This window comes from Dufourea novaeangliae, unplaced genomic scaffold, assembly GCF_001272555.1.
Source record: "Dufourea novaeangliae isolate 0120121106 unplaced genomic scaffold, ASM127255v1 scaffold125, whole genome shotgun sequence".
Lineage (NCBI taxonomy): Eukaryota > Metazoa > Arthropoda > Insecta > Hymenoptera > Halictidae > Dufourea > Dufourea novaeangliae.
In genome coordinates, this window is record NW_015374020.1 from 3,558,112 (window position 1) to 3,843,572 (window position 285,461).

The window sequence follows — 285,461 nt, forward strand, 5'->3', positions numbered from 1 at the left end:
AACAATTATATTTCTGTTTCAACATGGACAGAGGTGTAGAACAACGAGACGATCGTTTCGAATAAATAATACTGTAAACGCGATACGTCGTGACTTTGTAACGATCGTGTCTGATCATCGGTGTATACGCGGCACGCAAGATTCGCGAGGTTTCCTGCGTAAGTTTCAGATGATTACTACAAATTTTCAATGGCAGAATAGAACGAAGAACGTTACATTACCAATAGGAAGTTCTATTGCAGAGGGCTACGGTACCCTTTCGTGCATTTGCGCGCATCGAAGAGCCACGTGTACGGTGGATGCGAGAGCAATCGTAACGTACGAGCTAGGTTCGTTACTCATTCGTTTAGTTCGTTGCATGCTTTCTCCGGCGTGCAGAACGAATACATATTACAATTCCAACTTACGATCGCTGATCGTCCCATTCCCATCTTTTCCTTCTTTTCCTCGTTTTTCCCCTTTCTTCTCTGTTTGGTAAACGATCATCACGTGCACGCAAACTCCCTCTGTCTTTCCCACTCATTCCATTTTTTTCGTCCATTTCTTCGGTCTCGCGACGAGACCATAATTCGAAAAGCCGACCTAGTTCCAATTTGGCACTCGGGAGTATTTAAATAACATGAATACGCGTTCAACCATTAGAGATCACAGTGTCCCAGCAACGGGTTTCCCATGACCACGATTCGTACGATCCTGGATTGACTTCCGTCGTTCGACTGGGACTGTAACGGGAAATTGTCAAACAAAGATTTCTCGGGTATCGGAATCAAAATCGGAGTTGGAGTCGAAGTCGGTGTTGGAATCGGAATTGGAATCGGAGTTGGAATCAGAATCGGAGTCGGAGTCCAAGTCCCAGAAGAAGGAAGAATAGAAAACGTTGTCGTGGTCGCCGATGGCTGCGAGGAGTCCGTGCGATAGGTCTGTAGGGCGTTATGGGTTGGCGCGGGCTGCTATGGAGCCTGTCGTCGGCAGTCACAGCTTCAGTTCGTTCGCTATCTTGCTGGCAATATTTTTAAAACCAATCGAGGTGCCTGAGATGCGTTTGAAACGTACGCCGTTCAGCGAAAGTCGTGGCAGTTTACAAACTTCGATTTCCCATTGTACTTGACTGTCTGTCGCCGCGTCGCCGTGCGCGCACAGCAGCAGGAAGCTTTTACGCATGGCGTCCAGTACCTAAAGCGATCGACAAACCGTTAGTAAACAATTTACTTGCTCTCCTTTCGCGTATCTTTCAGAGCGTAGACTTTGATCGGACAAGTTTCGTTACGATCAGTTCGCCGCGTATCGGTACTTGTCGAAAGAAAAAGGAACGCAAAGCTTTTACGATGGTTTTAGAGCAATACCTTTCGAATTTCGGACATGATTTCATTCGGATCTCGACTACTGGTGGTTTTCATACTCCAAGTGAATCGTAGACTGCGTGGTTTAACCTGCTCATCGTTAGTGGTTGCTCCGCTGTAACAAAAGAATGTTTTAAATCCGCACATTCGAGCAACACGCCGAACATGCGACAGACGTATTCACTAGCATCGTATTCGATTCTACCGTATCGGTGTCGGTATTGGTATTGGTATCGGTATCGGTATCGGTATCGGTCTGTGTGCCTTCGTAGTCGTGTACACTAGGTTTATTTAGCAAGCTGTTGATGATAATCGATGATTTGAAGGGTGCAATGTAAAACGTGAAATGTCACATACATGCATAGGTACGTGCAATTTGTGCCGCATACACACGGAGAAATTTGCAGGAAAGTCTTAATCCTGGGGACTGTTAGTTGTGGAAAAATGTTCGTAATATCGCGATAAATATATGTATGTATATAGATATACATATATATATACACACACACACACACACGATCCTACGCATCCGTAGAAATAATCTCACACTACCTCCTCGAAAACGTTTCATGGTTTATATCTCTGTCGCGATGTAATCCAAGTGGTTACGTACATCACCCGTTAGAAGAAAACGTTGGAAAAGCCGTAAAAAACGGGGGAAACACGAAGCATATGTAAAAGCGAGTGCGTCGCATTTATGCAGTCGTGGCAGAAACTTGTTACGATAATCCCGATGATCCATGAACGCGTGATCTTTTGCTTTCCGTTGTTTCTTCGATAAAACGAACAATTTCTTGATTATCGTCGTCGTCGTCGTCGTTGTCGTCGATATTGCATTGGTATACTATGTATCCGTATTGTATCGTTCTTCGCTCGTTGAACATTTTGCGAGTTTCGCTTTGCAGAAACAGACGTACATGGTCGTTACTTGGTACTGTCGTTTAGCGATCCGAAGCGTCCAAAAATACATGGTTAAAGGTTACAAGAATTCAAAGAGAACGTACGCAAAATTTAACGTGTAGGTACGCAAGAAAGTAATGAAAAAAAAAAAAAAAAAAAAAAAAAAAAAAAAAAAAAGAAAAAAAAAAAAAAAAAAAAAAAAAAAAAAAAAAAAGTATAACGAATGAGAAAAAGAAATGTAACGAAAGAACAGAACGGAGGAGCAGAATGAGAAATTAGAGCGCATGGATCGTGGTATTATGGTATGCAGCAACGTACCTCACTACTGGGTGCTTGGGGGGTACGGATGGGTCCGTGGGGCTGAAATAACAAAACAAAGGCAGTTGCTAACAAACACTAAACATGATAAATCATCGAATTAAATTGAATTTATACGTGTAACCACCACCATTCTATCACCATTGCACACCTATTGCGAAACCGTAAACAATTACGGTTACGATGGAACACGAGGTTGTACAGCGGCAGCGATTGCGATTACGATTACGATTACAATTACGAATACAAGGACAAGACGTGATAGTTTGTGAAAGTTTCATAAAACGATCGTTACACTCGATTCATCGATTCGATCCTAAACAAAAAGACGAAGGTTAGCGTTTACAGGGAGACATTTCGGGATAAGCGCTTTGGCAATCGCCCTACCTGACGCGCGAGTATTACGACCGAGAGAAATATTCGCGTGACATATCTATCGTACGAAAGAAACCAGTCCATGACACACATGTACGGAGAACGCATGCACGAATAAAGCGAACATTCCACAAAATACGTCGCCGCGTGACGGGTAGGTCGCAGCACAGAATTTAACTCGCATTATTTCTAATGCATTTCTTTCCACCAAATGCGTTACAGCATAACAAATGCGATGCGTTATTATGCTGAGCCAAACGCGGCAAAATAATTTCTTCGTATCTATTTTGAACTGTTCCTCCTTCTTCTTCTTAATTGTTTTCAACATTCACGTATGTGCAATACTGTGATCCCTCGATCCGTTGTGCGGTGACGCTTTTGGTGGGATCTCCGATTAACGCGTGAAACGGTTTACCTTCTCGCTCGAGAAAACCACTTCTTTTCGATAGAGGATTCAGAAATAAATTGATACCACATATACAAGACAGTTTCAACATGTTTATTAATACGAAATTATTACTATTATTGCTTCTTAAAATTACTTTAAATAATATTTCTATTCTGTTTTCTACGTGCTATTTACTGCCCTCCAGTTCGTAAGAATTCAAGGCAGACGCTGTCCAAGGTGATATTCCATCGATCGATTGTGACTCTCTCTCTCTCTCTCTCTCTCTCGCTGCGAAATGTTCACTGTCGCGAAACAAAAATCAAGAAAGTAGAAAAACGGTGTTGGAAACGCGTGGACGGGCGTAGCATTGGAGCGCAGCAAACGGCGTTAAACAATTTACAAATGCGCTATCGTCATATACGTAGTAGCGTATATCTTTTCCTTGTCCGTTTTCTGTGTTCTCTTTCTCCGGTTAGTTCGCTTGGACACGGTTTTATAGGGGATCGGACGAGCGGCATCGAAGTCGCTTGTCATTTCTACGCTTCTTTCTCGTTTGTTGGAGCGTGAGGTGCGCGTTAAAACGTTAGTTGTTTATTAGCTGCGCGCGGCATCCGTAATCTCACGCGCATTTTCTTCGGCATTTTTCACGTGCTTGTTCTCGTTCTTGTTCTTGTGTCTTAGACTAGTCTTGTACTCTACGCCGATCCGCCGCGTTCACGCATCCTTCCTATCTCGTCGCCGAGTAAAGGGAATTAGGGAGTGGGATAGGTGAGGTAATATGTCTTTTGGTAAGAAAACGACGCGTTTTAGAACGATATATGTACCTATATATGTATGTATGTATGTACGTATCTATGTATGAATGCTGCATGTATGTATGTATGTATGTATGTATGTATGTGTGTGTGTGTATGCTTCGCAACGTGTCGGAGAGAATCGATTACAAAGAAAATCCTACGATCGACGATCATCCTGATAAATTAGATCGTTATAAACGAACGCGGAAACCAGAGAGATCCGTATCACGGTGCAGTTGGAAATAAATCGTCGATATAAGGTGCGTGCGCTCGCGCTTATTCGTCTCTCCGCGTTACAAAATTTTTCCCGGGTTCCGCATCTCTTTCTTATAAATAATAATTAGATGGACAATTATTTTATTGATTCGGCGCATTGCATGCTCTCTACGCACCGACCGGATGGATCATCATCGTTCTACGCTACGTTTTCGCCGTTATTCTTCAGAAAACTATGATGATTCGGCGACGTCGTCTTTTCTCGTTCCATAGTTTAGGAAAATAGCATTTGCGCGTGAAATATATGTACAATATCAAAAAGAGGAAGGCACGTAGTTTCGATAACGGGTTCTCCGGTCTCGTGCAAGATTCGAGTCCGTTCGGACGAAAGATTGATCGTGAGCTACCAATGTACCAATACTCGCGCATCCTACTGGGTATTACGCATCAGCATCGCTACTAACGGTAAGAAGACAATGCTGTTTCCTTAACGTTTCCCGCAGGTCGTCGTTAATCTTTCCGTATTCCTCACGGAACAAACCGCTATCTACGAAGCAACCGATCGAGACGAAAATTATCGCGAGTTCGTCGAACGTGTCGACAAAATTACTTGCCTCCATTTTATCGCGCGGTTGTACGTTTCCCTCGCTTCAATTTCTCGAACGGAACGCGAAACCCCATGTAAAGTGCACGTCGCCTCGCGATTACCATCGAAACTCATACACGATTTCTCTGTTAGGCTGTATTCCTATCGTTCGATCGGTACAATACGAATCGAGATTCCATGCAATAGATACAGAGAGGAACACGTGTGACGGACATGAATCGTTCGCAGCCGTCGTCAGTCACTTGATTCACCGGTCGAGCTTAGCTTCGCGACAAACTGAACGGAAATCGACCGATACGCGTCGTAATACGCTAATCATTGCAATTAATTAGGACGCTGTTATGAAAACGTTGCTCGCGTTTTGGTTCAGTTTTCAAGCGATATCGATGACCAGGCAAATCGAGAAAAAAGAGAGAGAGTATCTCGGCAAACAAGATGCATAATACAAAAGAAACCGGGACAATACGTGTTTCCGTCGCGAGACAATTTGCTAATTCTTCTGGGTAACTTCCTGGTATGATACATACGCGTAACGTGACAAGCCCGACGAAAGATGAATCAGTTTGGACAGACGAACGACGCGAACGAGAGAACGAAGTGAAATACGTTGTACCACGTACAGTTAATTATTTCTCGTGGGGATTCAGCATCCGCGAACGAAAGTTTATATCGTTTTCATCGATTCGTCTTCACGACGAGCAACCAAACGACAGAAAAGTAGAATCGGATCACCTTGTTCGCCGACTCGTTAAATGCAAGAAAACCAAGGAACTTTGTATGGTATACAATGTTGAGAAACACGCGTTAAACGATAAATGACGTAGACCGCGTGTAGTCCGACAACGGTATCGATTCTCCGAAAGTTCGTTCGTCCACGCGGTTCATCGCACGTTCGACGAACGTTCAGCGTCTTTCGGCGTTTCGATTAGCGTCGAACGTGTTACACATGCGTCTGCGTCTGCGTTGCGGGACTGTACACAAAATGCTCGGCGATTCAAAATACTGCGGCCATATAGAGTAATGTATTTACATAAAGTACACTCATATGTATATCGCGATAAACATGCGTATTCGCGGAAATAAATGTATTCTCGAGCGAACGAGAGAATGATAATGATTGGATGATGGTCCGTCGTTACCGTGTAAAAGAACGAGTTCGCTATCGATGTGAAAATCGGCCGTAACACCAAACGCAAATTCTATATTTTTCCGGTACAAGGAATTTATGCTGGATATCAATAAAAAAAAAAACAAAAAAAAAAGGAAAGAAAAACAAACAAAACAAATGAAGAATGACGGAAAAAAGGTGAAACGAGTAGCCGGTGTTTGCTCGATGTTTCGACGTTGCGTATCGTAATGGCGCAAAACAAAAAAGTAAATTCAACGAAAAGTAGTTCGTATCCGTATGGACGTCGACGGATGGCGACAAACGGTACCGAACGAACATTGAACCGAGAACTTTTGCTCGATTCATGGGGAACTGAGGTTGACTTTGTTAAATGCAAGCAAGCATCATTGTTATCCAACATACTTTCCTGGGATCGTAAGAATATGGTATCACAAAGCGATAACGTTATGTTATATTTTCATCGTAATCCTACTTAATAGTGTTAACAAACAGAAAGTGAGGGAAAGTAGAGGCAGAAAAAATGGAGAGACAAGGAGGGAGGGGGGGGGCAGAGGGAGAATACGCTATGTAGGAAGTCACGGCTGGCCACTCAATCGGGCTTTAATTATGTTGTCAGTAAAGCGGTTGTATATTTTGCCGCTGCTCGATATTTGACGTGCGGCTCGCTCTCATTTCGGCTCGAGGGAAACAAGGCGAGTCTCGACTCTTCACTTAGAAAACCTGTTAATGTACGAATGAATAATGTATATGTGCTCCATTGTCTTTGAAAAATCGATGGTGTTACGTTCTGTTAGTACCATTTTACCACATTTCCTCTATCATACGGAATTCGCGTGCACGATCGCGTGCGTATTCACGACGATGGAAACCGGCGCGGCGTTCACGATGGACTTCTGACGTCGCGATCATTCGGACCGTGAACAATTGAAACGAGTGTGTTGCATTCGGGGCGACGCGGCGCGACATTAGTCGAAGGAGAGTCAAGCGAAAAGAAACGTAAGTCTGATCACGAGTTGCAGAAATCGAGGAAAATATCGTGAGGGAGACAGCTTTCGTTATATACGAGGAGATATTCGAACGAGGCGTAAGATGAACTGGATCCTAGATCGAAAGCGATCGACGACGCGCGCTCGTTCTTACTCCGAGGAAAGGACAAAACGAAGCCCGCGGATACCAACTGCGTACGAATACGTATACGTATAAAAATATAAAGAAGATTGGGTATCCTCTGTAGTATACATACATACGTGTATATTTAGACGAGTGGCTTATAAACGCGCGTTTCTCGTACGTACACGTAGTATAGAGTTGGCAGGTTGAGGCTGGGAAAGGCACGAATTCGAGTAGTATACTGCATACGCGTATCTAATCGCATAAGGCGTTATTTTGTATCTTGTCGCGCGTCAGGATGACACACATTCGTAAATTTGCACCGATGCGATTGCGATCGCAACTCGCGGCTATGAACGCGAGGAGACCGTATTTACCTATACATATGTATAGGTAATCCGAGTATCCGAGGTTGCCGCGAATATTCGGGGATACGGAAGGACCGACCGATTCGATCCGATTGAATTCGATTCGATTCGATTCTCGAGCTTCCACGTCGCCGGTACATGCCACAGAATAACGGAGGCAAATCTCGTTTCTTTTGGTTCTTTTGGTTCTTTCTCCGACGCATCTCGATATCCGTTGATCATCGGGGGCAGGTCCGACAACGCGCACACGATATTCGCCTTCCTTCGAGAGACGGATCGCAAGATTGCGTTAGATGCGCTCGTCGGAACTCGAACGAAGCCAAGCTTAATCGGTTCACGTCCTGTAGCATAGAATAACACACACACACACACCGGTATATAATTAGACCAAGTGTCAAGAATGAAACGATGCACCAATGGCTATGCTGTTGTCAGACCTGTATCAACGATGAGTCCAGTGACCATATCGTGAAAGTGCGCGCGTCGTTGACGCCGAAACGAATATAATACTCTCCCTCCCGTTATTCCGTGGCAGTTGCGTGATCGCGCGCGATCGGCGCGGCGGTTCCAATCGCTTCAAACTCTCGAAGAGTTTTCTTTGTTTTATAAATATATAAGTACGCGTTCGATGGAAATCACGCGTCGCGCGTCGTCGCTCTTTCAATCGTCGTTTTTTCCTCGGCAATATCGACAAGTTCGGCAAGTCCCATATGGATATATGTGTATATAGAATACAGAGTAGGTATACGTGTGTATATAGAGTAGGTAATATAATAGATCTCAAGGATATGCCTCGGCTACGTTCAAGTCAAGTCACAGGGATGCACAATGAGTATGCGAGGTGGCTCAAACTCGGCCAAGCCAGTATCGCTTTCGTCGACGAATTCGAACGGCTTGTTCCGCTGTTGTCTCTCCCCGTTTCTCGAGAACAGGACGAAACGTTCGCCGACAATGGATACGGAACGGGAGTGCGATGCGATGCGATGCGATGCGATGCAATACGATGCGTTGCGATGCGATGCGATGCGATGCGGTGCAGTTGTTTCTGCTCCTCGTTCGAAACGTTCCGGCTAAACGATAGGTTATATGGAAACCCGGTAGAGAGCGAACGATACATGGGACGAGAAACAAGAAAGAAAAATAACACGCGAATGAAACGAAAAAGACGATCGAACGAACGCGTTCCGCTCCAGAATCGAGGATGCGTAATTGTCGCGTAAAAAATATGCATTTGAAAGACCGCTTGAAAAATGTTCCCCGGACAAGCTACGTGTGTTTCGTGGCTTTCACAGATAATGGTCGCTGCTGGCTCATCGGACTGTCGGCCGATCGTGTCGCACAGATTTTAATTTTTCTTTTACAACGTAAGTGTTCACAAAAGTGTGTATAACACGACATATAGAAAACGTATGTCATATGATTATCCAATCTTTTAGAAGTACATAGTCATTGTGCATCCTTAAAACAATAGAATCGTCGTATCGCATGCAAACGACAGGTTCGACTGGTTTAAACGATCTCGGAACGCATATAAACGCAGTCCAAGAAGTCGTTCGTTTTGTCGGATCGATTGATACGCATGCATCGAGGGCCCACTGCAAAAGCTGTCGTGTCGCAAAAGGTCGACGATTCGAACGACCGGTTACGCGATAAAAACTAAACGATCGAATCGATTTTCGAAAAAGTTTTACCTCTCTATACTCGTGATCGTAAGGCGAAGCCGAAAAGGCGAATCGTTTGATTCGCGGAAAACATAGTTGGCTTATGTTTCGGTCGTAAGATGCTACACGAACGTATATTTGCGGACGAACAGTGGTACTTTACAGTGGTACGTGTACTAGCATGCTGTCGAATGTCGAAAAATGACTATTCGAAATACGTCGATTGAACTGAGAAAACTTACCGTTTGGAGAACCTCGAGGATAATTTGGAGAAAAAGGACGGTCTCGCTAGCGGGCTAATTGCATTGGTGTCCTGCGTGTGAGTGTGACCCTGGAAAGTCCATGAAAAGACACACGTATAATATACGATCCTGTATATCAACAACAATAACTAGTAATACTAGTAGTAATAATAATAATAATAATAATAATAACAACAACTAGTAAATAAGTATAATAATACTAATAATAATAGTAATAGTAATAGTAATAATAATAATAATTATAATATATGTATAGTTATTCGTATACAAGATAATCGTCGTAATCGTTGTATGGAATACGACGGATATCATTATACATCGATATTTTGGAGTACTAACCTGACTATAATTTCGCTGAGCTCTATTCTGGCCAGAGTGGAACGTACTACGACTTGGGACATTTCGAGGAAATGCTGGTGTTGTAGGTGTTGCCAGTCTGTTACTTGGAGACACACCCAGGCTAATTGGAAATAGTTTTTCATTCATTATATTAAATTTGTTCGTCGCTATCTTAAATATAGAAAAATAAAGAGAAAAGAAGAAGGAGGGAACAATAGTAACTACGCATGATAATTGCCTTTTCCGTGTAGATTCTCCGATAGAGCATTTGATAGTGCGTGAAATACGGAAGGCCGTTTGCCTTCGTTCCGTACGGAGTTTCGTTAAGGAACCAGCAAGTGTCAAGATGCAAAATAAAAAGAAACTAGGACAGGGAAGAATAAAAAGTGCTGACTGGCCACGCGCGGCAGCGCGTTTATTTTACGAGAGAACGTTTAGAAATGCACAAGCGATGGTAGGCACATATGTATATCTAATAATCTTCTGTACGTGTTACATAGCAAGCGTTCGATGGTTTCGGCTAGGAAAGCAGAATTTTAAATAAATTTCTCTTCGCCGACGAATGTATCGATCGACGGTTAAGTAAAATTCATGTACCGACACAATCCATTTGTTTGCACATGCTCCGCCGACTAAAATCGAGTCAGTCTGCTTTAGCGACGCAAGGTGAGAGACAATGCTGTATGTATCGCTGATCGACGCGATAAACTAGACGATTCACGGATAAGCCCGTACGACGATAAATCGGCAACCTTATCGTCGGGTGTCGTGCAAAAATGAAAAACATACATATGTTTCTACTTAGAACCCATTGATTAGCCTATTCGATACATGGTGTACTACCGTCGTTACCATACCAGTTAGTACAGAAATAGAAAAAAGAAACTAACAGAAGCGATTTGTTACACAGATTGCATTAAATTCTGAATATGTACAATCACTGAACAATGCGCTACGGTTTACATGCGATTACTAAACGATCGCAACTAAATTACGATTAAATTGCTTTGCGTCTAATGTTATGTATAATAGTAAGTTTTATGGTCGTTTTACAAACAAGTCCGATGAAGAATATGAAACTGCTTTCGCGCAGGAAACGCGATTCCAGTTCGAAACTGATGTACGAGAAACAATAGGTATATTTACGTGTTGTAGGAGAAAAAACGAAAGAAAAGAAATAGAACCAAAGCCGATGACGAGAACAAAAAAATTAACGATAGCAATCATGCGAGTTACATACGAAATCAAGAAAAGTTCAATGGAATTACGAATCAGTGACCAGAAACTGTCCTAGAGAACCTACGAGAGCAATTGTTCGCGAAGAAGCTGTCTCCTCGGAAAAGTCGATGTAGATAGATTTTGTCTAGGTATTGCAATCGGTTCGCCGTGACGAACTATTATTTGAAACGCACATGGACGGAATACTCTATTAGTTACCCTAAGAAAGTTTGTGGCCCAAGAGGAAAGTAAAGAAACGTATGAACGGACGAAGAAACAAACTAACGAACGAACGAACGAACGAACGAACGAACGAACGAACGAACGAACGTAAAGAAATATATTCCGTTATATTTCGTGGTGTGGGGTGCTCCAATAGTCTAACGTGGAATTCTAACGCGAACGTGTTTCGCGTTTTGGCGATCCGCGTACAGAAAGGACACGGCGTTATTGTTCTCTTTGCGACGAAGTTTACGGTGTCTCGATGATGGAAACGGGCCAGAAATGCGAAAAATGCGAGAAGGCCAAGGAGGAACGGCGAATCGGAGAAGATGGAAAGGGTGGCGGCGATTTGTTTGAACGTTCCCCGCGGATTACACGTTAGACCGTTGGTACATTTGTTCTAGTGGAGGAATGTACACAGGGTTGGCTGATAAGGCTTAGGGGACCTGTACCTCTGTCTAAGAGGGTCAGCAGTGGCGAGTAGGGAGTTGTGGGCGTTGCGTGGTTGAGGGTCCAGTAGTGAATGGTCGCTGGGGGGTACGCCACTCGAGGATCGGTGACCTGCGCTGATGCTCGCAGACTTGGTGTGACCCCGTGTCGGTCTAGTGCCCTCGCCCATGCTGCGCACAAAACTAGTCAACCTGATTGCCTGATCCGGCCCCGTCGTTTCTACCATTTACATAATACAGCTTCGATCGCTCCCGTCGAACGAAGCGCGATAGTTTCTGAGAGAAGAAACGAAACCACTCGTTCTCGCGACTCGCGATTTTCATCGACCCCGGTAAACCATTTCGTGGACCGACTATAGTCTCTATCTTATGTTACTGGTCATTTAGTTCTCCTTTAGTTTTCATTTAGTTCGCAAGCATCGTTCCACGCTGCTTTCGCGGGTGACCGAGTGCAATCCAACGTAAGAACAGTAGACGAATGGAAACGCGAGCGAAACAGAATTTTCCCCGAAAATCAATACCATAGGAACACGGGGGAGATGTATCGCGGGGAGCCAAGGAAGGTTCGATGTAAACGAAAATACTGTCCTGTACTGCGAACAACTTGAGCTCGCGGATACGCAACGAGTCGAGAGGAACAGAATACGACTAAATGCTAAAATATATGAATGATACATGTATGATGATGTCGATGGTTGTTTCGATACGCGTACGCTTGTAAATCTAGATTTACGTTTGTACAGACAGAGTAGTAAAGTAGTTATGTGAATGTAACTGTGACTCGGTACGAATTTTAGCAAGCAAACTGTATGTGTAAGTATACACGTTCAATTAGACTATCTGTTCGGTTAACATCTGTCAAGCCGTAAAAAAAGTGGTTTGAAACGAACGACTGGCAGGCAGCAGCCAACATGCTAGAGCAACAAAACAAACAAATCAATTCCCCGGGGCTTAACGACAGATTATTCTTCTTGTTATTGCTACGTATAGTCGGATCGTGGTGAAAACAACGTTCGTTTACACTGGTTTAGTATACTTAACGCGCGAACAATCGATCGCCTATGGTTAGTTGGTACAATTAAGATTGTTGTTTAGTCGACAAGAAACTGTAAAGTAACCAATTACGAATCGAACTTTTTTTACCGCGCGTATCGAGTGCAAGAGACGAGGAGCACGATTCGATAGCGTAGACACTGGATCTCGCACGCGTTTATACATTACGAGCAATTATGCCAGCTAGTATAAATCACTACACCACGCACACACGCGCGTATGCACGCACGACAGTTGTATGGCATCGTACTCGTTTCGATCTTGTGGAACCAGTGTCTACGCACGACACGCGACTTCTTCAATTTCTCGTCTCGATGGAATCGAAACGCTTTCTATCGGCATATGCGAAGCAGAGAAATAATTGGATATCACTATACCTGGGTGCATCGTTGGTTCGTTCTGTAGACGAGGAGGACGTTTTCGCTTGATCATAGGAGATGGTGCTACGTCGACCAACAGAACCAGGGGCAGGCGAGGTGAGAGGCCGACCACCACCTGCCCCTGTATTCATCGTGTTGCTTTTGCCTGCCCATCCCCTACCACCGGGACTTGTACCCACGCCTAGAATGAACATTGTCACTGCAAGCCTCATTAGATATAGTTCAACACAAAACAAAGCAGCGTACTTTAAATTATAACACAGGCGATGGCAACGAGACAGTGTCGGAATCGACAAAAAAAAACAAAAAAAAAAACAAAAAAAGGAAACATTTTCGAATCGAACAACGTCTGATCTGCTTCTACAGGACAGCTGGAAAACCACTGGCGGTTTACGTAGTAGTCTCGAATCTAGAGACAAACCATGGGCTCCTCGAAGACACAACGAGTAGTCGCGTGTCACGCGACGAAGGAACGCGAGAAGAAGCAGATACGACGCTGAACGTATACGCGTGTACGATACTAGATAACAAAGGACACTGTGGCTTCGGTTGAACGGGAGTGCGAACGGCGTCATCGCGAAGCTCCGCTCTGGATTCCGACATAACCGACAAACAACGATACACGTCTCGATCCAGGAACGGGCGTTAACGATGTGTGCATGGTACTGCACAGGGACTTCGGGGAGGATCAAGGAACGTACAACCGAATCAACGGCACATCGGAAAAGGAATGTTACACAGTACGGAGAGTCGGATAGATTCAGGGGAGTGGAACACGCAGCAACCTTCTTCAAAGCAGTTACGTATAAATTTGCTAAGCTTTAAAGTACAACGAACGACATTGCAAACGATCGGCTGAGAAAGATCGTGGTAATTGTAACGAAAACTATGGGACATCGAAGAGAACTCACTGGTGTCTAGTTGCCCTGGACTGTTTTTCGGAGCGGAAGGTCGGCTCGCGGAAACACGAGCACTGTTTTCCTTGATTGTAGCTGCGTCCACGGTGTTTTGCCGTTTAAAATTACTACCGCCGCTTCCTCCGGTCACCGTTCCTCCGGTTGTTGCAGTCGAGTGATTATAATTTAACGCGTTTCCTGGAGTCTGCGAACCACCTGTCGAGATAAAGGAACATATAAACACGGTTTCACACCGGACGAACGTACGTACTACTATACAGGGATCGTGTGCATCGCATGACTGCGAGTACGATTATTTTTGTATCGACAATCGTTGTCAGTAGGCAGGACGTTGGCGGCATGGTTCAATGTCGAATCGGCTGAACGGTCGACCGACGAGCACATTTTCGTCCCTTATATAAATATTAGGAACGTTCGGCTCGGATTCGTTGAATCCGTCGTTGTCGTCGTCGTCGTCGCCGCCGTTGTCGTTGTCGTATCGCGAACGGCAGTATCGTAATAGAGAAGACTTATTGGATTCACTTACGAAGCGTTTCAAGACCGGACGAAACCCGTCTACTGGGTTTTGGATTGCTAGCGGAACTACTTCTGTGAACACCCCTGTGCGATGGACTCTGCACGGCACCACCCGTGCCTCCTCCGGTTCCTCCTCCTCCACCACCGCCCGAGCCAGCTTGCGGCGGAATGTTGCGCAGCGACAATGAACTGCCTGACCGCGAACCGTCCGATTCCGGCTGCGAAGCGACACGATTCGATTAGTAATCGGTTCCAGGCCAGCTACACCATGCGTTCTTTTAACGGAACTCGATACAACCCATATCCCGCCCATTTCATTTCGTTTCGTTTTCCTTTTAGTTCGCTACTCACATCGGTGGTCTTCCTTCCCAAGAGTAAGTACGTGGCAAACACGTCATCGTACTTGGCCTGCTCCAACGAGTCTTCTATTTCACTTCTCGTGTATCCCATACTAGCCAGGGCCTCTAAAACAAACAGGCGTAGCGGCATAGTCACAACCACTAAGAGTGTCGGTACAACGAACATCAACGCGACAAATTGAAAGCAAACCGCTTCTCTGCTAGAGATAATTCCTTTTGCTCGCTACTAGTCGATTCGTGATCGAATCGATATACTGAACGGCGCACCGTATGCGTTTGGAAGGTAAACTAAGATTTTAAGAAAAAGCTTTAGTTTAATTCGCTGTGCAGAAAAGTATGTAATCGGAGACATCTTTTGCTAAACAGATTTACGATATACATAGTCTCGTCGAGAGGCTTTCCGTTCACGATTGTTCGTCGACTTTGAACGAAGAAGCAAGAGGTGTCTTCGAGAACTTAAGGGCTCGGAATTCGAGAAATATTCGATTACGACCACCGTAGAGCGAGCGCAGTAACTTTTATATTTATTATTTTCGTACCAAGGCACATTTTGCGTCGCGAAAGTAAGATAACCAAAAAGTCACTCGATTCGTCGGGTGGTCGTAAACGAAACGACTATGCATGATTACATAAAAACAATAAGTAGTAGTAGTAGTAGTAGTAGTAGTAGTAGTAGTAGTAGTAGTAGTAGTAGTAGTAGTAGTAGTAGTAGTAGTAGTAGTAATAGTAATAGTAATAATAGTAGTAGTAGTAAGTAAGTGTTATGTACATACTGGCAGACTCACCTATCCTCTTGTGGTCTTTATAATCGGGCTCGGGTTCTAAGTACGGTTTAAGTTCGTCGTCGTCGTATCCCATGTTCATCCATTTGTCTTTCATTATAGTCTAGAAAGGTACAGAGAGAAAGAGAGAGAGAGAGTAAAGAGGAATGTGAAACGGAGCGATTAAGAGCACGCTCGTGAATCATTTAGGTGGAACGCTTAACGAAACTCGTCGTTACGTACCTCTAAGGAGGCTCGTTTCGTCGGGTTCAGCACCAGAAACTTTTTCAGTAGATTCTCGCAATCGGTAGACATGTAAAACGGAATTCGATATTTTCCTCTCAATACCCTTTCCCTTAATTCTCTTAAAGTCGAGCCGTCGAAGGGTAACGAGCCGGACACCAGGGTATACAATATCACACCCAACGACCAGACATCCACTTCGGGACCGTCGTATTTTTTACCTGTCGACGATGACACAAGAGAAGAAAAAAAAAAGGCGGTTGTCAATGATGCACGATCCGAAACCGAGTAATCTAAAAGACGCGTGTTCACGTACCCTGAAAGAGTTCGGGTGCCGCGTAGGGAGGCGATCCGCAAAAGGTGTCCAACTTGTTGCCAGGTGTGAATTCGTTGCTGAAACCAAAATCGGCGATCTTGATGTTCATTTCGCTGTCGAGCAGCAGATTTTCAGCTTTCAAGTCCCTGTGGATAATCTTTTTTTGGTGGCAGTATTGCACAGCAGACACGATCTGCCTGAACTTTGCTCTGGCCTCTTTTTCCTTCATTCGACCGTGCAACACCAAGTAGTCGAACACCTCGCCACCGCTGGCGTATTCCATAACCAGGTACAGTGTCTTCTCAGTCTCGATCACTTGGAAAAGCTTGACTATGTTCGGATGGTCGAGCATCTTCATTATCCTAACCTCTCGGAATAACTGTAACGAAAATATGGTCGTTTAACGCGTGGCTGTCTAGCATCTTCTCGGGGACACACGATCGTATTCTTACATCATAGGAAACACGGTTCTTTCGGATCGGCTCACCTTTTGAAGGCTGTTGGGATTCAATTGAGTCTTGTCGATAATTTTGATAGCCACCTCTTTCCCGGTGGGCACGTGTTTGGCAAGTTTCACTTTGGCAAAGTTACCCTTGCCAATAGTTTTCAGTAATTTGTACTTGCCGATATGGGGCTCCTCCGATGTCCGACTCCTCGACGAGAGCCGACCGACGCTACTCGACACTCCCACGCCATCCCCTGTCTGCAACGAACAACATCAAAGAAAAGCTTTTAGTGACAGTCGAAGAGTGGACTGCACACAACGACGATACACGAGAAAAATACTTTACGCGGTCGTTGCCGCGTGAAAAACTGTCTGTTCGCGTGGTTAATAATTTACGTTTACGCCAACGTTTACGATCGCGCGATATCATAAATTAAAACCGATTGTTGTTTCTTCGTGATCTCTTTACTGATTGCTCGAAATTAGAAAACTTAAGAAGAACGCGCGACCATACACGACCTTTTCCAGGGACGAACGAACGATCGTCGATGGTATAATTTTATCTATCAGATACGGATCGTTTCGAAGGGATTGATATTACACAATAATCGTGGTGTAATGCGCGACATAAATTCACCGAGAACCCGAAATTTATGCTATTGCTTTCTACATTTTCTTCTTGATCTTGTTGCACCTTGCGAACTTCTCAAGGTCAGGCGATCTCAACGACGCGACCGGAAAGAAACGGAAACAGAAACGAAAGGAATCCTGAAGAACACGAGATTATAACGTTAGACAGACATAGTATTTCTGCGATTCTATTTTACCCGCGCGTGGCCACGAGTGACCATCTTGCAAGAGGTGGCAGCAGCAACTTTCGAGGCCGCCAGCTTGACTGATTCACCGATCGATCTCTTCGATGTCCCGAAAGATAGAGAAATCAGCGGGAAATCGGGAATATGTATCGGCAACGTCAAGGACGCGAGGAGGACGTGTCACTTCGTATGGTGGCGCATCTACACATCGGGAGATGCCGAAGATATACTTTCCGTGGAGACGGTTTGTCTACGCGATGCTAGCCTTAAATACGTAGGTATTTCGCGGCTACGAAGATAATGTTCGATCGCGTATGCTAACCAAATCGAGACGATTCCTTTCTTCGTCTATCGTCCGTTCTAGCCATGTCCGTTCTCGAACGGCATTGAAAATTCCACCGTGATTCGATAACATGTTTACATGAAGTTACGGTACAGATAATTACAGATATTTACAATCCTTTCGCGATAAGCGCGAGGGGCATTCAGGGGAAAAGAAAATCGATGGTTTGTCCTTTGCGGGAAACTCTCGTTTAAATTTCCACGCATTCATCGGATACACGAGTTCGTTGGGTCGACGATTACTATCTAGGGTTGCACGCGTCGAAAACTAGGCGTTGGTTTAGTACAGAACTTTTTTCCGAGACGGTACCGCGACACGTTCCTTTCGAACGGAAACGAAGAGGAGGAACGGCGAATCGAAAGAAAACTGCCTATCGAAAGAGAGACGACCGGACCGTCCCTTTACGCGATTCTTGACGAGTCTCTCCTCCTTTCGTTTGTACGCGTTCTTAGTGAGTTCGTGTGGTTGTCGAAACGAAAATAAAATATTGCATCGTTCACTATGCATCACTGGACACACGCACACACACACACACTGTACGTTGTGTTCGTCTCGACATCGACGGGTGTACGTTAAATTCGTACCCCCGAAACGTCAAGGAACGACACCGGGAAAGAGAGGGGGAGAGAGAGAGAGAGAGAGAGAGAGAGAGAGAGAGAGAGAGAGAGAGAGAGAGAAGCGGAACGATTCGTCGAAAGGGAGCAACCACGGAATCGATTCGCTTTTCGACGAGCGCGACACCCATTCCCCGCGTAGCACACTGGGATTGCGATTCGCGACGACGCGTCACCGTTACGTTTGCCGAACTGTTTAAACGGAACTATTTAAACGATAACTGAAAGACGGTTCGAGGAGCTCGAAGAAATCGATCGACAACTGAAACTGTCACTTCGGAGGCGTGCCGCAGGTGCATCCGACGTCGCTGATTCCGGCTGTTCTTGGTCTGTGGGTTAGGTCGACCGAGAGCCGAGCGAAGCGCATCCTCGTTGTTCGTGCAGGCCAACGAGTCGAGGAACCCGAATCGGAACCGGAATCCAAATGCGTATTCGAATTCGAAAGCGAACCGGAACGCGGTGTGAATCGCGTCGATACCGAACAAAGGAACACCGTAGAGGTTGGTCGTCGTCGCGGCCGTCCGACGACGACCGTGTCCCCGACGAGTCGAGCGAGCCGCCGCGCGAGTCACTCAGAAGAGTCCACACACAGCCGAGGGATGCGAAAGCGGAATCAATACGCGGTCCCACCACCCCCTGCCGCTGTCGCTGGAAACGTGGAAGCGGACCACCCTTGAAACCCTCGCTTCCCGAACCCTCCCTGTCTGCCTGCCTAGCCTGCCTAGTTGCCTGTCTGCTTGCTAGCTTGCTTCCCTGCCTGCTTGTTTGCTTGCATGTTAGCTTGCACGCCTGCTTACCACCTTCCCCGCGAATTACTCCGATGACGCGCCGAGCAACTTATACGCATGCGTTCAATATGTCGAGTAGGAACAGCCATCGTTACGTCGCCTGTATTCTCTCTTGCTCTCTCTACCTATCTTGGCATACCTGTCACCCCCGCAATTCCTCTACTCGTTCGGGGAGAGAATTGCTTACCCCCTTCTGTGCGCGATCGAAATCGAGTTTTCGCCCGGTCAGCTGATTGCATCGAATCACCGATATTCGCCGGCTAGGCGGCACGCGCGCTTCTCCTGCGAACTCGCTGTTATGCATAAAAAGCTGTTACGAGAGGAACCGGTACAAGTTTGACGTGAATTTTCGATAGTCGTGAAATCGATGCGTTTGTCGTTAGATTTCGAGACGATCTTGCATATCGCCTCGCTTTGAGAATTGTTCCATCAGACAGGTAATAAAAACGATTCGGTAGAGAACGACTTTTCCGTTCGTTCGAAACGAAAAACAGCCCGAGGTGGACGTATCGAAGGGTGAGGATTGAAGCGCGTAACGCGGAGGTGGTTAATCGACTTTGTCGCATCCGACATTCGTCGAGCGATATGTATTCGCACGGTGGTACGGGCGGGGAAGCCGTCCGTATTACTTTAGCTCAAACGGATGAGCCACAGACTGCGTATGGTGCGTAGCGTAGAGCGTGGTACGTCAACGGCAACACGAATGTGAACATGAACCGAGCTCGCGGATACGCGTTAACATCGCATTCGATTAGTCTACGAGGGAACAATGCGATCTCGATCAGTCGAACCTACTAAAACTCTTTTGCCAGACGATAAAAATCATGGCAGGTTGGTTATGACTACGATGTTTCGTTAAATTTTGAACCTGTTCTGTATCTGATTGCTTACGTTCCTCGAAGTCGTCCGAGGAACTCACCGCGCGAATTACAAGAGAGAATCGATCTTTTTCTCTTCTCGTTCACTCGTCACCGTCCGTCTTCCACGGAGAACAGTTTCTCGTTTGAAAAGGTTTACCTCGATTTAATCGTCATCCATTCTACGATATCTACCTCCTTTTCGTTTTGACCGGCCTTCCGCATGATGTCTGACAACGGCCTTACAGCACCACGGACCACATTGTTTTGCTGTTGTTGTTGTTGTTGCTGTTGCTGCTGCTGCTGATGGTGTCGTTGATCTTTCTTGGTGACGGTGGGGCGGGCTAATGCACGTGCTTGTTGTACCTTGGTGTGAGCTCGGAGAGGCATTTCCGTTTCCTGCCCTCGTCTAGTATCCGACGCTGTTCTCGATAATTTTGTCGCAGTCTTCTTCACCGTAATCCCAGCGTTTCCCGTTGAATTCCTCGTCGCATCTCCTCGATGCAACGCGGAGGCCCTTTTCGTTTTAATGTATCGTCATCACATTTGTTCTTTTTCCTTCCAACGAGTTTTACGAAATTTCGGTAGAGCGGAAGCGCGCGCGTCATCCTTTATCTTTTACCGTTTCGGAAAGAATGAAAAAAAGAAGAAGAAAAAACCAGACAAACGGAAGAAAACAAAAAGAAAGGAAATGAAAGTTCGAGACAATATTTCAACGCGATTAATTTCGAATTACCGAGTAATCGAAACGACTAAATGAAGTACTTAGAAAGAAGAAAAAAATAAATAAAAAACAGAAAGTAAAACAAGGAAATGAAAGTGAATGAACAGAAGTTTGTCATAGACGTAACAGCGTTTGCGATCGACCGTCGTTTTGTACGTTTGGAGGACTGAAAATTTACCCCTCGGCCTCGTCATCAGTCGTATTTCGAAGCAGATCCTCGTGTTCCCTGTATCGAAGCTGGATTTCCGGCTCGAAATCCGAGCTAGCTTCCAACAGACGCACTCTAGCTGCGAGGGTGTCCATTTCGATGGCCTTGACCTGCAGCTCCAATCTCTGGAGCATGTCCGTACTCTCTGCGGCGGGCGAATTACCTTTCCTTTGCTGCTGCTGCTGCTGCTGTTGCTCCAAGATGAAATCGAGGCTAATGGGAATTTTCGCGTCGTCCGAGGACATTGGAATCGGCTGCACGATCTTGGAATCCTTGAATGCCATCAATTTTTCCTGAAGACTGGTATCCAATGCGAAATTGACCGGAGGAACAATCTTTCCGGCGACGATCGGACCGATTCCAACGGTGACGCCGGGGCTTGTAGAACCGTCGACGTTCCTCGAACGAGGGCTCGGCGAATTCTTTTTTTCCACGACCCTCAGACCGCGATCTCCTTCTACCAATTCCCACTGTTTCAGATTGTCCTGCGCCGAATGAGGAGCAACGAACCTTCCGGACAATCTTGGACTGAACGATTCCTTGTTTTGTCGGGGCGTCGACGATTGCTGACGCTGACTGTTCGCCGCCGCCGTCGCCGTTGTCTTCGCCTCGGTCGTTCCGAGGCTCTTTCGAGCGACTTGCGTTCGAATCGAACTTCTGCTCGGTTGCGTCCGAGAGAACGGGCTCCCCCGATTGTCCATGACCGTGACGATGACACGCTGTTTCCTCGGCGAATGCGGACAGGCCCCGCTTCTACGAGAAGGAAAAACTGCTGCCGGCGACTCCTCCGAGATTTATCCAAGCTTCGCCGGAACGTCGTCAGGAAGCTCTGCGAAAACGTTTCGTTCGCGGTGGACAATTCCTCAACATGGATTCACCGGCCGAGCGGATCGACGACGTTGACGGTGGGCTGGTGGGGCACTACTGGCTCGATTCGCTCGATTTCTGTTAGAAAAACATGCGTGCCTCGTTAAGGATCCTCTCGCCGACTCGTTGAACGACGATCCTCGTCGACGAACGGACTATTATCACTCTCAGCACATTCACATTTACCCGTTGACCCCCGGAATGAGAACGGGACTGAATTGCGATTCAGGCGCGACCGAATCTTGGTCGACACGGTTTTCTCCCATTGGCCACAATGACACAGAAAGATCGATAAGCAAAGAAAGCAGCGACGCGTACACGTAGGCACAGTCGATGGTAGATGGAAAAAGTGAAGCTTCGCTTGGTCGGGACGGAACGACGTGTCGGAAGGAAAGCGTTCGCGACGATCAACGTTTAAATAAGTATGTATACCTATATATGTATGTACGTATGTACTCGAGAGGCTTGCAAACTCTGTTGCGGAACTCGAACCAGCTGGACCGCGACGACCAGATGGCGGTTAGGTATGTATTCGGTGTATCGTCGTACGGAAGGTTAAGTTCAAACGCGTCGTCGACGTGTCGAGGTCGGCGCGAAAGCGGATCGACTCGCGTGTCTAATGGTTTCGGTATCGGAGCTACTCGAAGAATGGTCAACGAGACCGAATGATTTTCTGAAATAGCGTGATCATCGTTCTCCTAGAATTCCCAGAGAATCGGGAAATCCGTGGAAAAACGTGCGACGATATCGCGATGCGAGCGCATACGTCGAGCCGAACGATAAAGACATCTGCGCGCACGCGCGTTTTCGAGGCGTTGGTTTCACGACCGCCACTCGACGATTAAATTTTACTCGGCCGATTGTCGCGACACGCGGCAGAAGCGATCGATTTCGTCCACGGATCCTGATGGCTCGAACCCTCCAACTCGCTCGATCCTGATCCCGGAAAGCAGAATGATCACCGATATAGCGTCGAGGACGAGAGCTCCTCTCGTGTAATTTGGACAGAGTAGTCGTTCTCGCGAAGAACCTGCACGAATTACGATTTGTACGCGGCCGACGAAAGAACGCTGACAGGTCTCTCATTCGATGGAGATGTCGCGCGACGTACGAAGGACAATGACAAAGAGACAAAGACACAGACGGAGACGGGGAGAACGAGTAGCGAATGGTCCCGCGCGAACGCTCGGCTACGAACAACTGGGTCCATTTCCCTCGCAGCGATAAGCTCGCGGCCGGCCAACTCGACTTCGTCGGTCCGTTATCAGCTGTAGATGTAGATAAGCGATAACGTTTACCTAACTCGGCCGAGTTCCGGCGATCGCGTGCCCGTATAGAAAAGTTTCTGTCCCCCGAACGAGAACGAGGTGAAAGTCACGAGGGTCAGAGATGGAAAAATAGGAGAAAGAACAGCAATTGTGATCACCATGGTATCACGGCAACCATTCCGTGAATCGTCGGGATCCAGGATCGACGGGAAATTTCGGAGTATCGCGCTGACTAATTGTATGCTATCGCGTTTCAAGGTCAAAGACGCTCTTATATCTTCTTTGAAAATTTCTTTCGTCGCTTACGAAAAACAATCTTGACGAGCGTGCTGTAATCGCCGATAGGATAAGATACGCGGCTATCAGGAGCGTGTACGCATATACGTACACGCGTGCGCGTTCTCGTTCTCGTCGCCTCGACTCGGCTCGCGTCGCGTTACGTCGAGAGATCGAAGAGAAAGGAGAGTGCTGCGACCGAGAAGACGCGGCAAGTGATCCGTAATTAATCGCCGAGCGTGTGCTCTAGATTTCTCGATGAACGGAAATGTAAGATTCGCGTATACACGTTCACGCGTCGCGCACAGTCTCTCGGGGCTTATCGGTGATCGCGTTTGCCTTCGATGGAAGCAGCGCGACGTCATGCCAGTAGATTCTGTTCATCGTGTCGCGTTTAAAAATCAAACAGGTGGTCTACAAGGACAAATACGGAAAGAATAAGTTACGTTCAATCGAACGGTCGCGCGAACCTATGTAATCTCTTGCCGTTCTTTCGTTGTTGTTGCTGCTGCTGTTGTTCGGCGTTTCAAAGCCATTACAAAGATTAAGAATTCAACGAACTCGATCGAGTTCTTTAAGGTGGTTCCTTCATTTTCGAGATATTGCGTCGCGTATCGATCGATCGATGTATAGTTTGTCCAGCAAGCAGAGAATAGATGAATGCCTTAGCCTTCCTGTCCGCGTATATCAAAATTTAGATCTCGTCGAAGGCTTGGTCGAGAGCCGCGGTTCGAGTGTTTGCGCCGCAATCGACAAGGTTAATCGTTGTAATTTCGCGTCGATTAAATACCCGCTTACCTAGTTTTCAATAGAGTTTTATTCGCATTCCGTAGGATGATTCTCGAAGTGTACGTGTATCTGACGGTGACGCGATATTTTCGTGTGCACTGGTGTTACTGTGTTTCGATTGGAATCGGTCGAAGACGTTCGATCGTGTCCCGCAGCAAAAACAAACAGTGGGGAATACTTTAAGGTTTACCGTGGTACCACGGCACGTTGACACGACCAACGAGCGTTATCGGTCCTCTTCTAAAGTTCGTTTCGAAACACGGGGTTATCGGAGATTCTCGTTGCAGCGCACTTTGCCTAGCAAACGAACAACGGTTCTATGGACTCGAGTCGACCTTTCACCTAACTGCCCAAAAATGGAGAAAAATGATTTGCACACGGTGAAACACGTGACAAGAAAACGAGCGAAAACTAGGACCGTTAATAGCGTACCAATGCGTATCCGTGCTTCCTTCTCGCTGCTACTTTCTATTTACTTTTGTTTACTTTGTCACCCGATTCGCCGTTTCCTTCATTTTCTCATTGCCTGGACCGACATTGTAAAAGGAGAGAAAAAGTCATGCGAGCGATATTTTTCCATTCACCGATCGTCAGTCAGCTTATTTTCTTTTTACCGGATAAGTCGCGCGTGGCAAATGTTTTCAAAATGTTCGAGGCAAGAGTACGTATTTTCGTTTTCGTACGGCTTCCACCATGTTTGAGTAGTCGTGTTTCTTTGCTCCACAATCGTCGCACTCTTGCAGCTGGTCGACGGAGACGCGAGACACGAGAGACACGAACAGCTCGATTCGAGACAAGCGAAACTCGTTTTCGAAGGAGGGAACGAGTTTTTTCGAATCGATGCGTGGACGAGGCCGTGGAGATAGGCTGCTACTGCAACGACTCGTGAGTCGAGCGGTATACACGGTCCGACCTTGCCGATCGCGAGGAGACCGCATCCGGTCGGCGGCACGGTGCGCCAGGGCCGTCACGAAGCCACCACCAGGCCGTACCGGTCGACGATCGCAATCGCTGCTGGACACGTCCTACAACGACAACGACGACGACGGGAAGCGCGCGTACACTACTCGCGGCCGCGTGTACCAACTGCGAGCAACTGTACGCGGCGACCGGCGAAAGCCACGTTCGTGACTCACCGACATCGAGTATCGAGCAACTGGAGTCGGCAAAGCCCTCTCTACTCTTGTCTCGTTTCGTCTCGCCACGTCCCCGCTCAACCTCACTCAACCGCGCTCAGCCTCGAAAGCCTACGTAACGCGAGCTCAAAGTGCAAGTGCCGATAGCAGGTCTGTGCTCGATCGTCTCGGAACCCGGGACACGATCTATCGAACCGTTTCCAATCGAAGAAAGGGGATCGAACAACCGCGAAATCGAGATGACTGGACGAGAGTTCGCGTAAAGAGACGACGAACGGGGCCCCTCGATGCGGATAGAAACCGCTGCCGCGCCGACATTTCTTCGACTCCGTTTCGGGAGTTCACTCGAATCTCAGAAACGATCAGCGATGTATCCCGTTTATTCCTACGTCACCCCGAAAAATATATTCTTCACCTTTCGACGAATCCCACGATCGTAACTCTCGCGTTCTACGAACTTTCTGCCCATTCTTGCGAAATACATGGCACAGCCTCGGTGGTGCGCTCCTCTCTCGAAACGCGTGCCACCATCGTCATCGGCAGGGGAACATCGCGAGATCGCGGTACCGCATTTTCTATGAGACACGGTAAAAGCAACTCTGAAAACGTCAGTTTTTCTGATTCGACGCGGCGGCGTTCCGTCGACCAGGTACGTCGGGAGTGTACTGCGTGCCACACGCTTAGAAAGTGTTTAACCTTCCGCGCGTAATGTATCTCCGCGCACGAGATACACGCTCCAGCGCCCACGTTTAACGCTGGATAAAAATGAAAGTCCACGAAGCGCGCCGATCGGAGGGCACGCTTTGAAACATTCGCGCCATCGAGCAACCTCGATCCCGCTCGGTCGAGCGATCACGATGCCAACGGAAAACCTTACAAAAGTTTCGACGCGCTTGCGCGAGTCGTACACCCAGATTTCGCGCGTTCCAACAAAGAAAAACACATGTGTGCTTCGATGTATGTTTCTTTACGAAAAATAAATGAAAAAAAAATTGTCGCGCCACATTTTTCTGAATTTTTCAATTACCGTGAATCGACCACAACCTTGAACTCGATCCGAGAAACTACGAATCACAGGAGGACATAAAGAACTCAGACCGACAGCCTTCGTTCCTCCCTTTACTCCTGAATTTTCCGTTTTCTTTTCCCGACCTCGAAACAAATGAAAGGTTCGTGCTAACCGTTTACACCGTTCTCGGTTCTTCGATGGATCGTGGTCAAACTGGATTATATTTTATCGAGACTTCGAGATCCGTTCGAGTGCGCACCATTCACAGACGTGAATTCTCGGCAGCTCTGCACCGACGAGTTCCTCGCTCCCGTTACGCTCAAATGAGTCCGAAGAAATAGTCGGAGAACTCCCGTGTTTGATGCTCTCGCCCCCTACTCGGAGAAACTGGTTAGCGTAACATAACAAATTCTTGACAAGAGCAATTCTTCGTGTTTCTGACCCGTTCGTTTCTACTGTATCGGCGTCGCAACAGTGAGTGATTTATCGGATTAGGCTGGAGGATATCTAGCCGCGGAGGAAAGTGACTTAACACCGAAGTAAGGCAGCTGCGTCAGGCTGTTCCGTTGCGGCGCGAAAATTTCGCGTTTGGAACAGGTGGGTGTTACGCGCGTACCCTCGTTTATGCTCGTCCCTTCCTTTCTCCTCACCTTGCGTTCTGTCGGACTGTTGCCGATTGCCGTGATTACCGAACGAAAAAAATTCGGTTTAGTTAAAGTTAAATCGGCACGTAGAAATGCGGAATAAAAGAAACGTATTCCGCGACGATGTTTTCGAAAGACAACGAAAAAACACTTCCTCGAAACGACGATGAAAACTACAGCTGTGCATCTGAACGTTTAACTTAGAATCACATGTCAAAATATTTGCATGTTCGCCGCGATGCACCTCCGTCATGGGTGCGTTCGAGCCGGCCACGAGTTACGCTCGTTTTGTTGTTTTTGCTTTCTCCCGTTCTCGATTCGTTCGCGAATCAGCACATTTTCCACGAAAAACCATTTCAACGCTTTCAGGGCAATTAGTCGGTGGTCGATTTTTCGTGCAATCGATCGGATCACTTTGACAATCCGTTTGAGAAATGATTTAAGAATTTTATACTGCGCGAAGATACAGGCCGCTGGTTTTTAATCTATTTCCGAGCCGGCTGATGGCTTAACCCTAGGACCCCGCTAAGTGGAGCGTACGGATTACCCGCGTTAAGAATAAATAAACCTTTAATCGCGAGACTTGTAATTCGATCGAGTAACGGTGTTTCTTATCGGGTGAAAATTCTCTTTTCTACCCGTCCGGACTCGCGAGTTCCTCGAACACTGCTCGACTCACCGGCTTATTTTGGGGGCCGCGTAACAATCACAAGTATCACTCGGTCTGTCGTGGTTTTTTCGTTTCGTAGGCGTTCGCCACGCGTATTCGTGTGTTCACAATTCTGGTTAAAGATCGACTTGTTCGAGTGTCCGAAAAAAGGGCTGTGGTTCGAGCTGATTTGTCCATAAATTCAAAGAAATCGGTTAGCGGCTGTTGCAGACCAAGGCGACACAGACGCCTTTCGGTGTAAATCATTGGCGCCTACGTGTTTGCCAAGCTCTTTACTCGCGTCGCGACGGTTGTCGCAAGACAGACTGCAAGATAGTAAACTGCACGGACTTCTTTTGGACACGGAGATCGAATAGTCGGTGATTTTTCGACACCGATGAAAAATGCTTCGGTGTTGGTGCAATTCAAAGACCTGTAACAACGAGCAAGCAACGAATCGGGGTAGCCGGCGTCGTTTGATGAAAACGGCCTTGACGAAACTCCTATCGAACGTTCGTACGAACGTTGCCTGCGAGTACGGGCGAACCCCTCCGATGCCTATCGCGGAAGTGAGTCGTTTAAACGTAGATTCGAGTGCCGCTGTCGACCAGTGTCGGCAAAGAATATTTCGCGTTATCGGAGCGACCAGTCGCGAAACAGACCGTTTTCGAAACACTGGACGCGTTCACGCGTCCAATGGTCGTGCGCATTGTCAGCGATCATTCGTAAAATTCGTATCGAATATTTGTTTTCGCTTCGGTCTCTCGATACGCGTACGTGGATTGTCTCTCGAATCTGTTGCCGCGCCGGCGCCGTGACAAACACTGTTTCATATTGCACGCATCAATATTTATAGACTCGCTCCGATTCGACGGTGATCGACTTTAAAACTGTACGCACTGCCTCTTGTTTTTCTCGCGTTTCGTCGACAAAAACACTTTGCCTCTACTCGGGGACAAAAAAAAAAAAAAACGAATGGGAGGAGGAGGTCCGTATTCAACGAATATCACGAAATATCGGACAGACAAAAACAACGTTTCGAAAGAAACGCATCGTTCTTTCGGTCTTTCTGCGGCGCGATAACGAGGACAGAAACGATCACGCAATCGAAACGCGTTTCAATAATTTTACGTCAGCCTGTTTACCGACGAAAGTCACGGTAAGGTCTGCCTATCTTCGATAAGTGTGGGCGTGGATTTCAGTAATCGTAGAAATAGTAATTATTGGTAGTCGTACAAAGATGTATCAAACGTTCTTTTCTCCGTTTGCTTTCGGTCGAAACAGTTCCCGGTAGAAATCATCACCTTGAGACAAATGTATCGCGTTGAATAGATTTTGCGTGGGTTGCCGGTTCGATCGGCTTGTTCGCGATCGTTGAGCAAGGTTGGATCGTAACGGATTGCATTGAGCGTCGAGAGGCGGACTTGCCAGTCCCGCCACCCGTCACCTGCTAACGCACAACGAGCGTGCCGCTGGTTGCGAAACGAACGAGTGCTCGTATTGGAGGGCAACGCTGATCATTGTAACTAACAAATAAATTTCTCTCGCTCCACTAAACCAATGACGCGATTAAATCGCGCTTCGAGTTCACGATCTATTAAGGTCGCGTGTTGTAACTTTTGCTATCTCGGTTTTAGCAATATCGTTTTTTACGGCTATCCCCGTGTCAGAGTTGAGTTTCTGTTCCAGACCAAACGGAACGAGAGAAAGAAGGCAGAGAAGAGCGGATCAAAAGGAAAATGTTTCGCGCGTACGATGCACCTGTTTGCACGAGGTTACATACCAATGAACTTTGACCGAGCCAGGCTTGTGAACGAATACGCTTGTCGCGCGATTGTCCGCGGTTCGAACAGTTCGAAGAACTCGCAATTCATCGGGAACGCGAAATACCGTAGCTCTGTGTAGGTGTAGAGAACCGGTGTGAACCGTGCCACGTCGCGTGCACGCGTTCCTGGACGGTGAAAGGAACTTTACGGCGTCGAGGAAAACTTTGATCGGCAATATGTACGATCGTATACGAGATAATCTTCCAACCATGCGCCGTACCTACTCTCGTTGGGTACAGCGACGGGATTCAATGCACCGTTAAACAGACGAATTGCCAGACGAAAAAAAACGCAACCGCCGACGATAGATTAGATAGCTGATCGTCTTTGTCGCCGTTACGGCGCGTGTATCTCCGTGAAATAATAAAAGAGCACGCGCAACAGCCGTGCGTCTATCTTGAAACGAATGAAATGGATTCCAGTCGTAAGGGCAGGTTCTCGACGGCGGTGGCGACGTCGGCTTTGCCAGAGAACAAATTGCCGCCTCGTCGAACAAAGGAACGTTTCGTCTCTAAACGGTCAGCGCGCGAGAAACCATTGTTTCGCCGCGAAACAAGCAATTATCGCGTTGAAGGCCGAAGTCGTACGACGGGGTACGATCCGCGCGAATAGAAAATTTTCAGATCTTATTGAGAATATCCGGTCGACCATCGTAATCGACACAAGACTCACCCACCTAGCCACCTACCCACCGCGAGTCAGGTACTCGTCGACGTTTCGCAACCGATGCGATCGAGCAACGTGCCTCGAATATTCGTGGAACGATCGAGGAGTTCGTGCGACAGGCGCATTTATGAGTTCAATTATATCATTAACTGGCGGCGATCGCTGGTCCCGCGGACCTCGAAACAGGATGGTTATCGCTGTCATACGTATGCGAGTCGAATCAAATCGAACTATGTACATACATACACACTTCACTCGCTCCCTTCCCAAAGCGACATCGGGCTCGCGAAGAGATCGGACCAACCGTTGCGTTTCCCCGCAAGATTGTTAATTCGTTGCGTAAACGTTCGCAGTGTTCTCGGAATTGTTCGAAAACATAGACAGTATATGTATAACTTATACCTACATATACCGTGCGGTTGTAGATTCTAGATTAGAGTTACGTAAACGCGAATCGACGAGCGCCTCGTACCCACGGGGGACTCGCGACGATGCAAATTTCAATATTGTTTCGATGCCGAGCGACGCGTATAGATATAGATACATAATAGATGCGTATGTGTATGTATGTATACCGAGGAAAGATACATTTGGCTTGGTGGCTCGAGCGACGTTGTTCTCTTACCTGCAGTCGAACTTGCGGCCTGGAGTGTCGTTTGGCGTAGCTGTTTCTGCTTGAATTCTGCGCGAAAGACGGCGGAAGGGGAGGTTGGGATCTTCTCGCGGTCGGTTCGTTCGCATTGTTCGGTGGCTTGTTCCTGAGCGTAGGGATCCTGTTCCCGTGATTTTGATTTCCATTCGGGATCTGCACGGGCACGGTGGCGGCGTTGTTCGACGAGGGCGCGTCCCGGTGGCTTTTGGTGCGACGAAGTAGACGCCGTACGGTGTTCTTGACGGTGGCGGCGAGATGCGTTCCACCGCCCCCACTGCCCACGCGTTCACCGCCGGTTTCGTTCATCGTTTTGTACTCGACCATCTTTGCTTTAACGACGGGCATAGGAGCCACTCTGTGGCCACCCGTCTCCATCACGTACATACCGGCTGCCACGTTGTCCCACGCGTGATGCGCCGCGACACCGAACCGTCCCGATCTTTACCTCGTCTCCTTTCACCTTTGCCTCGATCGGTTTCTCGTTTGCGCCGTGGACTAATTTTTCAGGCTGGAATAGACATCTCGCGGAATTTTTCCCTTCTCTATCCTTCTCCTGTCGTTTTTCGTTCTCCCTCGATGCCGTGTGTATCTCGAGCAAGCACCGACCACGGGGCTAGAATCCTTTCTGTCTTCGTGCACAGGCTTCGTAGAAACAGGCCCGATATTTGGTACGTGCGATCGAAAGCGTTGCTGCACAAGCAATCGCACAGTCTTACGCGACACTCACAGGTGCGCGTGCGTTAGAACGCGAACCGTAACGCGGTAGGTTGGTTTCTGTGAACGAAGGAAATATCGTAGTAGGTATCGACAACGGATCGGCGACGAATTCGGTAGTGGCAGCGCGACGACCGTTCGGAGATGATCGAAAATGAAACGCGATCTGTCGCTGCTCTCCCTTTTTATTTCAATTTTCTTTTGCGGTGCTTTTTGGTGCATCGATTGCCGAAACTTGCCGAACGGCTGTGCGCGTTTCAAGATTCGCTCGAGGAACCGGATAATACCGCCAGAGCGCAGGTGCTGCCGGATTGCCGTGGCAGGTGGAAGGCGAAGATTTTTTTTTTGTTCGTCGCGTGCGTTTCGAATTTCAGCGAACCGGTGTTAGCGATTCGCGGCAAAAAAGGAGCGTGTCGCACGTTAAATACATCGCTGTCGATTCTTTGTCAGAGGAAACTTCACTTTAGAACCGTACGATCGCTCCAGTTACGAACACGTTTGTATGCCGTTAGAACAACAGGTACGTATCCAGATCGAACCGGCCGTTCCGTCGACCGGCTAGAAACGATACCGACCGGTAATCCATGCAGATCGTCGACCCACACGTGTCACGGCGAACGCGTCACGCTCGAAGGAATACTGTTTTCGCTCGCGTTCGCCAGTCAGCCAGCGTGGTTACGTTGGCAAGGTAGCTGGGTGTTTCCTAAGAACGCGGTTAGCCGAAGGTTACGCGTTCGGCGTTATCGATCGTTAACGTCATCCAAACGAGCCGTCGAACGAATCGGCGAGCAAAATTATTAGTCGGCGACCGATCCTAACAAGACCCGCGAACACATGCGATGTACCGGCAATCGACCTTGTCGTTACCTTATTACTTAACCGTCATTCTATCAAAAGTTACGTAACTGATGCGATCGGAGTTAACCTACTCGGATAATAGGGGATTTAATATCGAGCAGGGAAGACGGATCGAATCCGTTTAAGCGAACCACCTGTCACCCACTGGAATCAAATGCAAACGGCGCTTGACGGTATTTTCGTTCGAACAATAATCTTATCTCGGCCTTAACGAGGACGAATGGAAGAAAGGACCGGATCGCGAATCATCGAACAAGGGACACCGTACAGCCGACCATCTATGCTACGCGTTTTCCCAAGCATCTCGATTGCGATGGCGAGACGAGTAAGGCTCTCGTATACTACTGAGAATGAGATGTCGGTGGGTCGCGTCGATGAGTGGAATCATTGATTGTTTCTCGACTCGTTTGCATCCGCGTAGGTATATCGTTTAATTTGAAAGTGAACAGGTATACCTTCCGGTAGTTCGTCAACAGACGTACAATTCCACCGAGTTTATCCTGTCGAAGCTCTATCGTAGAACGAGCATCGTTTCAACGATCACAGCGGGACATCGTCTCGCAACCATCGATTTGATTATTAATTTCTCTAGCATCTCACCCTTCGAATTCCCTAACCGCGTAGGTATCATCACCAGCCGAAAACTTCGAAACCATAGAGTTTTTTGGTACTCGAACGCGAACTCGATCAACTGCTCTCGCGAAATCCGTTCACTCGCATTCTCGACAAGGTCCGCGAACGCCACGAAAATATCGGATCGGGAGTACGGGTTCTCCAGGAGGGGTTTCTCGGTTCGTTACGAACGATGCCGCGCCTGGCGTGGCGCGCTCGACTGCCGCTGACGGAGCGGAGCGGGAATGAACGCGAGCGAGAGCGCGCGAACGACTTCCTAATGTCGTTAAGTTAAACGAATTAGGCCAGTTCTCCGATACGCGGACAAGCACGTAACCTTATACTGTATAGTCGAGTAAACGGGGATTGCGTTCCAACTATGACGCACGCTCGAGCCACGAGACCGACTATGCTCGGCAGTTTGCGGCGTACCGACTACATAGTTAACGACTTTCGTATCGTATCGTATCGTATCGTACGTGTAGCGTTGTCGTCCGTCCGATACTTTCCACGATGTCCCCCAGCACATTCCTACAATTACCACGTCACCGTTACCACGGTCTGTTATCGCAACACTGTCTCGACATAGTGGCCAAACGACGATTCACGAATCAGCCGTGTGTTCCTCGACTCTAGACTTTTCGATCGACCTTTGTCGCAACCTTCACGACGAGGCGAACTCGTCGAAATTAACGATTCCGAGGACCGGTTTCGCTAGATTCCATCTCGTAGGATTAAGTTAATCTTTCCGCCGACGCGGCCGTGAAAAAGCAAAACGAAAGCAAACAGGGCTCCGGCCGTTGTTTACCTTTCCCGAGGAATCGATAAAACGAAAAGGTGTGTACCTACACCATCGATACCACCGGTATGACCGTCGACGGACCTGTTGCGTCGATGGACAGCGAATTTGAAAGCGACCCCAGCATGCGTCTATACCGGCCGGCCATGCAATGTCACCTATCGTTACCCTTTTCGCGCGTCCTATCGTCGCTCGCGGTACTATGAGTTCAATTCATAAAGCTGCGCATGTGTCGGTATGTGTCAGCCGTAGACGGATGACGTGTGAATCGTAACTAATGTAAGCCCAAGTTCAAGAAATTGATCCGATCGATGCGCTATTACGTGATATCCGTGTATACACCCGGTTAGAGCGCGAAGAATTCGACTTGTTTTCAAAGACAGAACCGATGCGTGAGTCGATGCTTTTCATTCCAAGATCGTCCGTAGCGCGAGCGATACCTGAAGAGCTCGACGAAGGAAAAAATTCGGTGCTGGCAGAGTTTCACTGGCTGTTCGGTTCCGAGTCAGACGGTTCGTCGTATAATCTCTCAGGGTCTGTATCCAACGCGATCCAAATCGATATCTGCGAGATCGGTGCGTTCGCGGTATACCTTGAACGGATCCGTTCACCTTCTCCCGAAACACGCGACATCTCCGATGATATGCGACAACAGACAAAAATACTTTTCACGGATTGGATGCTTCCGACACACTATCGACACTCGCGACCACACGTTTCTAGCAAAGCACCGACAAATCGAATAAGCAATACACCGAACCTCGACAAATTTCTTCACTCTACCGAGTCGAGTCGACTCGATAGTAAATCGTCGCACTGCCACGTGCTTTTCCGTTTCGTTTACCGTATCGGCCGATCGAATTCGAGGGAAAGCGTAAACGGGGCGACTCGGAAGCACCGGACCGCGATCGATGCTGAGTCTCGCAGAGATTCGCGAACGGGTCGAACAGACGTGCTGTTCGATCGCGAGTCTCGTGTTAACTGAGCGCGAACGACGAGGACGCGCGAGCTCCGCTCGGCTCGGACTCTTTCATACTGGATCTCACCGCGACCGATACGCACGGCCCTCCTCCTCCTCTCTAGATCTCGCGCGCACTCCTTCTTTCGCTCGCGCTCGCCGTTCTCTCGCACTCTTTCTCCCGTTGCGCGCGTAGTCTCGCGTCTCTGAGGACGCGTGCACGCATACTTACTTCGCCGCCATCGGGAGGCACAGAAACGCATCGGAACGCGCACGTAAGTACTCGCTGTTGCTTCGATTTCCCAGAGTCGAATAGGGGGATGGTAGTAACGTGTGCATGTAAGTATGTAATATGTCTAGAAATTTGGCAATAGGCAAACAGAACGCATGCGATGTTTTATGAATTTCGATGTTCCAGCTGGTAAACGGAATACCACGGGATGGAATTGTCGCCACGTTTCGATCGTTTCAATGAACGTTGATCGTGATATCGCGCAAATGTTACCCGCGGTTTTCATCGAATAATCGACGAGGTCACTAGGCGCGTTTACCAGCACGAGTACGACTACGGACCTCCTTTGTCTGGGGACTACGCTCACTCTAGTCACGTACAACACCGTTGAACGTGCATGCATTTGTGCGTGCATCGGACGCCACCGCTCGAATAGAAATTAAACGTGACCGAACCGCGCCTAGATAAACTCGTTGTGTAACGAATACATTCGTAGCAAAACAGAGAATAGAGATCGAGAGAGAGAGAGAGAGAGAGAGAGAGAGAGAGAGAGAGAAACGGAGATCAGACGCGACGGGTAAGCTTTAAACGCGAAAGGCGGAGGGAAGGTAAACACTTGCCGTAGTGGCGAACGGATGGATTCATTAGATTAATGGACTTCGAGGCTCGATGCATTCTACGAGGTGCACGGAATAAACCTTTCGACATCGGTACTCCATTGAAACGTTTAACGTCGAGGTATATTCGTTCGGCTTTTAGTATATGTATATAGGTACCTACTTTCCTGGACTCGGTACCGTGGAAAGTTTGTTTTTCTCGTTGGTTTCTAATGCGATTTGGAACAACGAGGTAGAACAATTTCACGAGTGGAAGGGACGGCAAAACACGTATCTTATATCAAATACACCGATGCGAAATAGGTCCGTGTTTGGTCATCGGTCGTGAACGGTCGATTAACTTCGTTTATTCGAACCGTATAATAAAGAAAGTATCGCACGGAAGTGCAATTACCCGATCGCTGAAATCGAGCGTAACAGAGAATCGAATTATCGATCATCGTGTCAGCTTTGCGCATACACACATCCTTGACATATTCCGTTTGCGCGCAACAAGATCAACCCAGTTAATGCTCGGGTTACGGTATTCTCGTGGCGAGATGATCGGGCAGGTCAGCCCTTTCCTTTGGGCGAAGAATACACCTCGATCGATCGGAACAAGAAATTCTGTGTCACGGATATTTTTCTGCTCCAGTTCGAAGTTTCATCGTTTGAAAAATAGTTATCGATGCGTCGGGGAAACGAGGAACAGACTCGAGGAGGCCTACCGAACGGGAAACGTGACTCGTATCGATGACCTTACGCTAAACTTTTGTCCAGCGCGATCACTCCCGACCCGACTTACTTCGAACGTTACTTTTCCGCGAACTTCGTGAGCCGTAGTCATTCTAACAAGGGTGACGCGTTCACCGCGACTGGATCACGTCATCGCTACCTTTTCATGTCATTTCGATAAAAGGTAATGTTGTTCGTTCGAAGGAAATCCTCGCTAATGTTTTATCCCTGAATTCCTGCTCACCGATCGATGTCCATCGTAACAATCGTTGGAAAAATTTCCGTTCGGACGCTCGCTGGTTGTTAGATCGATCATCTCGATCGTTTGTAATCGTGGACGTGTTCGTGCGGACGGCGCTTCCGACGAGTGTTATTCAAGATAAAAGACGCGTTTAGTCGAACGAGATAGGTTCTAGCGTGACCGACTGGGAGATCCGATTGATAGATTAAATGGTAAATTGGTCTCTTCGGATTTCTTGACCTGCGATTCGATCGAGAACCGTACGAACGATTCGCAGCGAGCGTCTTTCCGTAACGACGGACGTCTCGAACGTTACGGAGCATGAAACGTCTTCGAAAAGATTTCCCTATCGTCCGATAACCCGAGGCGGAATGGTGGTTCCAGAGAAGTTTCATCACCGAACGAATGTCTACATTAGCGAACGCGTCTGTTTCCCGCTGACTTGTATATAGTAGAGACTATTATCTCACGGAGAACGGATTGCTTTCATTACTTTCGTTTTACAGGAGAAACGAGCGATGCCTGTTAATCGGAACAACGCAACGCGAGACGACGATAGGTACGGTATACAGATACATATGTATGTACCTACATAGTTCCTCGGAAGTGTACAGGAGAGCAAACGTTTCGTGAGGAAGACCCTCGCACTTTTGTCACGGATTAACAGTTTTTTGCGCGGTCCTCGTGCGACATGGATATTATTATTACTCCACACACGCGCCGTGTGTATTTAACCTTCGATTTATCGACCCCCCCACCCTCACCCCCCGAACCCGTGTAATCAATGCGAAGTGGGTGAACCGCGGCCTTGGCATTGTATTAAGAATAGAAGCAGTCTCGAAAAAAAATTCACCGCCCAACACGCTTCGGCGCGGTTTCGCCACGAATAAAATACACTCCGTCCGTCTTTCCCAAGACAAGGAAGCGGAACGACCATCGACGCGAGTTCTCCACGAAATCGATGTATCGTAGGCTGAAATTAATCGGCAACGTATCTCGAAGACTCAACGATTACAAAACACGTATCGTACTGTACAGATTTTCTAACTTTTCCACTTACGAAACAATAACGTTTGCAACGAGGAGATGCGATGGAAGCGCAACGAGCTGACACCGACGGGGAAAAAGAAGAGTTTCGCGTTAGCTCGCTCGAAAGAATATCTGTTACGATAAACTGCGACGACCGCTAGGGGATGCAACGTCGTCGATGAGTTACACTTTCAGTGTCCGAGCGAGCAGAGCAGGGACGCAAACAGGATTTCCGAGCATTTTCGAATCGATATCGTGACATCGCTTTTGCGGTGATCTCACCGCGACGAGGAACGATTCCGCGAGGAGGGGAACCAACCGGACGAAGTCGAGCTCCGTTACGTAATGGCGTTAAGAACGATACATCGCGAAAAATAAATTTTCCAAGGCGCGGTATCTTCACGCGACGACAACTTGCGCGTACAAGTTTATCTCGACGTTTTTGAGCGAACGTTTCTTCTCTGTAAACTTTCGTTTTACATACATTGTATAAGCGAAACGATACTTACTCGCGCCTTGCGAGTATTCGAATGGCGGGTATCAGAGGATCGTTGAAACTCGCCAGAAGTATATCCACGGACTGATGGGAAAGCGTGGTAGCTGGTATACGGGTAGCTTGATCTCTCGTTGATATTCGATTAATTCGCAAAAAAATGCGGACCTTCTTTATCGTGGATCGGCGTGAACGGGCGTGAAGGGGCGTTTAGAGTGACGCGAATGTATGCGCAAGAGACACTTCCGAGAGTATTGCTCACACTTTCTGACGGATCAGCATTAATGCCATAGCCGGAGAGGAAACGGAACGTCATTGATCTTAAAGAGGACATCGTTGTCAACGACGATGACAACGGAACGACGTTCTACGTGGTCAGGAAACCGCGTTCGTCGACAAAATTTTTGGGTCGATGGATACCAAGTGTATCGTTTCTTTCGAATCTCGTTCAGTATACTAAGTATGTATATTCTTGTTATGTACGGGTACCTACGTGAAGCTGTAAAAGCGAGGAATGAATTTTCAACAAGTTACGACATACCTACCAACGAAATTTCAGCGAAACGTAAACTCGAACAATAACTCGTACGCGTCTATTCAATATCCAGGAGCATCGACAATTGCGAGTCTACATACGTATGTACGTATCCACCTAGATGTGTGGTCGACGCGGGCAACAAATTTTGCGGCTGCCTTCTTAGCATAAAACGCTGTCGAACCGTGTCGGGTCGTGTCAGATCGAGTTCGGTACGCGTGCTTGATTGATTCACGAAATAACACGGGGACAATGGCGTGATTGTTCTACGAGGCCAATCACGCCGGTGTCCGGTAGGTGGAATTCGAAGAAGTTCAAGTAAAACTCGAGAACAATCGACAAAGATCGAGTCGCGGAGTTGAGCGTGAACAGGGACAATTGATTCTCGATGGCCGTCCGCGCTGCCATTTGTGGCAATCACCGCGCTCCTCCCTATCCTCCGGTAGCTCTCCGTGCAGTTTCGCGGATATATACGGAGATTCGACTTGGCTCAAACGGACCACTGTAACACTGTGTTACGAAGCAGCGAAGATTAATGTCGCTCGTAGATCGCGGGAAGCAAGATCGACGCGCGTTTAAATACAAAATACATACATACGCGTAAATCGGTATCATTTTTTTTAAAGTGGGATGAATATCAGGAACTTAGGATTCTCGGTTTCCATTTTCGTTTCGTTTCAGCGTTATACATTCTAATTTGTTTTCGAGACGTCTACGAAATCGGTAATTTGATTAATCGATCGAAAGTCGCGGAAGCGCAACAAAGTTTCTATACTGTTTTCGAGACGTTTGCTTTTATCTACCGTGCATATATCTACCGTCTACGAAATCGGTAATTTGATTAATCGATCGAAAGTCGCGGAAGCGCAACAAAGTTTCTATGAACGAAACGAATTTCAGAGAAAAATTACTTTCACTTTGGTCATTTTCGTCGAATAGAATCGTTCGCTTTTGCTTCCGACGTACTCACCGAAAATGCAATTTAGCCAGAATATTTTGTTCCACGTCACATCGATCTAAACGAAAGATCGATGCAATGACGGTACGGCTGATAAAATGCAACCTCGACGCCGATCGCTTTTGTCTTTCCTTTCGCGCTTCACGGTTCCCAGCGGGAAGACAGCGATCGCCATCTGACGGCACCTTCGCCAACGTCGCGAACGAACCGAAAACTCCATCGGTGTTCCACGCGATCAACACGATTCTCGCGAATGTGCGTTGAACGATCGCGGATAATGTCAACGAGCCACCGCAAACCGCACACGTCCTCTCGACCAACCACGTTTCGTGCTATACCCGTGCAAAACCGAGTTTCTGCTGATCGGATGCGCCTTTATTGAAGTTTTTTTTTTCTATTTCTCCCATACTCTCATACCATTTTTTAGAATATCATTATCGTTTATGTAGTTCCAGAAAAACCTAAAAATGTAAAATAGTTCACTCGGGATGAACGTAGTATCGTGTCGTACCGAAATGGTACCTACAACTTGGACGGACCACGTACCACGGGATTCGTAACAATTTGTTCGAAACGGCTGTGGCAAGCTGGGTAAATGGACGAGCGACGAACGACAAATGCGTCAGGGTCCGGCGAATTGGCGGAATGCCGTGGACTAAATTCACGCCCGACGAATAATTTTACGTACACACGACTCCGAAGAAAATGGCTAAACTTAGGTGTCAGCTAATACGGGTAAAGTTCGCGGTCAATCGGATATACATACGTGTGAAAACACATTGGACGGATAATCCGTTGGAGAATCAACAAGATATAATATTATTAAGTATGTAGTTGGTCGAACGATCCGATCAGCCCTGTATTCCGGGAAGAATCTTTTCTATTCCGTTTATCCGTGTCGCATAACATTAATCAATCGACATTTTGAGCTCCAAACGACAAAACTCGAACGATGGGTCGCGTCAATTATTTTTATCGATTCGTGTGCAACTGGATACAAACGATCGGTTCGCGCGGCTGAACAGTATAAAATGCGTGATCTTTTTTCCTCGCGTAAAATTGCACAGCACCCGTCGATCTTAATATGTATATATAAACCCAGGCGCGACACCGTGAACGAAAACGTCGGGGAACTTTTATTTCCTAAAATCGGATGTTGTCAACGTTGCCCCGAGTGTCGTACGACCGATTCTATACCGGCACACGAGGCATACGATGGGCGCAACAAATAGTTTGCCACGTAGTGGCCGGTTCGTTCTCGACTAAAATCGAGCTCAACCAACAGTTGCGAAACGTTGCGATTGAGCCGGTCGCGTCGCGTTTCGTCTCGGGATTCGTCAACGGAAGGAAAGAAACGAGAAGAAAAGCAGGGAAAACTCGATTCGACGTACGCGTACGCGTATACATATACTATGTTCGCTAACGACCCTGCGCAGCGCCTATACAGCGTATTGCAATGTTTAATTTGTCGCGATTAGGGAGTCACGGCTCGTCGCGAGGACGAAACGAGAATGCTTCTGCAACTTCGTCGAATAGTCGCGCCGGCAACAATCGTTTTCTAAACGAAGAGCAATTGTGGCAAACATTTCGTCCTCGGGCAACGTTACCGTCAAGGTCTGGGTCAACGTGTAACGTCCGTTCGGTTTTTATCCGAGCAACGGGTGAACGCAACACGACTTGGCAAATCGTGGTCGCCGATTGGACGCCATCGAGCCGAATCGTTGTTGTGCATCCTCGATATCGATTCGCTTCGAAAATATTACCTACGGTAAATTGTGTTGTCTATCTCGGATTTCTACGTGGCCCTACGTTCGAGTTACCCGTTAATTTTACCGCAGACAGGTATCGTTGTCGTCTATGCGTCGAAAAGTCAAAGAAGTTGCGCGAATTTTCCAGTCGGTGTAACGCACCGACGATAACAAAGAATCTTCAATATGAAAAAAATCGAACCGGAAGCAGATTCGACGTCATCGATCGTGTACTTCCGAAACTGTATTCATGCCGATGTCTCTTGTACACATTTTATAACGGACATACGATACGCGAACAATACGCAGAGAAACGATGACGCCGCGAACCAGCGTATCCGTCAACGCGGCGAACAATCACCGAGTTTATCCTGAAAGATCGTGTCAACGATTGCCTGGAAAATGTCGAACGGCGAGAGTACGTAAACGCGAAAGCTCGAGTTTGCGCGACAAGGTTCTCGAGGCCACTGTCGGGAGAAAATTCGAAAGCAACTAGTCGTGAAAACCTGTTGGACCGAGCCATCGGGTACGAGTCGTGTCCAATTCATGAAACAGAATTTACGTTGATGAAAAATTACCTACGACTCGCCACGTGCATGTCGATCCGATCGTTTTCTTCTCGAAAAGCATCGCGTTACTTAGTACAGTGCAATACCCTGATCCGTGAACCAAAGACGTCACGAAGCACCCGCGAAATATGTAACGCGGTCGTCACAACGGAGCAGCACGTTCAAATGTATGATATGTATGTACATATATGCGCGCGATTACACTCGGTCGTTCGACATTGCGGTAACCGCGTGAACGAAAACGCGACTTTTAGATGTTCCCTTTTCTTTCCATATTTCCAAGTTCTAAGTATCATACGCGGTTATCTCCGTTAGACTGTGTGTACAACGATGTCCGGTTACCGCAATCGTAAACCGTTCTCCAAGCGTAATCGTTCAACCGCGTACCCTTAAAACGTTTTGCGTGACGAGGCACATTATCGATCGACGAAACGGCGACGCGGTCCTGATAGAAACCGATTCCATTTTTAACAGCATCGTTGTTTTTGTTAAACACAATTCGATTTACAAAATAGTAAGTTATTCAGTCGTCGCGACACGTATCATATTATATTACACACCGGTCACGATCGATAACAGGAACGCAGAGAATTCTGTATTTATGCACTCGTGACATTTTCAACGTGTGTTCGTTCGGTGAAAGAATGTCCAAAGGTCGAGAAACATTCACATTATATATACATGTATTTATATGAACGCGCCGAAAAAACGATTGTAGTTTGAGGAAAATAGCGTTCAAATAGATTTTTCGTCGGCGGGAATGTCACGCGTCACCGTTTCGCCGTTGAGTACAAACAACGAGTAGACGAGCATTACTGTAAGCGGACTTTCGCCAAACGTTGAAACTTACTTTGGAGTTTGTGACGTGGTCGGCCGGCACTGATTCTGGAACGGTTTGCAGAGTGCTCCGCATACTAGCGGACATTGTAGGCCAGCCAGTTTTACTGCCTCAAACCCTCCGACGCTTTAACGGTGTACCCTCTTCCCCTACGCCTGTAACAGAATGGGACGTACACCATTAGCAGACGAAGCAACATACGAACCGAGAAATATACTTTCCGGCAAATTATTCGAATATTCCTAGAGTCAATGCTCCTTCTCCTTTCTCATTTGCCGAACTACCGTGAAATAAAAAACAGAACATGCGCCGCTTATCGAACGTGCTACGCGATAACGGTGCATCCGGTCCATCCGTGACCACCGGAGTACTCTTTATTAATTGGTATGCTCGGTGAACCGTACGTTCAATTAGAACAGTGCCATCCTCGCGTACGTTCGCGTACTCCTTGCCGCACGCTTCTCCGACTCCAAAACCATCAAGCGACACACGATGGACTGGCGTATGTATCTCGTATTTACGTCTCCCTCTACGCCCACAAACGCGCGGTTAGACTAGCCTTCTATCAAGTAATACTCCTTCGTTTGACCGCATGTCGACGCCGTTTAACAATCAAATTTCACGTTCGAGATTCCATTAACCCCGTGAAAGAATAATGTATTTTATGCTTGGTCGCCAAAGAGGACACGGACCCTGTTGCATTAGGTCAGACATCGAAATGGACCTACCAAACTTATACAGGTAGGCGGGAGTGAATCATACCCCGTGCGGCCAACCACACGTCGGAATGTATTGTAATATCGGGACAACGTTGACTCTCGCTTGTCTCGAGACGCGTTGAAAAGTCACGTACAATTACATTAACATTGTAATTTTACAATTATGTACATTGTAATTTGTATTGTAAATTTAATATAGTTAATTATACTGTAATTGTCATTTGGATTTTGTAATTAAATTACATTTTACAGTGCTCTCGGTTTTTATGCAAAAACAACAAACGTTCTTTTCCTTTTCATTTATTTTGCTTCCGACGTGATCAAGAAAATCGATGATTCGCCGGTACTTTCATTTCTGGCCTTCTCTATGTCGCTTCCTGCTCCGTTCTGGTAGAAATAGGAATCGTGGAGCGAATGGAACAACAGACACGGAAAACGAAAATACGCGACCAGCGTCGCCGAGTTACGTGTTGCTCGTTTCCACCTCGACCAGGCTAAATGAAACAAGGTTGGCGAAAGTCGTTGCTCGGCATTGAGAGATTATTAATCCCGTCGAACATTATCTTAGCTACGTCACGGAACGAAGCGGGAGCAAAGGGGACCGGAATCCAGTCTTCGATGTAGGAAAATCTTCGAGTATACACAAGATCTATGGTTCTGGACCTTGTACAGCAGTATTTGACAGTTTGACAAGTTGGTAGATATCGTTTTCTTGTCATTGGTCCTGAGCATCGTAATTGACCAGCACGCGATTATTAAACGAAAATCGATTCTAACGCGATACCTTTGTGAAAGACGATCAGAACTTACAATTAGAAACTTAACACTCATGGGCGCAGCATTAATTACAGATGTGTAACATTGATTGGTATAAAATGAATACGCGTCGTCTAACCGACGGTGATTTTCATTTCGTAGAATCGCAGAGATTTCGTCCTTCGTGAGAGGCATATGATGTTGCTCCTTCGGGACGTGTTCTGTTTGAATCGTGATAACGTCGTTCCGCGTAATTTTATTACCAGACTTATACTCCACAGCACACCCCGATGTCCAACGTGCGAGGCACAAAGTGAGAGGATCGACACACTTCCGCCTTGCAACACAAAAGCCACAGAGACAGGTCGGATGTATAAAGTATTAAAGACATATGTACATAACAAGGAGAAACTCGGTCGGCAGCGTCGTGAAACGGTTCCTCTGTCGAATTCACTTCGTGCGGACAAGAAGGAAGGGAATATCGACGGAGGTTTAAACTGTTACCAAACTTGGAATTGCCCGAAGTGGCACGACGAGGAAGCATACTCTTTACGGAGGTCCGAAACGAACGACGACTGGATGGATCCATAAAATCTATCTGTCGATTATTTCAGGGTGTCGTGACCGTGATTCGAATAATTGGTCGACGTTGCGTCGTTGTAGTTCTGTACGTCAGAGAAACAGGTGTTTCGAACACGCTTTTACCGAGTGGGCACCTGCGAGATATCGTCGACTAATTATAGCACCGAGCGCGAGCATAAGAATCGCTGGGGTCCGTTGGTCTACGAAACGAGGAAAAGTTTTCCCGCGAATTAATCGGGGGAGTAGGCGTGCCGCGTGTATGTGTCGCCTCGCCCCGCGTCGGTTTCCGTCGTTGTCTTTTAAAGTTCGAGCCACCTGTGGCTGGGGCTACGAGGATCGCGGACACAGACCGTGTTCGCGGAAGAATGCAGGTGCGGTAGGAACATACGATAAGGGCAAGTCGAAACTAGGCTACTCGAAGTCGCGCAAAATTAGATCCTAGACCATCATCCCTATGAACTGGGTCAGCGGTACACGCGCAACTGGGGGAGGTAGCCGCACCTCCTCGACCTCCAGAACTTCTCGATTCATCGTCGATCCAAGCTTGCGGTCTTTCTTCACTCCGAACGTAACAGACGACGGCGAGTCTTTGCTACTATATGTACAATCATTTCTCGTTGACCAACGCGAATGGGCGGATTCTTTCGAAAACGACCAGAGACAAGCGTTCGAAACGAGTGTGTGTTGTGTGACTCTGATTCGACGTTTCGACCAGTTACGTGAAAAACACTTGGTCCGCTTTTCTTCGCTTTGCACTGCTCTGTTCTGCTTTACTCTGTCTTGGTCCGGTTTGCCGTTGGTGGTTGCGCGCTAGCCGCACGAACGCTATTACATAAACTCGCGAACCGAGGTTCCATAATGTAATCCAAGAATAAATCGTTGGCTGACGGGTAACGATGAACTCTCGCTAAGAGAGATTATTTTGTCTGGTTGGCGTATCGAGCGTAACCGCTTTCGGTCGCGGGAGAAAAGGACAAGAGAATCGTCGTCTCGTGTCACGTTGCATCGATTCCGATGCCGGCGCACGGCAGTTACCGGAAAATCCGATAACCGTGATCGCGGAATGAAGCTATCCATCTTGGACACGACTATTTTGACTTTCGAGAAGCGGTACACCATCATGGAAATGATACCTCGTCGATTCACGGCAGTATCGAGTAACTCAGCATTGGAGAACGAGCCCGCAAACCTACAGAAATTAACTAGAAAGAAAATCTATCAAACATCGTCGCTGTAGTTCGTACCGTAATTATGTATTTCTACACTTTGAAGTAACAGTATACTAATAGTTGGAAAACGATGAGCCGTTCGCCTTCCTCTTCCTCATCTTCTTCTTCCCCCCACGAGTTCTTTTCACGTAGAATATGTAACTTCTATCCTTACGAGACGTAGGTTGACGCACACATATGCAAGAGGCTACATTTCGAGCGTATCGGATTGACAAAAGGTTCTAAGAGAGGGAGAATATATGGTAGCATCGCGTGGGTGGCTTGGAAGAAGGGCGAAAAAACTGTGGGCTAGTCGGATGACAAAAGACCGTTTCGGCCGGTAATAGGTTTCTTTGCAAGTTGCATTGCTCGGCAGACACGAGGAAGTGGCTGACCCGAAGGAGGTGTCAGTTGTCAAATAATGGAGTAACGAACGCACGCGTGGCTATTCTACACTATGTATGCACCGTACGTTGAAATACGTATCGTTTGATCCACTGTTCACATTTTTCGCAGCTATCAGGATCGAGTAACGTAATGGTCACTATCTTGTTGACTAGAGATTCGAAGATGCGAACTGAGCAATTCGATACGATTCGTCGAGTTATTCAACGACTTAGGATACACGGTGAAACAAATTATCAAATGATAATGGGTTTCAAGTAGGTGAAACGTATAGTGTCGGTGTGAAATACGCTTCGATGGGCGATTGTGACACACGAGAAACGAAAATCCTTTTCATTTTACTCGGCGACTATGAGAGCAAAAATACAAGGTGAAGCCAACAGAGAAGAAGGGTGGGGAAGCCTTTTAGGGGCCAAATCGAAAGAGAGAAAGAGAGAGAGAGAGAGAGGGTGGGGAGGGAGAGAAAAAAAAGAGACAGAGAACCGTGGATAGCAAAGCGACTTCTTGCGGGCAACTTTTTCTCACTGACACTCCCTCTCTCCTCGCGTAATGCCGATTTTTGTAATACTTACCACGCTTATACGATAATGCACATAAGCGAACAGTTATACATAGGCACCGATGCACGCGACGCAGGTACACGGGGTACGTACATGTGAGTACACGCGCACGCACACACGCCAGCCATACGAACGAGAAACCCACACCCACTTAGTACCAGTAGGTAGATAGGTAGAACGCGACGACGACGACGAGCTTGAGGATATATCACTCTGTTCGTTGGAATACGTATACGTCGTGATACATACACGCGTAGAGTGCAAGAGTAGCACGCGTTCGTTTATCTGTAAGGTAGAGTCTCGGCGTCCATGCCGACGTGTGCAACGAAGACAGTCGTGAAAGCGGTGATGACGGTGACGGTGATGATGACGGTAGCGGTACGATGACGATGACGATGACAGTGGCTGTGGCTGTGGCGGCGGCACCAGCCAGCGGCGGTAGCAGCACCAGCGATTTAAGCCTCGTCCGCCACATGCAGCGAATCCCCGATCTCAGATCGGCGACGAACGCGTGAAATACACCTGGGAGATGGTGATCGCGTACCTCGAGGGCCGCACATCGGTACTCGGTCGTGTATGGAGCTCACGGTTGCTCGCCCCTCATCTATCTTTCTCTTTTCCGCTCGCCCTGTCTCTCTCCGCCCCACGTACGGTCTCGATCGCTAGCTCTTTCTTTCTAACTGCACCACTCGTTTCTCTCCTCGCTCCCACTCTTTCTTTCTGATTTCAGACGTCTGCCCGCTCTATCCTTCTTACACGTTCTCTGTCGCTCTCTTTGGGTGTCCGTCAGTAACCTAGAAAGCGGTGGCGGCGGCCATTCAGGATTACGGGACTCCGTCCGCACGTCCGCCTTATTCGAGCGACCGAGAGAAAGAGATCCACCGATCGGATACGCTGCTTACGCTTCGATCCGACCACGATAACGCACAATTATTTTGACTCTTTTCTGATCGCTTTCTTCACAGGGCGAGGTATCCGTGAATTTTCATGCCGCGAGCGCGCACACGCACGCACGCACGCAAAGCAGCCAGGCAGGCACGCACGCACACACTTCGCTTTCGCGACGTTCGACGATGCAACGACGTCGTGTTACTCGCAGTCAAACGATTAAATAAAAATTCCGGCCACGACGATAACCATAAAAATCGTCCGAAACATCGGCAGGATCGACACTGTACTTTCGTTTGGACGCACGCACTGTTCACTAACCGCTCGAGAGAGCGCACCTTCACCGCGACAGATCGCCGAGAGCACCAGTACCTAGCTATGGGTGTGCTCTTTTACCAGCGTTTTCTCGTTCCGGCCAACGAGATAACCGCGAAACCGGCTGACTCTCAAAACGAGTGATTTCAGTGCAAAAGATATTTACCCATTTGTGACAGATTTTCCGTACGAGACGCACCACATTAACGACCGTCCCCCACCTATTACCACATACAGACATTACCACACTTCGATTTTTCAAGATGGCGACGCGCCGTCGTCGAGCCGAAACACGATGCGGACGAACCGTAAGATCGTGGCGCTGCCATCGCGGCAATCACTCACTCTCCGACCACGAACAACGCGTCTACCCGCGAAATTTTGAACAGTCGATACTAGTTATGTACATTCGAGCACGGTGTACGTATCCGCGATTTCCAACGATTCTCTCTACAATCTTTTGAGCGGGAATAACATCTGGGAAAGAATACTTCTTCTCTTATGTTTTTTAAGAATATTATTTCATGCACGCTCTTATACAGTTTTATGTTTGCTTTGTACTCCATTCATTGGATAATAATCAGTAAGGATCTAATCGATGGCAAAATACTTCTGTAATAACTCTTCGTATATGTCTTTGTCACTTTTTAAAAATAGACAAAATATGACTCTATCCACCTGCAAGTTTAAAACGTTTCTTTACATTCTGGCAAGCTTTTTCAGGGTTATGTAAATGTACAAGTAAAATTACCACCTCTTTGTTGTTGAGTAGGAACTTCTTTACCGTAGCCAAAGCTACTTTAGCGGCTGGTCTTTGAGGGTATCCGTATATTCCTGTTGATATGCAAGGAAAAGCTATGGTGCGCAGTCCATTTTCTTTGGCTACAGCAAGACTATTTTCATAACATTCTCTCAACTTCTCTGGTTTCTCTCCTTGGGGTCCAACGGTATGAATGACATCTAAAAGATGAATGTCTATCAAAGAGCTGCATCTTATACCTTGTTGTACGTACTAACATCTTGCAGGCAACATGTAACCCCCAGTTATTTTAGCCTCTCCAACTCGACATCCTCTCAAAGTAGCACACTCATTCTTTAAATTTGGTCCAGCGGCTCTGTGAATAGCTCCATCAACTGAAGAATATTTTATGTACCATTTATCGCGTATCTGCTTCTGCTAAGCCAACTTATAGCAAACCTATAGTTCAGCATACCTCCACCACCGCCAAGAAGGCTCGAATTTGCGGCATTTACGATCGCGTCTATCGTTAGGGAAGTAATGTCACCTTGCCACATAGAGACTTTCTTAGCTACTTCTTCGTCGATTTTTTCGACTTTCTCAAGCGTCATTATCCCGATATTCGTTTTGTTCTCATTCCAATAATTCACCCATGACGGTATTTGATCCAATGTGGTAATGCTTCCTTTATAGTATTTTCTTTTCTCTTCCAACGGCATGGTTAAGAATTTTTCTATTCAAAAGGGGACAATCATGATAAAGAACATCCCGTGTATATAACTGTTCTTTCCACGAGACTCGATGGATTATACGTATGATTAAATGTACAGTTTTTGCAGATATATACCTAACGTGGTCGAAAGTTAACATATCGAGCGACGGTACCGATTAATACCGCGGCACTACTGCTCGTGTTGTGCAATCTGTTGTAGGGTTTCGCGTAATAAAAGAATAACAATTTACGACTAATAGTATTTCACTTACAAGTAGAAAAAAAGCAAATATTAATTACTAATTAGAATATTTGGAACTTTAGTTTCAATATTGTACTGTATAATATACATATATCGAGGGCCATTCGCGTACAGTCCTGACTGAGGTTTCAGTTTCTTATATTCTCATACTTCGATCAATTCACATTGCCCGATAAGTACTCGAAACATATTTACAGTACTGCTTGAATAATTTTACGATCACGCTGTATCTTTGTGAGGACTATACGAGATGTATCGAGAAGGACAGACTGAATCTTGAAATTTGTATGTACATATATGTATGTAGAATGGGTTGACGCATCGTACGATTGGCATTTACGTAATTATCGAAGTATAAACAAAATAATCGTGTGCCTTACGCTTTTCAGCTTCAAACGACATCTTCGCTTCGGGATTAGCACTTGCGGCGAAATTTCTTCGAAATAAGGAATCCTGAACAACCGGTCGCAACACAGCGGTAGCTGGAAATCGATTAGTGAGCGTCGCCTAAAAATTAGAAACAATTCTCGTTTCACTACGCAGTTCACTCGGCTCTCGTTATCCTCTGTCTCTTACTCTGAGAACCAACATACTCCTCCAAGCAAAAAGAACCGTTACAAATATCTGTCAATCATCGATTCTGTTGTTTCATGAATAGAAAATTGAATCGATTCTCCAACTTTTATGTTCCTGTTGCGAACGCGACTTCGTTCATGAAAAACTCATAAGAAAATGCGTTTGTTTTGTTTTGCCTCTGGGTTATGATGGTTATGATCACAGCCGGCATACACGCGCAATCTATCGGTGGAGAAATAGAACGCGTATTCAGAGACATCTGGCCTAAAATATATAAGTTCGAACTCTTGTAGAATTAGTGATCAGTATGCGTCATCTACTCTGTTCGTGAGGATTGCGTTTTAAGTTTATACAATGTATGTGCATAATTCGCTTTATTAGAGCACCGACGAGGTACATATAATAAAACTAGATCTTTCATCCAATGTATTTCTTCGGCCCACTTTTCTGAGGTAGCGTTGCTCCATTTCCATTTTAGTGTCACTACCCACCGTAGATTCACCGGTCTCATAATGTAGAGATTACTAAAATCATAGGCTCATTAAGCTGTTGGTAATACAGTTTAGGTGGTTACCAACCCATATACCAATCATACATAAGATGAAAGGTTTATTCTTATACAACACACATTTGTATATACATACATACCTCAGAGGATCAAATTATAGACGAGGTGTAAGAATAGACCTAACATACATACATACAAGGCATTTACGTAGTTCGATTTTTCCGGGAATTCAGCACTTCATTATAATTCTGAAATTCACCATTCTTATCACATAGAGGGCGCTAAAATCGCAGACTTTTAAAGTATCGGTATTACAGATTCCTAGGGCCACGAAGTTCCGGAAAGTTGATGTCTATCCTTATGGCACCCCGTTTGTGATCAAATACACCGCGTTTTAGAAGATAACAAACATGATTAGCAGTCCGTGTAAAGATAAAACGTCGAATTTATTACGCATTTACTTAATATCTTTATTTTCTCCAATCTTTGGAGATGAGAAATTAATGAATAAATACAAAGCGTGACCAAAGTATGTAAAAATAAAACATTAAAAATTTTATCCACACAGATGAGAGATTTTTAAACAGGGTTTTGTTAGTTTATACTTGCTCAAGTGTAATTTCGAAGTAATATGATTTATATTTTCGGCGTTTCAAGCGATTGTATTTAGACGTAAAGTTTGCTGTTTATTTATGTCCTTTATGTTATCGCGATTTCTTCCCAGCGTTAATTTTCTTCAAGTTTGCCAGAACGTTCTACGTAAACGACGACTATTTGAACTTTACTCATCGTCTAACGAGTTGCCCACGCGATACTTCGATGCACCAAATCTGTCCTCGGATACAATTTCCTTTACCCTTTATTTCATTGCGGGGGTGATTTCGCGACGTACTGAATCTAATTTCGTAAAGTTTCGATAAAAACAAAGAACAAGAAGAAATTTTTGTTTTTAGAAAACTTAGAAAATCAATATCATTGGTTGATGTTACGGATGATAAGACTCCTGCGAGAATACTATCCACTCTATTTGCGACTACCTACATCCCGATTCAAAAAGGGTGATTACTGACCGGTCATAGTCTGAAGCACCTAGAGCGTAGCCACTAGCTAGAGCGAGTAAGATGAATGAAAAGCCATATCAATGCCAACACCAACGTCAACGCTAACGCCAACGCCCGACGTCACCGAGAACGCCACCCCGAAGGGTAGCATCGAACGAGCGAACGTACTTTGCTGTGCTTTTCTGTGTACATGTACACAGACACAGAAAGGCATCGCAGCGCATGCTGAAAGCTTCTACTATCGATCCATCTGCGCCTGAGCTTTCTCGCTCGCCTCACAAACTCACAAGTTCCACGAACGTCGTCTCGATATAACAGTGTTGCGTGCAACTAGCGCGACAAGACGTATTTGTTTAAATCTCGTTATTCTTTCGTGGTTCCTAGTTGCTACTTACTAATAGCGAAACGAGCGAGTAAGAAGAGGCAATGGCGCGTCGCATGGATTACAGCAAGGCCATATTTGTATTATGTGAGTTCCTCGTTCGATTTCGTACGTTTTTTGTATGATACGTTTCAGTAGCTTCTAATAGAATCGAGAATCTTGTGGCTTCATCGTGACACAACATCCGACGTACAATGCTCTCTACCTATCGTTGCACCGTGAACTGAAAATCAAAATCTTCATCATAAATCGTCACATATTATAGATGAGTAGTATAGACCTTGTTCATCTTTGTTTCGCTATCGACGAACATATTCGGCGAGTTACAGAAGTCGTCGATTTCGATTCCAAATTTCTAATTTTTATCCGTTCGTTGTACAACAACCGCGATTCTTATCGTCGCCAAGCAACCGCGTACTTTATTTTACGAATTTTACATTTGGATCACTTAGTTCATGGCGTGTATTCAAAGAAAATATTGTAGCGTGACCACCTGTACTCGCGTGACATATATTTGGCTTTTAAAAAAGATAAGGACATTCGTTGTTCTCGTGATATCTTTTGCAACGGACGTACAAGTTTTCTACGAGGTATTTTTCGAGAGAGTGAACCACCTTGCAAGTGCGTCCGGTTTTAAGAACGAGCAACGAGCTCGCGAAAATGTAATTGCTACACGTATCGTGACGGAAAAGTATTGCGTGCAATGAAGAAAGGGCTAATAAAGAATGGCCTCTCCGCAGGGTGTGTCTCGAGCACAGCGTTCAGCGTCCCGAGTCCCTCGTCGTTGCCACAAAAATTAGACGAGCAACTGTACACGACACGCAGGACACCGAGGGTGCTATTTGACCTGCCTGTTTCCAAATCAAGGCAACCGCTGGTAAGAGTGCTCTTCGAAAACTATAAACAGAAGAAATTTATAGCTGTGAGAACGTTTCGGGCGATTTAAAAGAAACAGCTTCGTAACAACGTTGTTGAATAATTAATCGTTGCGGAAGTCTGCGTCAATCTTGTTAGATAGTTTCTCGCGATCGATACACGCATCAGAAGTCTGGTAACAACGATGTATGTATCGTGCGTGTAAACAGTTGTGTAGATCGGACTAGCAAAACGGAAACCTATTGCCGGCTCTACGATTTGCAATCGAGATAATTGGTTTGTTCGTTAAATACAGATCGAGACGATAACTTTGTTTCGAGATCGCGAGCGATAGCTATTTTCATGTAAACCGATAACGATCGCCTGTTGCTTCGCGGTGCTTTCACGAACGATGGATTGGAACGATCTGTCACACCTCACACCTTCTACAATTTTTTCTCACAGTCGAACGTAACGCAATAGGGCTATAAAGTAAATGATAAAATCGTTTGTTAAGGGTCCTGCTTTTAATGACAACGATATATTGAACTTCGAGCTGAGGAGTACGTCGACGATGCCTTCGGAGTCAACGACGAAGCACAAATCATTCTCCACGGAACAACCTTTGTACCGTTTAGACGGAAGCAACGGACAAGCTTGCATTCTTTTGCAAGTGGATGCTCTGATCACGGTGAAATATCGTACAAAACTCGGAGAAGACCAGGTAAGATTCTAATTGATGCGAAAAACGATCAAGGTGGAAGTGGGGGATGTTAGTTCGTAAAAAACTTACAGTAACGATAAATTTTGCAGGAAGCGAGCATTTACGTTCCGAACGATGCCACGGTGACCGGTAATTGCAACAACGAAAACACGGTGACGATGTTCCTGAAGTGGGACGCGTTTTTACTCTCGTGGAGTTTTGCTAAGGTAACAATTTCGAGTAGTTGCATCGATTCGACACTCTTGACATCGTTTCTTCTCTCCGCGGACGTGTTTTATCAATCTGCGAACATTCAATGACACGAATTGTTTCGCGAACACGTCTCGAATAAAAACCGACGCCATACCCTTTTTTTTTTCCTGATACGTTTTCATTTCGATTCCAGTGTTTCGTTCCATTGCGACATTTTTATAATTCATCGATTGAAGGGAAAAAATAATGAATTTTTTAGACGCCGGGCGGAGAACGATGGTACGTCGAGAAAATCGAGTTGACCTATAATTCCAGCGATCGACACTTTGAACACATCGATCAGCCAGGTAAGTTGCGTCGAGTCGAATCGAGCTTAAGTAGTCGGACTTTGTGTGGCCGTAGGTTGTCTTGCTCGTGCGATAATATTGGACTTCAATCGATTTCTTTTCCGTTCAAGGCAAGACTAGACGATTGAGCAGCAGCCAGAAACACAGCTCCATGTTGTTTCCCACACCGGTCGGAAAGTCGTATTCCTGCAGCGACGAGACGAAGATTCCGCTGACCGATGGCACGAACTACGCCAACGTGTTTCTCAGGTACACAGACATACATGGAGGGTGATCGTAGTTGCTGGTCCCACGGATTCCTTTTCGTTTACTCTTTTCGTTCGAAGACGAATTGGGAGCGTTGCGTGGTAGTGTTCCGGCCCGTGGTCTATCAATGATCGATCGCAAGGCAAAAGTAGAAGTAAAAAACGCAACTACTTACAAACGGGTACGATTGAAATTTCAGAGACCTGAAGCTGCAACCGTTCAAATTCAAGAACAACGAGTTTGCCGCTGAATTCTCTTGTACGGCGTTGAGCGCCCGCGGTTTCCGGGACGAGACTGCACCAGTCGCTGTCGGCTCAACGTTGGCCGCCGCCGTTCTGCTCACCATTACCGGGTACGCGGCCTACCGCTACTTCAAAGTCGAGAAGGTCAAGTACGACACCATGGAGTAAGAAGAGTTGAGTTTCTAGATTTGCCAGGTGCACGAAACAACAACTGTGCGAAATCAAAACGAATTTCATCGACGACCGCGGAACCGTCTTCAAGAATAACGATAGCCATCGATCATGTTCCTCCTCGATCGGTAAAACGATCGGTACAGTAGTTTGCAACGTGCTCCGTGGATCGCCGATCTAGCGTCGAACAAACCATACGCTTTTCCAACTGATATTTTAACATTTCACCGAGTAGACGTTTCCTCAGGGATTCGTAAACGTTGCAAACTACAGTACCAATGCGAATTTATGCCCAATGCATATTGCGCTCTATCGAGGAAGAAGAAGAACCTGTTCGTTTTTCCGGTATAACGGTGTATCATCATTAACGATTGAATCCTTAAAATACAAAATTTCATCGATCGCATAGCCACGCAGAGATACGATCCGCGGAGCCGGACTCTGCGTATCAAAATCATGTCCGTGTATCCGACGAGAAAACAAAGCCCTGTCAGGCAGCTGAAGAGCATAATATAAAGTATAAAGGAACGAGTCTGCTCGAGCTGATCGATCTAGATCGCGACATCATAAGTTGCGTTTCCTCGTTGGTCGCGATTATAACAATTACATCGATTGTATATCGTATTTCGGCATGTACATACCTAAATAATATTGCACAATATGTCGGATTGTCCTCGGATTGTTCCGAGCTTAAGTTGCCGTGAAATAAGATTTCCTTTTCGAACGAAATCAATGAAGCACAAGAATTCTCGACGGCGAACAGCGTACGTTTTCTTTCTGTAAACGCAGTTCTGTTTCAAGGTATGTACATACATAGATACAGCGACACTGGAAACGAGCGTTTTGTCATTTTCATATCGCTCTTAGTGGTTCCCTATCTAATTTCTACGTCTATAACGATCGCTAGACTAGATCCTCCCGTTTTTATCTTCTGATCGTCGATGTAACATATCATGTAAATATGTTGGAGCGATCGGCGGAGCTCGCGTTAGTTGTACGATTCTCTACGATAAGGTTTCTATCGCGAAAGGAATTTTGACGCAGGTTCGTGGCCAGTTCGCAGTCATCAATATGATCAATTACCCTTTTTTCCAACAGCTCCCGGGAGTAGCGTCTGGAGGGACGCGATCGAGTCTTTGTGCAACGCGGGCTTCGGCGAGTGCGCGAAATTTTGAATAATCCTTTAACATATCACAAACGTGCATTCATTATTAGTCGATGAATAGTCCATTTCAACGATGTACTAGCGTTCTAAGCGCGTTCCTGGGACGATCGATCGAGTCGAATTAGAAACTGGCCGTCTTTCCAGACCACGAACGGCTCAGATAATCGTTCCAATCGCTCTTTAATTCTCCATACGTACAGAGATTTTGTATCTTGAAAAGAAGTAGCGGAAAGAAGGAAAAATATGAAATCGAATGGTTCTTGAATCGCGCTGAACGTATGTATAGCGAAGAAGTGATTAATTACGTACTTAAGAGTAACCTGCATGTGTTTGCGTGGACGCGTGTTTTCACACGCGCACCGACACGCATAAATTTATTACAATTATCGATATGCGCGTAACATATGAACCTCTGTCTTCCAAGTGCATATTAAAGTTGAAACTTCGTGTGTAAATATATAAATATACATATATACATACTTATATAAATACATAGAGACACATACATACGTACATACGTACATTAACGTATACATATATTGTGAGTATCGCGTGTCGTATTTCTGTGACGAAGTCGGCGTTAAGTATGAGGATTGGTCGTTTAGCGAGTCTGCGTCGGCAGAACGGAGGAATGTGTTTCCCTTTTCGCGCGATCCGAAGAATTCTAGAGGTGGAGACGCGCGTGACCCATCAATTGGGTCTTCGCGGCGCTGGCGAGATGTCTCGATGTTTAAACTTTTTACGGTACGAGCAAATTATTTGCGATACTCCGGTCTTACCACGGAGATGGTCTACATGTAATTACGAAGATGTATTTTTGTGCTAAAGCCAGTCTTCTTATAAATACCTATTATCAACGGTTAGAAGTTAGAATGGATTGGGGATTCGACAAGCGTGCATGCGTGTGGTGTTCCCCGTATCACGGTCGTTGCCCGTTAGGTATAGTCCAGCATCGGCGGACAGGATAACGAACGTATAGTTGGCGTTTTTGCTGGAAAAAGCTTAGGAACGAAACCGCCAAGTCGCGACAATTCCGATGAAACGTTGAGCCGTGTTATGAGAAGGCGTCGAATTATGAATTGTATCGCTTGACCTATTTCTGCAGTGTTAAGTCTCGTAATAATTATTGTAACGCGTCGCGTCGCGTCCGGCGAAAAAACAGTTGAGAAAGGAGAATTACGTATTTGCGGGATACGGCCACACGCGATGGTGCGCAACGCGTGTCTATTAAGATTGTAGCGTATCGATAAAATAAAGGCTGTTATACAAGTTTGTTCCTCACGGTAAATTGCTTATATCCCGTGTATGTAATTAGACAGGAATTCCCGAAACACCGACGCAAGTGGCAAGCGGTTATCGGAAATTGGCAGGAATATTTTCCGCTAATAATAGCAGATGTGTGTTTGCTACGCGGGAGAAGGGTCACGCGACATAATAATTTCACGGACGTCTGTGGAAAAGGGCGTGAAAAGTACAGTCAAGCAGGCTTATGCCCATCGAAGGGAACCTAACCCTCCGCCCTTTTACGCAACGCGACGCACAATTGTCAACAGTTCATTGTCGCGATGTCCATTGAAATGTCTCCGCGACAATGGTTCGAACAGACCGATCGCATTGTCGTCGGCGTGCACCTCGACCCTCTGACCATGGGTAGCACGAGTAGTCGTGGGGGAAAATCGCTTCTAACTGGGATTCGCGTCACTTAATCTCGGATCTTACACGGTCAGCTTCCGTGACATTGCGTCCAGTAGCTTTTTTTTTCCGGAAGAGCACCGTTCTTTCTTGTCCTCTACAGAGAACGAACGACTCGTGAAAAATGTGACGCGCTCGTTTGCGATCGGCGCGTGTCACCTTTTCTACGTTACCATACGTTGGAAACTACATAGATATAGACGATCAGGGCTACCGCAACATCGGCGGCGTCAACGATAGTCACGACGAGATCGCGATATGTATACATGGAGGTGATCGCGGCGGAAGGGGTGCGTTTGCAAGATAATTGAACGTAATTGGGTGCGTTTGATGACAGATGTAATCCTGATGGTGGTTGGTGGGAAGAGGTAGATGGCAGGGGCGGACAAGGGAAGGAAGAAGAACGGCTTACGGATGAGGATGGAGATGGGGTCGAAGCAGCGTAGGTGGGGATGAGGATGGGGATGAGGATGGGGATGGGGATGGGGATGGGGATGAGGATGGGGATGGTCTATAATTTATAAACTAGGGGCTGTTTTCGGGTAATTGCAGATAACGATGGGGCGGTCCGGATAACAAGCCGACATGGGAGTCACTGGACACCGTGCCACTCCACCATCCACCGGTAACACCATAACGTTCGTTATATACGACTATTCTCTGTATCGCTCGCATCGCTGTCCAACCATAAGTTATGTCGCGCGTGACATCGTTGCAGGGGTTTGCCTAATAAATTGCGGTTTCTAATGCCGCGCAATGTTCTCACCTCGGTTTTGAAAGGTGAAAACGAAACACTCCGATTCGCACAACAATTGCCACGGAATACGTTTAATCGATCGAAAGTAACGGTGAATGGACGACTGTACATTTCGCAGAGCGAAATGTGCCTTTAATGGTCGGATAGGCTTCGAGTTTCTTCTTTAAAGCGTGCTTCGCACCTTGTCGAGCGGGAAAAAGCATCGTTTGCCGGTCGCTCCCGGGGAATCCATTTAGTTCCGACAAAAGATACCTCGACTACCTGGATTCTGCACCTTCCCGGGGTCGTGGCCGATCGACTGCGGCTTTATTTTGACAAGCTCTTGATTTTCCAGCGTTCTGCGGTCGAGTGGATCGCACCTCGTGGTCCGCATGGATGTTTGCGTAAACGTAATAAAAATGAGAAGAGGAGGAGGAATTGAGAATATATGTATATACTATACATATACTGTATATTAAGATATTATAGTAGCACGGTAAGGTTACGCGTCGATTCGAGGTGTATGTACTTACATTTACGCGACGAATGAAAATAGTTCCTCGCAAACGCGACTCGACTGTATCGGGAAACGTAAGATAAAACTGGACCGTCGTGACGGAGAGTAGAGGATCGCGTTCGAACGTGGTCGAGCGCATCTCGAATCTTATAGTCGAGGCGGTGCACGTGGTTGCGTCGCGGCGTGTCGAAGAGACGCTTCCTGGAATCGTTATAAATACAATTCCAGGAGGTATGACGCGATAATTATTCGTATTCCCACAACGGAGCAAGTAGTCCGGCTACCGGTCGCCTCGGCTCGGCGGGGCGGTGATAAGCCGATAAATGTACGGCACGGCCTTGGACCGTCCGCGTGGTCAGCGAAAAGTATCCGTCGCATAACAGCGTTTCGTACGCGTCCCCGAATACGTCATGCTCTCCTACTCGTGGACTCTCGAATGTTGAACGTTGAATGTTGATACCGCATAGTCGGCCGAATGTCGCGTGGGTCTCTGTTGCGCCGCGAAACTCCTTTCCATCGATTCCGTGCAAAACAAGATCGAATATATATATATATGTACATATTCTTTGTGGTTTCTAATTACAAACACACTGGTAAAAGACGCTTCACCGATTCCGTGCAAAACAAGATCGAATATATATATATGTACATATTCTTTGTGGTTTCTAATTACAAACACACTGGTAAAAGACGCTTCGCAAACGCGTTACGTTCGCTTCCGGCGTTCCTTCGGGTTTCGCCGTTCGAAGCAGAAACTCGACGAAGAAACCTATAAACATTTTCATCGAATAGATCCAAGCGTATTCTCGCGTTTACGTTTACAACATGATCCGGGGCTTTATAGACAATAAGCCAGGCACGCGAGACAAGGGGTGCAACGTCTAATTAAATAAATCTCGATTGCGGTGTAGACAATTTCATTTCGTCCGAAAGCCGTCTCTCGATAGAAAAGGGGACACGACGATACTCGCAGAGGGAAAGCAAATTTTCGAGGGTCGACGATTTACGCTGGCCCGTCGTCGTGTCACGTTCACGTCGAGGCGAGTTGTGTCGCCTACGAGACCGCGTGTATACGGGCTGCTATTGGGGTGCTTCAGGCTGACGGACACAATGATGTAACGCGACACCTGCGTAACTTCCCCTCTTTTCGCATTTTTTATTTCGTCACCGCGGCAACTAGACCGCGTCACTAGATGAATTATCATCGAATGGCGAAAAATCTCGTTCTGTTGCTCCGCGAGATCCAACAAAATTCTCGATTTGTTCTTGTACTAACGCGGTAAAGATTACCGCCGATAATCGTATAAAATCACCCCCTTAACATTCACGCGTTACCACCTTGGTATACATATACCCAGGTCAATCGTAAATGTACACGGAGAAGTATACCTACCCATACACGCACCATGTGGTCGTGTTTCCGTGAGTAGTGAGACCGTGACGACCGTCGTCGTGACGTGACAGAGAAAAAAAAGCCGAGAGAAAGTCTACCGAATTCGAGAGAGCACGACAAACGACAACTACCAGGGAAAGGGCGACAAAGTGAGTGAAACAGAGAGAAACAGAGAGAGATAGAGAGGGAAAGAAAGACAGGAACGTGTCGTGAATGGGAGGGAGTTCATAATAACATCGAGGGGGCAACAGGGTGCTACTCTATGTTCAGATGCTCTTTTCAAGAGTGAGAACCCTCCTCGACGCGCATTCAAGTGTCCCCGCTTTGTAATACCTCTTAATACCGTTCGCTGTCGTCGTTATTAAGGATCCGGAACATATTGTCGGCATAACAGTGGCAACACCTCTATGGCGTCAAGCCTTTATTCTCTGCTCCCGTAGGCGCATCCGCGCTTTTCCGCGACAGGAAACGAAATGGGACTAGAATTTTAACGAAACCCAGGGATCCGTTCTTCTTCGCGATCGGGGGAATATTCGTGACGATTCTCGAATCGAGAGCCAATTACGAACGGTCTTCGAAATCGCGAAAACGAGTGTGAGAACGAGTTCGTAGGGCTTGGCGCATTTGTGCCACGATGCAACAGTTGAACTTTACCTGCAGATAAATGATGCGAGTCAGCGTAAGGCGATACCAGTCGGAGACCCGCGTCCACCTTTTTTCCCACAAAACTCACCTGACACAGAACCGCGCGCAGATAAGAGGACGTCGAATGTGCAAAGCAGCGTTACATTAAAAACGGTGCCTCTCGACGCGCGACACGCGTCCCGTGGAATCAATACTTTTACGGTATGAAATCTACGGATCCATAGATACGTACATATGTACGACATTACGCCTGAAAAATTTACGTCATCGAATGCACAGATTGCGAACGACCGAGCATACGTTTTTTCGTGAATGAATCCAAGGGGCGAGAGAGCGAACGACAGATCAATTTTAGAGATTACCTTCAATCTGATGGCTCGTTATTCTGATCCTATGAGTGATTTGGAAATTTGTACGTGTACGTATAACTGGTAGTCGACGGCTAACCACCGAAAATCGGCCAACGCCTGGAAGTTTGTCCGTAATCCCGTTGTCAGAGCTACTTCTTACCTTTCATCGTATCTTCTATTATTCCGATGTAATAAAGACGATCTTATTTTGATCCGCGTATGCGTACACGCAACGACGAAAAAGTTACTCGTTACTTCGAGAACACGTGTCCATAGGAAACGGAATTATGTACGATATGTGTACCGAAAAACTGTACCGATCACGAAAAAATCACGACCGTAATTGTAGCAGCCATCGCGCAGCCGGCGCAGCTCGGAGACTCTGCCAGAATCTCTACGGACCCCTTTCGATAATTTGGATGCTTACTAGGGAAGTTATCGTTATACGGGTCTCCCGGGTGCGGGACGCGCTTAGTCGATGCGCGTTGCGTCAGGGATGATGACAGTCCACCGTTTCAACTACCCTCAAATCACCGAGCGCGCCTAACTAACCGTGTAATCGACCATTCCAACCTATTACGACATCCTACGCGCTACACTTTCCCTCCCAAACTACAGGCAGCTTGGGTATTGCATCGGGTAACAATAATAATAATTAGCGAACCTTTTCGTTTCGCGTGCACAACCAGCCCCGTTCTTGCCCTACAATCACGATTTCTCTAAAACGAGCTGTCCATTGTACGACGCGACACAATTCGAAGAATCTCCGCGAGGATGATATCGCTGGCTCGCGTTAATCTATTAATACATAAGTAGGTACGTATTTAGTACGACGACGAAGGGATCGCGAAGCTGGTATGCTAGGAAAAGCATATCGTTCGGATCCTTCCATGCATACCTACACAGATCCACCAATCGTGGCATAAAGTGGTCAGTGACACATAAAGAGCATATTTTCAGGCATTAGGATGGTCCCTGCGTGAAAAGCCTGTACCACCTACCACCGGCTACCTGTGTTCACGCCTGTTCGCGCTTTCGACCGGCAGAATCTCTCTCACCGATCTTTCAAACGGACCCGTTAATGGGGAAATAACCGACGGATTACGTCGCCTAATCCTCCCCCGCCAACGCGATCTCATTGTCGCGAGGGGATCCAGCGAATCTTACGTCTCGTCCTCCGTTTTCCAGACCCGGTCCACTCTCGGGAACACGGGAACTAGCATGTTCCAACGGCCTATCGTGTCACCGTGGTCGGATTGTCGGATAACGATCGCGGAAGCGCGCACCGTGTTTCAAAGTTTTCGAAAACCAAAGCGAACCAAAGCGACAGTTCTTGCGTCGCGTCGTGTCCATTGGTTAATCGACTGTATACTTACAATCGGTATTGCTTATTACCGCGAACACCCGAAATTATAATCTACGTACACGTAACGAGGCAACGTCGATGAATTTTTAGACTCGGTAGAACGAAAGGTGCGAATCAACTTGTTCACCTGTGTGCACCAAGAATGTCAGCTTCTAAAAATAAACCGAACCGATTGTCAACGGACTCTAGTTGTCTCGCGTATGCGTTACCCGTGCACGAAGATAGTCGGTATCTCGACGAGACGGTGTCCGATGACGACCACCAACACGACCGACAATTCTTCCGACCCCCGCAGGAGACGAACTCGTCTCTTTTATTGTTCGTCGATACGAATTTTATAGATGCGCCGCGATGCTTGTACGCGTGTAGTGGCAAGCGTATCGACACCGTTTACACGGAAATACGAGATCCACCTGACCGAACGTTCGTTCGTGTCGCACGACGATTCGATCGGCCACGGTGGCAGCGGGGTATGTACCGGACACGTTCAGCCTCTGTGCGTTATAGGTGTGTACTTATTTTCGGGCATTCGACGATTACCCGTCTCTTCGATTCAACGTGTTCGTTTCGGACGCGAAGAAGAAAGGAATTTTTTATATGGCAACGCGACACCCATCGCTCTCGCCAGGATCTGTTTAGAGTGCATATTTAGTTAAACTCGTGCAGCGTTTATGGGGCCGTGTTTCCCTTTGCGATAAATTCAATGGACTCGCGAACGCGTGATTGCAGTCTGTGTGCCATCTATGCTCTTTGTCCCGTTAGACACTTGAAACGGTGGATGAGCCACGAAAGCGGGCGACAGGGAAACGTCGACGTCGACAGCACCGCGTTGAAATCTACTAGGGCCAGTCCGGTTTAATTTCTCTGGATTTACGCCGGTGAAGATGCCATACCGTTTGTCGGTGAACTTCAAGAGGCTGAACGAGGATGTACGGGAGGAGTGTCGTCGGGTCGATTTTGCACAGAGCCATTTTGGAATGCAATTAAACGCAGTACAGCGAAATACGATGCCAGTCGCTGGTGCCGGTGCCGGTGATCCGCTCCATTCTGTTCCGCTCTGTTCCGTTTTGCTTTGCTTCGCTCTCCCTCGGGTTCCCTCCTCTCGAGCCCCACCTCGGCTGTTTCGGTCCCTCCGCACTCACCGGTTAATACGCATCAAGATTGGGGAACACCTTTGCTCGTTCAGGTATAAGCAAACATTTCGGTTTCGACCGACGCGACGTAACGGCAAAGAGTTCTCGCCTCGTCCGTTTCGTTCGACCGCGTTTCAATCGAGTGACGAAACGATACGTATGTACATACACGTGTACCTACAATCTATAGTCTATACCCAAGACGGAGAACATTCCATATAAGTTTCGTTCGACCGCGTATGTACATACACGTGTACCTACAATCTATAGTCTATACCCAAGACGGAGAACATTCCATATTATAATCGCGTGTAAAGAAACAATTTTAACGAGCGCCGATTTCCTCGGGAGTTCCTCGAAATGCAAGACAGAGGAAGAGGACAAGGACGGGAGTTGCGTCAAAGAAGCAGAGGAAGCGAAAAAAGAATACCAAGAAGAAGAAGGAGAATGAGGAGGAAGGGAGAAAAGTCGTGGACTCGAGAATCGGAGGATCGTTTTGATAAGAGAACGCGTAGCTGTCTTACGGCGACAGAAGCGCGCAGGAGGGTGAAATCTGGCTACGGGGGTGTACATGGATAGAATAGGTGAGAGGAGGGTAGGTGTGGGAGTGAGAGTGCGAGTTCGAGTGAGAAAGACAGAGAGGAAACGAGGAAAATGGCGGCTCGGAGGAAATCCGACACCAAATCGAAGGAGACGCCATCGCAAAGCGCGGCGCCGCCCCTCTATCATCGGCTCTTGCCTCTGCCGACGGTGTCATCCTCCTGCTTCCGCCTAGAAGCGGTACGCGCCCCGAGCGATATTCTTCGTTTATCTCGAACCGTCCGATCGTGAATCTCGTACATACATACCTACATACGTACATAGCGCGATGCCTTTTAACGCGCCGAAGGATCAACTCGTTCGAATAGATACCTACCCAAATATGCTTGGATAAAAACTACCCCTTACACCGCGATGCCCGGTCGAATCGCTTTCAGATGAGAAATAGGAAGAGTTGTCGGTCCGTTTAAGAATTGGTCGATCACGAAATGTATCCAACTTGAGGTACGAACGGGTCAAGGCGTTGGTTCGAACACAGCCTATAAAATGATGTTTTAGACGGAAACGTGCGACCGATGCGATTCGTTATTCAACGTATTCGAAGACTCTTCAACGCTGAACATTAAATATCGCCATATGCGACTGAAACAAATACCATTGTGTTACAATCTTAGGTGGTTGAAATGGAAGATTCGACACGTAAATGTAATAATATGAATTAAGTAAACTATTAATATGTTAATGATGTACAATGGTTATCTATACGTTCTCTCTCAATTACCATTTATCGCCAACTGCCGAATCGTTTCCTTCCGCACATACCCTTTCCGCAAGTTCGGTTAGTGTTATAAAACTATTACAATTGGTTTCAGAGTTCCAAGTTCTATCACTGTGTTAAAACTCATTAAAAAGCCAGCGTTACACCTGGGGACCTCTCCTTGTGAGTACCGGAGATCTTTCGAACACCGATGATTTACCGTATCATCGAGGTTCTCGAAGAGATCTCGTTCGAACGAGTAGATACGTATGTCTGTAGGTATATGCATGGATGAAATTCGTGAACGTGCCGCCGCGGCTCGACACGAGACGTTCCGTCACGGTAGAAGAACAGCGTCGAACGACACACGGAAGGCAATTAGTCGGAAAAGGCGGAGCGGCAGCAAAGGATTGGCAAGGCGTGGTGAACATCAAGAATTTTCGTGGCAGTCGAAAGACGAGTTCGTTCGTCTGTCAGAACATCGGCTCCGATTGATCTACGTAACGCCGGTGGCCAGGCAGTCTCGACGCTATTTTCATCGGCGAGTAAGCAGCCTCGACTTCCTGCCGGCGAAGAAAAAAGTCCTGGCAGCATCTCACGTTTTGTCGTCCACGAATGCCATTCAAATTTCCACGTTTCTACAGCATCGCGCCCGATCGTTGGACGAACGATGTCGATCGATTTGCGCGTTATCTCGATCACTTTCGGCGACCCGTTCGAATTTCTTAGAACGCGCACGATACAAAGCACGCGGTGGCTGACGATTCGGAAAACTGTACGCGTTGTTGGCGATCAGAAGTGGAAGGGTCGCGGGTAAAACATCGAGATAAAGAACGGCGAGCAAAGCGAGGAATTGTTGCCGGTTGTTATGAAATTAGTCGAACGCGAGGCGCGATAGCACCGTTTAGAATCACAACACGGTGTACGGTAACGTTGACGTGTTCCGTTTCCGGTGTACGGCGCGTCGGTCACCTTCTATATTCCCGGACGTTGACGATCTCCGATCTTGAATTCGTGAGACCACGCGCACGTGGATATCGATACGACACGATTCGTCCGTTTCCCAGAAGACTAGCTACGACAGATTCTCGACGACCAGTACCGAACCTAGTATACAATACCAGGATTCGCGACATTGTGAACGTCGATTTTGAAGAAAAATTCGGTCCCTGATTTCTATTAAAAAAGATCCATTGTAATTTTGATCCGGGTGATCGAGAAACAAAGCAACGCGAGATACATATGTGTACGTAGGTACTACCTACCCGTGGATAATACGAATGAATTCAGGAAATTGTGTTCCATCTATCGAATTCCGTCGGGGACATGTCGCATCGACAGGTGAGGATCCACCGGCGAGTGGCAACGCGGACACCGAATGGGGTGGCTTTCGTCGGGGGTAGATGTTTGCGCCGCCCCCGGTCTCGTCCAATGGGACGTGCTCGCGCGCTACCCGTTGCCCAATCGGAGCGCCGGCCGACGTCCGACCGCGTCCTGCTCCACTCCTCTCCGTGGGAGCGTGTACGAAAAAAAGAGGGCAAACGAAGGGAAGAGCAAGAGAGAGCACCACCGTCGACGCCACCACCACCACCACCACCACCATCGTCGACCTCGTCGTCCGCTACCAACGAAACAGCAGCGGCAGCGGCTTTGACATCGGTTAAGGCTAAGGCTAAGGCTAACGCTAACGCTAACACTAAGGCTGTAACGAGTGTAACGCGTATCGACAGTGAGTGCGAAGCAATCGGGCACCGGTTCGGTCACGCAGTACCAGCATAACACGACTACGAGATATCGTCGCGATCGTTTTTATCGCGACGTTTCGACGAAACGGAGTGATCCCGCCGTTCACGCTTCGATAATCGTTCTCAAGTGGCGCGAAACCGTCGACGAGTGACCGATCGTGGTAAAATATCCCCCTCGGAACTTGAATTTCCGTGGCCCCGTAAAAGTGTTATATCTGCCCCCGGTGTGTCTTACTCGAGAAACAATACCAACGGATAAATGCCGACGGATTTCCGAAGAAGAGCGGCGCACAGAGGATTACCGAGAAAAGTTCGCGGGAATCTCTGGATATCAGTCCGTGGAGAGTAGTGACGCGTAACGCGAAAGCACCACCGCGATAAGGATTTATGAATGGAAACTCGTGCGAGGGGACATGAATGAAACACGGCCGATCAAACAACCGTCGGTTCGCGTCGATCGTTCGAGCAGCGGATGCTTACTTTGGTCGCGAGTTACTCATCCGGCCGATTCGTAGACACGTAGACGACACGCGTCGCTCGAACTCGATTCGCGTTTTTATTCTTCGATCGATAACGCGCGCGCGTTGTTGGAGTTCGAAGCGAATCGTTCGCCCGGCGTTGGTTGATTCGTTGGAAAGAAAGACTAGCTCGTCGCATGTTCGACGATCTCCGATTCTGGCCTTGTGTTCCACGGATCGTCGACGAAGAAATGCGTATCGATTGATCGATGAAAAGGGCCGAACGGATCGAGAATGTCCGACAGTTCGGATCAACTGTCATCGCCGAATAGCGACTGCAACAGCCAGATGGGTGCTGTGCACCGAAACGCGTCCGCCGGCCAGTACGATAACTCGTCGATGCCGGGGCTTTCTTTGACCCATCACGCTCACCCCCAAAATCTGACGTCCGCGTCGAACGGAAGTCCGCAGTATCATCAAGAGTTGACCGGCTGCAGTACCGGGTCCGGGAACGTCGGAAACATCGGGAACATCGGGAACATCGGAGGACTGTCTCTTGGAACCAGTATCGGTAACTACACGCCGGACCAAATATCCTGCATGTGCGAGACATTGTCGCAGAGTCAGGACATCGAGAAGCTCACTAGGTAAGTGATACAATTACGGTTAAATATTCATTATTTCATCGCGACTCGAGAAATCGAGGGAGCCGCGTTGTCGAATCGAAACTACAATCGCAATCGTAATCGTAATCCGCGTCTGTGGATTCTCAAAGTTCGATCGGTTACCATCCGGAGTTCGTTTCATTCGCACGAACGACTTTCAACGTAACGAAGTGCAAGGGCGGAAATTCGTGTAACGCGAATCTTACGAGCGCATTGGTAGATTACTCTAGACTATTAGAAAACTCAAGGTTCGTAACGTTTCGATCAGGCTTCTGTGGTCCCTGCCTCCGGGTGAACTGCTGCGTGGAGACGAGAGCGTCCTAATGGCGAGAGCGATGGTAGCTTTCCATCGAGGCGCTTATCACGAACTTTACTCGATTCTGGAAAGCCACCCGTTTTCGCCCCGTCGCCACGAGGATCTCCAACAGATGTGGTTCAAGTCGCACTACCGCGAGGCGGAAAAAATCCGCGGCCGTCCTCTTGGTGCCGTGGACAAGTACCGGCTACGGAAGAAGTACCCGTTGCCGAAAACGATCTGGGACGGTGAGGAGACCGTCTATTGCTTCAAGGAACGATCGAGAACCGCGCTGAAGGAGTGTTACATGAGAAACAGGTACCCGACGCCCGACGAGAAGAAGAATCTCGCGAAGAAGACCGGCCTCACTCTGACCCAGGTGTCGAATTGGTTCAAGAATCGACGTCAAAGGGATCGAACTCCTCAAACGAGAACGTGAGTCGATCGCGCATCCTTTTCTTTTTCGTTTAATCGCGAATAGAATCGTAAGTGTAATCGAATCGAATCGAAACGAATCGAGTCGAACAACCAACTTACGTACGACCGCCCGCCAATGGCGTAGTTCGACACGCGTGAAATTTTTGAGAGGTTAGGTCGACGATTCTCACCGCGGAGAATTCCCCGGGAGTGCCTCGACCGAGGGTACCGAGCGTCCCGCGGCGGAGTTGGTGCATGGAGGGCACGTGTGTCGACGGGGGGTCGTTGTCTCGACTTTTCCAACGAGCAACAAGTGTTTCGACATGTGTATCGGACCGTCAGGCACTGTCCTTTCTCGTCAGGCACAGCGGGTAGTTTCTGAGCGGTAAATCATTCTCGACGAGCCGTCTCCGGGAGAAGAAACGCGCCCGACGAAAATCCCCCGAATTTCGGGACTACGCACACATATTACACATGTACCTATGTACCTCGAACGAATCAAATTTCGCCGGACCGGCTCACGAGAATGTTTCATGCTCGAAGGCAGTTTGTCCGACGGCAGTCGTTTCATACGCGATCCTTGTGCAAGCGTATTAGTAATAGTTTGGTACACACACGGAACTCATTCGGCGAGAACGAACGCAGGAGAGAAGCAAAGGAACGCGCGGGAGTGTTGTTATGGCTACAAGTCTCGTGGTCACGGTCCACCGTCGTGGACCACGCATCGACGCGACGGATTCGCGACAGTTTTTCTTTCTCTGGCTCGGTATCGTCGATACGATTGTTCGTCGACGCATCTTCGATGAAACACCGTCAACCCTTGAAATCGCGTTTCTTTTCGAATGCGAACTGCATTGCATCCTAGGTTTCTCTCCCTGTTCCCGGCCTCCCCCAAAGGCAAAGGCTCTAGGAAAAGGAAACGCGACGCCCCATTACCGTTTTATGACGCAGCTTCGGTTACGTCTCTCGTTTCACCATTGAGCTGTTCGCACTATCAATAGTTTACTACATAAAGGCCACGACCGGCCCTCTGCCGCTCTCGCGATTTATCTCGAGGCGCGCGTTTCGAGCCGACGACGTTGTCGTCACGCATTGCATTCACTCTCTTTTTCTCCCTCTTCTTTCGTTGCTTTCTATCTCTATTTCATAGCAGTTCTATTTTTCTTTCGTACGTTTTTCCATGTACGAATACCGGATCCAGTATATTCGCGTACTCGAAGCTCCGTGTATCCGGTAAGTCATCGAGATATGTAGTACGGCACGCAATGAAATCGAAATCTAGAGGCGCGACCGTAAAAACGAACGACCCTTGGTTGCCAAAGAAGGTCGAAGAGGAGAGGTTCGAAAGAAATAGCGCGTACAAACCATGGTCAGGGGCGGAGCTGGCTGCACATGGACCACCGTGTATATGCACGTGCGTGTCACGAAGAGAATAAGAAAAGAGAGGAGACATAGAAAGAGAGAGAGAGAGAAAGGCGAACGCGCAAACGACCGAAACGTTTGTTTCCTTTGGGGACAGAACAATGCGTGAATAAGTTGGCCCCTTCTCGACGACCTTCTTCTTGGAAGGAGCGGAACCGTACGAGCTCGCGACCCCTTAATCGTTCCGGTCGTTCCTAGGCCATGGGTTCTAGGTTTTTTTTTTTTCGGATCCGACGTTAAGACAATGAGAACGCTCGCATATGTTTCTCGGTTAGGACCTTTCCTCTGACTTTTCCTTGGTCGGCTTCTTACGAGGGGAACGGACAGGGTCGAAGATTTACGACCGGCCTTGGACAATTTTTCCGAACGACACGATTTTCGGTTACACCCACGTCCGTTACGTACGCCATCGTCATCGAACGCGACACGGGTAACCGTCGCGTCTTTCATCACGAGTTCCCGCGTCGAACAAGAAGAAAGATCTTTCATTTTCCGTCGAACCGTCCGGCCGTAGAATCCGATCGATCTCGATTACCGTGGAGCAACGCGAAGAAAAACATACTTTTCGTCGTTACAGGGATATGTTGCCGTTGAATTGCCAAAGCAACGCGAACAACGCGATCGGCAACTCCGTGAGCAACGGAGAAAGCATACAGTCCTTGCAGAGCATCGATTCGGACGGTCCGAATCTTGCGATGTCACCGCTGTCCACGATGGGCATGTCGCCGGTCGGAATGAATCCGTGCAGCCCGATGGGCATGAGCCCGATGGGCCCGCATCATCACGGATACGCGGCACCCGTCACTCCGTCCTCGGTACACGGGACTCATCCTCACAACGGCGGTCTCAGCCCCATGAACGACGTCAAGGCTCTTTGCTATGGACGCGGAGTCTACGACACCGGTAAGTTTAAAAGAAAATTATTTTTATTTTTTTATTCCAGTCGTCGTAGCTAAAAGATTACCTAGACATATGTGTGAAACCGATTACGATTGTTGCAGGCAAAGACGTCGAGCAAAGTTCCGTGTATTACTCGAGTCACTCGAGCATGCATCATCAGTACTATCAGCAAACGCATCATCAGATGATGTCCTCCGCTCATCATCACCATCATCATCATCATCACCATCAGCAAAGCATGCCAGCCAGATACGAAATCATGCTGCCGCCCCCGCAACACTCGATGTGACCGTCGGACCACGAGGTCGACCGAATCGACGATGCGAATCGTCACGGGCAAGGCGATGACGTCTTCGCGCGCGTCCATGCGTACGCTTGACTCGACGTTTCCCGCTTCGAGGCAACGTCGTCGTCGTCGTCGTCGTCGTCGTCGTCGTCGTCGTCGTCGTCGTCGACAACCGGTCTATCTTTCACGGGGCTTGACAAGCGATAAGTGATTCAGGGAAATGAGAGCGCAAACGAGACACAAGTTTTTTTTTTATTCTCATACTCGAAGCAATTGCTATCGGTCCACGATAGAGTGAACGAAAACGAAAAAGACTTATTGTTAGCGTTCGCGAAACGCGGTGCCTGCGCGATTACGACGCTCGTGGTAGAACCATTGCTCTGCGTTAGACGCTCGGCGTCCAATAGAAAGCCGAACGTGTTCCGAAAACTTTTGGGAGGAGCCTCGAAAGGAGAACCGGTTTTAACTTTTAACCATATACACTGCGAAACTGTGCGCGATGGCGCGTTCCAGTTGAACCGTTTCTTTGTTCCGTGTTTTCCGCTCGATTCGAAGTTTCTCCGGGGATTGATTCGATCATCTCAAAACAGACACGGTCGATTCGTCGAACGGATTCCTCCGATCATAGGGTGCGAGAGAAGTTTGCGAATCGGGCTACGACTATTGACTGTCACGATTGCGAAAGCGTTTACTGCGCCGTTGTGCAAAATAATCCGTGGAAACTACATTTAGAGAAAAATTACGATGATATCCAGACAACATTTGTACGCGATCGAAACTAAGTTGCGCTCACTCAAGGTGTACATATTAGACGGAATACGACGTTCGAATCCTCCAACTGTAAAATATATTTTTGACGATAGAATCGCGCGCCATGGTTGGCGCGCGTTTCGGACGATCTGATCTCGCGTTACGTATCCTAAACAGGAAAGAAGGATCTTTCGCTCACGATACTGCTTTCACAGAAATTAATTGTAAAACTCTAATGACGCGCATTAGATGCATAGAAATAAAATATGAATGCGTGAAATACATCCCATGGTTTTTACAGCTACTTTCGGTACTCGTTTCAAAGATACTTCCACTCTATGACGATGCTTCAAATCGATCGATGTATCGGTAACGACAGAAAAGCGCGTCGTTGTCGCCAGTGGATTCTTTCGACATCGAGACCCTGTGCTGTACTCGTATGTATGTATTACGAATTTTATTATTCGATAAATTTCTGTTATATGTATTATCTATACTTATATCCTGGTGAAGAAGATCTCGATAAAAAGTACCAAATCTATACACTATTGGTTGTCTGTCGTGACGTTACGATAAATTTCTATTATATGTATATCCTGCCGGAGAAGATCTCGATAGAAAGTATCGAATCGTTAAACTACTGGCTGTCGAGTGTGACGTTACAAAAATTAATATTATTCATAGTCTTTCGGAACATAACGATCAGCGCGTGGTGCCATTTACGGCAAAACTTGTAAGCTATTAGTTCATCGATAGCTCTATCCTTACGCGAGATGGTGCCATTATTCTTAGGAACAATCCATCGTGGCCGAATGAAACTCCGTGTGGTGAGATCGTGGGGTCATAAAACCCTCGGTGGAGGCGCCAGAATCCCCGTGTGGTGCGAGCGTGGGGTCACAGAGCCCCCAGAGGTGGCGCCAGAGACCCCGTGTGGTGAGAGCGCGGGGTCACGGAGCCCCCACAGGTAGCGCCAGAGACCCCGTTGGTGAGAGCGTGGGGTCACGGAACCCCCGCGGGTGGCGCCACAGACCCCGTGTGGTGATGGCGTGGGGTCACGGAGCCCCCGCGGGTGGCGCCACAGACCCTGTGTGGTGAGAGCGCGGAGTCACGGAGCCCCCGCGGGTGGCGTCAGAGACCCTGTATGGTGAGAGCGTGGGGTCATAGAACCCCCGGTGGAGGCACCAGGGACCCCGTGTGTGTGAGATATACCCTCACGAGCAATGTCATTGAGATATCTGACTATTGATTATTATAAAACAGATCAGGAGCAATTTCTTGGTACCATAATGTTTGTGTAAAAAGGTCATTTACTACCTATTTTGTTAACAACAAATTGTTACTTTTTCTTTTGCGAATATCTCATTAACTATTAACGGTGCTGGGGGAGCAATTTCGGATTCGAAAGGTGCAAATTGGGAGCAATTGTTTGAGATATAAATCGTTAAGATACGTTAACATTCGATGCCAACTATTTTCGTGTATAAAAATGTACATAATTTAAGAGTTCTACAAAGAAAAAGCCTTATAGATCACGGATCTGTGGAGATCAAACGCGATTTTACGTACATTCTGGTATGCCTAACTTTCTCAGTATGAAAGCTTAGTAAACTATAATTTCTACAGGGCCCCTGTTCGGGTATCGTATTTCTAATACACGATTTCACGTATCAACAATTTTATTTAGTTTGATTTTATTTAACATACAAGAGCTATCTTTTAAACACGACGCACGATTTCAATATATGCATACGTATTCGCACATGTTAATTAAATAAGTCTAGGTTACACTGATATGATTTTGTTACGGTGAAACTGTACAAAGAACTCGCATGCACGAGACTATCCATCCGTTTCTCGGTGTGTTTGCGCGCCTACTAATCATCGCGCGCGTTTCAACCACAGTTCGTACATCGATTCGCGTTTCGCCACTCTTCCAGGACTCTTGGACAACGACGTACTGGATGGTACATACGTTAATTCAAAAACTTACACGCTCTTGTATCGCGGACCGAATCGCTTCGCCCTTTTTCAAAGAGAACGGAAGACGATAAAGTCACGTGTTTCGACCCTTTACTCTCCTCTTCGATGGTTTCTGTACCGCGGAAACTCTATCGGACGATATTTCATACTGTCGATTCGTACCCACTGCACACGATAACAAGATTCTAGAAACATCGTACGAGCCTGTCTCGTTGATACATATTGTCTCCAAGGTACGCGTACGCGTACACGTACGGAATACAGCCTACGATTTATCGAGGATAAATCTGTATAGGGTACACGCTCGTTCTGGATTGAGCGTAACTCTAGTATTACTAAACGATAGACGATAGACCATAGACAACAGACGACAGACGCGATAGGTAAATGTATATATGGTAAGACGAGAGTGTCACATTGAAAAAATATATGTATGCGTTAATTTAGGAGAGGAGGAACGATTAGACGACTCTGCTCTACATGGATATGTGTGGTCAACGTTCCCGACGAATCCATTATCAGCACCGTTAGGAAATAACGATACGAATCACCGAATGATAGCTGGAAGTGCAAACATTTCGCTTGTATTTCGATTCGTTTACGCTTACAACTTACAACGACGCGACGACAATTTTAAAATCACAATGCAATCAAGACCGTCGCTCCGCCAAGTGTTTTCTAAATCTACTGGCTTTTCGGTTCCTTTTTTCGATCCGTTCTTCTACACTGCACGAATAGTTTGTCTTACGCTTTAATTTCTCCTTTGCTCTCCCTCCACTTGCTTCTTCCTTTCCAGCACCCTTTCATTGTCAGAAACACACGTCGCACGCACGCACACTCTTCTTTACCCGTGTTCTCTTTTGCGTGGGTCAAGGAATCGGCTATACGTATGTATATTACAGTGTGGGTATTGGCGGCAAACGATATCGTGTATCGTGATACCGAGCCTAAAAAGTAGCGCTTGTGCAAACGAACGATACGATCGGTTAAAACACGCACGACGTTGCGATCGGGCGCAAAGTAGCGAGGCTGTACTTAGGTGTCGAGTAAAATCGCTGATATGTATGTACAAGCAGGCGCTGAAAGAAACTCAGAGGGATAGGGAACACGTAAGTACGGGCGATCGTGCGATTTTACAATTCGTTCGCGGGTCGGTGTGGACACGCGTTCCGATCTCGAAAGAGAAAAATAATTCAACGCTACAAATAAATTAAAATGTCGATCGAACCGTACGAAAATATACCATTTTTGCGTTGCTCGAAATCAGCACGGGTCGTTGAAAACGTCGTATAAAAATGTTCATACCGATACACCTCTGTTCGATATTCGTTTCTCGTTTCGTTTCCGTTCGAATACCTTCTTTCCGGAATAGCTCGAAATCAAACATACACGCAACACGACTCGTACCTATACGGACCAACAACGCCACGACACAGTGATTTCGCGTGTACGCGTAAATTGTTGCCTCTGCCACGTGCGTCTTGATCTTTGCTCCGATACGAAATCATAGCGAATAGTCCGCGAGGGTACAGTCGGCGGGCGTTCGTCGTGCGGGTATAAATGGTACGCGTGATACTCGACGACTAGGTACGAAGATACGTAGTTCGCGACAGGGAAAAGCGAAACGCAGCAACAGTCTAGCAGGATACTTATCGGTTGCTAATCTGGGATCGAATCTATCAGCGCTGTACTCTTCGCGCGTCGTTGGTCCTCGAGGACAAATTAAGAACCACGTACTGTGGTCACTATACTCTGTGTAACTAGCGTTCTTGCAAGCAACACCCCGTGGTCCACGGGCCTCTGTTCGCGGAGCGAACCGTTGTTTCGAACACGGGCGAATACACGTTTAATTATCGTCGATGAAATACTCATTCGCGAGGACACGAGCAGCCATTAAACTGTATTACACCCGCGGCGTTACGGAACCACGGCGGTGGTGTGCTCCGTCATCACGACGCGAAACAACATCGATGGTCCAGAGATCGAGGAAACTAACGTCTACAACAGGGAGACCTCTTTTCTTCCTAGAAAAGTCTACGGTTGTCGGTTAAATCGGGATTCAGCAACTTTATCGTCGGTACAGTGCATTTACGTCTAACCCGATCATGGTAGTTTTCACGCCTAGGTTTCGCGTTACAATGTATGTACATACAAGAGTTGGAGCAGGATATTGCGTCGAGTCGAAGGGGATTCGAGATAGTTTCGACAGTTGTGTCACGAGCTACGTCCGTTGCTCCTACATCTTTCTCCGTTTCGATCGCGGCAACACCGTCTGCTACTTCGAAATACATAATACTGAAGCTACGCACGATACGTTTGGCCGATGCAACGCGACGGAACGTTAGGCAAAGACTCGTCGAACCGAAACTTTTCTCTCGCGTTCGCGAGAAAGACGGATGATATCGGCGACGGCGGCGGCAGCGATAGCAGCAGCAGCAGCAGCAGCGCGATCGGTCCGTCCGTTTCTCGGTCCGTTGTTCGCCTATCGATCCGCTCGGCTTCGCTTCCGTGAACGAGGTACGCGGCTGGTAACCGCGAAACGATCACGATTCTTCGTATTCTCTCGGAATATTGATGCTTTTTCCGGTGTTTTACAAAGGTACGATTTTCTCGTTTAGATGCATCGGGGTGTCGTACGCCGGAACGTATTTGTAGTACTGCGGCGGATAAGACGACGAGCAAGACGTTGATTCGGAGGGTGACAGTCGGCCCCGGAATCGGCTGCGAACGATGTGAACGATCAGAAGCACACAGAGCAGTGTCAGTATGGCGATCAAGGTGATCGGCACCGTGCCCCAACCCTTCGTTCCCTGATGGATGCCCGTCTCGTTCTCTCTCGAAGGCTGTGAATCAAACCGAAACGTCGACACGGATTCGTATTTTTCCGGGTAAACCAAGCGCGCGGTGCGCGAGATCCGTATATCGGCGGGTACTTACCGTGATCGGACAGATCGGACAACAGGTTCCCGGCTTCGGAGGCGACGGATCGTTACAAGCGATCGAACAGACGGTTTCTCTGCAGCTGAGCCTGCCCCCGGGTTGGCAGGTGCACGCTGTGCACGAGTTCGGATGCCAAGTCGCTCCTTCCGGATGCGTCTCGTTTAGGTGATCGGTACAAGAAGCTCGACAGCGACATATCTGAGGAGGGGAGAGACCAAAGAGAAAGGGAAAGCATCGATGAGTTACTTTTCTCGTTTTCACGGCGAACAAATGATCTCGAATTCAGACTTAATTGTTACGATACTCACGGAACAACCGCGTCTGTTCGTCTTGTAGCCGTAGCTGCACCGTTTTCTGCATCCGACAAGAGGCGGACAGTCGGACTCCGGGGCCCTACATTTGCAGAACGTGCAATCGTTTTCGTCCATTACCAGTCCCCGCTCGCAGTGCAGATCGCAGTTCACTTCGGGGCAAACCTTCTTCCCGGCCTCGACGAACACGACCGTGCCGTTCGTGGGTTCGTCGAAAGTCTGTGGATTCTGGCAGTCGCATACCGAGCAACCAGCTTCGTCGTTCGTTACATCGCAATTCGGCCCGCAGTACGGTAACTCTGGACACGCGTTAAGATCGGTGCTCGATGGCGGTTCGGACGCGTCGATGGCGTTCTCCTTCTCCTGAAATCAGAACGATCGAGTAACGCGCGTGCAAGTGATTGCTCGTGTCGCGATCGAGAACGGAGCGCGTGTGTTCCTACGCGTACCGTTAGCGAGACGCAACTGCAAACAGGGCAATTGTTTTCGTCGTTTGCGTATCCGTGTTTGCAATCCAACGTGCAATATTCCATCGAGTACTGGCAAGGCGGTTCCGCCGGTTCCACCGGTTCCTCGAGAGTAGCGTTCGTCGGTCCTGGACAATGGGGACAACACTCGCCCGGATCCGGGGGAATAGCGTTCTCGCAGGATTTGCACATCCGTTGTTGACAGTCGGGTCCCTCTTCGTCGCAGACGCAGCTCAGACAGTCCGACGCCTGCCATCGTTCGCCCAGTTTCTTCGCCTTCCCCTCGTGAATGCAATAATTGGACGATTTTGCGTTTTCCGTTGCCACCTTCGCCCACGTCACGGATTCTGCAATGGAAACCGGGTCAAGAATATTTTTCCCTTTACGAGCGGTAAACGAAATGAACGATAAGGGAAGGGTGGAGAGGGCATTTACGTTCGCGTCTATTATCGGTCGGTCGATGATTCTCGACACGAGAAAATTGATGAGTCGCGCCGTGTGTTCGTTTACGGCCGAGGAAACTGATACACCTCTTGCGATCGATCGAGCGTTACACGATAATCGACGTCGAGGGATTCCCACGTCACACGGAGTAACGGGGTAATCTTCCCCTGCCTCTTCTCCCGCGTTTGCCACTCGTTTCGACCGTTGCTGTTCCGTAATTGTACCCTGGGTGGGCCGCGCGATCGTTATTAAATTTCAAAACTGACGACGCTATCGAGTTTCGAGCGGTGTCGCCACTCGCGAACGCGTCCGCGGGATAAGAATGGGCTTGTTAAAATTCAACAGGTAAATCGAAAGTTTGCGCTGCGCGGAACCACCGCTCGTCCCGTCTCGAAACTTGAAAGCTCTTTTTCCAGCTACCGTTGGGGATCAGCCAGGACCGGCTTTATCGCTCATTACGATCGAGACGACTCGAATTCGTAATGTCGACAAAAGTCGCCGACTCGCCGACCGAAAGAATTTTCAACGAAAGAGCCAGAAAGGTTCAATCGGTTGCGACCAGGTCGAAATTCTGTTTCCACGCATTATTACACACACGACCCGGGGTATAACTACGTCGGGACGCAGAAATATGTATGCTGTATGAACAGTAGCGTGATTTCGAAAAATCTTCAATGATAAGACAGAAATTATCTAGTGGTTTTGAGACGCGACGCGACGACGTCGGCGGCGACAGTCGGAATCGTTGCTTACCGGCCGCAGCGAACATCGATCGGCGGTTTCCGAGTCGTTCGATGCAACGGATTTGGTCCCAGGAATTTCGCAGCTGCTGGTGTATGTGCGTCTACAGTCGGGTATGTATGTATGCGTGTACAGTCGCGTGATGGTTTTCGGATGTCAGAAAGATACACCGTACCCGGAAGACTCGACGAAGATCGTGTTTCTTACCTGAGGGAACGCAGTCGTAACGGGCGCAACAGCTACCGGGGGTATCTGGATCCGCTGGCTTCACTTGGTTCGGACGTTGACCCGCTGGACATCCCGCCGGTGGACAGTCCGGCGCGCATTTGCAACCACCGTTTTCGCCTCTGACGCTGTCATCCGGACACTCGGCGCCCTGGACGTACTCTCCTTCGAACAGAACCGTTGGAAAAGCTTAGTAGCGCTACGTCTCGCATCCTCGCTGTGAATATTAAAGGTAAAAGTCGAAGGACCATTTTTCTTTTTCTCTTTTTTTTTAACGGAACTGGCGAATCTGAACTGGACGGTATTTTGGTCCGAAAGATGGACCGAGAAATGTCCTTATTCTATTCGATTTCAATTCGAACGAGTCTATTGGCATGTCCCGGCACGTCCTCCTTTGGAAAAAGTCGAGGGGCGTGCGTCAACGATGCGTTTCTTCGTACAAACGCATTGCTTTTCCCTCGCGATCGATTCGTTTAACGTGATCTCGCGCGTTCGCTAGAGAACCGTTGTTTCTCCTCGATGAAATATTATTCCCCGAGGTTACAGGCGCGTTGAAAAATTGCGCTCGCGAGTGACAGGGAATACGTGCGAGCCTGGTGCTCGCCGCATGAGAGGCAAAGTCTGCGAAGGATGGAATGAGGCGTAAAAATGAGAATCCAGTACCCGGATCGACGAGATCTCGATGCGTGTAAAAAGATTTTCGTTCGTACGCTCGCGAACGGTCGCGTCGCGTCGACTCGAGGAAGAATGTTTTCCAGTCGTTACTTCGAAAAGGGATTACGCGTTGCGATTGCGAAGGCATTGCGTCGTCGCGCCAGAACGTCTCGGAGTGTGGACGACTGCATCGACTGTCGAGCAATTTGTACGCGTGACACGCGATCTTCGTGGAAACGTTCGTTCCGTTCCAGGGACATAAAGCGCAAGTAAACCATCGTTCCCGTGGTACGAACGCTCGTCACCCACTTTTGCGGCCCGATTTCTCGACGGTGTGCTGCTGTCGTTCGATCTTTCCGATAAAACTTGGAAGGAAAAGATCGAAGAACCGATGATAGGCCGTTTCGGTTCAAGGTCTCGCGTTAAATCTTGGAGATGGTAAATGTTTCACTGTCCTAACTGTGAGAAGAGAATAGTATCGATGGGTAATGGACAGAGAACCGTTGGATTCGTTTCGAAAATAGGTACGATACGACCGCGTTTCGGGATGCATCTTGTTCGGAACGGTACGGAAACCGGCAACGATACGTTCATTCGGTATGCGAGGGTTACCACTGTCCAGGAGGAGGACTAATACGATTTCTCGCGAAACGCTCCAGTCGCACCGTCGATTCCCAGTGGTCGAGGCAGCTGCTGCTCTTGCTTGCCTCTCAAATTCTGTACCGACCGGTCCTTATCGTTATCATTCGACGTAAATTCCACTGTTCTAACGTGATTTCGTCTCACGGTTCGTGGGACGAAAGAAGCACTCTTCTCGTTTGTGGGAGGCGGAAATGGTCGACTGGCGATTCGAGCGAGAAAAGCGGTCGTCGCGCATGTTCGTCGGTTTCTGGCCGAAGCTCCGTTTGTCGCGGCTAGTTGATTCGACGCGCAACGGTAGACGTCTGGTTGCGACGTTAACGCGCTCGCTAACGTATGTACCTATACGCTCTCTTTGCGCGCGGTAACCTATAGTCGAGCTAGTCGTTTACCCAGGTCGACGATCGGGTTTGCTTCCACCGCCTCTGTCGCCACTAATCTTCGTGCTTCGGCATTCGCGTCAAAGCTAATGGGTGGTCCCGACCACTGGCCACCGGTCGTCTCCCATCCTCCGACCACCGACGGGCACGCTCGCGTTCCCACCAAATTCTCGATTCATCGAACCACCGCTTACCGGAAGCACGAGGCAAAACGCGTTGCTGCTTCGTGTCTCTGCATCGAAAACGGTAAACCATCCTGTGCGCGTATACTATCGCTGCGCCGGCATAAAGGTAAACATCTGCGGTTATCGCGGAACGGATAGTTTGATGTTCGATAAAGCAATTAAACCGAGACTTCCGACCCGAGGCGGCCGAACCTCTCTCTATTCGATGCGACGCGACGAGACTCGCCTCGAGTCGGGTCCGAGAATATCGCGATGTTCCGCGGTTACGGTCGGCTGTAAAACGCGCAGCAGCGATATTCGGCTGGAAACGATACGTTTTCGAATTTATCGTCCGATCGTGATTTACCTCGCATCCTGATTACGGTTTCTAAACATCCGTTCATGTATTTTCATTTTCCTAGTTTTAAATGGAACGAGCTGAAGCCCGAACCCGTTTAAACGGGTAATATCGCGTTTGATGCGAACGAGTCGTCGATCGAGTCGCGATACTAATTCGGGATTATTACCGTCTCCGGACGGAACGCGTCGTCGTCGACGAGCGCGGATTCTTCGCGAATCCGATGGCACGACGCACGACTCGACGCTCGCAATCGCGATAGAATTGCAAAGAGTTTTACTTGAACGGGAAACTAGTGAAATCGTCGAAGGAAACTTTCGATCCTCGGGGGTTCGTTGGTCCGTTGGCTGACGAACGTACCTATTTATCTTTAAACGATACCTGCTGTTTCTTGGTCACCGCATCGTCCGTGTCCTTCTTTCGGCTTCCATTACTCTCGAGTTCTTTCTTCCTTTGATTCCATTTCGATCAATTTACTCGGATTTGGCAGGTATCGAGGCGACATTTTCCTCTCGCAAACCAGCGCGACGCCGCGATCCGGATGCTCCTTTTAATAAATCAGTTTTATCTGGCCGCTTAAATCAGAGAGCGGAAAATTGCCAGCTGCCGGCTGTCGGAACGAAATTATTTCATTCCGCGCGTATCATCCTTTCTCGTTCTTCTTTTTGCAGTCGGGGTTGGACCGTGGGCGCGATCGAAAATTCAACCCCCGTTATCTGCCGAGGAATTAAGGGAATCGAGAGGTCCTCGATACTCTTTTCGCAATGAATCATCGACTAGGAAAAATACGTCGTTCCTCCTAACGCGATGGCACTTAATTTTACCGGCAACGAAGTTTCGCGACCCTCTTCCATTCGATTCTCTCGGCTGTCCGTCCCCCACCGCCTTTCCCCCTATCTACATTTTCTCTTTTCCTCTTTCTCTCATTTTCCCGTTTTCCTCGGGTGGTGAGGCTACCAGAGGTTGGTAACTCATTTACAGTAATACATTGGCGGGAAACGAAGAGAGAGAGAGAGAGAGAGAGAGAGAGAGAGAGAGAGAGAGAGAGAGAAAGCGAAGGCAGAAAGAGGCGAGCAAAGCAAAACACCGAGGGCTCTGGAATGGCGCGAAAGAGTCGACTCGCCGTTAATTCTTTCCGGGCTTTTGTCTATTCCGTTGGTAGCATCCGACCGGTGGATTGCGTCTCTCGGTAGGTACTCCTTCCCCGCATTGTCCGTGTCTGCCGTTGTCGGTGCCCCCGAAGTCGTCGTGTGTTCGAAAACGCGTTTTCGCACAAAACATCCAGCTCCCCTTCCCATCCTTCCTTCCACCGACACGAGCACGCTTTTTCGCTTTTTCGCTATCGCGTTCTTTCCTTCGTTCTCTATTCGATGCATTTCTTCGCGTTACAACTCGGCGCGTCTACATTATCAATAAAACGGATGACCCTCGAGAATGTCGACGACGATTTGCGTCGACGCGTGTCGTCGCTTCGTCGCCTGAAAAGGATTTCGAGCGATTTCTCCTGCGAATAAGCTGGCGACGCGTTTACGATCACGAATTATTGCGAATCCATGGGATACGTGCGTGCGTTCCTCCCTGTTCTCATTTCCCGTCGAATTCCCCGATCTTTCGTCTTCCGAATACACCGTACGGAACGTAGAGCGGACGATGAAATTTGGAGACGGGGAAACGGAGAAAGAAAATCTGCTTCTCCGGTAATACATCTCGAGTGAAATCATTAGCCCGATTGAAATCGGATACTAGGGCAAAAGCGAAACCAATACTGCCTGAGAGAGCCGTTTCGTTTTCGAAGGCGCGGAAACGCGCGTGTATTCAACCTGTTCGCCGAAACGAACAACCACGAAGAACAGTATTAACGGACGTCGCGATACCCATACAATTCGTTTCATAAATCTGGACGCGCCGTATTCGCGCGAGTAACTTTACCTCTGCGTTTGGAATTTTATCCTCCGGATTATCGACGTTGCGACTAATCGGCTTACGTCTTGCGAGATAAAGCAACGGTGGTGTGCCGCGGTCGTTTCGCGTCGTTTGAATCCCCCCTGTCGCGGTCGTATCGATACGAATTAAAAGAAATCGAAGAGGGGACGCGAGAAGTTGGAGTCGAAGGATCCGAGAGGAAAGCTTTCTCACCGTTTTGCCGTAGATACGGACGATTTCATTCCGATAAAAGACTTTGCGGCCGTCCTCTCCTCGACGAGGGCTACGTTTCCGCGGGCTTGTCCTCGGTTCGATTTTCATTCGTGTCGCTTATCTTCTTACTTCGAGTCGGATTACTCGCGGAGGGAACTTTTCAGCAACGGCGTGCCGTTGTTGGCTCGCCTCGAATCGCTCTCGCGAGAGTGGTTATTCGCCTCGCGTCGCATCGAGGCGAAAGGTGGGCGCGAAATTACGCGCTAGTTACGAGACCAAACGAAACGCCGGATAAACGCATTATCCACGAGCTGTTCACGATTTTGAATAATCAAGGAAGTTTTGCCGCGGCTCGAAGCGTAATTCGATGGACGGCCGGGGGGCACTACTTTCTAATCAGAACCTTTCGTGTACGTGTTCTCGTTGCCCGTTCTCGGTCTCGTTCTGTTCGCGCACGAATACGCGCATTTACGGACAAGCCTTTTTAATCAAAGCTTCGTTTCGTTTAACCCTTTTGATCTCGGCTGAAAGATCTCATCAAACGCGCGAAGTAAATCCACACGGATGCTGGAAAAATCGTGGAAAAAGAGCGGTGAAAAGTTGAAACGGGGTGATTCGACGAGTAGTCCTGTTTCGCGCCGGGCGCCGCAGACTTTCGTTCGGGTTCGACCGAATTTGCTTTTTCATCGGTACAGGCCTACGGATGCGAACGTACGCGAACGAATGCGACGCGAACGTCGGCCAAAAAGCACCAGGGGGTTCGACGGAATTTCCGTGGCGAGATACCATATTGTACGACCGTCGAATTGGCATCGGTTTGTAGCCCCGGAGAATCGTGATCGGCGTATCACGGTCATCTTCGACAGATACCTTATTTCGCGCATCTGTTCGCAAACTCAATTTACCTCGGCGACGAAAGAATCGCATCGCATGGATGGATGGGTTTGCTCGCGTATTCGCGCCACGCGTTGTCATACACCGGAAGCGCATCGTTCGTGGTAGTGAAGTTTAAACGTTCGCGACATGTTCGCGGAATCGCCACGGGGATGAATCTTGACGTTGACCGAACGGTGACACTCGAGCGGAAACTCGGTGAATATCCGAGGAAACGAACGGGAAAACAGAAAAGCAGGATATTTTTTTCGCGACGGTGCACCGCCTGTCCTCGAATTGGTCGACGCGACAGAGGTTAGTGGTGGAATGCAAATTCAGATCGCACCGAGACGTATGGAGTTTCGTATCGGATAACGGTAGGGGTTGTGTAGCTTCGTGGGGGTTGCGAGACTGCACGGCATGGCACGGCACGGCACAGCAGGGAGAATGGCGCGTATGTACTTAGATGGTGCAGCCGATATGTAGGTATAGCGGTACCGCGTTTCGGCAAAGGGCGTCAGGGGCGAAGGGAAGGCGAAGGGGAGGCGAACAGGAAGCGAAGAGGTAGTCGAGGCTGTGTTTGCATTGCCGCGTCAGCTGGTCCGTTACCGCTGATAGCTACGCCGTAGACATCGGTATAATGGAACGCGTCAGGTTGCCTTTATGTCTTTCGTGATACCGAACCGTCGCCTTCCGTCTCTTCTCGACCGTACGGCGTATAGCGTGTACGGCTTTCCCGGCGCACGGACCCGTCCACCCGTCTCTCCTTTTCGACGCTAGACTCCGATACTCCCTAAGAGACACCGGATTAAAGCAACGTCGCGTCGTCTTATCGCCTCAGCGAACTCGGAAGCGACTAAACCTTGCTGCCGTTGTTCGGTCGACGAGAGCGATGCGAACAACCGACTCTTGTGGTTCGTCGTACCTAAATATCTATGAAAGACGAAGAGAATCGATAAGTATATCTATTCGATTCTACGTTAAGGTTTTGATGAATCTGTGTCTCGAAGCAAATCATGAACGGTCTATTTTTCCAAGATCATCGTTTCGCCGGTTCGTAGTCGGTTTCTGGCAAGGATCGTTCGAAAATCTACGAAATCGTACCAGCGAACGCGAACCGTTCCCAGACCGAGAATCGGATCATTTCGTGTTCTCTTCTTTCCTTCTCCTTTATCGGCCGTACGTGCTTTCCGAGTAATTGCAACGAAACGTTTCGAGCGATCGAAGTCCATTGAATTTGAAGAACGAGAGATACGCGCAGCCGTCGCTGATCCCGACGGAGGAGAGTAACAGAAAATAAGATGGGTTTGGCTCGACATTCGCCAAACGAACTCGTTGCATTTGCGAGCAGAGACGCGAAACTCTGCAAAATGTCAAGGGTGACACCGTGTTGGGAAGGGTGAACGCGGGATGTGCGGTTATTTCGATTCCGTGCACTGGTTCGTGTCGGTACACGCTAGGATGCGATAACGTCTATGAATCGGCCGCACCGGGTCGCACCGTGTCCCAGTGCATTTCGTTGTTAAACGCGCAACGGTGCAGTTTCGAGGCGACAGATGTCCGGTAGTTGGTCGAGCCGAGCTCGGACGGTCGACTGGTAGGAGTCGTGCCGCGGACTTTCCAGAGTTTATCGAACACGCGTGCACCTGCCCGGAAGACGTGGCTAACCTCTGAAATAATCCACTCGCGATAAATCGTTGCTCGAAGATGTCGATCAAATTCGGAAACAGTATTCTTGTAAAATTCTTTCCGAAGGTTACTCTTTGCGTCGCGTCGTGCATTGCCCAGTACGATACATATACAGCGGATCGAAGGGAGAGAATCAGCCAGGAACTCGATGCAATTTCATGAACTCGACGTCCCATAGCTGAGGTTGCAATTTTTTCGGAGTGTAGTTCCTGCATATAGCTCGACGCCTAGCTATATACCACCGTCTTTGAGCCTAACAAGCGGAATCGTCCATTAGCGAAGATTACCTTTTTTATCGTTCTTTTTTTCACGTTTACGGGGCGCGGCTATACATATAATTTGGTTCGTTTCGCGAATGGATGGGATGGGATGGGATGGGATGGGATGGGATGGGATGGGATACGATACGATGCGAAGCACGGGAAATCGCGACTCGATACATACACATACATATGTATACGTGGAGGAGAGCCGTTCGTCTATTTCTCGGGAACTACTTCCTTTCGGTAAATTTAGATTTTCATCGTCTCTCGGCAAATAAAATCGAATAAATTTGATTTCGAATCCAATTTTCTTCGACCTCGGATCACCGAGGTACACCTAGGCGCGGCCATTATTGCCGCCATCGTGGCCACGGAAAGGGAGAACTCCATTATTAGGTTTTCCCTTCGTTTTCGATTCGCTCGTTGCTTTCAAGTCGTTCCTTCCTTTTCCTCTTCCTCTTGCTCTCGTTTTCCTGTCCTGGCCTTTTCTCCGCCTTCCTCTCCGCGCTATTCGATCGGCCATACTGGTACTCCGTGTTTGTACGCTGACCGACAACAGAGCGCATCCGTTCGTTTCCGTTTGTTTCTCGATCAACGTCCGTCGAAACGCGTTTTAAACAACAGCGTGGCCAACTGTGACGAACGTTTCTCTGTGTTAAGGTTTCGACGAAATTGCCGTCGAGAGTCGAACAAACGCGCGAAACATGGCTTTAACGTAAACGTTTGATAACGCCGAGTATCATTTCCGTAGGTTTTTGCGAACGGAAGGAAAACGAGCGAGGTAGAAAATCCTGGAAAGTTCGTAAATATATTTGATCGTTTCGCAATTCGATTGGCTTCTCGTGGATTAGATATTTGTTCGTTCGACGCGTTCGAAAGATTCGTTGGTACATCGCACGAATATCCGGAATCGGGGATGGATCTTTTTTACTGACCGCGTCGCGTGTAATGAGCGTTACCGAGAGCTACTCTGCGAAGGTAAAACGTTTTACGATCGTACGAATGAAGCTCGTCGGTGCCCGTCCCGATCGTTCTTCCTTTCCCCCTTCCATCGTAATTCTCTCGTCCGCCTTCCGAATAAAATAAAAATCCGGTATTTTATATCGTTTCGCTATCGAATCCCGATCATCGCGGGTATTCGGTGTAACCGAGGAGTATAATACGAGGAGTATAGTAACTCGGTAAATAACTAGTTTTACAACGAAGAGGTCGAGTTTCCCGCGAGAACATCCGTGAATTCGTGTGTTTCTTGTAAAATTCGCCTTTACCCATCTCCCCGAATTCCATCCAAAGATCGATTGCGACCAACGAGACCGATACGGTCGCGTCGAGAAAAATCTAGGGATTGTCCGACATTTCGGCTCGACTCGGCTCGTTGAATCTTCGAGGAGCCACGCGAACGACGCGTAATTAAGCTTTCCGGACGTGTCCGAGGAGCGAGAGTTCACAACACAGGGTCCGAAGGAGCAATAAAGACAAGGCAAGAAGAAAGCTACGTAGCTCGTGGTTGTGGGTGGAAACCGCCGCGACAAGGACGTAGACAGAAGTCGCGCGCAATTAGCCGGTTAACGGGCCGCGGGAAATGTTGCGAAATTAGCCGGCAGCCGTCACGGAGTTTCTCGGGACCGCGAACTGAGAATCGGAGAAAAGTTTCCACGGTCGTGAGAGAAGCACTCGGGCGAAGGTTGTTCTGAAAAAAATCGTCGAGGCCGTTTCTTCTCTTTTCTTCCGGCGAAAAAAGGGATTGTCCGCGCGTGGTGCCCGGATCAGAAGGAAGGAAACCGCAAAATATTTCCTCGGAGTACGTTGTCCGAGCATTTGACCTGCCGCGAACAAAAAGTTCCGCTCCGGGAATATGCTGCTCCGCGAACACGCGAAATTTCTGCCGGTACGAGAAACCCAGGGACTTTACCGCGCAATATTTTCACCGAAACAAGAAAAGAAGGCGGCGACGGAGGCGGCGGAAAGGGAGCAAGCACCACCTGTTATCGTAACGCCACGGAAAACGAGCAACGGCGTCAAAGAAGCCGCTCGCCTTTTATCTCTTGACCGTGTCGTTCGTTTTCTCCGAGTTTCCTGTAATCCTTCTTTAACGACTCCGATCCACGCTACCTATCGACTCGTTCCTCGCGCGTTAGCTGTAGATACTTTTCTTCGCACCGTTCCTATCGTGCTACGTCGGCGGAAACCCGATCGACCGGTAACTACCGATCGAGAAGGAGAGAAAATGCGAAGTCCAGCGATTTCGTGTTTTATTTCTCAGCGTTGATTCGAAATTGCTCGCTATTCTCGGTGTCCCGTGGCAAAGGGCAAATTTCTTCTCGAATCGCCCCCCGTCGCTTCTCTTTGTTCCATTACAATTTATGGATATGGCTCGTTACTTTATTAATTATCGATTGCGAGCGTTCGAATAATACCGTTGAATTTAACTCTTCGATATGCGTAATCAGGTACCTACTCGTAAAATACCAGCGGGATTCAACGTACGCCGTTGCATTCCTATAAATCCAGACCGTTATCGAGAAGAATAACGCGGGTGACGTTCATTGGCCCGGTCGAATCGTTGGTTTCGGTCTCGAATACATAAAACAACGAGTTCTCGATGCTCGGCAAACGTAGAGACCCGCACCACCAACTTGTTCTTTTAATAATCGTTTCGAAGCTCTTCTTTTTCCTCTCGGGGAAGGATCGAATCTTTCTCGCGGCTCGAGTTCCACTAGCAACGCGCGCACGCGACCTGTTAGCTAGTTTCTCGTCGATTCTCTCGGTAATTGCGGCAACGGGTTTGGGCATTAAATCGATTTCGTTAACGCGACCAGCCGGTTGGTACGGCGGTTTGCTGTTTCTCGAAACGTAGGTAAACGGTAATTAGAAATCGATGCGTTTTATTTCGAAGGCGAATCGATCGATATTTAAAAGGTCTCGTATCGTTGGACCGTGGTATCGTTAAAGGAAACGAGTTCGACGGAACGTTCGGTGCCGGTCATCGTGTCGGTGCGAGAGAAAGAGACGGGGACGGATACCCACGGTACGAGTAATTCGTTGTTCTCGAATTGGTTCGTGACAAGCGTACAATAACCGGGATCGACTGGCTCTCGTTAATGCCATTGTCCTGCGAAGCAAAAGCCTGCGTTAACCATCCCTTTCTGTCTCCTTTCAATCCTCCCTCCATTCCTCGTCGCTTCTCTTCGAATCAAACGGTTTTTCTTTTCGCGCTTTCTTTCGCGTCTCGTATCCTCTGTTGGCGGAACAACCGTGAGTCGGCCCACGATTCCACGATCCTCACTTTCTGTGGACGTAACAGACCGATCGGTACCCCCCAATTGGAACGTGTCACCGATCCAGAGGAAGGAAAGTATCGTGTCGTTAGTTGCAATCCTCCGTAAGGGTGCTCGCTCGAGAACGTACGAATCTACTTTTCGATGCAACTTTTCGTTGCTGCTTCTTACGCGCGATACTTGGGAAAATTGCACGTCGAGGGTAACTTTTCGCCTTTCGTATTTCGCGCGATAGTAATACGGGAACGGAGAAAAACGAGGTCGAGTCGGTTAATCCCGAAGAACGGGTTCATCTTCGTCGTCGCATCATTCGGCGCTCGTTTCGATGATAAAGATCGATTCTCGCCACGTTTCCGCCACGTTTCCGCCACGTCTTGCGCGCTAATGGACTTCCTGCGTCGGAAAGATATCATCGAGATCGCGATAACGTTCCGTAGCTCTACGCATGAGTCGCGAGCTAAGAAATTCTGCTTCGTCGCGACGATCAAAGATATCGTTCCGGGGCCGTTGGATTCGCCGCGAGATACACGGATGGACCCTGGAGAAGTGTCCAGGGACGAACAACCGAGTGCCGAGGATCGTTTTTAATCGGCAACTTTTCCATTTACCGGAGCCAGCCGCGCGGTAACAAAGTCTGGCTGTTGGTCTAGACGAGCAAAAGGTCACGATTCGCCCGACCGAATTACCGATAGCTCCGGTACGATCGTTAGCTTCGATGGGAGTCTCGATCGATTTGTCGGGAATGTTATCGCACCGGAGCTTCCGACGAATCGCGTACGTGTTAATTCTCGGTTGATCGGTTCATCGACGCCTTTGAATTTTCTTGAAAATCCGAACGGAGAAGGAAGAAGCTCCTGGTGTGGCCGTGCAACGAGAACAACGACTCGCCGGGTCGTTTGTCTCGACGAGGCTGTAGCAGCCCCCTCGCTCCTACCATCTTTACCGGTCGACGCGTCTCGAGAAAATTTTATTACAACAGCCGGCTGCAACGCCGAACTTGCTCTCCCTTTAATTCACTTTCGCGACACGCTCCTCCACCGCTTCGGACGCGTATAAATTTCCGCGCGTGGCTGCAATTATGTAAAACTCCACCGGTCGCGCGGGTAGCTACCCTACGTGAAATTATTTTCCGTCGCGTGCACAGTTCAAGCCCGAGGACTCGACTCGACTGGTCTCTTCTGGATGGATCACGGGACGAGAATTGCGACGCGAACTTTCGTGAAATCGGAGGACCGAAGGAAGATTTACGAGCGCGCGTACCATTACCATCGACGGAAAGGGACGGTTAAAACAGAAGAGTGAAATAGTTCGACGGGCGAATTTGCCGGATTCGAGAACGGAAGAGAAAAGACCGATGGCACCGTCGAGAAAAGACGCGGGCCAACGCGAACGACGGGAAATGTCCTGGATTCGAGGCAGTCGTTACGGTTTACAGGCAACCATTTCGGACAGGTGGTTCGTAACGTGGTGCACGGCTCGTGGAAAATTAGGCAAGGAAGGCGGGCGAGCCATTAAACGGAGAATTATGCGCGTAACACGCGTGCTCGTTAAGCGGTTAAGCGGCGTGTTTTCAGAGACCGGTAAGGTACTTCTCCACCGTCCTCCACGTCCGGGCGGCGATCATCCAGAATTTCCTTTCACGAGCAGCCAGCGGAAGACTCGCGCGAGCAATGGAAACGGCTTTCCTATTCCCAGGTGGGAAAGTTTCGAGACGAGGAGCTGCTTCCGTGTGTCCGATCGAGACGAACGACTCGCGGCGAATCGATTGATAACGGGAACAACGTCTAATAAAGTTCTCTCCATTAGCGCGATGGGATCGCGGTGTGCAAGGCGCGATTCCGCTCTCGCCATTAACGTTCCGAAGCCTCGATTACCGTGGCCCGCATCTCGGTCATAAATCACGCGTCTAGCTGGCACGTGTGCCACGCTAATCGAGTAATTAACATTCCGAGGCTCGTTTAATTTGTACAGCGCGGCGTAACCCAAGGTGGCGTGTGCATATATCCCCTCCCCCGTCCGGGCAAACTTCTCCAGCTAGGAGTAACTTTTTCATCGATTAAATCGTCCCGTCTCCGTCGACGAGCCACAGAACGACATTTATTCGTTCCTTAATGGCATCGGTTCCTTCGGTTGGATCGCCATCGTGGGAATCGCCATCGACAAGAGAGTACGGGGTATCTGAGACCGTAACGAGAAAGGGATTGCGGTCCCGGTGTCACGGCGGTAACACGGGAAGTAGTCGAGCTTGCACGCGTTAACCGTTTCTCAATTTAGACCCAGAAGGAGTTCCCAAAATGTTTGATCGCAACCCGACCGGGAGCGGTTTCGTTGGTAAACTAACCCAGAAGCAATTTATCGCGATACTAAGCCTCGAGCTTAGTGCCTCGCGGAGATGCCAATGAAGTTCGATTAAGTGGGATATTACGCGCGACATAGTTACGGTCGGAGGGGCGAGTCGCGCGCCGATGTCCTCCCAGCTTACCAAATTAGAACCGACTTGGCCAAGCTCCTCCGGCGGAATTTAACGAAATTAATTCGTACCGCGGGGCGCGCGTGTCGGAATTATCCGATAAACAACGCGAATTCGCAAATATACTTGTTACGGCAGAACGTTACGTTCGATGCCGCGGCGCGACGCGGATCAGTGTCTTCCGCGCCGCTCCGACGACTTTTGGGTACCGAAACTCTGGACTCTAATATATTCCTCGCACGAGCAAACTCGGCTTCCGCTAGAAGAAAAGTCTCCTACCACTTAGTAAATTTATTTCAAGTACCGAAAGGAATGTTAAACCGAATGTTAATTTAGTATAAATTTCAGTAATTCTCAAAACTAAATGGTAGGTGGCCCTTCGCCTACCGCACTTTTTCCCATAGTGGAAGCCGAGTTTGCTCGACGGTGTACATACGTACTCTGTTTTCCGTATTAACTCAAGATCGTGGAATTGGATACAATCGATAAAGACACGCGTGTGCTCCAATCTTAACGGTGAAGTGTCATCTTATCCAAGAAAAAGAGAGAGCAAGAGAGAGAGAGAACCCAGGCACAGCGAAACTACGCGAGACATCGATAAATGGTTACGAAACGCGAGCGACTATGAAATCTTCCGGCTTGTCCCGATGTCACGATCCATCGTAGCAAGATATTCGCGCGAGATACATGTGCCGTGGAAATCGAGAGGGCTGAGACGGCGACCGGTGATATTAAATCGAATAAATCGCGGCGGACCATTGCCAGAAAGTATCTATAAAATTTATAATGCTCGTCGCCGATAGCTTTCGTTGGGGATTTATGCGAGTTTTTAGAACGTCAATTATCGTTCGCACGTTCGAGTACAATACCGTCGCGTGCACTCCCTCGCATCGTGGTCGTGAAAATTGTCTTCCGGAGCGTCTCTCGGCTTCGGGGCGAAAATTGAAAAAGAACGAAACGCGTCTGGCATATGTACTTATACTTATCCGATAATCCGTTCGCTAATGGAACGACTACGTTCACGCGGTTTCTGTTATTGCGCCCGAACCACGAAACCCAACGAAAACACGTTTCGTTCGTCGATTACCCGGCAAATCGTATTACAGGAAAGGTGGTGAAAAAGCAACAATTGCGCGTACATCTCCCACGGACGCGATTTTCATTCTACACAATTCTTTTTCCTTTCCCTTTGTTCCGCGTCTACGAAAGAAGTCGGTCGCTCGGAAATATCTACTCGCGTGCATAATGCACGGGAATGGTGCCGCCCCATCTCCATACCGCTAGCTGCTGCACCACGCGTTCCCTTATCTTTCCTCGTGTCCTAGAAATCCTTTCTCTAATGCACCTTCCGCGTACGGGACGGGACAGGCTGGGACGCTACAGTGCACCTCCTGCCATTACAAACGTTTCTGGCACGGAGAGATTTCGTCGAGCGAGCAGTCCCTCGTGGTAGGGAAAATTCACGCGAGAAAATTCGCTTCGAAGTCGACTCGCGACTGGCAGCCGTCGAGAAAACTCGAAATTAATGAACGTCGTTCGAATTAGCGACGACAACGACCAAAGCATCTGCGCCGAAAATTTCGTTGCGAACCAAAGTTCGTCGGCATCCGTTGCCGAGTTGACGAACGTGAACCGATTAAAATCACCCGCGGCGACAACCCGATTATCGTTAAACCCGCTTCCTCGAGGATCGCGATTCGTCGTTTAATCTCGTCCCTCTTCGCGACAGTCGGTGCGCGCTCTATCAGGCCGAGTTCTAGAAAGCGGTTAACCTTTGAAACGATAACCGTTTAAACGAGACCGTTGCCCGGTGTCGATGTATTTAAATGTATTTAAGCGGTTTTCCTCGGAGACGAACCAGGTCTCCGAGGAACAACGTTCAGTAGCAGCCGCCGGAACGGACGTTCCGAATAGGACGCCCGAGAGCGGAATTTATTGCATCTTCTATTTACAGGATCGTCGACTATGGCCGTGAGAAATCGAAGGTTCGTTTGCGCGTGTTCACGAGTCGCCGTTCATTGAACGACCCAAGATTGATATTTCCATTGCATGCTCTTCTTTGCTGGACGAGTTGTCTCACTCGTCCAAGTTTCAAGGAACCAAGACAAACTCAACGAACACATCGTTGATATAATTTCTTGACTTTAATTAGTCGTTTAGTAGCCTCGGAGAATTCATTTTGTATTTCAACGGTTATCGGATTACTTGACATTTTCCATTACCGGATCGGCCGACTAGGAACGTCTGAAGCTTATCGTCTCGATAAGATCGATATCGATTTTCCCTGTCTCCCGTGGATTTAATCTCGTTTATTTACGAAGAGATGTCCAACGCATCACCTTTTTCGTTATTCACACGGAAACGGAGATCGTGGATAAAGCACGAGATGAAAAGAACGAACGTTCAACGCGTATACAACGAGATTCATTAACGCTTCGAATCGGGCTGGTTCGCGTAACACGAAACGCAAAGGAAATTTCATCGAAGCGACGACTCCGACGAGATACACCATTTCGCAAAAATCCATTAACGATTCAAACGTCCTCGCATCTTCGAACTGATCCACGATTAACGAATCGTCGGTTACAAGACGATTAAGAATCTTTACATCTTCTTAGTATGGTAAAGACGAGTATACTCGGCTCCAATCGCTCGTGTTACTTAGGTATGTATCCAGTGGACCGTTCTCGGGAGCATCGACAACAGACGCTCCTCTCCTCGATCGTCCGACGAACGCAACGCGTTAAACTGTGTAAACTCGAACGAAGTTGAAGGCAGTCGACGCTTACGGTTTTACGGTTTTACGGTCCGCTGAGACGTATTCTTTGTCGCGAACACTCGACACGTCGATTCGAAATCAGCCTCGGAAACGAGTACTCGTCGATTCTTCACGGTTTTCTCGATCGACGATCGACGGTTAAGAGCTCGACGATTTCTCGAATCATTGAAAAACGAGCAACAACCAACGAATCGGTTCTCCGCGTCGACATTTGAAAACGTCGAGTCGAATGCGCAGCCACAAGAGCGACTACAAAAGACGTAAGTACCTTTCGAAGAGCGCGACGTCCTTCTCGCGTTATTTGTTCATCTCGTGCGAAGGTACACGCTCGATCTCTCGTTTCTCACGGACGGAAGTATTGACGCGTGTTTAGTTTGCACTTTCCGCAATGTTCGAACAGTTGCTGAAAATTTGTCTTCTCGTACGTCGTATCGCGACGCTTCAGTGGGGAAGCCCGACACGAAAAATCATACTGTTGTTGAGGAAAACGTGATCGGAACCAACAAATGGAATGCGAGGATACGAAATACTACCCCGGCTGCAACGCGCGTTTCCTAACGCAGCAAACTTTTGATCGGTAGTCAGAGAACCACGTGAAAATTCGGCTTTCGTCAAACGACGAGCGATCCATCGTCTGCGGCGTCACCGTCCATCGATATGTGAGATTGAAACTGCGATCGTCGACAGTTGCTCGATATCTCTGCAACCAGTCCGATATTGTTTGTATATGCCTACGGTATGTCACCGGGCATGGTTGTCTCGAAGGGTTCACGAATAAGTCGGGAACAAAAATTGAACAGAAAAATTGAAAACGAACGGATGCCGCGGGAGAACAAAACGAAATGCGTCCCCGGAGATAGCAAGAGACGCGGCGCGGCGGGCAGCTGTTCCGATCGATACAAATATTCCTGCTTAATTTAGTAGATGGAAAAAGCAGTGGGAACGTCTCGTTTATTATTATTATTTTTTCCCCCGTTGGTCGTTCTTTCGCGGTGGGTACAAGACGTCAGGATCCGTCGCGTAACGATCGATAGATGAATTCCTCGCGAGAGAATACGTTGTCGACAAGGGAAAGTACATAGTTTCGAACAAGCGAATTCATCCCGCGGTTGTTTCGGATTCACGAATAGCAGCGGTGTTCACCGTAGTCTTGTTCTAGGCGAAATTAAAGAGCGATTGGACATCCGTCTCGTTTCGTCTCGATCGGCACCCCACGACAACCGAATGGAAAAATTCCACCGAAGCGACGACGATGATACGTTCCTTTTTCGGGACGATGAACCGTGGAGTGGCGATTTTCCAAGCTGTTAGCGTAGGTATATATGTACGTTCCTCCGTGGACCGTAAGGAGAAGAAGAGAAACGATGCAATCGAGTCTCGGCGAATCGTCGAGCCGATTAACCGAAGCGACCGGGGTGTCTGAGGAAGAAGCGTATGCCACCGGGGAAATCATGTTGCGTCGTATGCCGGCGAAGCCCATGTAACTTATTCCGACTATTCTCGAGATTCCATCCCGGCGAGAAGCAGGCCCTCGGTGACTGGCAGTTAACGTTTCTCCGGGATTTTCGACGCGAGATGAGTCCTGTATATTTCCTCCGGGCACGACATACCCCTAACGAAACAGCCGGAAATCTTCGCGCCTGTTCGCGAGACTATCGCGAGGCTGTGTCACGATTAGACGTTAATTCGAAAGCTTCGGATTCGATCGCAAGTGGAGATCGCTTCCAGGGATAAAACTGAACGGGCAAACTATCGGCTGAACGCACGGAATTTCGCGGGCCAGTAGGTACATAATATACGAACCTAATATCGAAATATCGAAATATCGAAACTGCCGGGGATTCGTATAGGTTGCGCGCTGGTTTCCGAACGCGTAGCATGAGAGACGAGAAGCGGAGTGGCAAGAGAAAGGATCGTCGGCTATCATGGAAAGGGGCTCGGTCCGATGAAGTCGACGACAGACCGCACGTACCGCTTATATTGGACGTTTCGTCGTGCTGCCACGCCGGTCGTTGCCCGCCGATAGTTTCGATGCATCTCGGGCAGAATGCAAAGTTTCTCGCGACGAGCGTTTGCATTTTACCATCGACGACCGTACGTATGCGTTTCGTGGAAAGAATTTACGGTGAACCTATCCGTCCGTTCGTTTTTCCGAGTGCATCCCCTCTCCCTGCATCCAACCCGAGCTACCCTCGACGATGATAGGTACCTCGCGGGTTTACCAACATTCGGGAAGTTCGCGAAATGTCGCGTGCTCGACATCTTTTCGAAATCGATACGGTGTGTTCCATCGATGAGTTCTCGATGCGGTTTCAATCGTGCCACGCGTAAGCATACAATAATCACGCGCTGTAAACAGGAAATTAACGTCGGTCGTTCTGCCGTGACAGTTACGCAACGATAATAAACAGTGTGCCGTTGCTTGAGAGCAAAGCGCGTACGAGCGATGCCTCGGGCGACCCTAATTACCATAAATTACAATAATTCGTTAGAGCGAAAAGCCGCGTCATTATAATACCAAACGCGCCGGCGTATCAAGTGACGCCCACGCGTTCGTTTCTACGAACGAGCCGCGTCTGTCCGAAGAGCGAACGAACCGGGAAATTGGAGAAATAAAATGTCGGAATCGAGGCAGCGGCAGAGTGAGAGAACGAGAGAGAGAGAGAGAGAGAGAGAAAGAGAGGGAGAAGCGAATGGCAAAGGGTTACAGAGGATGACGGGGATAAATCTTCGCATCCGCGATTCGGAGCCCCAAATTGCCAGGGTTCGCGCGTATAATAGAATTGTCGATCTACCCATACCGTACGCCATGGGGCTCGATCAATTAAAATAACAATATGCTCAATGAACCAGTTTGCATATAAATTAAAGGGGCCGTTGTCCGATTGTATCGGCAGTTTTCGCGGTTACGATGTCTGTCCCGCGTTCCCCTCCACAGTCAGCGTCCCCGGCAACCAAACCGAACGCTGAACGTAACTCTGAAACGCCGCGCCGTGACACCAGGCGTTCCGACGTCGCTGGGAACGAGGAGAAACGCAGAGATGGAAAAAAAAAAGGGGAAAAATTAATCCAAGTTTAGCGAAAAAAAACAACCGTATTTTCACGACTCAATGGGAAATTTTTTGTCCTCGAATTCAGACCTTTTCCCATTGTTCCTCTTTGGACTTAATTTTCGTTAAATTTCGCATGGACTACGTGCCCGTATGTATTTTACGCGTACAGTTAGACGGAGTTACTGGGCATCGGTTTTCCATCGAACGTAACGAGTTTCATCGTACCCGTGAATCGCTTTTCCGAAATCGATATATCAGCGACAGGATCGCTAAACGGAGATGCGTGTATGTATTTCTCAATTGGCGTTGAAGTTGAGAACGCTTTCGTGTACGATCCGTGTGTCTTCGCTCGGAAAACGAGAGGACAGGTGAATGGGGGAATGAGTATTGTACCGACAGACAAGACGCGCGCGCCTTTAGTCAAAATAAAAATACTTCCGCGGTTTCGAACTCGGTCGCGACACGCGCCGTTAGTATTCAACGTGGCAAACCAACCGTCGCTCGGGATCCGGTGGAGACAATTATCGTCGGAAGATCGATCGACGTTGCTCCTTTCTAATTTTCGAACGAAATCCTATCAGAGTTCCAATGTTTTCCTTCTGAACGTGCTCGTGCGCGAACGATTCGACGGTGATCGATCGAGAGAAAAGCGCGGACAATCGAGTAGGTACCGTACCTACCTACGTTCTACATGTATGCACGAAACGTAGATAAATATAATGAAAGCTATTTTACCGTGTTACGGATAAATTTAACGAGATATCCGACTGCCGCTTTCTCTCGGTTACTCGCATCGATACGTGTGCTGCCAGTGAAGAAGAAGTTGCAAGAAATCGTGCGATCTATTGAACCGTCCCGTTGATCGCGAACGATCGAAGAAAGCACGGAAACTAGACGGTGGGATAGAGGTGACCGTGACCAGGGTCAGTGTGTCGCGTTCGTCGCATTCGTCGCATTCGTCGCCCGATTCGAGCACCCGAAGATCAGACCGAGTCTGTATTGGCGGAACGCCAACCACCTTTCCGGAAATCTCTTTAACGGAGAAACCGTACGTTGAAACTTGACGACTATACAACAGAGTCTGTTGGCTGGTTCATTGGTTTGCTGGACACCCTTCGACTCTACATAGTCGAATACGGATTTCATCGGAACGACGCGACACGACACGCTGTTCCAATCGGTTTCGTCGAGTATCGCAATCGAATGGAAAAACCGAACGGGTGAGTAACGTTTGCAATCTACACAGGTGCACCATCGATTCGACCCGGTCCGGTAATCCAACTGATCGATGTTGTCGCTTAACGATTCGCGAGATCGTAACCGCATAATATGTAGGTACCGCCAGTTGCTAGAATCATTCGACAGCGCACAGCGGCTCGTCTGAAATAGTCGAATCGAGAATTCTCAGATCCGCGAATCGTAGCTCGTGGATGGTGGAATCCTAACCGCGGAAACAGGCATCGAAACTTCGACTCCGAGGACGATTAAAAATGAAATTACCTCCAAAGTCTTGCCGTTTCCCGACCGTCTGTCGTTCCTGCAATTACGGGAGAATGGAGCGATTCCGCTCGTAACTTTCCTCCGAAAGAGGTACTATTTCGATGATGTCTTTCGTGGAAACTTGTTACGCAAACGGTAGCTCGACGCGAATTTTGCGGCGACGGAGATCGGGGCTGGTTGACCGGTGTTCATCGAGATTCTTTCGTACCGTCGCGTCGAGCTAACATCGAGCCAATGGCTAATAACCTATCGCGGATAGCCGCCGATAATTTACGCGACGTTTACGAGTCGTCAACGGACGAGTCACGGACGACGACCGTTCGAAGCATGCAGCGACGATTACCGCGAGGACGACCGGTTGCGTATACACAGGTATCTACAATATATGATCTGCAGCCTATGTAGGAGGTAATGAAAACCACGGTTGGATGAGAGATTATACTCTTCTGATACGAAAAACTCGGTGGACCGATCGGGTGTTGGATTGGATCGAGGTGGGTTAAATTCGGTCCCGTCGAACTCTGGTGACAAACGAGCTGTGAAAAGAAGCAAAAAACGGGAGATGAATCAGCCCCTTAATCGAGGGACCGACGTACTAATTACAGCGCGAAAGGTGACACGGAATGGAAATTCACGAAATAAAAGACCGATGGCGACGTCGTATAGACGATCTCGTCGAATAGGGGAGAATGAAACGAGGTGGAGAACGGTGGGACCCGAGAAACGTGGTAAAAATCCACGTAACGAAGCGAACTAGTTTCAGAGAAGAATGAGTTCCCAAGAATTTCGTGAAGGTATATATATGTATATTCTACCCGATCGGTCGATCCGGGGCACTGGAGAAGTAGACAACGTTAGTAGGTACGTAGTACGTAGGTAAATGGTTTTACCGAGTGCCGGAGGTGTCGTATCGGGAATTCGGTTAAACGGCTCGTACCCGGGACGTATTAAACCGATATCTATCAAGACGCGTCCTTACGCCCTCTCACGAGCTGCGAGACCCACGAGGCAGGATCGACCGAACGAATACCGCCGTCAGCGATTTCAGAAATGTCGTTAAGAGTCTACCGAGGCGTGGCCAATATCCGACGATTGACGTCGCGCTACTACGCGCCCTCCCACACCTTTTCCCCTTTTCGTTTCCACTCTTCATCGGCGTTCGTAAATGCCGCGGGTAAGCCGGCCAACCGACGAATCGACAAAGATCCCGGGAAACTATAAAGCGCGAGCCGTGTAATTCATGGAAATACAGACAGAAGCTGCACCGTGATTTCATGCGGGCTCACCGATATTTACCATCGTACACCGCTGTCCAATGCCTCTTTACGATACGTCGGAATACGTCGACGTTGTCGAATTTCCGTAGAAACTTAAAAAAAAAAAAGATTTCCCTATTGAACCGTGGATAGTGGAACACGAGAGCTTGCAAGGTTCACGGGAACGGAAAGACAGCAGAGCAGTTCGGTGAACCGGCGAACGATAAGAGAAGAAGCAGAGTGCGCGGAACTCCAAGTCACGGTGGCTGCGATCGCGACGATCAAGGTCGACCGGTTTTCCTTGTACGGTCAGTTTTTTCCTCGACGTGGCTTTTCCCGATACGCAAAAGACAGCCTTCGTCGCGATAAAAGCACGAAGAATATATATCGTGGCACGGTAAATACGTATCTACCGCGTTGCTTTACAAGCTAAAAGCAGCGCGGTGTAAGCGATAATGGCTCCGCTTCAGGTCGTAGTATCCCTCTTATTCGAGAGCCGGGGAACGTGGCAGCTTTCGCGTCGTTATTTACCTCGCTGGTATTCCCATTCTCATCGTAAAAATTCAGAGAGCCTGGCGCAGTAGAGCAGGCGATGGGCACGCTGTCGGGAACAGCAACTCATGGACGCGACTTTGTCGCGAATCGACGGTTCGATTAGCTCCAGATTGTGCGCGGCAAGTCGCAAAAGCAAGATAGCTTTTATTCCCCGGTCAGTGCGGATCTGCGGGGATTCGTACGTACTGTCCGAACTCCACGGATCGACGAGACGTCTCGTCGACTATCCGGTCGGTAGTTACGCGGTGAATAAAGCGATGGACGATGGTGTACGAGCGCGTTGGCACCGCGCCAACACTCGACGGACCTTCCGACCTCCCGTGAAGCCTTCCGCCTCCATGCATAGGGAAATGCAGTTGTCGTCGGTGCTGCAACGTCGAGTTTCTTTATCGGGAACGAACGCGCGAAACAAGTTGGACAGTAAAATTGTTTCGGTGCGATCGCGACACTTCGAACGACGCGAAGAGTTTCATATTTTTCGGTAGCGTAATTTTCGACCGGTAGTTACGGTTTATTTCGGGACGGGGGAAACCGATTGAATCGAGCGTACGGCTGAACGATGACGCGATAAAATTTCGCGCGAGAAACAGACCGACGAAATCGTAACTCGGACATTCGTGGACAGCAAAGGCCGGTTCAAAGGAGCCGTCGATCCTTTCATAAAATCGAGCCGTGAAACGCGAATTTTTCGCGAACATCGTTCTTTGGTAATTGTACATTCTCGAGTCTGATTCAATTTTCCGAGATAAACGCGGAAAAATATCCAGGGGGTTTTCTCAAGGGCCTGAATCACGGGGGATTTTCACGAACGCTTTCGATTCAAGCGGAGATTATTTTGCGGAAGATGGAGAGCGAGTTTTGGATTAATTAATCGACGGTATCCGAGCCTGGTCGGGAAGAAGGTGCGGCTTCCGCGCACTTACGCGAACTAATTACTCGATACTCCGTGATGGGCAGGCCGGTTTAAGTTTTCCCGTCGCGAGGCTCGAGTTTCGCCGGGGCTGTGAGAACTTTGATAAATTGCGGCCCGTTCGTTTCGTCCCCGTTGCGAGACAGCTCTCGGAAGCGAGCCGGTCGATCTCTCCGTTTCGTGTTCCGGCTCCGAATCCGAGAACTTTTTACGTTTCGTCTAGGATCAAGTGTGTCTGCCTGCTCTGTCCCTGGTAAATTATAAAATCGTCTTTGGGAACCGTTCTTAACTTTGTCCGCGCCATTAGGACGGCTGCCAGTTGCTCGCTCCCTCTTTGTACAGTGTTCCCCCCGCGTTTACCTTTACGACAACTACGGTAGCCAGCTAAATAATTCCGCAGAAACAACGCCGTCTCGCTACCTAGTGGCTTTGCGAGTGCCGACTCTGTGCTTTCCGTTTAACTCGACGACCTCCGGCACCTTGTAAAATCCACGAGCTTACACCCTGCTTTACAATCTGTGGTCTTGGATGGCTTCGTTTTGCCCGCCAATCGACCGGCTACGAATGCTTCGCTTCCTCGAGCAATGGGGTAGAGTGAAAGAGAAATAGAGACAGAGCGGGGAGGATAAAATCTGTCGACGGGCCAATTACGGCGACTATTTAGCCGATAGGAAAATGTAAATACCATTTGTTCGTTGGAATTTTCCTCGGGAAAGGCACGAAATCGATCGCTCGTTATTGTTGTTTCACGCGGGATACCGCGGTACACGCTGAAACGGAATTTCGCAACGTTGTCTAGCGGCAAATGCATATCGAATTAACGTTCTCGCGTCGGGAATTGCACGCTTTCGAGGTACGACACGACGTCTCTCAGGACGTCGGTGCACCGTAAGGAACGAGACAAATTCATTTTCCGGTCCCGACGGTTTCGCGAAGCACGAGAAGCGTGAATTCGTAGCGGGCAAAGAGGGAAATTCCGACGTGACGCGACGCGACGGTTGGAACGGGTCGTTCTTCGACCCAGCCAGAGAACACGAGCGCTCTGTACTTTTAATTAAGCGAAAATATCTCGACTAGCAAGCCGTTTAAAAAATTCGCATACTTTCGCGAGCAGTCGCGACCAGGGGAGGGGGAAGAAAATTCCGAGAACAATGCGCGCTCGTATCAGCAGCGGAATATAATTAAAATACTCGCGGCGGTTCTCGTTACGAAATGACTAACTCGTTTCGGCAACTTCTCGACAACTGCTTCGATACCGATAAAAATTCGGCAAGCTCCCCGACCTCGCCTCCTCGGCTGTCGTTAATTTCCCGGAATTCCTGAAATTGAATATCCACGCGAACCGGACGACCATCGGTTGGTCGATCGTGAGGATCGTGCGTCGATAGGGGCATCGTAACGTTCCAAGTTTGTCGCGCGGAAGGAACCAACTGCTCGACAATTTCTATGAATACGAATGCAAGGGGACGAGATTGTACATAGTTTGCGGTTCGATCGAGCGCGTGAACGCGAAACGAGTAATATCACGGACCATGTGCTCCAGTTCCGAAACGGGAATCGTGTGTGATGTAAATAGCATGCGAATCGAAGATAAAAACAAAGAAATTTAAATATATAAATAACGCGAGTCACGAACGCGCGATCGAAGAAGTAATTGAATCGCCGAAGGAGGCGAGTGTTTAGCAACCGCGGTAAATGTTGTCGTGCGCGATCATACGAACACGGTTTACCTTGGCGAGGCGAATTACCAACGACGATATTCGTGATTAATGGCGAACACCTAGTAACCATCGTAATTCACCGGTACATCGTGCTTCGTAGTTGGCCGCGATACGAGCGAGTCGTTTTCTCGTCCACCGGCTCCCTAACGATAACAAGCTGCCATGAAACAAACCACCGGTATTTTTGCGTAATCAAGAAGAATCGAGTCCGTTGCTGGAGCTCGCCCGTTCCACCGATCGTTACCGGCTATCTCCCTCCATCGTCGGGAACGGACGCTGAGTTGAAAAATCTTGGAGTTTCCCGGTCGACGACGATTGCGATTAGAGCGACGCCATCGCGATCGTTCTTCGAGAATTCCGTAGACTGTCGCTGAGCAGAAATGTCGAAAAAGAAGCGTCCGCGCGCGTTCGATTCCTTTCCCCGAATGGAATCTGCGGAGAAGCTGGGATTTCTCGTCGATGTCAGCTTGGACAGGGCGTCGAGCGTGTTTCAGCGAGAGGAATCCTCGAACGATATGGGCCAAGGTGGGGTGAAAAGAGACGGGATAGGTAGGAGACGAGAGGAGACGGGAGAAGGCGAGAGGGCACGGACGAGCCCTCGTAATAAGCGGGCCACGATGTTATAGGTATACTCTTGGTCCTTTCAGACACAGCGAACCGTGCGCCACTGCCTTGCTTTTCGAACGAGGACCGTGTAAATGCGATGTTCAGGGCGACGCGAATAATAACGTCTGGACGAGCAGAATCTCGTTTCGACGGGAATCACGAAAGCGGATGGTCGCCGTCGAGCCACCGACGCCGAATAAAACCGGCCGCATTCACGCGACGTATTAAGGTCGGTTTCGTTCCGCGAACGGATAAGATGAAACCCCACCGACGACACAACAGTCGCGGGTTTAATCGCGACTACGCGCCGTTGCTTGGTATCATTCGAACCGAACCACCCGCGAGACCGAGAACTTCGATACCACCGTCGTTCGATCGAACGAATAAATCGTGGCAAGGCGAGGTGAGACGTAAGGCAGGCACCGCCACGGGCTATCGCGATTCCATTGTCGTTCTACGGGTGCAACGAAAAAACGCGGTCGATCGATTACCGCGGAGCGAATTTGATTCGTGTTCGGTTATTTTCTTCCATCTATAGAACCATCGGAAAGTGTTGATCATCGAAATTTTTCTAGTCTATCGGCAGAGACGGTCCCGAAGTTCGACGTCTCGATTTTGCGCACACATTCTTATCAAACGCTTCGATTCATCGCCTAAAACACGATGCTCCTGGAGTAGAAAATGGATCTGACGTTCCCCGTTCCCCGGTTGGAAGAGCACGCCGCCGGGGGAAGAGTAATCGCGGCTCTCTGCCGGAACTCCAATCCTTTTTTTCCCCCAGCCTGGTGCTTCTTCGCTGGTTCGGAGTCGTGTTCGCAGGACCGTGAAACAGACGTAATTAAAACGGATGTAATTACCGACGCAGGTGGATAGACGGATAGAAAGGCGAGAGGGTTCGAGTCTCGGAGTTCCGCTTGCTGCTCGTGGCCACGACCGCGGCCGCCCCGCTGCGTAGCTCGCTCGCGGTCTTTCAACCCCTTAAGCGAGGCTAAATTTTCCGCGAGCTTTGCAGCGTTGAAATTATCCTTTCCCTCCGTGTACTCGTGGAACCGGTACTGTCGCGTCGCTTTGTCTCGCTTCGTTTCGTAGGCCGAGTCATGTGTTTCGGATCGCAAAGCTCGTCCGGTCGGTTCCCTCGGTTCTCCTTTTCGTTTCCCTCCCTGGAGTTTTCACCAAAAACGAACCGAGAAAGAAACCGCCGTTTCCCTGTCTCTCGAACTTTCTTCTTTCCGCTTTCATTCCGTTCTGCGCTCCTTCTTTCCATCTGTAGTCGTGACTTTCGCGATAGAAACCGTGCCTCGTTTCCTGGTTAACTTTGGTCGCGCGAGCTTTCAATGAAAACGTTATCGTTCGAAAAATCAATATTTTCCCGCGAAAACAAAGAATCGGAAAAGTCGCGAAAGAAAGGTTGGAACGAATCGAAAACGTTCCAGCGATCTATCCAAGTCGTTCCGCGGCGGAAAAAAACGGGGGAACCGTGGTGTACGCGAAACCGTCGAAAACGAAGAAAGCAAAATTGCGAAACGTCTTCCGTCGAAAGACGAACAATCTTTTCGGCGAAAGGATAGAAGAAAGAAAAAAAAATAGAAAGGAAAATCGTAACGAATATTTCTATTTTTTTTTTCTTTTTTTGAACCCGACAGAAGAATTCCGCGACAGGTGCCCCGATCCTTCTTCCTTTCTTTGGCGCGACAACGTTGGCACTCGAGGCTGGCTGCCGTAAACGAACAGCCGGCAATACCCGTCCCAAGTAACCAAGTACCGACCTAAATAACGCTTTCGACGAAAGTTCCCGTTTAAGTTCGCGAAATGTGTTTCGACCGGATCGCGCGAACATTGCCCTCAGCTTTTATCGCCGACTCACCGGAAGAGAGAGAGAGAGTAGATTGGGACAATTTTCGTCAGACGGTTCCAGAGTAACGATTTACGAGGGGTTGCGTAAGCTCGTCGTATCGGTGACAAGCGAACGACAAGCACGTTGAATTCGCCGAGCAATTGTCGTGTCGTAAAAAACACAGCTTGGAAAACGTGATTTTTTCTTGGATCTTAATAAGATACGTAAGGTTTCTCGGGGTATTTGCCAATCGCAAACGACCAGCAACAATGATGGCCTGGCGCTGTAGTTTGCCTATTATATCAAGCGTAAACGTCGGGTCCGAGTTGGTGAATTTCTGCAACGCGAGTCTCGTTAAAATATTTGATCAACGCCACGCTGGTTCCTTCGTTTCGCTGGTGTAACGAGGTCGGCTCGCTGGTGCGCGTCTGCGAGACGACGCGACGTTCGCGGAAAACCTGACCCGGACCAGCCAATCAACGGGTAACGACGTTTCCGTTCAATGGCTCCGACAGCTGCGTCGAGATTTCGAGCAAATATTTTGTTCGATTTAAAACTTTTACGTTCCCCGTGAATTGCGTGTAAACTGTAAACAGACCGTATGACCGAACTCGATGTCTAAATTACTTACCGCAACCCCGACATTATTTACAACCACGATCCGCTGCAAAATACACAGTTTCCGTCCTTTTACTTTTCCACGGCGACTCCGCTTCGTCGAGATACAGAGTTTATTGTCGCGACCGAAAAACGTAAGGTAAGGTCGATGCGGAATATACCTACATATTATATGTATACAAGTGCGTGGAAATCCGAACGGAAAAGTCAGAATTTTTCCTCGAGATCTGAATGTATAGAGGTTTTCACCGATTTTATCGATTCAGGCGCTATTCCACTCGCAGAAATGAGAGTCGCGTCGCCAGATTGCTTTCTTACGACCAAATCCGATCAGGGCCGTGATAGCGTGCAATTAGTGATTCGCTTTTCTTTCCTACTCGCGGACGCAAACATTCCAGCGGTCGAGGTGGCAGATCGCCAAAGGAAATTCGGAATCGTCGATTCTAGGGATGCCCGCGAGAATCGAACAACTGTTCGGAAATAGCCAAAACGCTCGACGTACCTCTAACAGCTGTAATGACCGTTCGTCACCGTACAAGCAAGTCGTAATTGTACGTCTACAATGCGACTCGTGACCGTATCCAACCTTCGTCAGCGGCGAGACTGAATTCTTTTCGATCGTTGCGATGCTCTGATCGAGAATAACCTCGAATAATATAATAGTCCACGATATTTGCACGTAACGAGGACTATTTTTACCATGAAAAACACGAATCGAACCGTGACGCCAAGGTCCGATTGCAAATCGATCGACGAGCACAAAGTCCTTAGTCATGACCGATAACCACGTTTCCGAATACCCCAGGTATCGCGCGGCTTAGAACATGCCCTCTGCACGCGACCGTTTCCATGGAATCACGAATGTTTTTCGGGGGGGGGGGGTGCCGTGAATTCGTTCGTCATCGACGTTCCCCGAGAGACGAGCAAAGTCCAGAGTCAGAGAATTTCGACCAAGCGGAAGAAAGAATTTTTCCTCTTTGCTCGCGTCCACGCTCGCTTGCATATTTCAACGATACAAGCGTCGAGACTTTGACGGACTTTGGCCAGCGCGAGAACTCGACGAAGAACGAAAAACGTACATTTAAGTAAATATTTGCACGATGGCGTTTCGTCGAGAGCTTCTCCACCGTCTCGCTCGCTTTCTCTCTTCCTCTCCTCCTCCTCCTACCGCTATTACTCCTCCTTCTCCATATCCTCCTACTCCTCCTCATTGAGGAGAGTATGCAGCGCGCGCCGGTATTAGTCCCGCGTGGAATGTTCGTTAGTTGGCACAATGATAAATTCGCATTCCATTCCTGAGCGTCGACAGCCTCGGAGATATCGGTATTCCAGCCACTCGAAAAGATAATTCGTATCTTGATGCGCGAAGTCGAAATTCTTTTCGGTATTTCAAGGTAACAACGATCGTCCGGATGAGTGACAGCTCGCTTCGGCTGACATCTCGAACAAACGACGATCGCCACCACGGTCGAAACCTCGAATGGTCTTTAGTTTCTCGATCGTTTCGGTGGTCAGTGGCGGTGTCGAAATCTATTTCTCTTCGTTTCGGCGATAAATGGTCCATGGCGTTTCCGAAGTAATGGATCGAATCGCTCGAGAGAAGAAGCGGCCAAACAATTCCTCTCGCGATGGGCCGAAGAATCGAGAAGCGGATTTGCCCGCGGAAACGTACGCGGGTGTGCCCGCGTAGAACCCGAGGAAAAAAGAAAAAGAATCGCTTGGATCGGATCGTACGATTCGTTCGGGGAAAAAGTGACACGAGTCGACGGTAAGAAAGGTAATAATCGTTCAACAGGTTCTCCCTTGGTCGGTCGACCGAGCACGCCCTCCGGTGTCCCGTCTCGCCGTCTCTCCTTCTATCTCTCGTTTTCCAGGAGACTCGATGCCGCGCAACGCGTCCAGAATAAATTACAATCGTATCCGAATGCCGGCGAATGATCGAGAGCATTTTTCGATTTCCCGATGTTTCGATGTTTCGAGGCAGTCAAACGCGACTAGATGTCGCGGGAGATACGCGGTGGTTGGACGGGACGACGGTTTAATTAAAGGATCCCTCTATTCCGCGTTCAACCGTTCGAGATAGCCTCTCGACCGGAAAACGCGAAATTCGTTTTTCGTTGCAGGAATATGCCCGCCACGGTGTGGATGTCGGTGCCAAACTCTGAAAAACATCGCCAAAGGAAAACGCCGAGAGCGAAATTTTCGTCGCGCATATTACGGTTTCACCCTGACCACCGATGACGCGCGAATAACGACCCGTACGACACGCCAATAGAGGGTAAACACCGAAAAGACGGTGCCAAAGCCAATTACGACGTCCTCGAAATTCATCGGTTAAACGGAGGAGAGCTGTTGCGCGGAGAAAAGCAAAACAGAGAGAAATAGAGAGAGAGATAGATGGAAAGTGGTAACGCGTGTCGGTGAAAAACGAGTCGTGGTTCAAAATTCAGTGGTGCTGAGGCAAGTATATCTTGTAAATCGTAAAATCAAGAATGGAAAACATACGGCCGCGTTGCATCGTTTCGTTTTCGGTCGAGCGAATTTTCTAAAGAGAACGGGCTAACCTAGTCCTATTAATTGCAACGATATATGCACGATGCGCATGTTTGACTCGCGGACGTTGGAACGGTTTAATCGGGAGCCCGACGGATTACGATAAATGTAATTAACCGCTCCAATTATGGCGACCAGCCGATATATTCGATTATTCGGCCGGGGTATACCAAACGCTGTTCGACCAGACTTTTACACGTGGTTATTAAAATCGAATCAACCGTTGAAATTTCAACGATTCGGTGGAACGCTGATTCGATCGTTGCGCAAAAGTTAGGCGACACGATGATTCGTAGGCGTACACATGGACATGTTTGGATTCGGGCGGAAAAAGCTGGAAAGGAAGCTGGTTTGTTACTCCTTTGGAACCTTTCGGCTCGGTTCAGTTTGTTTCCGTTCCCGGTCTCGTAAAGGGTTTTCACTTCATTTCCGAAATGCAGCAGACAGGACCTTCTATCGCCGGCGGCGTCTCGTTAATTTACCTACAAAGGGAACACAGCCGTGGTCGAGCTCGCATAAACATCGCGATATCCATCACCGTTGAGGCTCCCACAACCACAACGTTTGCAACGATTAACCTCGTTACGCTGGTCCCTTTTTCCTTTTCTCGACGCGCGTATGCATATTAATACGGTCGCGACTACTGCTCCGCAACCGATGAAATATCGAGCTGCCAGGCAGTCAATTTGATCTATTATCGAGGATAATGTCCGCGACGTTTCGATCAACCAAATATTCGAGTCAATACATACACAATATACACGTGAACGGGTCCTGCTCGTCTAGCTACTTACGATCTCCGTTAGGTTGAAAGCTCTCGAAACTTACCTGAAACAATAGAAAATAAAACATTATTGTCGTGTGATTACGCGAAACGTAAATGTTCTCGCGTTCATCGCGGCCACCGCTGACTAAACGATATCCACGACGAGAACACGTCGAAGCCGAACAAGCTTGCGAATCGATATTTATTATCGTGTTTCGGCCAATCCTCTCTGTTCGACGTGTCTCGAGTACTCTCGAGTCCCTTGTATTCGCGTGAACGCGTTCTTTTCTTCGGCTTGACTAGAATGTGTTTGCGAAATGGCAACCGACGATCGTCGGTTGATTGTTCGCGACTTCGAGACGCGATCCAGTTCCAGTTGTCGCGACTCGTGCGTGGCTATTTCACAGATATTGCGCAACGAACACCAGCGACGACAAGAACGATAAATATCGATCCAACAAATGATATTGCAACGAATGTCTCGAAGTCGCGCGTAGGTATATCGGGTTGTCGTCGACTCGCTCGTACCGGCCACCACAGTTCAGACGAAAACGGGACGTATGGAAAGTTACGCGATCGACGAAATTATCCCTGGACCTTGTATTTTATCGGAAGCGGTTTTTGTGGGCGGGACAAACACGGTGGTGGACATATTTGGTCGTTCGCTCGGAACGATTTAAGGCTGTGACACAATCGATTTGGATCGAGTGTATCGAGCACGACGATTCCCCACCGAAAATTATTCGATCGATTGCTGAATTAACCGCACGTGTCGATCAACGCGAGCTTTCGATCACGCGTGACAAATTATTCCAAAGTCCATGGCAAAGAACGTAGGAAATTTTTCGCGATTCAACGGGACTGTTCATACAATTTTCTGGGAATGCACGAGCCTGGCCACGCGTGCAATCTTTTCACGCTGCGTCATCGACGGATAATAAAAACACTGTTCCTCGGGAGCCGTTCGACGGTAGACGATCGATCGTTGGACGACCTAAGATCTTTTATTTCGATGATCCCGTTCTGTTCCCCCGTGGAATTCGAGCGCACGCGGCCAAACACGCGCGCAATCGCTCTCGCTTTATTGGTTGCGCGTCCTTCTGCGCGTGTATGTACCTCCTCGTGACCGATCGAGGAATTTTTACATTGTCGCGTCACCGCCGCGTTAACGCTCTGTTCGCTCGGCGGACGCTCCGGCGAATTTATTTGTTCGCGAATCGACGACAGATCCGAGAACGCGCTGGCATTCGTTCGACGAGTATGTAACGACAAGAGACAACGAGAAAATACGAAATGATAACGCGCGTTTCAACAATATGTAATTCCCTGTATTTCCATTCTTGTTAAGTAAATGCGCGCGACTTTCTTTCGTCTCGGAAATTTTCCGGTAAACTTTATTCGCGTGGTAAAAAGCGAGATGCATATGGAAAAATTTCTATGTAATTAAAAAGCCGTCCGCAACCACTCCGCCCGGAACCGTTGAATTTTACCTCGTGGGAGACGAACGACCTCGTTTACCAAGACCTATTTCGCTGTTGCGTTTCTTTCCTGTCCAACGTGCTATCGTGTTGCGTACGGCATACGCGAACACAAGGGAACAAACAAACGAACGAACGAACGGAAATCGGACGTTTCCAAAGTTTAGAAAATTCTCGAAGCGTTAATTCCTCCTTTGGTTTCCCTCGTCGACGATCGTATGGTTGAAACGCGCAAACACGCAAGCTTGTTTAAACAAACCGGCTGGTGCGGCGTGGCCGGCGGCCGTGGACAGAGGCGTTTTCGAGAAACAAAGATCGTGTTTCGTTCGCGAAGGTATTCTTCGTTTGCTTCTTACGGTATTTTTCGCGGTCGACCGAGCAAAGATTGACATCATCGCGCGCCAAACCGGTGACACACTTGTAAGTGAAGAAAGTGGTCGCGAGTCGACGCGATGGTACCGGGAAATGAGATTAAACGGGTAGCTGGTGATTAAGATAATCGAGTCTTTATTAATTTTTCTACGACGATCGTTAATTTCGTCCATAAGTTTAACTCGCCGTTTGATTCCACAGCCCACTCTGGCGCCGATTTATTACCTATATATAGTACGTTGCTCGCCGCAGTGCCAAGGAAAAATGATCCTGCGAACCAATCGGAAAAAAAAAACGGGCACCGGCATCGAATAGCCGCGTTCGCGCGCTATTCTCGACGATTGTAAATCCGAACGATTAACTTCGTTGCCGAATTCGAGAGCAGCTTCGTATTTATTTTATAGCCGTGGAAACTTTCGATAGTGGGAAATGTTGTTGCGCCGTTTCGATAGCCACTCTTTGCCCTTCGACTACGAAATTTGAGCTTTCAATTTTTATCGGCAAACTGCTCGAAACATCCAGCTTGCGTATTTTCCTGGCAAAAGTGACGCGTGCCACGTCCGATATATCGTTTCGTTCGTAAAGAACTGCGAAAAAAGAAAGTCCGCAGAAAAACGAACGATATTTTTTTCCCTGATGGAATCAACCTTCACCTCCATTTTTTCGTGCTCTTTTACGATAATAAAATCGAATCGATTCTCTAGGAACGCAATACGAAAACGGCCGCCGAAATCCGGTCGACGTTTGCAGTAAGTAGCTGGCGATAGAAATTTCTTCTAAACCGTACGAGTCTGATTCGTCGCAGCTGATCGTCGACTGGTAACGAAGCCACAAAACGGAGACGACGAATAGACACGACAAGTCAGTGCGTTACAATGTCATAGACGGCGGAACGTGCCATTTATTCGGCTAACGAGTCTGGAATGAAATTAACCGCGTTTCGTTGCAGCTCGATCTGGATGGCAATCACGATTTCGCAAAGTATCGTTAATGAAAGAGGAGCGTAGAATTCGTCGTACGCCGCGGCGTGGCGGTGGCGTGTGGGGTGACGCACACGCCAAAATACACGGCTTGAATTCGTCCATTCATTCGTTCCGCCGCGACGACGGCGACGGCGCACCCTCGTCGCGCGTTGCTTACACGCACGCACGCACGCAGGCGCACGCTTCGTCGACGTTCATTCATTCACGCCGCCTCGGACGAACGTTCGTACGGGGCTTGCTATTTGTCGTTGAGAATTTTTACACGCTTGCTGGCCGCGTCAGCGACGGCGACGGCGACGAGTCAGTTGCTTTTGACTCGCGAGACTCGCCAAGAATACGATCGTCCAATCTTCCGTCGCCACTTTATAAGAAGTGTCGATACAGCGAGTGCCAATACGGTCGTTCCCGATATCATTACCTATCGTAGGTGATCTCGCGAGATCATTCAAGCGACTAGAGTATCGAGTATTATGTACAACCACCGTCCAAAAGCAACAGCCTCCTTATGCCGCTTCTATTATCCCTGATCGCGATAGAATTTTTAATATTATACGATACATCATCGTTCAAACGAATTCAAATCAATTCAAACGAAAGACGTATCTACCGTGGAAAAGAGTGTCGCGTAGATGAAATTCGTTGCGAATTGGAGCCGGTGGAAGATGAGGAAATTTAGAGAGACAGCTGGTCCTAGAATTGTGGGTGGTACCTACTCTGTGTTCGAGGTCGAATGAAGTTCTGCCTTCCGGAACAGCGTGATCCGACGCGATTATCACACATTGCTTTTCCTCTGCCGGAAGCGGTACGAGTTCACGCGATAAGAACATCGATTCGTCTAATCACGATCGAGATCTAGAGCTTCGATAATTGAGAAAAGAAGAAGTACCTTATCGTTAAAGTTTCGGTCTCTCGTACCGGAAACGGTACTAGACTTCGCGGAACACGCGAATTTGTGGTTGTGCGAGACGCGAGAAAAGCGATTGTAACGTATCATCGTACAGGCAACGAGAATCTGATTAATCGAATGCGTTTCGTGTGGAGTGACCGGAAACAAGACGCGCTGCGCGTTATTCGAGACGCAACGATGCGAGCAAGCATCGAGGGGACGAGTCCGCGTTTAAGACGCGTACCAGACGTAGGTATAATTATTACTCGTTCGGTTGTTAAGCGTGATTTAACAGAGGCCGCCGTAACTAGTGCACTCGCGTCATCGGCCTTCGAACAGATTTATTTCTCTGCTAGCTTCTCTTCGCTTCGCTTTAACTTTGTCGAGTTGCGTCATCGTCCTTTCTCTACCTTTTGTCCCCGTGCACAACGTTCACTACCTCCATCTCTCTCTCTCTCTCTCTCCCTTTCTCGGTCATACCTATTCAACGAGCAGCAACATTTTGGAAAGCCTTCGGGAAAAACTTTTTTACGCCCCCGGCTCGACTCGCCGACCCAGAGTCAACATTGACTTAATTCGTAATTTCCTTGCAAACGAGAGGATATCTTCGTATCATAGGACAGAGCGTAATTTGGGGAAACGGTCGAACGTCGCGGAGTCGAATTGGCGGAAGATCGATCGGGGACCCTCGTGGATTTGCGAGAGATCCGAGATACGAACGAATTTTGTCCCAAGTTGTAGCTGAGTTCCCGTAAAAATCTTGGTCGAAGCGACGAAGAAACTTTCAGAGTTTACCGATTCGCTGCTACCTTTCGAGGAAAATCGCCCGTCCCGTGATTTTCCGTGCTCCCGAGTATCGGTACGATCGTTCGCGAAAAAATTACACACCGTTCCGGACTCGCTCGCTCTTTTTTCCTTCCTATTCGTTCGTCGAGGATACCGTCGTACCAACGAAAAATTGTGGGAAAGAGATGGAGTCGCAACGGTTGATAAAATCTCGTTCCGATGTTGATTCGATTAGCGGTCGAGTCTTGAAATTGGAGGCGACACGTTCGCAAACAAACGGTCGGAAGAAACGATTTCGCTCTCCTAACACCCTGGTAGACGAGCGATACAACGCGACGACGACATTGCGTTTTCCGTCCAGCAAGGAGAAAAGATCGGCAATATCGTTGTGCCAGCTAAAGGCGCTAAGAGCTTTTCCTGCGCTTCGGCGAGCTTGCCAGGGAAGTTTGTTTCGTGGTTTTCCGCGGGAGGATAAAAGTTCTCGTGGCATCGATTTTTGAGAGAGCAGGGAGACCAGCGGAGACAGGCTCGTTAAACCGAGATCGGTTCCTCGTTCCTACTTCTTCCGGATGTATATAGGACTCCAGGACTGGTCTCCTCTTTCGGAGCACCGCTCGGTCAGCCTTCTTAATACAACGCACCGGTAAAGAGTTTCCGCTTTCTACTCTTCCGTTAACTTTCATCCCTTCGGTCCATGATAAAGTTTCCCGTTCGCCGAGTCGAGTTTTCCGAGATTTTTTGAATCTCGAAATCGACGGGAAATCGTCTACAAGTCGTACATCGAGTTGCAACGTTTTTCGACGGGAAATCGTTCGTAATCCGGAAGAAGAAACGAACGTGGAAAAAGAAAGAGCCATGTCGCGACGCGGGAGTAATGGCGTACGATCGTTAACGTCGGCAAAAACCGCGAGGTCGATTTCGCGGACGCGCGCGCGCGCGCGAACAAACTTTCGATATTAATATCTACGTCTCTCCGATAACAGCTTCGCAGGCAAACTTACGACTCGTATTCGTCTCTGTTGAGCCGAAGCGACTCGACCATGTTCGCGCACCGGAGCCCGGCAACACCAACAACTGCTCTTAATTATAATTTTAAATACCCAACGTTACCTTCCAGTCTCTCTCGTGGTAGCTTTATTAACGCGGAACATCGAGGGGACTCCCAACGGAGGAGAGACGGTACAGTAGCGAAACACGCAGGCGAAATGGTAGCGCAAAACCGAACGAACGCTCGAATGTAATTTAAGTCGATCGGAGTAAACGATGCCGCGGGCAACGGGCTGCAATTTACGCCGTCGCGTCGCGCGTTTACAACAACAGGCTATCCAGCAAGAAGAATTTCGTCCGATTAAAACCCCGTCTCGCCTTGCGTCGATGCCATCTGCATGCCAAGCCTCGCGGATATTGTACCTATCTATATGTATATGCAGGTATATGTAATACTGTATGTAAGTACGTATCTTGCCGAGAAACGAGTGTGTATTGGCCAAGGTGGCTGACTGACGGCTGCGCAAAAATAGAAGAAGTACATACGCTTTTAACGAGCACCAGAAATAATTGGCGTCTCGGATGACGTGGTTGAAATATTTCGAGAATGATATAATACATACCAGTATTGCTCGCGGCGCGATTTAATAATAGACGCGTAACAGCACCAATTTCCAGCGATCGCCTCGAACGTTTTGCGCCTTAGCTGCAACGAGCTCGCGATCGGAATCGGATGCAGCGGGAGCAATTGCGTCAACAAGGGTGTTTAACGTTTCGCGGATCGAACGAGAATTCTCGTAGGTAACGACTGGACGGATCTGGACGGGACTGGAAGTGACTGAATGCGACTGGACGGAGTGGCGTCGCGTTTTCGAAAGTTGCATCGTCAAGGAAAACCGTGACTCCGACTAGTCGCGTAGCCGGATGCGCGTGATGCTCGGAAAGAGGAGAGATCTCCGGTAAGAGACGCCGCAGAGAAGGATAAGTTCGCGTGTTTTGCTTCGAGATCTATTTCTGTCCGGTATGCTCGCGTAACCACCCGTTTTAATCGCGTAGCCACTAATAGCCGTAGCGTGTATGCAAACGCTAAAAACACGGAGAGTCGATCAGCTGAGCCACCGTTTATTTGCAGGCCACCGCCTATCGCCTGTCCGTCGTCCATCGTCTATCGTCTACCGTCCGACGCTTCTTCCCCACCAGTCGAACGTTTCACGTCCTTCTCCACCTTTTTCATAACCTTCGTGTTTTATCGTGAATTCACGCGACCAAGTATGTATTCGTCGGCAATAAAACAAGACGATAAAATCTCGAGGAAATTCAATTCGAAGACGCGTTCGATCGCGTCGTTCCCGGAGACACAGACAATGTTTAACGCGTCCTCTTCTTCCCTACGAAGTTTCCCTCGAGTTTCGTTTGTTACCACGGACAAGCAATGTACATGTACGCGCATTCAAACGGCCGAAGGTGGTGCAACTGGTTTACGATTATCCGAGCAGAGTTCGTCGGAGTAGGCAGGTTGCCCGTGGGATTACTTTCGGATTAAACCGAGACGAGGCGGTCGGAATTACGCGGCTTCGAGCAATTCCGCGTGCAAACAGAGTGGTTGCGTCGCGTCGCCTCTATCGGATGCCCGCGTGGCGTGGCTCTTTTCGCGGGTAAAACGGCTCAGCGTCAGCTGAAAAATATTTTTGATCGGTGATATTCCATTCGAGGACGTTTTATTCGGGCAGTAAATTCACGACGAAAGAGAGAGAGAGAAAGAGAGAGAGAGAGAGAGAGAGAGAGAGAGAGGGAGAGGGAGAGAAATCAATATTAATGGGTAGCAACGTGTTTTTTCTCGCGTTCGCTCTGGCGTCTGGCGATCGCTGGCACAACCATCGATGAAAATAATCTAGTGCGAGTCGCTTCGCCTTTTTTCTTTCTGACAGCCATACTGGCGGCGCCGTCTCGAGAGCACAAGTATCGAAGAAAAGAATGCTCCCCGAGCACGCTATCGAGGCGAGACGAGACGAGACTAGACGCGAAGGTAACAGAAACAACTTCTTTTCTCGCTTTTGTTTCGTCTTCGTCCGGTCGATATCCGATTACTACAAAAAAATCGAACTAAACTGTAGGTACCACGTTCGTTGATAGATCATTAATAGGCGAGGATGCCTGTGAACCTCGTGGAACCGTCAGATCGGCGATCGATCGGAATGGAAAATCAATCATGATCGATGGATCGCGATGATCTAACGGTTCGACGGTGTTATTCGTTAGCGGTGCGACGGGTCGACGTCGAACAAATATTTAGTCGGTTATTTTAGGGCGCATAATACCCGACCGGCAAATCAGGTCGAACGAAACGTTTCCGTTCGCGTTCGCATCGCGATGTTCGCGCGTTTTCAAGAGCAGACGGCCTGTAATGGTTAAAGGATTATACGTTTCGAACGGAGATTAAATCTCCTCGCGTGGAAAAAGGACACGTCGAATCGCGATGAAACGTTACGGTTCACTGCCGGCTTATACATACCATTGAATCGTTGCGTTGCTTTTCATTCCACCGTTGCCCGCCTGTCTGTCGATTTTACCGACGCGAAGCAGCGCGGATCGGCGCGGCACGACTGTTTGGGATATCAACTGCGACACCGTGGGACGCGATGCGTTCGGTTTCGCGTTCGAATACGTTAGCCATGCTCGAACACACGAGGATAAAGAACGGCAGATTGTAAAACATCGAGCGTCGCTGTCGGAAAAGTTTCAAACGCTACTTCGTTCGACTAGGGGGCTGAAGTGTTGCCGTCATTCGTCGCGAACGAAACGGAAATCATTGTCCGTGAAAGATTTTACCGCTTTCCAAATGGGCTTTGCGCACCTCTCTTTCCCCCCTTACTCGCTCTTTCTTTCTTTCAGACGTAACTAGGGAAATTGTGATGAACGCAATTAAGTACAAGTAGAAATAAACTCGTGTAACTTCAGGATCGATAGAGATCGAAGGAACAAGAACGAACGTTCCAGAAGACTATTCGATTTCTTCGTAAGCAATATCTTGGTGCAAAATCTACGGGTCCGACTTGGTCGGAAATTCACGTGAAGACACGACCGACTACTATTTAATTTACCGTGAATTACGCTTAACTAGGCTGTAATTAAATCTCGTTAATTGCTGGGGCAACCCGGCCAACACATTTTTCCCCAACGGCCAAGCGTGAAAACACGACCGACTGCTATTTAATTTACCGTGATAGATATGATAAGGCCATATCAATTACGCTTAACTCGGCTGTAATTAAATCTCGTTAATTGCTGGGGCAACCCGGCCAACACATTTTTCCCCAACGGCCACTCCGTCGATCGAGCTGACTAAATTGTTGTGTACGAATCGCAGTGTCGGTAAGAACTTGAATAAACTGGCCGACGATTTATTCGTTGTTCGGCACTAGAACAATCGTTTGACCGCGACAACGAGACAAACTTCGAGAACGACGCGATGTCGAAAACTTGGACCGTAACGGAAGCTTATTACTTTGTTCTGTGGGATCAGCTCGAATTCGAACGTGGCACGTTATGTCTTGTCACGCAGTTTCCACGGTATCATGGACCATCATCTCGGTTGATGCCATCTTCGTACGTTATGCAACAACTTTTGGTCATCTCGAGTGCATCGTTCGTAGCGTTCTGAGCGAAGCCCGGCCTCGTCCGTGTTTCCACGGTTGGAATACGAGTTATTCAACGGCAAACAATAACTCATTCGTGGGTAGTAGGTACTTGTATACATACGCGTACGTCTGACAGAAATGCGTCGGAATGGTGGAAGGGAACAGGTACGATGCAATTGACTTTGGTTAGAAACGGTCCGAGAAACATTACCTCGTAAAGGGGTCGAGAGCAAATGAAACCGATTCTAAATTAGAAAATTCATTTCGGAAATTTCTGGAACTTGTGTCACGCTTCCTTCTCTTCTCGTCTTTTCTATCTGGATCTACGTCGCTATACGCTGTATTTATCGGTCGCGTCTAATCGATCGGACGGTAAAAATACGACGCGCGGTGGATAAAATCACGCGTAATAGACGCTGCAGCGATTAAACCCGAACGAAGAGCCATTGTAACGGACGGATCGTTAAGCGAGCGTACAGGAGCGTACGCAATCGCGAGCACCGCATCCGTCGAAGACTCGCTTTGAAACTCGACAATTCGTTCGCTCCGTTTCCCGTCCTGGGTTCCCTTTTTGTCGTTCCCGTTCACCCTTTTTCCCTCGTCTTATGCAATCTTCTGGTTAGCATTACGAAATCAATGCGAACGAGCATCCTCGGCTCTCTCCTTCTCCCTATCTGTCTCTCCCGCTTCTCTCATTTATCTTCGGCCGCCCTTTAAGCGAGCGTAATTAATGGATCGCCCGAGCAAACACGATCGCGCCGCATAAAAACGTTGCAAAACCGCGCCTCGAAAATGTCTGCGACACGCGAAACCGGTCCATTTTAATTAGATCGTAATACCGTCGCCCCGTTCGAATATATGATCGATTTCGTTTGGGAACCGTTACCCACTGCGCCTCGTTAATTAAACCCGCGCGAACCGATCCTTCTGATATCGCTGAAAAAAAATGTATCGCGCGCGACTCGTGCCGTTGAATATCCTCGACAACTTTCGAGCTTTCCCAAGCGGTTATGTACACGTACATTTGGGATCGAGACCACCATACTGCATACCCAACAAACAAGAGGAGCAATAATATCAATAGACCTAGAGGGCTCCGTGGAGAAGAGCGTAGAGATCCCGGCTTTCGGCGCCGGGGGTCGTGGGTTAGAATCCCCCCGCTTGGGCCTTCATTTTGTCCAACGCTTCTACATATGTACATACATGTAGAATGTAGGATGGTAGGATGTAGGCGACGTGGCGCGGCATTTCGGGGCCGTTCGACTTGGAGCATTTCGAGCACCCGTGCTGTGTAACGAGACGCGGCGAATACGCGCGGGAATTCGACCAACCGAATCGATTTTGCGAAGGATACGCGAAATGGGCGTTATTTATAGAGCGGCTCGGTAAATAAAGCTCGAGACTCCGCTAACTCGTATCGGCCTGAGTCGTTCGTTCGATGGTTAAAGAAAGGCTGCCAGCATTCGAATCCGTAATTAAGCGTAAACACGGTTTCTCCTCGGCGCCCCGTAGCCAGGTGTGGGGTGGTGGGGTCCTTCGTTCGAACCGTATTCTCCGACCTTATCGCTCGCCTTAATATAAATGTTCGGCGCATTATTACGTAAGTAGGTACATGGCCCGCGAGTATCGTGCTCGACCTGTAATCTCTCTGAGCATTTTCTTAGGAACGGGGGCTGGGATCGATGTAGCTACCCATCGAACGTGAAACGTTTTGCATGTTTTATACGAATCCCCCGATCGAACGTAATAGCTCGTCGGGCATACTGGTACACGTCCCCGCGTCCCGCTCCTACGAAAATCCTAACGAGCCTCGATTTTTTTTTTTCTTCGCGAAACAAAAATTCTCCATTGGACGCGGAAACCCCGCCGGCAATTAAGGGTAATCGTCTTGGATCTACGACATACCTTGGGATTTACATATTCGAGAGTGTTCTTTGATTCAGCACGGTTGACCTTAATTCCAGTTCTCGCGATCGCGCGAGAGTTTCACGGTGCCCTCTTCGTAATTCCGCCTCATCGTCTCGCCTCGTCTTGCAACTTGCAATCGCGTTTCCGTTCGCGAGCCAGTCACTCGCTGGATCGAATTTTCGATCGACTCTGGGATTACGTCATCGATATCGCGGGAAAGTGTCGCGTGTTTACGGTCCTCGAATCGGGTGGACTTTTCACCTGCCTCGCTCGTCCTTCGGTATCCTTAAAATCGTATGCAGGTAGAATGACGTCAGACGGCTTGCAAGCAAACCGGTTGTTGGCCGAACGGAAACCGCTAGTCGCGACCTCGACTCGCCGCGAAACGCGCCCCGCAATTTTATACGATCTCGCTCGATTAACCTAACGTTTTGATCGCTTTCGACCAAGCTTTCGCGTCGCCCTCGCCTTCACAGTTTCGATCTGCGATATTTTTCAGATACACATACTTTCTAAACACGTCCTCCGTGCATTCGATCTTCTCGATTCGTATGTATCTACCTAGTACACGCGTTACGGTTCGTCGCGTCGGCCGTCTACGTGGTACGCAGAGCCCCTGTGCTATTGGATTGGACGCATCGCATCGCCGCGACACACGTACGAAGCATTAATCTTTGCCCGCTGTTTATCCGTCTTCTGTTTAATTTCCTCTTTTTGACGTGCCCATTTCCTTGCCGTCGACGAGACGGCCCAGCCTTTACAGCACAGCACCTTTACCGACGCTTTATCGCAACGGATATACACCGGAAAAGCAGAGAACAAGCAGAGGGCAAACAGGGATCAAACAGAAAGAACTTCTGAACCTAATCTTACGATCCTTGTCGATCGTTTTGGATCACAGTTGCTACACCCTGGTTAGCCGTGTTGCGTTTGCGTATCCAACCAAGCTTCCTTACCGTGAATCGCGATGACATTGGACCAACGATACGAGGAAACGCAAGAGAAAACGAACAGAGGCTCAGTCACTCGATACAGGCGATCTGCCAGAAATCCTTTCGCAGATGGAATTATCCGCTGTACTTCCGATCGACTGTCCTTTCCACTTCTCATTCACGTGACTCGTTTCGCGCGTTAAAACACAACCTCGTACAACACAGAGAATAATTAGGCTCGAACGCATTGAGACATAACGTGGCCGATAATTAGCGAAGGAAAGCTGCGGAGGAATTAGAGACGCGGTGCGGGCGGAACGGATTGGAATGTCGATCCGATTAGCGGGACGAATGTGTTCGCAATTAGATAATGGTATGATGTAACCGAGAAACAGCTGCGAAGCTGATGCGACGTTGAGAGATAGATAGATAGAAAGAGAGAGAGAGAGATACGGTGTTAGCGAGCCAACGGACGAACGAAACGGGGTCAATTAGGAAAACGGTAGCTCAGCCATCCGTCGACGTAAGATACGAGAGGGGAAAAAATGCCATCAGGAGGGGGCCGACTAGCCGACGCAAACGATCGCGTTTTCTTCGCTCGTTTGCGTCCAAAGTTTCGGCGAGCGAAACTTTTTCTCCTTTCAGCGGCAACCTCTCTACCGAGATTCTATCGATACCTAGAACTCTTCCCTCCACGACCACGACCCCCCGGTTGTAACCGTCGCCTTTGAACGACTCGCGGAAAAATGCCGACGAAATCAAGAGACTGTTTCTACTTGGTGCTACATGCACACTGGCTGGTCGCAGCGTTGTTCCAATTTGTGCTTTCTAATGCAACGCTGCGACCATTGACGCGCGCGCACGCGATGCATAATGCAACAGCACCGCGACACGACCGTATGGTTTCGCACGGTACAGTCGCATCGCGTCCCGTCGCGCCTCTACGATTTAACGAAGTAGCTGTCCGGGACGGAACGTCTCGAGCGGATCCTTTATATCATAGAGAACGTTAGGAAATTGCGATTAACGTGACGAGAGCCGCGCGTAAAAGGAAGCTTGCCGAATGTTTTTACATTAAAGACCGCGGTCTTGTCGCGACTTCAAAGCTCCTACAACCGTGCGAGTGCTCCATTGAAAATTCAACGAGGAACAACGGCATTCCGTGTTTGTTCTCTGCTTTTTGCTTTTTTGCGTTCCACGTTTTTCACGTGCCCGATCGACACATACGTAAAAATAATGCCAGATATGCGGGGGAGTCGTGCACGCATCGGAGTTGAATAGCGCGCGCGCGGGAGCTGCATTTCAGACCGGAGCGTAAACGACGAGTCGCGTTCGCGAAGACCGTGGGGCAAAGGGAAAAGTATAAAGTAAGCGGGCTAAGAAAGTTGCGAGAAGGGAAGCGGTGGAGATGGCTTGTCCGTGGTAAGTAGCCGGGGAGAACTTACGCGGAAAGTTAAGGCGAAAAAGTTAACGCTCGAGAGAGTACTCGAGTTCACGAAAGTCTAGTCGAGTCTGTGGTCGTACGCGAGCACGATAGCGAAAATATAAGCACGCCGCGATGGACTCGCCTCTTCCGCGGTTCCTTCGGAAATATTCGCTCCACGAAGGCCGCGAATCACCGATACGGTTTACGAAACGAAACTTTCGTTCGCGGTTTACCTTTCGTGTCCACGACGTGATCTTTCGATCGGCGGAGAAACGTAAGCATACCTCGATGATATCTTTCGATCAGATCTATACGAACGGAATCGTGCGCAAATAAATTCAACTTCACCGTGAAAAAGCAACGAATCGCCGATTTCACGGTGAACGTGAATTACCGATCGTTCTCCAATCGTTTACGCTTCTTAAACCGTACATATTTTCTTTCGAAGATGTAAAGACAATGCCTTCACGCTTACCAATCGCAAGCTACATCGGTCGCTCCGTTCGGGAGGGTTAATCGAGTGGTAAAGGCAAAGACCGCGAGCCTTGACCCACTAATTCCTGAGACAAGCGTCGATTTCGATTGGAAGCGAACGCGTATTCGAAGATACGCGTGTATCGACCCCACTAAAAATGGTATTGGTACATTCAAACTAATACGGTTACAGGTGTTTTCCAGAGATGATTGCTCGACGAATAAACTGGAATGCGGTCTAACGTAGAGATAAAAAATTGACGAAACGATAACTCGCTAGGTGCATAGTTACCGTCTCGAAATTTTGCATCAGTGGTCGGATACACGAGGAAATTCGCGATATCTCTGTGCATACACGTTTTATATGTATGTATGTATGTATGTATATCCAGGCCACGCGATAATCCGACGGGTCGAATCGACCAAAAATCAATAGCCCCGTACCGGACAATGCAGACTTCTCTTCAACCTTATCGCGTTCACGTCCGATAAATCGTATTCACCGATACACATACTTTGTTGGTGCGCGTTGACGGCCCGATGACGTTATGACGCGGCGATTATTTCTCGGCAAGGGAACAACAGAGCCACCAGAATCACTGGTCCGTCGGTGAACGACTGCGTCATTAAGGTTAATACCTCGTGCCGTGCCCAGCTTCGTAATCCCGATAATAATGAGCATCGATAAGTACCGCTCGCCCGAAAGAGGGGTCAGCAGCGGCGGGCGGTTCGAACCGAAACGTCGAAATCTGATGATATGACATTCGAATCTACGAAATTCGCCATCGACGACTCGCCTACCGAACGGCAACGGCCATCGAACGATCAATTACACTTGTTCAGAGGAGCATCGACTTTCCGCGTCGTCGTGTAACGACCGGTGTATGGTGTAGTATGTATAGTATCGGCGGCGGCGCGCGATCGAAACGACCGAGCTTGCCGGAAGGATCCTCTCGACCACCGTGCTCCTCGTGACCCTGTTCACCGACAATGCGCTTCCACGACGACATCGGCGGACGGGTTTGCTATCGATAAAATTCGTGAAATATTTCAGTCCGTATCCGCGACAGAACGGTCGTTCTAATTCGAACGACGTGACGGCAAAAATAGGTTTGACCGTACGCGAATAAATAAGTTCAATTGTTATTCGATGCAAACGATTTTTTTTTCCAATGGCCAACACACGGGTCTGTTTCCCGAATCCATGGGTCTGCAGCTGGAGTTCACGTTCCCCGAGTATGCCTCGACCCGAAATAATTCACCGAATTGAACCGTTGCATTTCGACAATTTGGGCGTGCGATAAATATTCCTTAACGACCGAAAGACTCGAATGTAAATGCGCGTTTCTATTGTTCTTATTTTTGATTTGATATTCGAACGTTAACAGAGCAGCAAAGAGAAATCGCGCGTACCAACCGAATTCCATCCGATCCATCGCGACGCGATCTTCGACGAAGAGGCAATTCGTGCGACTGTCGGCCGTTGCCATCGCGTCAACTCGACGACGCGATGGTTCGCGTCGTTACTCTGCGAACTGGTAACACGAGAATGTCGCTCGTTGGAGTCGGATCCGAGTTGCTGGATGGACGCATTCCAGGATATCGCGTGTCTAGCGCCTCCATTGTTACTTCGATAATGCCCGTTCGCGCACGCGCTAGCGCGATTACCTTTTCTCTTTTGGATTGATCCTTGGATCGTTTGTCTGTTTCATCGAACGTTCGCGCGATCGATCGAGACGGCTCGCGTCAAGATAATATCGCGCGTTACGTTGTAGGGCGAACTGCTCCCGAGAAAAACCACACGCGCGCGAATCAAATGTCATCGTTGATACGTGCATATGTACGTATACCGTCGGGTCGCATCGTACGAACCATTGACGCGACCCACGAACACGCTCAGTTTCCCGCCGACGCGGGATAATAGCTTTTACGGTCCTCTCTCTCAGCTGCCACCCCCGCGCACCCTTTTTTTTTTCATTTCTCTTTTTTCCGAAACGCTCCGGTTTAATCCGATTTGGCTGGAACACGCGTCGATCGATATGAAATTTTCGAGCAACGTTTCATATTGCGTTCGGTCCGCAGCGTCGCGCGCGGCGCGGCGGCACCGAATGGGAAGAGTAATAAACGTTTCGGATCGATTTGACCGCAATTACCGCGCATCGATTGCGTTACATCGTGCGCTATATCGAATTATATGCGTGAATGCCGCCACCGGTCAACGGTTGCTCGACAAAAACGACATTTTCCGCCGATGCATCGCGCCGGATCGGTTATTAATACGGTCACGCGTGGCTCTGTCGATGCCCGGCAAGTTTGAAATTCAACGAAAACTCGATGATCGAAATGGAAAGGCTCTTAACGAACGACGTAGGTACATAGATAGACGAGAGTTTCTCGTTCGAGTCAACATCCGACGAGTCGTTGTAAGGTCTCGTTCCCGCTGTCTTGCTGCCATGCGTTCTTCCAGCTCTTTGCGCGAAAATCTTTTCCAGTGAGGATTAATCACGGAACGTCGTATAGACACGGTATAATCTGGGTCGGAACAACCGGAACGGAAAGAAAGGGAAGGCCGCGAGCTGTCGGAAACGTTAGCACCGACGCAACGCGAAGCAATGCGACGCGACGCGATTATTTAATCGGGAAGACGAAGCACACGTTCGATGCTCGTCCGAGTAACCCATTGTGGAGTGTATTTACTTACAATACCGTTCGGTCGATACGAACGACGCGTTACGAGATTGTAAAATCAGACGACGGAAACCGGTCGGAAACTTTGTAAATTCGTAACTCGAGGAGGAGGTGGTCGAAACCGTAAGATATTGAGAAATCGAAAAGGAAAAAAAAAACGATGATAAGGTAAGAGAGCAAGAGGAAAGAGGAAGGGGAAAGGTTGACTTTATCGCGACTTGCGAATCGGACGAGGCAGTTTGTTGCGCGCGAATTTACTGCCTCGGTTCCGTTGACTATCGTCCGTCGAGAGATGATATCTCCATTCCCAGGCGTATCCTCTTCGACGAAACGAGACGACGAGACGGTAGAGTGGTTCGCGCGTGACAAGAAAAATGCCAGTCGGACCGCCTATCGTTCTTCTTCTTCTCCTTCTTCTTCTTCTTCTACTTCTTCCTCGTTAAGTCTACTCCCGACCCAGCTGTTACATTTGATCTTTTTCCTTCTTCTTCCTTCTCTTCTTTTTCTTCTTCTTGTTTTTCCTTCGTACAACCGGAACTCGCTACCGGGATGGATCGAACCGATAGCTGACGATCAGCTACCGTTTTTCGTCCCCTCGAATCTTCCTTTCTTACCCGTCGCAGGATACGAATTCGGTAGGAATCATCCCGTTTATTGGACAGCGACTTAACACAAAGCTCCCCGTGACGTCCGCGGAGTAAGCAAGAAACCCGGAGCTAGAAGCGGATCGATGATAAGAATGACACGGAGAAGGAAAGTCGTCTTAGTTGGAGGAGACGAGAAACCAATTCTTCCCGTGTAGGCCAATGGAAAATAGAGCTCGTCGTTCCCGCTTGGTCGTTAGCTCCACTCCCAGCGTTATCTGCTTGTTTTTGCGCGACGATCCTTTTTCACCGGTGAGCAGCTTTCTCTCTCGCCCGGAGACAAAACTTTCGTCCGTATCTATCGTGATCGCGAGGGACGCTGAAACTTGTTTTTATACGCGACCGCTCCACACTGTCCGCGTAATTTAATTTTCCAGGCGAAAAAGCGATCAAAATTATGCCGTTTAAACATTCGGAGGACATTCACGCGGTAGAGGAAGAAGACAAGTAGCGAGCACGCGAGTTCCAGCCAGATGGATGAATCTCGGTCGATTCGCTCGTTTATCTCGCGTGTCGTGTATTCGCGGAAAGTTCAATTACCGACGTGTCGTCGGTCGTCGTCGGCCGACGAGCTTCGATACAAACTGCTCTTCCTTCGCAACGCCTCTGATCGCAATTCAACATTCAACGTGTTCGATTCCTAGCGCGTGAATCACCGGCCACTTGATCCGCCCGCGTTGTTCCGAGTAAACGAGATAGACGTGGCCGCAGGCGGTTATATCGAGGATCACGAATAATCCGATGGAGACTGACGAATCGGTCTCTATAGGAGGATCAGGTGTCGAGGAGGGTGTGGCTGGCTCATTTGTGCTCAAGGATCCGTATCCGAGATGCTTTCCCATCCATTGTGCGTGTTCGAGATCGACGCGAAACTTTGACGCTGCGTTTTATATATATGTATAATTCGCGGATGGAACGCGCGACTAATAGACAATTCCTTTTGTTGCCCGGACAATACTGCAATTGTTGCAGCGAATCGAAGAATGGTATATACATAGATACAACCACGCTTTTGTACCCTCCGGCAAACGATATAAAATGTCGATGTAACCGAACGAACCAGCATATCGAAAAGAGCCGATGAAAAAAATTAATGCTCGGTCGATGTAACAGAGAAGGATTCGATCTCGTTCGTGGTTAAAATGTCTCGTCGTTCTGTGTACGTACAGATCAGAATTCCTGCATCTTTAAACGGAAGCGGTGATTTGTTCGCGAATGCTAAAACTGTGCGGTACCGATAAATGGGGAGAAAAAGAAGTTGTAAGGTATCCTCGACGAGTATTCCACGGTGTCTCCTTTCTTTTGACAGGAACTCCTCCGAGTAAGTGGTAATTGCACGGTAGGATGACGCAGAAAAGAATTTTCTGCAACGAGACCGAGGAGGATTTGATTTCATTTAGGAGCGGCGGATCCCGCTGAGCGCACGGTCAACCAAAGAAATAACTTTGCTGCGTCCGCCGCCGCGCCACGCCGGTGACTTCCACGGAACCTTCATTTTATGCAAAATAGTCGCAGTATCGCGTAACCCCGTTCTCCTCTATTTTCCAGCATCAATTAAAAATTTAATAAACGCCTGAATGTCGGTACGTGATTAAACATTTTAACGAATGGAAAAACTGTTACTTATAGAACTTGACTTTCTGCTTGCTTCGCCAGCTCCAAACTCTAAATGGAAAAACGCATTGATGCATCCCGGTAAACAAGAATAGAATGTTAATCGATGCTTTGATCGTGATATATTTTTCGAGAGTACCCGGTAATGAAAGACAAACGACGATGTACAGAAGCGATCACTCATCTGTCATCGGAAAATGTTCGCATTCCTCGGTTCTAGCCGGTGCCGAGTTTCCGTTCGCAGAAGCAAAGCAACGCGAGGCGACACGACGCGACGATTCACGGCGATCGCGTCGAGCATACGTATTCAACGAACCTCTGTTGTTTCTCTTTCATCTTCATCGATAGACGTCCCCGTAGTCCTCGTACTATCTAATGGAACGGCGGCCACCACACCTCGGTCGTAGCGAAATCTATTTCGATTCGTTTTTAAATGGCGTCGAGTTTTCGAATGTAGACAGTTATAGTCGATGCAGGCCAGTGTGTTACCTACCGGGTCAGTGGTTCGACGAGTTTTCAAAGAGCGGGACGACGCATTCGCGTTCAATCGTATCCGTAGCGAGACGTAGTTGTCGGTTAAACAAAACGCACCGTTGGCGACGTCAGCCGCATACAAACTTCTTCAATAACGAGTTTCGAGAGCTTCATTCGAAATGGAAAGGAACGCGACGTGCCGGGATGATTTATACTAACGCGAACAACGGCTAGGTAGAGTTATTTAAAAGAGCGACACTATAAATCGCGAAACTGCCGACTGGTTCCCAAAGTATCGTCGTCTCTGGTAGATACATATCCAACTATTCGCGGCGGCAGTTATAATGCCGTAGCGGTGAAACCCTCTTTCGTGGCATCAGGGTGTCCGAGATCGCGAAACTTTTCGCATTTTCTTCGCCGGTCCTTTATCTTTCCCGTCTGTTCGCAATAAAATCGTTGGCCCGATTCGCTGGGCTCTATTTGTGTGGGTGCACTGGGTACGCGAAGTTCAGCAGACCGGTTCGCGATCACTTTCAAACTTCTCGATCCGATCTGACTTCGGGATCGTTCGCGTCGTATGTCGTATACCGTTCGTTCCTCCGCGACGAGAATTGGCTTCTTACCGAACCGATCGCAGGAACACGATAAAGTTATTCCGGTTAATCGGCCGGGTTACGGACGACGCGACGTGTCCAAGTGGCGGAGAATCGAGAAAGAACAGGATCGACAGCGCGAACGATCCCCGCGACACGTGGTTCTCGACGGACCGTAAAAGGATCAGAGAGCCCGATCCTTTTGCGAATTTTCGTTCGAGGTAACCAACGGTTACGCAACGCGAATACGAGCGCACACCGGCACCGAGTGGTTCCGAGATGCAACGGCAGCAGCTCGCTGCTAACAAGCAGGTCGGATTTAATGGTCCTACCCGCTGACGGATGTTTAAACGCGCATTAAATGCAACCGCGCGATAGAAAGATGGTCTCGTTTCCACAGAGAACGGATTTTCGTATAATGCAAAAACGCACCACGGAGTCTGCCTTCGCGACGAAGAAAATTTTCCAAAGTGAAACGAGAAAATTCGTTTAGAGTCGCTCGGCCGTGGTAACGGTTCATCGAAGACTCGTGTCACGCGCGATCAATACCCAAATACACGTATAATTAATCGCCGTGCCGATAACCATCGATGCTGGATCGTCGATGGAATATTAAATCAAGTAGAAGAATCGTGCAACGTCGCGAACTATGATTCTACTCGCGTATCCGTTCGTTGCTTTCAAGTGCGATTGACCTATTATTCCCACTTCCCACGGAATAAGATTCTCGTGAATTATTTCTGCAAACCAATTTAATGCAGCGCATAGCAATAATTTCGGGAGAAACAGATCCACTCGGAGAAACTACCTACATATGACCCATGTTCAAATGTTTTAGCTCGGTATGCAGAAACTAGTAGTTTCGAGCGTTTACGACGTATCAAACGTAACCCGGAAACAACGACCAGTCGCGGTACGGAAACCTCGAACCGACGTACCAGCTCTGACATCTTAAAGCCATTAAGATACCGAGTTTAACCAAGGTTTGTTGGTATTGTGCGACTGCAAGACGTATTACATTATCCGATTCGCTCCAGTCCGCTAATTAACTTATCGAGGCTGACAAGCGACAGCTTTCAAGACTCGCTTCACACGGTAAAATGGAACGGTAGGTATCGAAGGAAACAACGGAGGATTGGCTGGCATTCAATCTGTGACAGGTGCCTTTCTGGAAAACCCTATTTCATCTAACGTCCAGCCGTTTTGAATTCGAAAGTGCTCGGATAACGACAAACTTGCCGATTAGTTCGCGCGAACAGAACTCCTACGTCCATGGGGGTTCAAAGATTATTGGCAGGACCCGATCGGAAAAAAAAAGACGTCCGAGAATAACGCCCCGTTCGATAAAATCCATCCTTTCTATTATAGAATGCCGATCGCGAACTTTTCCCCTTGCGCGATTTTACACCGTATCTAACGAGCGATTCTCTCCGGCTTCGCGTTACACTTTTTCCTATCACCAACGTTAGAAAGTTCCCGGTGAATCCGCTTCGCGCCCTCCGTGGACTTCCGCTCGACCCCTACCACTACCACAGGAATTCTTTTACTTTCATCGTAAATTGATTCACGGCCTGACCCGATCTTCCTTTCTCTCTATTTTCTTTCGACTTTTCTTCCGTCTGCTCCTCCTCCGCCTCTTTCTCTCCTCCTACTTTTCATTGTTCGTTTCTTCTCGACTCTCGTCGCTGAGATATATTTCTCGAAATCGACGGACTAACTGCAGCCGGAGATTCGCGCGAAAAATGATAGATTTCGGAATTACCGGGGAATTAAATCGAACGTTGAACGAGAAACGTACGAATCGAGGCGAGAATAGACCAGGCGACCGACCATTGCGTTCGAACCGAGGTTGAAACTCGGGGTCTGATCCGATCTCCCGTTTCCATAGCGTACTCGAGCCGAAAGGTTGCGAGAGCAAGCGAAATCGGAGATCCTCTTTGGGCATTATCAGCCGGACGTTTCGCTCGCGGCGGAACCGAACACTCTTACCGCGGTAATCTTGCATCGGCGTGGCGTAGCGTCGCGAGGCTCGCACGAACGATTTCGCGGGGAGATCCGAGGGGCGAGGAGCGCCGCGCCGTTTAAAATAAACGTGACGGCCGATGCGAAAATATTTTTATACTTTATGCATGTACCTGTAGACGCCGGTGATTGAGTATCACACGATTATCGTGCCGCTACTACGTAGATACATATATTCGCGTGAACGTGGTATCCGCATCGATAAAAGCGGAATAATATCGATCGTGCGAGTCAAGAGCGAGGAGTTAGCGTGGAGTCACGGGTTACGACCGTAAAGCTGTAACGGGCACCGCAACCGATATAATTACGAAACGAGGAAAGCGTGATGGTAATACCGATTACGAGCACCTTGCCAGTCTATCCACCGCAAGAATATGCCACAGGAATCCCTTCTTCGCGATTAAATGACTAACTAGAATTCCTGGATAATAGATGCACAAAAAAAAAAAAAATCTACGCCGGTATCTGCTGGCAAAATCGATCTTTAACATCTTCGTGCGTAGGCACTGTTCGTCCGCTTTAAAGCGTGCGCGTTCACTGTTCCTTCGTACTTTAATTTAACGGTTTCCCGCCCGCGAGATTTATCACGATCCAAATTTAATTACCAGTAATTGGGTTGAGCGTGTAATTTCCGAAAAAAGAAATTCAATCTTCTCGTTTGCGTATCCGCTTTTACCTAATTTCGCGTACGAACGAGCCAGCTAGCTCCGAGGCTTCGCCCTACATGCATCCAGTTTACCATACAGCCGAGAAAGTAAACGACCTTAAAACGCTGTCCTGATTGGAGCATGTCCTTAAAAGGATGTCGCGGCATCGCACACGCTCCAAATGGGACGTATAAATCACAGTTTAATTTCTTTTGTAACCGTGGTCGCGGTCGTGATCGTGGTCCCCCCGATAAACTCGCGATTAATCTTGCTTCATCTGGCGGGTTTCAAAGACGCGAGAGAGCATTCGAACGCGTCGACTTCGCACCGCGTTTTAAACGAACCCGACGAGTGTATGTACGATCGAAATTCGAAGGAATCTTGTCGCGTACCTCGAGCCTGAAGAAAAATTAAGCTCGATCGCGTCGACCGAAACTGCCTACACCCCCGGATACGTGTAGCGTCCATCGATTCGAAGCGGCATAAACGTTCAAAGACTCACCGACGGTGCAACAGAGGATCAAGACTGCAGCTACTCCAGACGCTCTCATGATGGATGTCCTTTCCGGGATACTCACGACGGAAGTGCACGAAAGCTTTTTCTCCTCTTGTCACGTCATAACAGGCGCGTCTCGCGAACGTACGCCGTGACCTTCCCCCCGCTCGCCTTTCAACGAACTGCCATTATATCCCACCGACGACGAGCTGGTAATTAACGCTCTTTCACACCGGCACTAGAACGAACGCGCGACGGTGTTCGCTAACAACTTCGTTCGACGTGTTTCCCTCGCGCCTTTGGCACCTTCTTTTCTCCCCGGTTTCCACCGACGATAGTACGCCGCCGCCAGTAGCTATTCCTTCTCTCGAGCTATCAACCGGGCTTGCTCTTCTATTTCTCCATAAACCGACGAGGAACCGTCCCCCTCGATCGTCCAAAGAACCGTGATTGTTTTCTTCTGTCGTCGAGAGAGTAACCGTGAAGAGCAATTAGGTTTTTAATGCGCGTGCGAGACGACGTTTCTTCTGGTTGCTCAAAGGCCTGAACACCCCGCCCTCGTTGGGACCGTAACGATCGTTCGACACCGTTGCTTGTATTCGAGAACGCGTTAACGACTTGTCGTCGTGCCTTGAACGGTCGGTCGTCCGTTTTCTCGATCCCCGAGCCGCGTCTTCAGAATTCAGAGTCGTGTCTCGACATAAGCAAACGCCCGGCCAAGACCTGTCGTCGCTGTTCTCTTACGTTTTTTTATCCACGCCAAAGATCAACCCGTTCCCCGGTTCTCCTCCGTGGAAACGTTTCTCCGGGAGCCTGCTGTTCCACGCGCGCACCGTTCTTCTCGCAATTCCGGTAATTAATAGACCGGTCGATCGATAGTCGCTTTTCCAAGCCAGTGCTTTTCCTTAAAGTTTTCCAAGATCTACCGTCTCCGTGCCGATTGAAACTTCGTTATCGCAGAAATTGCTCGTTCGGGCCGCGACGTAATCTCTGACACGGTTGCAGCCCGCGCGCCCCTTTCCCCGATTAAACGACTCCGATCAACTTTTTTCGCGAACCAACTCGCCGTACCCGTGAATCACCCTCGACACCGGAGGACGCGATATCGAAAGAATTAATTAATTCGGGGCCTGCAACTTTCGTGAAATTAACGCGTACCAATTGCGCGTTTGCAGGCGGCTGGTAATTAAGAAGCTCGATAGTCGATGAGACTCTTTGGTTTCTCCGTGTCCCGATCTTTGCGGTTGTTTTTCTCCTCTCTTCCCCCGATCCTTGTCTTCTTCTTTTGCTCCGTCACTTTTCTCCCTGTTCCTCTTCTGCTCTCGCTCTCTTTCCAGCTAGTATCCAGTGCCGTTATTGCCTAATAAAATCGGAGGATAGCAACGGGTCAGCGTGTCACCGTTTCGAAGCGAGCATAGACATTGCCGGTGCCTTTTGGTTAGTATGCGATAGAAACGATTTGTTTCTCGCAATGTTCGAAACCTTCTCCGCGACGAAAACGAGTACACCGTGTATTTTCCGTATGCCTCCGCGTTACACGGCCATCGAACGCCCACGTCTTTCCATTTCGTTGATAGATCCTTTCGATAAATCAGTTATCTTAATTGCAATCTGATCGAGTCGTGTTCCATGAAAGCAAACAAAGGTTACAACCTATTATCGATATTGCCTCGACGCTAGGCCACGTTCTTCCCTCCCTTCGTTTGTCGTAAACAAAGCCACCTTATCGATCTGGCTCGAGCTTTACGATTCCCGGTAGGTTTCGGCAGGATAAACAAATTTTGATCCTTGACCCAGAGTTTCGGCGACAAAAAAGTCATACTCGTACATACATACATACTGTATAAAGGTGTGTACAGGCCGAGAGAAATCGGTTCGATTCGTGGCTATCCACGGATTAGAAGAAATCTCTGAGAAATGTTTAACTGAGGAAATCGTGATATCGTGACATTCGTGACCCATCCCAAGGTGAAACGTTATTCGAGCATAGAGCGTGGTTCCTTTGAAGATTGGAACGCGTCCACGAATGCATCGTATTGTAGTGGAAAAGAATGTCATTACGCTGCAACGGTCTAGTTTCAATGACGAGGCGCGATCGAATTGTCTCCCGTGGAACGAGTAACGATATACCATTGAATCGGCTAATGAAAAAATCCCCGGTGTGAAATTAACGTGAAACGAACTGGAATCGTTTTCAGCCTCGAGCGAATCTCGAACGATCGTTCCGAATTTTGTGATCCAGGATCGTGAGTAGACAACCATCGCGTCGACGCTTCCAGCCTACCTACGTATACCTACATACATACATATGTATAAACGCGTATTCGTTCAATGCGTATCGTGCACCTTCGAATCCACAGTTTATCTTTATAACTTAAACGTGCTTTATCGCGCGAAACGAGTTTACGGCGCCAACTTGGGCAAACGTTCGTCCGAACAATTCCGGAGCAAGGTATGTATTTCAAAGTGGACACTTTATCGCCTATTATCGGAAATTGGGTCACGTGGATTGATCTTGAGGCGCCTCGCTCAGACTACATATACATATCTACATCCCGCGAACGGTTCGTTTTCGCGAATTCGTTCTAAGCTAGGGCAAAGTTCGTCGAGGTAACGCCCCCTACTCATCGTATCGAGCAAAATTACTCTTCACGTCTGAATCTGTTACACGCATCACGAGAAACAATATCTTCCTATACGGAACTGGTCGGTCGGCTTTAAAACGTCCACGAAGTTCAGTCGGTGAATTAGTACTGTAGTGTTAATTCGGCAAAACTGCCGGCCGTAGTACGGCCAACAGAACCGGCTGAATAGGCGTGCCTGTTTATCGGTGTTGTTGACCAATACCTCAGAAACTGCCATTGGCTTTTATACGAACGCCTGTAAGCGCACAGGCGCAAAGAGTCATTAATCAAGTCGGATGGTCTCTCCAAAGCGCGATGCAAATGAAACGCGTCTGTCCATGTTTCGTGTCGGTGAAACTCGTGCGGTCTCGATTTCAACGAAATTGTCGTGTTTCCGGAAGGAAATCGATCTCGCTGCCCCCCAAAGAAGGGCGTGAATCGCGTCTGTCGCCTCGATTGTTTTCCCGACGTGACGCTCGAATAAATGACGATCCTCGCGTATTGATACCACGACGGGAGGGAACAATCATCCGTGGGCCGTGGGTCGTAATACCGGCAGGAATAATCGATATCAAACGATACCAAAGTCATCGCGGTGGAATCTTCGATGGGATTATTTTTCGATCGATTGCGGAGTTTGAAAAACGACCCGAGGCGTGTCGGAAGGGAATCGTGAGACTGAACTTGTAAGGCGAGAGGGCGTTCAATAGCTTCGAAATTCCCCGAATTCCGTCCGATGGTCTCCAAGTCCATTAAATGGAACACGGACAGATACGATGTACCGTAGATTTCCGGCAGATCCGGCTTCGATGTTGCGCCCACACGGTGAAGGTAACAGTGCCGGTGTATGTATACACGCGTGTCCGTCCAATATTATTACCTACATACATATCTACATACATACATACATAGACACAGTTATCCGGCAAAACCAATATCCAACCTATTATCGATAACGATCGATTGCGATTCCGTCTTCTGAATTCTGAATTTTAATCCATTAATTCGATCGACGCTCGAAAATCGAACGACTTTGCCTTTGCTCGAATCATCGTAGGACCGCTGCACCGGGTCAGCGATTGTCTCTTAAATAAAGTATCGTCTGCCTTATTTACGAATCTCTTTTCCTGGATTTCCTGCAAACGCTTCCGCGGACGATCGATATCCCGGAAATTTTCAAGCGGCGCAAACGTTCAAATTTTCTATGGTGCTTTCGCAGACCGCGTTTTGTTTCTTGTTTTCACGAGAAAACCGCCTGTCTTTAGAACGCCAACGTAAACACTTTTAATTGATTATGAGAATTACTTTGCGACAAGTTCCAAAGAAACGACGAGACCACCTAACGAACAACGATCAGTTCGCTGACATCATCACCCGTATTACATTAGCCTACGTAAACGTGCGCGCGTTTGTGTGCTCGCCCGAAGTGCACGTTACGAAGAGCACGCACCTATTTTTACTGTATAGAGAATGGCTCACCTTTTGTCACGGAGGAACCGTACCGAGAAACGAGAACTTGATACGTACGCTCGGTTCGGTATTTGCACTCGTCGGTAAAAAATATATATACACACATACGTATGTACTCGCAAAACTTGATAGCCAAGAGCCGACGAGCCAGGTGGTCTCGAAACGCTCTCGAGTTCACTCTATCGCTACGTCAACCACCCCTGCGAGCAAACGTAAAAACGTAATCGCCTAACATTCGATCGTCTTTGTGTCGCGCCTCTCGCGCCGCGTCGAGAACATCGACGCGTGCGAATCGTTCGAATAAACATTACGAGAACCGAGAGAAAAATAGCACGCTTCAAAGCCCGAGGAGAGAAGAAAAATCGGAATCTCGAGAGCATGCAATGTCTATTCCCGGGGGAAGATCTTAGCGACGCCCTCATTCGCGAACCAAGCAGGATGTGTGTCTAAGCACGTTCCCTAAACAGCCAGATACGTTCGCCAGATAGGAGATACTTATGGCACTTCGGGGGGTATGAACTCGTGACCGTCGAGTCCCACCGCAGGATATAGTCGCCCTTTAGTCCTTCTCTAGTCCTTCTCTTCACTCTCTCCTCGCCTCGCCTTGCCTCGAGCGTGGATATATTGGACGATATAACGGGTATCCTTGCCAACGCGAACGAGCAGATTTCTCAGAATCGTATCTCCTGTACGCATAAGACGTTTCAACAAACACATTCAACCTTTTGTCGAGATAAGAACCGACCGTTTAAGCGAACAGTTAACTAATTTTCAATTTTTCAGATTCTACCAAAGTGTTTGAATTGTCAAAAAAAAAAAAGCCTTGAGGTTTAATAGGACGACTCCGCGATGATACGCGACAATGTATGTAACATGCATGTGTTGCTAATCGATGCGACGGTTTCCTTTCGCAAATTGGCGATCGACTGAAATCGACATCGTGCACGAGCGGCTTCGGCTTGACCCCGGAAACTTGTCAGCCAGTAGAGAACGCTGGATCTCGTTAGAATCTGCGGTTTGAAATGGGCGGGTGGGCCTAAACCAGCGCACGTTGCATTTTCGACGCGATACAGGTTATTCGGCTTGACTTTAATCAAGACATCGAATCGACATCGATCCCTCAAATCGTCTACGAATTATCGTCGCTCGACCGAACTGTTTCGCCGTTTGATTTTCAATTAAATCGACGCGGCACTCACCGTTGCTTCGGTTCTGCTCGACCGATAAAAGTCAATCGTTGTACCTTGTATAAATATAATGGTACCGAAACACGCGGCTCGATCAACGTTACGAGAGCTAAAACTACCTTCGGCTATCGAACAGTTGGACGAAATTTCCGTGAACAGAATGCCACACCGAATCCCTGACAGATGGGAAACGAGCGATAAAACTTGGCGAGACGAAACAAGAACCGTTTGCACGAATAATATCGCACGACAATCGATAAGCGCCGAGATTGTCGTGCAGGAAACCTCGCACGGGAAACGTCCGACGATGCGCAATACGAACGTCTTCTTAATCTGGGAAGAGCATCGGAGCGCGAGGCCTCTTCCCCGTTATCGAGTAGACTAAAGAGTACGTTGCTGAAAATAAATTCGAAAACACGAGAAGATCGCGATCTCCCCGAGGCTAATCGAGTCGGTTCCAGGGAGCATAAACGAGGTGGTCCGCGTGTAAATTCAGTTAATTCCAGCAACCGAAAATGAGAAGCACCGTGCCACCAACAGCTCTTATCATCCGAGGAAGCGAGCTTATCGCGAGACGCCTCGGGCCACGTTCAACCGAGGACAGTGCCGACAGGGGGGATCGAGCTCGATGCGTTCTCGCGAATATATATCGATCGAGTCGACACCCACGATTCGTGTGCTTCGAATCGAGTGGAGCTCGTAAGAAAACGAGTCATTCGATTTTGGAGCTCTGACAAAAATACCGAAGAAGAACCATTCCAACACCGTTCAGGACATATTCGATTTCATCGTCGACCCGGAATGTTTTGAAAAAAGATGCCGCTCTGGAAATCGGATACAGCGATTTTTAATGACCAAAGACTACGAGTCACGATCGGTGCTGAAAACCGAGGAATATTTACACGGTCTCCGATTGAACGGTGATGAGCCGGGGCATGACGTAATCCAGATAAACAGCGCACGAAGGAACCACGATAGGATGTCAGACGGTCGGGTCTTGTATTAGTGCGCCGATGTCATAACTCGTTCGTGTTTTGGTTTACGACGATTTCTAGCGATCTCGATCGGAGTCGAATTCGGAGAGATTTGCGTGCCTGCCGGTACACGACACGCTCATTTCCCTGGCTTGGTTTAGCTACGGTCCACGGAATGTTACGCGCGACGTGACCACGAAACATTCGTTCAAAATGAACGGCGGGTCATGAATTTTCATGAAAATCACGCCGATGCTAAAGTCTTTCGCGCGAAAACGCGAAAACGCGGGACCGCGCAAACCCTGGTTACGGTACGCCCGAGAAATTTCAATCGTCCATTACGGCAAATGGGAGACCGGGCTTGTCGCGGTTGAATTATTGATTTAAAGTGATCGTTATCCGCGTGCACGCGCGCGAATAGTCGGTTTCCTCGTTGCAATGTGCCGTTATCGGAGTTCCGACCGCGTGCAGGCGGCCATGCCATACCATACCATGCCACACGCGCGGGTTCGTTTCGCGGTTCTGTTTGATCACGGGAAACCGCACGAAAAGTCTCTCGAAACCGGTCAACTTTCGACCATGTCTACGGTTCACGACGTACCGCCTCATCGCGAACCAAACACCGTTTCTGTCGCTGACAGTTCGTCGATCGTCGCGTCAAGGAACGAACAACCCGCGAGACCAGTGTCGTTCATTTCGTCCGACACGGTTGTTTCAAAGATTTCTGTCGGCGGAGTAGCTACCACTCGAACGACTGGAAACGGCGCGTGACTTGGAGCACACGCTACCCACGCAATGTCCCTGCAACCACCTACGACGCACTCAGGTTTCGTCTTTGGCTGCTCTTGGATTCGAAGTTACGAAGATTTAGAAAATACTTCGTGTTCCCGCTATCCAAATATCTTAAATCGCTCGTGCATACTAGATGAATTATTTTAATAATATAGCTTATTCGAATATATCGGACAGAACGAAAAATGATTAGAGTATAAGGGAACGGGAATAATTCTGTTTCGCGTGCTGAAACATTCCTTTCGGAGAACGTCGTGCTCAATGATTCGTAAGATAAAACGTCGAAGAATTCGACATCGATGCATCTGGTTTTAAATCCAACGCGGCAAGATTCTGTAGCTGACATGCTCAAAACGATGACGCATCGCGATAAGATAAGCAACGCGAATAAAACTTATTTTCTCGATTCGTACGCGTTTCCGAAAGCGAAGGAACAAAAGTGGAAAGAATCCAGTATATATGATAATCATAACTTTATCTTAACAGATAAACTACGATAATCGAAAAACGCGCTGGAACAACAAACTTTGCGTTTTTGTATTCCATTCGGTTCAAAATGCGCCAGCAGATCGATCCGTATTTTTATGCGCTTCTATCAAAACACAGTACGAAGTAAATACATTTTGTCAGTTTTCTGTAGGAGAAGATTATGGTTCGTATCTAACGTCTTTTCTCATTTCGCTCTCAAGAACACGAAACTAATAGAGACAAGACGAGATGCTCCGTTTCGTAATCACTCTTCAAGCCAGCACCTGGTAGTTTGATAGTCGCTCGAAATATCCGACCGTGACGTTAAATCGATGCCACGTGCCACGCGAACTTTCGAACCAAAATACTAACTAACCTCCTAGCCCGACCTAAGGCAACTTCAACGCGCGTGTCTCTGCCCCCTTCGGCGCTTAAATCTGTCGCCGAGCCGAACCTCTTTTATTATGCACGCCGCGCCGTGACTTTCGAGGAGCTCGATAATTGTCGCGCGCCGCTTTGCGACGGCTCCACGTTTACGCGGCCCAAGTTGCGCTGCCATGAAAATTCCGCTAACGCGTTCTAATTATTCCGCAGAGTTCTCGGAACCGCCAAATAATTCGTTCACTGTCGCGTGTCAACCAGCTCGGCGCAACTGGCCGCCGCGCGAGCGCACTATCTCTACTCGACGATGATGTTCCCATTTACATACCACTGCCAAATCGCTCCGACGACTATGTAGTAAACGGTACACGGAGCATTCGTGACATTTTACTCGTATTTACATTATTCCAGCTTTCAGTGCTGTACTTTCGATGCTTGTTCTACGGGAGTAATCATGAGTTCTTAGGTACTTGCGGATTCGTCGGCGCATACGTATATTTCCTAGCGATGGCACACGTTCCCACTCGCTCGTTACGGGATGCAAATTATTAAATGTCAATAATTCGACCTTCGCCGTGGCATGATTCGAACGATACGAAGCATACTACGCGAACGAAACCATCGTTGACTTCCCTCTCCATTAGTCGATTCTGACCACCACCTGTGGCTTTGCCAGTCTTTCACGGCCACCGCGAATTCCTGAGAATCTACCACGGCTCGAAAAAGCACGGCAGATCGACACTGGTATGTAGTTAATGCCTCGTGAAAAATAAACGTCAACTCCAACGCGATAAGCAGAGCGGTCCCCAAGGTCAACCCTGAAATTCCAGTTCCGTTCCAGACCACCGATATATCGGCACGACGCGACGCAAAGGGGGGGGGGGGGATTCACGTTGCGCGTGAAACACGGACTGGTAAATTCACGACTCGGCATCAAAACTACATACTGTCCCTGAGGTTTACCTGTTGCTAAACCTGCCAAAAATCAACCGGACGTCCTTCGTCCATCCTCCACGAGGTCACGTTTCTTTCAACCAACACGCCAGGCACCGGCAATTTCTGGTGTGCGCATACTTACAGGCATCCGTCTGTACGAAAACACAGAGCGCGGGCAACAAACCACCTAACCGCACGATCCTATCGCGGCGAAACGTCATAACAATTCGTAGCAAAATCCATGGCACTTTTGGACCGACGTCAAATTCGCAAACTATCGCAACAAACTCTGTACTTTCACAACGATAACCGAATCAAGACTCACGCCAGTCGCGAGCAAACTAACTCGAGCCGTGACTCGTCCGCCGGTTTTATACGAGTGACTGGTTTCCCCACGATAGGACGGGACGGGACGGGACGGGACGGAACGGAATGGAACGGAACGGAACGCGACGCGATGCGAGACGAGGCATTGCGGGGGGGGGGAGGGGCGAGGAGGGACGAGGCGCAGTGAGGCCAGGCGAGGCAAGGCGACTTTGGCCCACGAGCCCACGAACCCACGTTGCGTGTATACGCATACGAGTACACGCACTCGCTCAAGAAAGAAGCCTCCGCCGAGCAAGTGTTTATACCTGCGAGTAACCAATGCCGCCTCAATGTTCTCGCTTCTATTCGTTTCGTTCACCTTTCGCGACAATTCGCGTAAAGGTATCGAGTTGGGTGCGTACCACGCGATACGATGCTTTACCAAAGGTGAAAACGCTCAGGTATGACGTAATGCCCAACTATACGCGCGCGCTTGCGCCAATCATTAATCGTACGCTCAAACGCGTATCTTGATCGAGTCTTGGGACGTAGAAATCTTAGTGGAATAGATAGCTGCGCTATTTATCCTTTTTCGTCGTCGCCTTGTACTCCACTACGATAAAGACCCAAAGATTATCGTCGACTGTTCGCGGGTGAAAGTTTCGAATCCCGAGGGTATCGTTTTATTCCGAATACGGGCGAAAGAGCGAATCTTTCGCGTCGTGGCACGTGAGTCATCCTCGCGCTATCGGTTAGGCGAAGAGCTCGATGACCCTGAGTACGCGTAACTTTATTTTTGTCCTTCACCGAGAAAATTTAACGCACGTCATTACCATACACACCCACCGTCTACGACGCACCGGACAGCCCCCGATCGATGGTCAGAGACCGCGAGTCAGAATTTCATTCGAAAACGTCCAATGTTTGTCCATTCGTGCTTCCCCGAGGAAAGGAAATCGTGCGGTTTCGATTATTACGTCGGAGCATTACTTCAACGAAGGAACGAATCGCGATAACCATGAAACGCCGTTTATTAAAAGTTCGACCGTTTAATGGTAAATACTATATAGGGTACAGAGTACAGAGGATTTCTGAAGGGAAGCGCGCGGTGTAGTCCCCACTTGACCCTCTTTCCCGGGTTCGCCCTCATCCTCCTCCTTTCGCCTCCTCCTTCCTATTCTGCTTTCTGGAAATCATCGCCAAGGTAAGAGAAGGGGGAATCCATATCCTCGCCCCGACAGAGACAGATCCTGCTCTGCTCCCAGATCCTCGCGAAGATCTCCAGTCCCCGTGCTCTGACTCGAGTTGTAAGATAACGCGCGTCAGAGCTCTCCAAAGGCGCCGAGTTTACTCTCGGAAAATTGCCTTGGCGTGCACCGAGAGAGCTAGTATGTGCATCCGCACTTATATACATATACGATATACATAACCACCTACGTTTCCGTGTACCCATGAAAACGAGAGCGACTACGAAGGAAGCTATCTACGCATATGTATTCGGCAAATACACGGTGCGCGTTAGCTCGATACCAATCTTCGATTGCAATAACCCCGTCGACTGCCATCAGCCGCCGTGCCGTGCTAAACAAAATAATGATAAAAATAATACGCGACAAGCAAAACAGATCCGCGAACGCTTCGTCGTTTCAATTTCCCTTCTCCGATAAGTAGGTACAGAATTCGTTTCGGATTTAAGGTCCAGTGGCCCACACAGCCGATTATGCCGTGATAGGAAGTACGAAACCATGTAATTTTAGAGTACATACCCTTCTGAAACACCGTCGAGAGTATACGAATCATTCCGACCTATACATGATTTCAGATTTAGTCTAAAACATACGCCGTGGTGCGAGCGTAAGTCTTACGGAGCCGAGGCATGTCTCGCAATGGAAACAATAGCTTTTTTACTGGCGCGATGCGCGAGATACTCCTATACGCTCTTCTCTACGTGCTTACGGTATCGAAACATCGATTTTATACTATTACCAACGAGCGTGATGCTAGCCAACGAAATCGTTTCGTACGCGGAAACTCGAACCATCGATAAAATTTTCAACGAAAATTCCGCCTTCTCGTTGCACTTTAATAACAGAAGGGAGAGGAAGGAGGATTCCTGACACGATGCGTATTTTCCGGGCTCTAGCTCCATCGGGATCCCTTAGAACCACGAGCGGCCGTGATTATTTTTTCATGTTCTGAAACGCGCGAATAAATCTAACGGAAGAAATTTGATACCGTGCTTCTTTCACGGATATACCGGCTAAACCCCGCTGAGCCCGACCCGTTGTACTACAAGAAACGAGAAAACAAGAGAATTGCAAAACCGTGACGAGTGCAGTCGGGAGAGGGAAGCGTTGAACGGGGAAAAGAAACGCGCCATACAGTTTCTTCGTTTCAACAAGGGTGAGGAATCGGAGGTTATCGTCCCCGTTGTCTTTTGCCAGCAACTTCTCCTCGGTTCGCGGTTCAATGCACTGTCGAAGGGTTTGCTTTGACAGCTAGAGGGTAGGAGCATCGACGAATTACACGTCGATCGGGGGCATGTTTTGAGATTCGCGTGAAAACACACAACGAAGACTAATTGCAAAGCAATCGATCCACGCGTGCGTGGATCTCACCGGTTAACGATTAGTAATTAGAATGCGTTTGTTCGTTTGCACGAGCAACCGATACGCATTGTTGAAACGCCCGCCCCACGATTTCTGACGCTCGGTTCCGTTACGATCGCGCGCGTATACATACAGGTAGGTACTACACGTCAGTTATTACGGAATATTTAGCGTAACGTTATCATAACGGTAGGTACACACTCACGGTAAAATAAACGATTTTATAACGCCTCCAATATGTGCCCGAGGTGGGGAGTAATTGGTTTGTATGGATTCTCGCGTAAATAAAATACGATGCGGCATATTGGTAAACTTTTACCGTGGAACGCGAGTATATGCAGCGTGTCGTGGAACCTGGTGGCACAGTGGTAAAAGACCGAAAAACTAGGGCGTCGAAGACTATAATGACGTTCGTCCAACTCGAGCTGTGGTAAAAATGTTCGCTCGTATCGAAAAGTCGCGTGGTTCGATATTCGCGACGCCCGAATATGTAATTCTGGATTATCGGATGTCTTCCAATATCGCCGCGGTAGATACTGTTCGAAATAGATCGGGGGATAATTTTTCTATCCGGAGCACAACACGTGCTCGGGAAAAGATGCGCCGTTGGATGACGTTACGAACGTTCGATATTCTATGATCCGTTGTGTATGTATCGTACTACGTGTCGGTACGGTAGCCCGTGTTACAAAGTTGGATAATTTTTGGTCGACCGTCGTGATGCATAATAAATAAACCGGAGCCGATCCGGAGAGATTTAAACACCGGATGTTTGTATTCTGTAGAGGTTTACGCAACGCAACGCACGAATACATGCCCCAGTAGCCAGCAGGAACAGCGCGTGTTCGAAATTCAAAGGTAGTCGCATCCCTTGATTCGGCCGATGCGGTTGCATCGTTTCGCGAGGGACATTTGCGAGGGGCCATCGATTTACAATGCCGAGCGGAGGTGGCTATATTTCGCTTTGCGATTTTAATAGCCACTGTGGGTTCGGCTACTTTCGAGTCTTTGCGAATTCACGGCTCGGCCCTCGGTTTACCATCCCCGATTTTGCGTCGATTTGTTTTTTATTTTACACGGTGCAAACACGAATAACCGTTTCATCGACTTTACACTTTGCCTGTTAATTAAACTTTTAACTCGCGCCTTTTTGAAAATCCCGTTGTGGCATCGGTTGCAACAGTCGAGAGCAAAACGTCCGTTCGGTTACGCGAAATTTTTCATAAAAATTCTATTTTTGAGCTTTTGAGCCTGCAGCGGCGCAACAACGCGAAACGAGGGAGGAACAATGCTTTTTTGGCTTTCGAGGCTCGACCGATGCAACGGTGAGGCGTCGAAGGAATAAGCTGGAAAATCAATTACATTTGGGAAAAATGTGATCGTTTGTGAAAAGTTCTTTGAAAACCCTTATGTGTTTGTGAACTTCGAAGAATAGGACACGTTTCTATCGGGCCGGGCAGGAATATCGCGGAAGCTCCGGCAAGAGGAGCTTGCAAGGCAAGAAAATGTTCGGGGCAAGCTCCTTCTTTCGCATTCCTACGAGCCACCGTAGACTCATTGATTTCCATGGTACGTGACAAGACCGATCGACCGTGAGCATTTTCAGGGATCCGAATATCTCGCGTCGAACAATGGAATGCATCCAAACTTTTGCTTTTTATCTTTTCCCTTGTAAGAAGGTCCAAGTGGATTGTCTTGTTTTCCACATCGTCGAAGAACTTGATTTCGACCTTCGAAAGGAAGCTACGGAACGCTCTAAAAGGGAAACACGAATCTTCTTACGACGCCGAAAAACATCGTTTCATTTCGTTTCGTCTGCAAACCATTCGTCGCATCAAAATTTCGTTTCTTCGAGATATATCCAACAGCCGCGACAACAGAATATGTAAAACCTTGGGATAATTTTGACTTTTGCGATAAGAATTGTTCGACACCGTCTGACAACCGTAATATGACGTGTACGTTCACCTGCTTTTTTTTTTTTCACGGTAAATTTTCATTCGTCGGACGTCGACGCGTGTGCAGGTAATAAAGAAAGAAAGCAAAACACGAGGGGAGCACGATAAGCGAGCGCTTAATCATGCTTCCCAGAAACGAGAAGCACTTATGAGAAACTAAATAAGTGCGCGCAGTTATTTACGACTTTGGTAAGAAAAAGAAAGACTGGCGGAACGGGCAAAGAGGAGTGCGAAGCTCCGGCGGTTAAGGAGAATTTGAAATATTTACGTCTGACGCGCAGCGCAGTGCTTTTAGATAAGAACGTCTGCTCGCGAAACACTTGCACGACATCGGTAAACAAAGCATTGTGTTTGGACATGGAATTCGAGGTCGGTCCCGCGTGCCCCGTTTCCATCCGCTTCTTACCCGTGAGTTGCACAGCTGTGGGCCGATAAAACGTAGTCGTTGCGGTATATAACGATCGTAATCGAGCAATAGAACTTGCTATATTCTCGCCAGTCGCACGGCTCGAACAACGAACCTCGGTCCGCGTGACTTTTTCTCGTTACCGGGACAGTTGAGTCGTTTGTAGGAAAAGAAAGGAAAATTCTTCACGAGCGCGCATCGGGCGCAGTTGGAACAGCACGGATGAAAACAAACATTGGAGACGCGATGAATCATGGGCACAGTAGGTAGGATTTCTCGTCGGAATAGAGAAACCGGAGCGGCGAGCCCAGTCGGGTCATAGAAGGATCAGGTTGAATGGATGCTCTTAGTGATTACATTTGCAAGTCAAACGACGAGCCGGTCGACAAGATGGTCTGTATACTTATATACATATAAAGGACACCCATCAAAAAGGGTCAAAGGACCGGGTGGGATGAAAAAAAAAATGGCAGGATATCGGGTCGAAAGAAGTTACACGTTGCCACGAAAAACCGTACGGTACCGTTGGCTCGAGGAGGATACAGAATCAACGAGATGAGAACGCACGATGGAGAAAGAAGACTTCATTTCGCGAGAGGGTGAAATGGGGTATGGAAAACGAAGGGAATCGTCGAAGAGAATGTGTCATTGCTCCCTACTCCTTCTACCTCTGCCTCGGCTAGAATCCGTAGGGTAGAAGGGAGCCGCAGCGTTGGGCAAGTAGATGGGACTCACGGGGGTGGAGAAGATTGAGAAAAAAAAAGTCGAAAAAGGAAGAGGACTGGGCGAAGAAGCCGGTGGGGAAAGACAGTGGGAAGGCCGGCGAAACGACTTGGTAGGTTTATCCCGGACTAGCTTCATTTTCAGCCCTCGTCTGAATATAAAAGACAATTTAATTATAGGGGGATTTTCAAAGGCGAGTCGGCTCTTTCTTCCTCGCTCCTCGTTTCCCCGCGCTTCGTTTTATCCCTTTATCCGTCGACTACTCCGGATTAGTCGTAAAATGAAACAAGAAACGCACGCATCTGCATGCTTTATACGAACGTGTTACGCGCTCGTGCGCGAATCCGACAGGTGACAGAAAAATCGCAAGATTACGCCGATGATTTTTTTATCGTTCTGGTTAGCGAAGACGGAACGTTGAGAAACAAACGAACGAGGCAAGCGCGTTTAAGATTCGTATCTCTTTAATCCGCGAAAGGGAGGACGGATACTTACGAGCAAAGAGATACTCTCGTAAAAAGGCGGCTCGTTTTATCGCGCTCGCGTAAGTCGGACCGAAAAACAAGTATGCATTCAGCGGACGCGAACCGTTTCTAACAAAATTATGTCTACTCGATGTATCGCGTCCTTATCCGCGCGAAGAAGAAAATTTCTATGCACGCTGTATGCGCGCGCGCGCCTATCGTTGCGGATGGGATTCGTGGCGCGCGCGGAGAGGACTCGATAAAATTTTAATACGGGGAAACTATAACGCGATAGGGGAGTTGCCAGCGAGGCGAAACTTCCGCAAAAACCGGGGCAACGTTGGGCCCGTGGAAAAGCCAACTAAATTATAGAGAAACTTGCCGTACCGCGAGAACGTTGCTCGTTTCATCTGGCTTGTAAATCAAACGAAGGTAAACACGCGTTTCACGGGAGCTCGAGCGAAATAGAATTAAATACATTCGATATAATTTGCGCAGCGTTTGTCCGCGTCGACATTGCACCGGTAACGCGTTTTAAATCCATTCCTCTGTAATTCACTCGCGACTCGACCCATATTTCCCTTTGAATCGCGTATAGATAATCGCACCGGCCGTTTTCTTTTCCAACGGAACCAAAGCGTGTGGCACCACGACGGTCGTGACGTACGCGGCAATCGTGGAAATTCAATCGACGAAACGTGTCGTGACGTTCGCTGATCGCGAAATGTAGGGTAATCGGATAAGTAAGCGTCCACACGAGCGTACCAAACTTGTGATCATGTAAACGAGCGTAAACAGCTTCTTTGAAGATTTCGCAATCGTCGTCGACGAAAGAGAGAATGGGGTACGCGTACAATGCGACCAAGAACAGCGACGATGAATTCGTAATCTGCCTCTAATCGCGATAATTAACAAATACGAGGTACGTGTACGCGAGCATCGTTAGGCTGGTGTTTGCTTTGCAAATCGCGTCGATTTGGACAAATGATGCGTCGGCTCGTACCACTATGCCATTGCCGTTTCGCATTTTCGCGATGCATATTATAAACGGATTAAAGTTACCAGACGCATTCAATTTAAATTCAACATCGTGTACCACCGTTACCACACTATCCCAACATGGGAGGGGGGGGGGAGGGTCGTTCATTGTCGCGATTTAAACGACACTTGCGGAAACAAACAGGTTACATTAGAGACTGTATAGATTTTCCGGTGAAATTTTCACATAAAAAGGCGAAACGTCCGATCAGTTCACGAGTAAGTGCATCGCGTTAAATCGCAACGACGTGAAGCATAGACAGAAAGAAGCCGACAAACGCGTGCACGCGAATTACTCCCACGAGCTTACTCGCGAGCGTAGATTCGCGTAAAGTCGACGAATACATTACGCGGTGGATTTCGCGATGCTATCCTCCCGCTGTCTGATGGATGCTGCAAGGTTGGATCAGAAGCCAGCAAGCAACCCCTTTATTCATGATCGCTAGTATTTTATCGTCGTTCGTTCGCGATGTTCCTCGAATATCACCGGCTTCCGAGAGAGAAAGAGAAAGGGGCGCGGTTACCATTTATATCTCGAGAAATCCGTGGAAAAGCTGCGCGGGCGTGTTCGGTCGGTGGTGCGCACCGGGATGGATCAACTGCCGTATTAAATCATCGCGACGTCGAAACAATGAACATTATTAAACATTTGGCGTAGATAGAGCACGGCTATGAGGTCGAATCAAAAGTGGTAAGGCCAAAGAAAAGAGGGGGGGAGGGGGGGGGAGAGGAAGATAGATTAGAGAGAACAGGGATGCGGCTAGAATGGTCGTGGTGTCATTTACATATAAATTGCCCGCCTAAAATCATACTCGCGTTTAATTTTCCGCTTCCAGGCCGACTATGAACGACCATGCACGACCGCGTTCTACCGCGTTGCCGCTTTTAAATTGGTATAACGTATCTGTCTGCTCTGATCGCGTTTAAATCATGTTAGCCTCGTATAATTTCGAGTCGGACCGAAATTATCGGACACCCGGCCAAAATGAAAATTCTCTTGACTATCCACGGCCGTTACTTTCTCCGTCGCGCTTCCAGATACACCTAGATTAAATCGATGACTACAAACGTTGAGAAGAGCGGAGACACGTTTGTAACGCGCTGTTCTCGAAATTTGTCGGGAGAACGAAAGGTACTCCGGTAAACGAGAACAGAGCAAAGTCGTAGTTTCACGAAGGGCGCCTCTTTTCTGTCCCCTCTTGTCCCATCTTTCGTCCCTGTGAGCTCGTTACGACGTCCCTCGACTGACGGAGGCTCTATTTACGAGAAGGGCGATTAAGTGTCCTCGAAAACGTAGCCCCGATGTGTTTCGTACGTCCGACATCGCGGAGCGAAGGCGCCTACATACACACAGCCACGTGGACCCAAGTGACGGCCGGCTTCCTCGAGCAGCCACGCCAGCATATACCTCGAGAACTCGCAGACTATCCCGGATAAATTATTATTCGTATCCGAAGAGGCAGCAAACCGCGTAATGCAAACGGAACGCGATAAGAAACAGACGACGACTACTCCGTTGGTGCATCGTGTCCCGAATCTGTTTTCATTGTTCCACGCTCGATGTAAACGGAAGATGGGGGGCGACTCGAGTGGAAACAGCCGCCTTCGGGACTGCGAAAATCCAACACTCGCGCCTAGACACTGTATCCTTCTAAATTGCCAGTCCGTGTACCTGGTGAATCGCAGCCCGTAGAAGACGTCAATAAGACGGAGAACGTTTCGACGAGTCGCGTCAGACCGTGGTGGAATAATTATGCCTGTCCTTATACTCGTTCGTAGAAATTGTAGCAAAGTCTCTGACTCCGGTCGTGCGCACGTTTCATGCTTTACGATGTGTACGCAGGTCTATCGCGAGAGCAAATAGTGGAGGATGGAAGAGAAGACGAGGAACGGGCAAAGGGATGAATTGAAACCTCGGCATAGTGCGTTAACCGAGGCATTTATGTAAAGTGCCTACGGGAAAGATGGCCGCATTTGCGCTCGACATTACTCGTCCTGCAATAAATGTATTCATTCCTGAATTTTAGATTTACTCCCCCTCCCACTTTCTTCGTACTCTTCTGTCTCTGGTTACTTGGACGAGTTCTGCAGCGATCGCCGGCGGATAATTAATTCTTTTCAGGCAGAGAGCGGACCGAACAACGCCGTGCAAGCTCCACGTATCATGATGTACGCGAGTTTTTTCATTTTACACCGCCTCTACGGTTTATCGCCCGACCCAATTAATTTCAACGTTCGAAATTTATCGGTGAAACGTCCGTGACATTATCCGTAACCTCATTCTGGATTTATAACGTTGTCAACCGCGCATTTGCAACTAAATTCGTACGCGATTCATAATGCGCGTTAACGGAAACGATTAGATTTCGTTCGAGCATGTTGGTTACTTACGAAAAGCGTTCTAGCCGGCTTCATAATTCATATGATGCGAATTTTAAATTCATATGGCGCGATAACTTACGTTGGTTATGTGTAACGCACAAACTGCGCTGACCAACGACCGGTTCGATTTCTCAAGGGAAGGAAAGAAAAGATATGGGATCGACCGTGGAAAGCCGTCAAGAGAAACGACAAAGCTTTCCAAGAAGAACGGATTTTGGTTGAAATTCCCGATTCGGTGTTATTTAAACGATCTCCGATCGGTACAAAACGAGGCTATCGAATGGAGGGACGAATGCGTAGAGATTTTGGTAAGTTTCACCGTCTGGCGAGTGTTATCAAAATTGAATTTACAAACGGTAAAGAGGAGAAAAGAAGGGAGAGGAAGCCCGAATACGAGCCCCTGGATGTTCTATCGTTATTTATGTCTCCGACGTACGGCTCGGCAGAGCCATTCTCGATACATGTACAATAGAAATTTGTTCGCGCGACGTGTCGAGCAACTCGAGAAGAGGAGCGATGCGGAAAGACTAGAGAAGGAGAGGATTCGAAAGCTCGCGGGAAGATTCCAGGGAGTTTCAGCAGCGTGAAAAGTGTTTCGGATCTGGGAGGTCTTCCTACAGATCGGGTCAAAGAGAATGAGTGCCAGGGAGAGGAAACACCGGGGTCAGATTGATTGCTCCTTTCACCCTCGGTGCTTCAAGGCCGAACTATAGATGTATTCGCGATGCGGACAGGCGCAATTCGTGACCCGAAATCGAATCCCATGCCGCCCCCTCCCCCCTCCCGTCCGATTCCGATCCCGTTCCCGATTCCCTTCCGCGACCCGAATTCCCCACGGTTCCGTTAATTGGACGTCAAAGATTGGAAACGAAATCGCGGCAATCGCGATTCCCCTACCGGGGTGATCGATCGACTTCCATTTTTTCCCTTTTGTGAAATCCGTGCTGCTCGCGAATCGTATGTAATTACCACTAAAAGTAAGCTACAAACGCGCACGGGCCCCGCGAACTAATCCGATGCGTTCGCCTCGATAGCCGATGAACCAATTAACCGAGTTATCGGAAGCCCATTAACCGGGAAGCGTTCGACTCTCCCTAATGCACTTGCATTGAAAACGTGCTTTAAATTCGATGCTCGTGAATTCCTTTCGTTCGATTCCGATAAATTTATTCGACTACGGTGGGTAAGCGCAACAGTGAAGATTACCATCGGAAATGGGATTACGTGAATCCGTCGGAAAGGTTTTTACAAGCGAACACAAATATGAATGAGAACGCTGCTTCCGACATCTTCCCTTGACATTTTCCTGGAGCACTCGAGGACCATGGAAAGCCCGCAGACAGAAGTTATTACGATACTTGGCAAGGCAGCAACCACGTTGCTTATCGCAATTGTCGAAAAACTTGGAAATTCGTATCTCGCGATGTACCAATCTGGCAAGTCGTCGTCGTCGTCTTCGTCATTGTCGGTGTTCTCGAAATTATACGTATACTCGATTGATTTCCCATTTGTTTCGATATTACACGGCACAGGGTCAGGAAATTGGACTCGAGTATCTTGGATAAATCATCGACTTCGCTCGCACAAGACAATTGCGTTTCCGTTCGCAAAGTTTAGCCATGCATTTCGGGAGCCCGTCCAGTTACGTATACATATACCCAGCCGCGGGTACAGTTGGAAGCAACGTTCGTTGCTCTTTAGTAGCTTCGTTTCGTAAGCGTCAAGGACCCTTGTTCCAGGGGGGATTAACGCGACGGGACACTTTGAAATCCAGCGCCAACCTGCCGCGTTTCCTCCTTTTCTCCACTACGTGTAATTCCATTTGGTGCTATTAGCGACTAAGATGGTCCTTTCCTCGCAGCCAAGGGAATAACTTTTTAACAAACGGTTTCGTTGGACTCTTCCAACCGGGACTCGAACGCTCCCCACTTCGTCGTCGAGCACGAGATTCCTCTTTCTTGAACAACCGGTCGCTTTATGAAGTATATTGTACTCGAATTTCCCCCGAGACCGGTATAACGATACCTACGGATACACTTTACTGTTCGCACTTTTTAGATTACTTTCCAGAATACAGCTATAACTTTCACGCTACGTTTTGTAATTGACGATGGGTTAGCCGTTACTTTTTGCGGGATGGGCAACTAAACGGTGAAAGGTGGAGATAGAGAGTGGAGGCAGGGATGCAAGAAAACAGAAGAAAATTAATTTCGATAGAAAGACGAGTGTTGGAAAAAGGAAAGAGGAAATAATCAATTGCAATTCGGCTAACGGCGTTAATTGAACGTCTGTCTTAACGCTCACACGTAATCCAATGAGAGAAATATAAGCTAGATTCAGATTTATCGTGATCTGACCGTGCCTTTGATCGCTGGCGTGAATCCGGCGCAAGATGAAAAATAAAGTTTTCACGAAATCAATGCTCGTAAGAAGTATGCTTCGCCGAGGAAAGGTAAAGCAATCCTTATCCCGACAACATTTGCCAGACTTTCCGAACGATTTGAAACTTTCGAAATTCACCTAAGTCCAAAACGATTTTTTAATAGAAAGCTTCGTTTCGTTTAACTTTCTCGCTGGATATAAACTTTGTTTTTATCGATATTCCGACGTTCCTCTTCTTCCGAAGTCCAAGTGGAACCGTCTTTTCTTCCCCTTTGTGTCCTTTCATGGCCGCCACTGATAAAAAGAGTCGTTGCCATGAAACTCGGGACAATCTATTCGTTTTATCGGCGCAAATATGCTCTAGGTCCTCGTGCGAAGCTAACAGTCGACGCGGGTCCCACTCTCGTGAGAATTACGAACCAGTTCGCGGAGCAACGCGAGCACACACGATACCAGTGTAGGTATGTACAGTTTTTCGCATTCCCGTCACTTTGTCTTCCAATACCCTGCAACTTATCTTCGTTCTGGTTGCATTTGAAAAATTGATCGAACACTCTATAACTCGAATATTTATCCTCGCTTCAAAGTGTTCCTGTAGCGACTAATAACAGATTTTGTATTGTTGCAGTGGCGAGGCGTGGCACGAAAAACGGATTACAAAATTGTTCCCATCTTTTTTTTTTTTTTTTTTAACAGAGACCAACCGTCGCAACGGAAATGAAACTCGTGGGTGGTGACGTGTGCGTTACGCGTCAACTAGTTATGTTGGAGTAGGAGGGCGAGGAGGAGGAGGAAGGAACGAAAACGATTTGAAATAACGTTCTGGTCTTCCGGTGAAAAGCGAGAACCAAGGGAACTACCAAACTACTATCGACTGCAGAAACTCGAGGCATTCCGGAAGTCTGTAAAAGCGTGAAGACGTTCCGCGGACTTCCACGTATTTGTTAAGAACTTGAAACTGGAAAAAGACGACGATCCGGAATTGTATTTCTCGACGATTCCCCGACTGTGTTTGGAGTCGCGATACTAACGCGGACTCGCAGAGATTCGCGACGATAGCCCGACTTCTCGAGGCAAACGGGGAAGAAAGTATGAAACTTTGGAGCATCTTGTTGCGGCCGAACATACATATACATACACACGAAATCTAAGTTGGAAGAACGTGGTCAGAGATACTCCGTACATACGCTTTTGTGTATCAACGCAACAATCTCGCGGTTAACCAGTGTAGTCGTAGTTTAATTACGTTGAAATTCCGAAAATCCCTCTGGTTTAGATCGGTAGATTCCGTCGCGACAGAATCTTCCGATTCGGCTCTGAATCGGAGATGAAGTTAATCGATCCGACATTTAATCGAGAAATTCCAGAGCTCCCTAACAATTACATCGAAGAAAGAATTCGAGATTTAACGAGGACGTTCCTGACTCGTCGACCATGCCTCGAACACTGACGAACCAATACCGTTCGGATCGATGCGGTACCGCAGCCGCGAACAAATTCTTATCGAATTCAAACGAGTAACTTGCCCGGCTTCGCCGCCGTTAAACTGATTGCCGAGAAGGTGTCGCGAGGCGGAATCACGTTTATTCTTCGTTAAAACTTGAACCGTTTGTCAAGCAGTAGCCTCGAGGTGTTGTACGTTGGTCTCGGGATGAAAGTTCTTATCGGGTGTTTTGCGAGAGTCGGTGCGACCTACTCCGCTCCAAATTAAATCACTCTTGCGTTCCAAGCCGAGCGTAACCATTTAATTGCATACCTTGGCCTTCGTTCTTACGATCCCGATCGTTATGGTACCTATTTTCGTTCGCGTTTCTTCGAGGTGATCGAACATCGGTAAACATTAATCGACATTTAAAGACTCGAGTGAAAAATAAGTCAGCATTTCGCGCGAAATTTCTTCCTTTTGCAATTACTAACCCCCCCCCCCCCTGCGCGAAAGTCGATAAAAATTTCCCGAAAAATAAGCAGGTATAGTTGCCCCGGCACTTAGCGTTCCCGTGCACGTTACGTGTCACACACGGAATTCCTTTTGTTGGCCAACCCGTTTTCTTCGTAAACTTTCATCTTATTCCGGGTTGCCGATAATGTACCGCGCGAAACAGGCTAACGTGTCCCGTCTAAAAAGGGAAGTTCTTATCGCGGCATTGTTGCCCTTTCTTTCCACTTTCGCAAGAGGCGAACCCCGCTCTCTCAACTACCAAATTGAATTAGTTCCTCGCGCCGTCTGTCTGGTTGACCCTCGCGCGATGGCTTCTCCCAGTCCCTCCGGGTAATTCAATTTCTCGCTTATGCGATTCGTCCGGGCTGCCCTCCACGGATACATATACCTACTCATCGTCCAACTGAGAACCTCTTTTTTTCAGTCAGGAGGAAACGGTGTGCTCGCTGCCTATCCATGGTATCCGCGGTAATTAGAAGCACCGGCTTCCTAATCTCCTAAACCACCATCGATCCATACATTTCAGGCTACTTCGCCACTTACTCACACGGATGAAAGTGTAAAGTGTATGTAAAGCGATAATCGATCAAACGGGGAGATCCTCCGATCCTCCGACGCATACTGAAAACTAATATTATCGTGTACGTGTAACTTCGATCATCCAGCGGAATATATTTCCCAGTTTATCAAAAATGTGATGGGATATAACACTGACGATCGAGTAATATCCCGTTTTCATCGGCGATATTAATAACTGTCCGCCGATACACAGAACCGTGGGATTTGTACGGAACAAAAAAAAAATCGCGCATTCCACTCTAAAGGGAAACGAGATACGTTCGCAAATAAATTTCAATTTATTATTATCGTAACAATACCTGTAACCCGAACGAGATATCGGAGCAATAGAAAAGATTAAAAACCGTGAAAGCGCGTAAATAGACCAATGAAAATCGACAGGACCAGTTTACGCGTGTTCCGGATAAATAATTTATTCTTCGCGCAATTCGTTTGAGCGACGATGGTAGTAAGAATTTAAGCGTAAAACCGAAGCTAGCGGCGACGATGCTCTTGATATCTAGTAGGTTTTACTTCTTTACTTCGGCCTCCGTGAAAGAAAAACTGAGAGCTCGTGATCGTGGCGAATGCGAAGCAAGTTGCAGCGACAGTACCATTAGACTTAGGACCTGTTTCTCGATAAAAGTCCGAACGAAGTGAAAAGTACAACGTAGTTCGTTAACGAAATGCAAGCGTACCCGCGTAATTTCACTTTAATCCTTCAAACTCGATCGCCGATGAATACTAAATACACTCAATTAAAACTCCTTCCGGAAACTTTCGAAATCGACTAAAAGCGACTCACCTTCGACGTCGTCTGCCACCGTGTCTCCGGAATTAAAGAGGTCATCTGAAACAGAAGTTTATCAGCGTTAGCCTCTACTCTCGTCAGAGGGACGGCACTTCTGCCTTCGTGGAAAATACTCGGCGCGAATCAATTAATCCTTATTTTATACGCGCATCGCGTTTGCGACTGCTTGTTTGCGAAACCTCTGGCAGAAAAAACAACAAAATTCACGGCTTACTACATGCTTCTGAGATCAGGAGTCTCGAGTAAATATACATATACATACATATACATATATCTGTTTGTTTAAATACGCTCGATAATGCGTATATTATTCTGAAAACGGAGATGATTCTAACCGACAACGGCTGATAAATTATTATTAGCCACAAATTTCAATCGTGCCTTCGACGAATAATACGCACGTAGGTACTTACACGTGCATGTATGCAACGGTAGCTTGGAGCGCTATCCACCTTGAATCGTACGGATACATTATAAATTATGAGTTTATTCATACTTAAGCAACTCGATATTTCATCCATTCGGAGACATTTATCGCGCAAATACTTGAATAGATTACCGAACGGCTAATATGGAAAGTAAATTTTGTGCGACATCGAGGCGAAACCTAAACAAACGTAAAGTTATCCGGAAGTACCGACCACGAAATCCTCCGGCTAATCTTCTCGGGACAACCATCGCGGTATTTGCCATTAATATTTGCGAACACGTAACTGCTCTTTGCTCTAATCAACTCATCCGTCTGACTTACGTCGACGCGCGACAGCTTTTCAAACTCGTTTTCACGAAAAATATTTGGTGGCGGTGAAATGTACAGGGTGTTCGAAATCTCCCCCAAAAGTCCCCCGCGGTGCAAACAGAACCATCGGTCACAAACACTTGGGTTTCATTGGTCAACGGTGGAAAAGTGGGGATCGATATGCTGGGTATTGACCTTTTGCAAGGTAGATCATGGCAGCAGATTCTATTGGTTCCTCGAAGGATCTACAACGCACGGTTTCAAACGTATTTCTGTACTGAATTCTTAGCTGTTCCTTCCGTGTAACTCAGTTTAATTTTCTTTGGTGTAGTTACTGTAGCACTTCGACGGACATTCGCAGTGTATATGTGACCTTACTAATGAATAATTGTCGTGTATGTGTATGATCTTTAATAAACATTCGGTGTTTATGTGCATACTCGTTAACGGATATTCGTTATTTACGTGCAAACTTTTTGGTGAATACTCGCTGTGTGTGCCACAAATTGTTTGGACTTCACCCGTGAAGACTTCATGGAATAGGTAAGTTCAATACTGTCCAAGAATTTTCAAAGTGATACAAATTCCTCTAACTCTGACGGGTATCGTCGACTTTCCCACAGTTTACTGCGAAATATGTATGTCTGGGATTCTCATTGACTTTTTATAGCACTGTAAGGCCCCTCTGTTCAGCTGCTTTGTACATACTTGCCTGTTGCCTACGGATTGCCTAATTTCACCCTAATTTTTTAGTGGATATTTGTTACTCTTGAGTATCGTTTTATATGGGTAGATAGAATTACTCTTTAAACTTTCGGACACCTATTACCGAACACCCTGTATATGCGTACAGCGAGAATTCGTGACGAGAAAGACTGGAAGCCAATTGTTGTAGTACCTACGACATTATACAGACATCCACGCGCGTTGCGTCAAACTTTTACACTATGTTGTATGTAGGATTCGGGCAGAAACACATGAATTATACCTAACCGTAGAAAAAGTTGGTGTCCGCTTCGTTGATACCGTTCGTACGAGTGCAATAGCTGCGCGTTCACTTCTACCTGACCAGCTCTTTGAAAGGGATTAAATTGAATCCCACGATCGATAAAGCGTTCGTGTAACGACCCAATTATGAAGTTATTGGTTACTCGAGTGTACGAAAGAAGATATCCCGGGGATAGGCGGTAATCTTATAGTAATACCTACCTTTGTGCTCTTCTTTGCGATTACTAAAAGCAGGATTAGCGCTTGGAAGAGTAACTCGACTACGGATTAAGGGAGTGAACGCTTCGGAAAAGAAGTAGTATTTTATAGCTCTTATGGTACGAAGCAAAGACACGATCGAGAAAAAGGTGTTTTGTAATTTACGAAGAAGAAAGGTTGCCAAGCTAGCATACCCCTGGCATAACAAAATGTTCCGAAGTTTCGCCGTATCGTCGAGTCAAACGGTGATTGGATTCGATACGTGAGAAGAGTCGCTACGCGCAAAAACGAGCCTAAGAAATTCCTAAGGGTGCGAAAGATGAAGGGACTCTTACGCCCCTTTTCCTCCAGTCGTTTTTTTTTTCTCAATTTTCCTGACACGGGTCTGGGTTAGGTCTTTCTACTCTCGCACACGCGGACCCGATTCTCATTTCAACAGACAAAATGGAAAACATATCCCCCCTCGCCCCAGTCGACTGTTTTATTCAACCGAAAAGCTCCTTCGCCTCGAATACAAAACAGCATCGCCGACAAGCAAGAAAAAGCAATTTTAGAACGGTTCAAAACACTTGCACAGATTCGAATTGTAATTCCGGTCACCTTGTAGGTATAGAAGACGCGATACCTACCTAAGCACAATACCTAAGTCTCTCATTACATGGACGTTTAGTCAATATATGCATCGATTAGTTTCCAAGTTAGTTTCCACGTAGAATCGTGGCAACTCGACGGTGAACTGGCGCAGGAAATGAAACCGAAGCAATAGTCTAGTATAAACTCAAACTAAAGTTGTTATAAAGTCTATCTAACCGTCGAACTCGCAGCCGAAACGCACGCTTTCCGTGTACGTTACAAAAGGCATTAATACCTTGTAATAACCACGAGGACAGGGGGACACTCGAACGTTGGGTAAATTTTGGTAATAATTACTGAAATTAACTCCATTAGTTGCCTGTAGTTTGCGAACGAATTAATAGGCAAAATGGGAAAACTTTCGAATAATGACCGATATTCGCTTGGAAATCGATGATCGCCATACGTTACGATTTCGTATTTTATTTCAACCTGAAAAGCTGTTCGAAATGGAAACCGGATTCGATGTGTCTGTCCGTTTAGGATCAGCATCGCGTTTGTTCGTTTTATTACTTTTTTTTTGTGTGTTACAATATTTCATACGGTCAGCTGGACCGATTTCATGCATCATCCGTCTGCCCATAACTGTTCTACAACGTACATATGTATTCCGTATGCAAATACTTTGGGAAGGAAAGTTTGTCGGACAAAATCTCCGACGAAATACGCACTTGTTACCGATAAGAGTGGGATTCTGAGAAAATGAGTAAAGTTACGGTGAAACTTTTACTATTGAAGTAAACGCCCGGGTAAAGTGGTCGGCTAGGAATTTCTAAAATAACGAGGACTCCGCGCAGTTTGCATTATTCGCTCCGAGTAATTGTAGAAGGGAACGCCCCCGAACGAGCTGGACGGTTTCGAAACTGAAAGTGATCGGGAAAATATGGTGAAAATAGTGGGAAAGTAACTCTTAGTTCTCACCGTCTCTTTGTTCGGCTCAGTTCGACGGACTTAGAAATGTTAGTCGCGTGTTTGACTCCCCGCAAAGGAACAATCCGCATGCTCCCTCTACCTTTAAAGTACGTACACGATTAAACTTCTCCCGACGAATCGAATTTAACTTTCCGCCCCGGTGGAGGGAGGTAACTACTTTTGTTACTCACTCGCTAACAACTTCGTTACACGTTCAACAGCCAAGTCTGCCGGGGGTAGACTGCCGAAAGTTTAGCTGAATGAAAAGACGACTTAACTATTGATTTTATATAAGGTAGTTCCGGAACCTCGTACTATAATTGTCAGCGACTTATTCGTTAATCGATACGCCGCGGCGCCCCTGAAAGAACAATGGAAAGCGTAACTGTTCGTGGGCCGTAATTTCTTCGTATCCCATTTAGACTGTCTTTCGATCGATTATTCTTCAGTGGACGAATCGTTGAATCGAACGTTGAAAGGAAGCTGACGATCGTACACGCGTAACCGAACCACTCTTTCGAGTAACACGGTTATTTTTGGTTGCTTTAATCAGAAACAAAGAAGCGAAAAGAACGAGCACGTCACCCCCGACTTGTTCGTCCGTGTCTCTTTCTCATTAACATCGCTGTCGTCGCGACGACGTCGGCGGCGGCGGCGGCAGTGGCATCCCTCGTCCTCCTGACCTTTCTTTTCCCTTAGTCACCATTGTCTCTTTCTTTTGCTACTATTTATATTTTCTTTTCATTAACGGGCAACTGCCGTTTCGTTACTTCAGCTCCCGCTCTCCTTTCTTTCACATACTCCGTCCACTCTAACGACTCTTATTTTCAGAAACAAGCGGAAAACCAGCGATTCGAATTTCCTATCTACGACACGTGTACACCCGCACATCTATACATAGAAGCCAATTAAATAAATCGGAAAGAAATATTTGCCTTTGCAACATACCATAAAACTGCAATAGCCGACAAAAGTATTAACGAACCGTCTATTTATAATGGACAGAGCGTTATTAAACAGAAGGTCAGCTGGATTCACGTGAATGCAGGTTATACGATCCGCGATCGATATTTATTCTTTCCAGTATAATTGCGTAACGCGAACGGAGCACGGACCAACGAGATTACTCGCGTTGGATTGGGGAGTTCAATCTTTCCTTCCGATATTGAAAAAGTCAATTGTTTACATCGTGTTCCTCAGCCATAACATAACTTTCAAAACGTACCTGCTATTTTCATCGGACGCCACATACATACATATGTAATAATATCAACGTTGCTTGACGTCGAATACACGCGTTAACACGAGGCGAATAAATCGTACGTAAAAGTTATCTAGTCAAAGCGATGATCGACGCAACGTAATCATCGCGAAATCGCAACCACACCGCACCGTTTGTGTGCACTGAGTCTAACTGTAGGTACATATAAATGTTACAGGATGAGAAACTGTAGAAAACTTACCGTAACCCATTTTTGCAGCCAAATTCAGCTTGCACTCGTATCGCGTGAGGTACATGTAAGGCCGTGGCTCGTCCGGACACCGAGGTACCGGTGGTCCACAAACGCACTTTCCTGTCGCCACTGTATTTCCGTTCTCTCCGGTGATTCCCTCAGAAACCAAGTTGCATCCAGGCTCCGACAGTATCGGCCCGTTCGGACAATGCCTTCTCCATCTGCCCGGAATCTCTGTAAAAATTGCACGTGGTACGGAAAATGCTAGGATATAATTATCCTTGGATGAAATGTTTCCTCGATAATGAAATTGATAATGAGAATTCTCTACGCCCGAATATCTCGCCAGATTCGATACACTCGCTCTTCCTAAATTATCCTTCTAAATTGGGCACACACGCATCGTTTCCCTTCCGTTCGTTCGGAAAACAACGTGACGATAATATACAGGGATTGCCGGGAAATCGAGATACATAGTCTGTAGTTTCTCTTTTCTCGTGACGAAAAATGACTGTATAAATTGTGAGGACCGAGGAAAAAGAGATTTTTCAGACCCATGGCTGACCAGACCGAGCCTTAACCAGATAAGCTACGGTGCCCTTTCGCTTTTCCCAGTTTCCTAACTCTTCTTAACGGGTCTGGAGGCCATATGATCCTACAGAATGGAGAGAGATAACGCACACTCGAGCTGGCAGAAAAAGACACGCGGGTCGCAGCGCAACGCGTCGCAAAATCGTTACGAATTCGTTTACACGAATCCACATTTTGTTTATTTCGCTGTCCCTTTGGGAGGAACCAGTAACAAAGAGTCGCGAATAATACACGAATTAAATTCGAGATCGAAAGCACGACAGATAATATCGCGCCGCTGTTTTCCACTCAGCGTTGTTTCCGTTGTTCTCTATGTTTTTCACTGTGAGATAATTATTTTTCGAAGCTTTCGCTGTTTTTGCGAGAGTGCGTGCCGGTTCCATCGGTAACAATTATCGAGTTTCGAAGATTGGATTCAATTTTAATTACACTTGCGATTCACAACACGATTCGTCACATTGTTCACAGCGTGGCGGATCGAAAACATATGGAAAATACAACGTGAACGATAAAAAAAAAATGTTAAACTCGGTTCGTTTCGTTCGAAAAAAAAGTCGTCGGAAGCTTCGTCTCGTTGTTCCTTTTACAAGGTACGCCCGTGGTATTCCCGTAACGAGTAAAACGTTCAAGAAAATATGCATCGGTTCGACGTGTACGAGGTGAATTTCCGTGCGACACGAAGCCTCGCATCAATACCAGAAAGTCAGTCCGATTACGCGTTGGCAACATCGGTAAACAGGCCAGGTACGTACAATACACGTCCAGGTTTCGACTACGGCTTCCTATCGTGCCCGGGAGAATATAACGTGGTTTCCTAACGATACTCTGTGTATACACCAACGACAAATTCGGATTCAATTACGAGCGTCGCGCAAAACCGAAGCAGCTATCTGATCGGGAACTGCGGGAATGGCAAGATTCGCCGCGATTTCGAGGAGGAACCGTGGAGATCGAAATATCGTGTACACGTCGACGGAACGACCCAGAAAAGTGTCCCTCGCTTTTATAGAGTGGAAGGAAAGAAATAAGAGAATGGGAGTTATTTGTTGCAAAGGAGGATGTAACTTTGCAGCAGGAGCAACTTGGAAGGAGAGATAGCCAAGCCCCCGCGTAATCATGCCGCCGTGCTTCACCTCGGCTCTCTTCGCCTCTCCCCTCCGCGCCGCGACTAGACTCGCCTCGACGGCCGAGTTACCCGATCGATAAGTTTAATAATCCACAGTCGAGCGCCCCAGAAATCGAATTTGCCGATCGGTTTACCGATCGATCTTCCGCGCCGAAGCAAACCCTAAACGCGAATTCATTTCGAGTTAATGGTCTGAATGCGCTTCCGGCTAATTGACCGCGGTTCGCCGAGTACACAACCAAGGGAGTGAACGCTCTCGACCGAACCGAACCGAAACGAACCGCCTTTCGATCAAGAAAATCCCAAATTCTCCGGGAACTTGCTCAAACACGGGAACTAACCGAAATTACCACAAATCCGCGGAAACGTCCGTTTCACGCGCAAAACACGGCGAGATTTATGTTTGCGAATGTCTATCACCTCTTCTTCGGCTTCCGTATTGCCGCAGTCGAAATAGTAAGACATCGACGATTGTTGACTAATGCGCAACTTGTCATTGGTATCGTAACTTTCGCCCACACGACGCATTCACACGTGTTAGCGGTTCATTCAAAGAGACTCGGTCAATTTGCCGCAACGACGATAACAATATCTAATTTACCGGTTAATTTATAAAGGAAAAGTTTCTTAATGCGATTTCAGCTAAAAGTAGCAGCGTGTACAACGTATGTATGTGCAGTACTGTTCTCGCGGTGGATTCTATCCCCATTGTTCCCGAGTTGGTAACGAAGTAAAAATTCGAGAATCTCGAACAATTCGAATAACCGCTTGAGCGGATACTAACGCGTAGAAATCGTGCTTCACGCGAGACTTCCACGTGTGAGGATTTTTCCCGGATTTAGAAGAACTCGATGGAAAAATCAACAATGGAGTTTACTAGGAAATACGGAAGTATGGGTAAAGCTGATTTGTCAAAAGTAAAAACTAAAATTCGCGACACGTTGGGCGGTCCAGGCGGAAACGGTGTTCGGAGACTCTGTGAAATGTAGATTTCCGGTTACGAAGAGAATGGTGTTATGAAAAATAACGGGTCGGTCTGGCAGACACTAAGTAAATTACACGCGCGGAACGAGAGGCGACTTAATCAGTCCGCGCACGTTTAGCGCGACTCGTGCCCATGGAAATCATCTACTGACGGGAAACTGAAAACGGACAGCGGAACGGGAGACGCGGAAAACAGGAAAGCGTACAACCACCCGGCCAGGCGGTGTCTGCGAATTTTTTTTCCAAGTCCGTTCGCGTGCGTAACAGAGAAAAAAACGCGACATCAAAATGCACCGTACGGCTTGACAGCTATTTGTTTCCCGGACTGACGTAGACGTCCGTAACAATTAAACGAACCGGAAACTAAAACTATGCCTTCTCATTAGCCGTCGCGCGAACAATGATCGATCGTCCGAGATAATTATGAGACGCGCTCACTTTGGTTTGTTTTCATTATTCGATAACGGAGCGAGCAAGATATTCTCCCGTATAATATCGTAAAAGAATTACGCGTTTCGCTTTTTCACAACTCTGTTAATCTTTGATAAAACATAAGAATAGGTGTACCTAACGAAGGAACGGGATTTGCTCGACCGAAAGGATAAAACAAGTTATTTGATTTACAATCCCCTGGCAACGTGGCCCTTATTCCATTATATCGAATCTCGTGTTGCCTGAAATACAACGAGATAAACCAGCATACGTCCGTGCCCGCGAATTAAATTCGTGTCCATGTTCGAGTCGTTTCGCGAAAGGTCGAGGCGATGTTAATACAACGAGTACGTGGTGAACGACAATGAAAAATGGGTCGATCCGTCGCACGAGTATACAGTTAACCGATTCTATTCATTCGATGCGTACGGAACGAATCTCCCGAACATCATGAATGTTTCAAAAATACCGTGCACATAAAGTATACGTTTTGTTTCGAAATTCCTACCTCTACCAAGCTCCGAGAGCCATGATCGAAGGCGAAACGAGCTTGTTTCTACAGTATATGTATACATACGTACAAACGTAATGTACGATACTTGAGAAAATTACGGTGAATTCGACGAACGCGCCGAGAACCTCGATATCGAGAAGGACATTTTCGCAACCAGAAGGGCATTCCCGTTGACGTTAATCCATTCCGTGATTCGAAATCCCCGGAGCGATAAATTCGTTTAAAGCGAGCTCAAATTTACGGGGAATACATGAAAAAGATTCACGAGACTCCGCCCACTCGGTTTTCACCCGGTGCCTAATTTTCCCCGGAACTTTGGCAGTTATTCTCTTTACCCGTAGCCGCGATGCATCCTAATTAACTCCTCAAATTGAATCTCGCGCGCTGCTTAGTACGTCTTAACGGTGGCTGCTTCGTCTTTGGATTGCGAAACGAGCGACGGGAGATAACATTACTCGACCGACCGATCAAACGTCCGATTCGATCTGAAATTGTGTACAGATACGCGAACATCACGCTGTGGCCACCCCAGTCACGCGTACAATACGTTTGGTGCCGACGACACACAGCCTTTCGTGACAAGCCGAACAGTACAGATCTCAACCCCTCCCCTTGTCCGAGTGTTTGCTTTCCATGGACTGGTATCCTATCGTATTTAAAATCCGAAAATCCGTCTGATGCATCCAGGTTATCACGGCGCAATCCATCGATGTTATAACATCGTCTATCTCTGCCGTTGGATCTCTCCTGTCTCTTACCGAATCGCGTAATGTCACGAATCGCAATCGCGCGCACACGCGGTAATCTGTGCGTTCGAGGACGGGGCCGCGATTGACTCGCACCACCCACTGTGTGACGGTGTAATAACAAGGCTCGCCGAGGTTCCGACGGCTCACGCGAAATAAAGCAAGTAATCGATTGCAACCGTACACAGAGCGACAGACCCTACATACAGAGTATACATAGAGACAGACCCTCGCAGGATACACCAGGAATCCTTGGCTTAACCGCTCCAACGTGCGCGCACGTGAAATTGCGCGTTTTCCTGCGATGCCGCCGCATCGCGAATAATAGCGATACCTCCGCTGGTTTCCGTACCAACGATCCTGCGGTCGCGTTTCCGAAACCAGCATGGATCGTAACGATGTCTACCCGTTCCGTTGTGCATCTTGCGATCTTCCAGCCTTCGCGGTCTGCTCTGCGCTCGCGTACCAGGTTCTACTGGGATAATTTCGATGAATTAATTATCGACAACAACATCCTTACAAGATCCACCGATCGAATCTGAGAATCATCGATCGGTCTCGCGAACAATTTCAGTCACGAACCAAACGAACCTCTGAATCATAACTAAATACCTATTTCGAATACGTTGGAACATTGAGAACCGTACCAATGCAAAAAGGTGTCCATCGGAAATATCGACCGAATCACCGTTAAACATAACTACATATTTACCGAACACCGTCCTGTATAGACACGTACGTATCCTGTAATGCTCCGGCGGTTACGGCACCGGTGTGCCGCGGTTAAATCGGCAAACTCGAACGATGCAATTTATTTTCTGTTGTTCGTTCCTATTTGTACACGCTTCGAAAGATACGCCCTTGGTTGCGTGGTATAATACGCAACACGGGAGACGGCGCGGCGCGTCGCTCTAATTTCAGCTCGAATCACTTATCGATGCGCGGACAGGCTTTGAATGGCCCCTTCGATCGCGATCGAAGTCGTTAGACGCGCCTTTCCATTTCGACGGATATCGGCTGGCTGGGCGATGGTGCTCGTTTGTGTCGCACGGGTCGCCGGCTACAGAAGCATCGGAGTTTCAGCGAGCATTTATCGGAAGGCGTTTCTAACCGTTCCAACTGGTCGCGGAATACGGTACCTACTTCACCTTGGATACGACGATAAATGGTATTCCAGAGTAATGCCCGTCCGGGGGTGCGTATATTGTGGGAATGGTTTCGCCCCGGAATAAGGATACACAGTTAGATTTCTTTTGCGGCAACACCGGAGTAAAATAGGTTCGATCCAACGGGGGCAGCCGAGGAGTACAAGAGGTATCGGAGTTTGTATGCGCGGTCCGAATCGCGGCCGGGCCACCGTGGTGATCTATGGACTTTCGCGGCCGTGTATTCCGTTCGTATAGAATTCGCAGGGAGCACGGTTACCGGTTCGGGTAAGAGTACTATAGGTACTGCACGGATAGCTGTAGACGCTCGTAGGTGAACCGTTGCATAGGAATGCCATCCAACAGGACGCCGTGCTGCCCGCTCACGAGCTATTCTCAAGATTTGTTGCTCGACGTTGAGAAACTGGGCTCTCCCAGCATCGCGTTCCTATGTACATACACCGGCTCGGCCAGCTTCCAGAACCAACGATCGCCAACTCGGAAATATATATACACTTCGAAGAGTTACTCGTGCCGCTTTTTCCACGTCGGAATAGCAACACGGTCACGTACCCACGTTTGTTAATCCCCGTATACCGATTGCTTTCGCGCACGCCGCTCTACACAACCGTAACTGGGCTCACGTTAACGATGCGATTGTCCTGTGCACGCGTTGTAAATCGAGAAGAACGGGCATGGCTGGATTTCCGAAAGGAAAAAGCAATCGGCAATGTCAAAGTTCGCCAGAGATTGCCGACGATGCAGAAACAAACGTGTCTCGTGCAAATCGAATGTCCTCCGATCGGCCGGGTACGTAATCATTTCACCCCTGTACACATAACGTTACCGTTCGCGAGTCGCTTCCGACGTAGACTGCTCCACGCGACCAGGTTAAATGCAAATTGCCGCGTAAGTGGATTCAAACGTACGGCGAAGGAACGAACGAACCCGCGCGCGGAGACTGCGTTGCACGAACAGAACAGATTCGCTGTCATGCCTCGGGTAAAATCGGCGAAAATGTTCGATTCCGTCGCGACGCGATAAAAATACGGAAAATCAGAACACTCTCGTCCGAGTGCGCGAGCCCCGAGCATTTCCAAACCGCGCGTCTCGTATTTTTCCCGGGGCGAGTTACAAGGGCGTGTGTCTGCATTACTTCGTATATAAATCTATATAAACCGTAAGCGTAATATGTACATATAACGTGTATCCGCGGCGGGGTAAACCCAGACGGGCGGGCGGGCCGACGCAAACTACTGTTTATACCATGGCCGGGTACTGCACACGTTCAGTGATATTCCACGTGCGGCGCGCGCCCGTAACCCACATATGTATGTATATGCACCTCCACGGTGGAGCATCCATCGTTCGAAATGGACTATTCTTGGTTTATTCGATTCGAAACGAGCTTACCCGTATGGACGGTGGCCGCTTCCACGTCCGTCCGAATCCTACTTCCGACCGCAAACCAACTATTACGCGACCGTCGCGATTTTATTGCGGCCTCCGTGGAAATCAAATATCCGGGACCATAATACGCGCGGGTATGCCCCCTAAAATCTGTCGACCCGCTGACAACTTTGTTATCCGAGGCAGATGTGTCTCGAACACCCCTTCACCGTCATCGCCAAGCAGTTAGTTGGCAACTACCGCCTCGAAGGTTGAAGAGGCTCGTCGAGAGATGGAAAATCGCGGATTAATTCAAGTTACAACACTCTCCAACGCAAAATCCCGAGCCTAATTTCTTGCTAACCGACATCGAGGAAAACAGTTGAAAACAAAATCGCGATTCGCAAAGGTGAATTCTTTAGGCGATATTTTTCACGCGGCAATCAATGACGCGTTGCAGCTATAGATCATTCCAGGGGTAGTTTACGAAACGAACGGGCATCGACCGCGCGTAAACAAAAAACGCGAACGTCAAATCGTATCGTTCCGATCCCGATAAAAAAAAACTTGACAGGTGCATTGGGATTGCAATATGCATACATAGGTACATACCGCGACAGCGATCCTGTCCGTCCAGAGAGAAAGGAACCGATTGTGTGGGTCAACGATGCATTAAACGAACGCGTCTCTCTAACTTGAATATGTAATTCGATGGTTCGCGACTCGTCGCCGGGTAAGTGCGCGAGTATTGTTCGCGAGGAAACGCCCGACGACTCGCGGCTCGCAGCACGGTCAGCCCCACTGAGAAGGTAAACAGACTTCGGCCAGCTTTATCTTCTTGTTTATGAATATTCCAGGGAAACGCGGCGTGCTGTAAATGCGTTTGTATCTTTTCAAGCGTTACGGGAGGCAATGCATCTCTCGCGGGTACCTGGGTAGTCATCCGAGGGTTTGCGTAATGCCGAAATACGAGCGCGGCTGAAATGGAAAATTCCGGGGACAACGAGATGCGGGGAACGTTAAGCGAATTCATCTTTGAAAACGGCCCCGTCGACACTTTCACCGTTTCGCGGTGAATCGCGTCCTCTCGCGGCTAAGGGTTTCCTCCTGAAAAGCGAACCGACACTGCTGCCTGCATAAAATATGCCGGACGGAAGTGCGCGCTCCTGACGCGCGCGTATGTATCTTCTTGACTCCGAACCGAGAACGCGGATTCACACCAGGGTGTAAACGAATAACGCGAAACGATCGTGAATCCGCGTGCGATGCAACACGGCGCAATGGCCGAGGACGCGTAACGATCGACAGAACGCGTACCCGATAACTCGAGAACCGAAAGGGATGAAACGACAGCAACTGTACTCTCGAGTTTCAGGTTTTTACGTGTCTTCGCACGAGAAACCGTTTCATCGACGCTTTCATTGCTCAAAGAAACTTTTGCGCTGCGAAACGCTGATAGCCGGACCTGACGTTGTCGGGTTTGGACGAATAACTTTTATCGATGCCACCGTCGATTTCCGTTCGAACCAACGACGTTCTTGGACGAACTCTGCCCGATGTTTTTTAATATCCGGAACGAAACGAGGGAAACAAATCGATTAAACTGTAAACGAGGCAATGTAAGTGGTTTTTTGCAGCGGTTATCGCTTTCGCGCGTGATTCGAGACAGCATTAACGAACATCTTGGATCGTGTAAAACGCACGGATTTCATAGAGAACGTAATCGAAAGTAACGACTCGAAATCAGAAAATCCACCAACCACCTCTTCTTCTTCTTCTTCTTCTTCTTCTTAAGACGCTTTTCAGAAGCGTCCGAACAAACTGAATATCGTGATACCGTTCCATTAAGGCAAGGTGAACTCAGAGTTGTTACCGACGCTCGATGCCACGCGATATGCGATTCAACGGGTAAGCTCTCGGATTCGCGAACGATCGCGCCCGTAGCCTATGATGGTTGATCGCGGGAAATCAAATACCCTTTGTTTCGCAAACGTTGATTCGAGATACTTTTTCAAACAAGAACGAGCCATTATTAACTTACATCGAATTTTCCTCGTGGTCCGGCGAATCCCAGTTTTTCGCTGTGAGCTCCGAACAAAATTAAATCGCGGCCCACGAACGAGAACTCTCGAGTGCCTCGATAACGTTCCGAAACTTTCTCGTTGCCTGGTAAATTCCGAAATTTCGTATAATTCACCGGAAAAGAAACCGTAGGTACAGGGTTCAACAATTCGCGAACTGTTCGCGCTATATGCACGTCGAACGAAGTGGATCGGTGAAAATTTTCATGTCGCCGCACTTATGTTATCTCATTGTCTGGCTTTTCGGAAACTTCGCCAATCCCGTTTCCCCACGCCGATAGTACCTAATATTTATGAAAATTGACCGTGCGTGCCTCATTCCCGTGTGGTGCCGCTTCGTTAATATTTCCGCATGAATTAAACGGTTAATAATGCGTTCCCGCTTAATATCATCCGGCGTGTAGCCGACGAGTGTAGACCATATTTCCCCAAATAAACGAGAGTACGTGAAATCGAACTAAATAATAAACAGGAATCGCGGACGTATAGCGGGGTTTCGATGAACATTTCTGGACGTGTGTCGCATTTGCCGCTTGAACGTTGTATCTCCGATGAAAGGGTGAAAACGCACGAGCAAAAATAAGCACGAAGAATCGATCGAACGATCGAAGTAAACGTGCTTAATCGTGGTATGTACATGGTACACGTAAGACTCTATGCCTTTCGCTGAACGCCGCGGAGACGTCTAAAAAAATTGCTCGATTCACGTATCGTAAAGAATGCACGAAGGTATCGTGATCAATCTATCGTATAAACGTTGGTCGCGGATCGCCGAGGATCTCAGCTTACCCGTAAAAGACTAGGACGCGCTCGTGCTGGTTAATCGAGCTCGATATCACTTTGCGACCACGCAAACGATGCGTACACGCCATTATATCTGTACGTGTCTCTATGTACGTGATACCTGGTTCCCGCAGATAGCGTTACGGTCGATATTTCACCGCAAAGCTGCACCGAGCGCGCATAATTTCATTTTTAATCCGCGACCGTAGGTACGTAAGGAAGAAACCGAGCCAGCGTCGTTTCCTGAACGCTACGTCACGCTATGCCACGCGAGCCCAGAAGCTCGCGTCGTCGTGTTGTTCCACGCTATCAAAGATTTACGAATATCACCGAGCCACGGAGTATACACGTGCGCGTTTTCTTTCAAACCAGTTGCTTCGACCTACCGTTGCAACAAGATCGAGTAGATTTCTCCGATCGAATGTCCCGTACGTCCCTCTCGCGAAATCCCTTGGGACAGATTTTTTCCTTCTCAACGCAATCACCGAAGGGGGCCTTTAGTATTTCCCATGATTCGTGTCACATTAAAATGGACAGGAAGACAAACTGTTATTCTGTGATTCGTGGACTGATAGTATGATAGAGTAATGGGGACCCGATATTGTAGGAGATAAAGAACTCGACCGATCGGAAACCGTACCGGAAGTCGAACCCGAGGGACTCTTTTCCCGCACGACTACTATGATCAACTAACCTACCCGAGCCGTTTACGATTCTTCTTCTGCCAATTCTTATGGTCTAAAGGTAAACAAAGGTGAATGTCACGCTCTATTGCTGACAACATCAACTTATTAAATGAACCTCAATGAACAGAAATCGAAGTCGCGTTTAATAATACCAAATTCGACGATCGTGTCGGCAATTATTTGCAACATGTCCAAATGTCTGGTATTACGTATTCGGAAACGCAAATCTGTATAAATAGACGCATATGTCGTGAGATCGATATCGTGTCCGAAGTAGATATCAATTTAAATCGAATAGGTCAGAGTATTTTCGGTGCGAAGAAAAATTCCGCTAACTGCGACATTTGTTGCGAACGCTGTCCGACCCTAGCGAATTCACATTTCCTGTCCATCAACTGAAAACCGATAATGTCGGTGGTTAACGGATTCGGATACGGTTTCACACCAACCTCGAACCTCCAACCGAACCGAACCGAGCCAAGCCAAGCCGCCAAAAGGCAATAACGTCATTATGAGCAACGACGGGGAAATGGCCCGTAAATGTTCAGATATCATCCGTCGCTTCTCATTCTTCCCTTTTTACCATGGCCGTGCGACGCTCGTAGGAAGGCTGGAGTTGTCTCATCTGAATGGACCCTACCGTGTCGTCCCATCGCGAGATAATGATCGTCTCGCCCCCTTCACGGTCGCTGTTTGTCCCCTCGATACCCAACATTTTCTCCGCTCGATGTTCCGGTAAACTTACCGTTATCGCTAAGTACTCCTCCGAAAAAATGAATGCCATCCCGGATGAAAAAGTGGTGTACTTTTTGCCGCCATGTATCAACCGAGATACCAGGGAACCCTAAAGTCCAACCACGGTTACGTAAACTCGGCGGACACTTATCGAGGATCGAGTATTCGTGTAGGTATGCGCGATCTATGTATATAGCGTAATAAAGCATACGACGAAAAACGAGTAAACATTTGTTTCGAATCGCGGCGCAGAAAGGTGGAAAAAATATCCCCGTGAAAATATGATGCGGCCGAATGGTGCGTATCAAACTACACGCGTCACACGCAACCTGGTTACGGACCCCGTTCAAATAAATCACGGATTAATTGAGTTGCGCGTTTTACAAGTCGGAGTAATAAACATCGATTATATTTCGCAGAATCGCTAGCACACGTTAAACTGCGTGTACGGTAAGCCCGATATTAGCCAATTTATAAGTGGAATAGCCCGTGAACGTGAATTACGAACATCCAGCTATGTATGTTATCGATTTAAACAGTATTATTTATCTTCGAACGGCTATAACTGGCAATAAATCGAAGAACATTTACAAATGTGTAGAATGTATCATCTCGAATTCGTGTGCTTCGTTTCACTAGATAAACTAGAAAGAACGGAACGAAAAACCGTGAACGTACAGAAGTGTTAACCGTTAATTTGCATCACGGGGACCGTATAGCCAATTTTTACTACGATCGTATGCCCGCGTAAACATTTTTTAATGGAAGCACGGTAATGTAAATATAAAGGAGCTAAACTAATTTGTTCTCCCCTATTCCTGCTCGGCCCACGCGACGACCTCTTGAGTTCGAGCAACGATATTCCATGAATACTGAGTACCTGGGCTTCTACGTCAAGTACTAGTGCATATGCATCGGCTTAAATTCAACGAGCGTATGCATATCCCCAGCCGCGGCGTGTTCAGCTCTTTTCTTAAACGTTTCCCAACCAACCGTCTGGATAACGCGGCTAGCAAAATCTTTGTGGAAATTGATTTCAAACTTTTTCATGTCACCGGTGCCTGCCCTCCAAATCCAATGCTGCTTGATCTATATGTAGCACTACGAGATCCAACTTGATGATGATTTATCGAAGTTTATCGCTCTCTCGGCCCCTTTCTAGTAAAATCGTCATTTTCGAAACAACCGCGAAATCTTATCCAGTACTCTCTGTAGCCGCGTCACGCGAATCTAGTGACGCGGTTGCACCAGAGTCACATATATCGTACTAAACCTCGAGAAACCACTAAGATCCTCCAAATAAAGAACGAACAACTCGAGCAATTAATATCGAAGCGTTTACGAGCTCTTGAATCATGAATCTCGAAAGCGTTGAACCTTAAAGGAGGAGATTTCAAAACCGACCATTCCTTTATTTTCTTCTACCACCTACCAAGAGGAACTCAACTTCAACGAGTTTTCAACTATCGTGAACCGAGATTAAAAATCGGTTGGAACGAGTGGTCGCATTTGTCAGCAACTATTTCACTTACAAACAATTCTAGTCGACATTTCACCGAATGAAAGATGAAACTGACTCGGGGGATCATAACCATGTAGGAAGTAAGATCTAGTGAACGATGAATAAACTTTGTGGCAGCGGAAGCGATGATTAACTGGTACGAATCGAGTAGATTGCTGTATCATAGTTCACACGCGTACTATACTATACGTATATACGTGTATTGAAAGGAATCCTGTATCGTGGAATACAAAAAATATGGCGTTAACGTAGCCCAGATATTTACAATTCCGTGTCGAGACTAGTGTCAGCTTACAGGATTACCGATCACATCCGGGGCTTAAAAAATGTTCGAGCCACTGTTGCGCGAAATTGGCCCGGTGCCATCTGCAACAGCAGCCAATGCTATACTCACTCACGTGAAAGTGTTAATAAAATGTGGAATTTTAAACAGACCGATACACGAGAAGGTAAAATCGCGTGCTCGATGGATATTCGAATTTTTGAATATTCGAACCCCGACATTAATACATACAACACCACCATCTCTGGTCATCGTACGGAACAATACTCGAAACGTATCCTTTCGTTTCTTTTTTTTTTTTCCGAGAAAAGTTGACGAGTCCTTGGTCCGCGATTCCCTCTAATACTATACGGTACACTTTGAGCGAAACACAAGAAACGAAGTAATAACGACACGGTGTTGCTGTGGAAAAATTGTTCAATTAAATTCGCGAACAGAACCGTCTCTCGTTTGCTTCTGCCGAGTCCGCAGTCGCGGCTCTGATTGTTCAAAGTGTTAAGAAGTTTCGACGAAGGGGTGTGTGTCGAGGGTTGAAAAGAAGTAAGAAGAAAGCTTGAAGGAAAGGGTGACTGGATGGTGGTATTGGTGGTGATGGTGGACTCTCGAGGAAACGGCATAAAGACTGTACCTACGTCGATTTAAAGGTGCGCGCAGCTGTAAATCGATTATTCGATACACCGAGTAAACGAAATGAAAACATGTTTCGTGGACAATCTCGATCGATGGAAAAGGTCGACGCGAAAAATCGATTCTTTTAATAGACCCCCTAGGAAATTCGTCAAAAAGAAGAAACATCGAATGCATTTGCAGAGTGTACAACCGGATCGTCCGGTCCGTTTGAAAGCTCGAGGGGCGTCGACCGATATTGATTGACCGTTCAACGTGTATTTAAACGTTCAATTCCTAACGTTGTTTCGGCCGGTCGCGGTTCTCGAAATAGTAACACGCTTTCGCGAAGAAAAATCTAGAAGCCGTCGTTTGAATTTGTGTCCGACAAACGTTTCTATTTGCGTACAGATCCAGTCGCGTTCAGGGAATTACACAGCGTAATTCGAACGAACCAATTGAATCTTGAACCCGTAAAGCAAATGGTGAACCGACGTTGAAACTGTGTTAAACGCCTAGCATCGTAATATGTAGGTACTTTTATCCGTCGATCTGTACCACGATTTACATCGTGCGATAATGCGAACAAATTACATACCGATCTTAATCGCGCCTATTCGAGCGCGTCGATTAAAATTAAACGCTTCCGAGAAAACTGCGGAATAATATTTCTACAATATTTCCTACCACCTATTATTACATGCTCCCGGCAGAATACTATTATTACCTTCCTGTATCGATTAACACAGCCGCAAAAGACTGTCCCCCTTAACGTGGTATCAACGACGAGCGACCGGAGCAAACGGGCACGTACTCTTTCCATTCACATTTAACTATCATTAACGTATCGTGGCAATATTTCGCAATACACTCTCTCCGTACGTAAATACCGACCGTTTCTATTCCGCGATCAATCGAGTTATTATTTCTGAAAGCGTTGTATGTATAACGTTATGAAATGGACACCGAGAGAAAGAATAAAATTGTACCGGAGCGTCGAAGAAGCCCGCCAACGTATTGTTACTCTCGATCTCGTTAAATCGCGAATCTACCCATACATAAACTGCATTTAACGTCCGTTTCATTGAAACGGTCGTTTCGCTGCTTATGCAAGATCATTAAACGCCCAGCGACGGCAAACGAGAGATCGGTAACAATGGTGTAATCGATCCACGAATTTTTCACGAGCAGATATCAAGTACCAGGTCTAGAAAATACTGTCGATACACTTCCAGTAATTAACCGTTATCTACCTATTGTAGTTTGGTGCACACGAACGATGCGGTATCGTTGCGATTCGGTGGAGCTATATGTTCAGTGAAACAACAACGTAGGTATACATATGTAGGATAGGGGAACATGCGACGAGCCGCAAAGGAACAACGAAATCGCGACGATTCGGCTCGATTTTCGAAGCATCGCCGGCGTGCACACGAACGAATATGGAACAATTGCGGTATCACCACGGCTACGGTCGCTACGGCTACGAAATCGCAACGACACCGCGCATCGTTCGTGTGCAGTGTCCATCGAGCCTCGATTTATACATGTATGGAAATCTATTAGCCGCAACGCGATCCGGCAATAAAAGAATATGGATTTCGCTTACTTGTGCAGACTCCCTCGTCCACTTCCCGTGTATTGGGTAGAAGATTTTTGATCACGCATTGCAGACCGTCGGCGCAGCTTCCGGAAAAGCCGAACAGACCGCCGCATGGTTCTCCCTCGACACGAGCGCAGACCTTGCAGCATCTGAAACCGATCGAAAACATCATTGAACGCGGTTACGCCGAAGGAATCGTAACCCCGACAAGTCGAATTCTCCGCTTGAGAAACACTCGTGGTAGCACGCGGATTTATAAAATGTCGTCGAACTAAGCACGGTGTTCTTTGGGTTAAGATATCCTTCGCCGCCCATGGGAACGAGTTCAAACGTAATAAAGCCACCGACTAAACGAACTAACCGACGTTACCTACAACCTCTTGTTTATACTGGCCGAGAAAAGTCGCGGATGGTCCAAAGATAACGCTCTATCCTACGGAGATCAAGAAACCGGGACGGAGAGACAGGAAATAGGTACGGGTTGAAAAAAGGAGATACAGAAAAAGAACCGGTATGTACCGCTGTGCAGAAAATTTCCGACTACGACGAACAATTTTATTACCTCGCCCCGCAGTAGAATCACGGACAATCAATCCTTTTATATTGCCTTTCTTCCATCTTCGCTGCGACAGTAACTCCGACCGGTAGTCGTAGTAGTTTCTCTATTTTAATCAACTATTTACGAGTATTCGCTGGGTTCGACGCGAATCTGTATTATTAAGGAAAAAACCCGACAAAAATTTACAAACGAACAACGTTGCAGCGCTACAGTTTTACATATTTTCGATGATCGATACAAGGGTTATCCATAAGGGATACGAAGGGAAAATCGTTTAATACACAGGACCGAAGGAATTCATACCATAGCAGTCCGTGCATGGAAAAAGAACTTTATTCTGAGAGCGCATTTGAATTTTGTTAGCGACTATACGCGACTCGGCTTCTGCATACACATTGCGGAGGAGGCGCGATATGTATCCACGCTTCGATCAGTGATTCTGAATATACGTACATATATACTACATACATACGTAAGTGTCACATACTATGACGCGTTCGGTCTGACAATATTGTAGCTTGTAAAGATTTTCAACGAAAAATTTTCAATATGTAACAGTTTGACCGTTTACCTCGGTATCTCTCCTTTTATTTCCATGTATACATATCGCGCATCAAATTAAATTCATCGAATAATCATGCCCCAAAAAGTACAAACGTCTCCCTCGAATAAAACACGCGCAAAAAATCAAATATTACGAGGCAATTTGCTGAAATCGTAACTCACGACACGTCAGTCGAATAGTCACCTATAGGAACATTCGTATCGCGGGTTTGACTTTTTCGAGTCTAAGCTCACAAACGCCCCCGAAAAAAAAAGAACACACAGCCCGTGTTTTTCAAAGCTTTCAGCGCGTTTACACCGATCCGTTATACCGGTGTTCCGAAACTAAATTATTCGTTGCATTCGCACAAAGCTGCGTGAACTGTTTTCATAGCCCTACGAAACATTGTCCCGGTGTTTTTGAAAACAACGCGCGGCGTACGATATGAAAACGAATAATGGCACCGCGCGTGTCCCGCGATTCAACGCGACGAACCATCGGGTATTGGAACCGTACGTGAATCGGTGCATACGGGAAGAAAGAAATAAAACGGAAGCGTTCGTCGTCGTATCTCAGACCTCCGGTTTCCTAACAATTTGCTACCACGACGCGACGCCGCGATAGAAGCTCGGCGATGTTGTCGGTTGCCCGAAGTGCTCGAGTCCGCTTTCGAAGGGGATGATTTCACTCTCGTAAAATGTTTACCCTACGCGAAATCCACGGATGGTGGTCCCCTTCCCGAGATAACTCGTCTATCGGTGCGTCACCCTTTCTCCGTCTACTATCTCTATCTCTCTCACTCCATCTTCTTGAACCGGAATCGAACGATCGGAGGATCCTCGCTCTCTCCTCGATGGACCTTCCGTGGATCCTACGCCGCGATAAACGTGAGATACACCCCACTGGTTTTGAACAGGGCCCGCGGGAGAAAATGTTATAACGGTTTTCCATTTATTTTTTATTCATCGGTCTTCGGTACACGTCACCGATTGGTTTCAATCGCACCCAAGGGAAACCCCCCTACCTTAATTAACCCCGCTCGATTGATTTATTTATCGTTAAATTCGAGTGAAATATATTAACACGCGAACGCGAACAATAAATTTATCGACGGCACCAGTGAAGAAAAAACGGCATAAAATTTCAATGACCGACACGCTTTTGATCACCACCACCCCCCTCCCCCCTACCTTGCTCTCGGTTTGAACGTACCAACTTCACTTTATCATGCCCTATTTTCCATCCGCAACCTACGAACACTGGAATAAAATTCGCCCGGGGCGTTTTGACAAAGAGCAGTGCAACAAAGAATAGAATTTTTTTTTCTCCATCGTGAAAAAGAGAACGAGGGCCCTTATTGTGGCGCGAATTTTAATTGCTCGGGATTCCCTGAAACGATTACTGTATACCGGAAGGAGTCGGGTGTGCCGGAAAGAAAAGAAAGAATGTTACTAAGAACGACACGGAGACAACATAGATCAGCGGGGAGTCTCATAGGGGTTATTGTTTTGATCGATGCGGTTAAATTGATAGCACACATTCCGCGTATGACGACGGAGGTACGCGTATCAAAGTTAGTGAAACACTTATACGGCATTGACATCGAAGTATGTACACGTTCTTTCGTACCTAAGCACATCGTTCGAAGGCGAAACCGAGTGTACAAAAAATGTTTCCAAAGACGTGAGCTACCGGTCGGTGTGGACAGTGTGTAGGTTTGGAGAGGGTACGGGTACGTACGTATTACCGATAAGGAGACTATTTACGATTAAAAGAACATTGGGATGGGATTCCAATTATCAAGAATTCGAGGATAAGATAAGAAAATTCGTCTGCGTGTTGAGAACGATGGTAGGACGTTTTCAGCGACTTGTCATAGAAAAGAGGAGTTGGTGCAGCTTACCCGCAGGGGTCCGAGACGAGGCCTCCGGGGCAATCCTCGTCCGTAAGAACGTCACACTCGAGGGGCGAGCACACACACGAAAGAGCCCTCGCAACCGCGACCGAGAATACCACGATGCCCCCCAGCAACAGCAACGAGGCCCTCATTTTTCTCTTCCCTTTCGATATACTGCCCCCCACACCCCTCCTCTTTCCTTTCTTCTCGATCTTCTATCTCGTCCGTTTTTCCAGTCGCGAGAAACGTGCAGAAACGTCCCCCAGAACGTTCAGTTCATCGTGAAACGACACGTAGCACTGTGCATCTCAGCACCGATTCACCACCTGCACACTTCGACATGTGCTCTACCGCTCGTCAGCTCACGATCCAATTGCACTACGAGGGGACGAGATCTACGTCGGTCGAGTTTCTATCGAGTCCGAAGAGTGTACTTATATACTTAGAGATTTTCCTCTAGTTCTTCCGGTTCCGCGTTAAAGACGTTACACTGAAAACAAAATAAATACGAGCGTATCCGGGATATGATGCTTTTATGCTGGCTTCGTAACAGGGAAATATTTCGTGACCGAATGAGAGCATCGAAAATATTTGCACAATGCACATCCTCTAGATATTATACTGAGAATTTCGTGTGCGAACTAAATATAAGGCGAACGGGAATTCAGCCGCCGAAACGGGAAAATAAAGGAACAGCGAGAGACCCGCGTCCGTGTCGTGGCTCTCGGTTATTTATTTCTCAACTGATCGGGTGACGCTCGATTACCCGTGGTTTTTACCTTCGATATCGATTGCACAAACGACCGCTCCGTGATCGACGCGCAAAGATTCGTCGGGAGATCGATAAATCCGTCGCGCGACGGGATGGAATTATAACGTGCCGTAGATACGGGGCAGAAAGTTGGCGAGGTTTCGTTGCAATCGCGGTTAAATTACAAGGTAGGCCGCGGACGCGAGTGCGGAGAACAACCGCAGTGCCGCATACTCGGCGCAACATCCTCGAATTTCAAGGAACCGTGCTTAATGCGAGAATATTCTTTGGGTACACCGTCACAAGATACCTATATTTCCCGTCGGCTGCGACAACGGCAACGGAAATCGCGACGTATGTAAATACTATACATACATATATGCATTACGAAAGCACACAACGCATCCTGGATACTCGATGAAATGCTTTCAACGGATAGTCCGAATCATACTTTCGCTGACCAAACATTCAAATACTGTACTTTGCTCGAGTTTCTCGCGATCGCTTTCGGCTCCAATGGAAGGACAACGTGCTTTCCGCGACGTTTATTTTATCGTTGCTTCGACCACGAAGATCGTATCGAACGATCGTTGAATCTCACGCGTTTACATCACTCACTGTTCGTTTAGTGTTGTTCGATGGAAAGCATATTATAACGAAAGGTTCCTCGTTAATTTTCTCGTTCGGTTACAATTCGGACTCGATAGATTGTTTCGAAAAGAAAATTCCTCCGTGAGAGGACAAGCATATTTACGAGAACCGTTTCAGCGCAGGGTCGCATAGTAATCCCGATTGGAATGGTAGCTTTCGATAGTTTCTATACTTTCTGTCACGCTCGTAGTAGCATCGTGTACGGTGGCCGACGCTACCAAATGCTTTCCGACGACAACGAGAACGCGATACGCTCGATGTCCAAGACGAACGTGCACTGGTGGACGATTAGCGACTACGACACACCGTCAACCGCCGCGACGGCCCGCGTCGGCGCCCTGACGCACCCCTATCTCCCAACCACCCTGCCGGCTAACCTTCTTTCCCCATGGATTGCTTTTTAACCACTATCATTCAATGGCTCGAATCTCGCAATTTCTTTACTTTGATTATTTTTAATTAGTAGCTACCTATACTGAATATATTTCCTTACAAACCAGACAAGTCAGTAAAGCCATAATACACATCTTCTAATACATACATGTTCTTGTAAAGTATCGCGATCTTAGCATTTAGTCTAAACCCCATACTACCATACTTTCAATATTAATCGTACTTACCTTGGAAATCCGCTGTTCGACGAACGTAAAATACACTCCCATCTTCTTGAGTTACCAGTTTCCCATGATCGAAATCAACGAAATTACCGGGCCATCCATAGATTGGTAAAGACTTCGTGAGAGAAGAGAATGTATGTACGTATGTGTACATATAGAATGATTAACTTCGCCGATGCTTCGTGGGTGATCCAATTAGTTGCCACTGAGTTTATAGCTACTTATAGACACAGTAAGATTCGTTTCAATTTCATTTACGTATTTTCTCGCAATCAATAGATCAGAATCGTGAAGAGCATCTCCCGCGCGAAAATCTTTAGGCGGGAAACTTCTGACAGTATTACCAACTTAATTAACCACGAGACAACCTACACAAACCCCTTCGTGACCGAAAATGACACCTCGAAATCCGCAAATCGAAACGAGTACTCTTTCTTATTCCGTTATATTCAATGGCACACTTATATATTATTTCGAAAGCATCGAAAAATCACACAAATTGGGATTACAATTTTCTTCAATTATATCGAACTGTTTATTGCATTTCCCAGAATCACTGTTCTACGTAAATAATTGTCCTGTTCTTTTTATTTCACGAAAACATAATACATAGTGCATCCAAAAATATTATGGAGCCATCTACGGCGAAACGCCTAAACTAATATCCGATTACTATAGACTACTTATGGTATACGAGGTAAATAACATCACTATTCCTTTAGGCCTTAGGCAACCATTCCATTAAAAAAAACTAAGCATTAATTAAAAAAGGCAACTAGTGGAAATCATTGTATAATTGTATTATTTCAAAAAACCTTGATTAACAATTTCACACAAACACTGAATAGCTTTAATTTCTTTACCCCATTACTACAAATTCAAAAAAGGACCTGTTGCTGTCTTATTTGTTGTTAAAATTTTTTGTTAAACCTGCGCCATCTACGGCGAAGCGGCTAAGCTACTAGCCAATTAACATAGTAGTCTTGTCGCAAGATGGCATTTAACACCATATTCGAAATCCGTATGTGCAGGTTATTGCGGTAAAGTGGACGACTTATGTATTGTGATTATTCTGTGGTGAATTTTGCGACCGTTCTGAATTGTTCTGATTTTGAAAGATGCATGCGTGCTGCTGTACCAATGCTTTCTACTATACTTGAGGTTATGTATCGTTGTAAACAATAAACTTCGACGATAAATAATAAAATATATATGCAACGTAGAAATGCTGTATATATTAGAATTTAAGATATTTGAATTGTCTCCTGGGAGATTTTAATATATTTCTTATGAATTATATAATTTAATACGTTTGAAAATGGACAGACAAACTGTAGAAAATTTGCCGTAAGTAAATACTTTGTTGTTCTCATATCGTTGTAAAAAATGAAAGTTTTTATACCAATGTTTACATTTATCCTCCATTTATGCTGGCTGTCATTGTACCAAAATTATTTTTAATAGTTATTGTAAAGAGTTGTGGTTCTTAATATCCGATACGGTATGCCGATGCGAGAAACAACTCGTTGAGGATGAAATTAAAAAGGAGACAAAACTGCTCAAAGAGGGTCTCTTATTCTTCAAGCCTTACACAGAAAGCTCTCTAGAGAATATACCAAAAAATGATCCTTCTCCTCGAATGTACGAATTAATTAGCAAACTTGCTCCTCTCTTGGTATGTATTATTAAGAAAATTCCACCCTATTGAAGTAGTGATGAAACTTTTTTTATTGATTTGGTTTTTTTCTTTTCTTTTTAGAATTTAGATGCTACTCTTACATGGGATCTAGTTTGTAATTTCATAAAGTATGAATATCGCAATTGCACAGAAACCTTTGCATCTCAGCTCATAGATTTCACCTCAATGAAAGCATTGATAGATGATATTTGGGATTTTTATTATTCAGAAAGAATGACATTGATAAAGTGCCTTAAACTTATGGTAGAATACAAAGACAAGGAACATCGTTATCAGAAGGAATTTACAAAATTTTTTGATGACATTTTATTTGGAACGCTTCTTGAATCTATCAGAAAGCAGATAGAAATGTTGAAGACTATGAATCCACCTGTTAAATCGCAGCTGTGTACAGAGGAGTATTTGCACAGGCTGTACAACAGTAGTCTCGTCGAAATGCGGGAGTTACTTCATATATTGACAGTCATTATTCATGATATACATATCGCCGATACTGAATTTATGAAATTATATGAAAGTACCGGGGTAAGCAGAATTTAAAACACAGGTTTAGTAGTTGCAGATAGTACTTTCGTCGTTCAGTTACGTTTAATATTTCTATAGGGAGAACCGAGACGCTTGGCGAGTACGAAAAGTCACGAGGACAAAAAAGCAATTGCCAGGAAAATCAAAGATATTCATCGTAGCCAAGCGGCTTTATTTTTAGTAGCATTAGATGTAAGAAAACAGTAAGTTATCTTCTGGTATTATGCTAGCATTTCGTTGTTCGCCATGGTATTAAAAATACTAGTAACTATTGTTCCGCAGCACCGACATGGAAGATTGGGTGCAGAGCGTAAGAAAAAGTATACAAGAAACCTTCGAACAAAAATGTATTCGCGATAATTCTCCGCAGGATAGTCCCCTTTTTCTATCATGGATGTTAGCGAACTACGCTATCGAACCTGACAATGTCGATACGATGAATCGATTTCGGCCATTTGGTATTAAAGCCATACAGCTTAACGTTTTTCATTACCTGCAAGACTTGATGAACAGCGAAATGATTTGCGAGAAAACTCATTACGCGGAGGTTGTGCATAGCAGCGTGTACAATCTTCTTACCTTGGTGTGCGCTTTTGTCGGCGAGGATAAACTCAGCGTTCTGAACGGCATTTTCGATGCTGTGGCCGCTACGATACAGTTTCCCGAAACTGCAGCCCGATTTTGGCAAGATCGCGACGAGGGATTGTTGTTGATCTACAAATTTGCTGTCGAACAATTTCCGTACGAGTTCGAGCCTCTGACGAATATCGCGATCGGACTGGCAAGCGCCTCCGAATCGAGTGCCGAAAAAATTGCCGTAGAGTTGGAAAATTTACAGTCGTTAACGCTGGAGGTGCCGCGTCAACGAGATCACAACAAACCGTTGAAACCTTACGAACAGGAATGTGTCATTCACAAAAACTCATACACAATATCGGAAGATTCTGTCCGCGAGAATATACGCATACTGTCAAGTGATCGGGAAGTGGTAATATTTCGGGAAAAAGCGAGCTACTGGGACGCTTTGCATCACAAGATAGAACAACTGTTTTCACAGGCTGGTGGCAGAATTACAAGCGACACTGAAATGAATAAAAATCTGCCCGAGAACGTTTCACAGGGCTTAAAGCTGCTGAAAACACTGGCTAAATGTATAGGAATACGGCAGACTATGGTTATTCCGACGGAATTAAGTTTCGAAATTATCAATAGATTTTCTTACCCAGTATTACCCGAAGACAAAATGTACATATACAAGATAGTTGCAGCGTGTATCAGTATCTCCTCCGAACTAGTTCTCGAGTACCCCGAAGAAATTCTTGCCCGAATGCGTGCGGGCGTTTATCCGAGATTCAATAACCGTTACCAAAAGACACTGGACTTCGCGGAAGCGGTTTCTTTCGATGGCGGTATAATTGCATCCTGGCTGTCCGCCATAGAAACGATCTCTCATTCGTATCCGATTTTGAATGCGTATCTGGATATCTTATCGAAATATTTAATCAGAAAATACAACGAAGAAGCTTTGTACACGGTCGAAATACCTGGAATGGTGTTTTTACTCCAAGGAGTTTTACCGAAATTGGATTCCTGGTATTTCGATTCGGACGCTGAAAGGACCGACCTATGGCTGAAAAGTATGTTTTGCCTTCACAGAGCGCTCGAAACTAGTCTGCCGAAAGAAGATATCCGAAATGAATTGCAGCTTGTCGTCGCCTATAGTCTACTGTATTTGGAACCAAGACACGCGTTGCTGAAATTGATCCGCACCGGTGAGCGTACTCTGCACAATAAAATGATGGCAGAAACAGATTGGATTCGGGGAAACGGATTCAAGGCGATCAAAAGCGTACAGCTGGCCCTGTCGGTGGTAAATAGATTATTGATATTCCGAAAATCGTTGGGTCTAGAGACTGGAGACAGATCACCGCTGGAAGCCGCCCTGTATTCGTCGCCTCGCGTGCCTAATGGTCTTCTGATAGTACCTACGATCGTTAGTTACCTTTACGTATGGTTCAGCCCGCCGTTGCAAGCGATGGCTGTTAGGCTGTTGAAAAAGTTTGCTGAAGGATCGTCGATGTCTCTGCTCGTCTGCATGGGAATGGACGGTACAGCTATACGGGAAACTTTCGCGTCTCGTAGAGGACTCATGTCACCGACTTGTGTTGCGGACGTTAAAGTGGCCATTCTTGAATTGGTCGCGATTTGTCTGGAAAAGCAACCTGGATTAACGGAAGCTCTCTTTAATATCGTACATCCGGCAGAGTGCAACCGAATTTTCCCCCGTTCGGTCGAGGAATTCTTCACGGAAGGATGTCGACAATTTTTAGACAAATATTTGAATCGGATCTACGAGAAGGAGGACATCGTGCGCGACAAATTGTACAATAGCACGATGGCACTGCTGCGAGCGATGTGGTATCATAGAAACGAGATTCTCGTGAATTTCTTTCGAAAACGAGAAAAGTTCTGGACTCACTTGTTTGCCCCACTTTTCCGCGATCTAGTACCGGGGGCGAAAGGCTACTCTCATCTGTTGGATATTATCACGTTGGAGTTGTTCAAGAACTCTTTGCTCGAAGACGATTTTTCCATGAATCTGAGAAAACTTATGGACAAGTCGAAAAATTACTGGAAGAAGTTAGCAATCTATATACTAGAAGATGTACAGTCGGTCGACGAAATATCGAAGAGTTACGAAAAACAGGACAGCAGTATCGTTGGTTCGTTATACGAGACCAATTTGGAGTCTTGGTACAATTTCATCGTCACGTTAACAGATGAAAGGATCGCGAGTAATTATCCTGTGAACGTGATTCAAGCGCAGTTAATAACGCAACGCTCTTTAGAATCGCTTGTGGAACGAGTGAAACAATCACACGACCTAAGCGGTCGAAAAGTTACGATGTTATTAGCTTCGTTGTCTCTTCGATGCATCACCTCTTGGAAACAGATGTGCGTGGACGACTCGAGAATTTTCAAATCGGGATTGACGCAGTTGATGCAAGAGATCGGACAAGCCTATCGCAGCTACGGGAAGTCGCTGCGTCAGACACTAATGTCTTTGCTCCTCGGATGTGTACAGTGCGTGAAAAGCACGTTGCGCGAGGATGCGACGAGTCTCGAGTATCTTTTAGCGCATTCGTGCACAATCGCCGCGAGCGAGTTAGAAGAATTAAAGGAAGCTGCGATACAGTTTGAGAAACGGAAGCAGCAGCAGCCGATCGTGCGAACAGTCGACGACAAGGGAACGATCGGTAGCGTGAACGCGCAGAAAAACGCTGACGAGAGAAACGCGGAGACCCTTCGTGGAATACGGGAGAGCTTACCGGCTACGTTGGCCGTTTGTATGGTCACGCAATTGTTGCGCTCCTACGTGGAACGAAGCACGCTTTCGAAACATCAAAGGAAATCCGGTTGCGTGCAACTTCGGCAAATGATACCTGAACTGATGGCGTGTATCGGTATCACTATGCAGAAATATCCGTATATAAGATTCAGCACGGCTGCTCTTAACCTGCTCAATTTAATGATTCGCTCGCCGTACACGTTGCATCCGATCAACGATAACGACATCGTCAAGTTGTGGTTGAGTTTGATTCCACCCGCGGAAATAGACAACAGCATGTTGAACTCGTTGTACGATGACCGCTCGAACGGAAAATGGCGATGTCAGGATTGGTGGCCACTTTACACCCTTGGCCTCGAATTCCTAACAGGACTTGTCACGAGAGAAACGCCCACCGTTTACATTAAATCTATCGTAATGTTCCTAAACTCGCACGAGTATCAGCTGATGGTTACGTCGACGTTGTTGAGACACACCGCCGATCTTTTGGCTGCCGACTTGGTGCAATCACTCGTTGCGCTCATTCACACTATGGCGACGCAACCGTACGTTTGGAACTCCATACAGCCGAACGTTTGCGAGACATTAATAAAGTGTATGTATTTGGCGTACGACAACACGGTGAACTTACTGTTGCGACCGCGGATTCTCAAATTCATCACCGATGGTATAAGCGTGGAAAGCGCCGAAGAGTTGGAATCGTGCGACAAACGATTGCCTAGCGCCGAGTTAAAACATTTGGTGAACAAATTGATAGTTATAAACACGACTTGCGCGCTCAGCTTCGTTCGCTTCTCACCGAGGCTGAACACTCTCGTGGATACTATATATACGCAAGACTTTTGGTACACTCCGATGGCCGAAATGAATTTCGGCCCTCCTCAGATGAGCATGAGCTCGGGTCCTCGTTTAACTTACGGAACGATAATAAGCTCGACCCAACTGTTTACGCAAGCCCTTCATTCGCGATCACAATCCGTAAGTTCTTCGTCCGTCTCTTTCGGCAGCCAGTCCGATAAAATGGACTCCGCCAAGAGGGAATGGGAGCACGCGACGCCTGAGGACCGTCGAATGCATTCCAGCAAAGATCTGAGAAGAATCATCCACGCTGCTTCTGGTTCGGCCTCGAGATCATCGTCCAACGTGGGCGGGGACTTTTTAGGATACGTGAGCGGTCTCGATGTAACTGTGCCCCTGTTGAGCAGTCCACGACTCGTCAGAAGACCTTACGATCCTCTCATCTGCGAGAACACCATTCTCTCGAGGGCAACCGCTTTAACAACCGGAAGACACGTAACGAAAGGAGGAGGCGGTACACCCGCCGGAGGCAACGGCAGCCCCGTTGTCGCTAAGTATCACAAGTTCAGCGATCCGTGGTTCGAATCTATGGACGAGAATAATACGCGACTAGCACTCGAAGTTAATCTCGTTTTAATATTGTGTCAAGCTTTGGAGGGTGTCCGAAGTCCACGAATCGCCCTTCGAGATCGCCAGCTGATAGCACGCGAAACGGTCACGGAATTGGGGGTATTCTTTGATTTCCTTGAACATCGAGGCACACCGGACAACTGGAAGGTCGAAGGATCATTGATTAACGCTGACGCCAGAAGCGTAAGAGCGATCGATCAGGCAATCGATCCGAGTCAAGCTATTCTACCCGCGAGATTAATGGAGACAGAGGGTCGTAATCTTGAGGAGAACGTTTTTACTACCGGAAGATTCACGACCAATGTCAGTAGTGTGCAGTTTTTGCCCTTGATGGGAAAGTTGCTAAAATCAGTCGTGGAGTCTTTAGATTTAACGCAATACCGATAGCGATAAACTATATTCATTGAGAATCGACAGAGAAGAAAATACGAAGAAAGGAAAAAGACGAACCAGGTCGGTAGTGTATAAAAGAAATAATAATTTCGGCATTTCGTGTATGTGAAGCTCATAATAAAGTAACAATTTTTATTATAATCTTCCCTTTTTGATATCGTATAAAGGATAAAGAAACTAGAGTAAAAAAATAAATCGAGGATAAGCAAATGCGAAATTTCCGATTTGCTTGGGAGTTAGAAAGTCTATCGGTCGGTATATTGTAATTGTTCTAGTTTAACGTGACATTGCGCTCTGTTTATCCTCGACGAAAATAAAAAACAAGCAGGTTTTTAGCGAATTTCATTTAATTTAACCCGTGCAAACGATTACCGAGATCTTCTCTCGTCGAGTTTACGTAATCGCGTAATGGGACTGGATTTCTGTACAATACCACAAGGGAACCGCGTGATGTACGGTTACACACAGATTTTTATGGAACTTTGTGAAAAGGTAGTGAACAACTAGATTCTAAACCCTATAGCACCGTAGGCGCGGGCACTCGATAGTTTACGAAATATTCAACAATAATGATCGCATTTCGGTAGATAGTTTTAATAACCAAAAAAGTTGACTATTTAAAAAGATAAACTACTAGCAGGCGAAATGCGATGTTTATTGTAAAATATGTCCTACACGTATAAACTACTGAATGTTTACACTTACGGCTCTACAGGGCTTACAATATACACATGTAACTGTCCACTGCCTTTTTGTAAAATTTCAGCAAAAATCGGCGCGTAACACATCGCATGATCCCCTTGTGAGTACCAGTGATCAGACACGTGCTAGAACAACATTACGATTAATCTTTTTATAAGGTTGCGCCCGGCGCTACAATTCTGTGATCGTAATTTATCGTTTGTTGCTTTGATAACACTTAAATATTTATAGATCTGAAAACGTGAATCGATTTGAATTATTCAAACCGATGTTCATTCATAAACTTCATCTACGGATAACGATAGAGTAGTTATCGAGAATTAGAAAGCAGAAAATGGAAAAACCTATAGTAATTCGCGTTCACGTGTCATTTACCATTTAACTGCTCCTTTTCTGTTCATTTCAATTAACATACATAGTTCTAATACCTTTCTTTTCGTTTCGCGAGAGAACAATTTCTTTCGCTATCGCAATCGACAGTCACACTACGATACAGTATAAAAATATAATTCGTGATAGTAACGAATATTACATGTTATGACAACAGCGATGTTGCGAGCAGCGACTTGAATGCGTCGCGCAAACAAATTCGACGCTAAGGAGGTAAATGAGGTAAAATGTTCTCTGGTGAGGGTGTGTCGTGCGAATCGTTACTTCTCGACGTAACTCGCGCGTGGTAAAAATTATTGGAGGTGACAGAAGTGACGATTGAACTTGTCGTGACTGTACTCGTAACTCCAGCAGTCGTAACCATTGGAACGGCGCTGGCTGTTGTCGTGTTGATAGTGATCGTCGTTACGATGGAAGAGGTAGAGTGACTTCGAGACGTCAACGAGGACCAGGCATGCGGACTAGCGCAGCTAGTGTCGGACGGTGAACAATCCGAGTGACGAGTTGGCGGGGTACAGCATACAGGAGTTGGCAACGTAGTTGCAATTGAACCTGACGGTGGTACGGTGACACTTCCCGCTGATGACGGAGGTGGGGGAGGTGGGGGTGGAGGTGGTGGTGGTAGTGGTGGTGCTGATGGTGGTGGTGGCGGTGGTGGTGGAGGCGCAGGCGTTGGTCCATTCAGATCCGCTAAGGGATCAACCGCTGCACTGTTGTCCCATAGTTCAGCAGATTTTGATTCGTCGTTACTCACGGCGTTAACAGTTGATCTCTGTCGCTTCGCATCACCGTACAGTAAGCAATGAACATTCGGTGAACTGCTACGATCTCGTACACCCTCTTGTTCCTCCAGAAATCGGTCCATATAGTCCCTGCTTACAGTTCAATGATCTTGTCATACTTCCAGTTTTCACAAAGGAAATAAATGTTTACTTGTTATAAACGATAGAACGTGGCAACCATCTCTGCCTACGTTAATATGAATTAGGAGAAGAAGAATACCCCACTGCCCGGATAATTTAGTCGGTCAAAGCAGTTGCCCGGAAAGCAAAAGGACCGACTTCGACTCCCGGTCCGATACCCGATCAGCCGAACTCTTTTTCTCCTACATTTTACATCTAAAGACAGAGAAAATACTCACGTGATGCCAGGATGCAAAGCATATTTTTTCTTTTCTAATCGAGCCTTGTACGTAAATATATCATGGCGTTCCGTCTTCTTCCACAGGTAATAAAATTGCACTAATTCCCCGACAGACCGCGTTCTCACCTGTAACGATAGCAAGACAAATTATAGCGACTGTACCTAAAGCTGTTTTTAACTTTTTCAGGTAATTTGAGACATTATATAACGTGTACCTTATTCTTCTGTATAAGATGAAAATCCTTTCCATAACTCCGTAATCCAGATTCAAAATTATGGCATTCTTCTTCCGACCAAAGGCTAACAGCATCTGTTGGTGGTACGACGTTCATTCTACGTCTTCTTAATGCTTCTTCAAGATTATAACCACATTGTAACAGGAGATATAATGCTTGTTCGTCATCTCTGATGTGAGATCCTGTTGGCAGAGAACCACCTTTTACTGCCGGTAACTGGGCCCGTTCCAAAAATTCCTCGGTTTCTTCTTCAGGTATATGACTGGGATCCCATAACATTTTATCTTCATTTTCGTACGGTAGAGCATCGTCATAACGACACAAACCTTCTGGTATAGCTGCTTGGTAATCGCTACCGACCATGATTGTCTTCTTCCATTCTTCTTCGTCGGGACTGTAATCGCAATCGTCCTCTTCTTCTTCGCTCTGTGGTCGTGAAACGCTTCGTAATAGTCTTGAAGTACCACTACCTATACCGCTGCTGACTATTCCGTCTTCTCCACCGTCTACTGTGCTCTCTCCGCCGGCACCTTCTATTCCAGTAACAACGTTATCGTCCGCTGTGCCGCCACTAAGTCCGCTTATACCGCTACATTTAGCGGTACCACTACCACCCATCGCAGCAGACGTCCTTACGTTCTCAGTGTTACTACAATTATCGATCATCGAACATTCTTCGGTTTCGCCTTCTTCATCGTCATCGTCGTCGTCATGAATTCTGTGTCGTCTACTATTGTCTCCAGTACCTACGCTACTGGCATTATTTCCTTTCATCGCTGGTCCTGACACCAACGACGTTGAATCCTTCCCTTTTACCAACATTTCGGTATAAAACTGTTTGAGATCCGGCTCGTTACTAGTCGCGTCCGCTTCATCGTCGTCATCGTCGTCATCCGCGTCATTCTCACCCTTATCCGAATATTGCCCCTCAGCTTCTGGATCCCCGCTTCCAGATGGGATTAACATTCGATCAGAACTGTTTGAATTTTCTGTTGACGGATCCCCGTATCCATACATTGCAAGCAGATCTTTTAGTGGCATATCACCTTCCTGAAAGAAGACAAGAAAAAAAATGATTATCATGCCAGATATAACAAATAGACTAGACATACGAATCTCACTACGAGAACGCACTTTGAGTCCAAAGTATTGTAGAAACTTATCATAATTGTAATTATTTATGGGCTTGATTTTTTCATTTCACAGGCTTGATCCTAGAATAGTTGGGATCAGAATCTTGTTACAAAGTGAACATCGTACATATTAAATATGTAGCTCAAACACTGCAGAGTTATACCTTTTGCAAGTTGGACAACTCGTTGTGAGAATCTTCACTACCTTCTAAAGCTTCTTCTTCGTCTAAAGTCCGTTCATCGTCAAAATCATTTACCATCATTTCTGTAGCTGGGCCCATATCATAATCTCGATCAGCCCTATAAGACATTGAGTATTAAGAATGTACTTTTATTTTTGTACAATTTTCCACTAGAAGACTAATAGCGATTTATATGTATATACCCACATGTTTATATGTATTGCAGTACCCAAAACAGCAACATAGCATGCAGATACTAGAGTTGCATACCTAGTACACACAGAGCAATGCGTACCATTAGAATGTCGAAGGAGGCTGTCCTTAAACTACCTGTATTGCACATTTTATTTGTTTTAGTTGATTTAATCGACCATTTGTATCATGTAATCGGCGTAATATACCGAGAGGATGTAATATGTGATTTATGACGCGCATCTAACCTTGAATTTTTATGACATTAGTGTTGAGTTTACAGTCGCAACAACAACTCATATTTCAATAAATAATACGATAGAAACTACGTTTCTCTTAAAGTCTTGCGTTACTGCCACTGCATACCGTATTAGGTTCTACTTTTCACCTCACTAAAAACTTTTGATTGCAATATCGTACATCTTCACAAAGAAGGGTCAATTTTTCAGCGTAAGGGCTTCATGATAACATTTTTCTGATCCAACATGTTTCCAAGGCACAGTTTTAATCGCCGAGAAAGCGGTTTCAACGACGATAACGCAAAATTATTATTAATTTTCAAGAAATAAATTCAAGCACACACAATCCATTATTTATACTCATCGACATATCATTATGCTTCTATAGTACTCTAAAAAGCGGGAAATTCATGGAATTTGTTGCAACCACCAATCGCAAGTATACCACCGATTAAAATAGTTGTCCATTCCACTCCGATATCCCGAAACTCTCGAATCAAAATAAGAAGAGGTCCGTCTTACAGTGTGATGTTCAATGGAATATAAAGAACATAGACATATATATAATAGACTGCGTGGACTTATAGTAGGGATGAAGTCGAGACCGAAATATAGAAGTAGCCCTGGAGTAGCTCCTCTCTTGCTCGCACATCGATGAGGGCAAGGGATTACTACGCACATGTATAATGCCTCAACTACGCCGTAGGAGAATCCCCCAGTCCCATTAGAAAGAGAGGAAAGTCACTCCAGTTAGGGTTGAATCGATACCACCAAGGTATCGATACTTTTACTCATAACTACTGTTGTATGAAGGTATCGATACTTACTCGGTATCGAAACAAAAGTATCGAGTAATGTACTCGTATTTACTTGTATCGATTTGTTCCTAACTCCAGTTATTGTCCTCTCTTTCTAGTGCCGACTTCATCCCTACCATAAGACTGCGCAATCTATTATATGTATGAATACCGGACTATGTGTAATATTACCGACTAGTGTGACATTGCCATGGATTTGTACCAGTAAACGCCACACGGTGTGCAGGGCGCGCATGGTCTGACTACGCGAGACAAGATCCCTTACCGCTACAAAACTTCTAAGATTTAGTTTATGGGTAGCTACCAGAAGCTACTTGTCCCTGGCGACACGGGCGACACGGTGTCTGGAGTGTGGAGATTTCCAGTTGTTCGGAACAGTTCGGGGCGAGTTGGTGCGAGGTAGTTAGGTGTACCTGGTTTATGTTTTTATCTTGCGTCTTTTATGACTTTAATTGTTAATAGTTTCATTACATTCGAACGTAAATACTTATATTAGCCAAGATGTTTTGGGGTAAGTAGCAAAATTATTCTAAACAAAATTTTACATTATTACTTGTCCACAATTTGCCGGCAAAGAACTGTTTCAAGATGGCGTAGCCATGTGGTCGTGAGAGGCCATCGTTCCTTTTAAAAATATAGAACCGTAGAAATGTTATCGTATAAACAATATTAATTTTATAATCTTCTTTCAGGTTTAATAATGGAACCAAACAAACGGTACACGCAAACCGTTGAAAAATCATTCCACGTGTCGATGGCGACTTTAGATCTCACAACAGCCGGTAAAACCGAATTTTACGTTACTTTTAAAACCATTCGACATTTACTTTTAAAAACATTTCGACTTAATATTTTCTAAGTTTTGCTTTCTTTGTCTATGATTGAGTATTAATATCTATTAGAATATATTGAACTTAATAATTTCCATATTCAAAAGTGTTCCTTTATAATAAAAATTTAATAAAATTCGAGGTGAAACTGTAGAAAAGCTACCTACCCTCCGATTTCGATAATTTTTGGATATGTTGTAAAACTCGACATTTTAGATAACTTTTTCCTATACATACAATGGAGAAGTTACTTAGTTTCCGATATATTTGCGAAAAACTGCCAGTACTAGCACATTGAATTCTGCCTATAGTTGTGTTTATTTGACTGCAATAGAGTAAAGATTCATACTTAGCAGAGTTATTAATATGAATGGATGTTTAGTTTCATAGCAAATCGATTTGTATAATGCTTCAGAGTTGGTTAGAGTCAGTTATTTCTTTTCTAGAACTGTGTCTAATCAACTCTGAAGCAATATACTAATCAATTTGTAATTCTAAGAAACTAAATGTCCATTCACATGAACAACTTTGCTAAGAATGAAATGTTACTCTATTGCAGTCAAATAAACAAAAGCTAAGCAGCTGGTGGCTGGTAGCTAGCAACCAACAGTGATGCATACATAGCCACAGACACACAACCAATGGCAGAATTCAATGTCTATTTAGTACCAGCAATTTTTCGCGAAAATGTTTTAAACTAAGCAACTCCCCCTGTTATATGTATAGGAAAAAGTTGTTCAGAATGTCCAGTTTTACAACAGTCCAAAAATCATCCAAATCGGAGCTTTTCTACAGTTTTACCTTAATTTATATATTATGTGCAACATTTCATTAATTTCAGATGATAATGTGGTGCAAGTAATGCTATGGTATGACAATAGGAACTACCTACTTTGCAGTTTAAAAAGAAGCACAACATGGCAGGTACCACTTGACTTGAATTTCCAAGAGGGAACTAAAATAGCATTTACTTGTAATGGTCATGGTCGTGTACATCTGACTGGTTATGTGACACCTGACGAAGAACTGGATTTAGATGAATTGGAGGAAGAGGAAGATGAAGCACCTGCCCTGGTAGATAAACAGTCAAAGAGAAAAGCTTTGGATTCATTGCAAAATGAGAAGATTGCCAAACGTTCTAAACAAAAAGTTGAAGCAGAATCTTCAGAAGATGAAGAAATAGATCTGGATGACAGTGGATCTGATGAGTCAGATGAAGATGGAGATGAATTAATGTTAAGTGAGGAAGAAGAAGAAGGAGGTAGCATTGAGGCTGAAGATGATGATGAAAGAGAGGAGGAAGAAGAAGTAGAAAAAAAGGTAAAGCCACATCAGAAGGATCAGAAGAACAAACAACAGAAAGATCAGAAGAACAAACATCAGAAGACCAAAGAAGGTGCAAATAAATTAGTAAATGGTAAAGAAGCAAAACAGGATCAGCAGCATAAACAACAAAAGAAAAACAAAGGAGAGCAACAATCAAATGAACAGAACACTCAAAGTGAACAAAAAAAAAGGATAGTAGAAGGCGGAGTGCAAATAGAGGAATTAAAAGTAGGTAATGGAACACCTGCAAAGACTGGAAAATTTGTATCTGTATATTATGTAGGCCGGTTGAAAAATGGAAAAAAGTTTGATTCGACAAGACAAGGGGAAGGTTTTAAATTTAGATTAGGAAAGGGTGAAGTAATTAAAGGATGGGACATTGGTATCGCAGGAATGAAAGTTGGAGGAAAACGACTCATCACGATACCACCAGCTATGGCGTATGTATCTTCTCTTAATTTAGAAATTACATGTCTGCATAGCTTGCAAAAATTTATTTATATACTGTGAATATTTAATTTCAAATGAATAACATATGTTACAGGTATGGTGCAAAGGGTTCACCACCAGTTATTCCCGGCAACAGTACACTTGTATTTGAAGTTGAACTTAGAAATGTTCATTGAAAATAAAGGATAATTCACCGACCAGAGTATTTGTTACGTGATCGATCGATAATGTATTTTGAAAAATTGAATGCGATCCCTTTTCTATTTTCCATTAAAGCTTCAACTTTCTTAGAAATATGACACTGATAATATATTTTACACTATGTAGTATCATTTAAATATTCTTATAGTTTGAATGTGATGTATGAATGTAAGTAAACATAGTGTACTACATTTTTAATTAAGAGTAAGCATATAATTTCTGAAGACATTTACCAAGTGTTGAACTAATAAATATCGTTTACAAATAAAATTACACATTGAAATAAGGAAATCCTTTTTTTAATCATGCAATAATCATAATGAATACAGCAAACACCAAAAGTGACAGTAATTTAATAAAATTATGTTTGTATTGAATATAATAATTTTATATTTAGTTTAATAGAAGGGACAAATATATTTTAAATTTTCAATCATGTTCTAGGTATATAAAACTAAAAATATTACATAGAAACATGTGTTTCAATTATGTGTGTTTATTCAGGGTGTAGGCAAATAACATGTACAAGCGGGCACGAGGTGATTTGCCGTGAAGAAATAAGAAAAAAATATACCTAAATAGAATAAAATTTTTTCATCACACATTCAGAACAAAAAATTTCATTCTATATTTTCTTATTTTTTCACCAAGAATCACCTCAGGCTTGTGTGTACATGTCATTTGGCCAAATCCTTTATAGAACTTTCATCATTTATTAATGATAATTTATGTTGTACATTAATTGACCTGTATCAAGAAGAATTAATTTACATAAACTATGGAAACATACATTTTAATAACAAAGAACACTACCTCTGTTGTACATGCAATGCAGTTTTCACACAGTTAATTTATACAAATTTGTATCAGATGCAATTAATACTATAATAGATATAATTGTAAATGATATTACATAAGTCAGATGTATACATGTACTTAATATAATTAATGCTTGTTTGATTCAATTTTAGATATCCTTAATCTGTTTTTTTTTCATCTTCATTTTTCTTCCAAGATAATGTACACACACCGTTTGTGCATTCTTTCACTAATTGCTGTGGTTGTTCTGTAGTCGACATGTCTTTCCCTTTATTTCTGAACTGCCACCACTTTACTAATATCGGTTGTATCAGGAACCTCCATATAACAAGTAATATGGGAATAGCTACACATGGCAGACATACCATTTTAAGATGATACACTGAAAACCATAAAGAGACATATATTATGAACTTTTAGATTACCATTAAGTCTAAAAAACTATGCATTTAATTCATTTATTGAGTATATGACAATTTGAAACTTAGTATAATAAAAATTCTAATGAGATTTTCATGTTATTAGGAATCTAATAGGCTCATTAATATAACAAATCTCTGATTCCAATGTCTGTCAATTAGTTTACATTTTACATAAATATCTGTGGATGAATAACGAATGTGTCATTCACTGACGATTATCTATGTCATGTCTATCATTTTTCGTTTTATTCAATATATATAAACTATTATATTATATGAGTATGGAACATCACCTCAAATCAGACGAATGTACTTCTCTTCTTATGCATTATTTAGTGAACAATGTTATGACATGTAGTGAACGACAATATAACCTGTAATGTTAATTTAGATAACGAACAACATATGTTGTCTCATTGATTTTATTTTGACTTCTTATGATAAAACGAATGATACTGTCGAAATAATGTTATTAAGAAAATTTTGCACCTAAATAGTGTGTGTTTATGATATTTTTAGTGTGTCCAGAATGTTCAACTGTGTTCAACGATGCCGATGATGCCTTTAACGGTTAAAGTTTAACCCCTTCAACCACTTCAACTACCTTCTACCTTCCACCACCTTTGACCACCTTCAACAAACTGTCATGCCACTTGCCAGTCATGCATTGTCATGGTTGCCAGGTTTACTAGATCTGTTTGACCTCTGTGAACTTAGCCGGGCAATTATGATTTTTTAACATTTCATCATACCCAATCGATTGGTGGTCGAATGGTGGTCATTGGTGGCCTAATTACAACATTTGGTGGTACTTAGTTTCTATAAAAAACGAAAAAAACGATGTAGTCATCTGGCATTTCAGGATACAGGTGTACCAACGCACGTTTAAAGTTGATAAAACAGATATTTCTGGATTGATTGTCTTTTTGGATGAATCAATCGATGTAGAAAGGTGTGCTAATGATTGGTAACCTAATTGAAACATTTGGTGGTCAGTAATTAAAGCAGAATGTATGAAAATTCGTACCTCTGCAGTACGGCAAGCATCGAAACCTGGGATTGGTTGAGAAGTGAATACGGGAATATTGATTGATTTGATGTGATAATGCTATCGCTGACGATATCTCGTCTGTGATGCCATCTAGTTGTACAATAGCGGTATTGGCTGATCTCGGACCTTCATCAGCCTTAATCATGTCTTAATTAACTATTAGGTTAGACGTGTGACAGTAGATGACGTCAGACATCTTAAAAAAATTCAATATTAATTAAAAACGGCAAAACCGGCAATTGTTGATCCACAATGTCGATTTAGCAGAATTCAGAGCAAAACTTCGTCACCTTTATTTATTCAAATGTTTAATAGTGTGATTTTCATGCAATCATTATACATGGCCTCTTATCAGGGTATTATGTTGTATATTAATATTCGTACATAAGAACATGGTCACAGCCACATATTGCTAACAGGACCCGAATCCTGCTAATTTCACTTAACGGTATAAGGTACTGAGAAATACATAAAGCAAAAGTGTCAGTCAATGATTTTTACATGAATTGTCGTCACAAGAGCTTTCGAACTTAACTATACGATTACAGGATGATTAAAAACTGGATTCTATAAAGGACAATTGTAATTAATCCCACAGAATATTTTTGATGTAAGAGTTATGAACTTTCAGGTCATTTTTCAAGGCAATACATCTTATTAACGGATTTAAGATGGTACCACCGAATTCATTGTGATGAGAGCTTTTTGTATGTGCAATGTCCCATCTAACTGTATCACCTGAAAGATTTCATTTAGCTTTAATATTTCAGTAGCATCGTTTGCATGCTGCTTTATAATTTCATTACGACGCAGTACAGTACAATGTTGGAAGGCGTTAAAGTCGACGGTCTCGATACAGCAAGGTAGTAAATTTAGCGGCGCTATAAACAGAGATTCGGGGTCTAGTAATCAATGAAAGATATCATGATAAATATGATATTAACATCTAGGCAAATGCTGTGCAAAGAATTCTTCCACTAAATTAGTTTCCCTTATACAGTACAATTTAAAAAAATTTCGAAATTTTATGACCTCACTGAGTTTAACTACTTTGATGACACATATGGTTACCGTCGACTCTAACAGTGAAATACTGAAAGTAAAGAAAATACTTCAGATCAGTCCTCCATTAAAGAGATTAAACAAATTGCTTCGTTTCTCGTTTCTTCGCTTCCATCCGTCGCGTCCATAGACAGATGACCTTGCAGAGAAAATTCACTTTGATCACTGCTTTCCGCTTGAATATTTTGCATCGTTTCTGGCCTGTAGTTTGCAGGAAGACCATAAGGCTCTCACATGCTTCCGAATGCTTTACGACCCCTCGTGACAGACAACGAGACAATGACGACACTTAAAACGAAAAAGACTAGTCCGAAGAAGGCGGTCACAGCTCTGCACCATTGTCGTTTCCGTTTCGCTTTTGCGATCGTTCGACCCAATCGTTCGGCGCGTGATACGTCCAGCGTGAAATCCAAATCACCGGCGAAACCCCGAAGACGATGGTCCCAGTCCCCCTTGCTGGAACTGACGACCATACCCTCGCTGGACGAGCCACCGTCACTGCACTCCAGCTGCTGAAACATCGGTCTTGATACGTTGGTTACATTGACATTGCGAACATCGTTAGTCACGCGATTGAAAGTTCTTATTAACTTCATATACAGGGTGTCCCATTTAAATCGATCCACTCGAATATCTCCGAAATTGTTGACGATATTAAAAAATGTTTCAGACAAAAGTTAAATGGTATTAGGGGGCATACTTCTGATCTGCGGAACTTCTTTCTATATGGACGCGTAGAGGTCATATGAAGGTCAACTTTGTTTTTTTTTTAATGAAATCCTATATTTGTTAATACACTACTTGATGCTACTCGTTATTCCCTACATAAAGTACGAAGTCACTTATAGCGAATTAGTGCATTAAAAAATAGATACGATTCCATTAAAAAAAAGTTTACATTCATATGACCTCTACGCGTCTACATAAAACAAAGTTACTCACATCAGAAAGTGCGCCTCACCTGATACCATTTAACTTTTATCTGAAACATATTTTAGTTGTATCACTTGAAAGTATTATTGATGGAGCAATATTTCACTAGAAAATGGAAATTATACAAGCCTATTCACTCACCGTTGCGTATTCCGGTTCACCGTGGACGAGTCTATTACGATTCTGTTTCTCCCCGTTCAAACCAATCGTCTCCTTCGGATCCGAGCCGATTCGACGATTCGCGTACGCGTTCTGCGCGGCCTGGCGGCTCGGGCGGTTCGAACATTTGCAGACGCGCGAATCGGAAACGTTCGTATCGTTCTGGGACGCTGGGCTGATCAGCGTTCCTGTACAGTGATCGTCCAACGGAAACACCGCAAACATGCTTTCTTTCTTTCCTGTCTCGTTCCTGGTGCCCGTTTGTTGTTCGTCACCCTTCGACGACGACGACGACGATGAGAAAAACTGGTGAGCGTGCTCGCAGGTGCACAAAGACGCGTACCAGGCCGGATTATGGACGTAAAAGTGTCTGGTGTTTGTATACAGCTTCGAGTTCACCGGATTGATCCCCGACGTAGTGGTTCGTTTGGTGCAGCTCAACAGGGACGAGCTCGTCTCGTTCAGCAACGACTTCTTGCCGGGCAGAAACGAGGAATTATGATGATAAACGTACTCGTAGATCCCCCCCTTCAGACCGATTTCTTGGGTGACCTTCCGCGAAATACTTTGGAGGATCTCCTCCGGTGTCATCGCGGTCTCCCCGTCTATCACAGAGTTCAGCGTTCGGGATAACTCGAGAAGGACATCACGGGCCGACGTACCGGCCGATTTCTCGTAGTCCCGGTCGCAATGCGAGTACGCGTACGCGCAACCGCATCCACAACACGCGTATAAAGCTGCAGGCAGAATCGTAACATTGATTCGTATATAAAGAATTGTTATCACATTATTTTTGCATGTAAAACCGATGAACCTTCGAACACTCATCGATGATTTACTATATTGCTTAATATTTCGGATAGCGATGGATACAACCAGATCGGACAAGCTTGATTGATTCAAAGGGGAGAAGAGGAACATAATTGATTCAAGAGGGCACAATTTCATACCATCGTACTCAGGATTCTCATCGGTTTGATACAGTTCACGGGGCCCAGGAAACGCAGACGGCCAGATAGGACGTGGGATCGTCTCGCTCTCGTGTATCACAGCGAGCCCTCCGCCGAACTGGTCCTTCATCGTTAGGGGTACAGTTCGAAAGAATGCCTGGCCAGGGACCGCGGACGCGTAGCAAGAGTACGAGCCAGCCGACAACGGCGGGGAATGGCTGGAATAGCCGGAGCTGGTTGAGGTCCGACAGCATCTTCTTGAATTATTCCGCGTGGTCGTTGTCGTTGTCGACGAGCCGGCTACGAACCTCGAGATCTCAGCGTCTATCGAGTCAGGCTCTATCCTGTGTAATTCATACGTTCGTTAAACAAATTGTAACAATTATTCCATAACGGATTGTTCGTAGTAAAACTACGTACATCGCGACATCTAGTTTAATGTCATGGCCGTTAAATTCACGATTTACTGTCACGTGAAAACGTACCTTGAGGAATGCAATCCAGGATGTGTTTTGGATTCTAAAAATCCCGAGATTTAATATAACTAATCCCGAGAATTTCAGGATTTAAAAAAAAATGTGTTTAATTTACTGACGCACGATTAAGTATACACAAAATGGTATTCTCAAAAATGTGTTGACTCTTATTTGGACATTTCCCGTATTGCAACGTAAACCATCTTGTCCAACCACCTTAATGAAAGTATTACAGTTTATTTATTTAGTTTGTTAAGTCGTGAGCACGAGAAGAAACAGTCCAAGATTCTAGTCTTCGGACGACCCCACGGTTCTCTCGATCAAGTTACTACGGAACTTGATCCTCTAATGATTACAGTCTCATCGCTTCGAAGCAGTAGGTATATGATTCTAGTACACTATGAAAGTAGACGGTAAAAAATATCTGGTTAATGCAAGTTCGCTCAACTGACAGTGTAATTGCGCAAACCGTATCCTGCGTTTAATTTCACGGTCCGTTGATGAGAAACGCCTTTTACCATTCCGCTTCGTGTAGATCGGTCCTCGGCACCGCGTATAGGCTGTCCGGATTGCAGGCATATCGCTCGTTCGGTAAGTGTAAGGCCAACTTCACCGTATCCACGTCAGGGGGGCTGTTCCCGGCTGAAACCGCCAAGGCCGTTGCGATCGCAGCACTGGAACAGAATTTCCCGCGTTCCAGCATCCCCTGATACGGTCCAACGGTATCACCTATGACCATATTTCACCAATTTAACAGTGTCGAAACGACCTGAGTCTAATACGCAAATACTACGAGTAGAATCACTTTTAAAGATACAGTACATCCTCGATTAGTGTTCGAAAGCTCCACGGCACTGAACATTAAATATTTCATAAACTTATGGTCATATGCGACTGAAACAAATGTAACATCGATTGGCTGTAAAATTCCAGATTCTATCGCTGCGCTAAACCTTATTAAAAAATCAGCGTTACACCTGGGGACCTCCCTTTGTTAGTGCCAAGAAACCTTTGAACACTCATCGAGGATTTACTGTAGTAATGGGACTGATACGATGGACCACGACGGTCCGATAATAATTAAATAGAAAATTGTTGAAGCTGTGGCGCATTATCATCCATTCGGTCGTGGTCATTGCTCTTTTCAGCGCGTCGTCGAGAATCGATGAGGCAAGATGTCAAGTGAAACAGCTAGACAATTAGCGAGTTACCTCGAAACGTTTAACGATGAATTTCTAACGCCTTTTACGAGCGTGCCTGTACAAGGCGCAATTGTACAGTTCATAGGAATTATAAAGATTTAGTTGTGGATCGATCGGTAATCTGAGAAAGGTCTAGAAAAAGAACAGTGATTGCGGTCGTACCCCGATGGTTCGTGGTTGATGACGATGCTACCGCATGGGTCAGACGCAGGTTCGTCCAGGGCCAATAACCACCGCTGCATGCTCTATCAGAGTGCTCGACAAGCGGATTAAATGCCGCGTACTGTCATTCACGTATCTTTTGATTCTCACCGACATCTAATCATCTTTCTTTGCCCGTCTACGTTACGATGGGGTTGCAGCTGCTGTAAATGAAGTCAACAAGATAATCTTTTATGGATCGGTTAACGTTACGGTAAAATGCGTAAAGAAAAAGGTAGATAAATTACTTCCGGTGATTGCAATGCAGAGGTAAGAGTGGCACCCAGTAAATCATTGGTTGTTCACGGCTGCTTTGGTTATGGCATTCGCAGCAGAGATCTATTTTAGACGGATATACTCTTACCACTGCGTTGAAATCTCCCGAAAAAGAGTCTGGGTTAATTACGTACAACCTTTTCTCAAGCATGCATATCAATCATTTTGTTCTGTATAAATATCATGTCGTACAGTGGCTGCCAAATGTTTCCGGCCAAACTATGTAATTTCACCATATCTTTGTCGTAACATCTGTCAGGCCCACATCTGTTAGAAACGGGTGAATAGATTATTTTTATGCAAGAAAATTTTTAACATCATCAAATCTGAAGAAGCAATGTATCCCCGACATGGGTATATCAAGAGTTTATTCGTATTATATATTTTCAAAAAGGTATATTGAAATAACAGTTTGGACGGAAACTTTGGCAGCCACTGTATTTCTTATGGTAAATATCGGAAAATGACAAAATCTGGTTCTAAACTTGTAGAATTTTGCTTTAAACGAGTATCGAGGACAGTGAATCAAACACGGATCTTCAAAATGGCCGATCATGGAGGACGTCAAGTGTAATTATCGGAAACGGAAGAATCGCGTAGCGAATCACTGTTCCCATTTAGTTCGCGTAATTGTATTCGTGGTTGGACATCTGCATGCGGGTATTTTTAGATTTCTGATCGACGATCGGAATCTCGATTCCTCGAAACACGCTCGTACCGGTCCCTGTGCGCCCCTCCTGGCACCTTTGTCACGGACTTGCCGGTGTCGTAACTGCGAGGATCCGTACAGTAGGTATCACGGGCAATCGATTGAGATTACTGTATTCTCGCCTTGTCGCCTGCTCCACCTTCCATATTCAAGACTAACGTATCGGTGGCGTAATCGAGTCATCGAGACAATGGTCGCTCTGAACCCCCGGAGGAACCGTCGTGCATATGGAATCGATGAGAGTCCGTCGCATGTTTATCATTAGACCACCGGTTAATTCGATTGATTTCTCAACATTTTATGGCATATAGCTTCCTCTTGCACTGTACCCTTTCGTTGTTTGTACACTTAGCGTTTAAGAACCGATGAAACTGAAAGTGAAACGAAGAAATTAAACGAGACCAAAAGAAAGCTCACCGATATAACGAATGAATTTTCAACTAATTCAGAAGATATTACAAGAGACTATGATAAGCGGCGTTGACTAAACACATGGATAAAAAATGATTCTCCAAATCATAAGGTACTGGATATACCGATTCATTATCGCCCGGCGCGGATTTCACAACGAATTTATTAACCGTCCGGTTTCGTCACTCTAATGGTCCGCGCGCGTCCACCTTTCGTTTTCACCGGGTCCCTGTGCTCCATGGATTTGTAATTCTAATTCTCGTCGAGTCCCGACCTCCTCATCGTCAGCCAGTATACATATAACCGTCGTCGTGGTCACGGATTTTTCATCGAATTCCCATCAGGATGATCGTGGCTGATTTATTGGGCAGGGGAAATGTTTTGCCACACAGATATTTATCGGCCATGCCGTTTAGTATTGATGCGGTGGATGATCCATGTTTCAAGGTCGCTTTCACATTCGTCATGTTCACGTAAGAAATTGGACAACATGAAACGAGTATTACGTTATCCAGGACATTCCTCGCGGACCGAGAGAGGAATGTAGGGTAATGTTATATTTCTGTAATAAAACGCCCGTTAAAACGAAGCAATCGATGTTATCTGCACCCGCGGAACGGTGGCTAAGCGTGGCTGTAAAATGTACGGGGATGGAGATTTCGGATGATTATCACGCGAATCGGTAACAATTCCACGGATATTCCAAGATTATGAGTCTACATGCGCTGCACTTGGCCATATTTACGCGGTCGTGAAATTGCTTGTGATTCGGATACACAATTTAACACTAAAACTACCGAAAATAAACGTATACTACCGACGAAAAGTACTATATGGGACAAGAGTTCATGATTGATGGAACAGTTTTAGCAAACTACTTTTATCAAATCTTCGAGGAACAATATTTTTCTCTTTCTTTATTTATCAGGCCTGGTCCCATACTTTTGGTCGATAGTTATATCTATTTCAATCGGATCGATAAACATAGAGTAGTCTAAAGAGTAGTAAACTCTAATAGAATAGTCTAAATATTGCAGAAGATCTCGTTGCAATAGTTGAACAGAAAATGTTGAAAGAACAAGCGACACAGATATTCTATATCGCCATGTACATACACATGTTCACGCTGTATCTTGTCGACCTAGCGAGAAAATCCAAGTGATCGCGACCAACTTCCAAATCAGCCGCAGAAAGAAAGTTTCGTCGATGTGTCAAGAAGTGTATGATAGATCAGGTAACAGTGACACTATATTTCTGTCAACATCCATGCATACAATCGGGCCAATGGAATCGATCGACGAGCCAACGTATCGCGACTCTAAAAATGTCTCCACACTGTGGACTCTTTCGGGCACGGTGATACAATTTTGCTACCACTTCTATTTTTACAATTGTGTGTGAAATATTAATCGCTTAATAAAACTCAATGCAAAATCGTATGACGGTAACACATGTACCAAAAACGATGATGAAAATGTTCCACGGCCTCCTGTACCTGAAAGAGTTCACTTAAGGGAGAAAGAGACCAGAGAGAGGCACGGGGCGCAGAGTCGTCGAGGTCCAGCGTGTCCGATCGTTTCCACGACACACGATGTGCCAGAAGTAGCCTGTTTACTCGGCGAGTCACACAGGTAAGCGTGGTACTCCAATTACCTAGTACCATGGATCAGCGGTGCACGTCGCCGCGCCGTAGCACCCAGCACTCCGCATTCCGTCGCTTCGCAGCCGGGGCCCCACTTTCACGTCGCGCACACAGCAGCCCCGCTCGCTCCTGCGCCGCGCGATCTTCACGGTATTACACACGGTGCACCCTGGAATGTCGATTGACGTTACAAAAGTCCTGTGCTTGGAGAAGAATGCACGATTTCGAGCGTGAAGCTCGATATTACACGTGGATATACCTGTAGCGTGTATCAGTTTCCGGACGGATAGATTTTTCACTTTATTTTCTAGAAGCGATACGTGAAAGAAGTTCAACTAATATTAGGTATAAAAGTACCTAAGTTTTTATTTGTGGTACGGTTTCTCTTTTACTTGCCATGCCGATATATCCAATATTAGTTAATAGTGTTTAGAAAATAATGTGAAAACTCTACTAAACTTTTGCACACTACTGTACGGTCTCGTGTAGAGAGAACAACGTTGCATAACGAGCAGGGTGTTTTTCTTTCTTCCATTCCGCGGCGACGACGTTGGAAGATAATTTGAGGAATCGACCCCGGCTCGTGAGAAGGAACAAACTCACGGAATCAATTAAAGAGTTTCGTGTAATACGTTACGAGTCGCGCACACGTAACCGTTGTCGCGTCTACTTTTCGCCATAAAATCCTTAGTACGATCTAATTAATACTGTTCTTCCTAGTTTCTTTACACTATAATTTAATTACGATTTTTAATCATCGCTAATAATTGACGCACAACTACCTTAACGCCTATAGACGTTCAATGTTTTGCCGGAACGATTTAAGATCGCCTCTTCTCTCGCTTTCTCTGCTAATTTATGTCTTCGACCCGTTCCTCGACTTTGTTTTCTTTTCCAATCCCAGTCGGTCCTTTCGAAACGGTTTCACAATAAGAAATTTACCCGCGCAATTCGTAGGTGAACGACGCCATTGACGGCTCTTCGAAGTTCTCCTTTTAACGGTTAATTGTTAAGGGTTAGATTGTTGTGTGAATGGACTCGTTGAAATAGGTATTAAACAGCAACTGTAAGAAAGAAGATATTGCTTCGTTCTAAAATACTGGATAGACTGCAAAGTACGTTGTATGTTGTACTTATCGGAAAAGTGCCTAATCTGCAAGTAATATCTTTTTTCATTCGTTCTACAAGTCGTTCAAACTTCTCCTATTAAGAATACAAATATTCGTGCATCGCCTCCACGCATTCATTATCCTGTTATACACCAATTATATTCCCAAGATGATACTGGCAGAAATTGCAAGATTTTTCACAGAATTTAACGGGCATTGTTTACTATTGAATTTTTGCAGGATCTAATGCACCCTAGCGAGCAATTTAGCATCTACCTTAATTTTTTAGTTCATAAGGCAGCCGATAGGATCTCTGGTTTGATCCATCTTGCAGTGTGTATTAGCTGTTCTGCCAAAACACAACTTCTGTGCTACGTGAATTTGAGGGTTAAAGAAGGTGAAAGAGGAGGACAATACCTATATTTGACCTATTGCAAATTTGAAGGTTAAAGAAGGTGAAAGAGGAGTACAATACCTATATTGAAGCTACAGGACTTGGAGGGTTAACCGTCATCCGTCCTCATTTTATCAACTCAATTTGTTTCTCGGTATTGGATTTACACAGTAGTAAAAAATTAATATGTATATTAAAGAGATAAATCCTTAAATTTAACTTTGTTTTAATTATGTTAATTTTTATCTGCATATGACAGAATAACATTTTTTAGCAAAAAAATGTATAAACATTGACACAAGAAACGGATGCGGGTTAAGGAAGGCGAGAAAGAGAGAGAAAAGGCCAAGTATCGAGACCCGTCGCGGCGCAAGCCGAGTCGAGGAAAGAAGAGGCGGCCCCGCGTAGAAGAAACTTTATCTTATAGGAAGATCGGTGTGAGAGCGGTGGTCCACCGAAACGAAGTCGCGAAAAATATTTGACTCGCGAACTTTCACTCTCGCACTCATTCAGGGCCGTCCCGTGAAAACGTGCCGCCCCACGGCTCTAAAATAAACGGCTGACCCGGCTACAAATGGACGGAACGAGCATGTCGCCGCGGCCTACGGCTGCTGCCTGAAAAAAGATTCACAAGCGACCGCACACTTTCACGGGATCGAAAGCGTCATGCGTATAATTTCTAATCGGCCGGAGACCTCTCCTCCCTGTCCCTGGCACACCAGCTGCGACGACACCTCCGGGGATCCAACGAGTCGATCCGTAGGATCACAAGACCCGCGAATTTCGTTTCGAACGACGGATCGAAAAATGATGAATGAAGCCTCCTCGTGATTTAAGCGTGGTCGAGGGGACTACGTTCTTCCTGTGTAACTGCTGGACCATGGATTTTATGAGCTTCTGGTAGATCTAGTTAGGTAAGAGGCTGTAACGTTTTTAGTAGAGTTCAATAGGGGTCTGATTTTCTTCTTTTTATCGTGGTGCTGTCGGTAATAGAGGAAACAAGCTTCTTTTGCTTTTGTACATTATGCATAGTATAATGGTGTAAGATACCCTTTTGTTGGTAACTAATGGACTGTGAATTTTATGATTTCATAAATTGTGGAACAGATTTAACGAGCAGCGGTGAAATTGCTATTTTACTTTTAATCCAATGAACCTCTTAATTGGGGAGATAATTGTAAGATTATACAACACGAGAATAGTTTGGATAGTTTTAATAGTTTAATAAATAAGATGACTGTTTTTTCCTTTACCTAATAGAAGGTAATTTAAGATTAACTTTGAGAAGCTTAAGATTTTCAATGGAAATATTCATTATGTGTGCGTTTGCGTGAACGTCCGCAGTCAGCACTTATTAGAATACGAAATCAATGTTGAGGTCGACCAATATACATATGTAGGGCACGGATCCATGGGATCCAGGCAGGAATTTTGGCCGTAAGAAAGGCAAAACAGCCCGGGGCGAGTCGCAACTTTCATGCATCCAGATCCACGCGTTTCGCGCGCGGCTATGAACAGGTGTGTGTTATAAACTATACACACACGCGCATGTGTGTCCCCAGAGGGCGATATAAGCTTTTCTTTTTCCCCCGGAAAAAGTGCAACAATAACAATTGCTACGCGGCAATGAGAGTGCCTGCATATATGTATTTCTCGTGAACCGTCAGTAGATTACGTCAGTTCCCCTCGATGCGTGATTGTACGTGCCTCGACAGTCAACGCGCGCGAATCATTACCCAGGGGACACTGTAAATAATATAGCTACCCGTTGATTCTGTTCGCTTACGATTCCGCGACCGATAAAAGTTGACTCGTACCCCAAAAAAAAAGTTACAGGTGATTTAGCGTCCGGGGATTTTATGGTTTACGATCGTCTATCGTTGATAAAAATTGCCTCGTCATCGAGAGAGATTAGAGTCGAGTTAATTCCCATTGAATCTACTGTTTACGATTCTGTAACTTTGCGTTTTATACCTGATAAATATCAGTTTAGTGTTCTGGAGAAATCAACGGTGATTTAACTAATAAAAGTTGGTTGATGATCGAATGAAACAACTTAACTTCTATCGATTCTATTATTTATATTTCTGTTACATTGCATATTACAGCTGCTGAAAATCTATCCATTATCTGGAGGGTGTCAAGAACGACTTAGTTTCCATTGATGCTACTGTCTAAAGTCCCGTAACTGTATATCGTAAGTTGATAGAAATGAATTTGTTCCACAGTGAGATCATTGCTTCTATAATTAACGTCTCCATTACTATTAATCGAATATGCCTATACAGGAAGACTGTGAAGTTAGAAAGTGAACGCACGAGTCGCCGGCTGTGAATGAAAAGTAGCACAGAAACGATCTCCCGAAAGATGATAAGATTTTGGACGAATGGAACGAACAAGTCTTCGAAGGAGAATAGCAATGTTCGTATAATTACGAGCATCGAGTAAAATCTGTTTAGACTAGTGTACTAAAAAAATTGTGATTGAATATGAAGATTGAGAGTAAAAAGTAGTTCCATTCATTGAAGTATGCCATAAGGAAGTATGAAGTAATCCGCTTTCACCGGTTGAATCGCCAGACAATAATTCAAAATGCTATGAATTAATTATCTACTCTCACTAGTCGGTCCATTTGTAAGTACATAATTCCTACCCACAGTAATCGGACTGCATCTAAATAGGGTTCAAATTAATCTACTTGCATCACTTGATTTAATGTTCAGTAGCTCACACCTCTGTTTGTCAGACAATAGTCCAGAAGACTAATTCTACTTATGTTAATATTTAAGTAGTTTATACTTTCAATGGTCAAACTTCGTTCAAATGGTTACGATATGATTTAGTCGTATCACTAGATGTATTTCTAAGTAGATCAACTCATCGCTGGTCAGACACTTTACCGAAGACAATGCTCTCATTGTGGCAAGAGATGACCGTTACTTCGGGGCAACAATCATCGGAGCAGACCTAAATTATATGGCGCCTCCGCTTACCTCCGTCGTTCCATCCCCCCTACCGAAATCAGAATGCCCCACTACTGTGTACACCTTGAACGACTACCTGCTTCAACTGCACGTAACCGCTTTAAATCCTCGAACAAAATGGTAATTCCTGTCCCCTCGTGGATCTTTCATAAATTGTTTCATAAATTGTCTACGATACTCTAACCGCGGGTCCTCGGAAATGACTCAGCGTTCTTTGATTAATAGAAAGGTCTCTGTCTCGATAAATATTTACATTCTTTTACCACTACGAAGTCAGTATCCATTTTCGAAAGTCCGTTTTTAATTTCTTTAAATTACTACGAAGGCTTCTCAAAATATCATGGACTGTGCTATTTTTTTCGAATCTACAGTCACAAACGTAATTGAGCAGAATGAAACAAATATTATAATGAAACTCCATTAAATGTCCAGGCTCCTTCAAGTGCAATAAAACCCTTAATAAAGAAAATGAGTCACTGTTTACATCGTATCCAGAAAATTTGCAAAAAGAAAAATGTGAATTTACACAAGCATCCATAGTCTACTCAGACGAACGCTGAGATACCATTTTTTGGCCATTCTCCTAAATCCCTTCATAATTTGTTTCTCTCGGTTCTCCAAGAAAATGTGTAAAGATATAGTTATTTAGTTGGTAAAAGAACGATTATGGTGCCATTCTTGGTACCATTTCGATTCGACGATCCATGTATTTATCGCGGTGCCAATTGTACAATACATTTTAGACGTAATCGTGAACGAATTGGAAGGTGTTGCGGTAGTTACTGGCCAACAAATCCCGCGACATCGAGACGACGAGATGGCCGATTTTAAGCTACGAAAGAGCGATGATCAACAGATCATGAAAGCGAACGACCAAGATTCCTCCGGAGGACGCACACAAGTGGTTGAGAAAGATCGACTGTGGACAGACCCTGACTTTTCGACCCGCGGCACGATGACTCGTGGACCATTGATCGTCTCTCGTGTTCTTATATCCTCGTCCTTCGACTCTAACATATGGCCATCCTGTCGAGACTCACTCTATTTCGCAACCCTCGTCACCACGGAGGGTCGTGCCGCAACGTACACGCGGGCCAAGATCTTTCCCACGGTTGTTCGAAAGTACGTTGAGACTTTGAATGATTTTTTTTAAATGGATGTGAGATTTAGATTACTATAGACTATTCAACTCTATAAAAAGTAAATAAAGATAATGGTATTATGCATTATTGTTTAGACTCCAGCAAATTTTGAAACTTAAAATTTAGAAACAAATTAACTACATATGGTGAATCATGTAAGATGTAGGAATACATAAAAACAAATTTACCGAGAAGTGTACAAAAGATGGAGTAGATCGGTCGATTGATTGCAAATACAATACTTTCTGGAGCCACTGTAAATGGTCAGAGCATTTGATTTAAACGAATACGTAACTGTACTGTTACTATAATGCCAGATTATCTTTTTGTGGGCCTCTAGGAACCGTTGGATCGATACACAAAACGTCGCCAATAACTCAGAACTTTCGCTCTTCCTTTCTTCACCGGAGCTTTCACGCTTTTACGCGTATCCTTGGTCGCGTTCACTGTTTCGACAACGAGAATTGTTTTAAGAGAGAACTCTTTCAAGCGTACTTTATGAATCGATTGAATTCTTGAAAAGGAGATCGGGCACAGAAGACCCTGGACTTAAACTTGTATAAATAACAAAATTATCGAAATCGACGATATGTATGAAGAGGAGTAAATTTGTTATGAGCCTTCGACAGTCCAGAGTTGATTGAGACGAGTCAGGTGCGTTGCACCTGAGAAAGCAGTCAGAAGAATGAATAAACGCGTTGATGACTTAAGGTCAAACGTATACGGAGGTAAGGCAGGTGTCGTCACGACGGAACAAACATGATTTATGATCGAAACATAACAGTGTACGTCTCTTAATCATCTTGTACTTTCTACTGACTGATTAGTCGATACTGTACGAAGTCTCCAATAAGAATTGAAGATTGAAATTCGGGTCGATTCTCGTGTCTTCTATTAATTCGTACTTTTAGGTACTATTTATGATAATATCCTCTCTCTTTTTATTGTTTATTATTACAATTCTAAGAAGACATAGCTCGGAACCGTTGTGAAAATGAAAATATCCCCTTCGTGCGAATGTTAGCATCAATAATAATTACAAAAAACCCAATATACAGACCGACGAACAGTTGGAAAAGACTAAAAAAAAGAAACTATCGTACAAAAAGATCTACTCTCTGAAATATAAAACACTATGTTTTCTCTTCTTGTAAAATAGATTGATGTCTTGACAATATGTAGACATCACCAATTGATTTTGTTTTATTTTTTCATTTAATATATCTATTCCGAGCGTTTAAAAAAAAATTCAATTACCATTTAAAGTGACAATGATATCGTAATACAGAGTAACTATGATTACCAATATCTTACATTAAAGATTATTATCCTATCACGACGGACGAGAGGAATCACGAAGTAGGAGCGTCTCAAACGATCGAATCAATTTGTAGGGGATGCATACTGTTCATACAATATGATATATAAAAATCCGTTTTACGTTTATTCAAATACCTTCGTTTCTCTCGCTGTCCCTCCCGATTGCGATTGACACCGTGTACGGTGCAGGCTGGACGTTCGGGAGACGAAAACTTTCACGCGCGTGCTAGTGCGACCGTTACACTCGGCACGATGTTGCACTCGCGGACGCCCAAAAGAAACTGAAAGTCCCGTTTCATCGTCCCATAAACCCGGCCGGCCTAGTGAAGCCTCTCCATCGGTCTTGGGCCAGTACCTGCATAAAGAACATGATATGTCGATTGCTAATTGGACGAAAAGTATAACTAGCATCATTTGACCATTCCGGGTTCTATTGTCTGAGACCACAAATTTTATCTACGCTAATAATCTTTGGATATTCTGAATCCTATTCACCTGTTAATTTATTAAAAAATATACTACATATTGTTTATTGTAACTTATACTAAAAGCTCTGAAATTGTAACGATTGGAATTTTAATGTAATGCGACATAATATTTTTTATTCTTCCGAGGCAGGACGATGATTTCTAAATAACTACATGGTCTGAATGATATTAAAATGATGGTGAAACTGTAATATCTGTATTAATGCGATTATAAAATCGACGTTATTTCCTTTATGTATTTTGTAATTTTGTGTCCGCTAAATATTAATTTCAGGTCGTGAAGATGTATAAACAGATTTTTTCAGTACAAAATATTTAGCAATATATTACCAGAATTTGTTAATTTAAGTTAAATAATAACGTTCGTGAATTATATATTAGAGTTGATAGAAAATGAACCAAATTTTTTGAAAAAAAAGAAGTAAAACGTTCTATAGAGCCGATTTCAAATATGTATCGATATTTGGCGATATACCTATCGATAGACTGTTCGATATATAATCGATGTGTAAACGTATTATCGACTTGTGTATGTTGTATCGCTGATATATTTGATAATCGATAGAATCTATCGGATAGATAATGGAATATACACAACATGCTTGGTGTGGGTGATTGGGTAAAACGGGTAGAGTGTGGTGTAGTGTTTATGGTTAAATTGTAAATAGATATTTTCTTTAATAATGGCAAATTTCACTGACGATTTGTTCGATGTTTTCGAAGAAACAGAGGAAATAAGAGTAGTAAGGCTCAGTCCAGTTAAGCAAAGCGCTTTAAGTACATCTTTAGATAAAGAGTAAGTATTCGATTTCTTCCTAACCTCTATGCGATATAACCTTACAAATAAATATAAAATGTGTTTTCCGTAACTTTTCAAACGAATATAGTAATGCCGATGCAGAAGGTGGAACGAAACGGGGATTGCAAAATGATTCTGCCAAAATAATTGCGAAAAAATTAAAGCCTGATTCCTTGTTAGAAGACCTAAAGTAAGATACGATAACTGATTTTGAACATTAATTTCCTTAAGTTTAATACAAACACATTATCTTGAGAATTGGTGTTTCTCGCTCATACAGCATAGAAGATTTGGCTCCACGTATCAAAATACACACTATAGAGACAATTGAATTATGCACACATGAAGTTGCTGTCCCACCGGATTATGAGTATACCACATTGAGAAATAAACAAGGGAAAGCAGCTAAAACATACAAATTTGTACTGGATCCTTTCCAGAAGGAAGCAATATTGTGCATAGAAAACAATCAATCTGTTTTAGTCTCTGCCCATACATCGGCCGGTAAAACTGTTGTTGCAGAGTATGTGTTATAATAAAAACTAATTATACCCAAGTTCACAAGTTTTGCCTCATTAAATAAATTGAGAGTAACTCGTAGCAATTGTAGAGCTCACAGCTTTATGTTTTAAATTATAAAAACTTGTCAACTTGAGCATAGTTTTTAAAAGAACCCATTATCAGCAGTTTGTTTTACAGATATGCTATAGCATGTTCCTTAAGAGACAAGCAAAGAGTAATTTATACTACTCCTATAAAGGCATTGAGTAATCAAAAATACAGGGAGTTCTTTGAGGAGTTTAAGGATGTTGGTTTGGTGACTGGTGATGTTACTATTAATCCTACAGCCAGTGTGTTAATTATGACTACTGAAATTTTAAGAAATATGCTTTACAGAGGATCTGAGGTTTTGTCAAAATCTGAGTTATATTTTTACATTCAGCTCATTTGATTCATACCATACTGATGAAATATTTTTAAGAGAGCCCTATATAAATTCTAACTTACTTAGTGAAATACAATAACTATGTTGAATTATCAGTAGAAAATTATGGATTAGCTTACTTGTTGTCGTGTGAGTATGGTAAGAAACAAATAAGTTGGATGTACATGAATTGTTACATTTATGACAATACTGATGATGGATTTAATATTTAGGTAATGCGTGAAGTTGGTTGGGTGATTTTTGACGAAATTCATTATATGCGTGACAAAGAAAGAGGTGTAGTGTGGGAAGAAACATTAATATTATTACCAGACAATGTGCATTACGTATTTCTTTCTGCTACTATACCCAATGCAAGACAGTTTGTAGAGTGGGTCGCACATTTACATAAACAACCGTGTCATGTTGTTTACACAGACTATAGACCGACACCGTTACAACATTACATATTTCCCGTTGGCGGGGACGGAATTCATTTGGTTTGTAGAGCCTAAAAAAATCACTTTTTGTGAAACCAAAAAACTTACATTCACTTATTAATACGTAGGTTGTAGATGAATTGGGACAATTTAAAGAAGACAATTTCAACAGAGCAATAGCTTGCTTGCAACACAGCGATGCAGCTAAAGGAGACACGAAAGGACGGAAAGGGGGTCTTCGAGCAACGAATGCTGGACAGACAAATATTTTCAAAATGGTTAAAATGATTATGGAAAGGAATTTTGCTCCTGTAATTATATTCAGTTTCTCAAAGAAAGACTGTGAGATCTACGCAATGCAACTGGCCAAACTAGATTTGAACACAATAGAAGAGAAAAAGTTGGTGGACGAAGTATTCAACAATGCTATGGATGTTCTTAGTGAAGAGGATAGACGTTTACCACAAGTGGAGAATGTCTTGCCACTACTGAAACGTGGAATAGGAATCCATCATGGTGGACTTCTACCTATTCTGAAAGAAACTGTGGAGATATTGTTCGGCGAAGGTTTAATAAAAGCACTTTTCGCAACTGAAACTTTTGCAATGGGCTTGAACATGCCAGCGCGAACAGTATTATTCACTGCATCCCGAAAATTCGATGGTAAAGACTTCCGTTGGATTACTTCCGGAGAGTATATACAAATGGCTGGTCGAGCGGGTAGGAGAGGCTTGGACGAAAAAGGAATAGTAATAATAATGATTGACGAACAAGTTAGTCCCGTTGTCGGTAAAGCGATTGTACAAGGAAGACCAGATCCTATCAATTCAGCATTCCATTTAACTTACAATATGGTGCTGAATCTTCTAAGAGTCGAAGAAATTAATCCAGAATACATGCTTGAGAGGAGTTTCTATCAATTTCAAAATCAAGCATCTATTCCTGACTTATACAACAGTAAGTAGATTGTTTATTTCCCAATTACATATTACAATTTCGTATAAAATTATTCTTACCAATTATTACAGAGGTGAAAGAACTGCAAGCAACATATAACGCAGTGAATATTGAAAAGTATAGTCAAATATCATCTTACCATGACATACGTGAACAACTTGAACGCCTAACTACTGAATTTCGATCTTTCTTGACGAAACCAGAGTACTTACTACCTTTCCTACAGCCTGGAAGGCTGGTGAAAGTACGTTATTTACATACGCTTACATATGACAACACTATTTTTCTAAAATTCTGATAATTATAGGTGAAAAATGAAAATGAAATGTTTGATTGGGGTATTATTGTAAACTTCAAGAAAAAGAATCCGAAGAATCCAACAAAGGAAAGCACCATTATTATCATTGACATTTTACTTCATATTTCTAAAGAATCCAGCGAAGGGTGTCCTGTACCTTGTCGAGAAGGGGAAGAGGGTGAGGTTGAAGTGGTGCCTGTCTTGCATACATTAATTTCTCAAATAAGTTCTCTTAGGTTGTACTATCCAAAAGATCTAAGACCATCAGATAACCGGAAAAGTGTACTGAAAACAATACAGGAAGTTAAGAAAAGATTTCCCGATGGACCACCCCTACTCAATCCTATTACAGACATGCACATAGAAGATGAAGCATTTAAGGATATTGTTAAGAAAATTGAAGTCCTTGAAGAGAGACTATATGGTCATCCACTGCATAAGGTAAATTATTCTACTAGTCTAATTTTTAATTCTTCATCACAATGAGAATAAATGTTCTATTTCACTTGAATATAGGATCCCAATATTAATACACTATACGAACAATTTATGCACAAAGAGGATTTGGGTAATCAATTGAAACAGGCCAAAGTAGAATTGAAACGAGCCAAATCGATACTTCAAATGGACGAATTGAAATGTAGAAAAAGGGTATTACGAAGATTGGCCTATTGTACGGCGTCTGATGTTATAGAATTAAAGGGCCGAGTGGCTTGCGAACTTAATGGTGCCGATGAATTGTTAATGACAGAAATGATTTTTAATGGATTGTTCAACTCGCTAAGTGTACCACAGATGGTCGCGTTAATCAGTTGTTTCGTTTGCGATGATAAATCAAACGAAATGCCTAAGAGTACCGAGGAATTGAGTGGTCCGCTCAGACAAATGCAAGATTTGGCTCGGAGAATAGCAAAGGTATCCACAGAAGCTAATCTAGAGTTGGATGAGGACGCATACGCGGAAAGATTTAAACCGTACCTAATGGACGTAGTATATGCTTGGAGTAAAGGGGCTACTTTCTTACAAATTTGTAAAATGACAGATATATTTGAAGGTATATTGCAGATTTTTATTTTTCTCATTGTATTACAAACGAAGTGTAGGATAGATAGAACATCTACTGTATTTTCGTGTCACACATTTCGTGATTTTATCAGAAACAATATGAATGGTCTAGTCATATGTTTAGTGTGTTATTTCCTACCAATTTTTCTATGACTGGGTCGAATATTGTTCCCAACATAACCATTCTTGATTGTAGATGGTGCACTAAAGTATGAATTTTTTTATTTGCACTTTAGGACATGTGACACAAACTCTCATAAAATGTTGTATCTGTCGTATGCCTCGTCTGTCGTTCTATATTCATATTTAATTCCTCCCCGGTTAACTTAATTTTAATTTCTTCATCCTAGGTTCAATTATACGATGCATGCGTCGTTTAGAGGAAGTTCTTAGGCAATTGTGTCAAGCAGCGAAGAACATTGGAAATACGGACTTAGAGAATAAATTTAGTGAAGCGATTAAACTTATAAAACGTGATATTGTCTTCGCTTCGTCTTTATATTTATAATAAAATTCTTAGAAAGAGTGCTATTATTTAAAATATATTTTTTTTTATTACGAGTTCCATTTATATATCTTTTACAAATTAAGCTCTTTTTCAACACACTTCGAGATACTTGATAACACAACGACAAACAAAAGACAGCTTTTGTTTGAGGTTTTTCAGAATGTAATTTATTTATAGGAATTTAAAATATACAATGCACATGCATGGAAAGAACTTCTTTTTTTTTATATGTATATATAATATAAAACTACATTTGTCGTACGAATTAATAGTACGAAAAGATACAGCATAAAAATGTAGTTGCATAATAAACAGAACTCATATTAACTGACAACTATTCGAAACTTGTTAAATAAATAACACTTTCAGAATATTGCGATGCTTAATTTCTACATTTTAATTTAATTACAACAAATTACTTATACTTATCGTTCTTCTAAAATTACCGTTTCTTGAGGACAGAATTTTAGATCCATGAGAGTGAGTTTTGAGTCCATGGATGTTAACTAAAAAAGACACATACCTTCGATGATGCATATAAGTCTTGAAAGAATATTTAAATTTCTCGTAAAAATGTGAATATAATTTTAGTTTCATTGTATTTAACGCGACATTCCACACACGTAAAGAAATATCTATATAATAAGGCCCAAATGCTTACATCATCTACTTACATCCCTTCGAGGCCAACTACATAGGACCTTGTATTCTTCTGTAGGATAACCTTCCACTATGAGGAAATTGAGAAGCGTTTGCAACGGTGTATCCGACTGAAATTTGCGCTCCAAGAATTTCCCAGCCGGTAGCCGTACTCTAACCTTCAGCACACCATCACCAGCTCCCTGTTGCGGTTCAGGAGGTAAACTCGATTCTACAGCTTGTCTATGAGCTTCTTTCCTTGCTATTTCAACCATCTTTTCATTGTCTGCTTCCTCTTTTTTTCTCTTTTCCAATTCCTCTTCCATTTTCTTTTGTTCTTTCGCTTTTTCTTTCGCTCTGTACAATAATATACATTTTATGAAATCATGTTGGATTCTATTACAACAATTTATTATTCTCAATTTACCTGTCCGCGGCTAGACTTTCTTGATACGCTCTATCTTGCTCCTGCTTTACTCTTTCTCTAGCTTGCCTCTCTTCTTCCACTCCAATATCAGCACGTCTATGCTCCTATTGTATTAAAAGAAACGGTTACATTAAAATACAACTCAAAGTCGTGTATTACTTTCATACAATAATTTCCTTTTACCTGAAATACATCTACCGCGTGAATTAAGTTAGTCAGTAGTTCACTGACTCCCACATTGCCGTGGACTGTTGTAAATATTTCTGTATTGGATCTAATTCTCATTATAATTACAAGAACAGGCAATGTATCAACGTCTATATTCTTCATAGCTAACGCTGCGACCGATCCTAGTGTCTGTTTTACAGATAAAAGAAACCTGCAAATCAAGAGTAACTTCTTATAAAGCAATATCTAATTAAATAAAAATAGTTTATGCATTTTCATACATACCTCTGCTTATTAGACTCGTAAGTAATATCCCAACCCCATACAATGAAATTTGCTGATAACACTTGGAGTACTGTTTCAAAGCCTAATAACTGTGTGCAAAATACATTCGCTAGAACGCTATTATCATGATGTAAATACACAGCCAACAATTTTCTCTGTAATAATTTAAATTTATAATATTTCGCAGGAGACAATCGCTTATAGTTACCGATTCAAGTTACGAACCTCTTTTGCAGGTTTTAAACACGATTCTTTAACAGCATCTTTAAATCTGCCAGTAAAAAATTCTGGATGTGCCTGTCCGTATCGTTTTTCAAATTCCTCTGCAAACTGCATTGTGCCCACCGTTTCATCCGTTACGTTTTCAGGCACTACAAAAGGAAAGTAATTTTGAATGTCTGAATTTAATAACAGTTAATGAAAAATCAAATTTACTTACTGAGACGCTGAATTTTAGTAGATTTAATTTCTAAGAAAATATCATCATCAACGTTGAATGATTCGGGATCCTCCACGTCATACGCTTCATCTACAGAACTATCACTTCCAACCAGGTCTATAACGTCCTAAGAGTAAAAGTAAAAGGATTTATGAAAAAAGCATCAAATTTGAATTTTCAGAAAAATAGAACGTCATTTTTTCAAATCCCTAATTTCATTACAATTTAATAAATCTATCTGATTTGTAGCTCAATATGTATAGAAATGTAAAGAGGTTCCATCTATTGACATTAAGGTACAGTACCTTCTTTTCCGCTTTGGAAGGTAACTCAGCAACGGAAAGATCATGTTCAGGGTAAGAAATTCCAGCTTGTGCTAGCGTCATGCTATCATTTTTTACTGAACTTGGCCAGCCTTTCCACTGCTGATTTCGAACAGGAACATCTATTAACGCGTGAATACCTAACTTTACATCCAAAACTGTGTTCGAACCAAGAAACTTTAAATTATATGTTTTCTTGCCCGCTTCATCTTTGATGTTTAAGGTATATGTTTGAGTCATACGCTCTGATAAACGTCCACTGTAATATATGATAAATATACCAGAATTGCCAACAATACTGTAAGCCTATTTTCTCATAAATGTACTTACTTATCAGTTGTTAGATCAACATCTTCTGATAAACAAGTCATGTACAAAGTATTCTCTTTTGGCAAATCTAATGATTGTAATGATGTAGAAGGTGATTCTGGAATTGATTTCCATCCGTGAAGACGTTGCTGACAATGTGGGACATTTGTTTGTTCCCATATAAGCTGTTTGAGATCTCCTAGAAACAACACATTTCAATTAAATAGAAACAGTAACAATGTTAATAAAGAATGGCCAAGGCAGCATATTGATTACTTACTCACACATGAGGACTCAGGTAGATTTATTTTATAAACATTACTAAGGTAGTTAACACGGAATGTGAGTGTTCTTTCTCTGGTACAATTTTTAGATTTACTTGTTCCAGGCTTTGAATTTTCTACAACATCCATTTTCAAACAATTACTTGAATCATTAACATTTTGTGACAACGATGAAGATGAATGTGGCATCCTTTCAATTTCTTCAATCATTTCTATTTCAGGACTCATTTCTGAGGGTAATTGTTGTGTAACTCTAGGCATGGCCTGATTTACTGCTGACTATATGAAATAGTAAAATATTATATTAAATTAAACGCTACATAAGAATAAATTTACAAATGTACTTACCAATAGATCCCAATTGGATTCCTCTAAAAATTTAATGGCATCTCCAACATCATCAATCCCAGTACAAGCCTAAACATAATATACCATAATCACTTGAATATCTTCTAAATAAATGGTACTGTATCAAACACATTACACACAATCAGAATGGAACCAACTTTAGATCATTATGTAGGACATGTTCTAATTAAACTGTTTTATACTTGGTTCTATATGAACAAAATTTTTCAGCGATTTAAACAAAAATTCATGATTCACATACACAATTGTACAAAGAGACAAAGAAACTGGACATGCAGAAAAACGATTAAAATTACATGCTAGGAAACAGTGAAAAATGTTATTTGTGCTTTCTTCAAAATTTCCAAAGGCTATGAAAATTTTGACAGATTTGAGACAAAACAATAAGAAAATGTTGCACGATACACATAGATTTCAACTATTGTCAATGTCATCACTACATATATCATAACCTAAAACTTTATTTGTGTTTAGAAATTAACGGGAAATTGAGACTTGAATGGATCACCTGAAAGTCAGCCAAAATCTCGTCCCGTGTACCAGCCATCGTGTCCAGGATTACTGTCAAATTTGAGCAAATCTGCGAACCACCAAAGCTACTTTGTTACCTCGCCAATCGTTACAAGCAACATGCACAACGAACGCAAGCCATTGACGTCTCAAACCTCACGCTAGCTTGAAACGAACATTGAACCATCTATAGTGTTTATATATTTCCCTTTGCGACATCAAACAATTGTTCGTATATCGGCCGATATCAGAGGAGATATTCTCTCTCCCCGGCTTAACGTTCTCCAATACACGCGAAAAATTACGATTGGTTGGACCTGAAATCGTTATAAGTGTCCTCCAATCATATTCGAAAGATGAACAAAACATATTTGTATGTGTATTTCAGAACTGCGGATTTTATGCAACCATATTATGGTTTACAAGGCATGCAAAATGCGTAAAACACAATGATACAATCAAATTTGACTGATGTTAGAATATTTACCATTTTTTAACTTTAACAAATTCTTTAACGTATTAATTAATTGATGACATCAATTTTTTCTTGTAAATTTTGTTCTTATAAAATAACGTTTAAAAATAAAAACTTACATATATAAATATATTCGCAATTTATAAGGTAAATGTCTACCACAATATTCACAATATGTAGTATCCCCATATAATTGCGCTACTCGCTTCACATGTAACACGATTATAAAAAACACTTATAGTACTATACGATTTTGCAATTGTTTTATTGGCAGACAATTTAATTCCGTTTTCTTGACAGACAAACAGAGGTACTATAGTATCTAACAATAAGTAGCTGCCTTAGTTATTGTTAATAATTGGTTAATAAGGTTCTTGGTGGCATATATACTTATACATAGATCTAAACGTATGACAATAAGGCAAAAGATTGGACTTATATGGAGTAATTCATCGAAGTCTTCTGCATTAATATTCTTCAGTAATAGTTACTGTTTCTTGTTTTTCAATTAATATTCAATTTTTTAATGAAACTGGCGGCGAAAAAGTGTTGTCGTACCATCTAAGACTAAAAGATGAACTAATTGAATAAAACCTTTAACATTTTACCGTAGATGGCATAGTAGGTTCTTTCACCACATTTATGACATTTACCAACATAGATATTTAACAATTTATAGAAACTAGAGTGAAATATGTATAAATTTCTTTAATCTAATAAAGAGTCTATCGTGTTGCAAATAAAATAAAAACCACAATTAACCTTGTGAAACTTTTAATCGTCTGGGTTTTAAACAATCATGTATTTGATGAATGCGTAAAATCTACAATGTATTATTACGTTCCTATAACAGTAAATAGTAGTCAAAAACACAAAACTAACGATTGTTGAAGCACTATACCGATTTAGGGGAATTCCACATACAGTCTAACAGTATTGGAGGAAATTTTTATCACAATTGGACGGTTTTTCTGTATTTTTTCAAAAGATATTATATGCATTAAATATTATGGCATAGAGAGGAGTCCCAATGATATTGATGAATAAACCGTGGATGCTTATGCAAGTTTTTTGCAAAATATTTTTCCAATTAATAAACCATTTGTAATTACAATAATTTATAAAGTCACATATAAAATGAAAATTTCCATGATTGTAAATACGGCTCCTGTTTTATTGCGTTTTAAACATTCGAATGTGAGCAAACACATAAAATCCACAGTTTATCGATGACTTTTGAGTTGATAATACAGGGTAGACAATTATTTTGATTGCTCTGTGCAGTCCTGTGTATGTAAATGGAATACGGGCTTAATCACGCGATATGAAAAAAGGAACTTTAGAACCGTGACGGCAACAGAAACGGTTTGTCCTCCGTCCACGTGAGATCAGTCGTAATTCAGGGTAGTTGTTTCCATTGTCAAAAAGAGTTTTGTTGCGTGCATCATAGTCCGCGCGCGTGGCCGATAGAGGAAGAAAAGATTTTTTTTATGCCTTCCACGCCGGGCACCACCACTTTATCATGATTAAATTATTCTCGTTAAAACAGGCGAAAAAGGACGGCGAGTCGCCGAAACCTGGCACCCAAAAGAAGGCATCCGCGGCACAACTCAGAATTACAAAAGGTTTCATTGACGACCTTTTATCGTCTTCCTTTCAATTTTCTTTTCTAATTCTGTCAATTATTAGCTCCTTTAACACACAAAAAAATCAAGCTTACTGCGTGCACAACTTACTCCAAAATTTTTTAATGTTTTTACCTGTTAAACGTTTTCTAATTGATCGCTTCAAACAACTGTTATTTCGTCACTGTTATTTTTGTATCATTATGCTTTTAAGACTACATTTTGCTATTTACGATTCTCTTACTCTGATGCAAATTTATATGTAACATATGCAGGTTAATATTTTCTTCAAGCAACTTGCTAAGCATTTAGTACGTGCATAGTTGCCTTATGAACAAAATTCAAAATCTTATTGCACCGAAAAACAAGAATTAGTTCAAATATAATCCTATTAGAAATTGTTAATATAGAAAGAAATATATTATTGTTAGTCAAACTTAAATTGTGCACTATATTATTGTTTTCTTCAAAGTATGTAACCATAAGATGCAATAAAGCTACATACATGAGATTCTGAGTATATTGTTCTTAAGTTTAAGTAAAAATAATTTATATAATTCAGGAATGAAATATATTATTTCATTAGAATATAGATTCGACCTTTAAGTGACCTTAAAAATTTATTTCAAAGTATTTTTTATTTTAATTTATTGAATAAGATATTATCAGAATATTCATACTGGAGACTGTTTCTCAATAAATAGGAAAATATTCTAAAACTTTTTTTTTCCACAGATATAAATGAGCTAAATTTACCAAAAACATGTGGAACAGAGTTTCCTGATCCAGATGATCTTCTGAGTTTTAAATTAATTATTTGTCCAGATGAGGTAAGATTTTTTTAGATGCAATATAGTTCTGTAAATTGACTAAATACGATTTCTTATCTTTTTTAAGGGATTCTATAGGGGTGGTAGATTTGTTTTCAGTTTTAAAGTTGGACCAAATTATCCACATGAACCACCAAAAGTAAAGTGTGAGACACAAGTTTATCATCCTAATATTGACTTAGACGGCAATGTGTGTCTGAATATCTTAAGAGAAGATTGGAAACCAGTCCTTACAATTAACTCTATTGTCTATGGGCTACAATATCTATTCTTGGTACTTAATTTAATATATTGAAGGAATCTTTTAGTCTAAATTATCATCAACACAAATAAGTATGTTGATTGAAAGATACTCGTGTAAAAGAAATTTCAGAGTTTCGTGTTTGGATCAATATAGTTATAACCAATGCTATGAAAAGAAGCAAAAGCATTGAAAATTATGAAAATGACAATACATTATTAGTGTACTTTCACATTATTATAATGAATTCTGGGTACAATTCTTAGCAACATGTTCTTAGACTAAAAGATTCCGTTAATTACATTCATTAGACAAAAAAATAAGTTGCATGTATTAAGAGTACATTATTGTCTGTTTAGGAGCCTAATCCAGAAGATCCGTTAAATAAAGATGCTGCAGAGGTTCTGCAAAGCAATAGGAGAGCATTTGAGCAAAATGTAGCAAAAGCGATGAGAGGTGGCAATGTTGGCTCGTGCTATTTCGAACGGTGTCTCAAGTGAAATAGCGCTCGTTTCCTTCGGGGACACACTGAGGAAAGAGATCGAGAGTAGAACATCTCCCTACTCTGAACGCGTTCCTCTCGTCTATCACATTCATTTGTCGATGGACCTTTGTGCGTCTTCTTGATCTCGAGTGCTTCGTACCCTTGGTCGATGAACCATCGGTAGAAAAAAAAGGCAAAAATAAAATGCGACAACAATACGTCGTTCTCGGAGTTGTGGGATACCTTTTTTCTTTTTCTCGTTCTCTCTTTCACTCAGTATTCTGCGGAGGATCGAAGTTGTCTACACGCTTGCAAGTTTCTTACTAGGTCGATAATGCATTAGTAAATACAATTAAAATGGAACGTACTACCAAATAGAGATTGTTAGAAAGATTTCTTAGAAAAAATGCATCTGTGATTACAAATATTACCACTACTCTTTATTGTAAATGTATTTTTGGCCACGATCGTCCTCCTCTTGCGAGTGTATCTGCGATGATTCAAGTTCATTGTAAATTTATATTTAATTAGAATTGCGGTACCTGTGCCATCGGAAACACCAGCAATCATCACAACTGGTCAAGGAGTTCTGATCAAAATTATTGCAGCTTCTCGCGAGGAGTCACTGTTGATTACGATCGTCGTCAAAAGATGGATAATAAGAATTAACAAAAGAACATGTATATAGATGTGCAACGTATGTATGAGATTTGCAAACGCATATGCAATAGCGATCATCGCAGCTTCTTTCACGAACGTATCTCCGCCCTGAGAATCACAGTTCGCAGGATATACATTATTTTCCATGAATGGATATATCCTGCTACGCTCTTTATCGGAAACACGTAATTTAATTTATGTATCGATCGAAAGTGGAATATAAGGCTGTTAAGGAAAAACTTTTGTATTTTAATCTGTATTCATCATAATCCTAAAATCATAGCACTATCAACACTGGGGTAACATTCGTTATGGCGATAATTAATTGCTATATGGACACAGGATGTTAATCATGAAAGTTACGAACATCCGTTTTTATGGGGTGTAGTCTAAAAAATAGACGACGATTGTTGTTTCAATGCTCTCGTTTTCACGACCTAAAGAAACAGTAACAGACGTAATAAAATATGTAATAATATCATTTTAAATGACTTACAGACTTTTTACATGTACACGTTTAATAAGGCAAACATATGAACTTTACAGAATATTTTAAGCTCCAGCAATGATTTCGTAATTATTCCAAACGAACATTTTCAAAAAATAGTCGGAGTTACATTTTATACAATTAAACTCGCAACGAGTCCATAATTATCTACTTAAATTGTAAATCTGTAATATGAAACGTGATTTAAATTGAAAAGAAAATGTACAAATGGAGACAATGTCGTTCTACATGGTCAATTTACCAGCATTATTCAAATGTTGTTTATATACAATTCATTATGAAATCTGTATCAATTAATGGAATCAAGGCTGCAATGTCCTGAATTAAGCATATCATCTTTGAATTAGCATTAATTTATTATACTTTAGTACAGTGCTTACGAGAAACTTACAAACTAGAGAAGCGTCCTAGCCTCGATCCAATTTGCTGTCCTTAATTTAGGTCCCATCTGCGTCGAGCATGTTTTGAAGGCACTTTTTCGAGCGCTTCAAGAGCGATCGAACTACTTTCTCCTTTTTGATCTGCTTCTTCCTTCTCTCTCTCTCTCTCTCTCTCTCTCTCTCTCTCTCTCGCTCTCGCTCTCAATCACGCATCTGCAAATACATACGGTACATGTCTCACTCTCTGTCATACTTGTTGCTTTCATTCTCGCACGAAAACCGTTTCCTTTCTCGTACAAAAAAAGATTCGATCGCGCTGGACAATGGATTGGTCTGAGCTCGGCGAAGAAGCACGGCGATTTGGATATCGAGATAAGAACATATTCCCTGGAATCTGGAAATCGAAATATACAAATAATCAAGAAAAGATGAAAATTTTTTTATACGACAAAATAGAATTTACTATAATTTTGTAGTTAGTTCAGTTAGTTTTTCATGTACTCTGTGATCAAATTACGTTTTATTAGCGTGCATTATGAGAAGACGCGTGCTTCTCCGCAGATTCCATCGTGGAATGAATTTCCAAACGCTCGAAAGGATGCTATCATTGTTGTATACCGAGGTATGGTTATGAAAAGCCGGAAAATGTAATGAAACAAACAAAAAAGCGGCGCTCTCGTGTTTTGACTTGACTCATGATGCAACTCGGTTTCGACTCGAAATGGGAACGTGTTATTGTGTCGTTAAGGATACTTGACTTGGATGCTTCGCAATTTATTTACTTACTTAAGCTAAAAATATAAACGACCGGGAGTCTTTATCGGGTCAGAGGCGTTCCACCGAAGTTAAACGATGTAGGTACAGTCTGAGAGTGGAAAGCATATCCTAGAAAAAGGATAAAATAAGAATTAGTTTCATAATACTTGGGATTTATTTGTGTTAGAGATAAAAAAAGCAATTTTCCTTCATTAACAATTTGTTCTAGAAATGTGAAATATTTCTTTTGAAGAGACAAAATGCTTTTAAATGTTTTTTATAATTCTCAAAGAAATCTAATTGGAATTGATATTGAATTAGTCTAAAGAACTCACCCCCACTCTGTTCAATTCTTTTACTTTCTAGAGCTGCTTTGCGTTGATCTGCGAGGAGGATAATTTCCTGTAACGCCTTTTGTTGTTCCGAAGTCAAGTGATCAGTTAATACTCTATACCAAACTGTGTCTGATACCTCAATATCTAAAATCATAAATGAAAATATTATATGCGTATACATACATATATATACTTAATAAATGTATTTATGAACATGAATCTGCTTACTTTGCATAACTTCTTTGAAAACAATATATTCATCTTGGTTCGTGTCTTCCGAATCTAAAGGTGTTACATAACATTCAAGAGGAGTTTCCTCATTGGCATCGTATTCGGAATCGTCACCGTCATCGTCTGATCCACGATCACCATGACCATCTTGAATAGAGGCTGATACATTGAAACCATGTTGCGTGGACGACCTTGTCACTTTTTCTTGTAGCTTCTCCAAATATTCTTGACTAGCATCATCGATTTCATCTTCATCCGATGATAATACCTCTGTCAAAGTATAACAAAATTTGTTATAATAGATAACAATGTAGTTAAGATAAAATAACAAGGAAAATGGTTAACCTCGCTACTTTTCCCTACTTTTTTGAACACCTTCAAAGGGCGTGAGTTCTGACTTAACACAGATGAAAATTACCTTCGTCGAGATCGCTATCGTCGTCGTCGTTTTCTTCGTCATCTGTGTCAGACACTTTAGCCGCATAGGCCCTCTTTAAACCATCGAAAAGTAGGATTAAAGACGGTATGATTTGTTGAGCACATTCATTTACTGCTGCTGGTCTCGCCGGACCCATACTAATTAAAGTACACAGTCCAAGAACACAGAGCTTCCTGTCGTGTAATCTGGATACATGCAGATTTTTTGTGTGTATTAAACGGTTTGATTAACAATAAGCAAATATTTAATTGTATTCAATATGCATTGAGTTTTAGGAATATTAGGAAGCATTAATAATATGTCGACTACTAAGGTACTTTTCTTATTAAAACTGGGTACAATTACTATTACTGAAACTATACAACACTTACCCCAAGAAACAGTCTGTGTCATGTATCCATTGCTTGATAAAGTGAGATGCAATTGGTTCTGTTGACTGCCCGAAGTTTCCTTGCAATCTATCCATTGTTTCGAGACACAATGCTGGATTGTAATAAAGAGCCGCTATCACTACTTGCAAACACATTGTTCTTAACTCAGAGGTTTTCACTTCACGCATTAAGCGCTCCAGTACCAATTGCACGAGGGAAGGTATACACTAAAAAAAATTACGTTCAATCCGTTAGTTTGAAAATCAAAGTACTTGTCGATATAAAAACTCTGAGAATAGTCTACCTGATCGATATGTCCTTTACATTGCAGGATTATAACCTCTAACAGTTTGGCAGCATGACATTCTGGATCTTCTCCAGCATCTCCAGTTAATACCTGGCAGGTAAAAATGAAATGCTATTTTTAACGAAAATGTTTCTTTAATTTTAAGAAAAAGTGATCCATTACGTACAGCCTTGCACATATTAAACATGGCCAACACATGGTTCTCATTCGAGAGGAATGCTGGGGTATCAACTGTGATGTAATTGTGAAGGGCGGGCATCATATCGATGAAGTACTCAAATGCGTCTTTCTGGAATAACTGATACATCCATTCTAAGACTTTCCACATGTCTCCTGAAATTGTCTGTCCAGTCAAGTCATAGACCAATGAAAGAGCTTCCTCGTAGAAATCTATGAAGTTGAAAAGGATAAAATATAAATATAAATTGATGTCACAGATACTTAACTGTGATACACTTAGCTTCACAATTATATAACTTACCCATGACACTCTCTCCGAAAATATGTGCAATAACCTGAAGCACTATAGGCTGTAACTGGGCCATAATTTGTGGCTGCAATATCATTGCACCTAATAAAGTTTCTATTGTATTTAACAATCCCATGGCGGTTATAGCTTTCTCATCACTGCCTTCGTCAGTTTCGAGCACTCGACTGAAAGTCGCAGCCTAAACACGTGTAATAGTATTTAGCATCTTCTCGGCTTACTCTGCCCAAAATTGACCAAGAAAGATTTATACTCACTAGGTGCTGACACATTTGTACAGCAATTGGCATAAGCTGATTCGAATATGTAGAAACAATTTTCTGAATTACAGTTGTCAGATCGTCGTTCTCAGTTTCTCGTACAATGTTCAATAATTCGAGAGTTATTGGTTTGATCAAAGGTTCTATATACTTTTGTGCTTTATCCTGAGCAGAGAGGAGCATTTGTAAAGCGATAGCAGCCTCTACCTTAACCGGTAGATCCTGGTCCGTTAGAAGAGCATTCGTCGTTAATCTAATGGCCTCAACTAATATTTGCTCCTGCTTGAATTTTATTTCGGAGAAGTAATGTAATACCCAACATGCCTGAAATAATTGATTTCAAATTAAATACACTACTACAGCAAAATTTTAAGCCTTGTATTATATGGGGAAATATAATTACTCTATTGGTAACCTAAAACATAATTAGGAATAGTACTCACTCTGGCCCTCATGTGTCCATGGTGGCTATTGAATTCAGGGAAAACATATTGCAACAACATTTTATCCATCTGTTCCTTGTAGATCTTCTTCTTCAATAACACATCTGCTAAACTTCCAACCTAATAATCATTTTAGTTGTTAAAGATGTCATAGAAATATATACAAATATTAGAAAAATTCGGTCCTTTTTAATTGCACGTACCATATGCAACGCACCGTCCTTTTGTCTGGGATCTGCGTTTGGACTAGTTAAAACTTCCATGCAAAATCGCATGGTTTCTTCGAGCATACCCTTACGCATTTTGCAGGCGGAACGTAGTAAAGTCTGTGCTGCAGTTACCGGAGATACAAAATCTTCAAAGATATCTGAAAACAACAATAAATTTTATTATTTTATAAAACAGTGAAACACGGAATGCACACGTAAAAAGAAAAGTTTGATTATTGTTTTACCAAATTTCACTCTGATATATTCATATGGATTATTATTCCAAAGCTCCTCGTCTGAAGCAGAATATGAAAGGATTGGGAAGAGTACGTCGCGAATAATCTCGAACATGTGTGGTTTCAAGAATTTCCATGAATATGCATGACTTACTCTGTAAATGAAAATTAATAGACTTTCACACTGCACTGTTTCGAAAAACGCATCCTTGTAAGACAGGCTGTTAATCAAAGCCCTAAGACTTACCCCTGATTAATGTAATTAATCGATTGCTGAATCACCCTAGGTGACACGTATATCTTTCTTCGGTATTGATCCAATATCTTCAAAAGAACTTCAAGTATACCTCCACTGAAAGTTCTCAGGTACCATTCAGCAAACTCCTTATATTCTTTGGTTACATGCCTGGGACTGCCATATCTGTCGAACATCTTATGTAGAATGTGAAGTGCCCATTTTTTACACTTCCACCATGGTAATTCAGCTCGTTCATCGTCATCCAAATCTGGATTGTTCGTCTCGGGTGGAACAGGTCTGTCGGCTACTTGTCGCACTACATCCATCCATTGGGAGAAAACTTCTTTCGAAATCAAATCCAGAGGAAGAGTGTACTGAAAAAGGAAAATAATAAAAGTAAATAAAAATGACAATAATAAGCAAAATAAATTAAACAACTAACAAAATGATCAAGAACCATAATACTGACAAAATATTAAAATAACAATTTGAAAATATAAAGGTTATGTACCTGTGTAAGTGCAAAGAATATTTTTAGTATTTGTTTTTGCAGTAAGACTGACTGTTCTGAGTTATCTGGCAGAAGTCGTAATATCAATTGGTAAATCATAGGGAACAAGAGATTCATTGCTTCATTCAGTGGCCCTCTATCCTCTGCTTTTTTATATCTAAAAAAATTGTTAAAGATACAGGAAATTGTATATACTACTAAGTTATACCTAAGTTTTTTTATGTAAATAACTTAATAAAATACACACTCGAAATTTTTAACTAGTTGATAAAGTGCTAAAAGAACACCTGGCCAGCAGGAAGCATCTGAATTTTGTAAATATATTGTGATTTTGTCCACTATTTGTGTCCATCTTCCAGGGAAGTCATGTTTTACAATATTATTGACACACATTGCCAATTGTACTCTATACCAATAAGAAAAAAAATCTGTTACTATAACATTCAGACACATTATGTAGTCTGCAAATATAAATCAAGCGGATAGCGAATAAGTATATCAGTTGCTTGCCTGATAAGTGGTGGTGCATGCACAAGAGCATCAACAATTGCATCACGAATCATGGCTCTGTCTTGTTCATGAATGCTGAATTCAACCGGACCATTTTCACTTTCTCTGTCAGCCCAACTTTTTGTAATTAAATTTTTCAGATATATAACTCCTGCATTGACACAGAAATGTCATTAATTAATTCTTACTTGTTAATTGATAATAATCAATCTTATTAATTACCAGCATGTTGCACAGGCATATCCTCTGCAGTCATTACCACTTGGAGTAGTGTAGGTGCAAAACCAATAATTTTGTGAATCTGAAAGCATTTTGTATATTATAAATTTGAGAAACTCTGTAGTTATTAAATATATTATGGTGAAATCTGCTATACAACCTGATATAATAACTATTATTTCTCCTTTATATTTAATGTAATTGTAATCAAAACTACAATATTTAATACAAGTGGACATTATTCAACAATGTTATCCTTAACTCATTCCGACCCTATGATTATTAAGTACACAAAAACCATTGATAGTATCAAAATATTGTAATCTTACATCAATCAAACTAATATCAAATCATAAGAAAATTGTCAATACATGTATAGTACATACAAAGCAATATAATCAAAATATAAATGACTCAACAAATTATACAAGCTGGAACTTTATAATAAGCAAAAAGGAATTATAGTTTTTATTCTTATAAAAACTTAATAAAACTAGAATGATAGAAGAATCTTAAAGTATTAAAAAACCAGTCTATGTATGACCAACTGGAAAACAACATTAAATAAAAAACTTGTAATTAAAAATAATTGAATGAAAATGATTACGAATTTGGTTAAAGGTCATTTTCGAAAGCAGAAAATAATGAACACAACCGAAATAAAATGTTAGTACCAGTAAAAGAAAGGAGATCGTGTTTAAAAATCATCTTAGGTGATTAAACTGTAAATTACAAGGGGATGAAGAATGGTAAAGAAAAAAATTATCGCGAGGAGGCACATGTTTCTGTCGAAGTATTAGCCATTCGAGCACGTTTCTCGATCAGTTGACCGACCTGATTTAGTTGCTCTTCGGCTTGCTTCTGTTGCGCTGGGTCGATCGTGGCACGCAACAATTCTGTCACTTTCCGTACATCCATCTTGTGATTAGTTTTGTGTTGGTTGACGGTGTCTAAAATTTTTCACTGTTCCGCACGAATTCGACCCGGCGCACTCACCTCGCTACTCCCTCGTCACGTGACACAACAATATGGCGCCGGTGAGCCGATCTGTGTTACATCCGGACATTGAACATACAATGATTAGAGGGCATACTAGTAGGTACATTCTAGTCGCAAAAATCTAAAATTTGTTCACATTAACGATAAACCTGTCATAACAAAACCACGTGACTTTTTCAAGGTATAGTGGGGTAGTGTAACACCTGTAACCTGTAACACATGGTCGTATATACAGGTTCGGAAATTCCCGTGGTGAAGTGATCCATAAACATATGTATATAATATATGCGCTGTCTTATGGTAGGGATGAGGTTGGCGGTAGAGTGAGAGGATAATACATGGAGTCATAGACTTCTCTTTCTAATGGGGCTGTTGGTCGGGGATTTCCTACGGCTATATGTAGTGGATGCATTACATGCGTGCAGCACAGTGCAGCGTGCAGCATTCCTTCTCCTCATCGCCCTCCAGTCGCTTTCTTCCCTCCTTCTGCGATGTGCGAGCAAGAAAGGGGTTACTCCAACGCTACTTCTGTCCTTCGGTCTCGTTTCATCCCTACCATAAGACTGTGCAGTATATTATATATGGCTATGGTCTATGATTTATCCTTAATGTGAAAATGATATAGATAGTAAACTGCGTATAAAATCACTGAAAACGTATGCAACAGCTATATTTGTTTATAGGTCATTGGTCGGTCAAAACATTGTGATCGTAGTATTGTATGTATGCATCATAGTTGAAACTGCACTGTACGAACGCTTTATTTTGTCGATTGCAAAAGATACGAAACTAAACGCAACGTTCGAACAAATTCTCGGCGAATGAAAGTATTATAAATCGAGTTTTGAAACTACAGGACACTGACATGTTGCAATTAATAAATCTTCCTGATATTGTTTTGGAGACGATCCTGTCTAACCTTACATACGACGAAATTGCTCGATACAGAATCGTAAGATTATTTTCCTATTTCGTGTGTTGTCTCTTATATTAGTAAGAAAAATTGTGTAACCAGTTCTGAACAATTTCCATGTGAACAGGTATGTAAGCAGTTTGATCGAATATGCAAGAAGCTACTGAACAGAGGTTTCAATTTAATGGAAAAATATCATGCACAATGTTTACGAGCTGTAAAACATCAACTGCCACGAAGGGAATCAGAAAGGAGAAGTCATCCTTTGGCACGTCATTGTGATATATTGACAGCAATTGAAACAAGAATATCTATGTTATCCATGACTTTTATCAAATATGTGGATCTTAATCTGTGTTGTTTTATCCCTGGAAAGGTGAATAAGCCAAATGTTCTATAAGTAATGTAATCTTGTTTTTTAATTTCTAATGTATTGTTTTGTACTAGGTAATTGATGAAATTTTTCGAGTTCTTCGTTTGATTCGAGATTCAAAAACTCCACCCAGAGCTCATGAAATACTTCAGGAGTTAAGAGATATCAGTAGCATGGCTATGGAACACTTTGATGAAAAAATCTTACCAGATCTAAAACATAGTATTTGTACATCTGTTGTCAGTAATGTAGGTTCTTATGAACTACCAAGTGGTAGCTTGATGATTTCTCATCATACTACAAATCTAACTAATACAACACTGCCACATAATTTTAATTCAGATCAGCTGAACCAAACCTTTAAAAAAATATACAGTCGCACTAAAAAGAATAAATTGTCTGTTTTGTCTATGAAAGGTCAAATAAGTAAAATGAAACTTAGAATGAAAAGGCAAGGCTTCCAAATGAGATTGCAAAGTTTGAAACTGCAAGAACAGGCAAAGAAAATACATGATCAGGATACACAATTGGCAGAGATGAGAAAACATTTAGAAGAATGGGAACAAAAAATGGTCGACTTAACAGCTGGATTAAGTCGTGCCAGAGAAGAAACACAAAAGCCTGATTCTATTGAGACTTGCAAAAGAAAATTAATAGATCAAACGAATGAATTGCAAGCAAAAAGGTGTAAGTTGGTGATAGAAACATTGAAGTCAATACTATAGAAGCTTGAACTTCGCGTTAACTTGTCCTTTGTACATAATATGGTTGTATATGAAAAGCAAGAATATTATTCTATTTGTATTTTGCATTTTTTATGTTATATTTGAATAAATTTAAGTGTTTCAACTTTCTACATACTTAAATGCAACCTATGTAGCTGTTCTCAAAATATAATTTAAAGTTATTCAAAACTATGATAGTAAAAAGATGAACCATCATAATCATAATATTATATAAAATAAAAAATTAAATTTTAGATTTTATTTAATTTTGATTAAGTATATTTAATATCGTCGAACATAAACATATTGAATCTGTTATGTTTAAAAAACATTCATGAATGTAACTAAAATTTATAAGAAAGGTAAAATATGGTATAATTTTTTCATTTCTAAGGAGGCATATTAAAAACAAATGTGTGAATACATATAATGGACTGTGGTATTAAATTATTGTATAAACTTATGATTCAATCACTAAGTGTATTAAAAATTATAATAGAATACAATAATGTAATTTATGTATTATTTTAAACATGCTACTGTAATATGAATATTCATTGAAAATTGAAAGTTTATAAGATCTCAACAAAAACTGATAACATGTATTTAATTCGCTTTTTATTTATTTTATTTGTAATAATTCTTCCATTAACATAACATTATTTTACATTAGTTAAAATATTGTGTAAGATTTCATGTAAAGTTAGTGACAATAAATTATTAGTGATATCTGGTGCATATACTTATATCTGCATGTGTATATTCTGTTTTGTTTAACATTTTCAAGAATTTATCTATATATGTTATACAATATTTCTGATGTTTAGCAATTTCAATGGAATTCAATGGTAATCTTAGAAATATACAATTGCATGTAATTTTTAGTTAATATAACAATAAATATATTTTACTCTAATACGAACCTTGATATTTGATTAGTGTTGTGTTAGATTATAACACCACTTTATTTGTAACAATACAATTTATGTATCACCAAGATATGATAGGATACTTTCCAAAATTGATGCAACATCATTTAAAAAAGTTACATTTACAGATTTTGATTGGGCATCTGTAATGGAAACTGCTGCAGAATCTTGTGACTAAAAGAAGACAATATAAAATTAATTGTTTGTAATTATTAGAAAAAAGATTTCAAAAGATAAGAATATGTTACAAGATTTTCCACATCTGATACTTCAGTTGAACTCGTGTTGATGCATAGTTCCTTAGAGTTTTCCTCGTGTATGTTGTCTGATGTATCATTAGATGCACTTGCATTTTCGATAGGTGGTAAACGCACTACTTCATCGTAAATGGCTGCGTGTGCATGTTGCAAATAACTTTGCTGTTTCATTCTTATATTTTTTCGTACAGTATTTTTTTCCACTTCAGGTAACACAAAGTTATAAATCATGTTTGCCACTAGTTCTTCTTCTGCTATTCTAGTTGCACTGAAATATATAAAACGGAAGTTAATTAACAATAATTGGAAATATTAATTTTTCAATATATTACTTGTCATCTGCATATTTTGCTATTTTATCCACTTTATCGCATAAGTTCACAATATGTTCTTTGGCTGCTTTATCGGATACCCATTCGATGCCTTCTTTTATAACATCCTGTAAGTAGGTTTCCACAGATTCTTGATGGACTTTTATAACTTGTCTAAACATTTCATCGAATTCTCTACGCCGATTATATTCTAACTGACGCCGTCCAGCTTCTGCCGCTTCTCTCATAGCTCTCTCTCGTTCAGCCAATAATGCGAAAGCGTGTATTCGACGTTCATCTTCCAGTCTTAATAATTCCTTAAAAGTAAAACAACAATCATCAGACAATATATACATCAGTGACTTAAAAGAAGACGTACTTTGCTAAGGAAATTTAACATTGCTGAAAGAGTCATTCCTTCTAAAGAGTTAAGGACTTCACACAGACGATCCTCTTGTATAGATCTATCATTCTGTAAGCGTAATAATTCCATTACGCGCTCTCTTTCTTTTTGACGTCGCTTTTTACTTTCTTCCTCCATTCCGTGAGACGATTGCAATTCTTCAATCAATTCTCTGCACCTATTACGACCTTCAAACATCTATAAAATAAATTGATTTACATATAAAAGTTAAATTAGGAAACAAGAGAATCTGATGATTACCATACACTGAATTGCTCTTCCTCTAACTATCTTTTGAATAAGCATAGACAATTGGTCTAAGTGTAGGTCTTGTATATCTTCTGTATGCTTCTTATATGGTGTGGAAGGCAAAGACGGTGGCTTATATTTGCGTTTCAATAATGTTGGTGTTTCTATTTGTTCTACATTTAGTCTCATTGCCTTTAAGTCATTGTACAACTGTTTCAATTTCTCCTCTGTCCATCTTGTTTTTCTAATGCAAAGGTCAAATGATTTAGGCTTTGGCCTAATTGTTTTCAATTCGTCAAGTTGTGGTAGCCAACTAGGCAATGTATTCATTTTCTCTGCATCTAATTCAACATGTATAACAGAATAAAGTATACAGAGTTATATTAGAATTATATAGAAATACATTTACCTTCAATAACTCTGTCTTTCAGTAACTCTTTATTTATTATTTCATGTCTCCTCTGTGGATGTTCTCCATACAGCATTTGTGGTGCATATATTTCAGATGCTGGATCGGCATGTTCTTTAATAATGTCACGTTTACCGGATCGTGATTTTTGGTAATGTTTTTTATGAAGTTTCCTTAAGTTCCTTCTAAGATTATGCCTAACAGAATTTACTTGTTTGTCTTTACGTTTAGATAAAGTATCTTTCAATCTATTGAAACGACCTTGTATCTTTAATTCTTTCTCAGATTCATGAGTTCTAGTTATTTTGTCCATTAATTCAAGTCTATGATCCATTATTGCTTGAATCTCCTATATTAGAAATAATATTTTTGCATGACATTGTACAGTTACAGAAAATATACAGATATTATTACACTTTTATAACAAAATATTTACTGCTTCTCTAAATGCCCATTCATCTACTTCGATTGCCGTTAAAATAGCTACTCGCATTTGTATATTAGCTGGTGTATCCACAGGGGGCAGAATCATTTCCCATTTCTTTTTCATTCTCATTCTGTTAATAACTTCTAACTCGTGAACTCCAGGTGGTAATCCTTGGTTCCAAGTTAAATGGGCTATTGTCAATACTTCAGGATCATGCCCTAAATGTTAATGATTGTATCAGCATTTAAACGTAAATCATATATTATATTATTTACCTGGTTTAATCTTATATGGTGGGTCCCATGGTACAGTTTGTGTATCACTATCTCGATAATCTGTTTGAGTTTCCATATTTCTGTACAGTTCTGGCTTGGATGAAAATGCATAACATTGTTTCTGTGCATTTCTTACTACGTCATTTAGAATATCATGATCAAAGCGTTCTGGAATCTCTACATTTTGTGTTTTTGGTACTAAAAATGGTATAATTGGTCGTCGATAATATTTGTGATTAATAGAACACATGACATCATCTGTTTTATGATGTTTAGCCATTGTCCTAGAAGTATGAAACATAATATAAATATTTCAATTATCCTTCATTAGATAAGAATAAACGTATTCTTTATCAATTACTGAAAGAATTCTACCTGCAAAAAAAATTTTTAATTAGTTTATCAAATTCCAATTATTATTGATAACTTACTTAAAGTCTGAAACCCAGTTTTCTTTTTCGTTATTAAATTGTTGAGTGCCATTATATTTCAAGTCTTTTAAGCCACTTTTGGAGAGAAGATTCCCGCACGCGTTCTGTAATATTATGATACATGAATTTCTAAACTTTTACATAGAAAATTGAAGAATAAAGTAACTGTACAGGGAAACTCACAAATGTACAAGCTGTTTGTACACTGGATATTTTAAATTTCGGTTTTTTACTGCATGTAATGTAAGTATTCTCTGTATTAACAATCATGCACAATTTAAATCACTTAACTTATATCAGGCATGATATAGAATATATAACTTACGGTTCATTGCTTGCTTGCTAGTCATAGTCATTAGAAATTAATAACTACAGCTGGTATTTTCATAAAATTAATTAACCACTATGCAGAATATAAGAATGCAATTGCCGTTTTTTATTTCAAAGGAATGAAATCATTTCATAGTTGTTTAGCAAAAGCTTGGATATTATACAAATATTGATCAAACACTAACTTCAGAATCCTTAAGCAAAACCTCATATTCTATACTAATCTACACCATTCTATAGTAATAAATGAATAAGGGATTAACAAATTTTTAAAAAATCACATTGGTTGTAATATATCTCTTATATTCTGTAATTATTTTACATGTAACAGTAATCAATATTTACTTTCTTTCGTTATAAGTACATATTTTAAATATTATAGACAATTTTCTCTAGATAGAAGTATACAGCCTGCAAAATAAATATAGTACATAGATAGGTAATCCCATGATAATTGTTAACATCTTGCAATAAAAAAGTATGATATATTATTAGGCATAAACATTGTAGGTTCAGTATATTAGTACAACACTAATTAATAATATAACTTTTTAAACAGTTTAATCCTTGAGTAATTGTTACCAATAACTCACTGAAAAAGAGATGTTTAATTTTGTATTGAAACTGTTTAACGATTAAATAAATAGCATACAATTCAAACACTGATTAATATAAACAGAAGTTATTTAAGACTGTGTTTTGTGAAGTGTTTTAAAATATCCATTTCCATGTGAACCCAAGTATTCTGACCAACTCTGATGTAAAGAAATATTTTTACAACTTTCATTAGGCAACATATCCTCTGGACATGCACATTCCAGTTTCATTCTGTATATTGTCATTTGTCCAAATGAAATTTTTAAATTTTCCCGATCAGTCATTTCTTGGTACATGTTATAACTAATACCGCGTTCAGCTAAACATTCTTTAACAAAATCATCCTCGTGTTTATATTGTAGCTTCTTCTCTGAAAGCACCTTTTTCCTATGAATACAATCTAAATCCTCTTGTATCAGCATTTTTGGTATTTCAGAAGATGTTAACACAAATGTAGAAAATACCAAATCCACAGAAGTCGTGCCTATTGACTCTGAAGTAGAGGGTAACAATATCCCAGTCGTTGGTTGCTTCTGTATACCATATATCCGATACATTCGATTATTTTCGATCTCTGTTTCTCGTTTCCTCTTTTGCCGGTGTACCTTATTAGGTAGTTTTGCTAAAATTTTCAAATTTCCTTTAATAAGTTTTTCCTTATTTTGATTTCTTAGTGACTCTCGTTTAAAGATTTTTTCTATAGTGGCATCTTCTTCCATATTTTCTACAACATTAGGAGACTTCTGGGTATATGTCTGAACAAATTCCTGAAATGTATTAGTATTATTCATTATGTTAGGATTCTAATTGAAAAAGAATTTGTAAATAGTAAAAAGAATTATGAGAATATCTTACCATAGAACTCAATTCAATCGAGGTATTCGTATTATTTGTGATACCTGACACAAAATCAACAGTTCGTTTTCTCAAATTTATAGTTTTCATGTCACTTTCTGTATCAATTTCTACATCAAGATTTGAAACGTAATTATTGAATTGTTCTAATGTATTTGTTTCGTTTATGATAATTGATTCATTACTAAGTACATCATCTATAGAATTATTTATATTCTTACCAGAGTCTGTAATGGATATGCTGTTGGTATCGCTTCTTTGTTCTCGTATTTGGTCTGCCTGAGAATAGTCCATGGACTGTTCTTCCCCTACATTAATATTACTCTCACCGTAATATGAGCCATCATAATCTTTACTTTCTACATTCTTTTGTGTCCATTTATTTTCATTCTTCCAAGTATAATCATCGTTAAAATTGCCTGGATTTTCATTTTGAAAATCAGTAGCTTCGAATTTGTTATGTGATGTATATTTACCGTACGATTTATCAAGTTCCTTATTCATATTACCTGACTGGTTTTTCTCATTTCGACTTTTATATGTTTTAGGAGATCTTTGGGATACAAACGGTGTATCTGCGTATGCGTCTGTTCTAGAATTCAAGTCATCAGAGAAATACAATGATATACCAGGTGGTCCGACATGTTGACTCAAGGCATATAAGTTTGTAGTCAAACTAGAGTTAAATCTTAATTTACAAATGTCAGCACGTGTTTCAAATGTAATGATAAGATTCTCAGTTTTAAGTGATTGGTATTTTTCTTTTTCTGCTTCATAATTTAAACATTCAATTGACCAATGTAAAAACCAATCATTTCCAAAACCTTCGACAGTAACAGACAAACCGGACATTTGTTTACTCAAACTACCTTCTATTGGTTTCTCGAGTAAAGGTTTACCAGTTTTGCCATCTACAATGGTCGTGATAGTATAATTATATGTAGTAAAGTCTGAGCCTATTTGATGTTTTACCATGAAGTCTGGAACATTATCATCATTGTAATAACCAGGAATAGGTATGCTTATTACTTTAGAATTAGGAACTGTATAATTCCAAATAGGTTCAAATGTTAGTCCATTGTATACTATTATTGTAGAATTAGACATAGCAGCAACAATATCTTCAACTCCATCCAAGGTGATGTCTACTAAAACTGGAGGCAATGGAGTTCCTCTTTCTGTATCATGATGTAGTTTTCGCAATTTCTAGAAAAAATTAACATGATTACTATATTATTCTCATTTATATATTTATCTTTAAGAGTGAAACAAACAACTTACCATGTTACCATACATTAAATTCACCTGAGGAACTACATATAATCCTCCTGCTGATTGCTTTTGACTAGTAGTTACAAAGACAAAAATACTTTCTCCATCTGGATGAACTAATTTCTGAGGTGCTAAGAATAATTGCTCTGTATTTGGCAAAATTGAACTATGTATAATACTTCCATTTATCCCTGATATTATTAGAATTTCACTTAATTGAACTTCTGTTGACTGTATAGTATGAGATGCAATAACATCTCCAACTTCATCTCCATCAATATCCGCAATGAATTTAGCATCATAAATATCTGCAAGTTTCCAATCCTCAGAAGGTTGCAATGCTTCAACCGGTGCTTCCCATATACTAGATCCATCCTGTCCATTTATTGCATGAAGTATACCACCATGTCCACATATAATGCAATCTTTGATTTTATCATTTGTTAAATCCAAACCACAATCAACTGAATAAATTGCATGAGCTGTCCAATGTGTCCAGAGTGTATCGCCTGTCTTACCATTCAAAGCTAAAACTCCACCATAACATGGAATTTGGCCATCAAAGTAGGATACACAAATATATTCTGGAGTGTCCATTGTATCCAATCCTGTGTTTTAGAACAAGAATAATGTCTTAATCAAATACTTTCATTACTATTAAATATCTATTAATAGTGATTTACCTCATTAATTGAAGATCAACAAAATTATAATTGTACAAAATCAAAGTCTGTAAGCGAGAAAATAAATATAGAAGAAATTAAAGGTAATTGTGTGATATCGTTCCATCACTTCCTAATATTAACACATTGACTGCCACATGAACTTTGTGGGTGTATTTTATAAATAATTAAGAGAAATGTAATAAAATTGTCAGACACATAATAATAAATTATCATTTTATAGTACTGTTCATTACTGATTTGACTGATTTCCATATTAATATTAAAAGTTGTATATTGATTATTTGTGATTCTAGTGGCATTAAACATATTAAATACATATTATTATTTCTATATAAATAAGAACCTGTACTAAATCCAACAATGATATCTTCCACTCCGTCTTCATTAACATCACTGCTTCTCAGTGGAGATTCAGATGTTAGCTTTGGTAGTGATTTAGTCCATACAATGTTTGTTGCAAGTGATGTACATGGAATAATATTAGACTCATTCAATGTTTGTTCAATACCATGAGACAACCAGTTTTTTAAAATGGACATTGGCACAGGAATTATATTTACAATATATATACATAATGTAATCAAGCTTAACAGTATTATCAAAGCCATGAGTCCAAAGCAAAGAGGTATATAACAAGTTCTGCTAGAAAATCTATATGTCTCAAAACTATATGATTTTTTACACTTTCTACGAGGTGCCATTAAAGGTCTTTTAACTCCTCCATCATCATCTAATTTTAGGCCTCCATTTTTTCCATCTCTGATGAATACTTCATCATCAATGTCTGTTAGATCTTCTTCATCAAATCCATCTCGGACAGCCAATTTTGGCAAAGCTGGATAGACAGCAGACATACTTTACAACCTACAGAATGTTTACAAATAACGATTAAATTGACCATTTAAGAACTTAAAATTAAATTAATAAATTGACAATAAAATATACTTATAGCAATTTATTATACATTGAAACATTGTACATTCATTATTACAATCATAAAGGTACAGAATAAATAAACATTAACTAAACGTGGTAATATAAAATAATTCAATATAAAAATACAGAGCATAATATTGTGGAACAGAATTTTCTCGCGCATTATAAATTATTCTTAAAGTACCTATTTCGCATTACGATATTCATTGATTTTGTAATAAATATTAGAAATATAACGAAAATTAAAGTCATACGTGGACGATTAATATAATAATTAAATTTATTGTTTATTTACGTGTTCTCAGAAGGTGTCCATTAAATTGCATTAAACTTGATTAAACTGCAAACAACAAAGAACGATCCGTTCGCTAAGAAAATGTATAGATGTCGTGTGTGGTCGTGTGAAAAATTAAGTTAATGGCTCGTTCATAACGAGTAACAAGATGAAAAATAATTTAAAGACCTAGGAAAATTTTTTACTATTAATAAGCATTATTATTTGAATTTTTTTAATTTACACAAATTGTAAGAACTTTTTATCTGTTACTGGGTATTCGAACAAAATAAACACATTCTAGTGTTCCTAGGGTATTCATTTTTTAAGGCGTTTCTCGACGTTGTGAAGGAGACATTACCCCAGATTGCCAACTATTGTTGACTGGGTTGACTGGGTTGACTGGGTTTACGCTTCTTTCAGCAACCGGTAGCGTGTATAGTACCGGTGAATATTAGTCAGAAACAAAATGTTGCACGCGAAATTAAGGTTTGCGTTTTACATTGCGACTTGTTCCTTTTATTTGAGTTTCGTGTATGCCAATACTCAAGCATCTTCGAGAAACAATTTTGCAGAACAACTTACCGAAGAGAATTGGGACCGTATGCTGATCGGAGAATGGATGGTGGAATTGTAAGTTGAATTGAATCTATGTCGTCAAATTTGATGGCGTGTCAAAAATTGTGTTAAGGAGAAGGAAATGCCCATCAATAAGTTATTTGAGGTCATATAGATTATCGAATGAAATTGAATCCTATAGAATGAATAATTTAATTTCATTCGAATTGACTTTATATATAACAAAATACTACAATCTATTTAATTTTGAAACACTGAAACTTTAAGCTCCAAGTGAAAACAGTTCTGTTCAGAAAATATAACTTGAACGTCTTTTATTTCAGCTATGCACCATGGTGTCCTGCTTGCAAAGCACTTGAACCTATTTGGGAACATCTCGCTTTGCAGAAGAAAAGCTTGAATATCAATGTTGGAAAAGTTGATGTTACTGATTCTCCAGGTCTTAGTGGAAGGTTTATGGTTACTGCTTTACCAACAATATATCAGTAAGCATTTGTTTTTCTTTTCAAAGATAACAATATAGAGTTTGATATAAAACAAAAAAAAGTAATAAAGTATTAAATAATTCTATTGTTTGTTTTTAGTGTCAAGGATGGTATATTTAGGCAGTACAAAAGTCCCAGAGACAAAGATTCATTAATTGAATTTGTATCTGAAAAAACATGGGAAAAAATTGAGCCTATTCCTGGTTGGAAGAGCCCAACTTCCATTCAGATGTCTGTTATTAGTCAATTTTTTAAAATGTCACAAGTATTAAGGGCAAGTAGTTTTATCATATGTTTTCGGACAAGTTTATGTCTAATTAAACTTCAAACTTTGTTACTTGATTCATAACAAATGAATTATGTAGTAATAAATTTATTCTTTTAGGGAGTACATAATAAACTCATGGAAGATTTTGGACTGCCTACATGGGGAAGTTATCTGATCTTTGCTGTTGCAACTATCGTTTTAGGTGCTATATTAGGACTGGTAAGTTTATATAATCTACAAATCGGAAGCTGAAATAAAAATTGTATTTCATAATTTGCAGTTTATTGTTTGCCTGATTGACTTCATATATCCACCAAAGCATGTAACACTTCAAAGCAAAAAGAAACAAAAAGATGGTTCCGGTGGATTTATGCAAGAAAAAAGTATACAAGATGAAGAAATTGTTGAAAATGTTAAAGACGACTTGGTAGATGAGGAGTCTGAAGGTGACGTGGATGCAGAGGAAAAAGAAAAAGACTCTGAAAAAGATTCGAAGGCTGAGCCGAGTAGTCCAAACGTTCGCAAACGTAAGCCACGCAAAGCTGACTAGACATACTATTTGGATGTATGAAAATATTTAACATCTGGAAAGATATGACGAATGGTATTTAGCAGTTTGTAATGTCAATTCATTTTCATAAATGAAAACAAGGACATGACATTGTGACTTAATAACAATGTTTGAAAAGAAATTGTAAGATTTCGTGGAGAGAAACGGGAATACTAAGTTCTATTGATAACTCATAGTTATTTGAAATATAAGATATTTTCAAACGTGACAGAGAAATCTTGATTTCATGTGAAACAGAAAATTTTTAAATGTGAAAAGTACTGTACCTCAGGTATTACTCTTTAGTATCTTAGAACAACAATCGTTATAACAATGAATAGATATAGGATATTTTACCCAAAAAATTTGATGTCTTTAATTAAGTATTGTTTCAAAATGTAGAGAAACACTTGGTACTCCTGTTACAAAAAACTTCAAATTATATTGATATGAAATGCTTGTTTCTACTGCGTTTCTATATTTTTTTTAAAAGAATTACTAAAATTAACAATATGAATGCTTAACATCATAGTTGACTATAAATAACTAATATATTTTCCTGTACAAACCGTTTATTTATAATTTTTACATACAATATTGCAAAGTGAATAAAGAAATATGTATTATTTATATACACATACACACACACTTTTTTACATAGTGGTATAAAGTATTTGCTTGCAAATTGTAAAAAACATAGTTAAGAATTTATTAGATAAGCGCACCAGCTTTAAAATTTTTTTAATGGATTGTATTTACATGTGCATTTTCTGTTTCTATGGAATTGTAAAATTTGTACGCGACGTTTAATACATCGACAAGTAAAAAGATCAATTGAGCTAAATTGAATTGTTTGTAGAATTATTTTAGAAGGGAAGACTATCCACGGTATTTTAATAAATTTCTAATATATATTACGTGACTGAATTTCTAGTAAATGTAGTTTTAAAGTTACTTTCTACAATACATTTTAGTACAGGAATAAAGATATTAATATAACAAAAAATATTTGTATTTGTACATAACTTGTAATAAGTACACTTAAATCTGTTGTATGAAACTTTTATAGCGCTTATATTCTATACAAGGCAAATTTTTAGGTAAATATATCTTGACATATACTATCACAAATTAAATATATATGTTTGCAGAAGAACATGAACTGTTGACACAGACTGTTTGCATTTACAATATTTATTAGTATTTTACATACAAAATTACTCAAAAATTTATAAAATGTCTTCCGTAGATGTTACTATTTCCATTATAAGAACCCATTCATAAAATCCATGTTAATCATCTGCAACATTGCATTTCTTTCATTATATGTATTTGATTGATTTCAAGATGTATTAATTTTAGTTTCATTACTACATGATTTTATGGGGCATTCATAATTATTTTTAACATTCCTAGAAAAATGAAATATATTTTTACAGGAGAATTTATGTTTAATTATACGAGAAATGATTAATTTAACTAATTTTACTATCTAGTAACTGGACTGCGGACATTTATGCGAAATCCTGTCTTTATATTACTTTATAAAAATGAAAACTAAATGAAAAATTTTTTCATTTATTCATTAACTGTATTAATCTTTAACTAAGTAGGTTTTGCATGTCCACATTTGGTATAAATATATAAAATCCGCAGTCTAATAATAACATTTGTAAAACTGACTGTCTAATAAATGTATTAAATAGCTGTTGTAAGTATGTATTATTTGTGAAAGTTTATATCGCTTAAAATTCCTCACTTAAATGGCGCCATATTCATCAATACTGATAGTTTTATGGAAGAATCTGTTGAAATATTAACTGTACAGAAAATATTATTATAAAATCTACAAATTTTATTTTCATTTTGATTGATACGTTAAATAATTTTAAATGAATAAGCAGTTTTATTTAGCCAATAAGAATTACGACCAGTGTTGTAACGGAAGTGACGTCTGCAAAATCTGACCATTCTTACAATTTTAATATTAAATAGGGAGAATGTTATATTTAAAGCGACATATTTTATTTCTTAATGAGTCAAAGATTTTTATTGAGTCTTTTGGCTTAGAATACGTCTTTAATTCAAATGATAAATATTAAAACATCTTGGAAAGTGTTTGTGAACATAGCACGCACGCGTGGCTGGAGAAATCCAATTCGGAACTGCACGCCTTACGCAGAAGCCTAACGAACGCGTGTTGGACATAACCTCGACAATTCCATAGTCGACCACGTTTAGGGTTGCACACTGAGTTGATTTTATATTATTGAGAAAGTATACGTTTGTTGCTCTCAAAACTATTTTTGACAGAAAAGCGATTATCTATCAAGTTATTAATCAGGTAAGCTATAGTATATTTAATTTAACTTAATACAAAAATTAGAATAACTGATACAGAATTTGAAGCATTAACCTTGGTCTCTGTTACGCCTGTTTTCAAGATTTTTTTGGAATATCGATTTGTATTATAGAAATTATGATAGTATCATGTAATCTAATATTTTGAATACAAGATACAATGTGTAGGTTAAATATAAAAAAACACAATGTACTTAAACGACTTATAAAGTAACTTTAAATTAATAATGAGGTCTTAATCTCTTTCATGAACAAAGTTTTTTTATTGTATAGTAAATTAATATCTGTAGAAGAATATTTTAGATAATAAATATTTTTTTACGTAGGACGACTTAGCAGATTACCGACTATAATTTTGAAAAAATCAAACATGGTTAAGAACATAAAGAAACGCTCGATAAGCGAGAGTGAGGTAGCTACGAAGCCGAGACAGGAATTTGTATCAAAAAAGAAGAAGCCAGAAAATGGATCTGTACAAAATGGACAATCAAATAAAGAAGTTAAAAAGAATTTGCCACAGAAAGTGAAAGCTCAACCGAAGCCAGGTGTGGGAGTTAAGAAGGACGTAAACGAGGTAGTTGCAGAGAAAACTAAGAAACAAACATCAAGTAAAGTTGATAATGAAGAAAAATTAAAGAAAAAGCAGGCTTATCGTGAAAAGCGTAAACTGCTGAAACAAGATAACAAGCATGGAGTTAGATCTGATTTGTCTATGGATGACATTACACGTAAGATTGAGGAGATAGAAAAGCGAGGAAATCTCACAAAAAGTGCTAAAAGAAAGTTAGCGCAACTCAGAAAATTATTAAAGGTGAAGGAAGGTACATATGTACCTAAGCAACAAGTAGCAAAAAAGCAAGCAGAGAAAGGAAAAAACGAGAAATCTGTAGAAGGTGCAAAGAAAAAGCAGGTCCAAATTAATGCAGAGAAGAAAAAACAGGTACCGGAGAAGGTTGAAGCTAAGGTAGTCAAGGATAATAAAAAGAAAGATGTTAAACAAGGTAGTCTGCTTCTTGTTAAGCAGAAGGAATCAGAGGATGAGGATGAAGATGATGAAGATGAGGAAGATGTTGAGCTGGATGATGACGTGAGTGAAGATGAAGAAGGAAGTGAAGTAGAGGGAGAGGAGGATGAAGACGTTGATGAGGATGATGAGGATGACGACGTAGAGGGGGATGAGGAGGAGGAGGAGGATGAGGAGGAGGAGGAGGCGGATGATGATGATGATGAAGATGATGAAGAGGATGAGGAAGAAGTTAAAACTAACATTGTTCAAAGTCCGCAAGTAAAAGAAAAACCTAAACAAAATACAGAACAGGATGGAAAAAAGAAGAGATTCGTTCTTTTTGTTGGAAATCTACCATACACGTAAGAATATTTACTGCTAATTATTTTAATTTAGTGTCCGTTATATACTTTACTAAATGCGTTTTTACGTTGCAGCGCTACTCAGGAAGACATTAAGAAACATTTCTTAACTAAAGTTAGCGATGTAGTTGACATCAGGATACCTAAGAAGGATGACAATACATCAAGAGGGTTTGCTTATGTAGAATTGACTAACAACATTGACTATGAAAAAGGACTTGCTCTGAACAATTCGTTCGTGAACGGCCGAAGAATAAAGGTGCAATATTCCGGGTCCAACAAAAAGGAAACAGTCGCAAAAAATCATAAATTGCAAGCACTCCAAAAAGCAGGAAAATTAGCCGGTGGACACAAGAAGTTTAATCAGAAGTCCGCTGGGAACAAGGGGAAACCATATATGCAAAAGACGAAAACGTAATTGTTGAATGAATAAGACGTATTGCACATCAATTTTTAAATATCATCCTAATTGTTACACTATCCAGATATCTAGATTTAAGTTTTTTATGTATACAACACACTGTAAAGATTTATGTTACGATCAGTATAGATAAAACGATTATCTACTAAAAGATGTATAACTCAATCCGCGAAACTTCAGCCTGATTCCAATGACTGTGTTTACGAACTCATTTTAAACTTTATACATGTACATTGTAATCACGTGTAATCTTAATTGACATTTCTGGTAAGGTTAAAAATATAGATTGTTATTTCTTGACATGATCAGAATACAAAGAGGTTAGCTAAGCAACTTGGCGTATCGTGAAGAAATGTCTAAATCGGAAATCAGGCGTACAAAGAAACAAAATGAAACGAACTATTCCGTAAATTTTGAGGCAACGGTTCCGTGGACGAATGAACTTACAGATGTACGAGATTAAGAATAATAAGTGTACTATCTACATAACTATGGAGTATACAGATAAAAAATAAAATTTTTCCTCTTAGGAACAACTCCCCGATAACATTATCTTCCCGAAAGAATTGAATCTATTTTTGCGAAATCGGATTCAGGTGAAATATGGTTATAAATTAATGGTTTAAGTAAAATAAATACAATATATGTTTTTTTAAAAAAAACTCCAAATAAGGAGAAACATCTTTATGTTGAACTTTACAAGTAAATGTTACTAACACTTTTGACATTGATAAGTAGTAACAATTGTGACACGGTAGGATCTGACTGCTGAGAATGGTTGTTTGCGTCGAGCGCTGGAGGAAGCGGAGGAAAATCTTCGGAAGAAGCAACCGGAAGTATCCCAAGCAGTACCGATTTTAGGGAAACCGAATGAAGTAGCCACCGCGAAAATAATCGAGCTTAGCAAACGGTGCCGAGAACAGGTGGCCGAGATCGAAGTTCTCAAATCTAAATGTAAAAGCCTCGAAACGAATGTGTCCAACAAAGAGGCTGAGCTCGAGAACGAAAGAAGATGTGAGTGGAAGCGCGTCAAGTTAGACTCCACTCAAGAGAGTGAGTTATAATTAAACGTTCTTAGAACCATTTGAAATACAAAACTTGGAAAACATGTAAATAAAAGTTCAAGTCCCGTTTGAACGAGTACTACAATTTATTCCATCGCTTGAAATATCATGATCGGAGATGCAGGATAGTATCCTTGACAAAGGTACCGAGAACAATCAAACGAAGGAGGACGAGGATCGAACGAAGCAGCTGAATGATAGGTTGCAGCAAACGCAAACGAAACTGTACGAGTCGAAGAACACTTGCGCCAGTTTGAAGCAGGAAATTAACAAGTTGCATAAGGTATATTTCGAAGGATTGTTTGTACGAACAAGTGATCTACTATTCATGTAAAAATCAATATTCATTTCTAAAGAGATATCCTGACATTTCTTGGTACTGTTAAATAAAAGTACCATAAATATGTGAAATCGAATTTATACGTGAAGAGCAGATACATTGAACTTATATTGATGAACTAACTTTAAAAAAAAAACATAGTTACTGTACAGCGAGGTGGGCGAAAACGCGAACATAAATAATCTATTGAATCAATCGGGTGGATGGCGAGGACGGGCCGAGCAGATTCACTTGTTGCAACAGAAAGTAACAGAATTGCAATCGAGATTGTCCGATTACGAGGGGACCCAGAAGACTTTCATTGGTATATCCGATCTATCCAGATGAAACTAGAGGAAAGAGATATGTATTTAGTATTGAGTCGACGCACTTTTGTACGATCCGTAGACCGGAAGAATCTCGCGAATCTTCGGAACGTCGAGAAGGAACGACGACAACAGATCGAAAACTCCGCGAAACAGCTTCTCCAATCGGAGGTCGCTATCGAGGGTTACAAAAGGAAGCTCGATGCTTCGAAGGCGAGGATAAAAGTGCTGGAGAACGAATTGAACGCGGCGAAAGGGAGCGTTGCAGTTTTAAACGAAAAAAGATACCACGACGACCAATTGATCGAGACTCTCAGCGTAAGCGGCTTGCTGGGTTTTTGCTTTAGATGTTCAAAGTATAAAAATATACAATCGTGAACATTCCCAGAGTCGACTGAAAACGATGGAGATCAGGCATCAGGAAAGGCAAACTGATATGAAGAACAGGGAGGAGAAGATAGAACGCGAGTGCAGTAACTTGAAGAACGATTTACAGTCCGCACAGCTTCAGATCGATCGGCTGAGAAGAAGATTAGAAGAACGGGAGATCGAGATAGACAAACTAAGGTCTTCGATTTGCACCCGATGTTAAACGTCTTAGGTTTTAAGACAGTTCTAGATCGATATTAATTTCAGAGATGGAATCGTTCCTAATATCGGGTCGTTCAAAGCTCAGAAAGTTACGCAACCAGAAATCTACTTAAATAGCTTCAACCATAGTCCCCCACAGAGTTCCAGAAGCACGGCTGACCCCAACGAGTATGTAACACTCGCCCTTGCCGCTGAAGCTGAAAGGGAGAGATTGTTGGAGCTGGTTACTGTGTTGAACAGACGATTGGATAAAGAAAGTACCGATGCTGTTACTCTTGCTGTATGTACGAGAACGTTTGGATTGTGGTGACGATTTCTAGCGGAGTCGTAGTTTATAAACATTTTCATTAGGGATGGCTTTCTCGAAACCCCTCGAAAGCTAAGAATGTTACGAAAATTCGAAACTTTGCACTTTTTTTGTAAATCGAAACTCTCGAAACTTCGGTAAGAAAAAATATAAAATCGATGAATAAATTCCGAATATTCGGTGCGATATGTTTTGTGAATGCTCGATGATCGGTTTTTGTTTTTAAAGATATAAAAACATAATTCAATATTTTATTATATAATTCTTTTACTAAAGGGTATTTAGCACGTGAATATATTAATAAAAAAATATAAATAGTAGAAGTGAAGATCAAGAGCATATGTTTCGTGAGAGCTTGACTCAATTTTTTCAAATTTTATTTTTCAATTACGTATTACAGTATTATTTAGTGGTATTAAAAGGTAAGAACTTCTAAATTATGCAGTGTTAGTGTTGGAAAAAGGATAATTGAATATATTATGTTTTTGTTTGTGTTTTGTTTAACTACAAGCAATAAAGATTAGTGTAGCAAGTTTGGAGAGTTTCGGAATCTTACAAAGTTTCAGATTCGAATTTCGAGAATTTTAAAATTAGGTTCCAATCTACCCCTAATTTTGATTAAAAAAAGACCGATATCCTTTGTAAAGTTAGCTTCACAACTCTCATAGAATTCCTTGCGCGACGAACGAAACAAATCAGCGAAATTAGAATCGAGGCTCCGAAGATTAGAGACCGAAAGGGCCGGAATCGTGAGGATCGACACAAGGTACAGATCGAAACTATTGTCCAGATCGTTGAAAGCTAACGATGAGTTTATCAACGCGGAAGAAACGCGACTCAAGTAATAACACATGAGAATAACAAAATTTAATGAAATCGATTGTTACACACTTTGATTGCGTATACGCGTAATTTTCGATACATCAAATTAGAATGGAGTTACTTCAGGAAGAATGTCTTGCGTTGAAGGCGAGATTGGACACGGTACAACAAGATAAAGCATCGGACCTTATTATGTACAAACGGATGCTCGATGAGGTTAGAAAAATCTTTCAGGACGCGTGCAGGTAATTTCATATACGATAACGATAAAAGTAAAATTGAATATTAACGAAGAATTTCCGGTTTCAGAGGGAAACCACCGCCTACTGTTGGCAGCCGTTCAACGATCACGGTGTAGTACTATCACAGACAGAGGTGGTATACTCAAATACCTCGTTTGTGACACCTAATCCAGACCATCCTAAAATTAATTCTACGAATCGAATACAAAGAAATATTTCTAAAAAAAAAAAATTAAACCTGCGTTACCTTAATTACATACACTGTAATTGTCCAACATCGTATGCCATCTTTATCAAGCTAGACATCAAGTTCAACTTATTTATTGTATTATCTATCCGGTACACCTAGCTAGAAGCTTAAACGTTTAAACTTCCATGTCGTGTAATTCACGAAATAAAGCGGGTGTTGCTTTATCAGCGAGCAACAGATCCTCCAGTCGTTGCTTATTGTTCCAACCGATCGGAATTGTGTAAGAACTACAAAAGCGAGCAACGGTGATGTAAATGGGACACGAGATAAGGTGCAACGGCTCCACGTAAACGCACGTGACATCGTCGGAGCAACGACGTTCCATTCCTATCTTTCGTTATTCCGCCTCCTTTTTCAGATTCACGTAACCTCTGTTTACCCTCAACCACCACCGCGGTTTGCTCTTGCTATTGATATCGCTCGCCAGTCCTACAGCCGTAAATTCATCCTCTATCCTAAAATTCTGAGAATACGAACTTGACGTTCGTCGCCTCGTTGCACGTTCTATAGGTCGCTGTGTGTTATTGGAAAAGTAGGAAAATTCCTCGGCGAAAAACAATCAAGTTCTAAACGAGGCGTTTAGTCTCTTTGCTGGTGGAATTTTTTATAAATACGTAACTAAAAAGTTGTGTAAGTTACGTTGGAATAGTACGTTCAGTGTTAACACGTTTGCTCCTTTTCTGAGGATCACGACATTAGTGGATGTAATAGGATATTTAGTGGTATCTTCATATGATGCACTGAAAATGAGTCTTCGTGGTCATTTATTGCTTCTACACACGATTTCCTGCCACTGATGATTATAGTATATTCAAGTAATCGTATAACGAGATCAGATACAGTAGAATGAAATGATTCGTCGAAGAAAAGTACAGAGAAACCAACATTGTCAGCAGACGAGAAGCTATCGATAGCCAAAATTATCGAGTTGATCATTTGAGGCTACACAATATATCCTCTATAACCTTGATCAAACTATTATATTAACCATTAAATTACTACAGTAGTGGAGAAAAAAGTTACCACTTTTCGGATTCTTTATATTTCTATTGTTTTTGAACGTCAACACAAAACCTTGATATACTGTATTTACTAAAGTTTTAAATAGTTTTTGTCCGTTACTGTATACGTCCAATCCAATGAACTAAATCGTGTTTACGTTCTACGAAGTCTCAAGTGGTTTCCATTCATTCATTAAGCAGAGGCGATTCTTCATCATCCACGAATATATTTCATAAAAAAGAATCAAAATTCCCAAATCTTCTTCAGCGTGCAAGTCGCCAATGGACGTGGTCTGCCAACGAAAATCTGGGGACACCAGGCAGTAATGGGCCTGTGTAACCGGCGGTAATGGCGAATACTATGGAAAGCTTATTTCGTCTATACGAAAGAAAATTCAGCCCAGGGCGTTCCCATCGGGCGGTAAGCTCCGCGGCACACAGGTGCGAGAAGCTTACAGGTGTTGGTGCTCCCGCCTGATAAGAAGCATACCCGTGACGTCAGGTCGGCGCAGGTAGAGTATATGAGTCGGCCCCGGAGTGGCATCCACGTCACTCGTTCTTGAACCTCTTCCGTTCGTTTGCTCTCTCCCATAGTAAACTTGTTCGAACCACACCACGGTTTTTTATATTCCTTCTTGTTCCATCCGCGTTACTCGGTGGTTATTCCTCCAGTTTGTTTTCTGTAAACCGAAGGACGTTCGTTTAGAAGAAGTTCGTCGAGTGGCGGTATCGCATACGTACGTTCCATCCGGAAGTTCGTCGCGACCGGGCGCTGTGTGTTTGATACCCCGGGGCCTCAGCGATCAGGTAAGCACACGGAAGTAGGACCAACGACAGCGATTCCCCGATTCCGTTCTTCGACCACGTAAAACCATCGATCCATCATGGTGAATCGTTTAACGTTTCGAGTATCGAAGAGTTGGGAGGTGAAGAGGAAAAGTTATTGTATACCTCGAGACGAAGCCGCGTGGAGACAGCCGGTGGAAGTTCCTGCGACCTCGTGCACTTGCCAGGCTGGAACACTTCTTGCCGTTGTAATCTTTTCATGTGTAAATTCGAGGGACATAAGTAATTGCCGGCGGGTAATACAGACGGCGATGGCTTTGCAGTTCGAATGACGATTATGTAACGTATGTACGGGCACACCGGCGATGAAACTTTTACGACGGACGCGCGATAACGATATCGAATTTTCAGGTGCCTTGTACGGTTAGTCCTGCAACGATGTTTACGGGGAAATATTCTATGGTTTGAGTAAATAGAAACTTCGGTTGTTTGTATCGTCCCGTTCGATCGTGGAGATCTACATATTTGTTCAACTTAAAAGGGGGCGAAATTTCGTTGGATAAGGTGTAACTTGTTTTTCTAAGGAGATAACAGTAAGAGTTCGATAGAAATAGCTTCCAAGGCCTGAAATTTGATATTTTGAATTTAGAAAACGGTACACCTTCGTTTCAAATTGTAGACAGAAACAGATTTTGAATAGGAAAACTGTGGAAGTTGTTTTTCGTGGTGTTCGAAAAACAGGATTTTATCTTTGTTTTCTTGTGTTTGAGGTAAAGATAGAACGTGACTAAGAAATTTTGGTAGACTTTACTCCGTTAATTGCATAATCATAATTAACAATCGTGACAAAAGACACGTCGCCGCTGATAATGAAATTGTTACGATCATTGCGATAACGAAGCTACTTAGTAGTCGTGTGCATTTCGTTCGCTGTAATCTGAGGGGCCGAAGAATCTTTGGTCTTTGGGGGACGAAGACATATTTTATTACAGTATTATCTGTGCATCTAGCGTTGATAATTCTGCAAAACGCGAAGCAGGCGTGCAATTAAGAACGAAGATATCGAAGGTATTAAAGTTTATAAATATAGAACGAAACGAAGCGAATGGATCAGTGTATGATTATGTGACTTCAGTCCTCCATATATTGAAGACAATTTTAAATCTCTTTAAAGAGACCGTGTAAATCAAATAACAATGTGAAATGGAACACCGCGTTTCATGTATCGTAATCGTAAGTTTGTTTGAATTCGTGACAATTTAATAATTTATTACATGATCCCTGGTGATCACGTGTCGAGCGTGTTCTACGGCTTCCAAGGAGAGAACTATTGCCGCAGGATTTTCGGTAATACCGGCGCCAGTCAACCCGTTATCACGTTATCGCATCGTCTACTGATAACGTGCAATCGTTGGCTCTTCTCGAAGATGATACCCGATATTTGTCGTCAGGTTTAACAAACGAATGTTTTTATTGATCCTTCAGGAACGCAATGGAAGAGCACACAAAGAGGAACCGCCTACGCACCTCCTCGCGATTCCTCGAGTCATCGCGAAGGACGTCCCATTGTACAACTTCGTAAAGTTCCCCTTCGCATCGGCTAAACGTCGGGAAAAAGCGTAAATTTCATTGTGACGTTACACAAATGCGACTTATTATGCGGTTACACAATTTTTAACTGTATTTTCCGCGGTCGAGAACGCAATATTATTGACAAGTGATATTAGATTATTGAAGAGGTTGTCATACATTTTTCCATTTCGGATGGCGTTTATTACAGTTCTTCTGATTCCTACAAAGTTTAATCTGTATGAAAATGTAATAAATTAAGGCAGTCGATAATTTTTACTAGCGATAATGTAGGTTTTTCATCGATCTAATATTTATGATAAGGTTCACATTGAACGATTCTATTTATACTAAATAAGGATTCGAATACCTCGAATATTCGACGGTATTATCTTGTAACAATCGCGAGGTCGAGGAGTTTGTTTAGATAAGGGAAAGAAAATAGAGATACCGGGAAGGTGTATGTAAATACCTCTAAACTGCTCCAGCTCTACCAAATGTTTGCCTGTTTAAGCAGTTGTTCGTAACAGGAGAAAATGTCAACTGAGCAAACAGAATCGGAGGCTACCACATTACCGCCGAAAAACGGGAAAGTTTCAGCGTCTGCTGTCAGTTTATCTGAAAATTAGTTAATACCCGTTAATTATAGTTAACACGAGCGTGGTTGCCCGTTTATAACGATAATTTACTGGCCTTTACACAGTCGATGTATGTTTTTAATCAATTTTCATGTGCGAAACTTTCTCGACTAATTTTTCAACTTTTTTGTATTAATTAGATCATTTTTTCGGTTACAAATGTGTGTATATAGCATAAATTCAGAATAACGAATTAACTTCTATGTCCCCTGTTGAACAAGTTCAGATTTTCAAAAATCATGGGCCACTCGTTAGTACAAATATATATATTTCTTTAACAACTACTGCTATCAGATAACCGTTATCAAGGAAATTAATTATTCAAACATATCTCGTATTGATATTATCGATGAGAGTCGGAGTTCGACTCTCTGTATCGCACTCTTGATGGTACCTGAGATCTATTATTAGGTGGTTACAATTTCAGATTAAAATATGTAATCGAGACACGCATTTTGGAAAATTTGGGTCGGAGGGGAAAACTTTCTTGGAAAAAGTCTTTTCATCCAATCGGAGCAAACGATACTTCGGTTCTTGGACGCTTCTCGCGATTTCCAAATTTATCTATAATAATTCAAATTACTTTTATTATTATATAAACATAGATTATTTCTCTGTATAAGCAACTATTTTTTAAAATTTGAACTTAATATGGCAACACTTCCGGCAGGATGACTTTATACAGATCCAAGGATATTGAAAATTCTGAACAGAATGTATCTGAAGGGTAAAACCGTTTGCCTCGATCACATTACGACCCCGCGGTTCATTGTGTTCCGCAGACTCGAATGCTGTATGGATGAAATAGAATAAAAAGAAAGTGTTAACGACTCGTGGCACGAGCTAACGCGCGGAGGTTATGTTTACCGCGCAATCAGGTGGCGGCGCTAAACAGGAAGAGGCTCCTCGCACCTTCTCGATAATAAGCGGAGCTGCTACGCTCCAGCACGGCGACAATTTCTATCTATCGGTATTTTCTTTCGAGCGACCGATCCTCCTCAGTTAACGCTTCGAGCTAAATAAAGATTTCGACAAAGCTGAATCCCATTGTCGAAACTTCTATTTTGAGAATCAGATAGTGGTGCAAAAGTTTGCAATCATTCTTAATCGATTTCGTGACAAATAAGTACCATTAAAAACAGCACACCGTTTAGCACAACAATACACATATGTACTTTACTGGAAGTAAAATTAATTACGTCACAATTAGTCTGCAAATGTTTATACAAATTCTAGTACTTTAATTATTGTACGTTACCGGAGTCTCGTACTTAACATGTATTAATATCATGTTGTAGTAGTAGTACTTAAACATGTATTAAATATCATGTTGATGAAATGTATTGGCTATCATCGACAATAGAAGAAATGTAGCAGCTCCAACAGTATGGGATAAGGACGATAAAAAACGGAATACATTCTGGAAGAAGAGGAAGAATTAAGGGCGTGTACTATGAAGAGAGCTATCCATCGACAGTATGGTGATAATAGACACTGTCATGGAGTTGCTCTCTTTGTGGAAGCCGCCAGGGTCACCGTTTTTCAGGACTCGTCTTCAAATAATGTACTTTATATTTACAGGCAATGAAGTAAATAACGAATAAATTTATAGTAAAATAATTTGAAAAATAATATATATGAATGACAAATTTATAAAATTGTCCACTGTCTTACTTGTCACGGAGAACCAAAATAAGTGTATTCAGCTTTTCTATGTCCATCATCAAAAAATAAAAAAGAACACAATTCAATTTCCTTATCGTTGAAAACAACATGCTGTACAGAATAAAATATTTAAATACCTTCCCTCCTCTTTTATTTGAATTTTTTTTCTTCCGCAAGTGACAATAGTCGGAGTTTTCTACTTCATTTGCATACCTAGATAATAACTCTCATAGTGTTGCAATGGCGCGCGGCTACGTGACTTGGCCGCGTATTTTTAGTGAAAAGAACAGTGATTGATACGACATCGACTGTTTCAACTTGCATACTTTTACCATTGATTGTCGCGCAAACATGAAGAAACATTCACAAATTTCATAAATTGTATGATTAGATAATAAAAAAAAAACATTGTCATTTAACTAACTAGACTTTGAGCTGAAAGACTCGGTGAGTCATATTGATATTCTTAATTTATTGACACTGTATAATGTTTCGGAAATTTAAAAGTCGTACAGTATATATATATATTACGTACAGTTCCATTTATATGGCTTTGTGTATTAAGTGATACGTTTTTAATAAATAACTCTGCAAAAAGCATATTGTTATACTGAAATCGTTAACCTTAATTGAATGCTGGTTATATATAAAATCATTTATCATCACTTTGTGACTCTGAAGAATCTAAATATACAATACATATGTATATGTATATGTAGTTAATTGATATGATATCCTGTATTCGTTCCTTACATCATCCCTTATAATGTTTGATAATCAAGAAAAGATAACAAAGCACAAAGTTTATGTACATTAATTTATTGTTCCCAAACAAAATTACTTTCGGAAAGTATACTCACAGAAATTAGCATCTTTGATAAAAACTGATAATAAGGTAATAATGTGATATACATAATGATAATGTGGTATCAATAAAAGTATAGAAGTCTATTTAGCACTGTACATAATTATTTTTTTATTATTTGGAAGGTTTGAAAAAATTCAATCGGTAGAATCGGTAGTGTAGCCATATCTTTATGAACATAGTAACAAGTCAAATGAATTGTACTATTGTTGCCAATGTTGACAACAATTACCTATATTTCCGATTTATTGGTAGAAACGGAATAACAAATTATGCTTCTCATAAATTAATTTCTGCAACATAGTTGAAGTGTCAAAGGTAACAAGTTTTATTAATGTTAGATAGAAAATTATTGAAAACATTTAAAACATTTTATGTAGGGACGTTTTCCACGACAGTGAACGTGTGACATTATTGTATTGAATTGAATCGAGTGAAGGTGGCACAAAATGGATGCTGCTTGCAAATACATCAGTTTTAACTAAACATCGGCTCACAAAATGGGAAATCAGTTAGTTGGCATCGCGCCTAGTCAAATATTTCCAGTAGAACATTACTTGACGGATCACAGTGACTTATTATTTGATGTAAAGTAAGTATATCCATCCGATATTCAGTAAATGAAACACTGGTTTTTTTTTACCAACCTATGTTCTGTCAACGTTTCACTGAACATACTGTAAATGAAAATCAAAATAATCGGTGTTTTTCATCATTAAGAAATAAAATACTGTGCTTAGAAGTGTTAAACATGTACAACGAATTGTATAAGGTATACGAATCTCATTATTTGACTCTAAATATTTATGCAAATGTTCTGTTTTAGAATCATTTATAAAAACAGGAATTAAACAGAAACTGATTTCCTTTATCAAGACTTTCACTGGTTTAAGAATGACATAAAAACATTTAATTTCATGAATGTTTTGCTATTTACATCTGTCATAATTGTGTAAAATCCACATTGATCATATAATTTCAGTCTGTTTTTCAATTTAATAATTACCCATTAACCATCCACAGCTTAGGAAGTACCAGATTTTTTAAAGTCGCCCGAGCTAGGAGCCAAGAAGGTCTTATAGTGGTGAAAGTTTTTGTTATACATGATCCGACACTACCATTATCTGCTTATAAAGATAAACTTGAAGAAATTAGATCTAAATTAGCATCTGCTGTAAATTGCCTACCATTCCAAAGAATGATTGTGAGTATCTTTGTTTAATATCCACACATTTTCTAATGTATCACAAATATTTGTGTAAGAAAACATAATTATATGTTTGTACTAGCTCACAGAAAAGTCAGGGTCAATTATGAGGGAATATGTGAAGTACTCCCTTTATGATAGAATCAGTACCAGGCCATTTTTATCAAGTATAGAAAAAAAGTGGATTACCTTTCAAGTTTTATATGCATTGCACCAAGCTCATAAGGTGAGATAATATTTAAAGGACCATAGGTTACACATAATAGTGTCAAGATGTCAACAAATTTATTTTTGTTTAAGTCACAAACAAATTGATTATGTCCTAGAGTTTCAGTTGCTTTGAAAATTAATTCATAGCTGTTAAAACAACACATCAAAATGCTTTTCACAGTATCAAACAATGAACACACGTACAGCTCTGTAGCTCTGAAAGAACATACGATAGACTCCATTGACATTACAGTTTTACACAAGAAAAAGATTAAAGTGTCGCTTCTCGTTTAACTGTAGTTTGGAGTCTGCCACGGTGATATAAAACTAGAAAATATTATGATTACCAGCTGGAACTGGATTTTACTAACAGACTTTGCAAGTTTTAAACCAACTTACTTGCCTGAAGATAATCCAGCTGATTTTTCGTATTTCTTTGACACATCTAGGAGAAGGTACATTGTATAACATATTTTATGCTGTCAGTATTACATCATTATACTAAACTGTTTTGTCATAATATTTCAGAACATGTTATATTGCCCCTGAACGGTTTGTGAAAACATTATCTTCAGAATTAAGCAATACATTATTATTATCAGAACAAGAGCTAAAGACAGGTGATTTGCATCCAATGATGGATATTTTTTCTGCAGGCTGTGCTTTAACAGAATTGTATAACGAAGGACATCCTCCGTTTGACTTTTCTCAACTATTAGGTGCGTGTATGATGCGTAAAGATTATTTGTAGCACGTAAATACGGTGTTATTGTGAGTAAATATTTAAAAATTATTTTATTCTGATGTATTAAGCATATAGAAACAATGAGTATTCGGTGAGCAAGCATTTGGATACAATAGAGGATTCAGGGATACGTGAATTGCTTGCATCTATGCTGGAGAGAAATCCAGCAAACAGGAAAAGTGCCGAAATTTATTTGGCCCAGGCTCGTGGCACAATATTTCCAGAATATTTTTATTCATTTCTGCAATCTTACATGCTTATTTTCTCTGCCGCTCCAATTCTTTCGCCAGATGAAAAAATTAATAGACTTAAGAAAGATATTGGTAACATTATCAATATTTTGAAAGCAGAAGAAAGTGAAAGAATGAAGAATAATAGAAAAACTACAGAGACCAATAGAAATAATCAGTATGACAATAACATAGAATCAACTAAAGATGATTCTGGTCACAGTGAAGAGAATACCATTGTAGATCTTGATAGTGATCAAAGTTTTGATAAAAGTGAATTAAATCAGGTTGATGCAAAAACAGTTTCAATGCAAGGGAGTAAAACTGAGAATCATGCAGTTCCGCAACCAGATACTAAAGTACATGAAGAACAAAAACAAAAAGTAGACATGGAAAGTGACAAGAAATCTTTTTTAACTCCGGAACCTCTCGAGGGATTGGTTATCATAACTCAGCTAGTGACCTCGTGTATACGAGGCTTACATCATTCTCAATCCAAATTGCAAAGTCTAGAAATATTACTTGAACTAGCTGAGAATACATCAGATGAAACGATACTAGATCGAATTTTGCCTTATATTGTAAGCGCATTTACATACAATACGAATAGTTTTAGGAAATGTTAATATTATATTTATATAATATATTTTACAGTTTCATTTAGTTCACGATCCTGCTCCACGAGTAAGAGTATCAGCTATACATACATTGACAAAATGTTTACATCTCGTGAAATCAATTCCACCGTCAGATGTAAACATTTTCCCGGAATATATTTTGCCAGGTCTAGCACATATTACGCAAGACGAAGCGGTGATCGTTAGAGCTGCTTATGCGGAGAATATTGCACATCTAGCGCATATTGCGCTACGTTATTTGGAGAATTCACACTTATCTAACTTAGGTAATAAGGAAGGCCCAAGACCAAGTTATGACAGTGAACTTCAGACATTGCATGAAATGGTAATTAACTGAATATTTTCGTAATAGTCTTCTTGTTTGGTATGTACTAAATCATGTGATATTATTAGGTACAACAGTCTGTGTCCATGTTATTAACAGATCCCCAAAATTTAGTAAAACAAACATTAATGGAGAGTGGTATAAATAAACTGTGTGTATTCTTTGGCAAGCAAAAGGCAAATGATATCTTGCTTAGTCATGTTATTACTTTCTTAAATGATAAGGAAGATAAGGAACTGAGAGGTTCCTTTTTTGAATGCATTGTGGGCGTAGCTGCATATGTTGGATGGCATAGTAGTCCTATACTCATGCCCCTTCTTCAACAAGGATTAGCAGACCCTGAGGAATTTGTGACGACGAAGGCGATTAATGCAATGGCGACGCTCACAGAATTAGGTCTTTTACATAAATCTGCCCTTTATCAACTTTTAAACGAGACTATGGTCTTTTTAGTAAGTTCTACTTTAGCAATACAATGGTTAAAGGGTGATATTCCTTAATATCAAGTATCCTCAATGTAATGTCTTATATAGGTACATCCAAATTTGTGGATAAGACATGCAACAGTTGGTTTTATATCCGCTGCAGCAAGAACGCTTAACTTAGTGGATGTTCAGTGCAAAGTCCAGACAATGATTCAGCCGTACTTAAAGCACCCTCTAATTCAGATAGAAAAAGAGATATTACTATTAGAAGCTTTGGTACCACCTATACCAAGAATAGTTTATGATTCTGTGGTGAAATATAACGATATAGAAGAATTGTTCCAAGTTCTTGAGCAAAGACAAGCAGCTCGAGTTAAAGCGGCGACGGGAATAGTATCACAATACAGCGAAATGAGTACATCGTTACGAAACGTGAGTTATAAGTGTCTTTATGCATACTGTCGCAAGTGACATGTATTCTATAAATTTCGAGAGGAATAAACGAAATACTTATAGCTTTTCAGACGATTAAGTTCGGAATCGATGACCGAGACTGTCGAAGATCAATTAATAGTAATGAAGCCGCACCTAATGAAAATTAATAAATATCGGAATTCGATGGACGCGAAACAAAGCACGACTAAATCTGTGGATGGGAAATTAGAATTAAATTCTATGAAGGATAGAATACGACATCATATCGTAATATTGTATCCCGACACAAAAGCGGATCTAGGTTTGCCGCCATTTAAACGATTAGATCGCAGAACTTCGGACAGTGTTGGCACATACGCGACGATGAACCAAGAATGGCGTACAATGTTCGCAGCTCAAGATAATGTTCAAGTAATTGAAAAAATTCGATCTATGTACATTGATTAAGTCTTATGAAATTATGTCATTGATTATTTTATCTATTGTAGCATACTGTTAAAATGTCAGATATGACGGGAAGTAGTGGAAGTCCTAGCCAAAGTTTGCATGGCGGAGATATACATTTATCGCCTCAGCACAGTTTGTCTGATATGAACAGCATAAATGATCACTCCCTTCATGAACGTTCATATATTCAATGTATGTCTTTCTCAGAATGCTCTTTGATGTTAACGTAAAGAAAATGTTACAAGAAATACAACTTTGTGTAATTCTTCAGACAGGTGTGCACCTTGTAGATTAGAGGTGAGACAGTTGACATACAGAAAGCAAGAACAGCATGCTGCAGCATTAAGAGCACAGCACTGGGCTGATAACATTGCATGGCAAACTGGTAATTAATAGTCATAAATTTTACAAGGAATAATAATATTTGTAATAAGTCTTTAACGGTCTGCGCTAGGTTCAAGATTATTACCAAGTGGTTGGAGACCTCGAGGTGTACCAGTTGCTCATCTTTATGAACACAGAGCTGCTGTAAATAGGCTAGTTTCTATACCGGATACTAGTCTTTTCGCGAGTAGCTCCGCGGATGGATGTATTAAAATTTGGGATGCCAATAAAATGGAAGGCCGCAACATAGCTAATCGCTCTAGGTAGCTGATTCTTCGAATTTCTATATCATGTTTTTAACGCGTGATTTGTTTACAAGTAATGCATACTTCATATTCCATTAGGCAAACTTACATGCATAGAGGTGGTTCTCTAGTTGGCTTAGCAGTGTGTGATCAAGGACAGTCATTAGCAAGTTCTGCTAGCCAATCAGCCACAGTGTTTGTTTTACGTATCGAATCGAATTCTAGCAAAATGAGTGTTATTGGAACCAGACAATTAGATCTTCAGGTGACTATATATACGACACAATATCATTCTATTCCCATTCTTACCATTGAGATAAGTTGACATACATATATCTGAATTATAATTCAGGAAGAAGGATGTGCTGTTGATCTACAGTATTTAGATTCTGGATCACAATCAGTTCTTGTATATGCTTCCTTGTATGGATCGTTAGTGGGCTGGGATTTACGGTGTCGTGGTACAACGTGGCGTTTAGAAAACGATCTGAAGCATGGCGTGATCACCTCCTTTTGCGTGAATAATTATCAACAATGGTTGACTCTCGGTACAAGTTCAGGCGTGCATACATGTTGGGATTTGCGATTTCAGTTGCCAATAACCAGCATTAAACATCCCACTGGTAAGTTGATAAAGTCTATTGAACTCGTTAGAATAAAGTACTTGACAATTTTTATTTTTGTACGCAATTCATTATAGGCGCGAGAGTCAGAAGGGTAATTACACATCCGTCAGAGCACTCGTGGATAATATCTGCTATGCAAGGTAACAACGAAATCTCCATGTGGAATCTTGAAACTGATTTTCGGCAAATGGTCCTTTGGGCGTCCAGTGCCCCTCCACTCAGCCACTCCCAAGGCGGTCACAGCGTGTGTGCGATGTATTCCGGATGCATCGATCGTTCTGGCTTTCTGTTGGCTGGTGGTACCGACATGAGATTACGTTTCTGGGATTTGAATACTCCCAACGAATCGTATGTCGCGTTGCCCGCAGCTAATGACGTCACCTCCCCAAATTCGTTAGCGTATGAGTTAGTATTCCCTATTCGATGACGCCAAACGTGTTTCCTTTGAAACTTGTATTCATTTATTTCGAAGTTGTTATACATATACTCTATATACATTGCATGAATTATCGATATAAATTTAAATACAGCATGGCACAATTTACGTCATGGGTTAGATACATTGCTCTCTTTTTTTTTTATTTAGGCAACGTCTGATAGATGGAACAAACGTAGTACAAGAAGTCTTGGCCAGCGGTGGGCCCACACCGTCGTCAGGTGGAAGCAGTGTTCGAACAAGAAACTCCGAGGAAGGCGGCCAGGGACCGGAAACACCACCGTCAGGACATCACGACACGATCTCCGCCGTGGCGATGTCGAACACGTGTATTCTGACTGGCAGTACAGACGGCTTGATACAAGTTTGGAAATGATTGTTCTCTCCGTCTTCGTCAACGGTATTCCTTCAACGTTGCATACACACACACTGTGTACAAATTTTTCTAACGCAGAAAACGATACTATCGGACATCGAGATTTTTGTACGAACGTGTTAGTACAGTAACTCTGTGATTCTTTATTTGTATATAATATGTAATATATTTGAATCGTAATTTATTAAGACCATCGGTAGTCATAATAATAACAATACCGTATGCATTTCTGGGAATGGAACGTAACGTTTAAGTTACTCCAACACAATACCGTGATTCTTGTGTGTAATATAAATGATTTATTTTTCTACATAAAAACGAAAGAACCGAGAAGAAAGAGCTTGCTGTACTGTAACATACTGTGTATATATATATGTATATATATATACAGTAAATATTTACATATAGAGGTAGCATAGCAGCAACGACTAATCATGACGTGTTAGTAAAAAAACAGAAACTATACAATCAGTGTACAAATGGATGCGTCGTGACGAAATTGAATTCTTGGTAATGTAATTTATACTGGCTGACGTATACTGACTGCGTACTTTTGTGTTAGTTCAATAGTTCACTTGTATACCGACTGAAATACTCAAATAACCAGTGAATATCCTTCGTACTCCCTGATATTGTTACAATAAATTCATATTTTTAACGCACCTGTACGGGTCCGATTATTCGCGTTGAACGGCGTCAGGTCATCACCAGGGACAGACCGGTCCGGCAGGATAAGGGGCTCTTCCAGCGAACGCGTAAGGATCAGGATTTATTGTCCTACAGATTTCCTTCCATCTTTCTTTCCCTCCTTTTCCTTGTCTTCGTCTGTATTGTTGCTGTTTGTGATCCGTTGTCGGATGATTGTATCCCAGTTGTTCACCGAACAGAACCTCAAGCCATGGCGCACCGATCACGTTAACGATCAGCAGTAAGAATACGAACAAAATTCTCATTTTAAGCACACTGTGTCCTTTTCTTCCTGATTTACTTCAAGTGTTCTCGGTTAAAAATTAGTAAACACCTAAAATGAAAAATCAAACTGAATATATTATGAAATAAATTTTTCAAATAATGAAGCTGTTGCGTGTTTTGTTTCAGATCGAATGGTGCTTCGAACTGTTAAGCGACAGTATACATTTAAACGCACGGGTAACCAAGCGCTGAGCAAAATATGTACAAAACTTTCATGCCAAAACGCCGAATGACCAACCGTTGCGACACGTGCTTGACGAAATCGTAATTTTTTACTTTCGAACCTCACACTTTCTGAGCATCTAAGTACAACTACACTTCCTTCGTCAGGATTCTTCAACCCTCGTTCTCGAGACCACGATCGAATTGAAGCGATGATCTATTCGCCTGCGGATAATTCGACCGGTATTTTTTGTTTTCGACTTTTTTTCAACGGAAGTTCGAGCTGTATACTCGCAGTAACGAGGCACACTCTCGCAATGGAGTGATGCTGGATGTTTACCGCTGTTTTATACACCAAGACTGCCCTACCGCTCAGAGAAAAAATCGCGCCGATGGACGTTGCAAATACGTTTACGTGTTTCCGCCATTGTTCGGTATCGTTAAGATAAAACGGAATTTTTTTCTAAATTATTCATTTGAATCATTGATCTTTCGTCAGCATGGAATATTTTTGGATGAGTTTTGGCTTTGATTGATTCTGATTACTTTTAGATCCGTGAAGGTAGAAGAGGAGAAGAAGACGTGTTCCCAACTCCCATTGATCTTGGAGAACGGTTTAGTAGCTTCATAAGCTCTTTTTAATTACTGTTTTAGTTATGTTTTCTCTAATGAAAGATTTTTTAGTGTTACAGGTGCCATACAGAAACAGCATCTTTGGACATTAATTTATGAACATTTGTGCCGATGATTATGAAAGTCGTGTAAGTCATATATTTTTCGGTTCGAAAATTCTTTCATAATATTCAAATATAAATTAATGTAACATAAAATAAGAGAAAAACTCAAATTTTATTTTGATCTTTTGACTTACACCACTTTCATAATAACCGGCTCATTTGACCAGTTTCAGGTAGTACATGATGCTTTGAAGACGCCCATTTTACGGATATATTAAGTCTAAGGTGCCTTTAAGCCGTCTTCAAGGCGTCATTGGGCGTGATGTGGTGGGGTGTACTCTAAATTCACGTTATGTGCGTAACAATGGAAGAACACACGTGCCTCTGTCACATTGAACTTGGGGGAAGACCCTATCTGCATGTCTTCTCCGATGGAAACATGATTTTTATTCGCGATGCGTACCGGCTTTTTCGTATTCCGCGCGTACAACGGTTTCTGTCTCAAGAAAATACACGATAATATAAGGAATGCTGATTTAATTATAGTTACTAACTGACTTGGCACGCAGATGCGCAGAAATTGCATTCCCGTTCTTCTTTGAACTACCATCAGTAAAAAGAACCTTTAGAATTCGAACATAAGCGCGCATTTTGGTGACAAATTATTATTCCGATTAAAATTGTTTGCATCCAAATTTGTGATTTTAAGAAATTAAATGATATAACTCGTCGAATGAAAGATAATAATTCCATGAAAGGAATGGAACACTAATCAATTTACGGTTCTTCGCGCGATAACAAGAAAGATTACGAACTGCCCTACTTTATAGCAGTTTTGTGTCAAGGTGACTTATAATTCTGATGTTTGCACTGTCTCTGGAAATTAGCATCACGCGAACTAAATACGAGTAAATACAAAAATGGTAAGAGGTTTAATCAGAATAATCATATTCTTCTTTCATTCTTGAGATAAAACACAAGAAAAGATGACCATGTTGTACCCCAGGGCCAAGTATACCTGAAAATCGTCCGTTTACTAAATAAGGTCAATTTGAGGATGGTAAAAAGTTTAATGAGAACAATATTATTCCTCTTTTTATTCTTGAAATAGAACGCAGGGAAAAGAAGGCCCCGCTAATTGTACCTCGGGGCCAATTATACCAAAAAATTACCAATCAACATATATTTTTCAACTTGTCATTGTCGAAGATTATCTGTTTACCGCAAGATAGGTCAAAGGGGCGAATAGATAGTTTTCAAAGCAAGAGTCGCCGCGATTTTCAGCGCGGCCGAATTGCGGGGCATTCTGCAAATAGCAAACAGCACGGTTACATGCAATCGTTCTTATTAAGGTTCACCGTGACTAAGCCGCTACTATTTCCTATTACCGTAATAGCCGGTTTTGCAGGCTGTCGAACTATTAATAGCGTTCGCCAGAGAAAGTCCACGGCGGCGGAACGTTTCGCGCGAAAGGGATTCGCGATCCTCGAACGATTTTCTCGGCGGATCCGGTCGGTTCGGCTCGATGGATTCTTGAACATTAACGAGCGCCAGTAACAGATAGACGGATAACGGGGTCACAGTGAACTAGACTTAATTACGCAAATCGCTCGTTGATAACGTGACCTTCCAGGTTGAACAAGATAAACTCGTTCCTCCCGCCAAAAGACGCGAAAGAAATCCTCGAACCGGAAGATTCTAACCGGGGAATAGATGAATCATCGGACGTCGGAGTCTCGATGTGAAATAAAATGTACTTTACGTGTTCCCGGCTAATTAGTATTCTATGGGAGACACGCGCGTGGAAATACATGAATAAGTAGCTTCTATAATAAGACGTTTATCTCGAGATTGGGATACGTCAGGCGGTACTTTGTATGCGTTCGTTCGTTAGTAAATAAATATGTTATTCTTCGTCGCTTGTACCACTGGGAACGCTTACAACTGTTTGTAATCCCGGTAAGAAGAAGTTGGAATCGAACATTGCAATTTTTCATTCAGAAAAGACATCATCGCGTTCTGTTGATCTGTTCTAAATTCATTATATTAATTTATGTAGAGTACTTGAGAATCTTATATCTACATTTATTAACAATAGAATTATCAAAGCAGTCAAGTACACTTTTGTAACATGGATTAAAATTAATGTTACAAGAAGACATTTTCTCAGATATTTTACAACTTTTATTGCAATATGAACGTAAAAAAATTGGGTAATTTAAAAATTTGAATACTTTCAAAAGTTTGTCATATTTATTGATCCGATAGAAACAGACACATGTTTATTATTGGTAGGTAGTTCTAGCATTAATGGAACGAATAAAAAGAATACTGACGCACACTGTCTACGTTAGAAAAATAAATAAAACGATTTTACGATCTACTCCCCTCTGCAATATATTTGTAGACATTATCAAATTTTATCATAAAAATAAAACGTACTTTGACATTCCGTTTAACGTTTTATTAACGTGTAAAGCGGGGGATGTGGAGTATCACCCAGCGAATATATTCGCGCGAGGCGTATCCTTCGGATTTATCGTCTAAATATTTTGAATACTAGACTCGTTCCGTTCACCCCCGAAACGATCGAGAATGGCGATATCCACGTAACGCATAGATTCTCTTTTTGTGTACTCTAAAACAGAAACGAAATATTCCCATTGTTTGTGTTACAAGTGACATTTTTTGCAATTCTGAAAGTTTTAAGAATGTCAAACAGTCTCAATGTCGAGGACGACAGTCTACAAGTCAGAAACCGAGCGAGCCTGTCATTGAAGATGCAACGAGGCCTTAAAAAAATGAAGAGAAGCATTCAGAAGATGACCGGTACGTTTGTAATTGAGCTAAATTATGACCGGATAATTATTACCTTTGATACTGAATATTATATAAAATGTTTCTGGTATCAATGGTTTAACGATACAGTGTGTTGAAAAACAAGAATAACTTGAACAAAAATATTTTGGTAAAGATTAATTACTCAGTTCAGTACAACTTATTTGTAGAACCACTTCTAGCCCAGATGTACTACTCCTTCCCACCTTTGCAACATCCTGTATCGTCTACTAATATGTACTAGCGATAGACTGCTTAAAATAATTCATTTATAACTCCGCTAGTTTAGATAAAAATTATCGTACAAGACTATGTTCAATACTTTTAGAATCTTCGACGACTGTACAACCTCACTGCGTTTTCGTAGAGAACATGCAAGACGACGAAAAGCAGCCGGCATATATATTCCCGGAGAGACTCTCCTCTTTAACGTGCCAAACGGGCTTCTCGAAGGACGAGATACGAAAACTCTATCGAGCGTTCAAACAGTCTTGTCCACGAGGAGCCGTGACCACAAACGACCTGAAACCGGCGTACGCGAAATTATTCCCGTTAGGGGACCCGGCCAAGTACACACAGATTATTTTCAACACCTTCGACCGAGACGGCGACGGTGTGGTCAGTTTTCAAGATCTTCTTGCTGAAATAGCCCTGATCACGAACGGCGATCTGGACCAGAAGCTCTCCTGGATCTTCAGGTGATTCGGTATAAACATAGCAGAACGGTTTCTGGCTCGTCTTTATTTTACTTTCTAGTCTTGCCCCGGCCTCTCGTTAGGTTTTACGATCTGAACGGAGACGGTTACATCACCAGAAAGGAAATGTTGGTCATAATATCCGCGATTTACGAGATGCTGCATAACGGAAAAACTATCCAGCGAATGGTCGACAGGCACGTGGACATGGTTTTCGAGAAGATGGACGCCGATAAGGACGGAGTCATATCTCGAGAGGAATTTATCAACAGCTGTAAAAATGTACAATAAATTAGTATGGTTGTTAGTGCAAGGGAATCTTGTTGACACTTGAAACACTTTATGCGCATATAACACTCAGAATGCCAGCCGTAACTATTCAAAAATATATTATTAACCAATATTAATTCTTTTGCTTTTATTTCAGGATTCTTTGATTCAAAATCAACTGGCGATATTTAATCAGTTTTGGTGATAAAATACATAAGTACCAAAGTTTTCTAAATTGTATTATTCGTTTAAAAAAAAGTGCGACTCTGGAATCCTCCGACTTCATACGTGTTCTTATTCCTATAATAAAATAGTACAATTATACAGCACAGGTTTCTCTTAAAATTAAACAACACGAAGTTACTAACGATTCAATCACATATCAACTTTCCTGCTTCCACAAAGATATAGCTGGCACAGTCTTTAGCAAAACAGTTTTGTACTTCTAAAACAATCTCTTCTGTAAAATGTAGAAGACGCAGGCTAGGAAAAATGCAAATGCTAGTGCTAATAAAGCTTTGTCCGTAACTTCTCTTCTACCGTATTTGCCTAAGAGTTTTCCCGATTGAACTATCACTTGTTGCTGATGTTCCAATTCACCTTTAGTACTAGACACCTTATCAGATGAAGTTACTGTAACATACAAAAGTTCAAATTACATAAATCACATTTTATCACAAGTATATCGAACCAATCCATGTAAAAAGGATTAATGTACTTAATGTATCCAATGTGTTTGCACTTCTTTGAGTTGTTTCAGCCAAGTGTCTAGATATACTTAAGAGTTTGTCAGAAAGCTGATTGGATGTGTTTGCCAAACTTCGTTTATCGTGTCTTCTACGAACAGCAGCTTGATGTTCTTCAGGCATTGACAATAGTTCCTCCTTGGATAGTTTATCTATCACACACATGCTAATGACATTGGCTTTACGAAATGCAGCCAAGGAAGTTTTAGACTGCTCCTTATAAGTGTCTATTTCTACTTGTAATTCTATTCTTTTTTTCTCCACGAGCTCTCTTTCTGCTACTGACTCTAGCTTGGATATGGATGATTGTAGAGTTTCTAACTTTGCCCTGCCTTCTGCATTCAATTCCATTAGCAGCTCTAGAGGACCAGTACATTGTTGTATATCCTAAAAAATGATATCAATTAGTAAAACAAAAACATTAAAATAAATATTACTTTTTGCATATTTGTACAAGGTTAGAACTATTACTACAATAAAAACATTAGTAACATGACATTTTTCTATATTGGGCTATTTATTAAACGTGAAAATAATAATTCAATAATTAAACTATATATTATTTATAATGTGCGGTCAAAAATACATGTTTGTTAGTATTGGAATGCGAGGTTACATTCGAGTTTGTTATTAAGAAAATGTTTTGTTTTAAATAATAATTACTTGAATTAAAGCCGTAAGTTGAAGATGGTTTTTTACAATATCTTGACGTATTAGCTCCAATTCGTAATCCTTGGTGTCCATCGGTGCACGTGTGCTTTGACAGTTCGTTTGTGTACCCTATTCTGTCATAAGTAAAAATGGAACGTGGCAATAAGTAATTAATATTTAGTGCGTTACAATTGCCACGTCATATATAAAACGGGAACAAAAGTTTCAAATGATGTGAATTCTGTGTGAGTTGTCAACTAACATTTATATACAATATCTGTAAAAGGTCCTTCTATTATTATCATATTATAGTTGAACATTTATGAAACCAATGGAATATACATATACTGTATTAAAACATTTATTTTTGCGATTAGAAAGGTGAATCATATTGGTACTGAACACTTCATATAACTTAAGCTAAGTAGGTACAGTTAGATGAGTCTGAGGTAATACAATTTATTAATGTACAATTTGAGTATTACACTGTTATCATACAACTGACAGAATATTTTCTGACACGTATAATTTCAGTTATAAATAAGACGTCACAGAAGATTGAATACACAATTCTATTCACAGAATATAATCGTCTTAAATAGAATTCTATCATCATAACGTTGATTTAAAACAGATAAGTTAGGTACAGTCTGCGTTGAAATAATACTGTACAATTCGAATGATCATTTCAACTGTTTTCGATAACGTGTGAGGAGCACAGTGTGCCTATTCTATAACATTCTATGTTACATAAGTCTCTTTAATATTAACAGAGACCATACAACAGTAATTACTTAACGAAGATGATGTATTACAGCGTTCGTGAAGTCTGTTGTAGAACTTTGTCCGCCTAGATCTTTTGTCAATACTTTTCCGTCGTTCAAGACATGGTTCAACGCGTCCTTAATTTGTTCAGCATAACGTTTCAAATTAACGTGACGCAGAAGTTTTACAGCGCACAAAAGCATAGCAGTGGGGTTTGCAACATTTTTGCCAACAGCCTCCGAATACGTGTGCCTTGCACCCTAAATTGCAGACTACTTTTTATTATGTTCCATATAAATTTGAAGTCAATTATTAAATGTTCACGTGTCAAGTGTGTTAATCTTACCGGTTCAAAGACAACACACTCAGGACTATAACTGGCACCTGCGACTACACCAGCACCACCAACCAGTCCAGATGCAAGATTATCAACAATATTACCATACAAGTTTGGTAATACCATTACATCAAATTGGTGTGGATTGGACACCATCTGCATTGTACAGTTATCAACAATCATTGTTTCAAATGTAACCCTGAAATTACATCAAAGTATATAATTGTTATCCACCAACAGATATGTTAAATATAAAAAAGTACAAAAGTGAAAATGAAATTCAAATTACCTAGGATACAGTTTGGCTATTTCTTGGCACGACTTTAAGAAGAGACCATCACCAAGTTTCATGATATTGGCTTTGTGAACACATGTAACCTTCTTACGATTATGCTTGACAGCATAATCAAATGCAAACTTTGCAATTCTTTGACTTTTAGTCGCAGTCACTATTTTCAAACATTCTACCACTCCCTTTACAGACTCATGCTCTAATGCAGAATATTCTCCTTCTGTTTGTTCTCTAATGATAATACAGTCCACATTCTTATGACGACATTTAACTCCAGGCAAAGATTTTACATGTACTACATTGGAGTATAAGTCTAAACTTTTACGTAATTTCATGTTCAATGTTTGGAGCTCTCCAGTCATGGAGTGGTCTGGTGTTGCTAGAATTCCCTATCAAATAATAGTTATTATTTAATACTAATCTATATAATATTAATAAAACATATTGTCATTTAATTATTGCATATGATAGTACCTTCAAGCATACTCGGTTTCTTGCAATGCTATTGGATACTTGTTCAAGTGGTGCACTTAAAGTTGGGTTTACTTCAGAAAGAAAATATGGTTCAAATTCAACCGGTATATTGGCTGCTTTAAATACACTCTGAACTGAAACCACTAGCTCTGGTCCAACACCATCTCCTGGTATAAGGGTACATTTTATCTTTCCTTCTTGTTCAATTGCCTAAAAGAAACAAATTGATAATTTATACAATGAGCACTTATAGAAGAAAGTTTATGTTAAAGTAAAGAGTGAGGTATCCTGAAATATGCCTTTTACTTCCACTATAAACTTTGCAGTTAGTTTATACAAATGACATCACATGACAACATTCCTCAGTTTGCATATAATATTGTGATATGAATATTATAAACAGACATATAGCATATAAAATTATGAATAATTTGTTTGGACAAGATATCTAGATTTTCCTTTAAAAATCAAATACATACTGTGTCTTGTTGTCGTACTGCTCCTACATGTAATGCCCTAATAGCTCCCTTTTGGGTAGTCTGTAAATAAAAATGTGCCAAACATTATTTCACGAATTTAATTCTTCACGACTTTTGGAAATATACAATCGAATTATTTGTACTGTATTAAGAAGCTATATTTATAACGATTGGATAACACAATCACTGCCGATCATTTTATTGATTCTATTAATTGCATTTCGAGGGTTTGTATGCCTATACAATTTATTACAGAAAACCAAAATATCGATTTATTATTTCATGTATCTTGTATCGTTAAATAAGAAAATTTTCATGCATCTTTAAGAGAAAAGTTATTTCGTGTGCAATGTCCTTGTGATGATCATTGGCGCTTTCCTCGTTTTTATATATCATCTGATTAAACTAATTGCTGGATACACAGTAATAATATTTCAATCGGATGGAATATAGGATGAACAAAATTTTTTCCATTTCTGTTGAATGTACATTACCTGCGAAAATACTTTGCAGACGTTTCTCGCGAGTAAAGCCATTTTTCAACGATGGACCCAATTACCCCAGTAGTGTCGTTCTCACTTTCGCACTTGCGTACCAGTAGCGTATCAAATTTGGAAACAAGGGGAGATTCATATCGACTTCTAATTCCTTGAAATCTCATTTTCATTATGTTATATAAATAATAAAAAGCGACTACAATTCATTTAATATTCAAATTGATGCTTTAATGTAAATGTTTTTAAAATGATAATGAATAATGTTCATATATACTTTCACGAACACGGCCCTGTTGCCTATATCTGGGTTTACTTCGTATTCTTTCGATGCATAGCGCGCATAGCGCTAAACATATGTTGATGATGACGTACATCGAGGGATGAATCGATACAAGTAAATACGAGTACATTACTCGATACTGTTGTTTCGATACCGCGTACTTTTGGTATCGATTCCTGCGGTTGCGATACCAATTAGGTATCGAACAAAAGTACTCGTATCGAATGGTGAGTATCGACCTGCGTAGTAGCACCGACTAGGTATAGGATAGACCTATCATCTTATGGGACTTCGGTCTCATGTTCTGAAATACCGATAGTGTAAAAAGTCAGGGATTTTCTGCTGCCCTCTACGTTATGATAACGGTTAAGTTTACAACATTTTTAACGGTTAAAGTTACTATGTAACTCAACTAGTCCAACTCCTACCATGGGGGGAAATCAATATTATTGACATTATGGAACATTTTTTTGTCTGCAGCCAATTTTGAAACGAACTACGCGATCATTTTGTCATACACAGGTGTTTATAACTGGTGATGAATGAATTGTTATTGTTAGTCTTGTCTTGTCAAAAGTGAACGATAATTACTTCGGAGGTTTATTTTTATTTTATTACTAATAATTCCATGATATATGTATATTGCATATCTTTGTAGCATCCTGAAAACGGGTATTAACGAGCCATTCCACGTCGAAACGCACAGAACTGCGATTTTAATGACCGATTTTTTTCGAATTTGCAGCATTTGTTGATAACCACACGAAACTAAATTGTGTAAAATTTTAGTTTCTAATCTTGAACCGTTTCCGAGAATTTCCCTTGCCGGAAGACTTACCGTAATGAGCTATCTGGTGGCCGCGGGATTCCGGGAATCGGTGACGTCACGGCGTGCGAGCGAGAGCGGTGGAGCGAACCGCGGTATCGGTGCTCTCCGTCGGTGTTGACGGGTGCCGAGGAATTTCGGTGGTCTATGGGAGGGAGGTGTGCGAGCGAGAGAGTACGGTAGAGCGTGCCGAGTATCGGTGCTCTCCGTCGATCCAACGCGCTAGTGAGTTGCGTCACCCAGTTTATTGACTTAGCCGTGTACGCCGTGTACCAAGGTCGTACCATCCCGTGCAGGTCTGTGCTTGCTTCCTCACTTTCTCGTGAACCGTCGCGGAGGGTGGTCGCGCGTCTCATACTCGTCCTTTCTCTTGTTACTAACCCATTGTTTGTTGCAGGCATTCGACAACCATCAATTTATTTACTGTGCATATTGTTGTGTCCCCTCTCTTGTTACTAATCCCTTGTATGTTACAGATGTTCGAGAACCATTGGCTTCGATATTTATCTTCTTATGTACTGTGATTCATTTAATGTGATTTATTTACTGTGCATATTATTTATTTATTTACTGTGCATGTTACTAATCTATATACTGTGCATATTGTTGTGTCCCCTCTCTTGTTACTAATTCCTTGTATGTTACAGATGTTCGAGAACCATTGGCTTCGATATTTATTTTCTTATTTACTGTGATTTATTTACTGTGCATATTATGTATTCTATGTGTATTGTATAATGAAAAATATTTTTCCAAACAGTTATTCCATCGAAAGAAGACATCGATCAACGTCTACATCTTCAAAGCGTGCGTCTACCACTGCGTTAAGTTACTGTAAGTTAAACTTAAATCATAATTCGATATTCATTGTTATATTCATATTCATCATCACATCGTTTATTATTAATTTTAGTCTATCTATTAATAGACTTAAATTGTGATCAGCCATTGTGCATACCAAGTTATTATTAATTCATTTTGCTCGTTGATTTCTCTACACAGACTTGGGGTATGGGCAGTGGGTCTGTACCTATTATGGTACGGGCAGTGGGCCTGTGCACTAAGACTGTTTGCCGATCCCTCTGGTTTCTATTGAGAAGCCAGATATCGGACGTGTTTAGTCTTTGCCTGGTAAGTAGGATTTGGAGTAAAGGCTCGTGCGCGCCTGGGTACAACGTACCCGCCTACGGAGTAGTCGGGAGTCTGCTCCGTAAAAGGACTCTGTTTTACAGGGGATCTCGCTTGCACTACCATACTTGGTCATGACCTGTGCTCGGGTCTGGTACGTAGGTGACCAGCCCAAAGGGCCTGGAAAGTGAGAGATGGATTCGGGTTTGCGAGGTTGCGCCCGTCTTTCCTATTTTCTTAAACCAGGTTCTGGCGACAACACTTTCATCGCGATACTTGTTCATACTGTAGTTTAACGTGGTTCATCGTAGAATTAATTTTTGGCTTGGTATATTAGGTGCGTAAACGAAATGATCGATGGAACTTTTTCCATTCCGTCTATCTCTTTCGTTTGAGTATTAGCGACTACATTGCGTTAAATTTGTTATTTCGTATTACTAGCATTAATTCGTATTAATTAGAATATTAAGATAATATTAGTTCTAAGCTGAAGAACGAAGACAACCGACGAGGGAACTTAGTTTTTTATAGGTTTAGGCTCAAGAAAGAAGTCATCCGCCGAGGGATTTTAGTACCGATAGTATTAGATAGTTAAGATTTAAGTTATTTATAAGGTTTATTGTGAAAGGTGGGAAGATGTAGAACTTGTGATTCCATCTACCTGCCTTGGGCCTCCACTCGCAGCAACCTCCTCGTGGTGAGGCCTGGGAATCGGTATTATCATCGGTAAAATACTGTAAACTGATGACAATATCGAGCTAATGGCTGCGAACTTCGAATCTATCTCATAAAATAACGTTCTATATTACATCGAACTAGGATTATTTTAGAAATCGATATGAGATTCAGTGTTCTAAAAATGTCTAGAACTTTGAATGTTATAGAAAATTATTTAGTGGATCTTGTAATGAAGCTTTATAAATGAATAACTTGTATTTTATCATAAATTATTAAACAACAACCCCGTCTTAGTATTTATGAGAAATATGAAATATTAATTATTTTTTTAAAATGATTTTAATTACGTTTTGTGCGTAAGATCAGGACAGAACTGCCCTAGACGTGTGGCGCGAGAATATTTAGGAATTTGTATTTTCATAAACGAAGTTAGAAACTAGTACTTGTGAGAACGGGCATCATTTTTCTTCGTCACGCATTAAAACATGGAAATTTCTAGTGATGGCAAAATGCAAATATCTCAATAATTAAGCGCTCAAAATGAACGTCATTAGTCTCATATTGTCCCTCAGGACTAATTGCAAAAGATTTCGATCGCATTTACACCGCTAAACGGGCATGATTCTTCTTCATTTTGCATTAGACACGACGTTTAAAGAACGTAGATTACTATTCTGTAACGGCTGGACACCAGTAATTACAAGAACATTGTTAAAATAGGATTTGCTTGCAACGGTTGACACTGTATCTCGTCATGCGTACCCCGGTTAGTTCACTTTGGACCACTCTTCCAACGTTATGCTGACGGTTCGCGTGTTGACCAAGCATTCAGATTGAAGCTTAAAGAACATAGATTAATCCCCTGTCATTGATAATAACAATAAACAACCAGAACACTGTCAAAATCGCATTTAATCGCGGATTACCACTATTTTTTTGACCCGTGGCGCCACCCGTGGCAATTCGCTCAAACTGCTAGCCAAATCATACCGACAGGTGAGTGAAAATTCCTAGTGACGGAAAAATGCGAATATCTCAGTAATTCAGTGTTCAAAATGAACGTCATTAGTCTCAAATTGTTCCTGAGGGTTTAACGCATCGACTCAATACTGCAGAACCCCAGGACTAGTAAAATTATTTATGCCTGTATTAACGTTGACCCTTATGGAGCGACAACCCTGTTTGTACAGATTTCTATCGGATTTACACAGCTAAACGGGCATCATTCTTCTTCGTCTTGCATTAGATACAACGTTTAAAGAACGCAGATTAATACTCTCCAGCGGCTGGGTACCAGTAATTACAAAACATTGATAAAATCTCAATTGTTTGCAACGGTTGACACTGTAGCTCGTCATCCGTACGCCGGTTAGCACACTTTGGACAACTCTTCCAACGTTATGCTGACAGCTCTCGTCTTGTCCCAGCATTCAGTTTGAAGCTGAAGGAACGTAGATTAATCCACTGTTATTGATAATAACAATAAACGACCAGAACACTGTTAAAATCGCATTTAATCGCGGAGTACCACTATTTTTTGACCGGTGGCGCCATCCGTGGCGAATCGCTGAAACTGGTAGCCATATAATTGACTAGCAGTTTCAGCGATTCGCCACGGATGGCGCCACCGTTCAAAAAAATAGTGGTACTCCGCGATTAAATGCGATTTTAACAGTGTTCTGGTCGTTTATTGTTATTATCAATAACAGTGGATTAATCTACGTTCCTTCAGCTTCAAACTGAATGCTGGGACAAGACGAGAGCTCTCAGCATAACGTTGGAAGAGTTGTCCAAAGTGTGCTAACCGGCGTACGGATGACGAGCTACAGTGTCAACCGTTGCAAACAATTGAGATTTTATCAATGTTTTGTAATTACTGGTACCCAGCCGCTGGAGAGTATTAATCTGCGTTCTTTAAACGTTGTATCTAATGCAAGACGAAGAAGAATGATGCCCGTTTAGCTGTGTAAATCCGATAGAAATCTGTACAAACAGGGTTGTCGCTCCATAAGGGTCAACGTTAATATAGGCATAAATAATTTTACTAGTCCTGGGGTTCTGCAGGATTGAGTCGATGCGTTAAACCCTCAGGAACAATTTGAGACTAATGACGTTCATTTTGAAC

General features: G+C 43.8%; 22 protein-coding genes across 35 annotated transcripts; 11 read left to right on the forward strand and 11 right to left on the reverse strand.

Moving 5' to 3' along the window:
- Window positions 1-710: 710 nt before the first annotated feature.
- On the reverse strand, window positions 711-48,411 carry LOC107189108 (serine/threonine-protein kinase MARK2-like). 9 transcript variants are annotated; one of them, XM_015577565.1, is made up of 16 exons: window positions 48,336-48,411; window positions 42,749-42,891; window positions 16,733-16,948; window positions 16,246-16,624; window positions 15,930-16,150; window positions 15,699-15,810; window positions 14,918-15,030; window positions 14,577-14,784; window positions 14,045-14,245; window positions 13,131-13,314; window positions 11,704-11,871; window positions 9,812-9,932; window positions 9,452-9,540; window positions 2,559-2,600; window positions 1,344-1,455; window positions 711-1,173 (listed from the first exon to the last, which is right to left on the reverse strand). In XM_015577565.1, the coding sequence occupies exons 2-16, from the start codon at window positions 42,821-42,823 to the stop codon at window positions 973-975; spliced, it is 2,442 nt and encodes an 813-aa protein (XP_015433051.1). In that variant the 5' UTR covers window positions 42,824-42,891; window positions 48,336-48,411; the 3' UTR covers window positions 711-972. The 9 variants fall into 9 exon arrangements, with proteins under 9 accessions (XP_015433051.1, XP_015433052.1, XP_015433048.1 ...); XM_015577566.1 differs by lacking the exon at window positions 48,336-48,411 and adding an exon at window positions 46,979-47,078; XM_015577562.1 differs by lacking the exons at window positions 42,749-42,891; window positions 48,336-48,411 and adding an exon at window positions 30,795-31,671 and having other exon boundaries at window positions 15,711-15,810.
- Window positions 48,412-48,701: 290 nt separating this feature from the next.
- LOC107189062 (macro domain-containing protein CT2219-like) lies at window positions 48,702-50,622 on the reverse strand. Of its 2 annotated transcripts, none has more exons than XM_015577495.1 (6): window positions 50,476-50,622; window positions 50,263-50,389; window positions 49,384-49,641; window positions 49,187-49,303; window positions 48,924-49,129; window positions 48,702-48,847 (listed from the first exon to the last, which is right to left on the reverse strand). In XM_015577495.1, the coding sequence occupies exons 2-6, from the start codon at window positions 50,282-50,284 to the stop codon at window positions 48,761-48,763; spliced, it is 690 nt and encodes a 229-aa protein (XP_015432981.1). In that variant the 5' UTR covers window positions 50,285-50,389; window positions 50,476-50,622; the 3' UTR covers window positions 48,702-48,760. The 2 variants fall into 2 exon arrangements, with proteins under 2 accessions (XP_015432981.1, XP_015432980.1); XM_015577494.1 differs by having other exon boundaries at window positions 50,459-50,622.
- A 1,762-nt stretch (window positions 50,623-52,384) lies between these two features.
- LOC107189076 lies at window positions 52,385-55,183 on the forward strand. Its single transcript, XM_015577510.1, has 7 exons — window positions 52,385-52,496; window positions 53,150-53,286; window positions 53,782-53,988; window positions 54,078-54,194; window positions 54,440-54,527; window positions 54,638-54,776; window positions 54,973-55,183. The coding sequence occupies exons 1-7, from the start codon at window positions 52,454-52,456 to the stop codon at window positions 55,181-55,183; spliced, it is 942 nt and encodes a 313-aa protein (XP_015432996.1). The 5' UTR covers window positions 52,385-52,453.
- Window positions 55,184-67,977: 12,794 nt separating this feature from the next.
- LOC107189075 (homeobox protein SIX2) lies at window positions 67,978-71,671 on the forward strand. Its single transcript, XM_015577509.1, has 4 exons — window positions 67,978-68,330; window positions 68,617-69,078; window positions 71,060-71,385; window positions 71,484-71,671. Exons 1-4 carry the CDS (start codon window positions 67,978-67,980, stop codon window positions 71,669-71,671), a joined length of 1,329 nt encoding a protein of 442 aa, XP_015432995.1.
- A 5,144-nt stretch (window positions 71,672-76,815) lies between these two features.
- Window positions 76,816-181,359, reverse strand: LOC107189005 (cysteine-rich motor neuron 1 protein). Its single transcript, XM_015577434.1, has 9 exons — window positions 181,214-181,359; window positions 178,214-178,356; window positions 162,991-163,215; window positions 158,032-158,076; window positions 79,509-79,691; window positions 78,111-78,463; window positions 77,647-78,012; window positions 77,336-77,536; window positions 76,816-77,241 (listed from the first exon to the last, which is right to left on the reverse strand). The coding sequence occupies exons 1-9, from the start codon at window positions 181,357-181,359 to the stop codon at window positions 76,990-76,992; spliced, it is 1,914 nt and encodes a 637-aa protein (XP_015432920.1). The 3' UTR covers window positions 76,816-76,989.
- Window positions 181,360-184,544: 3,185 nt separating this feature from the next.
- Window positions 184,545-190,761, forward strand: LOC107188937 (nucleoporin NUP188 homolog). Its single transcript, XM_015577337.1, has 5 exons — window positions 184,545-184,573; window positions 184,691-184,901; window positions 184,986-185,450; window positions 185,529-185,653; window positions 185,733-190,761. The coding sequence occupies exons 1-5, from the start codon at window positions 184,545-184,547 to the stop codon at window positions 190,612-190,614; spliced, it is 5,712 nt and encodes a 1,903-aa protein (XP_015432823.1). The 3' UTR covers window positions 190,615-190,761.
- A 1,120-nt stretch (window positions 190,762-191,881) lies between these two features.
- Window positions 191,882-195,002, reverse strand: LOC107189001 (mesoderm induction early response protein 1-like). 4 transcript variants are annotated; one of them, XM_015577426.1, is made up of 6 exons: window positions 194,965-195,002; window positions 194,614-194,736; window positions 194,389-194,524; window positions 193,071-194,141; window positions 192,854-192,981; window positions 191,882-192,587 (listed from the first exon to the last, which is right to left on the reverse strand). In XM_015577426.1, coding segments are annotated over exons 2-6 (2,007 nt in total). In that variant the 5' UTR covers window positions 194,616-194,736; window positions 194,965-195,002; the 3' UTR covers window positions 191,882-191,917. The 4 variants fall into 4 exon arrangements, with proteins under 4 accessions (XP_015432912.1, XP_015432913.1, XP_015432911.1 ...); XM_015577427.1 differs by lacking the exon at window positions 194,965-195,002 and adding an exon at window positions 194,847-194,913 and having other exon boundaries at window positions 191,882-192,584; XM_015577425.1 differs by lacking the exon at window positions 194,965-195,002 and adding an exon at window positions 194,847-194,913.
- Window positions 195,003-195,985: 983 nt separating this feature from the next.
- Window positions 195,986-198,478, forward strand: LOC107189011 (46 kDa FK506-binding nuclear protein). Its single transcript, XM_015577440.1, has 4 exons — window positions 195,986-196,166; window positions 196,348-196,437; window positions 197,327-198,251; window positions 198,356-198,478. Exons 1-4 carry the CDS (start codon window positions 196,157-196,159, stop codon window positions 198,435-198,437), a joined length of 1,107 nt encoding a protein of 368 aa, XP_015432926.1. The 5' UTR covers window positions 195,986-196,156; the 3' UTR covers window positions 198,438-198,478.
- A 3,516-nt stretch (window positions 198,479-201,994) lies between these two features.
- LOC107188938 lies at window positions 201,995-205,073 on the reverse strand. Its single transcript, XM_015577338.1, has 4 exons — window positions 204,853-205,073; window positions 203,859-204,202; window positions 202,891-203,645; window positions 201,995-202,328 (listed from the first exon to the last, which is right to left on the reverse strand). The coding sequence occupies exons 1-4, from the start codon at window positions 205,071-205,073 to the stop codon at window positions 202,047-202,049; spliced, it is 1,602 nt and encodes a 533-aa protein (XP_015432824.1). The 3' UTR covers window positions 201,995-202,046.
- An 11,763-nt stretch (window positions 205,074-216,836) lies between these two features.
- On the forward strand, window positions 216,837-221,238 carry LOC107188993 (superkiller viralicidic activity 2-like 2). The gene is made up of 10 exons (XM_015577414.1): window positions 216,837-217,008; window positions 217,100-217,201; window positions 217,292-217,534; window positions 217,711-217,918; window positions 218,170-218,436; window positions 218,505-219,333; window positions 219,405-219,577; window positions 219,641-220,072; window positions 220,148-220,685; window positions 221,047-221,238. Exons 1-10 carry the CDS (start codon window positions 216,896-216,898, stop codon window positions 221,202-221,204), a joined length of 3,063 nt encoding a protein of 1,020 aa, XP_015432900.1. The 5' UTR covers window positions 216,837-216,895; the 3' UTR covers window positions 221,205-221,238.
- Window positions 221,239-221,629: 391 nt separating this feature from the next.
- Window positions 221,630-225,183, reverse strand: LOC107188939 (FAS-associated factor 1). The gene is made up of 12 exons (XM_015577340.1): window positions 224,956-225,183; window positions 224,427-224,495; window positions 224,075-224,357; window positions 223,816-223,993; window positions 223,468-223,744; window positions 223,163-223,289; window positions 222,949-223,094; window positions 222,724-222,878; window positions 222,454-222,649; window positions 222,271-222,374; window positions 221,879-222,200; window positions 221,630-221,710 (listed from the first exon to the last, which is right to left on the reverse strand). Exons 1-12 carry the CDS (start codon window positions 224,992-224,994, stop codon window positions 221,630-221,632), a joined length of 1,977 nt encoding a protein of 658 aa, XP_015432826.1. The 5' UTR covers window positions 224,995-225,183.
- Window positions 225,184-226,795: 1,612 nt separating this feature from the next.
- On the forward strand, window positions 226,796-229,494 carry LOC107189026 (NEDD8-conjugating enzyme Ubc12). The gene is made up of 4 exons (XM_015577457.1): window positions 226,796-227,057; window positions 227,793-227,887; window positions 227,955-228,161; window positions 228,488-229,494. Exons 1-4 carry the CDS (start codon window positions 226,955-226,957, stop codon window positions 228,626-228,628), a joined length of 546 nt encoding a protein of 181 aa, XP_015432943.1. The 5' UTR covers window positions 226,796-226,954; the 3' UTR covers window positions 228,629-229,494.
- Window positions 229,495-230,317: 823 nt separating this feature from the next.
- Window positions 230,318-236,698, reverse strand: LOC107188978 (importin-7). The gene is made up of 19 exons (XM_015577390.1): window positions 236,547-236,698; window positions 235,716-235,794; window positions 235,494-235,644; window positions 235,231-235,389; window positions 234,984-235,140; window positions 234,482-234,846; window positions 234,244-234,389; window positions 233,993-234,156; window positions 233,790-233,909; window positions 233,344-233,670; window positions 233,081-233,267; window positions 232,766-232,989; window positions 232,597-232,689; window positions 232,293-232,519; window positions 231,901-232,106; window positions 231,480-231,752; window positions 231,252-231,395; window positions 230,947-231,045; window positions 230,318-230,554 (listed from the first exon to the last, which is right to left on the reverse strand). The coding sequence occupies exons 1-18, from the start codon at window positions 236,628-236,630 to the stop codon at window positions 230,978-230,980; spliced, it is 3,174 nt and encodes a 1,057-aa protein (XP_015432876.1). The 5' UTR covers window positions 236,631-236,698; the 3' UTR covers window positions 230,318-230,554; window positions 230,947-230,977.
- A 750-nt stretch (window positions 236,699-237,448) lies between these two features.
- Window positions 237,449-238,722, forward strand: LOC107188940 (F-box only protein 28). Its single transcript, XM_015577341.1, has 3 exons — window positions 237,449-237,663; window positions 237,752-238,000; window positions 238,072-238,722. The coding sequence occupies exons 1-3, from the start codon at window positions 237,577-237,579 to the stop codon at window positions 238,720-238,722; spliced, it is 987 nt and encodes a 328-aa protein (XP_015432827.1). The 5' UTR covers window positions 237,449-237,576.
- A 983-nt stretch (window positions 238,723-239,705) lies between these two features.
- On the reverse strand, window positions 239,706-242,763 carry LOC107188941 (protein MAATS1-like). Its single transcript, XM_015577342.1, has 11 exons — window positions 242,739-242,763; window positions 242,597-242,667; window positions 242,414-242,517; window positions 241,983-242,266; window positions 241,717-241,925; window positions 241,281-241,629; window positions 240,884-241,212; window positions 240,599-240,820; window positions 240,241-240,536; window positions 239,900-240,176; window positions 239,706-239,825 (listed from the first exon to the last, which is right to left on the reverse strand). Exons 1-11 carry the CDS (start codon window positions 242,761-242,763, stop codon window positions 239,706-239,708), a joined length of 2,286 nt encoding a protein of 761 aa, XP_015432828.1.
- A 666-nt stretch (window positions 242,764-243,429) lies between these two features.
- On the reverse strand, window positions 243,430-247,450 carry LOC107188942. The gene is made up of 5 exons (XM_015577343.1): window positions 247,385-247,450; window positions 246,497-247,017; window positions 245,477-246,075; window positions 244,247-245,401; window positions 243,430-244,143 (listed from the first exon to the last, which is right to left on the reverse strand). Exons 2-5 carry the CDS (start codon window positions 247,005-247,007, stop codon window positions 243,430-243,432), a joined length of 2,979 nt encoding a protein of 992 aa, XP_015432829.1. The 5' UTR covers window positions 247,008-247,017; window positions 247,385-247,450.
- A 300-nt stretch (window positions 247,451-247,750) lies between these two features.
- On the forward strand, window positions 247,751-253,932 carry LOC107188943 (glutamic acid-rich protein-like). The gene is made up of 7 exons (XM_015577344.1): window positions 247,751-247,996; window positions 248,266-248,427; window positions 248,527-248,701; window positions 248,813-248,914; window positions 248,976-249,231; window positions 251,933-252,974; window positions 253,050-253,932. The coding sequence occupies exons 1-7, from the start codon at window positions 247,833-247,835 to the stop codon at window positions 253,390-253,392; spliced, it is 2,244 nt and encodes a 747-aa protein (XP_015432830.1). The 5' UTR covers window positions 247,751-247,832; the 3' UTR covers window positions 253,393-253,932.
- Window positions 253,933-254,577: 645 nt separating this feature from the next.
- On the forward strand, window positions 254,578-257,182 carry LOC107188944 (WEB family protein At5g55860-like). The gene is made up of 8 exons (XM_015577345.1): window positions 254,578-254,742; window positions 254,941-255,103; window positions 255,187-255,422; window positions 255,493-255,671; window positions 255,741-255,975; window positions 256,671-256,843; window positions 256,935-257,069; window positions 257,134-257,182. The coding sequence occupies exons 1-8, from the start codon at window positions 254,578-254,580 to the stop codon at window positions 257,180-257,182; spliced, it is 1,335 nt and encodes a 444-aa protein (XP_015432831.1).
- Window positions 257,183-264,279: 7,097 nt separating this feature from the next.
- LOC107188989 (phosphoinositide 3-kinase regulatory subunit 4) lies at window positions 264,280-270,634 on the forward strand. Its single transcript, XM_015577404.1, has 17 exons — window positions 264,280-264,432; window positions 264,864-265,044; window positions 265,130-265,273; window positions 265,558-265,712; window positions 265,786-265,976; window positions 266,071-266,813; window positions 266,887-267,195; window positions 267,264-267,647; window positions 267,729-268,052; window positions 268,137-268,466; window positions 268,544-268,694; window positions 268,774-268,887; window positions 268,957-269,149; window positions 269,231-269,396; window positions 269,484-269,754; window positions 269,832-270,162; window positions 270,344-270,634. The coding sequence occupies exons 1-17, from the start codon at window positions 264,341-264,343 to the stop codon at window positions 270,567-270,569; spliced, it is 4,305 nt and encodes a 1,434-aa protein (XP_015432890.1). The 5' UTR covers window positions 264,280-264,340; the 3' UTR covers window positions 270,570-270,634.
- A 4,316-nt stretch (window positions 270,635-274,950) lies between these two features.
- LOC107189030 (neurocalcin-delta B-like) lies at window positions 274,951-276,580 on the forward strand. Of its 2 annotated transcripts, none has more exons than XM_015577461.1 (4): window positions 274,951-275,209; window positions 275,547-275,916; window positions 275,997-276,195; window positions 276,341-276,580. In XM_015577461.1, exons 1-4 carry the CDS (start codon window positions 275,092-275,094, stop codon window positions 276,386-276,388), a joined length of 735 nt encoding a protein of 244 aa, XP_015432947.1. In that variant the 5' UTR covers window positions 274,951-275,091; the 3' UTR covers window positions 276,389-276,580. The 2 variants fall into 2 exon arrangements, with proteins under 2 accessions (XP_015432947.1, XP_015432948.1); XM_015577462.1 differs by having other exon boundaries at window positions 275,586-275,916.
- A 41-nt stretch (window positions 276,581-276,621) lies between these two features.
- On the reverse strand, window positions 276,622-277,713 carry LOC107189031 (vesicle transport protein SEC20). The gene is made up of 3 exons (XM_015577463.1): window positions 277,593-277,713; window positions 276,902-277,316; window positions 276,622-276,816 (listed from the first exon to the last, which is right to left on the reverse strand). The coding sequence occupies exons 1-3, from the start codon at window positions 277,671-277,673 to the stop codon at window positions 276,629-276,631; spliced, it is 684 nt and encodes a 227-aa protein (XP_015432949.1). The 5' UTR covers window positions 277,674-277,713; the 3' UTR covers window positions 276,622-276,628.
- A 397-nt stretch (window positions 277,714-278,110) lies between these two features.
- On the reverse strand, window positions 278,111-280,563 carry LOC107189041 (isocitrate dehydrogenase [NAD] subunit beta, mitochondrial). The gene is made up of 6 exons (XM_015577474.1): window positions 280,422-280,563; window positions 279,928-279,987; window positions 279,449-279,658; window positions 278,972-279,363; window positions 278,692-278,881; window positions 278,111-278,605 (listed from the first exon to the last, which is right to left on the reverse strand). Exons 1-6 carry the CDS (start codon window positions 280,461-280,463, stop codon window positions 278,375-278,377), a joined length of 1,125 nt encoding a protein of 374 aa, XP_015432960.1. The 5' UTR covers window positions 280,464-280,563; the 3' UTR covers window positions 278,111-278,374.
- Window positions 280,564-285,461: the final 4,898 nt, after the last annotated feature.

What these genes read in the sequence shown, in the direction of transcription:
- LOC107188978 (XM_015577390.1), bottom strand. Translation starts at nt 236,630, where the DNA reads ATGGATGTACGGAAAGTGACAGAATTGTTGCGTGCCACGATCGACCCA. An exon ending in ATTAATTACATTAATCAGGG is followed by an intron (nt 234,390 to 234,481) that starts GTAAGTCTTAGG and finishes TTTCATTTACAG; the next exon opens with AGTAAGTCATGCATATTCAT. An exon ending in ATGGACACATGAGGGCCAGA is followed by an intron (nt 233,671 to 233,789) that starts GTGAGTACTATT and finishes CAATTATTTCAG; the next exon opens with GCATGTTGGGTATTACATTA.
- LOC107189076 (XM_015577510.1), top strand. Translation starts at nt 52,454, where the DNA reads ATGGCGCGTCGCATGGATTACAGCAAGGCCATATTTGTATTAT. An exon ending in CAAGGCCATATTTGTATTAT is followed by an intron (nt 52,497 to 53,149) that starts GTGAGTTCCTCG and finishes GCCTCTCCGCAG; the next exon opens with GGTGTGTCTCGAGCACAGCG. An exon ending in TACGCCAACGTGTTTCTCAG is followed by an intron (nt 54,777 to 54,972) that starts GTACACAGACAT and finishes TTGAAATTTCAG; the next exon opens with AGACCTGAAGCTGCAACCGT.
- LOC107189030 (XM_015577461.1), top strand. Translation starts at nt 275,092, where the DNA reads ATGTCAAACAGTCTCAATGTCGAGGACGACAGTCTACAAGTCAGAAAC. An exon ending in AAGCATTCAGAAGATGACCG is followed by an intron (nt 275,210 to 275,546) that starts GTACGTTTGTAA and finishes CAATACTTTTAG; the next exon opens with AATCTTCGACGACTGTACAA. An exon ending in AAGCTCTCCTGGATCTTCAG is followed by an intron (nt 275,917 to 275,996) that starts GTGATTCGGTAT and finishes GCCTCTCGTTAG; the next exon opens with GTTTTACGATCTGAACGGAG.
- LOC107188938 (XM_015577338.1), bottom strand. Translation starts at nt 205,073, where the DNA reads ATGGTCATAGGTGATACCGTTGGACCGTATCAGGGGATGCTGGAACGC. An exon ending in GATCTACACGAAGCGGAATG is followed by an intron (nt 204,203 to 204,852) that starts GTAAAAGGCGTT and finishes TGAATTACACAG; the next exon opens with GATAGAGCCTGACTCGATAG. An exon ending in GTGAACCGGAATACGCAACG is followed by an intron (nt 202,329 to 202,890) that starts GTGAGTGAATAG and finishes CCGATGTTTCAG; the next exon opens with CAGCTGGAGTGCAGTGACGG.
- LOC107188939 (XM_015577340.1), bottom strand. Translation starts at nt 224,994, where the DNA reads ATGGCTGGTACACGGGACGAGATTTTGGCTGACTTTCAG. An exon ending in GTTTAAAACCTGCAAAAGAG is followed by an intron (nt 222,879 to 222,948) that starts GTTCGTAACTTG and finishes AAATTATTACAG; the next exon opens with AGAAAATTGTTGGCTGTGTA. An exon ending in TACGAGTCTAATAAGCAGAG is followed by an intron (nt 222,650 to 222,723) that starts GTATGTATGAAA and finishes CTTGATTTGCAG; the next exon opens with GTTTCTTTTATCTGTAAAAC.
- LOC107188944 (XM_015577345.1), top strand. Translation starts at nt 254,578, where the DNA reads ATGCAGGATAGTATCCTTGACAAAGGTACCGAGAACAATCAAACGAAG. An exon ending in AAATTAACAAGTTGCATAAG is followed by an intron (nt 254,743 to 254,940) that starts GTATATTTCGAA and finishes AAAAAAACATAG; the next exon opens with TTACTGTACAGCGAGGTGGG. An exon ending in AATTGATCGAGACTCTCAGC is followed by an intron (nt 255,423 to 255,492) that starts GTAAGCGGCTTG and finishes GAACATTCCCAG; the next exon opens with AGTCGACTGAAAACGATGGA.
- LOC107188989 (XM_015577404.1), top strand. Translation starts at nt 264,341, where the DNA reads ATGGGAAATCAGTTAGTTGGCATCGCGCCTAGTCAAATATTTCCAGTA. An exon ending in TACCATTCCAAAGAATGATT is followed by an intron (nt 265,045 to 265,129) that starts GTGAGTATCTTT and finishes TGTTTGTACTAG; the next exon opens with CTCACAGAAAAGTCAGGGTC. An exon ending in CAGCTCAAGATAATGTTCAA is followed by an intron (nt 268,467 to 268,543) that starts GTAATTGAAAAA and finishes TATCTATTGTAG; the next exon opens with CATACTGTTAAAATGTCAGA.
- LOC107188940 (XM_015577341.1), top strand. Translation starts at nt 237,577, where the DNA reads ATGTTGCAATTAATAAATCTTCCTGATATTGTTTTGGAGACGATCCTG. An exon ending in AAATTGCTCGATACAGAATC is followed by an intron (nt 237,664 to 237,751) that starts GTAAGATTATTT and finishes CCATGTGAACAG; the next exon opens with GTATGTAAGCAGTTTGATCG. An exon ending in GTTGTTTTATCCCTGGAAAG is followed by an intron (nt 238,001 to 238,071) that starts GTGAATAAGCCA and finishes GTTTTGTACTAG; the next exon opens with GTAATTGATGAAATTTTTCG.
- LOC107188943 (XM_015577344.1), top strand. Translation starts at nt 247,833, where the DNA reads ATGTTGCACGCGAAATTAAGGTTTGCGTTTTACATTGCGACTTGTTCC. An exon ending in GCTTTACCAACAATATATCA is followed by an intron (nt 248,428 to 248,526) that starts GTAAGCATTTGT and finishes GTTTGTTTTTAG; the next exon opens with TGTCAAGGATGGTATATTTA. An exon ending in GTTGGAAATCTACCATACAC is followed by an intron (nt 252,975 to 253,049) that starts GTAAGAATATTT and finishes TTTACGTTGCAG; the next exon opens with CGCTACTCAGGAAGACATTA.
- LOC107189108 (XM_015577561.1), bottom strand. Translation starts at nt 31,205, where the DNA reads ATGTACGTGATGGAGACGGGTGGCCACAGAGTGGCTCCTATGCCCGTC. An exon ending in TGGGAAGGAAGACCACCGAT is followed by an intron (nt 14,785 to 14,917) that starts GTGAGTAGCGAA and finishes GTCGCTTCGCAG; the next exon opens with CCGGAATCGGACGGTTCGCG. An exon ending in TCCTCGAGGTTCTCCAAACG is followed by an intron (nt 2,601 to 9,451) that starts GTAAGTTTTCTC and finishes TTGTTATTTCAG; the next exon opens with CCCCACGGACCCATCCGTAC.
- LOC107188942 (XM_015577343.1), bottom strand. Translation starts at nt 247,007, where the DNA reads ATGTCTGCTGTCTATCCAGCTTTGCCAAAATTGGCTGTCCGAGATGGA. An exon ending in ATTTAATGTATGGTAACATG is followed by an intron (nt 245,402 to 245,476) that starts GTAAGTTGTTTG and finishes AATTTTTTCTAG; the next exon opens with AAATTGCGAAAACTACATCA. An exon ending in GAAAACGAACTGTTGATTTT is followed by an intron (nt 244,144 to 244,246) that starts GTGTCAGGTATC and finishes TTTTTCAATTAG; the next exon opens with AATCCTAACATAATGAATAA.
- LOC107189031 (XM_015577463.1), bottom strand. Translation starts at nt 277,673, where the DNA reads ATGGACACCAAGGATTACGAATTGGAGCTAATACGTCAAGATATTGTA. An exon ending in AACTTACGGCTTTAATTCAA is followed by an intron (nt 277,317 to 277,592) that starts GTAATTATTATT and finishes ATCATTTTTTAG; the next exon opens with GATATACAACAATGTACTGG. An exon ending in AAACACATTGGATACATTAA is followed by an intron (nt 276,817 to 276,901) that starts GTACATTAATCC and finishes TGTATGTTACAG; the next exon opens with TAACTTCATCTGATAAGGTG.
- LOC107189026 (XM_015577457.1), top strand. Translation starts at nt 226,955, where the DNA reads ATGATTAAATTATTCTCGTTAAAACAGGCGAAAAAGGACGGCGAGTCG. An exon ending in TAATTATTTGTCCAGATGAG is followed by an intron (nt 227,888 to 227,954) that starts GTAAGATTTTTT and finishes ATCTTTTTTAAG; the next exon opens with GGATTCTATAGGGGTGGTAG. An exon ending in GGCTACAATATCTATTCTTG is followed by an intron (nt 228,162 to 228,487) that starts GTACTTAATTTA and finishes TTGTCTGTTTAG; the next exon opens with GAGCCTAATCCAGAAGATCC.
- LOC107189011 (XM_015577440.1), top strand. An exon ending in TTTAGATCTCACAACAGCCG is followed by an intron (nt 196,438 to 197,326) that starts GTAAAACCGAAT and finishes CATTAATTTCAG; the next exon opens with ATGATAATGTGGTGCAAGTA. An exon ending in ACGATACCACCAGCTATGGC is followed by an intron (nt 198,252 to 198,355) that starts GTATGTATCTTC and finishes CATATGTTACAG; the next exon opens with GTATGGTGCAAAGGGTTCAC.
- LOC107189005 (XM_015577434.1), bottom strand. Translation starts at nt 181,359, where the DNA reads ATGAGGGCCTCGTTGCTGTTGCTGGGGGGCATCGTGGTATTCTCGGTC. An exon ending in CGAACAGACGCGGTTGTTCC is followed by an intron (nt 77,537 to 77,646) that starts GTGAGTATCGTA and finishes TCCCCTCCTCAG; the next exon opens with ATATGTCGCTGTCGAGCTTC. An exon ending in GTCCGATCTGTCCGATCACG is followed by an intron (nt 77,242 to 77,335) that starts GTAAGTACCCGC and finishes TTTGATTCACAG; the next exon opens with CCTTCGAGAGAGAACGAGAC.
- LOC107189062 (XM_015577494.1), bottom strand. An exon ending in CCTTCTTGGCGGTGGTGGAG is followed by an intron (nt 49,304 to 49,383) that starts GTATGCTGAACT and finishes AATATTCTTCAG; the next exon opens with TTGATGGAGCTATTCACAGA. An exon ending in TCCTACTCAACAACAAAGAG is followed by an intron (nt 48,848 to 48,923) that starts GTGGTAATTTTA and finishes TTAAACTTGCAG; the next exon opens with GTGGATAGAGTCATATTTTG.
- LOC107189001 (XM_015577426.1), bottom strand. An exon ending in AGTTGTCCAACTTGCAAAAG is followed by an intron (nt 194,142 to 194,388) that starts GTATAACTCTGC and finishes GTCTTCTTTCAG; the next exon opens with GAAGGTGATATGCCACTAAA. An exon ending in ATCTTATACAGAAGAATAAG is followed by an intron (nt 192,982 to 193,070) that starts GTACACGTTATA and finishes CTATCGTTACAG; the next exon opens with GTGAGAACGCGGTCTGTCGG.
- LOC107188941 (XM_015577342.1), bottom strand. Translation starts at nt 242,763, where the DNA reads ATGACTAGCAAGCAAGCAATGAACC. An exon ending in GCAAAATATGCAGATGACAA is followed by an intron (nt 240,177 to 240,240) that starts GTAATATATTGA and finishes TATATATTTCAG; the next exon opens with TGCAACTAGAATAGCAGAAG. An exon ending in TATCAGATGTGGAAAATCTT is followed by an intron (nt 239,826 to 239,899) that starts GTAACATATTCT and finishes GTCTTCTTTTAG; the next exon opens with TCACAAGATTCTGCAGCAGT.
- LOC107188993 (XM_015577414.1), top strand. Translation starts at nt 216,896, where the DNA reads ATGGCAAATTTCACTGACGATTTGTTCGATGTTTTCGAAGAAACAGAG. An exon ending in AGTACATCTTTAGATAAAGA is followed by an intron (nt 217,009 to 217,099) that starts GTAAGTATTCGA and finishes AAACGAATATAG; the next exon opens with TAATGCCGATGCAGAAGGTG. An exon ending in GCGGGGACGGAATTCATTTG is followed by an intron (nt 218,437 to 218,504) that starts GTTTGTAGAGCC and finishes ATTAATACGTAG; the next exon opens with GTTGTAGATGAATTGGGACA.
- LOC107189075 (XM_015577509.1), top strand. Translation starts at nt 67,978, where the DNA reads ATGTCCGACAGTTCGGATCAACTGTCATCGCCGAATAGCGACTGCAAC. An exon ending in GACATCGAGAAGCTCACTAG is followed by an intron (nt 68,331 to 68,616) that starts GTAAGTGATACA and finishes CGTTTCGATCAG; the next exon opens with GCTTCTGTGGTCCCTGCCTC. An exon ending in CGAACTCCTCAAACGAGAAC is followed by an intron (nt 69,079 to 71,059) that starts GTGAGTCGATCG and finishes TCGTCGTTACAG; the next exon opens with GGATATGTTGCCGTTGAATT.
- LOC107188937 (XM_015577337.1), top strand. Translation starts at nt 184,545, where the DNA reads ATGGACAGACAAACTGTAGAAAATTTGCC. An exon ending in GCAAACTTGCTCCTCTCTTG is followed by an intron (nt 184,902 to 184,985) that starts GTATGTATTATT and finishes TTTTCTTTTTAG; the next exon opens with AATTTAGATGCTACTCTTAC. An exon ending in GCATTAGATGTAAGAAAACA is followed by an intron (nt 185,654 to 185,732) that starts GTAAGTTATCTT and finishes ATTGTTCCGCAG; the next exon opens with CACCGACATGGAAGATTGGG.
- LOC107189041 (XM_015577474.1), bottom strand. Translation starts at nt 280,463, where the DNA reads ATGGCTTTACTCGCGAGAAACGTCTGCAAAGTATTTTCGCAG. An exon ending in CAGTACGACAACAAGACACA is followed by an intron (nt 279,659 to 279,927) that starts GTATGTATTTGA and finishes TGTTTCTTTTAG; the next exon opens with GCAATTGAACAAGAAGGAAA. An exon ending in GAAACCGAGTATGCTTGAAG is followed by an intron (nt 279,364 to 279,448) that starts GTACTATCATAT and finishes ATTATTTGATAG; the next exon opens with GGAATTCTAGCAACACCAGA.